Source organism: Rattus norvegicus, chromosome 1, assembly GCF_036323735.1.
Source record: "Rattus norvegicus strain BN/NHsdMcwi chromosome 1, GRCr8, whole genome shotgun sequence".
Taxonomy (NCBI): domain Eukaryota; kingdom Metazoa; phylum Chordata; class Mammalia; order Rodentia; family Muridae; genus Rattus; species Rattus norvegicus.
The window spans coordinates 228,475,396-228,753,914 of NC_086019.1; the positions used below are offsets into that span (position 1 = coordinate 228,475,396).

General features: G+C 41.5%; 4 protein-coding genes, 1 non-coding gene and 1 pseudogene across 17 annotated transcripts; 3 read left to right on the forward strand and 3 right to left on the reverse strand.

The window, feature by feature from the left end:
- The first annotated feature begins 30,822 nt into the window (after window positions 1-30,822).
- Window positions 30,823-35,948, forward strand: C1h9orf57 (similar to human chromosome 9 open reading frame 57). Of its 4 annotated transcripts, none has more exons than XM_017590323.2 (4): window positions 30,823-30,960; window positions 31,419-31,530; window positions 34,021-34,143; window positions 35,627-35,948. In XM_017590323.2, exons 2-4 carry the CDS (start codon window positions 31,425-31,427, stop codon window positions 35,749-35,751), a joined length of 354 nt encoding a protein of 117 aa, XP_017445812.1. In that variant the 5' UTR covers window positions 30,823-30,960; window positions 31,419-31,424; the 3' UTR covers window positions 35,752-35,948. The 4 variants fall into 4 exon arrangements, with proteins under 4 accessions (XP_017445812.1, XP_017445813.1, XP_038957315.1 ...); XM_017590324.3 differs by lacking the exon at window positions 30,823-30,960 and adding an exon at window positions 30,996-31,109; XM_039101387.1 differs by lacking the exon at window positions 30,823-30,960 and adding an exon at window positions 31,028-31,075.
- A 29,768-nt stretch (window positions 35,949-65,716) lies between these two features.
- LOC120100414 (small nucleolar RNA SNORA17) lies at window positions 65,717-65,846 on the reverse strand. Its single transcript, XR_005500173.1, has one exon. It is a non-coding gene; the product is annotated as a small nucleolar RNA SNORA17 (small nucleolar RNA).
- A 21,379-nt stretch (window positions 65,847-87,225) lies between these two features.
- Window positions 87,226-149,077, reverse strand: C1h9orf85 (similar to human chromosome 9 open reading frame 85). 8 transcript variants are annotated; one of them, XR_005488977.2, is made up of 5 exons: window positions 148,583-148,845; window positions 104,355-104,461; window positions 90,754-90,867; window positions 90,110-90,321; window positions 87,470-87,607 (listed from the first exon to the last, which is right to left on the reverse strand). XR_005488977.2 is itself a non-coding variant. In XM_039084317.2 (5 exons), exons 1-4 carry the CDS (start codon window positions 148,682-148,684, stop codon window positions 90,177-90,179), a joined length of 468 nt encoding a protein of 155 aa, XP_038940245.1. In that variant the 5' UTR covers window positions 148,685-148,847; the 3' UTR covers window positions 87,486-87,607; window positions 90,166-90,176. The 8 variants fall into 7 exon arrangements, 7 of the variants coding, with proteins under 7 accessions (XP_038940247.1, XP_038940245.1, XP_038940249.1 ...); XM_039084317.2 differs by having other exon boundaries at window positions 87,486-87,607; window positions 90,166-90,321; window positions 148,583-148,847; NM_001007737.1 differs by lacking the exon at window positions 87,470-87,607 and having other exon boundaries at window positions 89,336-90,321; window positions 148,583-148,723.
- A 348-nt stretch (window positions 149,078-149,425) lies between these two features.
- Abhd17b (abhydrolase domain containing 17B, depalmitoylase) lies at window positions 149,426-183,859 on the forward strand. 2 transcript variants are annotated; one of them, XM_006231162.5, is made up of 4 exons: window positions 149,426-149,564; window positions 175,890-176,359; window positions 180,548-180,727; window positions 182,314-183,859. In XM_006231162.5, the coding sequence occupies exons 2-4, from the start codon at window positions 175,893-175,895 to the stop codon at window positions 182,531-182,533; spliced, it is 867 nt and encodes a 288-aa protein (XP_006231224.1). In that variant the 5' UTR covers window positions 149,426-149,564; window positions 175,890-175,892; the 3' UTR covers window positions 182,534-183,859. The 2 variants fall into 2 exon arrangements, with proteins under 2 accessions (XP_006231224.1, NP_001014050.1); NM_001014028.1 differs by lacking the exon at window positions 149,426-149,564 and adding an exon at window positions 149,600-149,880 and having other exon boundaries at window positions 182,314-182,982.
- Window positions 183,860-185,886: 2,027 nt separating this feature from the next.
- LOC108348948 (uncharacterized) lies at window positions 185,887-203,601 on the reverse strand. Of its 2 annotated transcripts, none has more exons than XR_010061215.1 (2): window positions 201,333-201,767; window positions 185,887-195,893 (listed from the first exon to the last, which is right to left on the reverse strand). XR_010061215.1 is itself a non-coding variant. In XM_063280165.1 (2 exons), the coding sequence occupies exon 1, from the start codon at window positions 202,242-202,244 to the stop codon at window positions 201,786-201,788; it is 459 nt and encodes a 152-aa protein (XP_063136235.1). In that variant the 5' UTR covers window positions 202,245-203,601; the 3' UTR covers window positions 200,191-200,427; window positions 201,333-201,785. The 2 variants fall into 2 exon arrangements, 1 of the variants encoding a protein (XP_063136235.1); XM_063280165.1 differs by lacking the exon at window positions 185,887-195,893 and adding an exon at window positions 200,191-200,427 and having other exon boundaries at window positions 201,333-203,601.
- A 9,910-nt stretch (window positions 203,602-213,511) lies between these two features.
- On the forward strand, window positions 213,512-216,533 carry LOC134483974 (small ribosomal subunit protein uS17-like; annotated as a pseudogene).
- The last annotated feature ends 61,986 nt before the right edge of the window (window positions 216,534-278,519 follow it).

Here is a 278,519-nt window from a genome sequence, read left to right on the forward strand (position 1 = left end):
AACTTCACACTCTCTCGTTTTTTGTGAAGCATCAGTTCATGACCAGAAAGTGCTTCCCAGAAATTCCTGGCGTCATGAGATTCACACCTGTAATCCCAGCGTTTAGGAAGCTGGAGCAGGAGAACTGGTGGAGTTTAAAGCCATACTGGGCTACATAATGAACCTCTTGTCTCAAGTGGAAAGACAGCACCACAGTCATGAAACAGACTAATGGCTGGGAATTGTGGTGCATGCCTTTAATCCCAGCACTCATAAGGCAGAGGCAGGCAGATCTCTGAGGTTGAGGCCAGACTGGTCCACAAATTGAGTTCCATGACAGCCAGGGCTGCTACAAAGAAACCCTGTCTCAGAGAAACAAAATAAAACAAAAAACAAAAACCCACTAGTGGATCATGCAGAGGACCCAGATTCATTCCCAGCACCCACATGCTGGCTCACAACCATCTATATGCACTTTTGGGTCTCTGTGGGGACCAGGCCCTCTGTAGGGAACCTTGAAAGTCTGTTCAAGACACCCCAAGACCATGTTCTCAACACAAAAGAGATTTATTTTCCCCAGAAGGGCAGAGTACAGGATAAGGGACAAAGACAGGAAATAGAGGAAGAGAGAGAAGGGGAAGGGAGAGGGCAGAAAAGAGGCAGGGGGAAAGGGATGAGGGGTATTTGTTTCAGAGGAAAAGGATTGTTTCTGGATAGAGAGGAAACCGATGTGGCCTATAAACAAATGATAATTTATAGAGTAAGGTAAAATGAGAAAACCTGTATTAGGATGAGGGGCTTAATTTTAGTTGGTTATGTTAATTAGGTGAGTCGAAGGGAGCTTTTGAATTGCTGGACTTCAGTACTTGACTACTTGGACCTTGGTGGTCAGCCTCAGGAGGAAGACGTGGCCAAATAAGGGAGTAGACAGTGGGGGCCAGCTTTAGGAATTCAATCTAATGGTTTTTAGCAAGGCCAAGGGAGTCCAGAAGAAGGGCAAGGCCTGCCAGTGCTGTGTGCCATGCTTGAGCTGGCCCAAATCCCTTCAGCTTTCAAGTGGTACACAAACCAATGTGCAAGCAAAACACTCATGTACATAAAAAAAATTAAAAGAAGGAATTGAAGAAGGAGGAAAAAGGAACAGAGAACAGGCAGGAAAGAGGAAAGGCGGGAGGGAAGCAGGGAGGGAGGGGAAAACACCTGCTAGTTAATGCTGCTGTGTTCTTATGTTCTGCTTGGCCTCTCAAGAATTAATTCCTAAGAATCAATTACTAAATAATTATGTTATTATTATTAGATATTAAAATTATTAAATAATGTTCTTACACAACAATTAAATAGTTAATTAGTAATTAAAGCATCTCTCCTATACAGCAAAGAAGATATTGATGATCATCATCACGTCTAAACCAATCTTAAATCCTGTTAGGAATAACAAATATGACACAGGCAACCTGAAGGTTCCTATTTTGTTTTTGTTTTGTTTTGTTTCGTCTGGGGTGATTGGAATATGCAAAAAAGAAAAGTGTGGACAGATGTTACTTCAAGAGTTCACTGCAAGAATTGTCTGTATAAGAGCCATAATCAGGGCTGGAGAGATGGCTCAGCGGTTAAGAGCACTGACTGCTCTTCCTGAGGTCCTGAGATCAATTCCCAGCAGCCACATGGTGGCTCACAACCATCTGTAATGGAATCTGATGCCCTCTTCTGGTGTGTCTGAAGACAGCAACAGTGTACTCATATACATGAAATAAATCTTTTTAAAAAAGAATCATAATCATATGGATCAGAGACATGTAGAAGGAACTTGTTGCCTATTACCCCAGTAGCTCCATAACCACATATGTTGTTGGTTGTCAGACAAGGCTGAAAGGGCAAGCAAGCCCAACGACCTGAGTTCAGATCCCCAGAACCCACGTCAAAGACCAATGCACAATATGCATTTGGAATCCCAGCACTCCTGTGGAGAGGTGGGAGGCAAAGACAAGAGAATTTCTGGAGGCTAATAGGTGAGTTAGTCTGATGTATGCAATAGTAAGCCATAAGAGAGACCGTCTCAAACAAGGTGGAAAGCAAGAACTGATACCACAGGAGTCTGACCTCCATACATGTGCCATAGCATGCATGCCCCTGAGCATGTGAACACATATACACACACATACACATGCACACACATATGCACACTCGCACACAGACATACACATATGCATACACTCACACACAGATACACATGCATGTATACAAACATGCACACACACAGACATACAGACATACACATGCACACACATGCACACTCACATGCACATTCACATATACATTCACACATATACACACAGACATACATGTATGCACTAATACATACACATGCAAACACATCCATACACACAGACATACTCACATGCACATTCATATATGTACACAGAGACACATGCATGCACAAAGGCATACCCATGCATACGTATACATATGCACTTGTACACACACTCATGGACACACATGAACACATGCAAACACACACACACACACACACACACACACACACACAGAAGGAATATGCTGGTCAGCAATGGCAGGTAGTCTCTAAGTGGTCTCACCCATAGCTTAATAAGCTATGTTGACAACTCCAAGTGCAAAAAGCAAAATCCGAAGCCTTGATAGCTCAAAAACATAGCTTTTCATAATTTTACCTTGTGATTTATGTTCCATGCACATGAATGCACAACGTGTTTTCTTCTTACAGCTGAGCTATTCTTAGGCAAGATTGCTGAAGGCAGGGTCTAGGTGATTGAAAAGGGGCAGGCTTAACAAGGAAGTTTAGCTAATTTTAACAGGAGCTGCCTTGACCCAATAGACTTGCAAACATCACCCTTGGAGAAGTGCCCTCCCTTAGCTGGCCCCTCCTCCTCACTCTTCTTTGTCAGCTACGCCTCCTCTCCCACATGAAGCCCTCTTTTTCTCCTTTATGTTTCATTTTTTATTCAGTTTTGAGCCTTCATTAAAAATATATGTATATAAGACTCTTGCAAGTTATGAAGCCTAAGAATGCCCAAGCAAGGCCCATAATCAAGACACCCCATTCTTTCATGCTTATTTTAAAATTCAAAGCTAAATATGACAAGCAAAATATGAAACTCTTCAATAAAAACAGGATTTGGCCTTGCCTGCGCTTTTACATCACAGATGCATTTGCCTCAGTCTAGCCCCAAGCCCTAGTGTATATACGATTACAGGAAGTGACTCGAGGGCTATCTTCTGCCCATTTCATATTTTTAAGTACAACAACAAAGGACAGTTTATCTTGACAACTGTTGGCACCCCCTTGAATTGCAAGTAAGGCGAAGGCTTTGCTCACCTTACCCAAACCAACCCTGCGAGCTGTCCAGTTTATGATGTAAAAAAAAAGCATAAATAAATTATAAATTTTTAAAACTTGAGTATCTTATGCTATGACATGTTATTTTTCTTTGACTTGATATTTGGCTCAAAGGCTCCCCTGTGACTATGTGAGCAGCTGCAGTCGATCCATCTCTATGGTCCATGTTGTCCCTTCATAAGGCTATATCATTTGTTCATATTTTTACCCCCAAGACATAGGTTGCCAGCACTTATTTGCGTGTTTGAACCTTGCTTCTGTGAACATTCTTGAACGCATCGTCTGTCTACAAGCTTCTGTAAGCTCCTGGGCAAAAGAGATTGCTGGCTCCCCAGGAGTGTACTACTTGATACTTGATACTTATGGACTAACACTGTCTTCTAATCCCAAATGCTTGGACAATTTGCACTACATAATCTACCCCAACCAAGACTTTCTGTTGCTTCTCAAACCCAAGGAAACTTAGTTGCAGGTTTGGCTAGCTCAGATGTCTCATTTGTGTCTTCTAAATTCATTTGTTTCCATGATTAAAACGTGAATACTTTTCACACTTTCTCTTCCACATTAAAGACAAAATTCAGAAGCTCTGCAAACTTGTGTAAAGGCTGAACTGTTGAAGTTAAGTCCAGGTTCTGCCTCCCAGCCCCATGCTCCCAGAAAGAGACTGGGACTCAGACTCAAATTAAATTTACAGACACCAGGCCCATATAGCTAGCTCTACTCTGACTAGATCATAACTAAAGATACCCATTTATTTTAACCTACATTTTGTCACATGGCTGGTTCCCTGTGCTCAGGTATACCACACATCCATCTCCTTACCCCTTTTGGGCTCTTCTCCCCACCTCCTTCTCTCCCAGAATTCTTTCTCCTCCTGAGGACCCACATCTATTTCCTGACTAAGCTATAGGCCTTGGACTTTTTAACTGACAGGTGAAGCACCCATACTTTGCACAAAATGATCTCTCTACTCTGAATTGACATGGTCTGAGGGACAAGAGTCATGATCTCACACATTCCTAAGTCTCATATAATTTCAACCTTCAACCATTTCAGCTTAGCTTCTTGGGTTGGAGAAGTGCTCAGTGGTTAAGAATGGTGACTTCTCTTCCAGAGGACGGGGTTTCAATTCCCAGCAACCACATGGCAGCTCAGCTTAGCCTCTTGGAGGTGGTATGATGGATCTACAGCAATAACTTTGAGCATTGCCTTGTTACTGCTTACCATGGCATCCTTCCTGGAGTGTGTGACACAAGCTACCAGCAGCCAATCAGTCAGTACATGTGTGATGCCTTGGTAACAACCAGTGTGCTGTAACCACAGAGTCTCTTGCACCATTTTCGAGTAATTAGTCTGCAAAATTTGTGCATGTGTTTTCTTTATGGCCACGTAACTCTTGCCTTAAATAAACTCTTTCCTAATTGCTTGTTTCCAACTTCATATTTTAGGTTAATGATGCTTATCTGTTTTGTCCAATTTTATATTAGAATATACCTCAGTGTGTGTGTGTGTGTGTGTGTGTGTGTGTGTGTGCAGAGAGAGAGAGGGGAGAGATTGATAGGTGATAGATAGATGATAGATAGATGATAGACATAGATATAGATATATAATAATGCTTAGAAACAAATATATTTGGCTAGCATTTTCTTTTTTTTCTCCATCTTTATTAACTTGGGTATTTCTTATTTACATTTCAATTGTTATTCCCTTTCCCGGTTTCCAAGCCAACATCCCCCAACCCCTCCCCCTTCCCTTCTATATGGGGGTTCCCCTCCCCATCCTCCCCCCATTTTTGCCCTCCCCCCAACAATCATGTTCACTAAGGGGTTCAGACTTGGCAGGACCAAGGGTTTCCCCTTCCACTGGTGCTCTTACTAGGCTATTCATTGCTACCTATGCAGTTGGAGCCCAGGGTCAGTCCATTGGCTAGCATTTTCTTTAATTTTTCAGAAATTATTTACATATTCTGATATCCATCCTTTGTTGTTTAAATTCTAAATATTTCCATCAAATTTATAGCTCATCTTTTCACTGTATTTTTGACATCTTTCTACTTGTAAATGTCCTAAGTTTAATGTAGTCAAGTGTGCTATGCTTAGCTTTTACGATTAGTACTATCTTTCTTGCTTATGAAACTATTATCTCTTTGCTTATCATGTAAAATTTATTTTATATTTCTTCAAATAGTATTGAAATTTGGCTTGCATGCATCTAAGTATCTTTGCACAGTATCTGTGATACTATGTATCAATAGTATTGATATTTGGACATTCTATAGGGCAAAAATTGAATTTCAGTTTCTAAATGGGGATAACCTATTGCTGTGGAATGCTTACTAGAAAGTCATCCACAGAGACCCTGTAACATCACATCTCATACTTACAAAGAGTCCACATAAATATCTGTTTAACTTTACACTGCTGATACATGATCTTCCTCAGAATAATTACCAAATACCTTGGTAAGTCTCATTGGTCAATCCTTTCCTGCAGTTATTTGAGGGTTGTTGTTAGTTCATATAAATACTCTGAAATTTTAAATGCTAATGACAAGTAAAAGTCATTTCTATATCTATCATCACAATTAATAAAACTTCTGTTATTGAATTTTGTTGTTTTATTGAAAATTTATGATTGTTTCTCATTTATTATTATTATGGTTTCCCCTCCTTCTACTCCTCTGAGTTCCTACCATCTCCCCCTCTCCCATCCAGACCCATTCCCTTTCTGTCTCTCATTACAAAACAAAGGGCTTCTAAGGAATTATGATATGATATGATATGATATGATATTGTATGACAAAAACTAACACATCATAATAGGACAAAACAAACAAACAAAAGAAAAAGAGCCCACCCTCCTTCTTCCCTTGTGGTTGCTTTCTTCTCCCTCCCAAGTGGGACTGAGGTTTCCTCACTTGGGCCCTTTAGCTTGTTGACCTTTGAGTTCTGTGGACTGTATCTTGGGCATCCAGTACTTGCTTTTCGTTTTGGTTTGGTTTGGTTTTTTTGGCTAATATACACTTATTAGTGAGTACATACCATGCGTGTCCTTTTGGATCTGAGTTACCTCATTCAAGATGATATTTTCTAGTTCCATCCATTTGCCTGCAAAACTCAGGATGTCCTCAATCTTAATAGCTGAGTAGTATTCCATTGTGTAAATGAACCATATTTTCTGTATCCATTCTTCTATCGTGGGACATCTGGGTTGTTTCCAGCTTCTGGTTATCACAAATAAGGCCACTATGAACATAGTGGAATACACGCATGCCCCTGTGGCATGGTGAGGCATCTTTTGGGTATATTCCCAAGAGTGGTATTGCTGGGTCTTCAGGTAGATCTATTTCCAATTTTCAGAAGAACCTTCAAATAGATTTCCAGAGTGGTTGTACCAGTTTGTAATCTAGGGACATGGGAGGGAAAGAGGATGTGGGAGAGGGGAACATGATGAAAAGAACTGAAGCCCTGAGGGCCAGCAAAAAGAATGGAAACAGCTGACCTCAGGAGGAAGGAGGATCGAAGGACCCTCTAGAATGTACCAGAGACTTGGGAGGTTAGACTCAGGACTGAAAGGGGGAACCCTAGATGAAATGCCCTACAGTGAGGAGAGGGAACTTGTTGAGCCCACCTCCAGCAAAAGACAGGGCATCAAGTGAAGGATGAGGTTGCTATCCCACAGTCAAAACTCTGGCCCATTATTGTTCCAGTCTAAAAGAACTGCAGGGACAGAAATGGAGAAGAGCCTGAGGAAAAGAATGTCCAGTGACAGCCCCAAAGTGGGATCCAACTCAAGGGGAGGTCCCAAGACCTGACACCACTACTGAAGCTATGGAGCACTCACAAAAAGGGACCTATCATGTCTGTCCTCCAAAAGACTCAACAAGCTGCTGAAAGAGTCAGATATTTGCACCCAACCAATGAACAGAAGCTGCTGATCCCTGTGGTTGAATTAGGGGAAAGCTGGAGGAAGCTAAGGAGGAGGGTGACCCTGTAGGACCAGCAGTCTCAATTAACCTGGACCCCTTAGATCACTCAGACACTGGATCACCAGGCAGCATACACCAGCTGAGATGAGGCCCCCAACACATATACAGCAGAGGACTCCAGGTCTGGGTTCAGTCAGAGAAGATGCACCTAACCCTCAAGGGACAGGAGGTCCCAGGGAGTTTAGAGAACTGGTGGGGTGTGGTGGAGACATCCTCGTGGAGATGGGAGGGTATGGGATGAGGAACACTCGGCTGGGGTGTAAAAAGAAAGAGAGAGAGAGAGAGAGAGAGAGAGAGAGAGAGCGAGCCCAAGAAACATATAAAGTCACAGAGACCACACATTCACACATTCAGAAGCCATAATTTATTCATTTATTTTTACTTGTAGTAAAAAGATAATATATATTACATATTATATATTCTCTCTTTATATAATATATATACTCTATGTATGCATGCTTTGGGGAGGGCGGTTGATTTAATAAAAATGAGCCCTGAGTTGACATTATGAGACAAAGAATCACCAGGCAAAGATACCACAGAGTTTGCTTTCTGTCTACTCCTAGACTCGTAGCCTACCCTTAAAAGTCATTTGTTTCTGGGGTTGGAAAGATGGCTCAGCAGGTAAGAGCACTGGATGCTCTTCCGGAGGATTTGGATTCAATTCTCAGCACCCACACGGCAGCTCGCAACTTTCTGTAACTCCAGTTCCAAGGATATGACATCCTCACACAGACATTCATGCAGGTCAAACACCAATGCATATAAAAATAAATAAATCTGTTTTTTTAAAAAAAATACAGAGTTTGTTTTCCCAGTGAAACTTACTAGGAGAAAACTAAATTTTCATTTGCAAGTGTTGATTCTCAATTCATGATTGCCTCTGTGTTAGGGATGGAGGAAGGTGTCCACTTTACCTTTCAGCTCTAGGACTATGGTGGTGCAGCCCAGTGCAGGCCCTGTGTGCTGTCTCAGTCTCTGTGAGTTCACATCTCCTGCAGTTGGTTTTTAAGGAACATTTTGTTGTTCCTTTTTGAATTAAGCTAATAGATAAAATCAGCTTGGCAAAGATTAATGTCTGTATAGCCATGAACATGTTGTGTTGCTCCATTTATGACATTAGTATATATGGTAAACTGAACAGTGGTTCTGGAAGATGTGTCTGTGTTGTTATCCCCAGAACTTATGAACGTAACTTTGAAGAAGTTCTTTCCAAATTAATGAGTGATCTTGAGATTAAAAATATCTTTAAAGATTCAGGTGGCCTTAAATCTAATACAAATGTCACAGAGATAGAAGAGAATAAAGGTGCAAGAAAAAGAAGCTGCTCAGTGGTTAAGAGCACTGACTGCCCTTCCGGAGGTCCTGAGTTCAAATCCCAGCAAAACCACATGGTGACTCACAATCATCTGTAATGGGATCCGATGCCTCTTCTGGTGTGTCTGAAGACAGCGATAGTGTACTCACATACATAAATAAATAAATCTTTTTTTATAAAAAAGAAAAAGAAAAAAGAAAAAGAAGCTGTGAAAAGAAGAAGAAACACTGACATTCTGTGATCACAAGCCACAGCAGAGATTCACCAGAGGCTGTCACAGACAGGGAAAGAATCTCTAGATTCACAACAGTTGTCAGTGTGAGGGTCACCACCCCTTTAGGGGCCGAACAATTCTTTCACAGGGGTCACCTAAGACCATCTGCATGTCAGATATTCATGTGATGGTTCATAACAGTAGCAAAATTGCAGTTATAAAGTAGCACCAAAAAGAATTTGTTTGAGGGTCAGCACAACCCAAGGAGTTATTTTAAAGGGTTACAGCATGATGTGGCCTAACAGTGTTATGGTTTTGCACTTGTGACATGCAGAACTGTAAGAGAATAATTTCGGTCTATTTGAGCCACCAACTCTTTGATAACTCATCATGATAAGTGAATTGAGTCTTTGAGTTGCTATGACCATGATACTTAACAGAAGCAACGTAAGGTTCCTGGTTTCAGAGGCTATCAGTCCATTGTATCCAAGAAAGCATGGAAGAGAAGTTCACTCACATCACCAGAAGCACAATGGTAATCTTCAGAGGCCCACCCCTACCACACTTCTTCCAGGAGCTAGGCCCTACTCCTGGAAGGCTCCATAGCCTCTCAAAGAACACACTCAAAATATGAAATGGAAGCCATTTCAGGTTCGAACTATAGCAGTTGCCATAAAGAACTAATATAGCTTCAACAAGCATTTACAAATCTTCATAATGGTCATGTTTATATATTGTATTTATTCTAAAGTTCTTTGTTTTTAATTTCTATTGTAAATGGCATGTATTAACTTTTCCTTTTAGTAGCATGTTAATTATATCTATATAGACCATTAGTGTTTAGACATAGATCTAGAAACTTTATTAAAGTTTATATATTAGCAAAATTATATCAATATTATAGTGAAATATTAATACAAACAGGAAAACTTTCTTTGTAGATAAAAAATGTCATGCATTCTTAACACTTTGTTTATGAGTTACAGCATTAACAGTCACTATAATTTTAGTAAAAAAAAGAATAGGATTATTTCTTTCAAGCCTGAAAGCTGTACAGGTCTACGGATATAAACATGAATATTTAGAATGTACTTCGTCTACATGACACTTAGAAAAACAACAGTAGGAAACTCCCCATTCAGAACCTGTGATTTCCCCATAGGTAGACTTCTGATCAGGATTACAATACCAAGCATATGCTCACTCCCATTAATTAGGTCTGAAATCCAATTAAACAAACAAACAAATATGAAACGCAGTTGGTTACACCCCAAACAGTCATGCCACAGTTGCACCAGTAGGCATGTTTTGCTCTTGAGGTCAGTGTTATAACATACAAGATTCACACATGGGTGAAACCATCGACTATGTTTGCCCACCAGCCTGCATAGCACCTTCTGGGAATCTGAATGGAGATGAAATTCTTTTCTTTTCGAGGTTGGCTGAGTTCACAGATATGTAACTCAGTGATACAAAAGAATGGCCATTCTTCAATCTAAAACTTCTCCCCACAGCTCTCTAAATCCCTTTTTTCATAGCTCAACTTAAGGACACTTCTTCAATCTTCCCTGACTCTTCAGTACGTTAGGGCCCCTCTTGTAGCTTCTTTTAATTCCCAATGTGTCTCCCTAACAACACTCATGGCATTTCCCTATAATTTTCAGTGAGATTCACTGAAATGCACACCTTTGGTGTATAGCTCTATGAGTTTTGACAAATGTGTAACCCGTTAATAACTATTACAAACAGAAGGCAAAATAGCTTGATCAGCCCTCATCACTAGCTCTCATCACTAGTTTTGCCTTTTCCAGAATGGCAACAAAAAATAGGCAGCATTTGTAGCATAGGTTTCTGTCATGCATTGTATTGACACTGGCATTCATTATTCTGCACTTTACGTTTTATTGTTGAATAGTACTCTACCATGTGGCTAGACCCATGGCTTGCTAATTCACTGCTCTGCTGCTATAAATATTCAGGTACAAATTTTTATTTCTCTTTACTAAACACCTAAGAATTAGATAAATACATGCTTTTGTTTATTGAGCAATTCCTGAAAATATTTTCCAAAGAGGACGCATGACCCTACCTTCTCAGCAGCAATGACTGAGACTCTTAGGAGCATTGGTTTTTCGGCTGTTGGTTTCTGTCAGGTTTCCATTACATCCTTGTCTCAGCATTCTGATGGGTATACTGGTGTGTGACTCTGACTTCGGGTAACATTTCCCTCACAACTTCCCGTGTGCATTTTCTTTTCATATATTGATTTGCCATGTATATTTCTTCATTTTTTAATTTAATTTTATTTTTTAGGAATTTTATGTATGAATATTGTATTTACATCATTCTTCTCCCCTTTTCTCCTCCCTCTAATTCTTCCCATGACTACTCTGCCCTCTCAAATTCATATCATGTTCTTCCTTAATTACTATTACTGCATGCACACACATGCATACATGTATACAATATACATTTGCATGTGTAAATACAATCTGCTGAGTTCACTTAGTGTTGCTAACATTTCTATGTGTTTAGGGCTGACTACTTGGTGTTGGACAACCAGCCAGGGGCCTCAGATGCTCCCTCTTTCAGCAGTCATTAATTGCCTTTAATTCTTCAGTTAGGGGTGGGGCCTTTTGAGATGTCTCCCATCCTCATTGGATATGATATTCAACTGGTGTTGTCATTGTGCAGGTCTTGCTTTGGTGACCATACTGTTGAAATTTCATGGGTACAATTTCTCTGTCATCTATAGAAGACACTCTCTCACAAAAGACATGCTGGTCGTCTGACTCTTGCAGTCTTTCTGCCTTCTCTGGGCCTTGGGCATAGGGGTTGTGTTGGAGAAGTATCAACTGAGGGGAGGGGAGGTGATCACCCCGTGCGCAGTTGTTCTTTGTATATTCACCAGGTGTAGATTTCTGCAATAGTCTCGAGACACTTCTGCTCTGCTTCCCTGACTGATCATCCCACAGGGTTTGTGATCCAGGCTTGGCCTAGAGGTTGGGTATAGCTTCTGTATCTCCTTTAAGAGAATGTCTGGGACTAGGGCTTGATAGTAGATGCCTTTAATCCCAGCGATTGAGAGGAAGAGACAGGCAGATGTCTCTTGAGTCTGAGACCAGTCTGATCTGCACAGTGAGATCAAGGCCAGCTGGGGCTACATAGTGAGACCCTGTCTCTACCATCACTACCACCCCTCAAAAAAGGAAAAGAAAGGAAAATGTCTGTCCCAGGTTTTTGCTCATTTTATTAAAAATTAATAATAGCTGAACTATTTAATTCCATATCACTGTTTTAAAAGTTGTTGTTTTGGGGTTGGGGATTTAGCTCAGTGGTAGAGCGCTTGCCTAGCTATCGCAAGGCCCTGGGTTCGGTCCCCAGCTCCGAAAAAAAAGAAAGGAAAAAAAAAAGTTGTTGTTTTAACATAAACTTTTCATCAAACCTGACTTGACAGATATTTTCTCCTAGTTTGTAGCTTCCATCTTGTAAACTATCTTTTGTAGAAAAAGGGGATTTTTTTTAAAGCGTTAATGAGATACAATTTATCAGGGTTTTCTTTTAATATTTCTTGTCTGTATCCTGATTTTTCTTTGTTTTCTTTGAAAGATAGAGTTCTATATTTTGCATGTGTTTCTAATTAATTAAAAATTAAATATTTTTAATTTTTGTAAGGTGTGGTATATAGACTCAGATGTTTTGTGCTGGAATTTTTTGTTTTACTTTCATATAGCTCAGGAATTGTTTTGTCCCTATTCATTGTACAAAATATCTTTTCTTGACCTTTGATACACAAAATAGGTTTTTGTTTCTGTTTTTGTTTTTTCTAGGCAGAGTCTCCTTATGGTGCCCCCGTTAGCCTGGAACTCCCTATGTAGACCAGACTAGCCTCAAATTCACAAAATATTTACCTGCATCTGCTTCCCAAGTACTAAGATTAGAGTCATGTGCTATATGCGTGGCTATAAAAGACACAAATGCAAAGCATTATATGATCTGTCACTGTGAACATTCAGCATACACTCTGAAAGAATCATAGAGCTTCCATCATTGCTGATACTGCTGCTATTGTCAAGATGCTGCATCTTCTGCTGTTATTGTTAATGTAGTTGCTATAGCAACTGCAGCACAAATACCTTCCTTGATCTACTTGGAACTAATATTTTGCCCCTAAAAATAAAAGGCAGACGCCTTTCAGATTTGTGCTGTGGACACGCCCTCCAGACAGTGTTACATATTTTGCTTCAGCTATCATATGAACTTCAAAGAGCTTCTGGAACAAAAGAAACCTATCGTGCTCACTCAAATATTTATCGTTTTTTAATTGCTTCTTTATCTTAGAATTTAGAGACTCTCCCAAATGTTGACTGGCATGTCTTTCAGAACAGATCAGCTAACTGTCCTTCACTGGAGAATTCCTGCCTCTAGCCACATTCGGCAAGAATATTTCTTGTCTCTGGATATAGAAAATAATTGTTTTTCTTGACTTTATTTTGTTCCACTGTGTATTTCATACCCTTGGTAGTTTGTTGTTATTTGAGTAATTGTTTTGAGGCTGTTGATCTTTTTTAAATTTTAATCTGACTTTGTTTTATCAGGGACCTTTCGATCTTGTTTGCATTTACAATAAGATGTATTTCTATTTCTGTGCACATGTGTGTCTGCATGTTTTGTGTGCATCACGTATGTGTCATACTTGTGGGAGCGAGAAGATGGCATCAGAGCAGGATTCTTTTCTTAATCTCTCCATCCTTCCACCCCTTTTATGAGAATTTAAGATGCTCCTCATCGCCCTTTCAATTACATTTTTTTTATTTTGATATGCAGCTAGCATACATTCTCCCCTCCAACATTCCTGCATCAATCTGCTAAATCAACATTTCACCTCTGCTACCCAGACCCAATCAGGGAAGCTGTCCCTTGGGCCACTTTCCCAGATCCTTATGTGCCTTTATGTTTCATCTTTCTGCTTCCCTGTCATGCTGCTTCTTCTCTTTCAGTCTCTTGCCCACAAAAATCTAAAAGTTCTGCCCCATCTCCATGTCTAGCAATGGCTGTATAGCAATTTTTTATTATCAATTAAAGCCAGCTGGGGGCAGGGGCCCTCAGGTCTGGAAGCGTGGCTTTTGGGAGCTGAAATAAGACAAAGCATTAGAACCAGTTCCCAACATTTCACCTTTTCTGTGCATTTTTCAAGGCCTTTCTCTCATATACAAATTAGGCACAACCATAACAATTATGTAAATTACAAAGTATGATATATAATAACATTCAGTCCATCATATTTGTCAATTAGATAAAGTACTCTACTGTTTGTCCCAACTTAAAGAATTTATAATTCTATACCTGAATTATGATCTGACTTTAACTTGTATTGCCATCTCAAAATCATCCTTTCTATATCATCTTCCTCAATGCTAAAGAAGTTTGATTAAGTTTGATTATGAGGCTATAATTAGTCTTCAACCCCATCAGAAATCCAAAAATGAATTAAATATTTCCTGAATATATAGGAAACACAAACATAGCTTCCAAAACTTAACCAAATGTGCAGAGACAGTTGATCACCTGGACCCATTCCTCAAAATGTCAGAGCACCTGTCTTCAGCCTTTTGGCCCAGAACCATCTGACAGACATTAAATTGAATTATGAAGGACTTGTTTAGTCTGTCTTGGCAGAGCTAAACTGTTGAGTATCCTGCATTGTGTGCCTTTCACAGACAATAATTTTTGTCTATAGGGCAATTTTTGTCCAATGGCTTTCTGACCATAACTGGAGCAACTTCATATGGAGGTTTTGATGCTCAGTTTCTTCTTTGAACAAAATGGGGTTATTGTTAGGAGCAGACATACCTCTATTCAAATGATCTTTAATAATGAATGAATATTGACTGTCATATTCTATGGATTTCTGGTGTACTTTTTTCTTTTTTAATTGAATATTTTATGTATTTGCATTTCAAATGTTTTCCCTTTTCCAGGGTCCCCCTCTCCCATTCCCCCTCCCTCTGCTTATAGGAGGATTCTTCCCCACTCACCCACCCACTCCCACCTCAACACCCTGCCATTCCCCTACACTGGGGAAACTAGCCTTCACAAGACCAAGGGCTTCTCCTCCTATTGGTGTCAGACAATGCCATCCTCTGCTATTTATGCAGCTGAAGCAAGGGTCCCTGCATTTGTACTCTTTGTATGGTGGTTTAGTCCCTGAGGCGTCTGGTGGGGTCTGGTTAGTTGATATTGTGGTTCTTCATTAGGGTTGCAGACTCCTTCAGCTCCTTCAGTCCTTTCAGTCCATTGGGGTCCCCATGCTCAGTCCTATGATTAGCTGCAAGCATGCTCATCTCTATCAGTAAGGTTCTGGCAGAGCCTCTCAGGAGACATCCACATCATGGTGCTGTCAGCAAGCATTTCTTAGCATCAGTAATAGTGACTGGGTTTGGTAACTACATATGAGATGGATCGGGGCGGGGGGGTTTAGTGTGTCTCTGGATGGCCTTTTCCTCAGTCTCTGCCCCACTCTTTGTCCCAGTATCTTCACCCATGAGTATTCAGTTCTAAGAAGAACTGAAGCATTCACATTTTGGTCTTCCTTCCTCTTGAACTTCATATGGTCTGTGATTTGTATATTGGGTATTTCAAGCTTTTGGACTAATACTCACTTATCAGTGAGTGAATACCATGTTTGTTCTTATATGACTGGGTTACCTCACTCAGGATGTTCCATCCATTTGCCTAAGAATTTCATGTAGTCATTGCCTCTAATAGCTGAGTCGTACACCATTGTGTAAATGTACCACATTTTCTGTATCCATTACTTTGTTGAAGGACATCTAGGTTCTTTCAAGTGTCTGGCTATTATAAATAAGGCTGCTATGAACATAGTGGAGCATGTGCCCTTATTATATGTTGGGGCATCTTTTGGGTATATGCCCAGGAGTGGTATAGCTGGGTCCTCAGGTAGTACTATGTCCACTTGTCTGAGGAAGCACAAGACTGATTTCCAGAGTGGTTGTACCAGTTTGCAATCCCATCAACAATGGAGGGGTGTTACTCTTTCTCCACATCCTTGCCACCATCTGCTGTCACCTGAGATTATTTTTATCTTAGCCATTCTGACAGGTGTGAGGTAGAATCTCAGGGTTGTTTTGATTTGCATTTCCCTGATGACTAAGGATGTTGAACATTTCTTTGGGTGTTTCTCGACCATTCAATATTCCTCAGTTGAGAATTCTTTGTTTAGCCCTGTAGTCCACTTCTAAGAAGATTATATCATTCTCTGAGTCTAACGTCTTGGGTTCTTTGTATATATTAGATATTAGCCCTCTATCAGATATAGGATTGTTAAAGATCTTTTCCCAATCTGCTGGTTGCCCTTTTGTCCTATTGACAGTAATCCTTTTCCTTACAAAAGCTTTGCAATTTTATGAGGTCCCATTTGTTGATTCTGGATGATACAGCATAAGTCATTAGCACTATGTTCAGGAAATTTTCCCCTGAGGCCATGTGTTCAAGGCTATTCCCCATTTTCTCTTCTATTAGTTTCAGTGTATCTGGTTTTGTGTGAAGGTCCTTGGTCCACTTGGACTTGAGCTTTGTACCAGGGCGATAAGAATGGATTGATTTCCATTCTTCTACATGATTACCTCCAGATGAACTAGCATCATTTGTTGAAAATGCTTTTTTTCCACTGGATGGTTTTAGCTCCTTTGTCAAAGATCAAATGACCATAGGTGTGTGGATTCATTTCTGGGTCATCAATTCTATTCCATTGATCTACCTGCCTGTCTTTGTACCAATACCAGGTGGCTTTTGTCATGATTGCTCTGTAAAACAGCTCGAGGTCAGGGATGGTGATTTCCCTAGAAGTTCTTTTATTGTTGAGAATAGTTTTTGCTATCCTGGGTTTTTTGTTATTCCAAATGAATTTGCAAATTGCTTTTTCTAACTCTATGAAGAATTGATTTGGAATTTTGATGGGGATTGCATTGAATCTTTAAATTGCTTTTGGAAAGACGGCCATTTTTACAGTATTAATCTTGTCAATTCTTGAGCATGGGAGATCTTTCCATCTTCTGAGATCTTCCTCAATTTTTCTTCAGAGACTTGAAGTTCTTCTCATATAGATCTTTTACTTGCTTAGTTAGAGTCACACTGAGGTATTTTATATTATTTGGGTCTATTGTGAAGGGTGTCATTTCCCTAATTTCTTTCACAGTCTATCTTTTGAGCAAGGGAAGGTTACTGATTTGTTTGAGTTAATTTTATATCCAGCCACTTTGCTGAAGTTGTTTATCAGGTTAAGTAGTTCTCTGGTGGAATTTTTGTGGTCACTTAGTTATACTATCATATCATCTGCAAAGAGTGATCTTTTTTTACTTCTTCCTTTCCAATTTGAATCCCTATGACCTCTTTTTGTTGTCTAATTGCTCTGACTAGAATTTCAAATACTATATTGAATAGGTAGGGAAAGAATAGGCAACCTTTTCTAGTCTCTGATTTTAGTGGGATTGCTTCAAGTTTCCCTCCATTTAGTTTGATGTTGGCTACTGGTTTGCCAAATATTGCTTTTACTATGTTTTGGTATGGGCCTTGAATTCCTGATCTTTCCAAGAGCTTTATCATGAAGGGGTGTTGAATTTTGTCAAATGCTTTCTCAACATCTAATGAGATGATCATGTGTTTTTTTTTCTTTGATTTTGTTTATACAGTAGATTACATTTATGAATTTACATATATTGTATCAAACTCTTTCATCCCTGGGATGAAGCCTACTTGATCATAGTGAATGATCATTTTGATGTTTTCTTGGATTCGGTTTGTGAGAATTTTATTGTGTATTTTTGTATAAATACTCATGAGGGAAATTGGTCTAAAGTTCTCTTTCTTTGTTGGGTCTTTGTGTGGTTTAGGTTTAAGTTTAATTGTAGCTTCAAAGAACAAATTGAGTAGTGTTCCTTCTGCTTCTATTTTGTATAATAGTTTGTACAGTATTTGGTATGAGGTCTTCTTTGAAGGTCTGATAGAATTCTGCTTTAGACACATATGGTCCTGAGCTTTTTTGGGTTTGGAGACTTTTAATGACTGCTTCTATATGTTTAGGGTTTATGGGACTGATTAGATGGTTTATCTGATCCTCATTTAAAATTGGTGCCTGGTATCCATCTAGAAAATTCTCCATTTCCTCCAGATTTTCCAGTTTTGTTGAATATAGGCATTTGTAGCAGTATCTGATAATTTTTTAAATTTCCTAATTTTCTGTTGTTATGTCTCCCTCTTCATTTCTGATTTTGTTAATTTGGATACTGTCTCTGTACCTTCTGGTTAGTTCGGCTAAAGGTTTGTGTACCTTGTTGATTTTCTCAAAGAACCTGTTCCTTGTTTTGTTGATTTTTTTTTGTATAGCTCTTTTTTGTTTCTACTTGATTGATTTCAGCCCTGAGTTGATAATATTCTGTCATCTATTCCTCTTGGGTATATTTGTTTCTTTTTGTTTTAGAGCTTTCAGGTGTGCTGTCAAGCTTTAGTATATACTCTCTCCAGTTTCTTTTTTGAGGCACTCAGAGCTATAAGTTTTTCTCTTAGTACTGCTTTCATTGTATCCCATGAGTTTAGATATGTTGTGCCTTCATTTTCATTGATTTCTAAAAAGTTTTTCATTTTTTTCTTTATTTCTTCCTTGTCCAAACTATCATTGAGTAGGGCATTATTCAGCTTCCATGTGTATGTGGGCTTTCTGTCATTTTTGTTGTTATTGAAGACCAGCCTTAGTCCATGGTGATCAGATAGGATGCATGACATTATTTCATTCTTCTTGTATCTGTTGAGGCCTGTTTTATGACCAATATATGGTCAATTTTTGAGAAGATACCATGAGGTGCTGAGTGTTCTATAAATATCTGTTAAATCAATTTGGTTCATAACTTCTGTTAGTTTCAATATGTCTCTGTTTAGTTTCTGTTTCCATGATCTGTCCATTGATGAGAAAGGGGTGTTGACATCTCCCACTATTACTGTTTGTGGTGCAATGTATGTCTTGAGTTTTAGTGAATTTTTTTTATGAATGTGGGTGCCCTTGCATTTGAAGCATGGATGTTCAGAATTGATAGTTCATCCTAGTAGACTTTTTCTTTGAGTGTAAAGTGTACTTCCATACTTTGATAACTTTTGGTTGAAAGTCAATTTTATTCAATATTAGAATAGCTAGTCCAGCTTGTTTCTTGGGACCATTTGCTTGGAAAATTTTTTCCAGACTTTTACTCTTAGGTAGTGTCTGTCTTTGTCACTGAAGCATGTTTCCTGTATGCAGCAAAATGATGGATCCTGTTTACCTATCTAGTCTGTTAGTCTATGTCTTTTTATTGGGGACTTGAGTCCATTGATGTTAAGAGATATTAAGGACTAGTGTTTGATGTTTCCTGTTATTTTTATTGTTGGAGGTGGAATTATGTTTGTGTGGCATCTTCTTTTGGGTTTATTGAAAGAAGATACTTTTTTCCTTTTCTAGGTTGTAGTTTCTCTCCTTGGTATTGGTACAGAGACAGACAGATAGACCAATGGAATAGAATTGAAGACCCAGATATGAACCCACACACCTATGGTCACTTGATTTTTGACAAAGGAGCCAAAACCATCAAATGGAAAAAAGATAGCATTTTCAGCAAATGGTGCTGGTTCAACTGGAGGTCAACATGTAGAAGAATGCAGATCGATCCATGCTTATCACCCTGTACAAAGCTTAAGTCCAAGTGGATCAAGGACCTCCACATCAAACCAGACACACTCAAACTAATAGAAGAAAAACTAGGGAAGCATCTGGAACACATGGGCACTGGAAAAAATTTCCTAAACAAAACACCAATGGCTTACGCTCTAAGATCAAGAATCGACAAATGGGATCTCATAAAACTACAAAGCTTCTGTAAGGCAAAGGACACTGTGGTTAGGACAAAACGGCAACCAACAGATTGGGAAAAGATCTTTACCAATACTACAACAGATAGAGGCCTTATATCCAAAATATACAAAGAACTCAAGAAGTTAGACCGCAGGGAAACAAATAACCCTATTAAAAAATGGGGTTCAGAGCTAAACAAAGAATTCACAGCTGAGGAATGCCGAATGGCTGAGAAACACCTAAAGAAATGTTCAACATCTTTAGTCATAAGGGAAATGCAAATCAAAACAACCCTGAGATTTCACCTCACACCAGTGAGAATGGCTAAGATCAAAAACTCAGGGGACAACAGATGCTGGCGAGGATGTGGAGGAAGAGGAACACTCCTCCATTGTTGGTGGGATTGCAAACTGGTACAACCATTCTGGAAATCAGTCTGGAGAATCCTCAGAAAATTGGACATTGAACTGCCTGAGGATCCAGCTATACCTCTCTTGGGCATATACCCAAAAGATGCCCCAACATATAAAAAAGACACGTGCTCCACTATGTTCATTGCAGCCTTATTTATAATAGCCAGAAGCTGGAAAGAACCCAGATGCCCTTCAACAGAGGAATGGATACAGAAAATGTGGTACATCTACACAATGGAATATTACTCAGCTATCAAAAACAACGACTTTGTGAAATTCGTAGGCAAATGGTTGGAACTGGAAAACATCATCCTGAGTGAGCTAACCCAATCACAGAAAGACATACATGGTATGCACTCATTGATAAGTGGCTATTAGCCCAAATGCTTGAATTACCCTAGATGCCTAGAGCAAATGAAACTCAAGACGGATGATCAAAATGTGAATGCTTCACTCCTTCTTTAAAAGGGGAACAAGAATACCCTTGGCAGGGAAGAGAGAGGCAAAGATTAAAACAGAGACTGAAGGAACACCCATTCAGAGTCTGCCCCACATGTGGCCTATACATATATAGCCACCCAATTAGACAAGATGGATGAAGCAAAGAAGTGCAGACCGACAGGAGCCGGATGTAGATCTCTCCTAAGAGACACAGCCAGAATACAGCAAATACAGAGGCGAATGCCAGCAGCAAACCACTGAACTGAGAATAGGACCCCCATTGAAGGAATCAGAGAAAGAACTGGAAGAGCTTGAAGGGGCTCGAGACCCCATATGTACAACAATGCCAAGCAACCAGAGCTTCCAGGGACTAAGCCCCTACCGAAAGACTATACATGGACTGACCCTGGACTCTGACCTCATAGGTAGCAATGCATATCCTAGTAAGAGCACCAGTGGAAGGGGAAGCCCTGGGTCCTGCTAAGACTGAACCCCCAGTGAACTAGACTGGTGGGGGGAGGGCGGCAATGGGGGGAGGGTTGGGAGGGGAACACCCATAAGGAAGGGGAGGGGGGAGGGGGATGTTTGCCCGGATACCGGGAAAGGGAATAACACTCGAAATGTATATAAGAAATACTCAAGTTAATAAAAAAAATTAAAAAAAAGAAACTTATATGAATGAAACCCTTAAATCTGCATCAATCCATAAATTCTGGAGCAATATAAAATTATAATTTCAATTTGTATCAATTATAAAGCTTTCTACCAATATAAGATTGTGGTTATAGTGAGAAGAGTGCAGACCACCCAAGAGTGCAGATATCCTGAGGCTGCAGAACAGACTGCCACCTCTGCACACCTCTGCCCATATCCCTGGTACAAGAGGAAACTGCACAGTGCCTCTGGACAGAGGGCTATAGGAACAGACAGCTGCTGGTACACACTGTTCTGGTCCACGCCCAGGACCAAACTGAACCACCTAAACGGCTCCCTGCACCCAAATCCCGTGGGGGAGAGAGCTGGACCCACAGAAGTGTGGATAATCCTGAGAAGTCAGAGGAGAATACCCTCTGCCAACATTCCAGACACAAGAGAGAATCGCATAGTGCCAACTGTGCCCACGGTGTCCAAGGACCTACACGAGTAATCAGGGGCAGGACGCTTTGATTCCTGCTTGTGCCTAGAGCTGGAAGACGGTCTCCAGGAATGCCAACACACCTGGAATCAGAGCACATGTTCTCAGAAGAGACTGAAAAAAAACAAGAAAACAGTTGTAGAGGAGTGCTGACCCAGAGGCCTACAGCAGGGTCAAGTCACTCTCAGAAACAGCAAGACAAGCAAACACCAGAGACAACCCAATGGCTAGAGACAAGTGCAGGAACATAAGCAACAGAAACCAAGACTACGTGGCATCATCAGAGCCCATTTCTCCCACCAAAGAAAATACTGGATATCCAAACACACCAGAAAAGCAAGATTTTTATTTAAAATCACATTTTTTGATAATGATAGAGGACTTTAAGAAAGACATAAAGAACTCCCTTAGAGAAATGCAGGAAAACACAAGAAAACAAGTAGAAATCCTTAGAGAGGAAACACAGAAATCTCTGAAAGAATTACAGGAAAACATAACCAAACAAGTGAAGGAATTGAAAATGGAAATAGAAGCAATAAAGAAAGCACAAAGGGAGACAACCTGGATATAGAAAACCAAAGGAAGAGACAAGGAGCCATAGGTACAAGCATCACCAACAGAATACAAGAGATAGAAGAAAGAATCTCAGGAGCAGAAGATTCCATAGAAAACAATGACACAACTGTCAAAGATAATGTAAAATGCAAAAAGCTCCTAGCCCAAAACATACAAAAAATCCAGGACACAATGAGAAGGTCAAACCTAAAGATAATAAGTATAGAAAATAGTGAAGACTCCCAACTTAAAGGGCCAGTAAATATATTCAACAAAATTATAGAAGAAAACTTTCCTAACCTAAAGAAAGAAATGGCCATAGACATACAAGAAGCCTCTAGAACTCCAAATAGATTGAACCAGAAGAGAAATTCCTCCCATCACATAATAGCTAAAACACCAAATGCACAAAACAAAGAAAGAATATTAAAAGCAGTAAGGGAAAAAGGTCAAGTGACATATAAAGGCAGATCTATAAGAATTAGACCAGACTTCTCACCAGAGACTATGAAAGCCAGAAGATCCTGGACAGATGTCATGTAGACCCTAAGAGAACACAAATGCCAGCCCAAGTTACTGTATTCAGTACAACTTTCAATTAACATAGATGGAGAAACCAAGATATTCCATGACAAAACCAAATTTATGTAATATCTTTCTATAAATCCATCCCTACAAAGGGTAATAGATGGAAAGCCCCAATACAAGGAGGGAAACTACACTGTACAGAAAGCAAGAATATAATTTCCTTGCAATGAAAGCAAAAGAGAGACACACAAACATAATTCTACCTCTAACAATGAAAATAACAGGAAGTGACAATCACTATTCCTTATTATCTCTCAATATCAACGGATTCAATTCCCCAATAAAAAGACATAGACTAGCAGAATGGATACGTAAAGAGGACCCAGCATTTTGCTGCAGGCAGGAAACACACCTCAAAGGCAAAGACAGAGACTACCTCAGAATAAATGGCTGGAAAACAACTTTCCAAGAAAATGGCCTGAAGAAACAAGCTGGAGTTGCCATTCTAATATCAAATAAAATTGACTTTCAACCAAAAGTCATTAAAAAAGATAAGGAAGGACACTTTATATTCATCAAAGGAAAAATCCACCAAGATAAACTCTCAATCCTAAATATCTCTGTTCCAAATGCAAAGGTACCTACATTCATAAAAGAAACCTTACTAAAGCTCAAAGCACACATTGCACCCCATATGATAATAGTAGGAGATTTCAACGCCCACTCTCATCACTGAACAGATCATGGAAACAGAAATTAAACAGAGACGTAGACAGACTAACAGAAGTTATGAACCAAATGGATTTAACAGATATTTATAGAACATACCATCCTAAAACAAAAGGATATATCTTCTTCTGAGCACCTCATGGAACCTTCTCCAAAACTGACCATATAATCAGTCACAAAACAGGCCTCAACAGATACAGAAAGATAGAAATAATCCCATCCATCCTATGAGATCACCACGCACTAAGACTGATCTTCAATAACAACAATAATGACAGAAAGCCCACATATACATGAAAGTTGAACAATGCTCTACTCAATGACACCTTGGTCAAGGAAGAAATAAAAAAAAGAAATTAAAGACTTCTTAGAATTTAATGAAAATGAAGATGCAACATTCCCAAACTTATGGGACACAATGAAAGTGGTACTACAAGGAAAACTCATAACTCTGAGTGCCTGCAAAAAGAAACAGGAGAGAGCATATATCAGCAGCTTGACAGCACACGTAAAAGCTCTAGAACAAAAAGAAATAAATAAACCCAAGAGGAGGCAAGAAATGATCAAACTCAGAGCTGAAATCAACCAAGTAGAAACGAAAAGGACTATACAAAGAATCAACAAAACCAGGAGCTGGTTCTTTGAGAAAATCAACAAGATAGATAAACCCTTAGCCAGACTAACCAGAGGACACAGAGAGTGTATCCAAATTAACAAAATCAGAAATGAAAAAGGAGACATAACAACAGAATCTGAAAAATTAAAAAAAAATCATCCGATCCTACTATAAAAACCTATATTCAACAAAACTGGAAAATCTGGAGGAAATGGACAATTTTCTAGACAGATACCAGGTACCAAAGTTAAATCATGAACAAATAAACCATCTAAACAACCCCATAACTACTAAAGAAATAGAAGCAGTTATTAAAAGTCTCCCAATCAAAAAGAACCCAAATCCAGACGGGTTTAGTGCAGAATTCTAACAGACCCTCGTAGACGACCTCATACCAATACTATCCAAACTATTCCACAAAACAGAAACAGACGGAGCACTGCCAAATTCACTCTATGAAGCCACAATTACTCTTATACTAAAAACACAGAAAGACCCAACAAAGGAAGAGAACTTCAGAACAATTTCCTTTATGAATATTGACGCAAAAATAATCAATAAAATTCTTGCAAACCGAATCCAAGAACACATCAAAACAATCATTCATCATGATCAAGTAGGCTTCATCCCAAGGATGCAGGGATGGTTTAATATATGAAAATCCATCTATGTGATCCACTATATAAGCAAACTGAAAGAACCATATGGTCATTTCATTAGATGCTGAGAAAGCATTTAACGAAATTCAACACCCCTTCATGATGAAAGTCCTGGAAAGTTCAGGAATTCAAGGCCCATACCTAAACATAGAAACAGCTTCAGGAGGCAGGGGACTGAAACAGCAAGTCATCTCAGTGTCCTGAAGATGAATCTTGCCCAAACTGCACATTCTGTAACCTATGAATCTCACAAGCAAAATTTTAGTACTATTAAAATATTTGTATGGATTATACAAGGTAAACAGATCAGTTAAGGATGAATTTTGCTCCTTGTTTGAACAGGTGAAAGAGAGCTGTCTTTTTATGATTTAATTTGATCAACAACCAATTGTAATAAATCTTCATCCATGCCGTATGAAAGATGGCATGATGAATCTTAAGGATTCCATAGACAACAAGATTTATTGTCTAAATTTAGCTGAAGTTCAATTACACTTAAACTGACTGTATTTCTTCTCATTCCATTTTCTCTCTGCTGGTTGAAAGATAGCACCTTGTTTCCACTCTCGTAGTCATTAAAATATAAAAGACACTTACCTTGAAGGACTGTAGTGTTGCCCTACTTCAAACACAAATACAACGATTTGGGAATGATTTAACAGTGTTACTTTATTGCCTTTTGTTATGCCTTGTAACTATAGTTTTGCACTAAATTTTAACTGTATAACAAAGGTATTACTAGTATTTTCTGTCATCAATATTGTCCTTCATTTTTATATGCTTAGCATAGTTTTCCCTCATGACTTTGCATTATAATTCAAATTATCACTGGGTAGCTTTTCTGTTTGGAGGGGTTTGTCTGTCTGTCTACCTGTCTGGTTTTGGGGACAGAGTATCCATAGATAGCATGACTGACCTGATACTACATAGCTCAAGCTGTCTTGAACCCACAGCAATCCCCCAGCCTTAGCTTCCCAGTTGCTAGAATTAGAACCATGAGCCACTATACCGAACACTATTTCCTTTCTTCTCAGAGTACTACTTTCAGGTATTATTGGAACGACTCCTATTTTGGAGCGATGGTTAATTTTTATTGAAATATTTTTTATAAATGATCTTTATTTTAAAAGACAAACTTTCTGTGGGTCTGCTCTAGACAGTTCATTGTTTCATCTCAGCACCTTGAAGATAATTGCCTCACACCTGCGCCCATCCTTGAATTCAGTTGTCAGTGTTTTTTCTCAGTCCTATGCTTTCATCTCCATCCACTTTAGACACCTCAGTGCTGTAAGATGGGTCTGAATAATTATCCTTCGATGAAAGTATCAGCCAGAAAGTCTTTGAAATTGTTTCCCACGTTCTGCCAGGTCCCTTTTGCAACTGCATCGTCTTATTCTGCCTTCTCATCTGTCCTACATTTTCAAATTGTTCTATTACTTTTTTGTTGTTTGTTTGTTTGTTTGTTTTGCATTTTATTTTATTTTTTGAGACAAAGGATCATTGGTTAGCCTGGAATTTGCCATGAAAGCCAAGTTGTCCTCAAACTTGCCAGGATCCTGGGTCTTACTGCCTCTGCTTCTCTCTCTGCCTCCTCAGGGCTGGGATTGGATGTGTGTGCCACGGTGCCCAGGATGTTATATTTGTGTGAACGCTCTTATGTCACTAGATTTATTTTCCACTTCACTAATTCTTACTTCAGCTTGCATGACTTACTTTTCAGTCCTTCTCCCATCTGAAAGTGCATTTGCTTCTCTCTCTAGAAAGTAAGCTGCATGAAATAAATCCTCCCATTTCTTTTGTTCCTGTGGTGAACCCAGTTACTAGGAGGACGCCTGTCACACAGCAGATGCTCAGGAAGCATTTGTTGGCCAACAAATGTGTGCTTTATTCTTGGAAATCCTATTTGCCTTTTTGCAGTCTGTGTGCTCAGTGTGGTGGTCTCTTTTTGCCTGTTTCAGAGTTTAGTTCCCCCATCTAACTTAAGCTCTGATGTCTCAGCTTGGATTCTGTACCCAGAAACTCTAAATCTAAATAGATGCTTTCTTCCCCCCTGTGATCCGATCCCTTCTTCCTCAAACCAGTGTTTGCTTCCTGGTGATTTTCAAGTTTGCATTGGTTTTATAATCAGAGATTCACTAAGGTTGAAATAAATCACTGTATTCCTAGGAAGACTTTTACAGATGTTGCTGTTCCTGGGGATCCTACAGTCCTCTTCACCTTCTTCCTCTTTGGCTTTGTTTGTTTGTTTGTTTGTTTGTTTGTTTGTTTGTTTTTAGACAGACTCTTATATGGCCCATATGGCCCAGGCTGGACTTGAACTTGAGAATCTCCTGCACCTGCCTGACAAATGCTAGGATTGCAAGACTTTGTTGGCTCTTGCAGTTGATTTTAAACTTCAAAATTTTTTTGTCTATTTTTCTATAGATTATGCCAAATCCATTGGGGGACATTTTTAGGGGAAACACGTGGGATTTTGTTGGTGTCGTTGCTGTCTGTCTTGTGGAAGGTAATCATTTGCTTTATTTTTATTTATTTATTTTATGTGAGTCAGGTTCACTCTTTGTAGCCCTGGCTGTCCTAAAGTTCACTATGTAGACCAGGCTGGACTAGAACTCCCAGAGATCTCTGCCTCCCGAGTGCTAGGATTAAACACATTCAACACCACATCCAGATTTGTTTTTATTAGTATTAAAAGCTTATTGTAAAGAACTTGCAAATTTAAAAAATACCACACAGATTAACCAGATAAGTGAAAAATGATATTGAAAGTATAAAATTTGACATGAAGCTCTCCAACTTCAGAATGACTAATCTAACTGTGTAGAAGTTCACTGGGATGTATAGACTTTGGGTCTAGATAATTTGCATGGCTAATTTGTGTGTGTGGTCATCTGCTTTTTAACAGTCTGTGCAGCCCCATGAACTATGCTCTCTTCTAAGGATAGCTTGTCTTTTTCTAGCTCGTTCTATAGCCAGGGACACAGCCCTTCCTGTGTCTCGATCTGAGTGAGATGGTCTTTAGTACATTCATGTCTTACACAGTCCTAACACTTTGTGTCTAATGCGCACGGTACCTCCAAAATCAAAGCTACTCCAGCCTCGTAACTTTAACATTTGAGAGTACTTAGGGCTGTCTACTTCATCGCCTGCTCAGGCTGTCTGACAGATATCACAGGCTAGGGTGGGCTGACATCACAGCTGCTTCCTCCTGCATATAAGTCTCAGACAAAGGTTTCTGCAAACTGCATGTCTGGGGAGGACTCTCATATCTGGGGAGAACTCTCGTGTCTAGGGAGGACTCTCGTGTCTGGGAAAGATTCTCTACCTGCTTCTCCTTATGTCCTTGTGTGATCTTTCCCTTCACTGTGACTGGAAAGTAACCACGGGACAAGCTTTTTTTCTTATAAGGAAATGAATTGTGTAGGACCAGGGTCTCATACCTGCAACTTTGTTTGTAGATGTCCCTATAAAGACCTATCCCACAGTGGGGGCTTAGGGATTCAAATGTGAATTTGGGGAAGACATGTATATTCAGTCCATAATAATCACTGCAAGATTTGTGGCCATCCGGAGAGAGCTCTGACATCCTCTGTATTCCTCACGTCACAATGTTTCTGTTGGTTTCATAGAAACTTCATTTGATCATAGCCAAGGGTTTTTCCCCAGTGATGACATTTAATAATCAAAAAGCAAATAAGAGTTTCTGAATTTCTGGCTTTCTATTCAATGAGAAAAATCCATTTCTCCTTCTGTTATAAGCTTCCAGCAGGCAGTTTCAGTTTCAGTGAGTCTCATATACATGCTTCAAGTAACACATCAGATTTGTATTCTAGCACTGATGTTTCTCTTCAAAGAAAGGATCACAGCCACCTGCTACTTGACGTCTTCACTTGAAATCATCTCAATCAGAACTCGTGATTGTCCTATTGAATATTTCACTTGATTTCACTGTTTCAGCAAATATCAGGGCAAACCACTCAACTGCCCAAGTCAAAACCTCTACACTTCAGCTTTCATTCCTGCCTTTGTCCTTCTCACACAGGAGACCTAAAACAAGCCCTGCCTTCCTTTCTTCCACAGCAATGTTTCTCTACCTCTTTCCTATACCTTTGGCCAAGCCAAGGTCATCTGGGATTCATTTCCCTAACTCCTCACGTCAGAGACAGCCCTGCTCACTAGAGAGCATCTACGGTGTGCTAGGCTTTTGCAGGAAGCAAGAGATGGCAGGACATTTCTTTGCTGAGTTTCTCACTAAAGAGAGAAGTCTTATAAAGTGTTATGTAGCAAGCATAGGCGGAGATTAGTCATCTGATACACAAACCTTCTGGGTTAAGATAGGGAGCCCTAGGTCCTGGGGGGTATTTGGTCCCTGTACGGTGCTTCTCTCATCTGTTGGTTCTTTGCCAACCTTTCTGCTTCAGCCTTCTAAGCCTGTAGTGTGTCTCATGACACAGCAGACACTGAGGGAGAGACCTCAGGTCATTTTCTTATGATGTTCACAAAAGAATTAGGTGATCCCAAATTCTGATTCCAGACCCTTATTGATATATATTTTACACACACGATTTTTTTTTTAGTGAAAGCAAGAAAAACAATATAGAGGATTAGGCTTTTGAAATCGAGCACTGGGTGTCTTGGAATTTAAGGATGAAGATTGCTATCAGATGGATTAGGAATGGTGGCTAGATACAAAATTATGATGCACAAGTCAATAGTAGTATATTGCGACCCTATGAATCTCAAATCAGGTACCACTAATCAATAGTAGTCAGAAATCAATAGTGATTATTCCTGGGGAGGGAGAGACAACTACAGAAGGAGTTTGAGCTGACCTCTGAGGCAGATAGAAATGTTGCATGTGTTTGAGGTGACTGGTGACTGCCCACCTGCGCCCACCCATGTAAAGGTGATATTCAGCCATACTCCCAATATTTGTATGTTTAATGAACTCCTCAGTGGCATTTTTTTTTCATTTTCTCGCTTCTGAGATTCAAATCAGTGGATTAAAGAAGATTGTCATATTGCCAGATGAAATACAAAGGGAAGGTGAGCAGAACATATCATTTTTACAAAGATGATACTAGCAGCAATATGGCCCATTTTCAATGCTAGAAGTAAGTGATATGGATGCACAGAAATGAAGTCTCATGGGTCAACCATGAGAGATGATGTGTTGATAAACATCCAGCATCCTAACAATGGGGTTCCTTACACATGGGGATGCCATGGACTTTGGTGACAATCTTTCCAGAGAGATGCTAATGATTTTAATATTTCCACTTGTTTCAAGAAGAATCTACTGACTTTGACCCATGCATTAGTTAGAAATGAACGTACTCTTTAAACTTAAAATGCTTCTGTAATTTGATCAAGCTTTGAACTAAGGATTCCCTGGTATTTTTTAGACATCAAAATCAGAATTCCCAGTATAGCTGAGTGGGTGGGTACATGGTAACTGTGTGTGTGTGTGTGTGTGTGTGTGTGTGTGTGTGTGTGTGCGTGTGTGTGTGTGTGTTTGTGTGTGTGTGTGTGTGTCTCCCTGGTTCTAAACGCCAGAGTGTACACACACACATACACACAGACACACACACAGGAAAATTGAGTACATTATAAACTAAGAAGTGGGGCTGGAGAGATGGCTCAGTGGTTAAAAGCACTGACTGCTCTTCCAGAGGTCCTGAGTTCAATTCCCAGCAACCACATGGTGGCTCACAACCATCTGTAGTGAGATCAGATGACCTCTTCTGGTGTGTCTGAAGATGGCAACAGTGTACTCACACACATAACATAAATAAATCTTTAAAAAAAATAAAATAAAAACTAAGAAGTGTGTCCATGTAGCTCAGAAAATGTCACCTTGCTTTACAGTGGGTCAGCTTTACTTGGCTTTAAAATGTTCATTTCCTGAGTACGGAGAATGCACTCTGTACAGGTGAGGGAGTTCAAGTGGCGATTCCTCTGTATTCTTACTTGGGCATCTTTTCCTGTCTCAACTGTTTAGAGTCTAGAGGATCAGGCCGTTGGTTTCAGTTACAGCAAACCACATTCCACTAGAGACTTTAACTTGTGATCAGGCTTTGTAGGAAGTTCAGACAAGAAAAATTGCCACCAGAGAAGTAGGTGTGGGTGACTGGTGACATTTTAGTACCTCAGATGATTTAATGAGCACGGCCGTTAAGGATCCCGTGACACTCCCTCATGCTTATGACTGTTTGCCCTGAACTTCAGGCTGTGAGCTGAACATTTCCCTTTGAACAACAGAAGGGTTATTGAAGACACTTTCATATTTCACATTTCAGCTACACAGCTATAATTAAGGGGGAGTGAAGAGAGACTGTGGCGTTGCTGTAAAAGGAGAGAGAGAGAGAGAGAGAGAGAGAGAGAGAGAGAGAGAGAGAGAGAGAGATTCCAGAACCAGAAATGACTTTATGGCAATTTTTATAAAGAAGGATGCCTTAAACTTTTCCTTCTTTACAAAATAAATGTGTGTATGTTTTCTTAATGAAAAAAGAAAAGAGCAGCTTACCCAGTATCTCTTTTTTAAGAGCTAACAATGCTTGTCTGTGTTCTTCAGGAAGACATGTTGGCTGGACCTGTCCTGTCTTCTACCGTCCTGTGGCCTGCAGATCTAAGAATGAGAAAGACTGCCATCGCTGCCATTTTTATCCTGTCCTGCCTTGTAAGTGGTAAGTTCTGAGAAAGAAAAACTTAAATGGAGGAACAGCTGGTTCAGAATGAGGAATTACAATAAGTTTGAGCAGAGGGTGGATGCGGAAGTGCCATTGTAGCAGCCACCTTCTCTTGCTTCTTCTGAGTCTACTCCTAGGTTAATCATCATCTCACTTATGAGACACCATGAACCTCTGGATGCTGAGGACAAGACCCAACCCCTGAGCAAACACCTAGTGAGCAGATCCCATCCTAAAGCTTCACTTGTGTTCATGATTCCCTCCTTGCTACAGCCATGCATGTTAGATGGTGTTTTTCTCATTTTATAGAGGGAGAAACTGTATTAGTAATCAGTGTATAAGACATCATCATCATTGCTAAACTAGAACATGCATATCAAAATATGCCAGAAACCTTTGCAAATAAGGCAAAATGAGTAAGTTACTTGGGGGTTGGGGGGAAAGCACATTAGCATTTTCTTAGCATTTTTCTTCTTGTCCATTGTGTGTTACTAACTCCAACATTCCTTCACTTAAAAAAGACCCATGCAAGATAACAGTGAAATGTCTATTCCTTTAACCAAACTCTTAAGCAATGCCAAGTAGGTAAGTGGCCATAAAGGCAATGTCTCCAAACAACTGTGGTCACGTTCCGACTGGTAGGATGGTACTATGTGTAACAGACTTGAGTAATGAGGCAGGCGTCAAAGAGCTGGCTGTAAGACTGAGTTATGATAAAGCCAAGGAGAAAACATCCTCCGGGATTCTCTGAAAAGCAGTTGGCCCAGTAATCCAGCCAGCAGCTGACTCTGAGCCAGGAGAGGTGAGGGAAGGCCTGGGGCACAGGAGGTAGCTCTGGGACCTCAGACTTCCTGCAGAAAGCAAGGGCTTAAGCTTCAGAGAAGCTTTTTGCCTCCACCTCTTCTACTTATTAAGACTTGTTTTTTGCAAGACAATGGCAAATATAATCTCTGGCTGAAACATATATTTTTGGAGAATCATCGGGCTAATGCATATAGATTGCTTAGTAAACTCCTGGACATAAACTCCACTCATTTGTTGTGGCTTATTTTTTGAGACTGTTTTTAAAATTATGACTTTTTTTCCTTCCCTTTCCTCCCTCCAAACCCTCCCATATACCTATCCCACTTTCCTTCAAATTCATGGCCAGTTATGATATGCATATTCACACTTAAATATAAATATTTGTTGATTGAGCTGATGAATGGGTCTCCTTACCCAGGTTGTCTTCTATTGAAAGTCACTTCAGTTCTAACAAAGGACTGTTTTAAACAATGAAGCATACAATATGTCCAGTAAGTTCTAACTAAGAGTAACATGGTAGAGGTGATTATATATTGGGGAAAACTCATGTGGTCGAGCATGCCTTTAATCTCAGCACTTAGGAAGAAGAGGCAGATGGACCTCAGTGAGTTCAAGGCCATCTTGGTCTAAATACTGAATTCCAGTTCAGTCAGGGATATGCAGAAGAGACCCTTTCTCAATTAAAAAAAAGAGAGAGAAAGAGAAAGAAAGAAGAGAAGAGGAAAGAGAAGAGAGAAGAGGAGGGGAGGGGAGAGGAGAGGAGAGGAGAGGAGAGGAGAGGAGAGGAGAGAAGAGAAGAGAAGAGAAGAGAAGAGAAGAGAAGAGAAGAGAAGAGAAGAGAAGAGAAGAGAAGAGAAGAGGGAAAGTATAAACACCAGGTCAATTTTTGGTCCAGTTAATCAAAGAGTCTTTGAGCTATCAGGCCTATTTTTCACAGTAAGAAGCTTTCTGTTATGGGCCAAGACTTATGAAGAAGTCATCTCAGATTCCTGAAATGATAGACCTTACTCTCCAGCATGAATCAGACATCTGTGTCCCATTCCAGTGCCATCACTGCACATCTGAACTGCAGATTCACGGACTCAGCTTCCTATGGAGTCAAATTCAAGTCTTCCGGGCACATGGGAATCTATTTTAGCCACTCTCCTAAATCTGGTGCACTTGGCAACTGGGAACTAATATTCTAGATGCTGCCCAATTCCAAAAATCTTAGGGCTAGTTGGACATGACCAAATGAGCAACACTATTGAACAACTGAATTTGAGTACTAAAGATAATATGTAAGCATTAATCGAGTAATGAATATTTACACGTATAACATACTAACCTAGACTTGGAAATAAAGTCCCTAGCTGTGAGTATGTGGCTGGTGAAATTGCTGTTTTAATTAGGTACTGAGAAAGCGTCCTCGTTTCTGATTCCTGTCAGTTCAGGGTGCTTCTGACTCATTAACATAGCACATGCTTTGAAATTCCTCTCATTAAATTCTCAAAATGAAATAATCGTAATTTATGTGGGTTTTTTTATAATAAATTTTTAAAGCATTGCTTATTCTTGAAAGTTGAAAATCAGTGGTTTATTTTTGGATTCCTCCCTCTTCCTCTCCCGCTCCCTCACTCCCTCTGCTCTTGTTCATTCCCTCTGATCCCCGTCACTAATTCCCCTTCTTCACTGTGCTTGGAGATGTTGGCGGTGTGATTTGCAAGTTCTGCAATCTCTCCATCCCCTTTCATGGATGTTTGCTGGACTTTGGAACCTGTAGAACAAAGCCTGGTCAGTATTGCATAAAAGAGATCCTCACTAAAGGTAAGTCTGAATGCTTAGAAGTGTAGAGATGATCCAATCCATACAGCATTTGCTAACACTGTCCCTGTGCCTGGTGTTATAATGAAGCTCCCATTATAGCCAGGACTGCATTACTCCAACCAGGCAATGATGTAACCTGGATGGACCCCATTACTAACCCCCCTCACTCATTTCCCTTCTTATTTTTTGAGTGCTAGAGATTGAAACTAAGGCTCTACACATGATAAGTGCCCAACCACTGGGCTATAGTCATACCATATTATCCCCATTCTAACGATTTATTATAATTCATATATGTCATATGTGCAGGTATGTGCATGTATGAGTCTAGACACACTGTGTGCTTTCAGGAGCTTCTGAGGGCCAGAAGAAGTAACTGGATCCTTTGGAGCCAGAGGTACAAGTTGTAGGCCATCACATGAATGCTGGAGACCCAATCTAGGTCTTCTACTAAACCTCTGAGTCATCTCTCTAGCACCTCTTTTTTAAATGGAAAATTGGAGGCACAAACAAATTAAATAATTAATAAATGAGTATGGTCACCACTATTCAAATACAAATACTTTCACCCATAAATTTACAGCATTCACACCTCAGAAAACATTAATGAATCATATAAAGAGTTTTCTAAATGCAGGTTCCAGTGCAACTGCCGAGATTCCATGTTAAACACACACACACACACACACACACACACACAATTGGAAGAACATGCTAGAGGACATGTTTCACATTCGAGAGAATCCCCCTTTAACATCCAAAACCCAAAAGTCATAAAAAAATTCGTTTGTGTATGTTTTAAAATTTATAAAATAAATAGTATTAAATAATAAGTAAATGTAAAAGACAAAAGAATGCATTAGCTGGAAATAATTTAAAATCATAGACTACAGGAAAACATTAATACCTATCCAGAAAAATAAGGAATTTCCAAACTGGGGTCTGGGTAGATGACTCAGTCAGTTAATTGCATGGAGAAATGAAATTGGATACCAAGAGTCCAAGTAAAGAAGACAGACCTGGCAATGTGTGCCTGTTTCAAAACAAAACAAAGCCAGAAAAATAAGGGAGTTACAACCAAGATTTTGTCTCTAGGAAGCACTTACATGTATAGGACACCCTCGTGTAGATTCAGCCTTTTGATTGTGACAAAGTTGAGTGATGGTTATGGGCAAGCTCCCCCCACAGCTAACACAGCTGAAATTTCTAGGCAATAGCAGTTGCAAGCAGAGAGCTGTGATTGGTTTATGGTTCGAAAGCAGGTGCATGACTAAGTGCCCCACGCAGGCAGTACACCCGCGAGTTCTTAAAGGCAAGATGATGAAGCTGCTGTTCAGGGTAGAAGTCTAGAGTTGTGTCCTGGTAAGGCTGGAGGTTTCACTCCAGCTTTTATTCTTACCTGGTTACTGGGTGAAGCACCTAAGGCCAGGCGGGCAGCACCTTCCCAAACCACCCCCTGCCTCAGCTCCTTTTCTTTTTTCAGGGGGAATCCAGTGGTATTCAGTTAAAGGCTGCACTGAGGACAAATCGGAGTGCTTTAAGAGGATTATAAGGAACTATGAGATCCGCTCTTCTCATTGCTGCCACCGTCCCCTGTGCAACTTCTGAGGAAGTGGCTATATCCGTGTTATTGACTAGTCAGTCATTTCTGAAGCCTGGCCTAGTGTGATGGCAGCTTCTGTCTCGGAGCCATGGCCAGAAGTTGAGTTTAGCTTCTCTGTGTCCGTATCCCGCCCCAGCATCTCACAAGAACTCTGTATTAGCTTCATTTCTGTTGCCATAATAAAGTGTTCTGATGAAGAGAATTTGGGGGAAGGAAAGAGTTATTTGGTTTCTACTTCCACAGTCCATAGTCTATCACTGAGAGAAGTCAGAGCAGGGACTCAAGGCCAGAAGCTGGAGGCAGGAATTGAAGCAGAGGCCACGGTGGAACAGTGCATAATGTCTTATTCCTCATGGCTGGATCAGTTTGTTTTCTTACATATCCCAGATGCCCCAGGGATGGTACCACACAATGTGAGCTGGGCCCTCCCACATTAATCTTCAAGCAAGAAAATGCCCCATAGACCTGCTCTCAGGCCAATCTGATGGAGACATTTCCCTAACTGAGGCTCCCTCTTCCCTTTTCCCAGCTTGTGTCAAGTTGCCTCCCCCCATACCACAGGGGTAAAAAAATCCTTTTATTTGTTATAGTGACTGCAAAGCTACGGAGAATCGAAAGGTCCGTGATTCTTTTTTTTTTTTTTTTTTTTTTTGGTTCTTTTTTTCGGAGCTGGAGACCGAACCCAGGGCCTTGCGCTTCCTAGGCAAGCGCTCTACCACTGAGCTAAATCCCCAACCCCCCGTGATTCTTTAAGTCAAACCAGAAACATAATCTCTAATCAGTTTCTCTCCCTAAACACTTCCACACTAAAAAGCACGCAGACAAGTGAATCACACCACAAGACCCAGAGTGGTGGACTCCCTGATGCGGCTTATAGGAGAAACTAGCCAATCCCTAGGAACGATAAGTCACCAATCAGCAAACTGGGCCTGTGGGAACAGGGAACACCAACAGCAAAGGCCTGAGGCAGGCAGGGAGACCACTGCTCAGCTCTTCATTCTGCATCAGGATTTGCTCACATTCTGGGTTTGCATGGATAAACGGTGCCCTTAACGCTGTGTGCATCGACCAAGCAGTCCTAGATGGGCGGGAACCCAGCGGCCACCCTCAGGGAAACCAAGGGTCTTGTTTGGCAAGCAGGCGTCTGTTGTGCCCCTTCAACTCTCTCCTTCTGCAGCCTGAGCCCTCTTCTGCTCTACAACTAGACTTGGATTTCTCTGCAATTTAGGGGTTTGAAAAAAATATATATATATATGTAAAATCTTCTTGCTCTTTACTTGGGACCAAAGACATCTAGTGTCCTGAAAGCTATACCTTTCTGTAAACTTTGAAGAAAAAAAAATGTTTTTCAAAAATGCAGCGGTAGCCAGGCATAATGGTGGATACATGTTATTCCACCGACTAGGAGGTGAAGGAGGAGAATCAGAAACCAGGCCGTATAGCAAGGCCTCATCTCAAAACAAAACAAGCAAGCTAAAGCCTAGGACAGCCTTCCCCCACCACACTTCAGCCGTATTCTTTAGATCATATTCCTTAAACTAAGAAAGCAATGTCTTCACCCTTATTTTTAAACCCAATCACCCCTATTCTGTCATTTAACAAAGAAAATCATCAGTAAACAGCTGGTGATTCAGATCAGCAAACTCCAGAGACCTAACTCTTCTTCTTGTGCTTTTTAAAAATGTCCCATCATCAACTCATTGTCGTCATCAGGGCAAATGACAAGCCTACGTAGCCAGCGGCTCCTCCCGTTTCCCCAGCACAGTCTCGATCAGTCGGATGTCACAAGAACTAGGAAGTCAGTGCTCATATGCTTATCCCTACCTAGTGGGTGACCACGGCCAGCCCTGTGAGCTTCTCCTCCACATAGAACCCCACCACCACCATGCTGGCCTTTCCTCCCAAAGGCCTCTCTCTCTTCTCTAATGAGATGAAGCCTCTGGACCTCATTCTCTTCACACAGAAGAGAATTGACTCACACAATCTCTTAGATAGCCTCATGTTCTAACCTTTACGTCCCAAGTAAATGAACATAGAGTTGTGACATTGACCGCATCTCTTTGTTTTCGTAGATACAAACGAGGCACTGTGCTGACCACAATCCCCAAGGTAGGCCCAGATCTGACAGTTGATATTCACCCAGTTCTGCACAATCCAGGATCCTGGGCAGAGAGATACAAGCTGTGAGAGAAGCGAATGTCATTGATGTAGTTGATTGGTGCAGCAATACCACCCCCAGAGTTACCATGGCAACACAAGTAACCCTTACGACACTGGTACGGTAGGAAGGATGCAACCCCCTAGAGATGCCCATGTTCGACTCCCAGTAACTTGAAAATGTGTTCCGTTGACCAAATGGATTTGCGCAGATGTGCTTACACTAAGGACTGAAAGGTCAGATTACTCGATGGAATCACACTAGTATAAGAGGGAGGCAGGCGGGTCAGAGTGGGGGGAGATGTGAGGAAAGATGTCACAGGCTGGTGGAAGCTTCCTTGCTGGTTTGCAGTGTGCAGGAAGGAGGTCTCCAGCCAAGGAAGTTCGGCAGCCTGTACAAGCTAGAGACGAACACATCCTCATCTCTACAATTCCAGCAAAATGCAGCCTGAAGAACATGCTCTAAATTGCCTCCCTCTGGATCTGTAAGATAATACGTTTGCCTGTCTTATTAATGTGTGCGCAAGCCTCAGCTGGCATCCACAGGTCAGAGGACAACTCTGGTGCCGTGGGTTCTCGGCAGCTTATTGTTTTGGCCACACTGCCTACTGTGGCTGAGAGTTAGGCTGCAAGCTTTCAACTTATTCTCCTCTCTTTGCCCTCTCTCAGTCAGGGCTTCTGTTGCTGTGAAGAGACATCATGGCTGTGGAAAGTCTTATAAAGGAAAACATTTAATTAGGGCTGGCTTATAATTCTGAAGGTTTAGTCTGTCACCATCATGGCGGGAAGCGTGGTGGCACATGGGCAGGTATGGTGCTGAGAGCTCTAGATCCAGATCCTCAGACAGCAGGAAGAGAGAATTGGCTCTGGCTTGAGCATTTTAAACCTCAAGACCCACCCTCATTGACACCCTGTAAACTAATGAGTCTAAACTATGATTTATGTATCAGGCTCTGCACAATTACTGGGATATTACCCCTATTCTAACTCTCTAATGCTAGACTACCTACTTCCCCAGCTGTGCTCCCTAAATATTTGCTGTCTGAATATTCCTGGGTTATTTCTGCTCCAGCAGTCTGGTATCCTGGGAAGGCATTCCACTCAGGCACGTGTATCATGGCACAGTGTATCATGGTTGATGAAGACCTCCTGTTCTCTCTGTCTTTCTTCTCTTCCACATTTCTTTATCTATCTATTCATCTACCCACCTATCCATCCATCTATCCATCTTCTTTCTTCCTTCCCTTCTCTCTTTCTTTCTTTCTTTCTTTCTTTCTTTCCTTCTTCCTTCCTTTCTTTCTTTCTCCTCCCTTGTAGTCCCTGCCTGCAAAACTCAAACTTCACCTCTCTCTATTTCCTCCCCAGTAATTGGTTGTTGCTAGTTTTATTTAACCAATAGTTTTACACTGAGGATTCAGGTTCTCACAACAAAGGCTACTTACTACAGGAAGGAATTTGCTAGACTTGGGGCAGCCAGATCTTGGGGTACAGAATCTAACATATAAAAACAAGCAGCCCCAAAACAAACCCCAAAAACACACTTCCTCCAAACAAGGCCACACCTACTTTAACAAGGTCACACCTTAGTCTATGGGGACCATTTTCATTCAAACCACCACACTTCCCATATCAATACAGGGGCCCTGAGGTTAAAGCTGACTACAGTAGCTTTTTACTTGAGTTATGAGAATTGGACTCAGATTATCAGGCTGGTGTGGCAAGTGCTTCTCTCTCTAAGCCATCTTCCCAGCCATGATTTTTGAGTATGGTCATTCATTACAGCCATTGGAAATAAGTACAACTGTACGTTTGGGGAATGATATAACCTTTCCCTCCCCCGGGGTAGACAGATCTGATGCTTAGGTGACACGGGATCATAGCGTAGCAGCTCAGGGCCGTACCTTCTCGGTCACAGTGTCCCTCCAACACACAGACGACACGCGGACACGCAGGTTCATCTTTTCAGCTGACACCGCCCACGTAAGTCTTCATCCATTCAGTCAAGAAGCTGATGTTTTCTTCACACTTAAAGGCAAAGCGAATCTCAGTGGCTAAGGCTTTCTGTTAGTTTAAAAGGAAAGTCTTGGGGCTGGGGCTTAGACCCAGGAAGCTGCTGTGTGAGGAGTTCATATGCCCGGCATCCGCATGAACAACTGTTATCAGCGGTAAATGCCCGTGGCCCTAGAACTGGGGAATTAGAGATGGGGGATTCCTGGGGCATGATGTCGAGTGAGACTGACTGAATCTGTAAGTTCCTTGTTCAGTAAGAGACCTTCCCTCAAGAAAAGGAAGAGAATTATTAAGAAAGATCCAATATTCACCCCTGGCCTCCACATTCACCTGCACAGGCAATCGTTTTTAAGGTGGGTCTCAATGGTTGATCAATTAGGTGCCTGACAGGCCTGTACCTAAGATAGTTTTTTCAGCAAACAAGAGATAAACATTTTACCTCCCAGACTTTGGCTGTAGGTTTCTAACATTCCAGAGAGCACCAGGGCTGAGCTCTCCAATGGTTACTCGTGAGCGTAAACCTCTCTGGGGACCACTGATGAGGTGGGAATGTCTGGCAGCAGGCCTCACCAAGGCCAGTCCCAGACAGGTCCTGAGGGTAGGAGAAGCTGAATCTCTAGGGTGCAGTGTGATCACTCCTTGGTCTGCGCCGGAAGTCTCATGGAAAGGAGGAAAGGCTTGAGACAAGATACAAAAGAAAACGGAAGGTTGACAACGAGAGGCAAAGCCATAAAAAGGAACAGGATGCTGGTTGGCCCTTCTCGTGATTGCAGATCAGGTCTGCCTGCTACTCACGGCTTCTACGTGAGCATCAATCGTCGTCTTCGCATCCCCACACCTAGAGCTAACCGCTCTGCCACTGAAGAGTTGCATACTGGGATTGGAAAGCTGGCTCAGCAGATCCTGCATTTCCTCAAGACATGAGTTCAATTCCCAGCACCCATACATCAAGACTCACCATCATCTCTAAGTCCAGCTCCAGAGACCATATGTCCTCTTCTGGACTCTAGAGACCTGAACACTCTCTCTCTCTCTCTCTCTCTCTCTCTCTCTCTCTCTCTCTCTCTCTCTCACACACACACACACACACACACACACACACACACACACACACACACACACACCAGAGAGAAAAAGAGACAGAGACAGAGACAGACAGACAGACACAAAGAGAGACAGAGACAGAGAGACAAAGACACTACACATATAATTAAAATAAACTTTAAAAAAGGAAAGGAAAAAGCTGTTGCCAAAATTCCTTCCCTGAGAGAGATGTGAAAGATCTCTACCCCTTTCTAAAGGCCCAAGGGCAAACTGGGGTGCAACTGCACCTGTTTACCAAGGATAACCATATTATTAGGCATCCTTACTTAGCAAAGGGTGAGGGCTTCTGGGCCACACATAAATGACCTTAAAGCAGCCACACTGGACGGTCGGCACCCAGTAGGCATGATGGCTCCCCCATAGCTAGGTAGGCAGAATCTCATCACCTCGTCATTCCCAACCTACATCCTCAAGGCCCTCTGCCAAGACCATGAGGGCCGTTAGGGAAGAACTGCACAGGACTTGTTGAGAGGAGTGGCTGGATTCAGGTGAGGGATCCGTGAACTCATCCTCCTCCTCCTCCTGTGAAGGAAGGTCAACAGTTAAGGGACCCAGACGAACTCCCGAGGATGGTGGGAATTTGGCTCAGAGGATCAGATGTACTAAAAAAAAGGGTATAATAGAATGCTCAGGCTGAGCTGGAACTAGCAACTTTGGTACCATTTTCTAGTCGTGCATCTGCTCGAGGAATTGGCCCTCCCTGTTGAGAACAACGGTCAGCAAACCTTGTGCCTTGGTTCTCATGCTTGTGATTTCAAACCTCATCTGTAACCGGGCATTGTGCGCATGCTTTGCCTCCTTGCTTCCTGAGCTGGCTGGCTCTGCCACCTGGTGGTCAATCGTGGTAACTGCAGTTTATTAAAGTGTATGCCTCTCTGTCTTTGTAACAAATACATGAGTCAGAGCCTATAATAGCGCCTGTGGAAAATTTTTGTCTCTGTGGGAAATTCTGACGAAATAGACAAAATGTAAATTTAACGAGGGTGGGGTGCTTTGGGGAGCCAGAGTGAATTCACTTGGCATAGTAAGCTGGGTAACTCTGAAGGTCATAAGGCAACTTGGAGTTCTGCATTCAGTGTTATAGTTCACAGCTGCAATCTGTCCTAAACACACAACCTGCCAGCTGGGTGAAGGGACCTAATGGCTCTTCTTGACATCAGTATAGCAAGCAGTCTGTATTGTTATTCGGAAAAATATTTTATGAAATGCATCCATCCATCCATCCATCCTAACTTGGGAATGGTAATGTATGCGAGTAGCCCCAGCACAGGGAAGGCTGAGGCAAAAAGGTTGTGAATTCAGAAAGGACAGCCTGAGTTTGAAAAGATCCTGGGCTTCATATCTCAAAAACAACAACAAACAAACAAACAGAAAGAAAACACCCATTCTAGTGTCTCATAGGCCACAAGTACTGAGATGTTAGCAGCTTCATCTGACCGTATAGAATAAGTGACTGAAAATCACACCATGCATCTGTGGTGAGAGAAACTGTAACAATGTAGTAGGCTTAAAGATACATAAGGATCTGAGTGGACAGTTGGGTTCTGTGACTTCCTATTTATGGAGAAGACATTTAAATGTTTGTAAGCTGCTGATAGATTGTATCACAGAGAGGTCACTGTCATGTCTGCCTTGGAGTTTCTATTGCTAGGATAAAGCACCATAAGCAAGGGCTGGAGAGATGGCTCAGCGGTTAAGAGCACTGACTGCTCTTCCAGAGGTCCTGAGTTCAAATCCCAGCAACCACATGTTGGCTCACAACCATCTGTAATGGGATCAGATGCCCTCTTCTGGGGTGTCTGGAGACAGTGACAGTGTACTCATATACATAAAATAAATAAATAAATCTAAAACAAAACAAAAACAAACCTACAAACAACAAAACAACAAAATCACAGTCACAATTTTAAAAAAATAAACAAAAAATTCCACTATAATCAAAAAGCAACTTGAGGAGAAAATGGTTCATTTTAGCTTATAGTTCCTCATCACAGTCCATCACTAAGGGGAACCAGGGCAAGAACTCAAAGCAGGGCAGGAACCTGGTATCAGGAGCCATGCGAAGGCCATGGAGGGATGCTAATTACTGGCTTGTTCCTCATGACTTGCCCAGTTTTATTCTTGCACACTAAGTGATACTGGGCAAAGTATACATTTTCAGCTACCATATAAGAAAGCTAATAATGTATTCCAGGACTGTACTGAAAACACTCTGCACAGATCACCTGTGCATGTTGTCTGCACAAAATATTATGCAGTTGGAACTATAGATGTCAGTGTTCTTAATGCTTGATGATTTTGTGGTCTTTGTGGAAGTTTTGAACCTCTAAACGCGTCCATTTTCTTGTCTGTAAACCTACCTGGCTGTGGGCTTAGATATCTTAGAACCTCCTTTTAATAAGGGTTTTCAAATCCTCCAACTCCCACTTCTAGCCCACCATACAAAGGAAGGGGAGAAAAAATGATAAATAGGACAAGAGAATGTAGACCTGATTAGAAGTAGTTCTCTGGGGCAATTCCAGTCTCTGTTTGTTAGCAGTTCGTTTCAGTAGTGTCAGGATACCAAACATGAATCAGCGGCACAATCCAGCAGTGTAGGATGATGTCACTATGCAGCAAGGCAGGTCCAGAATAAGGTGAAACCTACCATTAGATGAGAAGGAAGGGTAAGCAGGAAAAAGTCTAGGAAGGAGAGGGGAGGAGGAAAAGCACAAGAAATCAAGGTGGAGACAATGGAGCAGGATGATCCAGATCCAGGTGGACTTGATCAATTTTATCTTGTCTAGGTGGGTGGTTAATATCTTTATTAATTGGCAGTGAATTTATTGTGTGGATGTATTGTGGACTGAGAATTTAACATATAAATCTAATAGTTAAATTACAAGTTTCTGGAGCTTTGATGTTTCCCTGGCTACAGGGGATGTGAGCAAAGTTCCCGCCGGGCAGAGAGACAACCTGTCTCAGTTCTGGAAGCCGAGCCAGGCTATAGAACGCCTGGGGCTAGCATGGCATGTTGCCACGGTAGAACGACCCTCAGAACTCGATGAGTGTGACAAGTGTGGTAACAACCAGCCAAGCGGACAGTGTGTGAAAGCGGTTGACAGAGAAACAGACAGAGCACGAGTCTCCCAGGGATTCACACAGAATGAGAAGATTCAGGAACTGGTTTGCCACATTTTTATTTTTACTGAAAAACAGAAGAAACAGCCAGGCCTCCAAATCACACAAATCGGTGGGGGTGACCAGAACCAGACAGAATGCCAGGCCTCTGCTGTGCCTCTCTCAATGAAGTGAAAACCAGTGAAGACAAGAGACCAATGACGTGTTACAAGGCCAGCTATGCAAGCATGATGTCACTGTCCATTGAGTCCTATACTCTCTACAAACATCATGTGTTGCATATAGCTTTTGCTACCCCACCTAGGCTCTGGGAATGGACTTCACTACCAGCCCCTGGCCAGGAGAATATTGGATCTGCAGATAAAAACACACACACAGTCATTCTATTTCAATTGGCAGAATTGCTAGGTGCTACTTATCTCCCACCTGGAGAAGTGTGCCCTTATCAACACTCTTAGCTCTGCACCTCTCCACCTGCCCCCACCTTTAATTGCTCAGCTATATTTAGTCTCAACCACCCACCTGTAGAAGTAGCCTGTGGCCACTCTGCCCCATATCTCATCTGCTTGGCTTTTCTCTCTCAGAAGCATGAGGTGAACTCTCTCCTCCTCCCTCTCCTGTTTCTGTCTCTTGCCTCCGGAACTCCCACCAATTCCTTTGCCTAGTAATTGGCCCATGGCTTCTTTTCTGAGAGATCAAGAACCAATTGGGGAATGGGACCTTGTTTGTTTAAATTATGTTTTAAATATGACTCCCCTCAGGAAACCAGTAACCAATGGAGCCAGGTAGAGCCCTTAAGAGGTGGTTAGAGTTCTGCCCTCATGAGCAATCTACTCACACAATTACTAAAATGTGGGTCGGTGAGTTGTGCTATGTTGAGGGGCGGCTACAAAGCCAGTTACGGTGAGTTTCTCACACACTTCCTGCCTCTCTCCATGTGATGGGCTATGCCATTTTGGGATTCTACTAGCAAGAAGCCTGACACTACACGTGACCTTCAGCCTTGGGCCAAGAATATGGGTCAAATAAATGCCTTCTCTTCCTACCTTACCCAACCTTGGACATCATGTCATAGCAACACAGAACAGACTCAGACGATGCTTATGGCTAACTGAAGTGCTGAGGCATATGCTGGCCCACCAAAAGCCCTTTCTTTGAACAACACAAACACATGGAGGGTGTTTATTGTGTTCTTTCATACTTTAAATACTCACAAATTAAAATTAAACTCATCTCTCCCCCCTTTCCATTAATCACACTTTACTAATGTTGGTTATTTGAAAACTCAAGCTTATGACTCTGCTCAGAACCTTTTTTGGGGAAACTTTGGATCCATTAAGTCACTTCTCAGTATCTTTTTTTTTTCTTTTTTTCTTTTTTTCGGAGCTGGGGACAGAACCCAGGGCCTTGCACTTGCTAGGCAAGCGCTCTACCACTAAGCTAAATCCCCAACCCCTCAGTATCTTTTTAAAACATTAATTACCTCATTATTTGTCAAAGAATTAAGCAAGTAATATAATCTGTATTCTTGCAAGTCATTTTGAGTCACTGACTTGTTCAATGGCTTCCCCTTGATCACAAAATAAAATGAAACTCCTTGTTGTGGACTTTTCTAGAAGATGGCACCCAACTACTGCCATGTCCTACTTGGCTTCATCATGGAACCATGACTACACAGTGACAGACAGGGAGTAAAAAAGGATAGACACACAGACATATACAGGACAGACACTGAGAAACTACAGACACATATACATGTGTACCCAGAAAGGTGAGCTATTCGAACTCTGCTGGAGCTGCAGCAATGATGGCAACAACCTGGGACCTCAGAATGTCAATCACGTACAGCACAGAAAGAGGGTGTGGCTTGTCTCAGAAGGTCTCTAGACACAGCCAACTGGGGTTGTAAACACTTGGGAGGAGAAAGGCGCAGTTGCTAGTTTTTGTCCACACTGGTCAATTGTTTGCACTGGGGTCTTTTCTATTTATCAAGCACACCAAGTCAGCTCAGGACCTGTGTGCCCTTGTGGTCCCACGCATGTAATGCTCAGGCTCCAATGGGACACTTCCAAGCTGGGCTGGGCTGGCTGCTTAGCTAGGTGGTTGGTTGGTGGCTATTTGGCTATTTGGTTGGCTGAAGGTGATCAAATGGTTAGCTGTTGTTGGTAGTTCATTTGTCTTGCACACCCAGGTCTCTGGTTAATCATCCATCCTTAAAGAAGCTTCTGTTAACATATTTTTTTAAGCGCAGTCACCCCCATTGCTCTCTGTCACATCATCCTATCTTATTTCCCCCATTACATTTATCACTATCCAAAATTATTCTCTTAAAAATGTCTTCTGGGTTTAGAGACCTTGTCTACCCAGTTCATGCCTCTCCTACGCAAATGTGCTGATGGTGCTGGACTATGGGAGGTAGTCACTAAATATCTATATTAATGTGCATTTTCTCTTTTGTTTTGTTTCTTTTGTTTTGGTTTGTTATGGTTTGTAATAAATATACTTAAATAAGAAGGCAGACTGGGTGACACACTCCTTTCATCTCAGAACTTGGGAGGCAAGGGCAGGAGAATCTCTGAGTTCAAGGCCAGCCTGGTGTACAGAACAAGTTCCAGGGCAGAAGGAGGAGGAGGGGGAGGAAGAAGAAGAAGGAAGAGGAGGAGGAAGAGGAGGAGGAGGAGGAGGAGGAGGAGGAGGAGGAGGAGGCGGCAGGACCTTGGAGGACAGAAAGAAGTGACTTGATGTGTAGGTCAAAGAAAGTGGAGAGCATGGGGAAGTCTACCTGTAAGTCTACCAATAAGGAAAATGGCTCCTCATAGCATGTGTTAGAAGCAGCAGCCTCTGGAGAGGGACGTCAGACCTAGGTAGGCCACGTGGAATGTCAAGTTTTTGAGCAAAGAAAAAGCAAAAAGGTGGCACTGTGTAAACCCAAGACTACAGCAGTAATACAGCAGTCCTGGAGACCGTTGTGGAAATGGTCTCCCCCCAGCCCCCAATCCCCGGTCATTTTGTCACTGACCTGGTTTCGAGCTGTGAGTACACTGTGATAACAAAAAGTAGGTTGATTATTTTTAATTGGCCTTGCTATTGTTGCTTGGTTTCTACAGACAAGATAGCACCTTCCTGTCTCCATCTAGGCAAGGGTATATAATTTCACGGACCACTAGAAAGGAAACAAAATGCTCTCTGTGTGTTGTTACCAACAGACTCAGTCCCACCTTCTGATGCCGCTGATGCTTAGCACATCCATAAAGACCTAGGAACTGGTCCTGCCTCTGTGAGTGGAACGGCCTGGTCTATAGAGTAGGTTCCAGGACAGCCAGAGCTACACAGAGAAACACTGTCAAATAAAGAAACAAACAAAGGGACCAGTTTACACATAGTTTATTGACTCTCTCTCTCTCTCTCTCTCTCTCTCTCTCGTGTGTGTGTGTGTGTGTGTGTGTGTGTGTATGTGACACTACTTGAGTTTTTCGTAAGTCTCACTCATTTTCCGGCACTGGAGACAGTGTTGGTGGCACAAACTAAAAGGATTGACTTTCAACTAAGGTCTGCCTCCTAGATATGGTCGTGGACTTACTATCTAGGACAGCCTAGGCTGGCTTCCTTCTTTTGCAGAACCTATGCCAGGACAGCTTGAGCAGAGTCAGTCCTCCCTTCCCTCAGGGGGAAGTGTTGGGGTCTGGTGGATGTGGCTTCTGCCCATTGGTTCCCTCCAGTCTCCTCAGCTTCCGGGTCTGCACTTCCTTCATTATGTCCAGAACAGATAATTCCATCAAATCTCCCCAATGCAAAGTAATTCTTTTGGGGTTTATTTGGTTTTTGGATTTTGGTTTTTCAAGACAGGGTTTCTCTGTGTAGCCCTGGCTGTCCTGGAACTTGCGCTGTAGAACAGGCTAGCCTCAAACTCACAGAAATCCTCCTGTCTCTGCCTCCTGAGTAGCGGGATTAAAGAAAATAATTTTTAAAGATCAAGGACCTGTCAATCTTATTCACACCGTATATTTTCCTGCTCCTAGAGAAATGAATGATTAGCTGACTGGATATCAATGTATTTATATTCACTGGCTAGCATATCAATTCCAATTTCCAATACATGGCAGAGCATGTATGCAATCCCAGGAGAACTAAGATATAGGCTAACTTGAACTGTTTTGTTTTGTTTTGTGGTTAAAAAAAAGCGTAACAAAACGTCAGGCCAGATTTCTAGTGGTCTATTTATATTCATAATTTTTTAGTTTGAACATCTTGAATATCTGTATTTCGTCTATTGCCTACATAGACTTAAATTAAGACCATTGACCTTAAGAATAGACGAAACCTGGGTTTTAGTACTGACTTTGAATATATATCTCACATTGTGTCACTGATATCTTTTTTCCTTGTACTTGTCCCCAAAACAGTGGGACTCAGTGGACTCACCAGATGGTGACTACAAGATCAAGGTCATGCTTCATAGTCTGCAGTTCACTCTAAATGAGCCTTAAAGGACAGCTGGGGTTTAGACAGCCTAGAGATAGACACGAGGCATCTCCTATCGGCCTCGGACATAAGGCATTTCACATTGAGAGGAACTGCATGAAGGAAGACGGTCAGGTCGTTTCTGAAATGCCTAATGCATGCAGTCTCCGGGCTGAATTAATCCATGTATTCGTTTGAAAGTATTTTCACAACACCTCTCACCAAGACCTCTGTGCTAAGGCAGGATCAAAGGGAATCAGCTGTGGCTCCTGCCCTCCAGGAGCTGCTCCTAGCAAAGGGCACAGTTGTAGGAGGCATGTACTGGCTCCTGCCATTGCCCGAGCAGCATAAACACAGAAGAAAGCAGGCCGCAATTCTCCACGTGGGAGGCAAGCAAGGGCTGAATGTGAGAACAGGATCCTGTTGCAGAGTTTGAGACAAGGCCAAAGGACCACTCAACGGAGATCCTTTGCAAGATTTTGAATATGGAAGTGAACCAAGTACCAGAAACGAAAGGGATACACAGATCAGCAAATACTCTTTTTTTTTTTTAAATACACCATACTCACCCATCTTCAAACCGGCATCATGCTTTATAGTTGAATTATTCCGGAGTCTCTAAAGTTGCCTACAATAGTTTCTTTGCATGGAGATAGACAGTAGGACTCGCAAACCCTGCTTCTCTGTCTGCCTCTGGACTGCTTGGGCAGATGCAACTACTTTTGGTGGCTGTGTTTATGTAGCCTCCAGAGGGCGCGATTTCATGCACTTCTAGTGGAGCTGTGGTTCTCTAGCCAACATGAGAATTTCCCAGAGGGCTTGTTAACTCAGCATCTCTGGATCCTATTCCCACAGGGCCTGGTCCAGTGGAGCGTTAGGGTGGACCAAGGAATGTGCAATATAATGTGTCCCCACGGTATGCTGTCTCTGCTGACCCACAAGGACCTAAGACCTTTCTTAAAAACAGGTTAAAATGTCTAGAATTTTTTTTTTTTTTTGGTTCTTTTTTTGGAGCTGGGGACCGAACCCAGGGCCTTGCGCTTCCTAAGCAAGCGCTCTACCACTGAGCTAAATCCCCAACCCCCAATTTTGAAAGGGGGCCTTTCTATAAACCCCACAAAAGAAAGAAAAAAAATAGTGAAATTTAAAAGTGAGGTTGGGGAATGAAGGTGCAGTCCCCTGGAAGAGAGGCAGTTCTCTGGGAACGTGCATGATTGGCACTGGAGAGGTCCTAGGCTCAATTCTTACACCAAAGCCCAAAGCAAGCCAAGCAGCAGTGCAACTTATATGCTGTGGCAGTGAGCACTGGATGCTAATTGGTCTTTTCCCAGCTCCCTTCGGGGCAGCTTTCTCAATATTTTGATTACAGGAAGAGGTTTTAGCATGGCTGCACCAGGAAAGAGCCGATGGAAACACAGCATTGAATACAAGACCCACATGATACAAACAAGCGTCGTAGTCGTAAAATTGGACACTTTTATTTCCTTTTTTTTCTTTATTATATGTAAACTTTTATTTTCAGACAGTTTTATAATATATGTGATATATATATATATACATATATATATGAATCATATCTATCTATTTTATACTTTTACTTTCAAAGCTGGTCATAATGTTATTGTGACCAAGAGCATGATCTCCATTTTTTTTCTTTATTAACTTGAGTATTTCTTATATACATTTCGAGTGTTAGTCCCTTTCCCGGTTTCCGGGCAAACATCCCTCTTCCCCCTCCCCTTTTTTATGGGGGTTCCCCTCCCCATCCTCCCACCCTTGTTGCCCTCCCCCCAACAATCTAGTTCACTGGGGGTTCAGTCTTAGCAGGATCCAGGGCTTCCCCTTCCACTGGTGCTCTTACTAGGATATTCATTGCTACCTATGAGGTCAGAGTCCAGGGTCAGTCCATGTATAGTCTTTAGGTAGTGGCTTAGTCCCTGGAAGCTCTGGTGGCTTGGCATTGTTGTACATATGGGGTCTCGAGCCCCTTCAAGCTCTTCCAGTTCTTTCTCTGATTCCTTCAACGGGGGTCCTATTCTCAATTCAGTGGTTTGCTGCTGGCATATGCCTCTGTGTTTGCTGTATTCTGGCTGTGTCTCTCGGGAGAGATCTACATCCAGCTCCTGTCCGCCTGCACTCCTTTGCTTCATCCATCTTGTCTAATTGGATGGCTGTATATGCATGGGCCACATGTGGGGCAGGCTCTGAATGGGTGTTCCTTCTGTGTCTGTTTTAATCTTTGCCTCTCTATTCCCTGCCAAGGGTATTCTTGTTCCCCTTTTAAAGAAGGAGTGAAACATTCACATTTTGATCATCCATCTTGAGTTTCATTTGTTCTAGGCATCTAGGGTAATTCAAGCATTTGGGCTAATAGCCACTTATCAATGAGTGCATACCATGTGTGTTTTTCTGTGATTGGGTTACCTCACTCAGGATGATATTTTCCAGTTCCAACCATTTGCCTACGAATTTCATAAAGTCATTGTTTTTGATAGCTGAGTAATATTCCATTGTGTAGATGTACCACATTTTCTGTATCCATTCCTCTGTTGAAGGGCATCTGGGTTCTTTCCAGCTTCTGGCTATTATAAATAAGGCTGCGATGAACATAGTGGAGCACGTGTCTTTTTTATATGTTGGGGCATCTTTTGGGTATATGCCCAAGAGAGGTATAGCTGGATCCTCAGGCAGTTCAATGTCCAATTTTCTGAGGAACTTCCAGACTGATTTCCAGAATGGTTGTACCAGTCTGCAATCCCACCAACAATGGAGGAGTGTTCCTCTTTCTCCACATACTCACCAGCATTTGCTGTCACCTGAGTTTTTGATCTTAGCCATTCTCAATGGTGTGAGGTGAAATCTCAGGGTTGTTTTGATTTGCATTTCCCTTATGACTAAAGATGTTGAACATTTCTTTAGGTGTTTCTCAGCCATTCAGCATTCCTCAGCTGTGAATTCTTTGTTTAGCTCTGAACCCCATTTTTAATAGGGTTATTTGTCTCCCTGCGGTCTAACTTCTTGAGTTCTTTGTATATTTTGGATATAAGGCCTCTATCTGTTGTAGGATTGGTAAAGATCTTTCCCAATCTGTTGGTTGCCGTTTTGTCCTAACCACAGTGTTTTTGCATAACAGAAGCTTTGCAGTTTTATGAGATCCCATTTGTCGATTCTTGATCTTAGAGCATAAGCCATTGGTGTTTTGTTTAGGAAATTTTTTCCAGTGCCCATGTGTTCCAGATGCTTCCCTAGTTTTTCTTCTATTAGTTTGAGTGTATCTGGTTTGATGTGGAGGTCCTTGATCCACTTGGACTTAAGCTTTGTACAGGGTGATAAGCATGGATCGATCTGCATTCTTCTACATGTTGACCTCCAGTTGAACCAGCACCATTTGCTGAAAATGCTGTCTTTTTTCCATTTGATGGTTTTGGCTCCTTTGTCAAAAATCATGTGCCCATAGGTGTGTGGGTTCATTTTTGGGTCTTCAATTCTGTTCCATTGGTCTATCTGTCTGTCTCTGTACCAATACCATGCAGTTTTTATCACTATTGCTCTGTAATACTGCTTGAGTTCAGGGATAGTGATTCCCCCTGACGTCCTTTTATTGTTGAGGATAGTTTTAGCTATCCGGGGTTTTTTGTTATTCCAGATGAATTTTCAAATTGTTCTGTCTAACTCTTTGAAGAATTGGATTGGTATTTTGATGGGGATTGCATTGAATCTGTAGATCGCTTTTGGTAAAATGGCCATTTTTACTATATTAATCCTGCCAATCCATGAGCATGGGAGATCTTTCCATCTTCTGAGGACTTCTTCAATTTCTTTCTTCAGAGTCTTGAAGTTCTTATTGTACAAATCTTTTACTTGCTTGGTTAAAGTCACACCGAGGTACTTTATATTATTTGGGTCTATTATGAAGGGTGTCATTTCCCTAATTTCTTTCTCGGCTTGTTTCTCTTTTGTGTAGAGGAAGGCTACTCATTTATTTGAGTTAATTTTATACCCAGCCACTTTGCTGAAGTTGTTTATCAGCTTTAGTAGTTCTCTGGTGGAACTTTTGGGATCACTTAAATATACTATCATGTCATCTGCAAATAGTGATATTTTGACTTCTTCTTTTCTGATCTGTTTCCCCTTGACCTCCTTTTGCTGTCTGATTGCTCTGGCTAGAACTTCAAGAACTATATTGAATAAGTAGGGAGAGAGTGGGCAGCCTTGTCTAGTCCCTGATTTTAGTGGGATTGCTTCAAGTTTCTCTCCATTTAGTTTAATGTTAGCAACTGGTTTGCTGTATATGGCTTTTACTATGTTTAGGTATGGGCCTTGAATTCCTATTCTTTCAAGGACTTTTATCATGAAGGGGTGTTGAATTTTGTCAAATGCTTTCTCAGCATCTAATGAAATGATCATGTGGTTTTGTTCTTTCAGTTTGTTTATATAATGGATCACATTGATGGTTTTCCATATATTAAACCATCCCTGCATGCCTGGGATGAAGCCTACTTGATCATGGTGGATGATTGTTTTGATGTGCTCTTGGATTCGGTTTGCCAGAATTTTATTGAGTATTTTTGCGTCGATATTCATAAGGGAAGTTGGTCTGAAGTTCTCTTTCTTCGTTGGGTCTTTGTGTGGTTTAGGTATAAGAGTAATTGTGGCTTCATAGAAGGAATTCGGTAGTGATCCATCTGTTTCAATTTTGTGAAATAGTTTGGATAATATTGGTATGAGGTCTTCTATGAAGGTCTGATAGAATTCTGCACTAAACCCGTCTGGACCTGGGCTCTTTTTGGATGGGAGACCTTTAATGACTGCTTCTATTTCCTTAGGAGTTATGGGGTTGTTTAACTGGTTTATCTGTTCCTGATTTAACTTCAGTACCTGGTATCTGTCTAGGAAATTGTCCATTTCCTGCAGATTTTCAAGTTTTGTTGAATATAGCCTTTTATAGTAAGATCTGATGATTTTTTGAATTTCCTCTGAATCTGTAGTTATGTCTCCCTTTTCATTTCTGATTTTGTTAATTTGGATACACTCTCTGTGTCCTCTTGTTAGTCTGGCTAAGGGTTTATCTATCTTGTTGATTTTCTCCAAGAACCAACTTTTGGTTCTGTTGATTCTTTCTATGGTCCTTTTTGTTTCTACTTGGTTGATTTCAGCTCTGAGTTTGATTATTTCCTGCCTTCTACTCCTCCTGGGTGTATTTGCTTCTTTTTGTTCTAGAGCTTTTAGGTGTGCTGACATTTGCTCTTTCCTGTTTCTTTCTGCAGGCACTCAGCGCTATGAGTTTTCCTCTTAGCACAGCTTTCATTGTGTCCCATAAGTTTGGGTATGTTGTACCTTCATTTTCATTAAATTCTAAAAAGTCTTTAATTTCTTTCTTTATTTCTTCCTTGACCAGGTTATCATTGAGTAGAGCATTGTTCAATTTCCACATGTATGTGGGCATTCTTCCCTTATTGTTATTGAAGACCAGTTTTAGGCCGTGGTGGTCTGATAGCACGCATGGGATTATTTCTATCTTTCTGTACCTGTTGAGGCCCGTTTTTTGACCAATTATATGGTCAATTTTGGAGAAAGTACCATGAGGAGCTGAGAAGAAGGTATATCCTTTTGCTTTAGGATAGAATGTTCTATAAATATCCGTTAAGTCCATTTGGCTCATGACTTCTCTTAGTCTGTCTACGTCTCTGTTTAATTTCTGTTTCCATGATCTGTCCATTGATGAGAGTGGGGTGTTGAAGTCTCCTACTATTATTGTGTGAGGTGCAATGTGTGTTTTGAGCTTTAGTAAGGTTTCTTTTCGTACGTAGGTGCCATTGTATTTGGGGCATAGATATTTAGGATTGAGAGTTCATCTTGGTGGATTTTTCCTTTGATGAATATGAAGTGTCCTTCCTTATCTTTTTTGATGAATTTTAGTTGAAAATTGATTTCATTTGATATTAGAATGGCTACTCCAGCTTGCTTCTTCTGACCATTTGCTTGGAAAGTTGTTTTCCAGCCTTTCACTCTGAGGTAGTGTCTGTCTTTGTCTCTGAGGTGTGTTTCCTGTAGGCAGCAGAATGCAGGGTCCTCGTTGCGTATCCAGTTTGTTAATCTATGTCTTTTTATTGGGGAGTTGAGGCCATTGATGTTGAGAGATATTAAGGAATAGTGATTATTGCTTCCTGTTATCTTCATATGTGGATGTGAGGTTATGTTTGTGTGCTTTTTTTCTCTTTGTTTTGTTGCCAAGACAATTAGTTTCTTGCTTCTTCTAGGGTATAGCTTGCCTCCTTATGTTGGGTTTTACCATTTATTATCCTTTGTAGTGCTGGATTTGTAGAAAGATATTGTGTAAGTTTGGTTTTGTCATGGAATATCTTGGTTTCTCCATCTATGTTAATTGAGAGCTTTGCAGGATACAGTAACCTGGGCTGGCATTTGTGTTCTCTTAGGGTCTGTATGACATCTGTCCAGGAACTTCTGGCCTTCATAGTTTCTGGCGAAAAGTCTGGTGTGATTCTGATAGGTCTGCCTTTATATGTTACTTGACCTTTTCCCTTACTGCTTTTAATATTCTTTCTTTATTTTGTGTGTTTGGTGTTTTGACTATTATTTGACAGGAGGTGTTTCTTTTCTGGTCCAATCCATTTGGAGTTCTGTAGGCTTCTTGTATGCCTGTGGGTATCTCTTTTTTTAGGTTAGGGAAGTTTTCTTCTATGATTTTGTTGAAGATATTTACTGGTCCTTTGAGCTGGGAGTCTTCACTCTCTTCTATACCTATTATCCTTAGGTTTGATCTTCTCATTGAGTCCTGGATTTGCTGTATGTTTTGGACCAGTAGCTTTTTCCGCTTTACATTATCTTTGACAGTTGAGTCAATGATTTCTATGGAATCTTCTGCTCCTGAGATTCTCTCTTCCATCTCTTGTATTCTGTTGGTGAAGCTTGTGTCTACAGCTCCTTGTTTCTTCTTTTGGTTTTCTATATCCAGGGTTGTTTCCATGTGTTCTTTCTTGATTGCTTCTATTTCCATTTTTAATTCCTTCAACTGTTTGATTGTGTTTTCCTGGAATTCTTTCAGGGATTTTTGTGTCTCCTCTCTATGGGCTTCTACTTGTTTATTTATGATTTCCTGGAATTCTTTCAGGGATTTTTGTGACTCCTCTCTATGGGCTTCTACTTGTTTATTTATGATTTCCTGGAATTCTCTCAGGGATTTTTGCGATTCCTCTCTGTAGGCTTCTACTTGTTCTGTAAGGGAGTTCTTCACGTCTTTCTTGAAGTCCTCCACCATCATGATCAAATATGATTTTGAATACTAGATCTTGCTTTTCTGGTTTGTTTGGATATTCCGTGTTTGCTTTGGTGGGAGAATTGGGCTCCGATGATGCCATGTACTCTTGGTTTCTGTTACTTGGGTTCCTGCACTTGCCTCTCGCCATCAGATTATCTCTAGTGTTCCTTTGTTCTGCTATTTCTGACAGTGGCTAGACTGTCCTATAAGCCTGTGTGTGTCAGGAGTGCTGTAGACCTGTTTTCCTGTTTTCTTTCAGCCAGTTATGGGGACAGAGTGTTCTGCTTTCGGGCATGTAGTTTTTCCTATCTACAGGCCTTCAGCTGTTCCTGTGGGCCTGTGTCTGGTGTTCACCAGGCAGGTCACTTGCAGCAGAAAAGTTGGTCTTACCTGTGGTCCCGAGACTCAAGTTTGCTCGTGGGGTGCTGCCTACGAGCTCTCCGTGGCGGCAGCAACCAGGAAGATCTGCACCACCCTTTCTGGGAGCTTCCGTGCACCAGGGTTCCAGATGGCGTTTGGTGTTTTCCTCTGGCGTCAGAGGTGTGTGCAGAGTGCAGTCTCTTCTGGTTTCCCAGGTGTGTCTGCCTCTCTGTAGGTTTAGCTCTCCCTCCCACGGGATTTGGGTGCAGAGAACTGTTTATCCAGTCTGTCCTTTCAGGTTCCGGCGGTGTCTCAGGCACAGGGGTCCTGCCGCTCCTGGGCCCTCCCCCACAGGAACCCAGAGGCCGTATACAGTTTCCTCTTGGGCCAGGGATGTGGGCAGGGGTGGGCAGTGTTGGTGGTCTCTTCCGCTCTGCAGCCTCAGGAGTGCCCACCTGATCAGGCGGTGAGGTCTCTCTCCCACGGGGTCTGGGAGCAGAGAGCTGCTGCGGGCCGGGATCCTCAGGTTTGGGACTCCTGGTAAACACAGGAAGTGCCCAGTCCTAGAGGAATTTTGCCTCTGTGTGTCCTGAGTTCACCAGGCAGGTCTCTTGCAGCAGAAAAGTTGGTCTTACCTGTGGTCCCGAGGCTCAAGTTTGCTCGTGGGGTGCTGCCTATGATCTCTCTGCGGCGGCAGCCGACATTTTTATTTCCTTAACGGACTCTATTTTATGTCATGGCTGCCTCCAATCTCAAGGGCTTTGCTTTGTGCCTTGTGAATGCCTAAGGAATATCAAAAGTAAAACTGAATATCAGCACTCAGCACCCTCTGGTTGGGAGCGGTGGTACTGACATTACTCATCTGTTCCCGGCTAGCTATATTTATCCTGTGAACTTTGAAGCGCATGTTATTTTTAACATAGCTACAGCTTCCCCAATAGCACCCAGTCTAATAAATACAGATGTCTTCTGTATTTATCTCTGAGCCGTGTCTTCCTTGGACGCAGCGTCTCTTGTCAACGAGGATGAAACAGCTCTTAGAAATTAGTGTTTAATGGCCAGACTGGTATTTATATTTATATCCATGCCAGGGCTTGGCATGACTGGTGGTCATTCTTTTTTTTTTTTTTTTTGGTTCATTTTTTCGGAGCTCTACCACTGAGCTAAATCCCCAACCCCTGGTGGTCATTCTTGAAAGAAAAAATCTGCACGAAATGCCTCCCGTAAAGAAAGTTAATCTCTAGTTACCGTCTGCATCATCTCTTGGCCACTTAAGAGCTATTAAATGCCCACGCTTAGCTCTGCTTCCTATTACATTACTGTTGTTCTTTTCCCTCAAGGAGAGAGGACCAGAAAAAGCTCCTTTGTATCCCAAATACCCAAGGGCCCTAGACTGCTGCAAGAACAGTAGGAAGTGAGAATGATGGGGAGAAGATGGCTGTGCCCAGACCCACTTGATGCTCCTGTGTGTACATCAGTCTAGATTCCAATACACAGAAGATGGAGAAGAGACAGATACCAATAGAGCAAGAGGCAAGTTCCAGGGACAGCTGTCAATCCACATCCCACTCTCTCCGCTGCCTGATACACCTCAGACAACAGCAGCGTTTCACCTGTCACTCAACCTAAGAGGACTAAAGAAGCGGGAGCTGAAACAGTCTTGAAAGGAAGCGATACTGTTCTATGGAGTGTGAGAACAGAAGCAAATGGGGTAGCTGGGGAGGGGGAGGAGTGGAAAGGGGAGAAAGAGAAACTCTTTCAGGATAAACTGTTCTCATCACCTGTCTACACACATGCATGCATGAGTGCAAGCCTGTACACACACACACACACACACACACACACACACACACACACATTCACCCCCACAAACACCCCACAAGTTCCTCATGCTGGAAGTCCAAACCTCTTTGGACTGACTCACCACCTGAATCCCAAATAAACTGATTGACTTAGGTATGAAGTGGACTTATTACTATTACCTCAGCCCCTCCAGAATAATTTCTTCATAGGTGCAGGGCCATAGATTTTGTTCTCCCCCGGTGACTAGTGAACTAAAATAATTGTTTTCCTTCTTAAAATTTTGTTTTCATTTTTTGAGAGTAGAATATAGTTATATCATTTCCTCTTCCCTTTTCTTTTAAGTCTAGATACCGCTCCCTTCCCTTTTTCAAATCTGTGGGCTATTTTCTCACTAAATTTTGTTGCACACACATATGCAGATATATACACATATATATTCTTTTTGTTTGTTTGCTTGCTTGCTCTTTTGAGACAGGACTTCTCTGTGTAGCCCTGGCTGTCCTGGAACTCATTCTGTAGACCAGGTTGGCCTCCAACTCACTGATTTGCCCACCTCTGCCTCTCCACTTCGTGGATTAGAGGTGTGTACCCCATCCCTCCCCCCACCAAGCTACACATATATATCTTAAATACATAAACACACCTTGCTCAGTATGCACCAGGCACGAGAGTGGTGCATAGACATACATGTGGGCAAAATACCCATACACTTAAAATTAATGCTAAATATATGGTAAGGAGCTAGTATCTTGCTTGGCAGATGTGAAATGAAGGGACTTAAGAATTTCAATGGTTAAGAGCACTGACTGCTCTTCTGGAGGTCCTGAGTTCAAATCCTAGCTACCATATGGTGGCTCGCAACCATCTGTAATGAGATCTGATGCCTTCTTCTGGTGTGTCTGAAGACAGCTACAGTGTACTTATATATAATAAATAAATAAATGTTAAAAAAAAAGAATTTCAAACTAACAGTTTATGGGTGGGGGGGAAGGCATGCATCACTGCTGCCCAGCTCAGACTTCTTTGGAAAGTTAGTTACGTCAAATAATATTTTGCTGGGGCACACAGGAGAAAGGATGATTTGCTGGTCCAGACACAAGTGAAAGGATGTTTTGATATAGCAAGCAGGTGAAAGGACCTGTGGTGAAGGAGTATAAATATAACCCCACAGACAGTGGGAGAGGAGTACTGAGCTTTGGTTTGGTTTGCTCCGCCTTCCTATTCTTCATGAATGACATGCGTGTATTGAACATTGTTGAGCTCAATTTGTGGCACTGCTCATGAGGTTCCTGTAGCAGCTTGTCTCAGACTGGTTGACAAGCCTGGTGGTTTCTTCAGAATTGAACTATAGCTGCTGGTTCTCGCCTGGTGTCTGCCTGCCTAGAAGACTGATCAGCAGCTGTTGGGTCGTGTTTGGTGTTTGCTACGGGACTAAACTGCTGAGAAAGAAGATCGAGCTCGCCCCTAAAGAACTATTGCTGAACAGGTCCACTTCCCCCATATCCTAATAACTTTTCTCTTCCGCTGCCTCTGCTGGGTGGTGGGCTAGAGGAGAGCTTGAAGCCTTATTAGGGTTCAAAAGTAGGCTGCTAAAGAATTATGCAAACACTCTCCCTTCCCAGGAGGTTGTGTTTGTGAAAATTCAGTGACAGCCAGACACTGCGAAAATGGTCGAGTAGTGTGTGTGTGTGTGTGTGTGTGTGTGTGTGTGTGTGTGTGTATGCATGCACACATGAACATAGGAACACTCAGGAACATAGAGAAAGCAGCTATAATGCACACATGAACATAGGAACACTCAGGAACATAGAGAAAGCAGCTATAATGGAGGAAGCAGTAAACTGTCCTTTTTATCTTTATGTGTGTGGTGTGCTTGCTAATGTGTACAGGCATTCATGTGCATGTGTGTACATGTATATGTGTGTACCCAAGGTTGATGTAGGGTGTGTCCCTCCATTGCTGTCCATCTTACAGATTGGGGCAGGGTTTTTACTTGATTTTCAAGCTCACTGATCTGGCTTGTCTAGCTATCCGACTTGCTCTGAGGACCCCTGTGTCAGCCTCTCCCAGTGGATTACAGGCAGACCACTCTTGCCAAGATGTCATTTACATGAGTGTTGGGATTTGAGCTCTGGTCCCCATGCTTGCACAACTAGAGCATCACCCACCGAGCCATCTCTTTAGATACATGTGCAAGCTTATACCCACACACATCTTTAATTAAAAAATCTAAAGCCTGATCACGTCTCTCCAAGCTCCCATCACTGAGTTTCCTATAGGATCAGTGGGCTCTGGTGGGTCTTTTCAACAATAATTTCATTGTGTGTATCCATTGCACACAGTTCTGTGTTCCATAAGGACAGTTCCACACAAGTGTACATGTCACACACACTCCTCCTTGTGTCCCTACCCTTCCTTTTCTTTTTTTGAAACCATTTGTTTATTTTATGTATGTGAGCACACTGTCGCTCTCTTCAGACACACCAGAAGAGGGCATTGGATCCCATTACAGATGGTTGTGAGCCACCATGTGGTTGCTGGGATTTGAACTCAGGACCTCTGGAAGAGCAGTCAGTGCTCTTAACCACTGAGCCATCTCTCCAGCCTTATCCTTCCTTTTTCAATCCCCTCCCAAAATCTTTTTGTTCCCTTCAACAGTTTCGCTTCTACTTCTCTGTCATGTATACATGTCTGGTTTCATGTACCTAAATAAATTCTAGGAACTACAGTTGAGAGATAGTACATCGTATTTGTCTAACTCTGAGTTAGACTAGAATTGTCGTCTATTACATAAGTGTGATACTCTGCAGGCCTCAGCAGAGCATCTCATAAATATTAATATTCAGGTAGCAGTGAGCTGAAGCCATCTCAATCAGTGGTGGGGAAATGATCTTAAGTGTTGTTTATTCAACAGCTTTCCTGTGCTCGTTCATTTTTGCTAGGTTTACTTGTGTTGGTGAAACAAGCTTCAAAATTCAGTTACCAGTTTGTTTAGAAAATGTAGATATTCCCTAGGGGGAGGGGGATGTGCCCATGATACTTGTTTCGCTAGTCCTGACCATCATCTCTCTCTATAGTAAGGACTCCAGGAAAAGTCTATCTGCAAACAGTAAGTCAGTAGGACCTATTTGTTGTGCAATGATGGGGGAAGTGTGTGTGTGTGTGTGTGTGTGTGTGTGTGTGTGTGTGTGTCCCTCAGAGTTTTCATAGCTGTAGCATTACCCAATAATCGATATTCCTAATTTTTCATATTTTTATTTATTCTTCACAAGTAACTAGGTTTGTCATACAATTCTTACTTCCCAGCCTCTTCATGCATCCTCACAATTAATAAACACATTTTCATTTTTCTCCTATTACAACAGTGAGCTTGATGTATAACTGCATTTGTTTTGTTACACAAACAAGAGTGTGCACATTCTCTCTGCTCAGTAGATGTAACATCGGCACTGGTAAATGGAGCATTTTCTTCAGCAACGAAGGAAGAGAAGGAAAAGCAGCAGCTGCTGCTGGGTAAGCAATGATCTGGGGACCAGCATTGCTGCGAACATCCTAAAGCTGGAGTGAGGTTGGTGTTCGAGTGGAGGGCTGTTTGTGTCCATGACTGCAAGTCCCAGAAAGGGCTCTTCAGGCAAATTGGGAAGGCAGGGCACAGATCACATGGTCGAGAGTGTATTGCTGAAGAGTCTTCATTCTGTTTTAAACACAATAAAAATTCAAAGAAGCAGGATAAGCAGGTGAGTCTTCCTTACAGTCCCTGTCAACCACCCACCTGTTAGACTGGCCAGGCTAGGGGTGTTGAGAATAAGATTCTGGGATCCTTTAACAAGCTTCATAGCTTACCACATCTTGGCTACAGGCTCTCCAGGGAGACCTAGTAAGATGGCAAATTCCAGAATTTGTCTCTTCTCTTGCTATGCTTTGCTTTGTTTACTCAAAAATACATAGCCATCTACTAAATAAATCATGATGCTGTTTGAAGCATAGAGCAGCGCGAGCTATTAGCGCTCAAGCTTTAAGAAACGCTGAACAACAAAGCATGCAAGGAGGGCTTGAAGATAACATCCTAGAGAATGTGGGGATAGAGAGAGGGCTCTGTGGTCACGAGTGCTTCCTGCTCCTCTTAAAGGACCCCGCTTCCATTCCCAGCACCCACGTGAGTGTGAGACTTCTTCCCAGCACTCACTGCCATTCCTAACTCCAGTCCCAGGGGAGCTGATGCTCTCTTCTAATTCACCAGAGCACTGGGTGCACACCTGGCAGATTTACATTCCTGCAAGCAAAACCCTCCCTCACAGAAAACAAAACAAATCCTGTCGCTGGAGTCATCAGGAGCAGGGGATGTGAGAAGCCAGTTTGAAGCCCGTGCTGAATTAAGCAGGGAAACCCTACAGAGAGAAGCAAACAAAAGACAGAGAATTGTGCTCCCTTGTTAGAAGGAGAGCCCGTGGTTGGGAGAACACAGTTGGAAGGTCATGGTATGGAGATGTCTTATGTTTCTCCGGTTGTTGACAACTGGGGGAGGGAAGGGAAGGGGAAGATGAAGTATTTATTTCCCAGCCCTTCTCCTCTCTCAGTAGGTTGGCAGTAGCCATGTTTCTTCTTACCGCCTAAGGCTCCTAAAACATTTCTGCTTCCACAGCTGCTGCCTCCTTTTGGACCTCCCTAGGAACTGTCCGTTTCCCATGGCCTTGATTTTGCTGGCTCTGGCAGGCTCACCTGTCCTTTGTTGAGTTTTTCCCAGCCATTCACAAACCAATAGTTCCCCAGAGCCAACCCCCGCCCCCAACACACACACTAGAGCTTACCATTTATTTTCTGCAACAGGGCCCCGACTATGCACACTGCTTTGCATATTTTGGCTTTTAAATCATGTGAGTCTATTGTATAGCCAAAAATTTTAACACATACATTTTAAAACGCTATAATTAAAAAATGATCAGAGTCACAGGACGTTGGAAAACAAATTTTAAAACATACAAACTGGGACCCTGCAGCCACCACCATCCCCTGTGCGTGCGTGCGTGCGTGCGTGCGTGCGTGCGTAGTCCTGTGGCCATTCTACAATAGTTCCAAATCACAATACAATCAGGATTAGAAAGAAAGAAAGAAAGAAAGAAAGAAAGAAAGAAAGAAAGAAAGAAAGAAAGAAAGAAAGAAAGAAAGAAAGAAAGAAAGAAAGAAAGAGAAAGAAAGAGAAAGAAAGAGAAAGAAAGAGAAAGAAAGAGAGAAAGGAAGGAAGGAAGGAAGGAAGGAAGGAAGGAAGGAAGGAAGAAAGCAAGCAAGCAAGCAAGCAAGCCACTCCTCACCACAAAGACCTCCTTTGTGCTCCCGCCTATCCTCTCTTTCACCATATAACCCTTGGCTAGTACCTTTATTTCCTACCTCTCTGGTTTTGTTACTTTGAGAACGCTAAATCAATGGACTCACACAATGGGTAGCCCTCTGTGACTGCCTCCCCTCCCCTTCTCTCAATCACATGCTCTGATACTAAGTTGGTAAATGTATCAACCATCTGCATTTGACCCTTTTGATCAGTGAGTGCTATTTCATGTGTCCGCATACCCTCACGTAGGTGTATGTGCCTTGCTTGTAGTTTGAGGCCACTATAAACAAAGTTTCTAGTCCATGTGTATACACAGCTTTTTAGGTTGACATGAATTTTCATTCTCTGGGAGAAGAGCCTACCAATAAACAAGGTGTTTGTTTCTTGGAACCACTGTGCCAATATTCTCTCAGTGTGGCTGCTTCACTTGCAGCCCCATGAGCAGTGGTATACCAGAGATCCAGTGGCCCCTCATACTTTTCATCCACCTATGACTGTAGGAAAAGCCCTCACCCTTCCAGTCAGGATTTCTGATTATCCACCTGCAATTCCAACGGGAAGCCAAGAGCTCACTCTTCTTCTTTCCTCCATTACCTAAGACTGAGTAACCAGGTAGTATCATGGGCCATACAGCAATGCTACAGCTTTGTCCTTGGATGCCATGCTGGCTTCTGTCCTCTGTATCGTGCACACAGAATTTTTTCACTTTTTATTGGTTCTTTGTGAGTTTCACATCATGCACCTCAATCCGACTCATACCTACCCTTCCCTTGTAACCACCCTCCACCCTTGCAACTCCCCCACCCACAATAGAGGAAAAGAAAATCCCATTGAGGAAGCTGTAGTGTGTCACAATGTGTCCCACAGTCTACCCTTTTGTCCATACCTCTTTGCTTGCAAATGTCCATCGCCATGAGTCTGGTATGAGGCCTCTGGTTGCTACAGCATCAATACAGAATCACCTCTTAGATAGCTTGTTGTTGCCCTGTGTCATGGAGACCCTGTAGTTTTGGATCTATAAGACCAGACCCTTCGTGCATTCCAGCAGTTCATTGATGGGGGAGATGTTGGGGTAGGCCGATTCAAATCCCTGGATCAGGACCTGATCTGAGCTGGTCATCCCATAATGATCTACTTTCCAGATCTCTTGCCCTTAGGTCCAGATTACCAGTAACCCCCGCTACCAAGGCCAGCCCTACCCTGCTGCCCAGGTGAGGTGTACAGCCTCCTCTCCTGAGTGCTGCAGCTGGTGAGAGACATGGCCGGGTCTCCCATCTCATGATCCCAGATCCAGCTCTCCCACCTGCTATAGATGGTGAGGAATGAGGGAGGGGAGGAGGATTTCTCCTCTTGGTTCACACCAGCATCCAGCAGACAAGAGACAGTTCTGGCTTTCCCACACTCGTACCCTCGGAACCAGCTCACCCACAACCTCCACATCCAGACCCAGCTCAACTGTGCTGCCCAGGCAAGGTACAGGGGCCACTCTCCTAAGAGCTGCAGTTGGTGAGGGGCAAGACCATCTCTTCTGCTCTTATGACCCCAAAGTCAGGTCTCCTGCCTGCTGCAGGTGGGGAGAAGTGAGGGGGGGAGGGTATCTCTCCACCATCCATGACACTACACAGGAGGTGAGTAGTAGGACCAGCTTTCCCACACTAATATCCTTGGGGAGCTGGCTCTCCTGCAACACCCACAATGTGCTGAGCCCATCTCCTGGGTACTGCAGCTGAGTCAGCTCCCCTGCTCTCCTGTTCTCATGCACCCAGGGCCAGCTCTCCCATGAGGCCCAGATGAGGGGTCGGGACAGTTCTACACAGCAACCAGACATCAACGTGTCCCAGGTCTGGCCTTTGATGATAACAAATCCCTGCTGCTTCAAGGCCATGTGCCTAGTCATGGCTCCTGGTGACAGCACAGGCCTGAACCCCACCATGGTCCCAGGTAGCATCACTGGCTACCCACATTAGTTCTCTCAGGACTGCTAAGCCCTGCTCACGCATCATGGTGCTGGACTGGTGTCATCTCAGACATGGCCTGCCCCGCCTCCCAGATTTCTTGGTACCCAACTGGTGGTTATCTCAGGCTAGCTCCCTGTCCAAACCCCAAGATGCCAATCTGGTGGTCATCTCAGGCTCACTTCTCACCAGGCCCACCTGAGCCGCCCTATGCAAGGGTTGACTGTCTCAGGCTCACTCCCACCGATGATCCTCAGTCCCATGTGGGGGATTCTTCTAATCTATGGCTTGCTCCCAGTCCTGGGAGCCATTGGGGGTTGGACTGGTGGTAGTCTCATGTTACCTGAGCCCCTGGCACAGGACTGGTGGTCATCTCAGGCTCACTTTGTGCAGGGAATGTTAAGCTACTAACATTCAGATATTCATAGGTCAGAACATTGAGCGTAGACATAGCCTCTCTCCTCTCTGCCACCTACTGCCTCACAGCTGACACAGCAGCCACATCTGCAATGCTCTAGGGGCAGAACACACAGGATTTTTAAGCCATGATGGTCCCAAACGTCAGGCATTACATGTGCCCAAATAACTTACCTCTATGTTCTATATTCTTCAAATCCATGGCTGTCCAAACCCAGCGTCCAATGCTGATTATCCTCCTCCTAAAGTCATTTATAGAAGTGGTTTCTGTGTCAGTGAAGACCCAGAAAGAAACAGTTGGCATGTTCAATTGAACCATGTAAAGAGAGTAAAGACACTATTTAGAAGATCTGAGCAGAGTCCAGGCTCTCCACACAGCATGGCTCATTAGAGCAGTGAGCAGTAACAACGTGATGCCATGCCTACCAAGCAAGAGATGGCGATGCTTTCCCAGAGCTAGAAGACAGAAAGGTTCAGAGGTTAAACTCACCAAGAGCTTAGGGAGGGGATTCTGCTCTCAGGAACACCATTGACTACATCCAAAGCAAAGCAAAGAAGACACTAACATCCATTGGTATAACCATTTAGGAGAGCCTCCTGCATGGATGGCAGTTAGTGCTAGGGATTTAGCTTTTAAACCTAAGACTTGGCACATGATTCGTGGGCATGTGATCTGTAACCACTTTACTAAGCTACACCCCCAACTCTTGGCTTGCTTCTTGCAGTGTATTATGCCTTTATTTAAATTCTCTTATTTAATGCCATTCCCTCTTATTGGAAAGAAAGTGCTTCCCAGTGTGTGGCTATTACAAGCATTGAGAATTATTGTCCACACTTTTGATGCTCCTGCAGCAATCAAGCCAGAAGCAGGAAGAACCAAGGCATCAGTGGCCCCTGAAGCAGTGACGATGTGGACCTCAGTGGAAGCCACTCAGGCTACAAAAGCAGGCATTTCCCAGGTACCCAGTAACTGTACGCCAACTCGCTCTTCCTAGCCCACTATAAACTCTGAGAGAGGAGAGATTGTTATAGTCTGTGGATCCTCCTAGAGCATCAGAGAGTTTGCTGTGAGTGAGGGGATGAGGTTACTTCTATGGTCAGCGTTACACCATAACATGTCCCAAGGGACAGCTACAAGTCATAACTAAAAGGTATCTGAGGAAAGCCACCACTGCCCTACATGTTCTATTCAGTTCCTCCACAAGGACAACAAAGTGACTGGGACACAATGGTACAAAGGGACTGGAAAGGGTGAAACTCTGACAGTATTTAATATACGTGCAGCTGATCAAAGATTTTGGCTGTCCTCAAATGCTTTTCTGAGTCTGCCTCAGACATTGAGCCCCTGTTTTTGATGTTCTTAATATCCATCCCCTAATACCAACCCCCCTCCCCCAGCCCGTGGCTTGGAAGTGATAGCTGAGCCACTATCTTTTATAACCAGGCTTCTTTCCAACAGATTTTTCTGCATTCTGCTACATGATTCTGATTTTCCTTTCCCGAACACATTTTCTTCTTCCCAACTGCCCTTCAAATATGCCTTATTTTGATAACGAACAGCTTGGTACAATTTTCTGGGTTTCTCTGCCATACACAGATCCCTCTTATCTCACTCGATGTGCTGGGATGCGTTTGACCTTCTGTCACTGACAGCAGAGGGGAGAGGTCTTTTTACTGCAGATAATATATGGCAGGCAATCTCCTCTCAGATTTATTACGAGATCTGAGGAGTGAGGAAGAGATAGCAGAGGGCGGCTATAATTATTCCGTCTCTTGAATGTATTGCTGCGGAAACCTGGACTCATGCACAAGTAAATATTCAAAACAAACTAAAGCTTTAATAGCGACCACAGTGCAAAGAATGTACGTAGGTCAGTGATGGGTATTTCCCGTGTGTGCAGAAGGACCCTGGATTGCTCCTCCATAGTACAGTAACAACAAGAACAACAAGAACAACAACAACATCTCATTCCTCTCTCTTTGCAACCAAGGGCATTCTCACATACGCTTTAACTTAATATAAAATCAAAGCGTTGTGTTCATTTCCTAGTGACCGTAGATGTCAACATAAGATAATTGCCTACCGAGTGTGAGAGGGCTGCTGTGAGGTGTTCCTCAGGAGGACTGCATTTCAACTTCTGTAGCTATTAATGAAGAGGAGCGTGAATACAGTAAGCTATTCAAAAAATTTTAGTCATTTGTTAAAAGGTTTTTTTTTCCATGTGTATGAGTGTTTGCCTGCCTGCACGCCTGTGTATCACGGGTTTGTGGTGCCCTCAGAGGCCAGAAGAGGATATCAGATCCCTCAGAACTGGAGTTACAGAAGCTTATGAGCCACCATGTGGGTGCTGGGACTCAACCTGAGTCCTCCAAAAGAGTAGCACATGCTCTTGGGTGCTGAGCCATCTCTCCAGCCCCAAGGTATTCAAATGTAAAAATGAATGAGTGCCTTGTATATATTCACACATGCATTTGTACGTAAGTATCTCTAGGTGAAGAAATGGAACACTTGCTGTATTCTAATCGGAAGCTCTCTAGAGCCTCCATTACTACGGATCAGTTTTATCTGGTTTTGATTTTCATTTGATAGTAACTATATCATATATGTTTACTTTTTTTCTTTTCGTTCTTTCTTTTCCTCCTTCAGGGCTAGGCAACAAACTATACTAGGCAAATACCCTACCACAGACACCAACGGCCTATGTTCAGATTTGAAGTTAGTCAGTATATCGTGAGACTCAGCCATATCATTGTGTGCCAAGGTAGTCTATTTCTCCTTATGATAGGGTAGCTCGCTGTCTTTGTATGTCCATGCTTATTCCTTTTGTCATTTCAATTTCTTTGAACAAAGTGAAGGTGAACATTTATCAAATTGCACTCAGATATAAATCACAGGATATCTTCCTCTTATCAAAAACATATGACCTCCTCTGTGCATCTCGAGTCTTGAATGCCCCTTCAGGTCTACTACAGCATCAGCAGTGGCTTCTGCAGGACCCAGGTTTAGAAGCGTGCTGCCACAAATCCCAACGCTGACTTCAAGCTTTGGAAGCATTCAGCTATAACAATGTCTATACTCATTTCAATCATAGTCTTTGCAGGGACGTTCAAGATTGGTAGTTAGAAAAGAAGTCCAGATGATGTTTAATGTCCAGCCAAAACTAAGAACTACTAAGCCAGGCTAGTATTCTTAACCCTTAGCCCCAACAGCAGGGTTGCCTACATGGCTCCTTTGACTGAAGATTGCTGGTCCCCACCACTGGAGCATGCTTCAGTAGGCTGGAAGTAGAAACCAAGAATCTGCATATTTAACAAATTTCCAGTCAGGCTGACAACGTTATGGTTATGGGAGCTACAACATTAGAGGCACACAGGAGACCATCCCTAGGAACTTTATACAGGAAAGAACTTCAACTCAGACAGCTTAAGGTGTATACTGTAGTCACAGAGGAGTTTATTTAGAAAACAATGCCTACAACAGAGGCCTCACAATTCCTCTTCTCCCACCTGATGGCAGGTGATAGATATTGATGAAAGTTAGGCCAATGGGAACTATGATTAAAAACTACTTTTCCTAAACAAAATCGAAAGATTTGAAAGGTGGGTGAAATAATTCTTCTTCATAAACCTACTTGCAAATATATGCATCCAGAGGATAGAAGCCGTTACCACAGGACAATTTGTCTTATCTAGGTGGGCAGTTTATATCAATGTCAAATGGCTCTGAGTTTATTGTGTAGACATTTTGTGGAGTGAGAATTTACTGATATAAATCTGATTGATAAATTACAAGCCTCAAGAGTTTTGATTTTACCAGGTTGCTGGGATTGTGAGCAGAGTTCGCAACAAGAGAGCCGTGAGATAGGTGATCTCTGTATGGGGCTGGCATGGCAGTGACCCCACCAAGGGAACTTAGCAAGTCGGGTGGAGACATTCCAAGAGATCTGGGCCAGAAAGTCTGTTGAGTCTGGCTGACCAAGATGAAAACACCCGACTAATGCCATGTGGTCCGACGGTGCCAGCGCTAATGTAAGACGCTGTTCCTTTTCTATGATTTACCGATACAGGCGGCGAACCAACGTGTTAGGCAAAAATCCACTAGAAATTTAAGATTATCAGCCTGAGAGTTAGAGTTTTATCTTTTAAGTGAGGGAGGGGTGGCACCAAGACCAGTCACGTAGACTCAAGCACAGGAATCTTGAAACAAAGAAACACAGAGGGCTCTGAAGTTCCCTGTTGTGTTGAGTACCAGCTGTCAGAGAGCCAAGAGTGTGGTTTGGTTCCGGGACGGGTTTGTTTGCTTTTAGGATAGATTTATATATTTTAGTTTACTTCATTGGTTTTACATTGTTTTAATTTTCAAAAATGGGTGTGATTTTGAGTTTTGTGATTATATTATTTCTCTGAGAAAGAATGCAAGACACAAGCTTTTTTGGTTGCCGACTGAAGGATGTTGTTGGTTTGGGGAAAAGGTGTTTTCTTTGCGCTTTCAGAAGGGGCGACTAGACTCTGGACACCTGCCAGAGTGATATGGATCAGATTTGATAGAGGGAGACCTCCTGAAGAACTAGATTCAAGAGAATAAAACAAACAAAACTAATTCATCCTAACCAGTCTGTAACCCTACAGAGACTGATACAATCCATAGAAATATCTTGATGATACTAAAATTTCGTATTGAGATTTATAGATTACAGCTTTGGTGAGTCTCATTGTCACACATGCTGGACTGGGCTGCTTGAACTCCTGATCTCAGGGACTTTCAGCCAGATCCTGTCAAGACAGACATCAGAGACTACAACAATCATTGGTGTGGCTTTCTTAAGGCCAAATAACTCTCTTATTTTCCCTACTCTCCCACATCAAGATATCTTAACACCCATATTCAGCCTGAAGAAGTTATAAAGAGTCATTGATTCAATGTCCTGGACTTGGGAGGCTGAAGGTGGTTATTCTAAGGTTGTCTTTCCGGGGAATTTAGAAATAGTCATAATTTAATAAGGAGGATTAGCTAAAATTGTACAGCCATAATCTCATTTGGTAGAAATCCTTATATTTGTTACTAAGTTGAATATCATATAATTGCTTACATTGGTACAGAATTTATTGATACAAATTTAAGGTTTTCATTGGTAGGAATTTCTCATTGATATAAAATTGGGATTGATATTGTTACTGTCATATAGGCATTGTGCCTATACAGCACATTTAAGAATACAACGCTTAGACATGGTTCTATAACTGCTGTTACAAACTGATCTGAGATGATTAAGCATATGAGTTAAGAGCCAGATAGAAAATTCAGGGCTCTGAGTTTACTGTTATGTGTTTCCGAGATAATTTATTAGAAATAGCTAAGAGTAGTTAACAAACAAGAGTCCAGATTACTGTAAAGATGGTGTCATAGATGGTTTTCAAAAAACATGAGAAATCCACAAAATGTGACATTCAATGTTATTTATTCTTTTGTTGTTGAAATGTATATGCTCCTAGTAGCTCCCTTTTTGTGGATTCAAAGACAAAATTGAGCATCTCTACCTGCAGGTGAGGTAATACATTGTGACTGGGTAGCCACTGGGCAGAAATTGTCTATTTTATCTACAGACAAAACACTGTCCAGAAAAGGACACACTATACAGAATAGTTGACTGATAATCTCTGCCAAATCAGAATAATCAGTCCCTCAAAATTCTGTGTTACAAAGGTCTGTCAGATGATCCTGGGCCAGAAGCTGAAGACGGGTGCTTTTATGTGTTGCTAACAGGGAACTGTATAGGTAGGCAGTTGTCTCTACGACTTGTCTCAGTTCTGGAAGCTGTGTTGGCTTCCTGAATTTGCAGATAGTATTGGTTGTTCTTAGATTTCTGACGGGGTTGAAGACCAATTATAGTCTCATAGCTTACCCAGGCTATTTAACATTGAGAAAATATACTTAATTAGATAGTTTTCAGATAGTATACAAGCTAGCCAAGACATAACACATAGATTTTAACCTTTCTTAAGTTAGAATATATAACAGACTGCTCTATTTAATTGACAAAAATGGACTGGGTGTGATTAGGTGTATTTTGTACTTTGTAAATTACAGAATGTAATCATTGTGCTCAGCTTACATCTAAGAGAAAAGTTCTTTTTTCAACTACACAGAAAGGGTGAAATGTGGATTGATGTCTATATGCAGGTGAGGGCAGGCACAAGATAAGGCAAGGCCTGTTATTAGGCAGTGAAATAGAAAGGTGGGGGTAGAATTTTTGAAAGGCGGGAGAGAGAGAAAAAGGAGGAAGGGAAGATGGAGGAGGAGAAGGATGACCCACCCCTAGGTGGCGTTAATTAGATACTAATAGCTATGAATATCTTATAAGGGATGGATAATTACAGGACAATTTGTCTTAGCTAGGTGAGCAGTTTATATCAATGTCAATTGACTCTGAGTTTATTGTGTGGCCGTTTTGTAGAGTGAGAATTTACTGATATAAAGCTGATTGATAAATTACAAGCTTCTAGAGTTTTGATTTTGTCAGGTTACTGGGAATTGTGACTATAACCACAGTTGTGTGGTTGCAAGGAGTATGAGCAGAGAACCTTGAGAGAGGCGGCTACTACACAGGGCTAACCATGGAGGCAGAGAGACTGCCAGGAACAGAGAGTAACAGGCAGTAGCATGGCATGGCGCTTGGTGCCCTGCATCATATTTTTATTATTTACTGCAACAAGAACCAAGATCTGGGGAGGACTGGAAGAATGGAAATGGAGTCTGTGATGTTCCATTGGCAGCCTGAATTCTAATGTGTGCTCAGGAAGGGACACATCTGCCTTCTTGGACCTTTTTATCTCAATTAACCACCTCTTGAGGACTGAGCATCTTTGACCTCCCTAAATCACATAGACACAAATCACCAGGTCAGGAAATATGTTGGTTAATGGTTATGTTTCTTCCAAGCTCTCTTCGTTTGTTTATTTATTTATTAAAAGCATGCATGCCTGCACACCAGAAGGTGGTGCCAGGTCTCATTATATATGGTTGTGAGCCACCATGTGGTTGCTGGGAATTGAACTCAGGACCTCTGAAAGAGCAGCCAGTGCTCTTAACCACTGAGCCATCTCTCCAGCTCCCTCTTCCAATCTCTCTTATAACATACGATTTGCTCCATTGTTTCCCTTGGCCTCCCAATCATGCTCACATTCCCTATAAGGGAAGATTTCCCCAAATACAGATGACCTATGGCCACACAGACATTGACTTTAGACAGCATTGTGCCTAAGGGTGTAGGGCACAGCACTTTTGGGTTAGGTGTAAGGCTTTGGGTGTCACAGGACATAGTGTACTGACCACAGAGATTTTGCCTTTCAGAGCCACGAAAGTGTGCCTTTGTGACTCCGGGAATGCATTGTTGTGCCCTTCACAGTGGTGTAGTTTTTGCCTAAGGGACCAGGAATGCCAGAAGTTTATATTCCCACCACAGATGACTCTAATGCAGACCCAGCCGGGAGGTCCTCTGCCCTTCTTGGGCACTAAATGAGTAATCTTTATCTCAGTAAGTTGTTGGGTGCTCTGATTTGTTTGGTTCTTGGGGGAAAAGGGTGGCTTAACTTTCACAATGTCTATATTTTTGGGTTAGTGTGGAAAATCTCTTCAGATTGAGATCAAAGCAGGAACTGATTCTATCACATGAAAATAGAGAAGAGAAATGAAACTGCGCATGCAGAGCAGGTGTGGGCACTCACTTTTATCTTAGAATGTATTTTTAAAAAAACACAATAGAAACCCTTCAGTTTTGACTGACACAAGCAAAGCCTTAAGCACAGTTGACTGTGGAACACAATAAAATCAGGTCCAGTGATGACAGCAGCAATGTAAGGGAGCAAGTCCAAACCAGGGTCTAAAGTGAACCCATACAGGCCTTGCAACCACACTGCTCTGACAGCCATTATCTTAAGCTACTGTCAGAATTCAAATTCTGTCTTGTTTGTTGCCTATAGCTTCCATTTTTAGAAGTAGGTGTAGGGCATTGGTCTGGTGCTGCTATGTATTCAAATGGTAAATACTCTCCCCCAAGATCTGGCTGCCCCACAATGAGGAAATTCTCACACATATGTTGTGCTAACCTTGCTCCCCAAGTTAATTGGTCAATAAAAGGCTATGCCTATGATTGGCCAATAGAAAATGGTAGGCGGGTTTTTATTTACCTGCCTGTCTTTTCTACGGGCTAGCTAGAATTTGTGTGTTATTGTACAAGTGGGCCTATCTGCTGCTTTGTCTCATAGCCTCTAGCTGACTCACTCCTTCCAAGCATTTTCAATTCCACAGACGTGTGTCCATACCTCCAACTACTGGCAGCCCACCTTAACTACCCCAGGGAGCCATCCCCTTCCTTCACCAGTAATGATGGACATACCCAAAATGTGTTCACAGGAGAAGAAAACAAAAACATCCCTAGCACTTCACACAAACACACTTTTGACATAATGTACACAGTCACATGTCCTTTCTGCCTCCCAATTCTAAACACTTTCAACAAGACTGTACATGCAATGGTTGCTCTAACGTTTTCACAGGCCATAAGGACAAGGATGTGCAGTGGGTAGTCTGCCAGGTTTCAGGACTCAAACTCTATCATTGACCACATGATTATCTCCATGCAAAGGATTTCTTAGCTGTTATATAACAAGTCACTGACTAGCTGAAACCACTTGCAAGTCACATCTGACAAGGACCTATAGGTATGTAGGATATACGTAAATAATCCCTATAACATAATGATGTAGATGACGAGGACAACGATGACAATAAGTCAAATCTTATAATCAGATGACAAGTCTGAATACATCTACCAAAAACACTGGATTGACTTTTAATCACATGTAAATATACTGAGTCAACAATGAGTCATTACAACTACACAAACTAAAACGACAGTGATAATTCACAAACCTACAAGAACGGAAATAATAAAAAAAATGCATTGGTAACTGGTAAGAATGTGAAACCACTTCGTGATGGACCTTACTGAACTTTTCCTGAGGAGATGTAAACAAACCCATCCACACCAGATAAGACATGGATTCCACCCAACTCTAGCTTGGTGAATCAGTGAATTTGTTGGGCTTGCTTCCAGGACTGCATATGATTGGTTATACACAGGGACATGGATGACCCCTAAATAGTCGTATCACCGAAAGGTCTCATTTCAGTGGGTAAGTACAGCCTCGTGGCTTCACACCTGGAGTCTCTCCATCCTCCCACCCTGTCCTCCCAATTAAGCTTCTACCCTCTCTATACCCTAGCACGGCAGTTCTCCACCTGTGGGTCTAGGCTCCTTTTGGGGTACAATGATCCTTTCACAGAGGAGGAGGTCTGTTTTCTAACCATTAGAAAACATGGATTTTCTAATATAATTTCTAATAGTATAATTCACAATAGCAGCAAGATTACAGTTATGAAGTAGCGAGGAAAATAATTTTGTGATTTGGGGACACTAGAGCACGAGGAACTGAGTTAAAGGGTCACAGCACTAGGAAGGGTGAGGACCACTGGTCTAACACTTCCTCCCTCCCAACCCCTCCTTATGAGGAATGTCAATAGGCCCAAGGGTCACTTAAAGGTAACCACTGCTGCCCTGATTAAGATGGTGATGGCTTTTATGCTTGGAGGTCAAGATTCCAGAATTATTTTCTGCTGCTCTTACCACGGAAGAGTGGGTGCCACAGATATGGATGTTCCTCCGTTTGTGGTTGAGCACTGGACTAGTCACTGGTTGTCACTATAGCAGCGACTATCGTTTCTCCGGCAGTTTCACTAAAGATGTCTGTACAGTAACCACCACTCACTGAAATCAGAAACCTCCCTCCGACAAAGGCTGGCAGAAGCAGTAACAGTAACGGTTGGGTATAAACATAAATTCTTCGAAGGCAATTTAATGGGCGCATCACATCCGTTTAGCGGAACAGCAGCCGCCGCTTTCCCACTAGGGCCTATGGCCTAAGGCTTTCAACCGGAGTTAAAGTGGCAAATGTGAGTTCCCTTTTGCAGAGTGCCTCAGATGCAGCTGGAAAGTAGTTGTCGCATTTGTAGCATCCATGCACTGTTGCATCAATGGGCACACCTTGCCTGGCCGGATAGAGAAAGCACCACCACCGCCACCCTCGACCCCCCCAAGCCAAGTAGAAATGTTGATGGTGTTTGCCTCCAGCCGTTTGTACAGTGTCTTCTGCCGCCATGAAAGCTCGCCAGAAAGGAGTTGCTTATAGCTTTATTTCTCTGTGTCCTACAATAGAGCATGAGCTACTTTCAGCCATAGGGACTTACCTGTTGGGAATTGGTTCTAATGCTTTGTCTTAATTTGGCTCCCAAATGGTCCCTGCTTCGAGCTGGCTTTGATTGATAATAAAGAATTGCCACACAGCCAATGGCTGGGCAGAAAGATAGAGGCAGGACTTTTAGATGGCACGGACGAGGGCCAGGAGAGAGGGGAGGGGAGAATCACCATGACAGGGAAGGAGAAAGATAACACTTAAAGGCCACCCACCCATCTCTAAGTTTGTAATCCAGAAATGTTCCTGTCCAAAGGAAAGACAGAGACAAAAAAAAAAAAAAAAAAAATGGAGCAGACACTGAAGGATGGGCAATCCGAGGACTGTCCCCCCTGGGGATCCATCCTGTCTGCAGACACCAAACCCCGACACTGTTGCTGGTATGGATGCTCCTTGGGAAGTTCAGCCAGCAGCTGACCAATACAGATGTGGGTGCTTGGAGACAACCATCAAACTGAGCTCGGGGATTCCAGTGGGGGAGCTGGTGGAAGAACTGGAGGAAGGGAGGGGCTTACGACCCCATAGGAAGAACATCATTGGCTGGCCAGACCACCCAGTGCTCCCAGGGACTAGACCACCAACCAAAGAATACACATGGAGGGACCCATGGCTCCAGATACATATGTAGCAGAGGATAGCCTTGTCTGACATCAGTGAGTGGGGAGGCCCTTGGTCCTGTGGATGTTTGATGTCCCAGCATAGGGGTTGCTAGAGCAGTAGGGCAGGAGAGGGTGGGTGGATAGGGAAGCACCATCATAGAGGCAAAGGGAAGAGGGAGAGGGCGAATGTGGGATGGGGGGGGGGGGGTTTGTGGAGGGGTACCTAGGAAGTGGAATATCATTTGAGATATTATATGAATGGAATGATTAATAAAAAGTAAAAATAAGGGGCTGGGGATTTAGCTCAGTGGTAGAGTGATTGCCTAGGAAGCACAAGGCCCTGGGTTCGGTCCCCAGCTCTGAAAAAAAAGAACCAAAAAAAAAAAAAAAAGTAAAAATAATTAAAAAAATAAAATAAAAAACAGAACAAACAAAAAACCCTTAAAGGCCCACAAGCATGTTAGAATCCAGGAAAATGGCCCTAAAGGCCACTTCCCCAGTTGGGTCTGGGGTAGTAGAGATGAATATAAAATTTAAAAGATATTAACTCAAGAATACCAGAGGGGGGTGTTTGTTAGCTGTGGGGAAGTTTAGAAATGTCCAACCATTGAGCTAGCTAAGGTATATCAAAATTAGCTAGTGTGTGTGTGTGTGTGTGTGTGTGTGCGCGCGCGCGCGCGCGCGCGCGTATCTTTCATTCATTCATTCATGAATCCAGAGAACTCTTCTGCATGTGACCAGCAAGCAGGGAGCCAAAAACCGTTTAACTAATTTACCTCTACACTTAGCGTCTAGTTCTGGCGGACAGTAAACAACAGCATCAATACCCTATATTGTTCGGAGGACTTCAAGGACCTTCCTAGTTCTCACAGGGAGAGCCCCACCCCTGGCACTGGAATGTTCCGGCATCTGGGAATGTCTTTTTCCACTCACAGGGGGTACCTTCATCAAACTCCTCCAATCTTTGTTCACAGAACAGGCTGTTGGCGGATTTTCTCTTTCGCCCTGTTGCGTGTCACCTGTTACTTATCCAACCATAAGCTATCAGGAATTTGACAGCTGTGCCGGGTCCTTGCATCCTGCGTGCTCTGATTTCCCATCCTAACTCCTCTGGGTGTGCTTGCGTGACTTTTCAGTGCATTTGTACAACTGTAAAACACTTAGTGATTAGCATTGTATAATGAACACTTTCTACAGAGCTGGAGCGGGGTCTCTGGATCCCACCCCCTCCCAGTCTGAGTGGCAGTTGTTTCAGGAAGTGAGCTGCCAAAGGGGAACTAAAGAAAGCTGTTAACAGACCCAACATGGCATATTCCAATCACGTGTATCAGCCGTTTCCTCCTCAGAGCAATGCCCAGGTGGAAGGCACTACGCTGTTTCACCTTCTGTAAGACACATTTATAGGAAAGAATTTATAGACTCAGATTAGTTCCTTGGGGCTTTCATTAGGAAATGGGAATATAAGTAGACATAAAGTACCTGATGGGGTGATTTTCTAAAGCTAGATTGTGGTGATTATTATGCAACATTACGAATTTGCCAAATCACTAAATTATATACTTTCCAAAAGTAGATGTTTACATTGTATAAATTGTACTTCAAGATATTTAAAATATAGATAGAATTATCACCCCCATTATGGAAAAGGTTTTTACAGAAGTTTACAGAATTTATAAAATAATGAAGAATTATATTTTTTATAAAATGTTTTATTTATTTTATTATGTATATAAGTACACTGTAGCTGTCTTCAGACACACCAGAAAAGGGCATCGGATCCCATTACAGATGGTTGTGAGCCACCATGTGGTTGCTGGGAATTGAACTCAGGACCTCTGGAAGAGCAGTCAGTGCTCTTAACCCCTGAGCCACCTCTCCAGCCCAAGAATGATATTTTTATCTGTGATTTCTTATTTCCAGGCTCCCAAATCTCTTTTGAAAAGGAAAACAGTTATAGCTTTTAATAGCCGAGTTGGACCTTAGGTATAAATCAAGAAAAATATATAGCCTTAAGGGATATTGTAAAATCAGTAAAATAATGTTAATTGGACTTGCATTTAATTAATTACTATCACATATACACACACTAGATATCTAAGACGAATTTGGTCAGACTACTGACTCTGTGAGTTGCATGCATGGTTCATCAGCTCTGTGCTATCAGTGGAGATGCTGACCGGTCAGTGCCCCTAAGTTTATACTCTCCCAAGACTGTTTGCCTCCTTGATACAACATTGACTGAAGGAGCACAAAGCAACCCAGTTCGATTCCATGTGCTCAGTCCTCTGCAGCTTAGAGAGAGAAACATAGTTGACTTGGTGGGCTGTAGGGTGTCCAGTGAATGGGCAAACTATACTTGAGAAGATCACAGAACAAGAGGAGACTTCCTAACTGGATAAATACAGAAAGATTGATTGGTCCAATGCCTGTCCAAACATGTTAGAGACCATTTTATGGATTTGTTTTTTATTTTTAAATCTCCACCTCATCCCCAGGGGTCGCTGTAGTAGTACCCAGTTATATCACTATAGGCTGTAAAGCAGACCTTTCACGATAGGCTACCTCAAGCAAAGGCTTCCTTGCTATAAGAATGTTCTTTTTGTGTAGGGTTTCTTCACAGATGTGTGAGGCCTTCACAGAAATGTGGCATCAAGTATGCCCAGCACTCCTAACTGAGGCCTTCCCACAGATAAATCAGTTATGTGACAGGACCTCGAATGTCCTTGTTCATGGCCAAGAAATGAATTCCAAACCCTTCCCCAAATCATTTACAAGAAACACTTGCCAGTTCCAGTAAGTTGTCGTCTCTGTCCACTGGCAGCTGCTTGCACTGCACCTGTCTCGTGGCAGCTGGCAGCCCCAGCACTGGAAGATGAGAAGCGGGCGAATCTTATTTTTAACTGTGGAACCACTCTTACATTTTCATACAATGTGACCAATATGCTCTTGGGTAAAATAAAATGAATTCACCATTCTCACTGTTTTCAGACTTTCTGAGCATGGCATAGAACACTAACTTTTTCCCTCCGTAGGGACAATTAGACCTATTGGTTCAGAGTACATGACCAGAAAACTTATTAAATGTAAATTACAGTTTAAAAATCATTTCATGAGAGCTGGAGAGATGGCTCATCAGTTAAGAGCACTAGCTGCTCCTCCAGGGGACTGGGTTCAATTCCTAGCACCCACATAGTGGTTCACAACTGTCTGTGACTCTAGTCCTAGGGGATTCAATGCTCTCTTCTAGCCTCTTGGTTACCCGGCCCGCATGTGATACTGACATACATGCAAGAACACTTGTATACATATGAAAAAATAAAATTAAAATAACCATTCTAGTTTATATTTCCTGACTTTGCAAAACACAAACAAACAAACAAACAAAAAACCAGTGTAACATCCTGGTCTGAGGGACATCAGGGCTGTCCTTCAGAGTGTCTAACCTCAAGTGGCCCTGGCAGTTTCCACAGGGACGATTCATTTCCTATGCCATTGAAATCATTGTGCCCAGGTCACTATGATTTTTTTTGATAGTTGTAGAATAAATTAAAAAGCAACAGATGAACAAAAACATACTCTACAAATAGACTTAGGATTAACTAAGTAAAAGTCAAATGTGGATTGGATGAGATCCTGCTCAACTGTGTAACAGGCGAGCGTGCATCTTAAATAAGAGTTCATTGTAGAGGGCAGCACTTTTAAAATTCACTTTCCATTCTTAGTTAACTCTTACTTTAAAAATAAACCCCTCCATCAATTGATCTACTCAGCTCTTTCTGTGGACATGCATGTGATAACAATTAGTGTTAGAAACAGGTCCCAGCTTGTCAAAGAAACCAAAACAAATCGTAACGTTATTACTGCCAGAAATATATTTTCTAAAGCTTGCTGCTGCACACAATTTGCAAATGGTATTATTGCAGGGTCTATATCTCACAAGTATTAAAATCAGCCCAAAGCAAGCCTGACTCTTCTGGTTTAAGCAATTTCATCGGTGGTATCTGCTTCTTCCTTTAGTGAAAAGGGATTTTTGAATTGAACTTTTTTCGTTCTTTGCTTTCATCCAAGAATTTTGGTTGACCTGCTTTGCAAGCTCACAAACCTCTTAAGATTAATTGGAATACAATGTTTAAGCCAAAAAATGACTAGAGAACATTTCGTTTGTGGAAATAAAAAGGGTTTCTTGGCTCGGTGGGTAAAAGCACTTGTCACCAAGCCTGAAGAACTGAGTTTGGTTTCTCGAGCCCATAGAAGGGAAAGAACTGACTTCTGTGGATTGTGCTCTGACCTGCATTTGTGCTCTGTGGCATTCACGGAGACGTGTGTTGTGCTGGATAGTTTTATGTCAAGTTGACACAATCTAGAGCCATCTGAGAGGATGGAACAGTTTCTCAATTGAGAAAATGTCAACCCATAAGATTGGGCTGTAGGCAAGCCGGAAGGACATTTTCTTAATTAGTGCTTGACGGGGCAGGCCCCAAGTCATGGTGGGTGAAGCCACTCCTGGACTGGTGGTCCTGGGTTTGTTAAGAAAGCAAGCTGAGCAAGCCATAGGAAGCAAGCCAACAATCAGCACCCTCCATGGCTTCTTCATCAGCCCCTCCTCCAGGATCCTGCCCTGCTTGAGTTCCTGCCTTGATAAACAGTGCTATAGAAGTGTAAGCCAAAAATCCCCCAAGTTGTTCTGGTCATAGGGCTTTACCACAGCAATAGAAATATTACCTAAGACATGCACATACCAAAAATAAATAGATATTTTTAAAATTGACCTTATAGAAGCCAGGGTCTCCGGATGCTGGGAAGAACAGAAGTAAGGGGCATGAGAAAAGGTGGCCCAGTGGGTGCTAAGCCTCAGCTGCACAGGAGGGATTCAAGGGGGTACCTCTGGGAAATGGTAAGTACTGGATTGCAAAAAGCTAGAACGGATGCTGAATGTTTTCCTCATAAAGAAATAGTAAATCTTTGAGATGTTGAACTTGAGCCACACATTATACAACACATCCCATATTTACGTTTTTGTTTTTATTAGTGAATTTAAAAGCAAATTTCAAGTAAACATAAAGGACTGAAAACAGGTACAAAAATAATACTTAGAAACCTCTTGACTAGAGCAGCTGTTCTGTGTCAGGGGTTTTCATACTTATATTCACTGCAGGTGTTCAGTGGTGATCATATTCTGGTTAGACAAAGGCATGGAAAGGAATTCTCACAGAGGAGACTGGCCTGGGGCCACGATGGCCAAGGCCAGGGTAGGACTCAAACAATTCTTTCTCCCTTACTTTACGGCTTGTTCTTCCTTAAATCAGGGGTTGTGTCATCTGATCAAGGCCTGGATTTGACAGAAATGTACTATTATTTTGTAAGTCTTACTTTCACTGAAGTAATGTTTACATAGAGTAAAGTCGAATTCCAGGAGCCGAGCACCGCCCTTCTGTACCTATGGAAATACCTGGATCAAAAGGCAGCTTGTGTCTGGCTTCTTTCACCCATTGTGCCTGTGAAAAGACCGATGAGCAAGATGTACTTTTTAAAATGCTCATTTTAGCCCATTGTTACTTTCAAGAATATTTAAGGATTTTAAATGAAAAAAATATTGATTTCAAAATAGCGCTTAAATTATTTAATGCATGCATTTAATATGAAAACTTCAATTTATATACTTAAAATTGATCCTGGGTATTGTAACTAGGATTTGATGAAATCCCCACGTCAGCTGGTTGGCTTCTGTAAAATTAAGTACTCCTCCCCCTCCCCCACCCTTCGAGACAGCATGTTCTGTGTTGTTCAGGCTGTGCTGTGTTCCGTGCTTACTCTTCCACTGTGGCGATTGTAGTTTATGGGCAGAAGCCATCTGTCTTTTTTTTTTTTCCTTGTTGTGATAAAATACAAAAGCAACTCAAGGGAGAAAGCTCATAGTTCCAGGATACCATGGCAGCGAATTCATATTGAGGGGTTTGAAGTAGTTGGGCACAATCAGAAGAGGGTGGTGAATCCTTTGTGCTGTTTCGTTTCTGACCAGGGCCTCATGGCAAATATGGTGCTGCCAGTCATGTGGCTATGAGCAGACAGATACATGATGGAAAGACAGGACAAGGGAGGCCCAGACACATTACAAAACACTCCCCTTAGAACTAGTGTGTCCTCCAAAGAAGTAATCCAACATTGCTGGTCATTAGCATCCCTCTTAAAGACCCTACATCCCAACACCACTAGATCACCAGCCACATTTCAACATGAGCATTCTCGGGAGCAGATTACACCCAAACTGTAGTGCACAGAGATAAAACATGCAGGTTCCTGTGTGTCTGTGGTCCTCTGATTCTTTAAAAGTTGTATGTGTGAGATTTGGGGAGGTGAACATTTTCCTGTGATGGTTGAGAGAATTGTGGGACTTAGTAGTATGAGGCTGGCTAATAAAAAAAAAATCTGTGGAAAATGGTCTTGTAGTTTTCAATAATTCTGACAACTGCTAACAAAATGAGAGGTAGAAATTCTAAGGTAAGACAAGAGGAAGGAGTCTATGCTCTATGTAAACTGCTTTGGAATAGGACAGCCATCCAGGCCAAAAAGGATATGATGGAGAAAGGCAGAGGAGAGCCACAGAGAAGGACAAAAAAAATAGAGCTGTGCTAATGTCATAGACGCATTGAGTTAAGACAGCACGCTTAGGAGACCATGATAATTACAACTTTCCATAAGCGTGACTGAAATAATTAATACAGGCTTTAGAGATATGCGGACCTCATTTGTATCTCCCCCAAAGTGCCATTTATTGATATTATTTTAGATGGTAATAAAGAAAACAACTACACACACACACACACACACACACACACACACACACACACACACACACTCCTGTGCTCACGCTCATGCCTGTAATAACTCCTTTCCCGTTGTTAATCATTACAGGCTGAGTGTCACTGTGAGGAACTTCCCAGTCTGTATCCCGGAGATCTGCACCACAGGTCCAGACTTGATGCAAAAACCTATATTTTTTTATTACGCCAATAGATCTCACAATAAAGTGGTGCCACCTAGTAGAATGATTTTGGGTATTTTTATTTTATGCATATGTATTGACATTCATAGGCAGAAATTAAGAGGCGATTTGAATTTAGATGCATCAGTTACAGCTAAGTACTTTCCAGTAGTGCATGAGATTCAAGGGGAATCTTCAGATAAATGTTACAATTGTCCAAAGTGAGGGAAGAGCTGTGGGGTGCTAGTGAGAGAAAGAATAGACTGGTCTAATCAGTGATGCCTGTTCTCACATACTCTAACTCTAGTAATGTACAGGCAAGCTTCTGCAGTCAGATGACTATGCAGGCTCAAACTCTGAGCCTAAAGGTAATTGCTTGTATGCGAAATCATACTCACCTTTTCAACTAGATGTTGTTTTTCTTGTCATGACAAAATACCTCGGGGAAAAAAAAAGGAACCTTAAAAAAGGGTTTGTTTTGGCTTTCAAGGGATATAGTCCATCCCTTGAGAAGGGCTGGCAGAGAAGGCATGTGTCTGGAGCAGGAGGAGGCAGCTCACTGTCTGCAGTGAGGAAGTAGGGTGATGAATGAACGCTGCAGCTTGGCGGCCTTTCTCTATTTTATTCAGTGTAAGACATCAACCCACCGAATGGTACTACCCACATTTAGGGTGGGTCTTCCCATCTCAGTTAATCTTTTGGAGATAATCCTTAGAGCCACATTCAGAGATTTGTTTCCATGGCCATTCTAAACCCCATCGAGTTGACCTTTAGAGTTAACCATCTGTACGGATGAAGAGTTACAGGACAGCAGTGCTGGGTCAGTGAACGCTCCACGTACAGTCCTCTTTGGAGCAGCACCAGGTCACACCGAGTACTGTGTTGTTGGGCCACTTGGCCTTCAGGACATTCTCAGGGACCTCTCTGATTTCCCCCCCACTGGTTTCCTCTCTTCTCACACTGATCCCTAACGAGCAATCTCAACTGGTCTCAGGTTATCTGCTCCATAGGTAACCATCTTTCCTATCCAGGCCAATGGGCTCTAAGCAGCATCCAGGGGAAAACTGGTATTGGATTTACTTTTCTTTCAACTGTAAACATGTTTTGTTTGCATGGCACACTTTGAGCGGGCCCTGGCTCACACACGATGTAGGCTGTAAGCTTTGAGAGGACTTACCTGCACGCAGCACTCTGTCTCACGACACTTTCTGAAGCCACCTTAGGAGAAAACTAAAGCACAAGTTGCTCATTGTACAGACTGGAGAAACCACGACAGAAGCCGGCGCAAGGGCCATGCCAGAGGGTCAGACGCTCTTAAAATTTTTGACTGAATAGCTGAACATATGTAGGGCAAAACTCTCAGATTCCTAGCAGGAAAGACCCGTGGTAGAAAAGGTTGGCAGAACCTTTGAGGGCCATGCAATACAAAGGAGCTGTTGAAATCGAGACTCACATGGGAGTGGAGCTAACCTAGCAATAAGGGCCCAGACAAGCCGAACAAAACAAAAAAGCCTAAGAATAAAGCCAAGATCCTAGACATAAGAGTTAGGAACGGGGGGCCTTAGGAACAGAAGGCAGACCAAAATGGAGCACCTCTATCAAAGCCTCATGCTTAGTTTTGACATCCAAGATGATGTATATTCTTGATTTTTAGAAAGTCTCAATAATGTGTCACACTTATGACTTCTAAGATAATATTAAAATACTTCAGTATGCGGAATTTAAAAAGTGACTGACAATCAAAGCATGTAGCCAGTGGTAAATAAATGAAAGTCGTTGGCTCTGTTGACGTATTTTGTGTTGCTTTAACAAAGCACTAAAGGCTGAGTACTTTATAAACAACATCACAGCACTTATCTGACTCACAATTCTGGTAGCGAATGGGTCAAAGAACATGGCAAAGACTTTTTAGCTTCTTGGTTTTTGTTTTGTTTTGTTTTGTTTTGTTTGTTTGTTTGTTTTTAAGTCAGGGTTTCCTGTGTAGCCCTGGCTGTTCTGGAACTCACTCTGTAGACCAGGGTAGCTTTGAACTCGCAGAGATCCACTTGCCTCTGCGTCTTGAGTGCTGCGATTAAAGGTGTGAGTCAGCACCACCAGACTGCTTTTTGGCTTCTTAAGAGTCCATTCTGGTAAGAACTCAATTCCTCGCAAGGTGGTTCCTTCATGACCTAATTAACTTATACTAAGCCCTCTTCTTAGAGGGTCTGCCACCTCAAACCCACAAAACCAGAGCCAATGCTCTCAGCATATAAACCACGCTATCCATGCCATCCCTTAACTACCTCAGACAGCAATCAACTAGGAATATTATATGAGGGAACACAGAAAAGCCTGCACAGAATAGGCACGATGGAAATGTCAATAGTTATAATCAATGACCAAGTTGACATTTTTAGAATTATAAATTCACTGTCAGAGATTAACGACTTGTGAAAGGTTTAAAAGTACACTGAAGACATTAATCTACAACTCTCTAGAGGACTCACGGATGCAAAGAAAGGCAAACAGGAAACTTGCTGAAGTACAGAGGATACAGCTCACAGTGGATCTCCCAGGATCAGCACTGGAGTGAGTCCCCCAAAAAGGAATAGAAACACTATCAGCAGAAATAACAGGTGGCAGTTTTCTGAGTCTGATATTAATGGTGCCAACAGATCTCAGGAGCTCAGAAAACGCCGCATAGAATAAACATTCACATTGGTGAAATAGTCAAAAGTCTGAAACAAAATCGTAAAAGATAAAAATATTTTTCTCTCATGAGACAGGGTCTTAGGTAGCCCAGACTGGCCTCAAACTCAGCATACAGCAGAGGCTGACTCCAAGCCTTCCTGCCTCCACTTCTTCAGCGCTGGTCCTACAGGAGTCCACTCTGCTCGGCATGTGCTGGCCTGAGGTCACACACTGGTCTCATCTCTTAAGGGCTCTGAAGTAACCAGATTCCTCCTTGCAGCTCCTTGAACACACCAACCCGCCTTCCTTTTGAGGCTTCCCTGCCTGGGTTATCTCTGCCTAGAACATTCTCCTCATGTCTCTTACCCCTCTTTGCACAAATGAGTCTTTCTCTCTTTCCTTTCTTAAATAATAGATTTTTATTTCATGTACATTCATGTTTTACCTGCATGTAATAGGTATGAAGTTGTTGGAGTGTCTGAAACTTGAGTTACAGGCAGTTATGAGCTGCCATGTGGGTGCTAGAAATTGAACCTGGGTCCTCTAGAAGAGCAGCCGTAGATGAGATGGGTCTTAACCCTGAGCAACCTCTCCAGCCCACAAATAGGCTTTCCAAGGGGACGCTTTAAAAATCACTTCTCACTCCTCATCCACTTGAGCCGTACCTCTAGCCCACTGGGCTGACTCCTGATCCTGATTCCCTCACACCTTGACTCATGGAGTGGGGCATACTGCTTACTGTCTGTCTCTATTCAATAACAGATCATCACTACAAGGGCAATTCTAGTTAGATGTGTCAATGTGTGCAAACGCCTAGACTCTACGAGTACAACTGCTACCATGTGATTCCCAGCAATGTAATGTGAAAGTTCTGTTGTAGAATGAAGACGGGCACTCAAATTGACAAAGCTTCCTTGCCAATTAATTGTATTTAATGTAGGAATTTATTTCTTGCTGCCACAGCTTTAAGTGCAATAGATTAGGTGTCACAAAATTGTTTTGGTGTCAGCTGGAATGCTGGCTGCAAATAGCTGGATTTCTGGCGGGCAGTAGCTTGCGGAGACATTTATTTCCCTCACAAGCACTGGGAGGTTGGGGTGGGCCCAGGATTCCCGAGGTCAGCAGCTTCTGACTAGCATCATAGAACTGGGCCGCTGTCTCTGCAGCTCAATGCATTTCCTCACAGTGGCTACAGGTTCTAGTCATGTCTTCTCACAGCACACTGAGGCAGGAAGAGCCGAACTGTTTCTTTTTCTTGGTAATTCTTTCCTAGAATCCCCTCACATGTTACCTCTAGTTGCAAAAGCCTGTGAAGAAGGAAATTCAACAATCAGGTCTGTATCTGGTAAGCATGAAAGAAATTGCTTTTTACTAAATGCAACTATCTTCCGTACCCAACAAACAGAATCAGCTAAGAACTGAGGAAGAAACAAAACAAAACAAAACAAAAATCAAACAAAAAAAGAAGTCTATAAGCCAGGGGAAGGAAGCATCACAATGTTCTAGGAACTGGGATTTCTAAAAAGGGTCTGTGAAGTGCATGACTATAGTTAGGGCTTCTGTTATAACCCTGATATATTCAGATGCAATGGTTCTGATTATCTGGTGATTATCAAGGCAGGGCAACTTTCACTATATACCGAATCACTACAATATAATAAAACACATTTCATTTCCATATACTGAACTCCAGGAAAAGAGTGTGTAGGCTAGAAAGGATAAACCTATGATTTTCCAGTGTAGTGTGCCAATCCTGGAACTCTCTATGCAGAGCAGGCTGGCCTCCAACCTGAGACCTGCCTGCCTCTGCCTCCCAAGAGCAACTATTACAGCACATGTCACCACGCCTGCCATTAGAAAGAATAATTCTTAAAGAAACATAAAGAACTAAATATAATAAGGCCCACTTCCCAAAGCAAAACAAAGTAACTACTCTAGGAACTGAAGAGTTAAAGTGTAGGTGTGGTGTGGGCCTCTAGGTGAAGCTCTTCCTTACGCATTTCTCCCAGGGTAAAGAACCAGTAACAGTGAAGCCACCAGCAGCCTGAGTCCCAGGCAGCCAGTGTACGCTGGTTAACTAACACTTAGGGAAATATAAATAGTAACCAAGGGACACTGCTGCACACATTCAAATTGGCTATTAAGGCTGGATACAGGGAGAATTTGGAGACCTAGACAGAAAAACAAAACATAACAACAACAACAAAAAAGTCCCCCAAAGTTTGCTCTGGAATCTAGTTGAAGCCTTTGCTGGCAGCAGAGCAAGGACTTCTGCACGACCAACTGTTGGGAGGCCTCTCTCCTTCCCGGCCACAAAGCTGTCATTTTCAGGAGTTTCATCAGAACCCCCTTATGTAGCAAGGGCCTGCACTAAACACTTACGCAGTGGTTTCTACTCTACACGACCAGATCATACCGTTCAGGGCAGGGCCACCGCACGGAGAAAGAGAAGAAAAACAGCTGTCTTACTGTAGTGTTTGATTGAGAATACAGACATCGAACAGACATTTGAACCCCTGATCCCTGGTTGGTGGCCATGGTTGGGGAAGTCTGGAAGGTGCACCTTTGTTGGAGGAAGTGTGTCGCTGGAGGTCGGCTATGAGAGTTTAAAGGACAGCTCCCCTTCCAGGTCACTTCCAGCTGCTGTGGCTGCAGGCTGCCATGCTTCACCACCAGGATGGACTTTTACTCCCAGAGCGATAAACCCAAATACTAAGTGCTGTGACCAGGGGATTACACACTTAGGAAACTTGAGATGCAACCATGAGTACGTTTGTATGGCTAATGCCAAGACAGTTACCTGCTTGCTCTCCCGTGTGGGGCTCATGGTATACCCTACTGTCTGTGACTCAAAGCCCACACTCACACTCTTGAGTATGCCTTCTTTTCCTCTGAGCCCCTCTCTTAAGCCTTGAGCTTAAGCCTAAAGTAAAATATCTTAAATAAAATTTCCACTTCTGCTTCACTTTAGATGGGTATTGTGTATATCGGGAAAATCAGTCTCTAAGCTTTTATAACAACAAGACACAGAAAACCATGGCTTCTCATTTATTGCAATGGCTCAGCAAATATATACACCCACATACATGTACATATGAATCATACATACATTAGTAGAACTTAAGGCACAAAGAAAACAGTAAAACATTAAAATTCAGAATCTAGTTAAAGAGAGCCACTTCCTGTAGCTTTGGGGTTTTACACACAGGGGCACAGACTTCAACAATCACATGAAGCTAACTGACACTGATTACAGTGAAAGCCTGACAGTAAAGTGACAACTCAGGATGATGGAATCTGGGAAGGATAAGCGGATGGGGAAGAACTTCACAGGGGCTTCTGAGACTGCGAGTGTCTCCACTCCAGTATGAATGCTGGATGTTCCTTTCTAGATAGTAACTATACAGTCTATGCATTTTTCTAAAAATATATTTCCAAACCTGGAAAAGGTTAAAAAAAATGGGATGAAGTATATAAAAACATTTTTGAAGGAAAATCATTACATAAGATTGTGTGTGTGTGTGTGTGTGTGTGTGTGTAACGGTTTGCTTGGTAAGATTTAAGGGGACTTTTGCTAAAGAAGTCATACACCGAGGTCAGGCTCCAGAAGTGTCCTCTGAGCTAGTCATCTTAGTTTTCCATGAGAGAGTTCTGATACAACCACCAATTCTTAACACATTAGGTAATATGTTTTTCTAAACAATTTCTATAGGTTTTATACGACATGCCATGGTGTGCCCACACATATTCTGCATATGCAGCTTGTGTTACTGTGAAAACCTGATACTCAAATGTTGTAAGTGACTGACGTTGCTCCTGAGCCAGTTCTGCCTACTGGAACAGCCTTTGCCGACGCCCTCTGCACGTGAGGTGCAGTCAGGCCTGAGTGTCCTCATCCTCGCCCTCTGAGTCAGACTCAGCATCTAAGTCCTCATCACTGTCTTCCTTCCGTTTGCAGCTTCTTCTATGGTTGGAACCTTCACTTTCAGTATTTTCTGAAGGTTCTGGTTCTTTATTAAACCTAAAAGAAAGAAAAAGAAGGAAAGTCGATCATTATTATCTAGGCTTCACTATCTAATAGAGGTGGTTAACATAGCCTTTAGTAGTCTGCTTCCTATCAGGAGCCTCCAGAAAGAAGAGAGAAAAACTCTAAGGGCTAGCTTAAAACTCAAGTCAGCAGATTCTAGCTGCTGTCAGGAGAGTGGACCCCGAGGAGTTAGTAAAGGAAGCCCATTAGGGAGGGTTGCTATGAAGTGAGTGACGAAGATGACTCAAGACCAGAGCTAATGTTCTTAAATCCATGTCATTTTATACTATAATAGAAAATTTAATAAAACCGTGACCCTTCTCCTGTTCTGTACAAAAGTGCTTGTATTAAACTGTTAGTGCTATGTAAGAGAAAGCCTGTGTATTAATTATAGACACAAATTCCAGTGTGAAAGGCAGTACTCACGGAATAACAATTTCTTCTTCCTTTCCACATTTTGCACAAACTTCAAGTTTGCAGGCACATGGTCTACACATTATGTGGTAAGAGTCCTTTACTGTCTTCTGTAAACATTTAACACTGAAAGAAGAAGGGAGAATTAGATTCTTATATTTTTGGTTGTGAGCCTAGCTTTTAACGGCTGAGCCATCTCTCCAGCCCGGGAGAATTAGATTCTTGATGTAAAGCACTTCTCTTGTTTCTTAGAAGCCTTTTAAGCAATGCCATTCCGAAGTGCTGTACACACAGTACTGCACACACAGTACTGTTCAAGGCGGCACTCTTCAAACTCACTGTTTCCTGGCACCTCTCTTTCTAACAGTTACGTTTACAGACTCGCTTCCTGATTCAGCTTTGCTTCTTTTTTCCCCCTGTAAAGAGTCCAAGCTTCACCTCAAAGTAAATCTTGGAAAAGAACTTCTTAGTCTGCATAGGTGGCAGTGTGGGCCTGTGACTTGGACTTTTCTCCAGTGCAGCTGATACATGTAAAGCTTAGCAAACACAGGGAAAGCACAGTGACGTGTACCTTTAACCCAGCACATGCATGCCCTGCTTATCACTCCCTTCCTCCCCGTTTCTCACAGGGTCTCTCTGAACCTGGAGCTAGGCTGCAGCCAGCAACCCTCAATGACCCTCCTGTCTCTACTCTCATAGAACTGGAGTCAACGGGATCTGTAGGAAAAACAACCATCTTCTCTAATGCGAATGCTAGGATCAGAGCTTGATAGGCTATTTCCCCGATGGTGAAATGAGCCAAGAGATTATATTAATGCCAGGTTTAGCATAGCCCCAAAGATTGAGACCAGGGGAGACACTGCGGGGAGAAGGCAGGGAGAAAAACAGAATGGACAAGGGCAGAGAGAAGAGAGAGAAGAGAAGAGAAGAGAAGAGAAGAGGAGAGAAGAGAAGAGGCGAGAGAGAGAGAGAGAGAGAGAGAGAGAGAGAGAGAGACAGAGAGACAGAGAGACAGAGAGACAGAGAGAGAGAGAACACTCAAAATGTCTAGAATATATAATATAGGAAGGAGTTTCTCGGGGAAGGGCCCAGCCCCTGGGCTGGCAAATTCAACTGGGGGCAGGGCAGGGCATACCAGGTAGGAATTGAGGGATGCTGGGAGAACCTGGAGGGCAGGTCTGTTTTGATATATAAAACATATACCTCAGTCCCTCGTCCAGGGTCAGAAAGCAAAGAGTGTTCACGCTTGCACATCAAGTGCTCTTGGCTACTAAGTCATCTGTCCAGCCCCCAAAGCCCACATATTTACTACACACATGTCCTAAACTTACATACAACCCAATACTCTTACCATGACATCTTTAGTCAAGAAAAATGAAAACTACACTCATATAAAACCCTGTCTAAATATTAACGATGGTTTAGCTAACTTTAAAGAGGTAAAATGAAGCATACCCTAAATGTTTTCAGCTGGTCAGTGCATAAAACTCCGCTGTATCCCTTTTGGTGGACGCCCCCTCAGCAGGAGACCCTGGATCCCACAATGTGGAGTCCCTATGTCTGGCATTCAGGAATGCAGTGCACAGGGAAGGAACACATCAGTGTTTGCCAGCCATTAGCAAGGGTAAGACTGACTCTAAGTTGACAAGAAATTCTTGGGTAATTGCAATTTCTTTATCTTCCTCCCAATGCTGACCTAACAACTTTGTAAGCTAAAACTTCAGCTGTACACTGCAAATTATACAAAGGGCCTCAACTGTGGGACATTAGATTGAAGCAAAACTTAAGATAATAAAAACCTTCAACAGGAGGTAAAAGAAGTTACTAAAACTTTTGTGGTAAACTGTTTGGATATATTTGGATTATATTACGCTAAAAGGCTTTACTAAATTATTCTGTATTTAAAGATCACATCATCAGGACCATAAGGAAAAAGTCCCAATCACTCCAATGGACTATAACATTTTCAGCTTTAATTTCTTAACGTCCTAAAATAATGCTAATCTCTCTTGCTTTAGGTCTCCTGAGAATTCAAGAGAATGAAAGCATTTTCTGTCTCATGCTAAAGGTTCTGGAATCAAGAGATCTTTAAGTGTTTTCTAAGTTGCTAGTGCAGGGTTAAAACTGTATTCACGGGAGCTATCAGTGTTAAGATTCACATGGAAATCTTTAAAATGGCTCCATTATTTTCCGGCCAGGAGCCATCTGCTCCAGCAAAGGTGACTCTAAGAATCACACATCAGCAGAGCGTGTTAAATGCAGATCCCTAGGCTCCATCCATTTTACATAACCAGAATCTTGGGAATGACCCCATGAGTCTGCTAAATTCTTCAATGAATTCTTATGCCCACAAACATTTGAGAACTCTTGATATCCATCATAAAAAAGATCTCCATTCCTAAGTGGGGGTTTCCCTGGCCCTGGTGGAGGTTACAATGACCAATTCTGAGAACAGAATGAAATCTGAACGCTGCTGAAAGCAAGCACCATCTTCCAAAGTGAAGTTCCTTCCCTCAGAACACCAAGTTCTGTCAGGTAATATTCCTGAGTGGACAGGAAAGGGACTCAGTTCTCATGGGTCAGCTACGTCAGTGGCAGACAACGTTCTTCAGTCTTCATTTTGTGTCTCCCAAGGGGGTGTGAGTGTGCCTTTTCTTTCAAAATACGTAAGATAGGCTTTACACACGTCTGAATAAAGGAGAGGAGGTGACCCAAGCTACCAGAGGTCTGCTTTTTTAACAAAAACCCAAACCACTCAGTACAACACTTAGTTTTCAACCTAAACAGGGGAACAGTTGATGTAGCACTTTAATGGGGCAGCCATTTCAATTGCATAAAACCCATAAAGTGATTTTAAATCTTTAAAACTAGCTATGAACCGCTAAGCACTCCAGAGTCCTTTTCCTTATACCTCACATCACTTTGTGGTAAGAAATAACTTGAAATTCATCTAAATATTTCCTTTTTTTCCTTGAAAAAATTTGCTAAATTTATAGTATGTGTGTCAATCCTGTTTCCCTCCTTTTCATATTCTCTCCCTCCTTTACTCCCAACGTGTGTGTGTGTGTGTGTGTGTGTGTGTGTGTGTGTGTGTGTGTGTGTGTGTGAGAGAGAGAGAGAGAGAGAGAGAGAGAGAGAACTGCCAGAAAACAAGCACTTAAGCTATTTTGGCTATGTATATATTACAACTAATCGGTTGAATAGGAAAAGTGGTAAATTAAACACAAATTGTTCTTATAAACCCTATTTACTGACAAAGGAATCAGTAACACACATCTTTAAAAATAGAATAGTTTATTTACAATGTGAAACAGAAAAGGAAAAGTAAGTGCTGACTATTTAGGAGCTGAACCAGGAGACTGGGGAGTTTTCAGTCTACCACAGTAAACTCTAGAAAACAGTTTGAAAATGAAGCTGCAGAAAGATGACCAGGAGAAGTAGGACTGGAATGGGAGACTAGCTCAGCTCTGACATCTTCATTACATCATCTTTAAAAGTCTGCAAAAGTCTTTTGAGTTGCACTCTTCTGAATGGGTCCCAAGTTGCTTATTTCCCTGAGCATGAAAAGCCAGTGGCACTGGGACCGAGGACATCTGAATTACACTGTGTTCATGGCTACAAATTCAGTTAAAAATCTCAGGCCTTTTCCTTATCATTCTTTAATAGTTACAGGAACAAACTTCCCTCTGCTGCTTTTGTAGTTCTGCCTCGATTTCCTGGCTATTTTAGTCTAACATGGCCATAATTAGCCCATGCGGTATTAGCACACAGGATGACTGGGCACCTCGGTAAACAGTGACTGTCAGGGCCTCAGCCTTTGGTATGCAAATGAGGGAAACTTAATACTGGCAGATCTTCACAGTACTTCCTGCAGAGGCAATAGGCAAGCTATGCTGTTTACAATAAGGAGAGTCTAAAGCTGAACTACGGGGTCAGCACCTACTAGATTTTAAAATGCTTTTAAAGGAAACTCTTACACCCTGCTTCCATTCCAAATACCTCATATAGTGGTTACAATTAACTTCCTGGTGTTTCCACTTTACATACCCTAAACCTAACAGACAGGTAAAATACTACCTCCCTTTATTGCAGTAGTAGCCTGGCCTGGAATAATTATTTATTATTGTCATTATTACTACCAGTATTATTTTGAGCTGGGACTCTATACAGCCCTGGCTGTTCAGGAACTTACTCTGTAGACCAGGCTAGCCTCCGTCAGAGCACCTCACTGGTGAGATGCTGGAAATGAGAGGCACAGGCAGAGGCCGAGGAGACAGTCTCACATGCTTTACGGCAAGGGACTCGAGGGGCTCGGCCTTGTAATACTTATATAGTGGTAATGGATGTTTATTTTGATGAAAGAATAAAAATTTAAAAAGTTGATCCAGTACTCAAATCAGAAATGAGTCCATTTTCTGTTCATTATGTATATATCTGAGGTCAACCAAGTCCCCTCCCACTCCCCCCCCCCCCCCCCCGAGACAAAAATTTCCCTGTGTAGCCTTTGCTGTCTGGGGACTTGATCTGTAGACAAGGCTGGACTCAATCTTGGAGATCTACCTGCCTCTGCCTCTGCCTCCTGGGCGCCAGGATTAAAGGTGTGCACCGCCACCACCTTACCGTACACGCCTACAGTGGTGGTTGCTGCTGCTTTTTCCTCCTATTTTTCTTCTTCTACTCAGCTGATTAGTGATCCTTTTAAAATTTTTTCTTTATTCATTTTTATTGTATGAATGTTTTGCCTGGATGCATGTCTGTTCGACATGTGTAAGCCTGGTTCCTGTGGAAGTCAGAAGAGGGTACCAGAGCCCTGGAACAGGAGTTACAGGTGGCAACCAAGGTCCTCTGTAAAAGCAGCCAGTGCTCTTAACCTCTGAGCCATCTTTCCAACTGCCCAAATATTATTCATTTCCATGGCTCCCCAAAGTTATGGAATGGCAGGAATAGAAACATGGTGCCTCAGTCATTCCTGCACTGGGAAGCCGAGGCGGCAGAAATGAGGCCGAGGTGTCTAAAGAGCACCATGTCTTCTCAAACAGCAAAACAGAACAAATTAATTTGGAGAAGCTGTAAGACCTGCCCTGTCTGTAAGGGTGGGATGTAGGAAGGTAGGTGGGTGCGCTCCCCTCACCTTCCCTTCTTTCCCAGGTCACTCTTCACAAGGTTTTCTGCAAACATCACACATGTCACTGCCCAGTCATGACTCAGAACCTCTTTTCTTGATTTTCTTGTTTTATTCTACTGCAGTTTTGTCCTATATGCCCAGGTCTCCCCCTTTACTAATAACTACCACTTATGTTTGGGAAAAGCCCGTACACCCATATATCCAGAGAGTAAATTCTGTAGGTTTTCTGCACCAGATAAATAAGCCAATTCAAGTTGAATTCAAAGTAAAAAAGGCAGGTTTATTTGAGACTGGGCCACCAGGCAAGTTCACCAGCTTCAGGGGACACGAAAGGAAGAAGTTGAGAGTAGACTATGCCAGGGGAGTTCTTTATAAATTGTGGGCAAAGGGAAACGATGTGTGTGTGTGTGTGTGTGTGTGTGTGTGTGTGTGTGTGTGTGTGTGTGTGTGTGTGTCGGGGTGGTTGATGACTTTGGATGACGGGGAATGGGACAGCTGTTAGGAATGCAGGACTGGGCTTTTTGGCAACTTTTCTGTTGGTGGTGGGGCGTTCTGAGTGAGTGGGGTTGAAGAGGGAGGAGGAATGGAATTTGCTGTGGGGTAGGAGGACAAGCCTGGGACTCCAACCGAACAAGTTCCTTGCTAGCAAATACTCTTCCTATCTTTTTTTTTTTTTATCATAGTGACTTGTATATTAAAGGTGCTATCTAAAATAATTGAGCCACAATTCTTGTCCAGCAATGGCCAAATGAGCCTCATTTCCACGGTCGAAAGTCTCTTATTCTCCCATTGCGCATGTGCTATACCCCACTATAAAAGTGCCTCCTCTTTGCTCCCTCTCTCCCTTCCCACCCTCTCCCTCAGAGCCAGCCTTGGCATATGCCCCTCTCCCGATAGACCCCTTGAGTGATATCTGTTGCATGGTGTGACTTCATGGTGTCTACTGCTTAATTAAGAACAATATTCAGTGTTCCTAATAAAACAATTATAGTAAATTGTCTTTTAAATCTAGTTCAGTCTCTTGGTTCTTATAGTTTAAAAAAATGTTCACAAAGACATGGTTTTTTAGTAGGTGTATTTTCATCCTATAACATGTTTATTTTAGTTTATTTAAGATATAGGAATTGTTCAAGATATGATAAATAGTCATGTTAAAGCTTAACAGTCTGACAGTAAAATAGAGCCAGGAATGAGTGACTACGAGAAAAAGCCTGGAACCTAATTCTGAGTGTGTTCTTTGCTTGCCATAGGGTCAGATGCCCAGATGTTTTTACTGCCACCTCTTCAGGTTCACCCTTTAAGGGGTGGTATAGGTAATTATGTAATAGAGGCTTTCTTCCTTTAAGACAGGGACTCTCATAGCCCAAGCTGGCCTCAAACTCACAGTATAGCCAAGAACAACAACATTTAACTCCTGATTTACAACAACCTTTAATTCTTGATTCTCCTGTCTTTACTTCCCAAGTACCTCGGTTTTAAGTGTCACCAACACCCACTGCTATGACAGCTTTGAAAGGATATTAAGTTTAATGTAAGGATCTTAATTATCTACTTGCTGAAAAAAATAGGCAGATTCATCTAGATGTTAGCTCCATGATCTATGTACTGGAAAGTTTCTGAGAGGAGGGAAACGCAATTAAGAAAATGCCTCTATAGAATCAGGCTGTAGGCAAACCTGGAGCACATTTTTAAAATTAATGAATAATGGGGGAGGACATTGTGGTTGGTACCATCCCTGAGCTGGTGGTTCTGAGTTCTATAAGTAAGCAGGCTGGACAAGCCATGAGGAGCAAGCCAGTAAGCAGCATCCTGCATGGCTTTTGCACTGGCTCCTGCCTAAACTGACTCCCTCCAGTGATGGGCTGTGATGAGGAAGCTTAAGCTGACTAAACCCTTTCCTCTTGGGTTTCAGAGCGTGGTGTTTCATCACAGCAACAGCCAACTGATTAAGACAACCTCTCTAGGCAAGCCTGCTCTAAATAGTTAAGATCTTTTCATTTATCTTTTTCCGGTTTCTCCAAACTGTCAGCTTCCTGACAAGTCTCTATAAAGAATGCTTGAAATAATTCTTATGAATTATACCACAACAGAAAATAATTTCTCATCTTAGAAGAGACATCATTCTCCAAGCCTAAATAGTAAACACATTTTGAAAATATGAGAAATGGGAAGTGTTCTATAATAACAAAGCAGTTTCTAATCCCAAAAGATGATGGACAGAGTCATCCTCAGTCTCCTTAAGTCCTATTGTACTGGGGGTGTGGTGGTGAAGGAAGCACCCAGTTGCAGGGTGAACTCACCGGTTTACAGTACATCACTACCATGCGTATGAGGGATGGAGGAACAAGAAGGAGATGGAAAAGCCTACAGTTCAGGCTTTACTAACTTTAGACTCTAGATTCTTAGCTCCCTGCTTCAGAGTATTAGCTTCTGTTCCAGAGGACTTGAGCTTGGTTCCCAGCATACTCATGAAGTGGCTTACAACCGCTTGTAACTCTAGTTACCACCTCTGGCTTCTGTGGAGACATGCTGATGCACACGCCTAAAGATAATTAAAAACCCCTTCAATGAAAGCGCAATTATTAAACACTTCTCATGCTGCATTTCAGAATGATTCTTCACCCTAAGTATGTGTGTGGTAGGTAACCAAAATTTCACTGGACTAGCAGGGATGTGCTTAAAAACGGGTTTACTTTTTGTTAATGCATTTGTTTTGGTAACATTCAGGAACATCACTTAAGGTTTACACTGGAAAATTTAGTTAAACTATAATTTATACATAAACATGCCAATCTTTCTCTGAGTCAATACATTTTGTGATATGTAGTGAATATATATTGTCTTCTCACTTTAGTCTAAGGCCCTAATGTAAAAATTGAAAATTACAGTTGAAGCATGCTGAGACAGGAAGGGGTTTGACAATTATAAACCAGACAAACAACCCAAGTGCTATATTTAATTAGCAAAAATAAAAACAATCTATAGGAAGACAGCTATTAGGCCACAAGCATATACAGATCCAGTTTTTACCACTTGAATTCTGGACTTTGGAGTTATATGGAGAACAAGGGGTAGTCTGTACTCATCAGGGGTACACATCAGTCATCCAGCTCTAAGACTGGAAGGGAAGCTGGGTGGTAGTGGTGTGCCTTTAAGGGACAAAGGCAGGCAGATCTCTGAGTTTGAGGCCAGTCTGGTGTTCAGGGTGAGTTCCAGGACAGCCAGGGCCGCATAGAGAAACCCTGATTTGAAAAAAACAAAACAAAAAAGGGGAAAATATGGGGTCTATCATGAAACTTACCTATCTGCATTGTAGTTACAATGTCAGAAAGTCTGGTATTGTAATAGTGTCTGTTCAGCCAACACATATAATTAGTGAATGCCAGGCTGGTGCTGAGTGTAGTCTCGGAGCCCGACTAGCATGGCACCGGCACTAATTTCCGTGTTCTATGGAAACCAATGACTTGTTAACTCTGAAAAATGTGGGCAGTGGTACTCCTTCCTGTTTGTCTTCTTTTGTGGTTTTGGATCAGGCTGTTCCTGAACTCCTGGCCTCAAGCTATCCTCTTTCCCAATTAACTGGGAAGACAGGCTCACACTACCACATTCAGAACCAGGGTATTATTAAGAAATTCAGAATTACAGAACTCGTGTGTGAACTCAATTTCCCTGAAAAAGCCACCTACACTGAAGATTCTATAGACCAGACTGGTGACTCATTAGAACTTCTAGGGTTGTGGAGAGTTTGAGGTTTAACAGCCAGCCAAAGTTACCTGAAGATACCTATCAACAGCCACTGCTACCCACGTGTGTCTGACAGTCCTTCGACTTTTAGGTAAAACCTTTGGGATGTATTAACTTGCTTGACCCCAGCTAGCAGGAGACCTTCAGAAGGTACCTCTGCCCATTTAAGGCAGCTGCCTACCCTCAGTCCTCACCAGTGTATTCCCAAGTATCTTGGTTCTTTCTTTTGTTCTGTAACCATAAAGTTATTGTAAATACTTCCATGAGGGAGAACATGTCATTCAGGGAAATCTGAGTCTGTATCCCACGGTCACAGTCACTCACATTTAGCTGAAAAGAAAACAGCCCCCCCCCCCCAAAACCAAAACTATCTCTTATTCCTGTTGGAGTAAGAGCTACGTTCTGCAACAATATCCTTTTCAAAACCAGATGGATGACTGAGGCTGTGGGAGAAGGATCATGTATTTAAGGGCAGTCTCAGGATATCAGGAATTCCAAGCTAGCTTGGGCTATACAGCAAGATCCTATTTCAGGAAAACAAAAACTAATTCACAATTCAGAAGAAACAAAGGGATTATTACAGTTTTTAAAGATTACAGTTAAGCTTCTGCCTACCAGGTCACAAAGGAAGAGCCCCTAGAGTGTTACCTACTTCTGTGATCCTAAAACCTGGGATGGGGATTGGGAGGATATGAGGGGCTCACAGCAAGCCTGTCTCAAAAACACAAAAGAAAAAGGGATGATGCAGGCCCCATGAATGGGGACACAGCACATGGTGGCATGAGGTTCTTCTTAGCAGCCACTCATACCCTCTCTCAGTGTCTTCCAAACATGACCTGCTTTGGTTTCTCCTGACTTCGATCCCCCACCACCCCCTACTCCACACTGTAGTAAACAGACCAAACAAGCCAACCTTCCTTACTGGACCCCCTGAAACATTTAAGAGAGCTAACCTTATTCTTTTCCCTTTTCATGTAGTGTGGGCCGGATGATAAGTTGTGAGCACCGTGTGGATGCAGGAGCCCAAGAGCCACAGAAGTTCTCAGATCCCAAGGCATCCAGGATCACAGGCAGAATAAGCCATCCTATGAATGCTGGGAATGGAACCAGGCCCTTTGCAAGAGCAGTGAGGACTCTTAACCACAGGGCAGCTTCTCCAGCTCCTTTTAATTTGTTAAATCACAGGTTTATTTATCTCTGGGCCAATGGAGATGTCTGAGAACAGGTGAGACAAGGAGCAACGATAACTTTAAAAGGAATAGTAAAGTTTATTTAATGGAATTAAAGTGAAGTGTAAGGGAAAGATCTTATAAAATAATTGGTCTAAAGGGTGTCAAGTAATTTTGACACCTTTTAAACGTCCATTAATGGTTAAAAGATTTTTGTCCCTTTCTCAAGCAGGGCAAGAAGGCCAGAAATGAAATGAATTCACTCTCTATTTTTTTAAATGCTTTAGGTCAGAGAGATTATGTTTAACTAAAGACAAAGTAAAGCACAGGGAGTTTAGATTCAAATGCAAATTCAACTAATCCCAGGGCTCTGTTTTCCTGTTCACTCACAGTACAGTATTAATCATCCCACAATCTTGTTTACTGAAAAGGTTTATCTGAAACTGTGAACCACATGCCACTGGTTTAACATATTCTGCTTAGAATCACCCTGTGTGTTTCTTTTTAAGGATATACATTTAAAGAAAGACAAGTAACTTTTATTTTTAGGTTCTTGAATGCCTTTGTTTCAGGTAACCAAGCAACGTTCTTTAAAAATCAAAAAAGTTTAAAATTACTTAATTATAGAACACCTGTGTACATGCTCATGGGACGTCACAGAACCCATGTGGAGGCCTGAGCTGTCTTACCACCCACCAAGCAATCTTTCTCTGCCATCAGGTTACACATGTAGTAAAGCAAATACCCACGGTTATATTAGAATCCCTGAGCTACTCTCTTTCTCTTTCCATCCATTAAAAAGATCATCAGTAATAATGAATTAGCCCATGCTTAACTTTACCCTAGCGCTAGAGAAGAAGCTGGTACAGAATGGCATCCAGCCACAGAAGTACACATAATGATAGCTCTTAACTTTCTTTCTTTCTTTCTTTTTAATTTAATTTATTTTATTTTATGAGTACAGACTGTCGCTGTCTTCAGACACACCAGAAGAGGGCATCAGATCTCATTACAGATGGATGTGAATTACCATGTGATGCTGGGATTTGAACTCAGGATCTCTGGAAGAGCAGTCAGTGCCCTTAATCGCTGAGCCATCTCTCTAGCCCGGCTCTTAACTTTCTAAGGAGTGTCCATGGTGGCTCTTTGTCTCCCAAGGGGCATAAGGGAATGGCTGGGAACTGCTGACATTGCTATGACTTGGGAGAGAAGGGAGATTACTGACAAATAATAAGTAGGAAGAGGCCAGGAATATTGTGACACATCTTACAGTACATGGGACAGGCTAGTACAGAGGGAAACACTTGCCTAATATGTCCACTGTCTGGGTCAGGAAATACTATTCTATTCATTTATTTATAGAAGTATTTTGTTTTCCCTTTCAGTGCAGTATTCAGGGAATTAAGATACATCCTTTACTGAGATCTAGTTTGTGTTAGATGATTCTGTCCTACTTTGGCTAGAGTGCCAACCATTTTAAGGTCCATAAAGCTAAGATAGGACATGAGGATATACTCAGCATGTTTTCAAACTTATTTATGATGGGTCAATTAGGTGTAACCTGTGTTGAGGTTTATCTGTATAATTGAACAAAGGATAATTTTTTAGCTGATTAGCTTCAATGAAGTGTTTAATGCTTTACCATCAGCATCAACAGATTAAAATTCCTTACAATGTATTTTAATACACAGTATCAATACACAGTAAAACAAAGCAAATACAGGTGAAGTATAGAAAGATATTGTGTAAATTTGGTTTTGTCATGGAATATCTTGGTTTCTCCATCTATGTTAATTGAGAGTTTTGCAGGATACAGTAACCTGGGCTGGCAATTGTGTTCTCTTAGGGTCTGTATGACATCAGTCCAGGATCTTCTGGCCTTCATAGTTTCTGGCGAAAAGTCTGGTGTGATTCTGATAGGTCTCCCTTTATATGTTACTTGACCTTTTTCCCTTACTGCTTTTAATATTCTTTCTTTATGTTTGTGCGTTTGGTGTTTTGACTATTATGTGACGGGAGGTGTTTCTTTTCTGTTCCAATCTATTTGGAGTTCTGTAGGCTTCTTATATGTCTATGGGTATCTCTTTTTTTTTTAGGTTAGGGAAGTTTTCTTCTATGATTTTGTTGAAGATATTTACTGGTCCTTTGAGCTGGGAGTCTTCACTCTCTTCTATACCTATTATCCTTAGGTTTGATCTTCTCATTGAGTCCTGGATTTCCTGTATGTTTTGGACCAGTAGCTTTTTCCGCTTTACATTATCTGTGACAGTTGAGTCAATGATTTCTATGTAATCTTCTGCTCCCGAGATTCTCTTCCATCTCTTGTATTCTGTTGGTGAAGCTTGTATCTACAGCTCCTTGTCTCTTCTTTTGGTTTTCTATATCCAGGGTTGTTTCCATGTGTTCTTTCTTGATTGCTTCTATTTCCATTTTTAATTCCTTCAACGGTTTGATTGTGTTTTCCTGGAATTCTTTCAGGGATTTTTGTGTCTCCTCTCTATGGGCTTCTACTTGTTTATTTATGTTTTCCTGGAATTCTTTCAGGCATTTTTGCGATTCCTTTCTGTAGGCTTCTACTTGTTTATTAATGTTTTCCTGTGTTTCTCTAAGGGAGTTCTTCACGTCTTTCTTGAAGTCCTCCAGCATCATGATCAAATATGATTTTGAAACTAGATCTTGCTTTTCTGGTGTGTTTGGATATTCCATGTTTGTTTTGGTGGGAGAATTGGGGTCCGATGATGCCATGTAGTCTTGGTTTCTGTTGCTTGGGTTCCTGCGCTTGCCTCTCGCCATCAGATTATCTCTAGTGTTACTTTGTTCTGCTATTTCTGACAGTGGCTAGACTGTCCTATAAGCCTGTGTGTCAGGAGTGCTGTAGACCTGTTTTCCTCTCTTTCAGTCAGTTATGGGGACAGAGTGTTCTGCTTTCGGGCGTGTAGTTTTTCCTCTCTACAGGTCTTCAGCTGTTCCTGTGGGCCTGTGTCTTGAGTTCACCAGGCAGGCCACTTGCAGCAGAAAAGTTGGTCTTACCTGCGGTCCCGAGGCTCAAGTTCACTCGTGGGGTGCTGCCCACGGGCTCTCTGCAGCGGCAGCAACCAGGAAGATCTGCGCCACCCCTTCTCAAGAATTGGTATAATTCTTAAATCTGTGTATAGTGTATAGTGTACATGGTAACAATCCCAGCATTTTGGAGTTTGAAGTGGGATAGTCATTACTTGGAGGATGATCTAGGTCACGCCAGCTCAAAAAAATTTTTTTCATAAACACAAGCTACAGTAAATACTGCTACCTATTCAGTGGAAAATAGGACTTTACAATAACTAGGTTTTTTCCAATCTTCCTCAACTTACCTATTGCTATACAAATGGTAGAAAATCATGGGACAAAGAATGATAAATCTACTTTTTCATCTGCCTGCTTTGATAAACTAAGACTCAGCATACAAAATGGGATTCTACACTAGAGAAAGGGGCTTCTGATTTTTCTTTCATGCTTATCTGAACACAGCTTTGAGAGTCAGACAATGGGCACTATAATGTTTATATCACTGAAGGAACTTAAGAAACTTAACTCACCATTTCTTAGGCTTTGACAGTGGTTTGTATTTGCTGTATTTTACACGCCATTCAAGAACTTCTTTGCAACGCTGACATACTCCATCATGAAGTTTTGCATTAATTTTCTAAAAGCAAATATAAATAAATTAACAATCTCACCCATAAGTCAATATGGCAAACCGATAAAAAGGTTCATGGGAATATCATAAAAATATCCTTGGATGAGCAAGGTGACTCAGCAGTACAGGTGCTTGCCACTAGGCCTGAGGCCCTGAGTCTAATTCCCTGGACCTACGTGGTAGAAGGAAAGAACAAACGCATAAAGGTTGTCTTCTGATCTCCAAATCCACGCTGTGCAACACACACCCACACAGGCATACAAAATAAATAAAAACAATTCACATGTTAAATGCAATGACTTAACGTTTTTCTATCTAAGATTCCACGATACAGTATTTATGACTCTTTTTTTTTTTTTTTTTTTTCGGAGCTGGGGACCGAACCCAGGGCCTTGTGCTTGCTAGGCAAGCGCTCTACCACTGAGCTAAATCTCCAACCCAATACAGTATTTATTTTATGACACTACTCAATTTGGTTCTTTACAAAGGCAATAGTTTCTAGCCTGCCAACAGGTTAAAGAGTTTCCAAGACGACTCTGAGAAAGCCTTCTTCACTGGCCCTGATGTACTGATCAAGACTAATACTAGATAATTAAGACACATGAATTTTAATGTTTGTAAACCAGACCTAAATAAAAATGTAATAATAGAAAAGAAACACACTATTCAACAATTCAAATTCTACCAATGCCTCTGAATTAAAGTGGAAATTTGTAATTATCAGTTATTTGGGATAGCAGTAACTGAAAGTTAAGATGTGCTAGCAAGAAGCAAGCAGGGAACTAAGGGCATTTCCTTTCTGTGTTTCTATGAAAGCAAAATGTTGCACAATGGTTCCATGGAAGCCTAGTCTCAACCTAACAAAGCCCCCCAGTTCACTTGCCTCATGAAAATATAGCAGGAACGCAAACACAGACAGCCAGTGAACAAGGGACTTCACTAGCTGTCCCACAGGAAGAAAACATTTACATGTTATTCTCAAAACACATTTGTATAAACAGGCAAGAGTTTAAATGGATCCTAGGTCCCCTGTAATGTGTCATATGACAAGCTCACATGTTATAGGAGTAAGGTTTTGAGAATCCTATCATTTCTTTTGATAAAAGAGGAAGGCTGGCATTTGCCTACTGTTAGAAAGTATATTTGCCACTGTAAAGGACATTTATCACATTTATTATGGTCTTTGGATGGCCATTTGATAATGAGTTACAAACATAGTATGTAGACTAGGTGATCTGAAGCAAACAACTGAAAAGACCCCTGCTAGCCATAAAAGCTGACAAACATGTATTCTAAGAATATATTTCAAGGCCCACAAAATATGTTTCAGCTGAACTCCAGTATAGGGTATATTCTGACATTTATGAATTATATATGGGTTTACTGTTGTCTTTCTGACGTGGTGATGGCCAGTCTTAGCATGCCTCTGTGTTCATTGTCACTATGCTATACTATAGAGAAAGGAGCTCCAATCCCACACCAAACTTCTCTTCCTCTGCACCTCGGCACTTAGATGCCATGTACTAAGGGATCACAGGGACTGCTAAGAAACACAGGCTTCAAATTCATAATTCATCAACTGTCTTCTATCATCTGTTCATCAACTTGTACTTGCCACTTAAAAATTATAAGAATAAGTCAATGGCTTTGAACCAAAGTTACAAAGTAAAACAAACTTTCTAACTAGTAAAAATTCTTACAATGCAGGGAATTCCATTACCTGCAATTGTAGTACACTAACATGCATTGTTTGCCAACCAGGAAGTATTAGTTGGTTTCTTGTTTGTTTCTCTATACAATTTCTGACCAGGTCATCTTGATTTATAAGCTTGCATAGTTCAGAAACTAGTTTCCTTAGGGAGGACCAACTGTAGAACAAAGCAGGTCTTTGTGGTAACTTGTTCTGTAAGTGATCAGTGAAGCACTATAAATGGTAATCTTGTACAGGGCTCATACAAACAAATGGAACTCCTACAAAACTAACTTGATTTTTATGTACTAAGAAATGAATGAGGATGACAACAAAGAGTATGTTCACTTAAAAATACATACATACGGAAAGGGGCAATTCCAGAGAGGTGAGCCCAGACAGCCAGATCCTACTTCGAGGAATTCTTCCAGGTTGGCAAAGGAGCTGGTGATCTTGCCTTATATACTCCTATTTACATCAAATCCTCCTTCCCCAAATCATTTTAGAACACCCCTCAAGGTAGGAAATCACAGATTACTGTGAAGATACAAATGAAAACTTGGTTTGTAAAAAAGATCCATCAGTTCAACAGGTTCCTTTCCTGATCTCCTGTTTACTTGGTTTTTTGTTTTGTTTTGTTTTTTTGAGACACAAGTGGTTTTGGCTGGTTTGGAACTTAAGTGTGTAGCCCAGGTTAACCTAAAACTAGCAATCCCGCCCGATTGCAACGTCTAAGTGTTGTGTTTTATGAGACGCAGTATAATGTGGTGGGAGGGAGCACCTTAGCAGGCTGGTCAAGTAGTATACAGACGGACAGTTTTATTGGCAGAAAGTAAAGGGGACCTAGAAAAGGGGTACAGGCAGAAAAATGGGACAGAGAAGGATGGAAAGAGACAGAAGAGAAGTAGAGAGGAAGAGGCAGGCCTGGAACTAGGGGTGGGGGTGGGGAGAGAAGCAAAGCAGTCCTTACCGCCAAGTTGGCTAGCAGCTGCGGGTGGCCATGCGGTTGCTAGGTAGCTGTTGGGTGGAGCCTAGAAGAACTGCCAACACAGGGCTTGCATAGGGATCACAGGATACCCCAGCACATACAACTTTCAGACTGCTAAAAGACAAAAACTCTACCTAACTTAGGAATGACCTGGTGAACCAGATACAGACAAACAAAATGAATACTTCTTAAAGAACAGAATAAATTTAACACATCAACAAATATTCCTAATAGAATATAGAGAATGGTTTAATGCCTTTGCTTATCAATCCATACCAGCATAAATTAGTGTTATTATTCCAGCTATGAAGATTCTATTGCTATACAGCAAATATTCCAAAATGGAATACCACAATCACAAATAGGAAGTGGGTGAGAGTTCAGAGTCTCTGGAAGGTAGCAAGAGCAAACTGACTTTAACTGGGTCAACTTCATAGAAGCATTTAATGAGCTACAAAGTGTCACTTAGCAAGAAAGAAGGCACAAGTCAGGAGAGTAAAGGAATCTAAAATAACTCTCATTTTTCCAAAGGAATTTCGGTATGAGGCAATTCTTTCAGCAACGCTGAATCCAAAACAACTGTACATGTTATATTTCATTTCTCTCAAATAGAAAAAAACTTAAAAGAAAAATGTCTAATCCAACTGCTGCCAACAGGGACCACCAGATCAGCCTGGCTCTTTACCCTGCAATCTCGCTACATAAGGAATTTTACTGTGAGATAGCTGTATTACTGCTATTCTGAAAACAGGAACTTTTTACGTTAATTATAGTTCATGTGCTCTCTCTCTCTCCTCATATACACACAAAGAGAGAGGGGAGAGAGGCAGAGAAAGAGAAAAAGAGAGGACAGAGAGAGAGAGAGAGAGAGAGAGAGAGAGAGAGAGAGAGAGGGTTTGAATACGTATGGCCCATGTACACTCATGTGTGGGAATGCTTGGCTAGTAGGGAGTGGCACTATTAGGAGGTGTGACCTTGTTGGAGTAGGTATGACCTTGTTAGAGGAAGTGTGTCACTGTGGTGGTAGGCTTTGAGATCTCAAATGCTCCAGCTATATCCAGTGTGGACCACAGTTTTCTGCCTATGGCTCAAGATGCAGACCTCTCAGCTCTTTCTCCAGCACCATGACTATCTACATGCTGCCACGCTTCTCCCCATGGTAATGATAATGAACTAAAAGCCTCTGAAATGGCAAGCCAGCCCCAATCAAATGTTTTCCTTTATAAGAGTTGCTGTGGTCATGGTGTGTCTTCACACCAGTAAAACCCTAAAACAAAGAGGGAAAGAAATGTTCTTGCTCTAGTATATAGGGAGCAAAATCCCAAGTAAATGTGTGATATTCACAGAGGCATGGCCTCAGGCCCATTTGGCAGGGCCTTCTCCCTGGGCTGAGGGTGAAGCATGAAAAAGCCTTCCTCTGGTACAAGTGTGGATGCTGACACTTTGGAGAGAATGTCAGCCTCCCTTCCAAACCCTGCATGCTTATGCCCCCAAGATGGCTCCCACTGCAGAAACTGCTCCTACAGAGTTAATATCTAAGTCTTGTCTCCTTAATCCCTGACTCCTTGTTCAACAATATATACTAAACACACTGAGCTCCCAGGGCACTATGGCTTCTTCAGCAGAGAGCCTCGACCACCCAATCCCAGCTTTCTTTCTCTTTGTCCATTTCTGTCTTTTCTTTACTCCCTTGCTATTCTAGTCAGGCCCAAGTCCCTGGAGGCCATGCAGACTCAGCCCTGGTAGCTCAGTCCTAGTCTTCAATTCCCAATCCTCTTGTCTCAGCCTTAAGTTTTAGAAAGTTACTCAAAACTCGACTAGAGGACAAATACCTCACAAGGACTTACATAACAATTATAATGTGGAACTATGTCACTAGGCTTAAAATGTGCATGTGAAGCCAGTGAACTTTACCCCCAGCACTGTAATATTTTACATTTCTTTCCGATTACCATAGAACATGAAGTCTCTCACAAAATAAATACAGCCAAACAAACGAACAAACAAAGAAAAAAACCCAACAACAACCAGTGGGAGAAGCAGGATGCCACGGTATCTCCATGTTGGTTAGCAATGGGTGAGCAGGGAGAAGCCCAGTACCAGGAGCACAGCTGGAGTAGACCTGCTGGAGATGGGCCACAGGCGAGAGCTGAGCGTTCCCACAGTTAGTGAACTGGAACTCCTTGTAATAAGCGAAGTCCAGTTTCTCAGAAGCAGTATGCCTATTCTTGTTGCTAAAACCTAGTCATCTTTCCCCAAAAGCTTATAGAGTGATTCAGTAAGCAAAACTTCGAAGAATCCTACCATACAAAGTGTTTCAGAGAAATGTGTTCTCTCCCAGTGTTGAATGGAAACCCAAGTTATTCTGCTCAAACAGACTCTAATACAACAGGCTCTACAAAGGTATTCTTTACATGCAGACCCCTGAGGATAATAGGTCTGTCAGAAAGCCCTGCACATCACGAGATGTACATCTTCAAGGTCATGTTGAACAAATATGATTATCATCAACTGGGCCCATCTATCATGAAAAACGTCAAATCTGCACAAAAGTTAAAACAATACTATTTGGTGTGGTGGTTCATGCCAGTGATCTGACATCTGAGACATGGAGGCACAAAAATGGCCACGAGTACAAGGACGGTTAGACTACAATTTGAGATGGTCTAAAAAATAAATGTGCATACATGTATGCAGATTCATATGCACAACGGCTAAAGACAACCACAGAGTTTGCCCTTTCTCTTTTCATGTGTGTATACACTTAAAGTAAGCTCCCGGCATGAACGCATTTCCTCTCTTGCTGCTCATCCTAAGAAACAAGGCTGCACTTCCAGGTGCTGTTACCGTACTAATAATCAGGAAAACCAGCTTCCTAACACTGTGAATATGGACAACCTATATGCCATTCCCTCCACTGCTCCCAGCCTTTGAGGGTTTGTCTGACACCTTCCTCCCATGGCAGTTTACATCCCGCCCTCCCAGGAACACTAACATTAACGCTAACCTGTGTGTTTTCCAGGGTAGAGCACAATGGAATGATGCAGCCACCTGAGGGGCTTCCTTGCCTTTCCTGCTGGACCGTAGCTTCCTCATCACTGAAGGACACCTGAAGCTTTGTGCCATTTGGGTGTTAACAGACACCTTCCTGTAAGGTTTTATTCTGACACCGTTTAATTTGGTTGGCCTTGGACCTCCAGGTTTTCCCAGGTTTTCCAAGTGCCTTTCAGAACTTAAAACTGTAAAATCTGCTTCATCTGAAAGAGTGCAGAGCTCTCACTGTGGCTTGAAATTGCATTTCTCTAACACCACAGCCCAAGCATCATCTTTTCTGCAATGCATCCTTTTGTAGAAGCAACTGTCTAAAGTCCGTTGCCCATTTTTCTTATTAGACTGTCCATTTTCTGTACTTCTTGATATCAGCCTTTGTCAGATAGATATTTGACCACATTTTCCACAGCCTGTGCTTTTATCTTTACGACTCCCATTTCTTAAAAGCAGACCTTTTAACAATTTCAATAAGAACAAGCCATCGAGTCTGTGTCTTATGAACTATACTTTCTGTCTAAAATCTAAGGAATTTTTGTTGGAGAATGACAAAAGCTTCCACTGTTCTCTACCAGAAGCTCAGGGACTTAACGTTAAGTCTATGACTCCCTGTGAGTTAACTCTGTACACAGCACAGGATGTCCGATGCTCCAGCCCCACTGAACTGCCTCTGTATTTGCATTTCAAAATTAAGTACACGTTGGCCTGTCTCTATACCCAACCCACACTGTCAACATATATGTGACCATTCTTTCTCCAGTACCTCGTCATGATTATGGCAGCTTGACAGCAAGTGGTAAACTCAGTACTCTGGGCTCTCCGATTTTGTTCTTTGTCAAAATAATTGGACTATTACAATTTCTTTTACATTTTTATTTACATTTGTCAATCTATTCATTATTATTTGAGTAACACAAAAAGTCTACTGTGCTTTCGATTAGGTTCACACTGAAAATATAAGTCGATTTGGGAAAAAATTGGCATCTTAATAATATTCAATTCTTCTAAAACATTTTCTTCTCTTACATTCATTTATTTATTTTGTGTGAGGAGTAAGGGCAGGACGGGTACACACCATGGCACACATGTGGAGACGAGAGGACAAGTTTTAGGATTCATTTTCTTTTCAGTCACCACGTGAGTCCCAGGGACTCAGGGTACTCTACCTGCTGAGCCATTTCAGCAGCCCAGTACTGGATTTTGTAATCACAAATGCTGTGTACCCAGAATAAACCGCAGTTCATTATAATTCATTGGCTTCACCACGGGAGATTTTTGTTATGTTGTAGGGATTATCCAAAGTTAAATAAGTTTTCATTTAATAGTAGTCTTGCCTGGTTTTGATATTTAGCTTAAGCTACTAGGGAATTCATATATAATTGTAAATGGTGTTTAATAAACTTTATTAATTATTAATATGACCCAGTCAGCCCCCCACTAACCAAGGCAGAATTCTGAGAATTATTTGATCAGTTCTTGTATAATTATAGGGAGGTTATCTTAATCCATATTCTGTTTGCTAGACTGTTAACTCCCACCTCCGCACCCTAAATACTTGCTGCTTGAATTTTACCCAGGTTATTTCTACTCCAGCCCTGGTGATGGGGGGCATTTCACTTGGGCATGTGTCCATCATGTCTAATGGAGACCTCCTTTTTCTCTGTCCTCTCCTCCACTATCTTCCCTTGCCTGATTCCTCTGGTTCCCCACCTGCAGCCCCAGCCTGGTAACTGGACCTCCACCTCTTCTACTCCCCCCAGTAATTGATTGTAACCATTTCATTTAATCAATAGTTTTAAATTGGGGAGCAAAGTTTATAGGACATCATTTGGTGTGGTGAGGATCTGCTCTTGGGGGCAACCAGATCTCAGGGGCTGGTATTTAGCATTTGAATACATAGCAGCACCAGACCGAACCTCCAACAGTACAGCTAAGAGGCCTCAAAATAAATTTATACTCCTTAAAATACTACATTAAAATCTTACAAAGAATATGTTCAAATCCATAATTTTAAATGTTTATAAATACAAAATGGTTAAGTCATACTTCCACCATGCTCATTAATTTTTATTAACTAAAGAAATTTCTCACACACTCAACTTTTTATAAGATAAAAAGAATGGGGCAAGGAGAAAAGTACTAAATGTCACAAAGAAGTACTCCACACACCTTAAATATAAATGCTTCTCTCTACTGCTGCTGATTTTCTCCTTCAATATTTTTGTTATATATTAATAATAGTATACAAAGGTATTTGACTTTCTTAACGCTAGAGCTTATATTACTTTATAGATAAATATAATTTTATTGATCAGATTTTTTTTTTTTGTACAAACCAATCAATTCCAGGATACCCAGACTTAGTTTTACTTACTTAAACATCAGAAAAAGTGCTTGCCTCACCAGAGGGATCCCTAGCACCATGGAAAAATGTGGGCATGTCCGTGTACACCTGTAGCCCATAACTGGAAGCAGACAGATGGATCTTAGGGTCCTGCTGGCTAGACAGTCTAGACCAGTGGTTCTCAATCTTCCAAATGCTGTGACCCTTAATATAGTCCTCATGTTATGACTCCTAACCATAAAATTGTTTTATTGCTACTTCATAGCCGTAATTTTGTTACCATTATACTAATATAGGTATCTGATATGTAACCCCCAAAGGGGTCAATGCAACGGTTGAGAACCACTAGTCTGGACAATCTATCTCCAAGTTCAGTAAGAAACACTGTCTCAATAATATAATAATAATGTGAAGAATGACAGAGGAAGTCACATGGTTTTGACCTCTAATCTCCATGTGTGCACACCCATGAGTACAAAAATCCTTTATAGGTACATGCACACATCCACACCTATGTAACATTCAAACAAGTACATCTTTTCTTTGCTTAAGGCAGGGTTCTGGTGTGAATATGCAGCCCAGGAGAACTTGGATTTGATATGGAGCCTTGTGCTCTTGTGATTCTCCTGCCTTGTTCTCCCAGAGACGAGAACTGCAGGAAGTGTGACCACATCACAGTTTAATGTGATAAGAAGAAACACGACTATCTACCTCTCTTAGGATTGTCTGGGTCAGTTACTGAGTCTTAGTAAGTTTATATTTTACTATTCCAGAAAATGATTAGTAATATAATTAACCCAGAAATATTTCTCACGTTGACTTCTACTAAAGAAATATCTACAGAGAAATGTAAAATCAAGGCACTACCATTTATATTTTCAAGGCAATATTATTTTGCAACATTAGTAAATAGAGATTAGCTATAAACATTTTGAAACTCTTACTTCTACAGCACTGCTAATTAAAGATTGGCTATAAACATTTTAAGTATTTAAAAAAAAAGCCTAGTCTCCAATGAGCAAAATACACTCTATTATTCTAAAATATCTAACTTGCATGTATGTACCAAATTTGTAAATGTTTTATTTTAATATGTATCATTTTAGTTAAAGATATTCAATGTATAAAGTGAGTCACATTGTGAGATAGAATAACATTTTCCCCAACGCCCATCTTTCTTTCATTCTCTCTAAACTTATCACAAGTCTAAAACACAAATCAGAGAGAAGCAAAATGCACGCTGCTCCTCAGAACGCTCCTCTTGCTCAGGAACCTGAAACCAAGTCCTCCCTGGAAACCAGGAAAGGATGCTGAGCTCCCGAGCCCCACCTTCCTTGTTTACTCAACATCATCTGCAAAAATAAACAATCACATTTTCACCAGGACTGAACAGAAAATGAGTTTGGGTCACTCCAAACAATGGACCATTCTCTCCCTAAGCTGGCAGATCTGTTCCCAGGGGCAGTTAAACAGAGAGGGCCTATGCACTCAGTGGCTGACTTTAGCAGGCAAGCACACTACTGGGATTTTCACTGAGGAACTTCATGTAGACATTCAAATGGTTCCACACTGGCGCAGGTGGGGAAATGTGCTGGTACGTCAGAGGAAACCCACAGCTACTTTACGTAGCTTGCCTTTTCTTCCTCTGGTGCTGGGGATCTAAGACAGGGCCTTGCATTCTCAGCAACCCAGCTCTCCTTATTCACTGGTAAGGAAAAAAAAGTAAGATAGGATGCACAATGCAAGAAGTAAGTATTGCCAAAGCATTCTGACAACTAATTAGTTCACTTTTTTCCAAATTATTTCCTCTTATTTATTGGTGTGTGTGTGTGTGTACAAGAGAGAGGGGAAGACAGACAGACAGACAGACAGACAGACTGACTGACTGACTGACTATGCCACATGTATGTGGGTGGTCTGGGAGATCACCTAGAAATGGAGTTACAGGCAGTTGTGAGTCACATAATATGAATGTTTAAAACCAGTCCCGGGTCCTGGGAAGAGCAGCAAGAACTCTTAAACACAGCCACCTCTCCAGTCCCAAGCATTGTACTCTTAAAATACTGGAACTTTAAAAGGACCAGTAAGTGCTTGAATAAGGACCTCCAGAAAAAAGATTTTGATTCTTCCCATTTAGATCCCACTTAGGAGAGCATGTAACAAGCAGTATAAAACACTGGCCTCCTTCTGTGGCAGGGATCCAACCTAGGGCTGTGAGACAGTTAGGTAAGCACCCTACCACCAAGCTCCATCCCTAGCCAGAGAATACTTCTTAATAAAGAATATACAATGTGACTCTAATGAAACTCCAAGAGCACATGTTACCTCATAAAATAGGAAAATCTGCCTTCAAATGGTTAGAGCAGGGTCACTAACTGTTTTACGAGAATGGACTTTCACTTGTTTAAGCTGCCATCCTACTTACAGGCACCAGGGCATGTTCAGTGAGAAAAGGTTCTGGCTTCACAGAGCACAAGCCTCTTCTCCATCAGATTTCCCTGTAAATGTTGACAGTGTCACAGTTCCACCAGGGACTGTTTGTCTGTCTTGAAAGAAAGGTTCATTTTAGAGGTAAGGGAGCATCTTCAACTCATCTGTTCCTTTCAGGTTTGCCAGCTGAGACTTCCTGGGTTAGTCATCGACTTCTCAGGGCAGGTGCCAGCACTGTCATCCTTGTTCTTAAACAATGTACTCAAGTAGTGAATAACTTCAGCATTAGGAAGGAGACTCCTGCTCTATCTAACTACTGTGAAAATCTGACGTGGCCAACAGCACAGGCGACAGAGGTTCTCCTGCAGAAACCCTCGATGCTCCCAATTCAGATTCAAAGGCACTACCTTAGCAATCACCACCTTAGCCATCAAATCTGTTCTTTCTTTTTTCCAAATGTCATCTTTAAAAAAGGTTCCTGTTGGTTTCAGTAAACAAATTCCAGGTCACTTTTTACTCCTTCAAGACCTGGGCTAGGGATACTAAAAGAAGCAAAAATAGCTGCCGAAATTGCTGCCATATCCTGTGACCTTATTGCTATTCAATAAACTGACATCACAGAAACACAAAACATGTTCACCAATGTTTCTGACATGGCATGGCCTAGTCTCTAAATTTGATTCTCATCACGTTAAAGCAAAACAAAGGAATGCAAAGAAACAAACAAACACAGGAGGGGAAGAACCTGGAGAAAGGAAAAACCTAATTACCAAGAGTTGTCTGTTTTTCATTGTAAAATACCTATCCTATACATTGTGTTAATTCCTCTTTTGATAATGCCACGCATCTCCAGAAGTCTTTACATCCCCAAACTGTTTTAAAACAGTGACTCAATCTCTCTTCCCCTCAAATCCATCAGCTAAAAGTCTGTTTAATTTTTATTACTTTAAGTGCCTCATATAAATGGAGATATACAGCTTTGGTCATTTTGTAAGTAGCTTATTTCACTTAGCAGTATCATCAAGGGTCACAGATGCAGAATACCTCAGAATTTCCATCCTTAAAAATGCTAATAATGGGGCTGGAGACTGCTCTTCCAGAGGTCCTGAGTTCAATTCCCAGAAACCACATGGTGGTTCACAACCATCTGTAATGGGATCCTGTGCCCTCTTCTGGTGTGTCTGAAGAGAGCAACAATGTGTGTGTGTGTGTCTGTCTGTCTGTCTGTCTGTCTGTCTTTTAAAATGCTAATAATTTGGGGGGGAGAGGGAGAAGAAACTTCAGTTGACATATAATATATGAGAATAATCTTTTTTAATTGAGGAAAAATGCTAATATTGTTCCAGTATGTATATGTAACATATTTTGCTTATCCTGCCATACCTTTGTAGGCTTTTCTGACGGCTTCTGATTTTAGCTGTCCTAAGACATACTGCTATTACCAGACCCAGCTTTTAATTTTTTGGATATGTAATCAGAAATATAGTTTTAGGATAATTTGATAATTCTGTTGTAGACTTTTTAGAGGCCATTTTATAGCTCTGGCCCATACACTCAACTTCATGCTAATGTCACACTAATTATTAGCTTTGGCATAATTCTGAAATTAAGAAATGTCAGGTCTCCCTCTTACTTCTTTTTCAAGACTCCTTTGGTTATTTGGAATCCCTGGAGATTTTGTGTCAGTTTTAGAGTTTTTCCAGGTCTGTACAGAAGTCCCTGGAACTCCAAATTGGACTGAACTGAATTTGTAGCTAACTATAGTAGTACAGATACCTTAATATTAAATCTTTCAATCCATGAACATAAAATATCTTTCATTTATCTAATGCCATCTATAGCTTTAAAGCCAGCAATGGCTTACAGTTTCATTCTTCACCAACTATTATAAACTAATAACTGAATTCCCTTTTCAGAGCACTCCCTTCTAGTGGACAGACATGTAATTCACTTTTGTGTATAGACTTGTTTCCTGCTACTGTGCTCAATGTGTTTCCTCCTTTAACTGATGGAGTCCTGGGAATTTTTGACATAAGGTCATCATAGCTATTAATAGCCTTAACTTTACCTCTTTTTAATTTGTGTGTATTTTGTGTCCCTTTTCTTATATAACTGTCCTGACTCCAACTTCCAGCACTAATTGACAAAAGTAGAGAAGCAGAAACACTTTCAAGAGCCAGGTTTAGGCTGGGTGTGCTGGTACACATCTGTAATGCCCCACTTGGAAGGCTAGGACAGGAAGAGTTCAAGGCCACCTCAGTCACATAGTCAGACCTTGTCTCAACAACTCAGAGCGAACAATTCTCAGAGCAAGAAAGAAAAGAGAACACAAACAAACAAACAAACAACAAAACCTTTTTAAGTATGATGCTTACTATGGCATTTTACAAGTGGCTTCTTTTAAAATTTTGAGATAGCCTTTCTAAATTCAGGTGAGTGCTTTTATTATGAGTATTGAATTTTACCAACTGTTTTTACAACTTCAGTTCCAATGATACATTTTTCTTTTGTTCACTCTTGTTTGTATAGTATCTTTGTACTGTGCTGAATTATTCTCATATTCTAGGAATGAATCTCACTGGACTTTGATGCTTAATCATTTCTGGTTTATTTTTATTTATATGTGTCTGTGTGAATGTATGCTGTGGGGATGGGGATTATCTACAAAGGCCAGGAAAGGGTGTCAGCTAGAGCTGCAATTGAACTGAATTTGGGTCGTCTACAACAGCAGCTCTTAACCACTCACTCTGGCCCTTGTCTAACCCCTTTTGTATCTGCTAAATTAAATTTGCTATAACTTTTCTTTTGCCTAGGAATTTTTGCATTGGTACTTAAAATATCTATCATATTACTAAGTGTTGGTAATAACAACTGAATACGGGAAGGACTCAGCTTAGTCCACAGTCCTTAGCTAAGTGGTTCTGTTTCCATGGTGAGGCGGTATCATATGGTAGAGGATATTTACTTTATGGAGAACAGGAAGCAGAAAGTAAAGACACGGTATAAGTTTCAAAGACATACCTCCTAGTGACCTATTTCTTTCATCTATAATGCCACCTCCCAAAATTATAGACCTTGTTAAAAAACAGCAACTGTTATAGGCCTACATTTTAACACTGCCTGGAGCAGGATACTTCAGACTCCGGCAGGATCTTAGTTACTGTTCTATTGCTGTAATGAAATACTATGACCAGACAACTTACAAAAGGAAGCATTTAAATGGAAGTTTGCTTACAATTTCAGAACGTTAGTTCATAACCATCATGACAGGGATTGTAGCAGCAAGCAGACAGGTATGGTGCTGAAGAACTGAGAACTCACGTTTGTTCTAAGTTGCAGTAGAGACTGAGACTGGGCCTAGCATGGTCCACTCCCAGTGACAGGCTTCTTTCAACAAGGCCACCTCTTAATCCTTCCTAAACAGTTCCACCAACCAGGGAGCCAACAATGAAGCATGTGAGCCTCTGAGGGCCACTCTCAGCCAAACCACATGGGCAGTAACAGACCTCAAAAATGAGACTGATCTGTGGTTTTCTTGTAGAGTCTTCATTGCAGTTGGGGTAAAGCCATCATTAGAACAAGTTAGGATGTATCTCTTGTAGACTTGAGGAGATGTGTCAGTTTTCCTTTAATGCCTGATAGACCGCCCCAGTGAGAGGGAGCATAAAGAGTGTTTCTTCATTGGGGATTTTTCTTTTTTCTAACTCAATCTTACAATTTCTTCATGATTCAGTCTAGGTTTTATACTTTTAGTATCCTGCACATTTCAAGTTGGTTATTCAATTTGTTGGCAATAAATTGTTGAAAGCATCATTTCATAATCCTTTTTAATTGAGTACAATTGTCATTAATTAGTCAATTTTCATTTTTGGTTATCGTCATTTAAATCTTCTTTGCTGTTGTTAGTTCACTGAGGTAAAAGTTTGTCAGTTTTTGTTTACCTATGTTTTAATAATTTCTTTTATTTCTGGAGATTATTATAATTTACAACACAATGCGATATTTTCCCCTCTCCAAACCCTCTCATATACCATCCTTGTTCTTTTTCAAATTCATAGCCTTTTTTATTGTGCTCACATACATGTGTGCATACATGTGTGCATGTGTTGCTAAAAAAATCTTTCGGTTTCACTGGCTTTTCTGTTTTTTGGGTTTTTTTTATTTTCATTTTATTTATCGCTGCACAAATCTATTTCCTTTCCTTCCTTTTGGTGACCTTTGGTGTGGTTTCTGTTTTTCTAGTTCCTTGCCAGTTACACTGCTGACACAGGATGCTTCTGATTTTTAACATTTGTTTCCCACAGACCACAGCTTCAGTACATCTATGTTGTGTTATACTGCTTTCATTTTCATCTAAATATTTTCTCATTTTCTTGTGATTTTATTAATATATTTCATAAGAATATGTTTAAGTTCTATAAATTTGTGATTTTTTAAAAAGCTTTCTTCTATTACTAACTTCTGACTCCACGCAATTCCTATAGTTGAAAATCCACTGTGGTAAGAAGACTCAGTGGTTGCTGCCGTGTGCAGTGCTCCTTTCAGGCTCACAGGCTGACTGCTTCCCATGCTCTGGTCCTGCTCATGTTCTCAAGTTGGATGCACCATTCCAGGTCTTCAACAATGACTGACTCATCTTTCAGCTACTTCTCCTGTCTAGTCTCTGAACGTTTGTTTCATGCAGTTTTGGTGTTTTAGGTACATGAACATTTTTAATTATGTCTTCTTTGTCTCTTGTAATATTTTTTAAATTTAAAGTTTATCTTGTCTGACATTTGGAAAACCATTCCTGCTCTCTTTTGCATTTGCATATTTGTTAATATTTGTTGAAATTTGCATGGCCTATTATTTCTATCTTTAATTTGATCTCAAGTTAGTCTCTTGTAGCCACTGTACAGCTGCATATTTTAAAATCCATTTCAGTCTCTGCCATTTGATTGGAGAATTAAACTCTACAATTTTTCACAACTGAAAGTTGAACTGAGAAGAGCCTGCTAAGTGGTGCTCCAATACTGACATCATCGATCAGCTCGTTTGCCTTTTATTTTCCAGCGGGACTCACTAAGTAGAGCTGGATTCACTCTGTATACCTAGGCTGGCCATGAATTTTGCAGTCTTCCTCAGTCAGCCTATCATGATTCTTTGCCTTACACTAGACACTGCTGCCACCACTCAAGTATCTCAATGTTAGTTATCTACATGGGTAATTACTGCATCGGATACTTTACTTGTGACCTGGGGAGAAGCAATTTAAGTGAGAAAGGTTTTATTTTGGCTTGTGGTTTTAGGGGCCACAAACCATCATGGAGGGGAAAGCAGAGAGACAGGCAGCTCCATAGTTGCAGGAATGTGCAGTTAGGTCTGCTGAACTAATGTCTTGGCAGACAAGAAGCAGAGAGTGGACAAATTAGTAGAGTCAGGCTAGAAATCCTCAAGGTAATCCCTGGTAATCTACTTCCTCCAATGAGGCTTTATTTCTTACACATTCCACAAGGTTCCAACATAGCACCACCTGGGGTTGGGTGTTCAAACACAAACGCCTATGACAGACACTTTACATTCAAACCACAGAAACTATAAAACCAGCATTCTAATTCTTCTCAAAAGAATATCAGCAAACTAAATAAACTGAATACAAAAGACTGCTACCATGAATTCATAAACCATATGCCTAATCCTTTATAAAAATTCTCCTAGCTATTTTTACAACATCTCTGTGGTTAGGAGTAGGTATTAATTATCGTCATTTTGCAGATGAGAAACCTGAAGCTCAGAATTAAAGAGATTTACTTGAGGTCACAAAATTAATCAGGAACATCAAAGACCAAACTCATAAAAAGATGACTATTAGCTTAAGGTGTGGAGTGTGGAGATAAGTTAAAAGTTGAAAAGTGCCCCCCTATAGTTTTCAAGGTCTTCTATAAGAGCAAAAAAACAAAAACAAAAAACAAAAAAACAAGGAACCCAGCAGCCAACTTGGCAGAGCATACACATTTCCACTTGTAAGATATAACTTGATTATAAACTTGTATACTGGTAGGCTAATTGCTTTGCAAATAGGGCTAAACCTAGGGTTACCTTTGCAGTGTACAATAAATAATTTGTTTAAAGAACATACATATAAAATTCTAAAGTTAGAAAAGCTAATTCAGAGAAGAGAATATCTTCATTAAGCATGTTCTAAAAGAGGATTTTTACAACTCTTTATCATGCTATTATTCACAGAGAGACAATTCCCTGTGACATCTAAACAAAGGGTCAGTAATAGTGAGCAGCCAGAACTAGCCCGAGTACAGTCAGCTGGAATGCAAAGAGCCCAAGTCAAACAGTAACGTGTGTCACAAGGCAACACACATGCTTTTATAATCACTCACTACAACTCAGTCAGCTGAGACCTTGTCCAACCAGTAAGGTATGCCCCAAGTTAGTGATCCTTAAAGAGACAAACTAGTAACAGTTGTTAGACAGGTTTTTAAAATGACACAAATGCCCCTTCCTTCCTAATGGCATACATTAAGAAGTGTATGAATTTAACTAACAGACAAGCAATCTATAAAGCAAATGACTATCTTTAAAAATAAATCTTAAGCATGCAAGTCATACACTTGGGGTAATAATAAATGAGCAATTACCACCTGGAAGCTGGCAGCATCTTCAAAGATAATTGCCTTGTCCTGATCACATTTATGTCACAAAAACAATCTATTGGCACCGACAATGTCACCTGAGTGGGGAAAACCAGGTTTATTCTGTGACTCATCTGGTATAAAGTTCAGATTTCACATAGGACTTCCCTAATGTTCAGTTAAGAACATTTTCTTATTGTTAAAAGAAAAATAGCACAAAGATATTTTTGAAGAAATGAGTATGTAAAGCCAAGAAATAAAAGTAGATTTTAATGAGCAATACAGATCGTCTATAGTAACTACAGTACTACAATGTTTTATTTCTGGAGTTTTTCTATATCTTTTCATTGTCTTCTCAAATCATCCTTGCACGGAGGGAAGAAAGTGGTGTTGTTATTTAATGCTATTCTGACTTGCAGAGTTAATGTTAACTCATCCAGGGCTGTATAAAGAGTGACTCACAGCCCCAGTAGCAAACTGTTGGTCTTTCTGGGACTCTAAATATAGGACTCTTTCCAACCTATCAGCCTATAATTGAGTCACAGATTGGAATTCTTCAATTCTAAAGTATGTACTATGACCATCTCTGTTGTTCATGGGAACAGCTCAAAAAAGTAAAAACTAATATCCACACGACACCTCCAAGATTCCAAAGATTTAGCATGTCTAATACTGGTGATGCTTAAAATCCCACTAAAGTAGGATTACTAAAGTAATGCATATAAAAATCAATCTGAAGTGCAAGCAGTGTCTAGAGTTAATAAGGTGTTTAAAATAAGCTAACTGACGAGTTTCTGCAAACTGGGTTTTAGGAGGATTTAGACCCAGGCTAATTCACATGCATCAAGACTCAAAAGCTCCCATCTCATTGGCACTCAATTGTACTGTTCAGCTGAAGTCTTCAAAGATTTCAGATGGAACTCTACAGAGATGCAGATTTTACTTACAATCCCAGCTCCTTTCTAGTTTTCCTTGTACTGCTACAGTCAGAGAGTAAAACTAGAAATAAGGCTCAAGCACAAACAGGACAAGGAAAGATAACATGGATGGGAAGCCATGATGTTTCTTTCAGTCTTTCCTGACAGGCATGTGACTTGATAAAGATATATGAGGTGATTCAAATAGTTACTTGTATAAGAGAAAGGGACAATTCCTGATTTAAATGCTAAAACTGGGGCTGGAGAAGTGGATCAATGATTAGAAGCACATACTGTTGTTGCATAGAACCCAAGTTCAGTCCCAGCACTCTCAATGGATTGCTCACAAGCACCTATAACTCCAGTCCCAAGGGATCTGACTCCTCTGACCCCACCATACATGTGCACGTACTCACAGAGAGAAACATGCACACGCATGTAAACTAAAAGATTAAAATAAATGCTAGGATATTGGAACAATACTGCATTTCAGTTTTATTTGTAGTACTAGAGTTCATACCTAGAACCTCAAGCATACCAGGCAAGCACTCTATTACTGAGATAAAGCCCCAGCCCAACACATCAACTCTGTACTAACTCAACTGAAATTTCACTTCAAATCCCCATTCTCAACTCAGTTATTTAATTAAAAAACAAAAACCAAAAACCAAAAAACTACTATGAGAAGTCTTCAGGGAGCTGGAGAAGTGGCTCAAAGGTTAAAAGTTCACACTGCTCTTGTAGAGGACCCATGTGGTTACCAGCACTCATGTCGGATAGCTCACAACTGTTGAGGAAACCCAAAACCCTCTTTTGGCCTCCATAGACACCTGCATTCAAATGCACACATACAAATACACAATTAAGAACCAAAATAAATCTTAGAAAAGAAGAATCTGCTACTCTTAGGCCAACGAGAAGGCTCAGTTCATAAAGCCTGCTACCATGCCTGACAACTCCAGTATGGTGGACTCCATGACACATATGGTGGAAAGAGATAACTGACTCCCAGGTATTGTCCTCTGACATCTACATTCATGCTCTGGCACACATGTGCCCAAACACAAAACATGTACACACAGAGAAATAATAAATGAATAATGTGAAAAACCCTCTGAGTGGAATTGCTTAGTCCTGCTTCTTACACAGTGGCCTTCTCACCTAGCCTACCATAATCAATGAGCACAGTGAATCTAAAATGTGTTATCTTTCTCTCCACTTTGCCGAGCACAGACACAAAGCTACAGCTGATGGATGGTACAAGCCAAAAAGTGCCTTGGCAACACTGACGCCACTTCTTTATGGCATCTCTACTCCCCTAAAACAGACCCTGTCTTCAGTTGGTATAAACATAGTAAGAGAACCTAACTCACTCCATTTTAGAACAGGTAGCCATATTAGTATTAGGCCTTAAGCTTCAATTTCCCAAAAAGACAGTCAAGGGTCCTTAGGAAAATTCCAGAATAAGGGCAGCCAATCAGTAACTGCCTTGACATCTGGCCAGGCGTAACCCTCTCTCCCTCAAGGTACACACCAATCAAAAGTGTATAAATAGCCCATACCATAAGCTTAATCAATCCTGATGAAGGTGATCGAACCACAACTAGAAAACCCCTAACTGGCTTTAAAGGGGGCCTGGAGAGATTCCCTCATGGACACCATTTTGTTGGATGGTTGACCCCCCGCATGCTGGCTATTTGTCTTTGTATACTATTGAGTCTGGGTCTTCTTTCAGCAATTCTCCGATCCTTACATTAATTTTTACAGTGAGCTGGAATCTCGAATTACATATTTTACTTCCAATTCTGCCTCCCTTGTATGATTCAATATAACACCAATATTATATTTCATGTTTTGATACAAGATCTTGTATATTTCCACCAAATGGTCCTTTAATTCACAGTCCCCTTGCCTCAGCCCTGGCATTACAGGCATGTACCACTATGCTTTGCTTCTCGGTGATTCTTTAACTGTGACATCTAAGTCACAGAACTCAGCACTATAATTAATTTAAAATCCAAGGCTCCCTTTATAATGTTTTGGCCCATTGGCCATGTTGAAAAATCTGAAACTTTGAAGCATAGCTTGGAGCTGGTGGGAACTTTCATCAAGAGCTCAAAACCTTATTCACGAAGGCATATCTCTTTCACTACAATATTCTTGTAAAGTACCAGATGGATCCCTTCTATCTGAAGTCTAGGGCTTTACCAACGTTTGTGGAAACTTCCTTCTCACCTTCCTTGACCTCTGGAGTTAGTTCCTTCACACAAACTGTAGCTTAGCTGGGTCCTTCACATCTTAAGTTCTATCTCACTTTTCATTACTTTGGATTTCTGACTATGTTTTGACAATCTATTAATTGGATCTTCCAAATTACAAATGCGGTCATTTTTTTACTCTTGTCCATGACTGTCATACAACTATGGTACTAGGGTGTTTAAACTTTTACAACCAGTATGTAGGTGTTTGTTTTACTGAACTCTCATGTTAAGGATTTTAATTAGTTTTTAATCATTAATAATATCAAGCATATCTTTTTTTTTATTAACTTGAGTATTTCTTATATACATTTCAAGTGTTATTCCCTTTCCCGGTTTCCGGGCAAACATCCCCCTCCCCCCTCCCCTTCCTTATGGGTGTTCCCCTCCCAATCCTCCCCCCATTGCCGCCCTCCCCCCATAGACTAGTTCACTGGGGGTTCAGTCTTAGCAGGACCCAGGGCTTCCCCTTCCACTGGTGCTCTTACTAGGATATTCATTGCTACCTATGGGGTCAGAGTCCAGGGTCAGTCCATGTATAGTCTTTAGGTAGTGGCTTAGTCCCTGGAAGCTCTGGTTGCTTGGCATTGTTGTACTTTTGGGGTCTCGAGCCCCTTCAAGCTCTTCCAGTTCTTTCTCTGATTCCTTCAATAGGGGACCTATTCTCAGTTCAGTGGTTTGCTGCTGGCATTCGCCTCTATATTTGCTGTATTCTGGCTGTGTCTCTCAGGAGCGATCTACATCCGGCTCCTGTCGGTCTGCACTTCTTTGCTTCATCCATCTTGTCTAATTGGGTGGCTGTATATGTATGGGCCACATGTGGGGCAGGCTCTGAATGGGTGTTCCTTCAGTCTCTGTTTTAATCTTTGCCTCTCCCTTCCCTGCCAAGGGTATTCTTTTTCCTCATTTAAAGAAGGAGTGAAGCATTCACATTTTGATCATCCGTCTTGAGTTTCCTTTGTTCTAGGCATCTAGGGTAATTCAAGCATTTGGGCTAATAGCCACTTATCAATGAGTGCATACCATGTATGTCTTTCTGTGATTGGGTTAGCTCACTCAGGATGATATTTTCCAGTTCCAACCATTTGCCTACGAATTTCATAAACTCGTTGTTTTTGATAGCTGAGTAATATTCCATTGTGTAGATATACCACATTTTCTGTATCCATTCCTCTGTTGAAGGGCATCTGGGTTCTTTCCATTTTCTGGCTATTATAAATAAGGCTGCGATGAACATAGTGGAGCACATGCCTTTTTTATATGTTGGGGCATCTTTGGGTATATGCCCAAGAGAGGTATAGCTGGATCCTCAGGCAGTTCAATGTCCAATTTTCTGAGGAACCTCCAGACTGATTTCCAGAATGGTTTTACCACTCTGCAATCCCACCAACAATGGAGGAGTGTTCCTCTTTCTCCACATCCTCGCTAGCATCTGCTGTCACCTGAGTTTTTGATCTTAGCCATTCTCACTGGTGTGAGGTGAAATCTCAGGGTTGTTTTGATTTGCATTTCCCTTATGACTAAAGATGTTGAACATTTCTTTAGGTGCTTCTCAGCCATTCGGCATTCCTCAGCTGTGAATTCTTTGTTTAGCTCTGAACCCCATTTTTTAATAGGGTTATTTGTGTCCCTGCGGTCTAACTTCTTGAGTTCTTTGTATATTTTGGATAAAAGGCCTCTATCTGTTGTAGGATTGGTAAAGATCTTTTCCCAATCTGTTGGTTGCCATTTTGTCCTAACCACAGTGTCCTTTGCCTTACAGAAGCTTTGCAGTTTTATGAGATCCCATTTGTCGATTCTTGATCTTAGAGCATAAGCCATTGGTGTTTTGTTCAGGAAATTTTTTCCAGTGCCCATGTGTTCCAGATGCTTCCCTAGTTTTTCTTCTATTAGTTTGAGTGTGTCTGGTTTGATGTGGAGGTCCTTGATCCACTTGGACTTAAGCTTTGTACAGGGTGATAAGCATGGATCGATCTGCATTCTTCTACATGTTGCCCTCCAGTTGAACCAGCACCATTTGCTGAAAATGCTATCTTTTTTCCATTTGATGGTTTTGGCTCCTTTGTCAAAAATCAAGTGACCATAGGTGTGTGGGTTCATTTCTGGGTCTTCAATTCTATTCCATTGGTCTATCTCTCTGTCTCTGTACCAATACCATGCAGTTTTTATCACTATTGCTCTCTAATACTGCTTGAGTTCAGGGATAGTGATTCCCCCTGAAGTCCTTTTATTGTTGAGGATAGCTTTAGCTATCCTGGGTTTTTTGTTATTCCAGATGAATTTGCAAATTGTTCTGTCTAACTCTTTGAAGAATTGGATTGGTATTTTGATGGGGATTGCATTGAATCTGTAGATTGCTTTTGGTAAAATGGCCATTTTTACTATATTAATCCTGCCAATCCATGAGCATGGGAGATCTTTCCATCTTCTGAGGTCTTCTTCAATTTCTTTCCTCAGTGTCTTGAAGTTCTTATTGTACAGATCTTTTACTTGCTTGGTTAAAGTCACACCGAGGTACTTTATATTATTTGGGTCTACTATGAAGGGTGTCGTTTCCCTAATTTCTTTCTCGGCTTGTTTCTCTTTTGTATAGAGGAAGGCAACTGATTTATTTGAGTTAATTTTATACCCAGCCACTTTGCTGAAGTTGTTTATCAGCTTTAGTAGTTCTCTGGTGGAACTTTTGGGATCACTTAAATATACTATCATGTCATCTGCAAATAGTGATATTTTGACCTCTTCTTTTCCGATCTGTATCCCCTTGATCTCCTTTTGTTGTCTGATTGCTCTGGCTAGAACTTCAAGAACTATATTGAATAAGTAGGGAGAGAGTGGGCAGCCTTGTCTAGTCCCTGATTTTAGTGGGATTGCTTCAAGTTTCTCTCCATTTAGTTTAATGTTAGCAACTGGTTTGCTGTATATGGCTTTTACTATGTTTAGGTATGGGCCTTGAATTCCTATTCTTTCCAGGACTTTTATCATGAAGGGGTGTTGAATTTTGTCAAATGCTTTCTCAGCATCTAATGAAATGATCATGTGGTTTTGTTCTTTCAGTTTGTTTATATAATGGATCACGTTGATGGTTTTCCGTATATTAAATCATCCCTGCATGCCTGGGATGAATCCTACTTGATCATGGTGGATGATTGTTTTGATGTGCTCTTGAATTCGGTTTGCCAGAATTTTATTGAGTATTTTTGCGTCGATATTCATAAGGGAAATTGGTCTGAAGTTCTCTTTCTTTGTTGTGTCTTTGTGTGGTTTAGGTATAAGAGTAATTGTGGCTTCGTAGAAGGAATTCGGTAGTGCTCCATCTGTTTCAATTTTGTGGAATAGTTTGGATAATATTGGTATGAGGTCTTCTATGAAGGTTTGAGAGAATTCTGCACTAAACCCGTCTGGACCTGGGCTCTTTTTGGTTGGGAGACCTTTAATGACTGCTTCTATTTCCTTAGGAGTTATGGGGTTGTTTAACTGGTTTATCTGTTCCTGATTTAACTTCGATACCTGGTATCTGTGTAGGAAATTGTCCATTTCCTGAAGATTTTCAAGTTTTCTTGAATATAGGTTTTTATAGTAAGATCTGATGATTTTTTGAATTTCCTCTGAATCTGTAGTTATGTCTCCCTTTTCATTTCTGATTTTGTTAATTTGGACGCACTCTCTGTGTCCTCTCGTTAGTCTGGCTAAGGGTTTATCTATCTTGTTGATTTTCTCAATGAACCAACTTTTGGTTCTGTTGATTCTTTCTATGGTCCTTTTTGTTTCTACTTGGTTGATTTCAGCTCTGAGTTTGATTATTTCCTGCCTTCTACTCCTCCTGGGTGTATTTGCTTCTTTTTGTTCTAGAGCTTTTAGGTGTGCTGTCAAGCTGCTGACATATGCTCTTTCCTGTTTCTTTCTGCAGGCACTCAGCGCTATGAGTTTTCCTCTTAGCACAGCTTTCATTGTGTCCCATAAGTTTGGGTATGTTGTATCTTCATTTTCATTAAATTCTAAAAAGTTTTTAATTTCTTTCTTTATTTCTTCCTTGACCAGGTTATCATTGAGTAGAGCATTGTTCAATTTCCACGTATATGTGGGCATTCTTCCCTTATTGTTATTGAAGACCAGTTTTAGGCCGTGGTGGTCCGATAGCACGCATGGGATTATTTCTATCTTTCTGTTCCTGTTGAGGCCCGTTTTTTGACCAATTATATGGTCAATTTTGGAGAAAGTACCATGAGGAGCTGAGAAGAAGGTATATCCTTTTGCTTTAGGATAGAATGTTCTATAAATATCCGTTAAGTCCATTTGGCTCATGACTTCTCTTAGTCTGTCGACATCACTGTTTAATTTCTGTTTCCATGATCTGTCCATTGATGAGAGTGGTGTGTTGAAATCTCCCACTATTATTGTGTGAGGTGCAATGTGTGTTTTGAGCTTTAGTAAGGTTTCTTTTACATATGTAGGTGCCCTTGTATGTGGGGCATAGATATTTAGGATTGAGAGTTCATCTTGGTGGATTTTTCCTTTGATGAATATGAAGTGTCCTTCCTTATCTTTTTTGATGACTTTTAGTTGGAAATTGATTTTATTTGATATTAGAATGGCTACTCCAGCTTGCTTTTTCTGACCATTTGCTTGGAAAGTTGTTTTCCAGCCTTTCACTCTGAGGTAGTGTCTGTCTTTGTCTCTGAGGTGTGTTTCCTGTAGGCAGCAGAATGCAGGGTCCTCGTTGCGTATCCAGTTTGTTAATCTATGTCTTTTTATCGGGGAGTTGAGGCCATTGATATTGAGAGATATTAAGGAATAGTGATTATTGCTTCCCTTTATATTCATATTTGGATGTGAGGTTATGTTTGTGTGCTTTCATTCTCTTTGTTTTGTTGCCAAGACGATTAGTTTCTTGCTTCTTCTAGGGTATAGCTTGCCTCCTTATGTTGGGCTTTACCATTTATTATCCTTTGTAGTGCTGGATTTGTAGAAAGATATTGTGTAAATTTGGTTTTGTCATGGAATATCTTGGTTTCTCCATCAATGTTAATTGAGAGTTTTGCTGGATACAGTAACCTGGGCTGGCATTTGTGTTCTCTTAGGGTCCGTATGACATCAGTCCAGGATCTTCTGGCCTTCATAGTTTCTGGCGAGAAGTCTGGTGTGATTCTGATAGGTCTCCCTTTATATGTTACTTGACCTTTTTCCCTTACCGCTTTTAATATTCTTTCTTTATTTTGTGCGTTTGGTGTTTTGACAATTATGTGACGGGAGGTGTTTCTTTTCTGGTCCAATCTATTTGGAGTTCTGTAGGCTTCTTGTATGTCTATGGGTATCTCTTTTTTTAGGTTAGGGAAGTTTTCTTCTATGATTTTGTTGAAGATATTTACTGGTCCTTTGAGCTGGGAGTCTTCACTCTCTTCTATACCTATTATCCTTAGCTTTGATCTTCTCATTGAGTCCTGGATTTGCTGTATGTTTTGGACCAGTAGCTTTTTCCGCTTTACATTATCTTTGACAGTTGAGTCAATGATTTCTATGGAATCTTCTGCTCCTGAGATTCTCTCTTCCATCTCTTGTATTCTGTTGGTGAAGCTTGTATCTACAGCTCCTTGTCTCTTCTTTTGGTTTTCTATATCCAGGGTTGTTTCCATGTGTTCTTTCTTGATTGCTTCTATTTCCATTTTTAATTCCTTCAACTGTTTGATTGTGTTTTCCTGGAATTCTTTCAGGGATTTTTGCGATTCCTCTCTGTAGGCTTTTACTTGTTTATTAATGTTTTCCTGTGCTTCCCTAAGTGTGTTCATGTCTTTCTTGAAGTCTTTTTTTGTGTCTCCTCTCTATGGGCTTCTACTTGCTTATTTATGTTTTCCTGGAATTCTTTCAGGGATTTTTGTGTCTCCTCTCTATGGGCTTCTACTTGTTTATTTATGTTTTCCTGGAATTCTTTCAGGGATTTTTGCGATTCTTTCAGGCATTTTTGCGATTCCTCTCTGTAGGCTTCTACTTGTTCTCTAAGGGAGTTCTTCATGTCTTTCTTGAAGTCCTCCAGCATCATGATCAAATATGATTTTGAAAATAGATCTTGCTTTTCTGGTGTGTTTGGATATTCCATGTTTGTTTTGATGGGAGAATTGGGCTCCGATGGTGCCATGTAGTCTTGGTTTCTGTTGCTTGGGTTCCTGCGCTTGCCTCTCGCCATCAGATTATCTCTAGTGTTACTTTGTTCTGCTATTTCTGACAGTGGCTAGACTTTCCTATAAGCCTGTGTGTCAGGAGTGCTGTAGACCTGTTTTCCTCTCTTTCAGTCAGTTATGGGGACAGAGTGTTCTGCTTTCGGGCGTGTAGTTTTTCCTCTCTACAGGTCTTCAGCTGTTCCTGTGGGCCTGTGTCTTGAGTTCACCAGGCAGCTTTCTTGCAGCAGAAAATTTGGTCTTACCTGTGGTCCTGAGGCTCAAGTTCGCTCGTGGGGTGCTGCCCACGGGCTCTCTGCAGCGGCAGCAACCAGGAAGACCTGTGCCGCCCCTTCCGGGAGCTTCAGTGCACCAGGGTTCCAGATGGTCTTTGGCTTTTTCCTCTGGTGTCCGAGATGTGTGTGCAGGGAGCAGTCTCTTCTGGTTTCCCAGGCTTGTCTGCCTCTCTGAAGGTTTAGCTCTCCCTCCCACGGGATTTGGGTGCAGAGAACTGTTTATCCAGTCTGTTTCCTTCAGGTTTTGGCGGTGTCTCAGGCAGGGGTCCTGCCGCTCCTGGGCCCTCCCCCACGGGAGCCCAGAGGCCTTATACAGTTTCCTCTTGGGCCAGGGATGTGGGCAGGGGTGAGCAGAGTTGGTGGTCTCTTCCGCTCTGCAGCCTCAGGAGTGCCCACCTGACCAGGCGGTTGGGTCTCTCTCTCACTGGGTCTGGGAGCAGAGAGCTGCTGCGGGCCGGGATCCGTGGGTGTGGGACTTCCGGTAAACACAGAACGTGCCAGGTACTAGAGAAATTCTGCTTCCGTGTGTCCCAAGCTCACCAGGCAGCTTTCTTGCAGCAGAAAATTTGGTCTTACCTGTGGTCCCGAGGCTCAGGTTCGCTCGTGGGGTGCTGCCCACGGGCTCTCTGCAGGGGCAGCAACCAGGAAGACCTGTGCCGCCCCTTCCGGGAGCTTCAGTGCACCAGGGTTCCAGATGGTCTTTGGCTTTTTCCTCTGGCGTCCGAGATGTGTGTGCAGGGAGCAGTCTCTTCTGGTTTCCCAGGCTTGTCTGCCTCTCTGAAGGTTTAGCTCTCCCTCCCACGGGATTTGGGTGCAGAGAACTGTTTATCCGGTCTGTTTCTTTCAGGTTCCGGTGGTGTCTCAGGCAGGGGTCCTGCCGCTCCTGGGCCCTCCCCCACGGGAGCCCAGAGGCCTTATACAGTTTCCTCTTGGGCCAGGGATGTGGGCAGGGGTGAGCAGAGTTGGTGGTCTCTTCCGCTCTGCAGCCTCAGGAGTGCCCACCTGACCAGGCGGTTGGGTCTCTCTCTCACCGGGTCTGGGAGCAGAGAGCTGCTCATATCAAGCATATCTTAACTTGCTTTTGTAGAGTTCCTTTACCTGGGCACAAGAGGTAAAGTCCTCAGTCATGCAACTCATGGTTGGAGTTTTCCTAAAATGTGTAGTACTGATGAGTAATCTGCTCGACCTCTGTGTGCAAGTCTAGATCTGCTCTGTGTAATGCAGTAGCCACCAGCTACTTTAAATAAACAGAAATTAATGTTCAAGTCCTCAGAGAACAGTTCAGGTTCTTGGAAGGTACATGGTGACCGTGCTGGCTGGAAGTGGAAAGGCTGACCTGTGGCACTACAGACAGGTGTACTGGGTAGTACTGCACGCACGACTCAGATCTGAGAACCACTACTGCCCTGGAAGCGATTCCCATTTTATAATGCCTGCCTTTGATCAAGTCGGTAAAAACAGCTTAGAGATCACTGTGTACAGGACTCATGCTGCTTCACGGTACAGGCACCATCAGGACCTGCTCTGTCTTCCTCTTTCATGACATTCTCCCACACCAGACAGCTGTTCTGACTTGGTTTTTGCATTATTTAAAAATTGACTAGAAAAACCTTGACTTCTAACCATATTATATTACAAAGTTGTAAATTTAGGAGTTGACTCTCTACTTTAGGCCTTATAAATTTCTTAATTTTTTTATTATAAAGCAGGACTTTGTTTTTGTTTTTCTGCTTAGTCTATGTATTATAAAGAAAGGTCTCTACATTTAAACTATATAAAAGCAACTTGAATGATGTAGCCCTTGGCAAAAAACACTACCTCTGCTAAAGCAGTCTCAATCAAGTATACATTTGGTTTTCCAGTATTCAGTCTGTTTGGTTCTTGCCAATCACAGCGCACACTGTCTCTAGCTTCATGCCGGTGCCTATCCTTGTGGTGCTCTCCATAGTGTTCTTTGCTAGAAGATTTTCTTCAATTGTCTAAGGTTTCAACTTTCTTTTGTCACTTCACTGAAATTTTGGGAGTGGAAGTATTTTTAGTCAGCCATTTTGAATTAGAAACATCAATTAAAAACTGTTTCTGGATAGCAAAAAGCAAGCCTTTCTAAACATATCTTGAAGGAAACCTTAAACTAAGAGTTAGAAATCACAATAAGCTAGGATTTTGTTTACATGTCCCAGGAACAGCTGATTATACGAGGATCAAATATCTGTCCATATATAAAAATAATTGCAATATTCCCTTTTATAAGAGAAGGTAACTTACCCCATATGATGTAACAGTATGATCATGTCATTCAGTTTATAAAAACTTTAGATCATACTACTACAGAATCTTGTGATAAAAGCTCATGACGGTATACTAAACATTCACCACACAAGTATATACCATGATGTCAGCTATATTACTCAGATTGATGACTTCAGTGATATGAGTAACTTCAAGACAAACAAGTCAGCCACCTGGTAGAAAAGGGCTAAGCATTTAATGATATAAATATCTTCATAGAACAACAAAACATTTAAATTAATCCCTAGCTTAGCTTGGAATTTCAAACCCATGATGTTGTAAATGACCTACAATATCAAATGACCTTCAAAGTGGGGTTTGAGTAATATAAATATATAATAGAATTCTGCTGATTCTGCATAATTTAAAATACACAAACAGCTCTATCATCTACAAGAGTTCTTCCTATTAATAAAACGACTCCATCCAAACAAAAAATATACAACTTTGTTCCAAAATGACAATTGAATACTTATAGTAAATATTCAATGCAAGCCTAATTGTTCCAACTAGAATAAACAAGAAATATGTACCATAAGTTTTTGAATTGTCATTTTACATCCTAAAGATGTAGATAAATTAATTACAAGAGAGTTAGGACTGCAATTATGTGTCTACCTCCAAAGCTGTAGGGAAGACCAGGTTTAAAAAGGAACAAATTGGTCACTGTTGGAAAATCAAGTCACACTCATTCCTTTTGGCCAAAGGAGGATCATTTGAAGCTACAATGTACACATGACCAGTGCAGATCCATCAGGATGCTACTCCACATCCACTAACACTATTTCTGGATGTTTCCCAAGTTATGATTCAAAGTTTACTTCATACTTCCTTAATGGATACATTTAAGAAAAGGGGCTGATGCTAAATAGGAGAGTTGGGTTCTAGGAAGTTACATGACCTTACTTATAAAAACACACTACACTGCATCATGCTCTACATACTTTTATATATGTAAGTTATACTTCCAATAGATGTTTACTAAATAAAAACATTGTACACATAATTTTTCTACTTTTAATTTTAGTTACTAGACTGATAGTAGAAAGGAGGATACAAACCCTGTTCATTATTGTCAATATGTGGCACATAATAGTGGCTCAACATACAAACAGATTCACATAGAACATAATCGGTGAAAATAAGTCCATGTTTCCATTCTTTGATGCCACCTCATAGGGCTACTCCTTTAGTACATATTATTTACAATGAGCTCTTTTTCTTAATGCTTGACTCCCTGTCAGAAGAGCAATAGACAGCATTTGTGTATATGTGTGAGGAAAAGAAAGATGCCAAGATATGTGCCCTAATAACTAACAAGACATGCATCACAGGCATGGTGAGGGCAGCACATGTGACAGGGAAGGAGAGCTATTCCATGCAGGATGAACCAGGAAAAGCATAACTGAGTGAGTAGCAAATGGACACAGTGAACATCTTAGTAAGATGAAGGCGTAGAATACATCTATGAAGGCTTAGCACTAGGTCAGGTTTGAGATGGACATTTTCACAAACTTACCAAGCACATACAGAACAGATGAGCCCACAAAGACGACCATGGGCGTTCAAGCACTTTTCTCATGATCATCACTCAGCCAGTAAATATACCCAAATACACCCCGGAGGGCCACGTAAGCAACAGAGGCCTTCATCCCTGTGCTTTGTTTTCAGACAATGTATTGTCTCCACTTTGGCAATAAACATAAATATCTGCCTGTATTCTTGTTCTGGAATGATTACCAGGGGGAAAAACCTTTCACATACTCCAGACCTTTAGTCATTTAGTTAATTACTTCTGAGTCAGGAACTCATCCTCAAAGACAATAAGGGAGTCCTGTTTTCAAAAGACTTCATGGAGTAATATTCTTAGCTGATCCTTTTCATTTGGTTTCATTTTCAGATTAAACTATCAGAAATGCCCAATCCTTTGACATTAAGACATGATGCCACCTACAAACTCCATGCTCTGGAATCATACTTGAGTCACACACAAAATCAAGGGGAGAGAGTCAGATTTTAAGTAAGTTTGCATTTTTGTGTTGGGCCACATGTGACTCCATGGTCTGGACACACCTGAAATGCAATCAACTCCTTGACCTAGAACTCATACTCACCAATTACAGCTTGAATCTGAAATGTTCTCACAGGATAATGTTTTGTAGTTTGGCCTCTAGCTTGTCTTTTGAAGGCTGTGGGGATATGAGGTTGGGTCTGACTATGAAGCAGTCACTAGAAGTGAGATTGTCAAGTTAAAATTCTCCCTCTGCTCCTGGCTCTATCCTTATTGAAGATCGTCCACCACACACTCCAGCTGTCGGGGCCAATGTGCTTTCGTCATTACTTTCCTCCATAATGCAGTGAAATTGCTATGAAACTGAGTCAAAGTGAATCCTTCCTCCCTTCAATGTTTCTGCCAGATAATTTTGTCAAAACGATGTAAAGTAACTGATACAGCACACACTCTTCCACCTGGTTCTACTCCATTTCCTAACTCTCTAATGCCCAAGACCTACTTTCTCTCTGAGGATAATACTGTATCGGTTATTCCTTTTTCCTTCTTTTTTTTTAACCATGAGTTAGTATCTGTGGGAAAGGTTTCTTTAAGAAAATCTCTGGCACTGAATAGTAGTATCTGCATTAAGTTTTTCTTCCTTTTTCTCTGTGCTTAGTCTTCCCGTGAGTTGAGGGCTGAAAAATGTTGAAGATTGAACTTAGCTACTCTAGATGTACAAACAATTTTAGTGGTTCTCTGACTTAGTAGGTGTAATGACTTAAGCTTGGAAGTCAGTGCCCTTCTGAAGCCATGTGTCCCAATGCTCTTCCATCAGCTACATACTCTAACTCTTGCCCCAGTTATCTCTATATTGTTGTTGCTCCAAAAGACTTCCCCATTGCTTATTTTCATATCACTACACTATTAGCCTTATTTTTTGTTGTGATTTGAATTCTCTTGAATTTTACGTGAACCATGAACTATAAATGGAAATAACAGGTTTATAACTTGAGAGGATTGTTATCACTTGGTTGAACTGCTTCAAGGGTTCAAAACCTTGCTTCTGTGTGAATGTGTTAGTGATTGGTATCTTACCCTGGCTCACTTGTGCAAGTAACTTTTCTCAAACTGATGTGTAAGGTTGTATCAAGAGGTAAATATGAATACACACACACACACACACACACACACACACACACACACACACACCCCTCTTATTACTGTGTCTATTATATCCTACAATAGGCTATAAACAAAGCAAATACTAAGTCAATAATTAAAGTAAGAGTTTAGTTTTGTTGTCAACTGAAACACAGGACATTAGAATGACTGACTGAAAGATGGTTCTAACAGTTTTAGTTTTAATAACTGTACAATGGCGGAGCCATTAATGAAACTAGAGAACACTGTCCAGTAAAAACACTAGACAGGGCTAAAGCAGGGGTTTTATCTTTGCTACCTTATGTTTCACTCAAGAACAGAGGTCAAGTAAGATGTCAGACACTTAATCCTGCAGCTCAGCAGAAAGGCTGGGCTGGAGACTGAGTTACAAGTACACAGATGGACTTTAAGCCATGGACGGAAGGGAGTGAAGAACTGTTTTGAGACTATTTAAGAGGCAGTTACTGCTGGGTGATGAACATGAGGACTGGAATCTGTTACTCTTTGCAAATTGGCTTTATATGTTAGGATAGTCTTGGGTTCACAGCAAAAGAGAGGTTGTGGGGTTCCATCATTTACCTTCTCCCCCACAATGACTGCCCACTCCATCACCAACATTCTCATGGTGGGACATTTCCTTACTACTGATAAGCCTATACTGACTTAGGTGGAGCACTCAGACTTGTATTATATTATTATTGTGCACACGATAATGTGTGTCAGTATGGGTACACTCAATCCAAGGTATGCATGAGGAGGTCAGAGAACAACTCTAGAGAATGGATTCTTTCCTTCCACCATGGTTTCCCAGAACTGAACTCGGGTCGTCGGATTTGTGCAGCAAACACCCATTGAGACATCTCAGTGCCCCCCCCCCCTCCAAAGACCATTTATAATCAACAATTTCACAAAGAGCAATGACCTAGTCAAGCGTAGTTTTAGCCAGCTAGCCTATACAGGCAAAGATGTCCCCAACCTTCAGTTCCTCCTGCACCTCTCAAGTGCTGGAATTACAGGTAGATGCCACATAATACTGTTTTTGGGGTTCTAGAGGATACTGTTCATGGGGTGCTAGAAGATACTGTTCATGGGGTGTTAGAGATCAAACTTAGAGGACTTTGTGCTAGGCAAGCACCCTACAAACTGTGCTACATCCCCAGCTCCTCTCAGGGAGGTCTTTAAAGGATCTATAATAACTCATCAATAATAGAGAAACTATTACTGGGAGAAACATTAAGGGTGAATGGGTAATTAAGGAGTCTTGTGCCTTCAGATCATTAGATAGGCAAGAAAGGGTGAACTTAAGGTATAAAACAAGGGGACAGCCTTAAGGAATGCCCTACTTAACTTTAACTGTTAGCTTGGCATTAAGTGACTTGAGGAGAATGTCTCAATTGAAGAACTATTACCCAGATCAGCCCGGCCTATGAGCATGTCTTTTGAGGGCTAACCAGATTGTTAATAGATCTAGGAGAGCCCAAGCCTCTGTGAGTAGCACTAGTGCCTGGGCAAGTAGTCCCATGTCATAGAAGAAAGCTAGCAAAGTATGGCATCAGTGTATGAGCCAGCCAACAAGCAGCATTCCTCTGTGGTTTCTGCTTCAAGTTCCTGCTTACATACACGCCCTGACTTCTCTCTGTGATGAACTCTGACCTAGAAGCCAAATAAGTCCTTTCCTCCTTATATTGCTTTTGGTCAGAGCACTTTATCACAGCAAGAAAAATCAAACTAGAATAGGGAGAGACAAGCATTTTATCTTTGCAATAAGAAAGTATAATAAATAGGGATGGGTACAGGTAGTTTGTTAGACATGCTGGTAGAAAAATAGGTAGCTAGACCTGAGCAGGGTTAGACATATGGCAAGAAAGTGACACAAGGAGAAAGGACAAAGGAGCAGAATATGTCCTGACTGAGAAAACTCAGGTAAGGAGGGACATGGGGATACAAAGTACACTGACAAGTGAAGGATTAGCAGACAGGAATAGCCAGTGAGGCCAACAACAACAAAGAAGTGTATTTGAGGAAACAGGAAGGCATGTAAATAAATGGTAGTCATTTTTTTTTTTTAAGTTTCTGAGTAATCTGGGTGTGGTAGTATGATGGTTTGTATATGCTTGGCCCAGGGAGTAGCACTATTAGGAGGTGTGTCCTAGTTGGAGTAGGTGTGTCACTGTGGGCATGGGCTTAAGACACTCATCCTTGCTGCCTAGAAGTGAGTCCTCCACCAGCAGCCTTCACATGAAGATGTAGAACTCTCAGCTCCTCCTGCACCATGCCTGCCTGGATGCTGCCATGTTCCTGCCTTGATGATGATGTACTGAACCTCTGAACCTGTAAGCCAGCCCCAATTAAATGTTGTCCTTATAAGACTTGCCTTGGTCATGATGTCTGTCCATAGCAGTAAAACCCTAACCAAGACAGGTAGCACAGGCCTTTAATCCTAGCACTTGGGATACAGAGGCAGACATTATCTCTCTGAGTTCATGGCTAGCCTGGTTGGTCTACACAGTTTCAGGTCATAAAGAGGCACTGTCTATAGTAGAACAGTTTCCAGCATGGTAAAGGTTAGAGTCTGACCCTGAGAGTAGACTTCTGAGGGGTGGAGGTCTGAAGGCTGAGAAGTCAGATGCTGGAAGGATACCTATGCAATGATTACTAAGTATGATGAGAGGAACTGTGATGTGGAGTAAACCAGGCACTGGTGCAGAGATGTGTAGGTGGTGAGCCCAGACCTGGAGGGGCGCTAGTCTGACAGCACGTATTTTCCACTGCTACAGTTTTGATTGAGGAGGAAGTGACTAAAGCCGCAAATAGGAAAAAGGTGAAGAAGCTATGGGCCAAGAAATACATCTTCACTTGTGAGGTCCCTGGGTGGACAGTGTTCCCTGAAAGCACAAGGCAAGGAACGTAAAAGTTTATTTCAGCAATGTCTCTATTGAATGATGACAACTACACGTTCCTGAAGGCAGAGGAAGAACTATGGCGGGGTGCTGTAGGGTTGGAAGACCACACATGATTAGGATATGCATCAAATCAAGTGAAATTTGATCCCAGTGATTATAATGGAGCCAGCAACAGCAAATCACACACAAACTTCCTGATGGCTTAGCACCTTCTGAATACAGCAGAGCTCACAGGTAGGAAGCACACACAGAGAACTCACTAGTACAGCACCTGCCCGCCATCCAGTTCCACTAGGCCCCATCTTTTAAAATCCCCAGTCTCACTCTTACACTGATGGATTAGGGTTCCTGTATGCGACTCTCTGAGGAACAGCACCTTCGCTGTAATGAGCTTTGACGATGGGGCTCATACATCTCTGCTCTGACCACAATCTCAGGGTCATGTTACAAACAAAAACACCAAGAAAAGAAAAACTGGTTTTGGTGGCTGAGGCTTGTAATCCAAGTTATTTAGCAGACTGAGGCAGAAGGAGCTGAAGTTCATGGCCTTGCTGGCTATATCTGTGAGACTGTCTCAAAATTTAATGGACAGAGTTGAGCAGATAAAAATCCCCAGTACAGAAGCAGAAACTCCGCACACAATCAAGGGCTTTGAAATGACTTGCCCTCTGAGTCTCATCTTACCTAATTAATGCACAGCCACATGCTAATTATGTAACTTTGGGGACACCATTCATTCCCCTAAGCCCTAATTTCCCAGTATGTAAAATGGAGTAATTATAGCATTTATCCCAAGGTCATTTTGAAGATTAGATAATGTGTAACAAGATGGTGTAACATAACACATTGAAGTATATAACTACCAGCCATTATTACTCTAAGTATATTTCCAATATTATCCCGATAGTAGGGCCTCAGACTTCCAATTTTCCTCTCCACATCATGATGACAATCAATTTCCAAAAGTGAGTTTGTTTCATAATTAGTCAATTCATTAGACATTTTATAAACCAAACTGTTCCATAGCCAAGGAATTTTTGGTCAATTATCTTTTCAAGTTCAAAGTTCAGTGCTTTTTGGGTTTTGCCCGTTTGTTGATAGCACATTGTAAGTGCACCTCTGGGTGGCTCAGTAACCGCTACACAGCCCTGCCTAGCCTAGAATTCATGGCACCCCTCTTGCTTCAGAAACTCCAAAAAATGCTCATCTCAGTGCTCGGCATGGAAGCAACTTACACTTTGCCCCCAACACAATGTCAGATTCAGTGCACAGTATTTCTAAAGCAACTTGATCATAAAATGATGCTGGAGGCCTAAAAATATACATGTTAAGAAAAGCTAAAACAATAATACTAATCATATATATAAAACAAACAGCAGTGTCTAGAGAACAGCATACGCTCTTCCTATTTCACTTATTACACCTTTCCACCCTTCAGATCTTTTTTTAAAAAAAGAAAATTTATATATATAATATATAATCATTTATATGTATAATATAATATAATATAATATAATATATATACTAATTTATATACATATAATATCTTCAGACACACCAGAAGAGGGCATCAGAACCCATTACAGATGGTTGTGAGCCATCATGTACTGCCTGGGAATTGAACTCAGGACTTCTGGAAAAGCAGTCAGTGCTCTTAACCATTGAGTCATCTTTCCAACCCCCCACCCATTAGATCTTTTTTTTTCTTCCATTTTTTCTTTATTAACTTCAGTATTTATTTACATTTCCAATGTTATTCCCTTTCCCGATTTCCAGGCCAACATCCCCCTCCCCCTCCACCTCCCCCCTCCCCTTTTTTATGGGTGTTCCCCTCCCCATCCTCCCCGCATTGCCGCCCTCCCCCAACAATCACGTTCACTGGGGGTTCAGTCTTAGCAGGACCCAGGGCTTCCCCTTCCACTGGTGCTCTTACTAGGATATTCATTGCTACCTATGAGGTTGGAGCCCAGGGTCACTCCATGTATAGCCTTTGGGTAGTGGCTTAGTCCCTGGAAGCTCTGGTTGGTTGGCATTGCTGTTCATATGGGGTCTCAAATCCCTTCAAGCTCTTCCAGTCCTTTCTCTGATTCCTTCAACAGGGGTCCTATTCTCAGTTCAGTGGTTTGCTGCTGGCATTCGCCTATGTATTTGCTGTATTCTGGCTGTGTCTCTCAGAAGAGATCTACATCCTTCCTGTCGGTCTGCATTTCTTTGCTTCATCCATCTTGTCTAATTGGGTGGCTGTATATGTATGGGCCACATGTGGGGCAGGCTCTGAATGGGTGTTCCTTCTGTGTCTGTTTTAATCTTTGCCTCCCTATTCCCTGCCAAGGGTATTTATATTCCCCTTTTAAAGAAGGAGTGAAGCATTCACATTTTGATCATCCGTCTTGAGTTTCATGTGTTCTGTGCATCTAGGTAATTCAAGCATTTGGGCTAATAGCCATTTATCAATGAGTGCATACCATGTGTGTTTTTATGTGATTGGGTTACCTCACTCAGGATGATATTTTCCAGTTCCATTCATTTGCCTATGAATTTCATAAAGTCATTGTTTTTGATAGCTGAGTAATATTCCATTGTGTAGATGTACCACATTTTCTGTATCCACTCCTCTGTTGAAGGGCTTCTGGGTTCTTTCCAGCTTCTGGCTATAATAAATAAGGCTGCTATGAACATAGTGGAGCACGTGTCTTTGTTATATGTTGGGGCATCCTTTGGGTATATACCCAAGAGAGGTATAGCTGGGTCCTCAGGTAGTGCAATGTCCAATTTTCTGAGGAACCTCCAGACTGATTTCCAGAATGGTTGTACCAGTCTGCAATCCCACCAACAATGGGGGAGTGTTCCTCTTTCTCCACATTCTCACCAGCATTTGCTGTCACCTAAGTTTTTGATCTTAGCCATTCTCACTGGTGTGAGGTGAAATCTCAGGGTTGTTTTGATTTGCATTTCCCTTATGACTAAAGATGTTGAACATTTCTTTAGGTGTTTCTCAGCCATTCGGCATTCCTCAGCTGTGAATTCTTTGTTTAGCTCTGAACCCCATTTTTTAATAGGGTTATTTGTCTCCCTGCAGTCTAACTTCTTGAGTTCTTTGTATATTTTGGATATAAGCTCTCTATCTGTTATAGGGTTGGTAAAGATCTTTTCCCAATCTGTTGGTTGCCGTTTTGTCCTAACCACAGTGTCCTTTGCCTTACAGAAGCTTTGCAGTTTTATGAGATCCCACTTGTCGATTCTTTTTTTTTTTTTTTCCGGAGCTGGGGACCGAACCCAGGGCCTTGCGTTTGCTAGGCAAGCACTCTACCGCTGAGCTAAATCCCCAACCCCTCCATTTGTCCATTCTTGATCCTAGAGCATAAGCCATTGGTGCTTTGTTCAAGAAATTTTCTCCAGTGCCCATGTGTTCAAGATGCTTCCCTAGTTTTTCTTCTATTAGTTTGAGTGTATCTGGTTTGATGTGGAGGTCCTTGATCCACTTGGACTTAAGCTTTGTACAGGGTGATAAGCATGGATCGATCTGCATTCTTCTACATGTTGACCTCCAGTTGAACCAGCACCATTTGCTGAAAATGCTGTCTTTTTTCCATTGGATGGTTTTGGCTCCTTTGTCAAAAATCAAGTGACCATAGGTGTGTGGGTTCATTTCTGGGTCTTCAATTCTATTCCATTGGTCTATCTCTCTGTCTCTGTACCAATACCATGCAGTTTTTATCACTATTGCTCTCTAATACTGCTTGAGTTCAGGGATAGTGATTCCCCCTGAAGTCCTTTTATTGTTGAGGATAGCTTTAGCTATCCTGGGTTTTTTGTTATTCCAGATGAATTTACAAATTGTTCTGTCTAACTCTTTGAAGAATTGGATTGGTATTTTGATGGGGATTGCATTGAATCTGTAGATTGCTTTTGGTAAAATGGCCATTTTTACTATATTAATCCTGCCAATCCATGAGCATGGGAAATCTTTCCATCTTCTGAGGTCTTCTTCAATTTCTTTCTTCAGAGGCTTGAAGTTCTTATTGTACAGATCTTTTACTTGCTTGGTTAAAGTCACACCAAGGTACTTTATAGTATTTGGGACTATTATGAAGGGTGTCGTTTCCCTAATTTCTTTCTTGGCTTGTTTCTCTTTTGTGTAGAGGAAGGCTACTGATTTATTTGAGTTAATTTTATACCCAGCCACTTTGCTGAAGGTGTTTATCAGGTTTAGTGTTTCTCTGGTGGAACTTTTGGGATCACTTAAATATACTATCATATCGTCTGCAAATAGTGATATTTTGACTTCTTCTTTTCCGATCTGTATCCCCTTGACCTCCTTTTGTTGTCTGATTGCTCTGGCTAGAACTTCAAGAACTATATTGAATAAGTAGGGAGAGAGTGGGCAGCCTTGTCTAGTCCCTGATTTTAGTGGGATTGCTTCAAGTTTCTCTCCATTTAGTTGAATGTTAGCAACTGGTTTGCTGTATATGGCTTTTACTATGTTTAGGTATGGGCCTTGAATTCCTATTCTTTCCAGGACTTTTACCATAAAGGGGTGTTGAATTTTGTCAAATGCTTTCTCACCATCTAATGAAATGATCATGTGGTTTTGTTCTTTCAGTTTGTTTATATAATGGATCACGTTGATGGTTTTCTGTATATTAAACCATCCCTGCATGCCTGGGATGAAGCCTACTTGATCATGGTGGATGATTGTTTTGATGTGCTCTTGAATTCGGTTTGCCAGAATTTTATTGAGTATTTTTGTGTCGATATTCATAAGGGAAATTGGTCTGAAGTTCTCTTTCTTTGTTGGGTCTTTGTGTGGTTTAGGTATAAGAGTAATTGTGGCTTCATAGAAGGAATTTGGTAGTGCTCTGTTTCAATTTTGTGGAATAGTTTGGATAGTATTGGTATGAGGTCTTCTATGAAGGTCTGATAGAATTCTGCACTAAACCTGTCTGGACCTGGGCTCTTTTTGGTTGGGAGACCTTTAATGACTGCTTCTATTTCGTTAGGAGTTACACCCATTAGATCTTAATGGAACCTTACTTAACCTCTAAACTCATGACTTTCTTTCATAGCTCTTAGAGGCACAGGTACTGACACACTTGAAAGACTATTTGATTAATTTCTGTCACTTCTCCCTGTAAATGGTAAGCTTCAGTTAAAGTAGTGTATATACTGATATATATATATATATGTATATAGATATATATTTGTTAAAGTAGTGTGTGTGTATATATATACACATATACATAAGTATGTACACATACTATTTTAACTGAAGCTTATAATTTGCAGGGAGAAGTGACAGAAATATATATATATCCATACATACACATTTATGTATGTATGTATATATAATGCCCTTATCCCTAATCCCTCACCTCTAGCACAATATTTGATACAATACACAAAGTGACGTCTCAATATCTACCTCAAGCTAGCCTTAACCTCCGTCCTCTTGCCTAGCCACCAGCATGCTGGGGTAAGACGCATGTACCACCACTTCAAGCTTCAGCTCCTTTTATACACAGGGACTGCTGTGAAGAACTCAATTGTTTATTAAGTGAAAAGTGGTTAAATAAGTTACTCTACATTCGTATCATACAATGTTTTTTAAAGATTTATTTATTTATTGTATATGAGTATACTGTAGCTGTCTTCAGACACACCAGAAGAGGGCATCAGATCCCATTATAGATGGTTGGTAGCCACCATGTGGTTGCTGGGAATTGAACTCAGGACCTCTAGAAAGAACAGTCAGTGCTCTTAACCACTGAGCCATCTCACCAATGTTTTATAATGATTAAAAATCTTGAAATTAGCTGAGTGTGGGGGTCCAGGTTTGTTGATTCCAGCTATTGGGAGGCTGAGGCAAATCTGCCTAGATAACACAATGGGTTCTAGGCCAGGCTAGTAAACAGACTATCCTGATAACAATAAAAAAAAATTGTAGTTTATTACATGCATGCTATATCATACTTAGATATCTACAAACATATATAAAACTGTTAATAGTAACTACACCTGAACTGTAGGCCTGAGAAAAGTAATCTTTATGTTCTATTAACTTGGTACAGTGCTTTCAAAAACTATGCATTTCTTTTAATTAGTTAATCTAATTAATTTTCTTAGGCTCTGAGCAACTTTGAATACATATAGATTATCATATAATTACGCTTGTCTCATACTCGTATCTCTCTGTACTTTTATGCTTATTTAGTTTTTGAGATAGGGTCACTCTACATATCCCTGGCTGTTCTGGAACTCAGTATGTAGACCACATACTGATCCACATTCATTCCATTCTCTTAATTATGGGAAAAAAATCTACTCAGCCCTTTGTGGCGGGTAATGGTCTGAAACTCTCCACTCCATTCATACAACACAGTGCCCTCTAGAAAGGCCATATGTCTAGACAAGCCACTTGTATTTTGTTTTATTTTGGTTTTCAAGACAGGGTTTCTCTGTGTAGCCCTGGCTGTCATGGAACTCACTCTGTAGACCAGGGTGGCCTTGAACCTAGAGATCTGTCTGCCAGTGCTTCCTGAGTGCTGGGATTAAAGGCATGTGCACTACCTCCTGGCATGTCTTTATTTCTCAAGAATTTTTTAATGAACCATACAACCATCTTGACAGGATAAGAGCAGAGATAGTACTAACCCAGTATTATAGAGTAAAAACAACAGAACTAGTCTGAGGTCTCTCTTTTGCTAAAGCAGTCACATGAACTTCTGGGGAGATGAAGAAATAGGGCACCAACAACAGGACAAAGACACAATTCTCCCTGGGTCCAGTTCAGTGAACCAATGAGTGTAACTTTAATTACAACCTCTTACCATAAAATGGGCTTAACAAGGACAAATGCTGTGTGGCTATCCCACTGAAGAAAATGACTATGTCAGCATCCATCAATCAACCGTAGATAGCTTACACATACACTTGAGGGAAGATGATGCCTCTTAAGTCCCTCCCAACTCTGTGGCAGATTATTAATAGACCCAATCCTGTGCCTCACAGGTAATCACAGGTGCCAAGGGTTCAACAGGTCACTAACCATGTCATGCCCAGACGACAATGTTCCACATCATCATTACACACCATCTCCTCTCCAGAAAAGGAAGCAAACTCATCAAGACAGAATCAACAGTGCAGTCAGCTTAATGAGAAGAGATTTAAATCTATTTTGATCTCTTCCCCTTCTAAACCTGTAAACCAGTGACCATAAAGACAGGCCTCTTTTCAATAAGGTCAGAAAGTGGGAGGTTACAGAGTTTGGTATGAATACTTTACTGTTAGGTAATCCTCCTATCAAGCGAAAGCTCCTTCTGACTCTGTTGGCCATTTGGAAGACTAGAGCAAGCTTTTTATCTCTTAAAAAGTATATTCAAATATGAAAAAAGAAACACTTTATTTGCAAAAGCATCTATCGTAGCCAGGCATGGTGAGAAGACTGAGGCAGGAGAATCACTGCAAAGTGAATGTCGAGCCTAGTCTACATAATAAGAACCATTCTCAAAAGATTAAAAACAGGTAGAGGTGGAGTGGGAATAGGGGAAGGTTCCCTAACACTCCTTTATCTGTCCAGTCTTGAATTTAAAAACTGCCTTTAGACTAGAGAGCTGAGACAACCTGGGGCCCCAGTTTCCTTGCTCCTGGGAAAGGTCTCATTAGTGTATCTCACAATTAGATTTAAGTATGGTCTAGTCTTACTTCCAAGGCTCTCCACAGATTTTAAGATGGCTACAGGGGCAGTGAAAGGAAATTATACTTTACACTGCTGTTCGGGTCAAACTGTGGATTAATCCATTTTTCTTTACCAACTTTGATTCCATAATGTTTTCTAAAATACAGGAAAAGAAGGTGTATGGACCCAGTGTCTGCTAACTCCATGCTCTGAGGGCCTAACTTAAAACATCTTTCTTTACTCTTCTTTACTGAACTGCCTTTCCTTTTAGCAACTGCTATTGAAATCTGTAATTACAGATCGATTTGTTTAATTACTGCCCACATTACTCAGAGAACTACAAGCTCCATAAAGGTAGAATCCATATTTTTTAACACTGTCTACCCAGGGTATAGAACCCTGCACATGAAAGGTAGTTATTAAACATCTGAGAAACAAAGAAAGAAAAATCGAGTACAAGTTACTATAAATAGATAGCATTTTAATGTTCTAATCAGCTGCTGACCACCTGTTATGTCTGTCCCAGAGTACTTACTCTTTTGTTAGCTTCAGAATAATCCTATCAGATTTCTCATTTGAAGCTAAAGTTCACAGAAATTACTAAATTACTTCAAGAAACAAACAGGAAATTTGAGCTCCTGTTTATGTAAATATTAACTTTATCTGATGTAAAGCTGGCCTCCATGATAACTAAAGCGGTTTATCTGTTCCCCACTCAGTTATGGGGAAGGAGATAGCTATCCACAGAAAATCACTAGTCATACATTATCTCATGTGACCTAAACAATCTGAGTTTTCTTCCAGTTTACACAAGTCCCGCGAAATTTAATAACTGTATAAACAGCAAGCAACTATTTTTACTCAAGTCAAACAGTTTGCTCTTACAATCTCAACACCAAAGTGAAATAACATTTTGTTGATGAGGGCAGTGACGATAAGATCGTACCATCTACAAACTTATGGGCTTGGGAGTTTTCGAAAAACAGTAGCTGCACAAACTTTGAGAAAAATTGCAAGAGACACTGGGGCGAGAGCTTTCATGTTCTTGTTGCATGGACGTGATCTAGATGGGGGCATCCAAGGGCTCAATCGCACCATCGGTACCTTAGGTTGGATGAATTCAGGCTGCCCTGTCCAGTCTTGGCACCACTAGTGAGATGTACTGACCATGAGATGTATTCACGGAATGGAGCCAAGCCAAAGAAAGGGCGTGGGAAGAATATTTTAGGCACGATTGCACTGCAGCCAAGACTAACTGGGCTGCAGTCCACGCTCGCCAACTCTTCTCCGTTTCTCTCTCTCTCCCCCTTCCAACCACTTTTTCCTGGGATGGTAGTCAGTACAACAGGCAGGGGCCTACCTTGGTCTGAACACTCTTATCAAACTTGTCATTTTTGAAGGTGAACGTATTCTGGTGCTTCTGAGGCCGGGACCGAGTCACGTTGCCTTTCTGGGAACTCATCACCAAAACACAAGCACCATAAGTTGGTGCAGCCCTTAAGTTACAGGAAAGGGAAAAGAAGTTCCCGCCCCAGGTTGAGACTATCGCCAGTGACCCGGAAGAAGTTCTTCTACTCCTTCCGTCCCAGCCCCAGGTTGGCCCACGTGACTCATTAGAGAGGTCACGCTCCGCTCTTCCCTACCGCGCATCCTCGACAGTCCCCTTCGCGGAAAACCTTCCTCAGACCCAAGGTGCAGGTCCAGCTTTCTTCGAATCTAGAACTCCCCCATTGGCTCGAACGCGGCTGTCTATCGCGGCGGAGGGGCGGAGATCCGTCGTTTCGATTGGCTCTTCTTTTCCGCAATCCCCGCCTCCTGCCGAACGCTCCCAACCTGTCTCCGGCTCCGTAGCGTAGCGACTCCGCTGCGCAGTTTGTGATTGGTGGAAGGTGGGCGAGGCCGGTGCACTGCCCGCCTGCAGTCCGGAGCCCGGGTCAGCTTCGGCGCCCTCCTCCAGTCAGTGACCAGCTCGAGCCGCGCTGTGCGCCGCTCGCCCCCCGCGGCCCTCCCAGCTCTCGCCTGCCGCGGCCGCGCGCTCCGCCGCCTGGCGGGCTTAGGAGGTGCCAAGGAAGGCGGGCTGCGGAGAAGGCAGCGCCGGCCCAGCGGTGCGGACGGCAACCACGGCCGCACGGGACCTCGGGCCGGAGAGCCCCGGCGGCGGCCGCCCCTCGCGCCGGGGCCGTTAGTCAGCAGAACGCGAACGCGCGTGAAGGGGCCACACGAAGCGCGCCCGGGCACCGCAGCTCTCATTCGCGTTCTCGCCTGGCCGGGCCGCGCGCGGAGTCGGCGGGCGGCGCCCCGCGGAGGACAGCGCGTTGGCGGCCGCGGCCGCCCAGCTGCAGGTGCGTGTGGCCCGGCTGCTGGGCCGTCGGGGGGTCGCCGCTCTGCGCTCGGGACCAGGCCCAGTGGCTCCGGAGCGGAGCAACCGAACAGAGACCCGCGCGTCCGGGAGGGAGGACCGCAAGATGGGGTCGGGCGCCGCTCCCCTCCCTGGACCTGGGCCACTTCGGGCCCTCGCTCTCGGCTCGGTGTCCTGGTCCCGGCAGCCTCGATTTTAGATGGAGTCCGCTCGGAGCTTGAGCAGGGTATCCCGCTCCGCCTGTCGCGGGAGCTGCTTTCGATGGCTTGAACTTAGATCATCTCTGAGAACTCAAGGAGGTTGGATTTGAATTGAAAGTTGGGGAGTTCTGTTTGAAATTGTATTTAATACTAAACCAGGAAAGTTGTGTCAAATTAGATTATAGTGTGTGGAGGACGCTGGGAGAGTAACCTCTCCCCGCTTCTTGGTTTTTTTTTGTTTTGTTTTTTTTTTTTTTTTAAAGGAAAGAAAACGTTCAGAGCCTCAATCTTGGTGAGATTTTCTGTCGAAAGCAGAATATTTAGTTCCTTCAGTGGTGCTCTGATTTAAGGCAATATGAAGCAGATTTGGTAAGAAAGGATTAGAATAACGGGGCTCCGCGGAAAGGGTGACCTTTAAATTTTTTCTGAGTTTATGAACGATATTCCTTGTGCGGTCTGTAGTGCTTGATACCGAAGATAATTCATTTACATTTTTCAAGCCTTCAGTGTATAAAGACAATTTTGGACATCTTGGGCCAGTATTTGAAACCAGTAAGTCTTGAGTAGAACATCAGGTGCGGTTTGTGATTGACATTCATTTGTTTACATTAACAGGGATTTTCAACACTTAGAGAATTTGTGTGCATATGCTTGGCGCATGGATTCATTTGGGTAATATATCTACTGGTAGCCAATGCGGTATTTTGAATATCACCATTATTATCGGTGCCCATGCTTGTTACTAAATTTCATTTTGGGAGAAGTGGTAGTAGCATGAAAGGTGACGGTGTTGGAAGTTGAAAATGGATACAGTATCTGCTGTGCCTTCCTTACTGTTTCTGATCTAGGAGGAACTTAAGTAGCACCTTCGCCCGCCCGTATTTTGACCTCTCTTTTCTCCTACTCTAGTATTAATAAGGTTAATTGGCAAAGATGGGATTAGATTTTCAGCAGGCTAGGAAGCTTTAAATTTGTCCCTTGGTGTACAATACTCCGTTTGATTCGTGGCTTGTTTACTTGAGTACCATCGCTCGTTTTGCCTTGTGAATGAAACAACTGAAAAAGCAGGGTCCCCTCCCCCGACAGATGGACTTATTGAAAAGTACTAGAACAAGATAATGTTTTAGTAGCTTAAACTCCGTAGAATGAGGCAGTTGGTGCCTGGTACACATTCTATCACTGAATTGAACTACAACTCCAAGCATGAAGTTCTAGGCTTAATCAGTGTCCACATTAGTAATATAAAAATGTGCCACCTGCTTAGCACACACTGCTCTTTAGAGACCTCTGTTCCCTTCCTAGGATCCACACGGTGGCTTATAACCATTGCTAACTCTGTTCCAGGGGATCTGTCACCCTCATCTGATCTCCATGGACACCAGGCCTGGTACATATAACATGCAGGCAGACAAAACATTCATACACATAAAAAGAAATCTAAATCTCTTTCATTTAAAATTGTACCACCTGCTCAGTGTTTAGAGGTATTAATTGATAAGCTTGTGTGTGTGTGTGTTAAGATTGGTATTATAGCAGTGTTAACAAGGAAATTTAGGGTTTATTGACTTTGTTGGTTTATGTCACTAACACTCTTAAAAGTGGTTTTTCTTGTAATTCTCAAAATGATGTCTCCCTTTCCTTCCCCGTTAGGAATCTCTCTCTACTTTGCCTTGTCTACCCCAGCCTTGTGAGTGGGAAAAAATGACTTTCTGGCTTTTACATATTAAGTAAATAAAAAAGAGAAAGGAATTACTTAAATAACCTAAAGTTAGTAAGAACTGAGACTTGAGCCCACATCTTTTGACTTGTCTTCAGTTCTTGGTGTTGAAGCAGACTTTGGTGCCATGTCTCTACTCAGTCTTCTTTAGTCTCTGTAAAATTGCAGTGTAGCAGTTTCAATTTGGTGCCAAAATTTAATGAGGATTCGTGTACCTTTCACCTAATGGAAGAAATACAACTGCAAATCAAAAGGATACTTTCCTTATGTCTTGGTCAATTCTCCCAAATGCTACTCTTTTCTCCCACACCAACTGTTAACCTTAAATTGTCATGGCTCCTTCTGTCATGGTTCATATAAACAGCATCTAGGTCCCTGAACACTGTGTGTGTGTGTGGGGGGGGGGGGGTGATGGTCTTAAATTTATTTGAGCGTGATGTTTAAGTCTTTCTGTAGCTTGTATTCTCAATCTGGCCAAGATTCATCCTATTTTTCCTGTATTTTTGTTTTCACTGCCCTGTGGCTACATACAAATATTCTATGACCAAACTCTGTGCAGTCTCAAAATTATATTGCTTAGTGGTGACCTTGGAATCTTTCTGTAAGTATATTCTTGGATTTGCATAAGAAAATTGTCTGACAATAGGGTTCTGAAAATGTCTTGCTGTCTTGTCTTTTTAAGACAGAGAGAGATTCTCAGTAGCCCAAGCTGACCTTAAACTTGAGATTCTCAACTTCAGCCTCCCCATTGCTGGGATCAGAGGTGAGCACCACCGATACCAGCTTGTCTTCTCATATGTGTATTTAAACGTGTATGCAAGATATCACTAGCTGTTGATTCTTAACTCTATATCCTCTTTTTATAAAAAAAAAAACTTGAACAGATTTTTTAGTGCTTTTAGTTAAAAACCAAAATAATTTGTGTTTCATAGGTCAGTACTGGAGCTGCTACACTCAGACCTTGCTCCTGTGCAGTGCTCTATCAGCAGCATCAGAAGCACCTGGGAGTTAGGGTCGCAGTGCCTCAGGTCCTAGCCCACTGGCTCAGATGTACAAGGTTAATGTGATTGCAGGGTTTGCATCCACACTAAACTCAGGATTACGAGAGTGAGGAGCTCTCGTAACATCACTGTCAGCACAGTTGCTGCCACTGTCCATTCTGATTGTTCTACTGAATTGCTTTCAGACACCAAAAGCAGCACTGTGGCAGACAAATGATCTTCTAAACTCTCAAACTTAACTCCTTGAAGTTTGAGCAAAGCAGCATACCCTCTTCCTTTTCCACAATAGAAAAATTATTTAATGTCATCATCTGTGCTAAAACAATATAACTAGACAATGAGTACATTTTTAGAAATATCTGACCTTGGAGTTAGTTTTGTTTTTCCTCTGGTTTCCCAGTGACTGTCCAGTGGAGAAGTTAAAACTCAGCAGCATTATCTTTTTCTAGTTTGTTTTGATCTTTTTTCCATTGGAGGGGTGTAGGGCTAGGGACTCACTGTGTATCCTAGGCTGGCCTTGAACTACTGATCTTCCACAGCCAAGTAAAAATCTAGTAACATTATTTTCATACAGGGAAAGTACTTGCCTCCCCTGGTTTTTAGGTTAGTGGTGCTTCATTCCAGATACCTGTAGGCCTACATTAAGAAAGATTACCCTAGTCCATAAATCTATGTTAGATCACAGGATAGGAGCTTCTCTTTATGAGATAACTGCCAATTTTCTGTTCAGATTGGTTGCACCAATAATGGATGAAATCAAGTTTTCCATTTTATTGATCCTTTAGACTTTAGTTTTTGCCTTTCCAAAAACAGATGGTACTTGATTCTAGTTTCACTCATATCTCCCAATTATTTGTATTGTTGGTAATGGTTTGATTTATTTTTCTTTGTTAGCCATATATTATTTTTCTGTTTTTTTTTTTCTTTCAATTTTACCCTGTTGATTTTCTGTGTAACAGATTGGGATCTTAAAGATACCTTCTTCCCCTCTTTAGCATGGCTTTCACTTTGAATACCATTTTACTAAGACTTTTTACAGTCCAGTGGTTTCCTTTATTTAATGTTTTAAAATGCAGTCTTACTCTGAAGCCTAGACTGGCCTCAGATTAATAACAGTCTTTGATTTAGCCTATCAAGTGCTGGAATTATCAGCACAGTGGTTCCAAATTTTTTATTTTAATATTAGATTTAATTATACTTTAATGTTTTCATTCTTAGTTGCTGTAAACAGTGCTGTCAGCTTTACAGAATCTAGAATCATTTGGGAGATGGACCTATGGGCATGCCTTAGGCGGGGGTCTCCTTGTTTGTGTTAATTGATACTGGAGGACTCATCCTACTTGGAAGTGACATCATTTCCAATACAGGGCTTTTGGACAGCTAAAATGGATACAGTGAATGAACTAAGCACCAGTGTACATTTCAACTCTGCTGTCAGACTGAATGAATGACAGTAGTTATCAAATTTTATTATTCTTCAAAGTTTTATTATTAATTTGTGTATGTATGTGTGTGCACGCTCCTGTCCATATGTATGCATATGGCTGTGGAGCAGTGTAACCAGCTGATTCACGCTCCCGACCCCTTGGCTTCCTACCCCAATGGGCTGCAATTAACTTTCTCACTTTAGCTGCTTTGTCAAGAATATTTATTACAGAAGAGTATCTAAGATCTGAAATTCTGCATTTTTATCCATAATAAGGGGATTGTAAATTTGTATTCATTGAAAGAAACTATCTTTTTATTGAAATTGACTTTTTAAAATATTAATATTCTTTTTTGACAAAGTGGTGATGGTCATTGGATTTAGTTAGTATCCCTCCCTCTATGGAAAATTAAAATTTGGCAACTCTCCTCCTGAAGATACCATTCAGTGGTAAAGAACACTTGCTGTTCTTCCAAAGGACCTGAGTGTGGGTTCAAGCACCCACATTGTGTGGCTTACAACTGCCTGTAGCTCACACACATACATACACAGATTAATAATAAAACTTTGAAGAATAATAAAATTTGATAACTATTGTCATTGCAATTGCATTTTTTTTTAAAGAAATTCTTGGAATTTACAATCATTGTGTTAGAGTACAGATTGAACATTCCTAATGGGAAATTTCAACTCCAAAGTGCACAACTTTTTGAGTACTGGCATAATGGTCAAAGGTTTTCAGATTTTTGAGTATTTTAGGATTTCTGACTTTGGGGTTAAGAATGCGTGGCTAGTAAAAAGTCTAAGAAAAATAATGTCAGAATAGATTTCTGGTCCTACTCACCTCTCAGGGAGTGCTCAAGCCATACGTGGGACGTGCGCTCCATCTGAGGCCCACATTCAGCTTCTAGATGTGTGACCATGGCAGGCACTCTGCCACTGATCATTACTTGAAGCCTCATTTCACAGTATGCTTTATAGGTTTTTTCATATTTTTTTCTTATTTTGGTTAGGGTTTTTCAAATGATACTCATAATTCCAGTCTTCTTTAGTAGAGTAAAATGTCAGAATAAATTAAAATATTTAAATGTAAGTTGGCTCAGATATGGGCCCTGTTTTGTTTCCTTGGGAACTATACATTTAAAAAAAAAAGCTTAAGTAAGTTCTTATGTGCAGATAAATAGGAAAGTGGGAGTGTGTCTACTGCATAGGCACTGCTCACTTTATAGGGTTGATTGTGGTGCTGAAGGGAGGCTTATGAACAAAATAGATGAAGATGCCTAACTTACTCCTAGAACTCAGCATCTAATTCAGTCTCAGCAAATAAAATGTCTAATAATATTAGAAAGTGATAGATATTTCAGAATAAGTAACACAGGGTCCAGGAGAACAAAGGAAGCTGTTCGATGCTCTAAATAGGATGGTCATATTAGGTTTCATTGAACAGGGGAGAATGAGCAATGCATGCAGTCACTGATGGCATTAACTATGCAGATCTTAGCAGAATCTAGTAAGAGTAGACAGAATAGTCTTTGCATTAGGCCTGTGTGCCTGGCTTTGAAGTTGTATAGCTTAGAAAAGTTAATTAACTTAAAAACTTACAGTATGGTTTTCTCATGTATAAAAGTATAACAATGTAAGAAAAGTATTATTAAGATCAAGAGATAAGTAAAATAACCCCACTTTATTCTCACATGGAACTCTGTACTTTGTTTTCACAGTATATGTCACAGCTTGTAATTATCTGCCTCACGGTTTGATAAAGCTTATCTCACCCCTTCTGAAATATTGATGGGAAGAACCAGTTAGTACAGTACTGTTTCATTAACAGACACTCAGAGACAACCTTTAAACCTTTTTCCATTTAGAAGTTGTCTGTTGAAGGTTTGTGGAGAGTGTTTTGTTTATACAGTCTCTTTGAATTAGAGCTTTAGACTGTGTACAGGCGTTAGCTCATTAATCACCACACATCTCTGTGATGAAAGTGGTAGGTATGTCTCATCCCGCACTTTAAAGGCACCGAGCCTGCTGAATCACAGTGACACAGAATCAAAGCCAATCTGGATCACAGATGACACTTGGTTCATTCTTCTGTCCACACCCCTACACACATACAATATTGCTAAAATTCATTTAAAAGCAAAAGTACACGAACCATAAATCATTAGATTTAGCCTTTGGAAATTTATGAGGAAGCATGGAATTAATATTCTAGTTATGACTTTGTTTTCACATTTTTCTCTTAGAGCTCCTCAAAATATCTGAAGTGGTGTCAAAAATAATCATAAGAGTTGCAAGCCTTTGTTCTTAAAAACAATTATCTCTGGACCTCAAGGAATTCTTTTTTGTATGGCTTTATGGATTTCAGATTTATTGAGGATATATAGTCACATGGAATGATAGGAGTTAGGCAATACATAATGGGGTTGGGGATATAGCTCAGGATAGATGGAGGGTCTTACTGGCCATGGCAAGGTCCTAGGTACAATCCCCAGCATTAGGGGGAAATGAATGTGGCATGTAGTTACTGTAGGTCAGGATGAAGAATTAAAGATAGAAACAACCTTCCCCCTATGACAAAACAAAAGCATATGCCTCCAGGAACAAAAATGGAATGCTGTTTATCAGTTGCAATAAAGTTGCTTGGCTTCTGAGTTTAGGGTGTCCTTAAGTATGCTTTGAAAACTGAGATAATGTGACATAGTTTGTGTAATAACCTCCAAAAAATTCTATCCCCAGATTGTGACCTAGATTTTGATTCTGATATTTTACACAGTGTACAGGTCGCTCTCTCTCCACTAGCCCCTGCCAAAAAATGGTAGGTTGTATCTAAAATAGTGTACTTTAAAAAAAAAAAAAAAAAGGAAGGGAGTAGATTTTGGGCTGTTTAGTTCAGACTTGCCTTGAGTCTTTCTGTCTCAGATGCCCTAATAGCCAGTTACATTTCGTTCACCTAGTTTGCAGGTTACATTTTATTTACAGACTTCAGTGTAATTTTTATTAATTAAATGTTTAGAACAAGAAGTTAATATTAATAACACTTCTTGTTTTTAAAGGGCATTCCAATATAACCCCCTAGGGTACTAGGATACTAGCTTTATAATTTTATCAGTTAGGATCCATAATACATTTTGTTTCATAATATGGAAATACAAAAATCAAAATGAAACTTTGGCTAAAGAGAGTATATAAACCAGACAGCATGGGCATATTATAGTTCAGGGCAGATTTTTATTTTTCCTTGAGAAATAAACTTTACATAAGTCTTGATATGGGAGAGGGGGAGTTCTTACTTGGAGGTGAATAATAGGAACAATTTTTTTCAATATATACAATGTACATGTACATAGAAGGAAAAAAAGTGTGTGTATCTAGGATCAACATGTGCAGTAGAATAAATGAGTAGAGGCCATGATGCAGTATGACATGCTAAAGAGTTGAGGCTTGTTCAAGAGGGCCCACATGACTATTGAAATATGTAATCAGGAAAGCAGCATCACCTGGCAGGAATACAGAGTATTGATTTGATAGATATGGGGTATTACAACGTGATTGCACAGTGATTTTATAATATCTGGTGGAAAGTAGTTAAGAAATGGCTGAAGAAGATTGGTGGAAGATACAAGGAAAAAGGGGCATTGGTTTAATGAGTCACGAAGTACAAAAAAATACAGACTGAAATATTTAGGGTATAGAGTTTAATGAAGGGATTAAGAAAATCTTAAGATTTAGATAGGCTTTGGTGTCCTTAGTGTGTAAGTGGCAGTTAGAGTCTTGTGTTTCGCCAAACATGGTGACTCATTTCTGTAACCCTAGCAAACTTGCTTGAGATGAGCTTGGTTTGGTTCGTAGCAGGATGAGGGTCTACTTTTTAGGGGGGAGGAGAATCGAGAGTTTCTGTGAAATAAAGATAAAAAACAAAAAACCAATCTGTCAGAAAAAAAAAAAAACTTATAGACTGTAGAAATTGAGGTTGAAAATTAGCTTTAAGAAGGAACGAAAGGACAATATTGTTACATGATATATTGTTGTGCTTTAGTATTATAAGAGGTTGAAAGAAGAAGTTCATTGTAAGCCTGAAAAGTAGAGATTTGATTCTGAAGAAATCACGTACAGGAGTGTCTCTCTCTCTCTCTCTCTCTCTCTCTCTCTCTCTCTCTCTCTCTCTCTCTCTCTGTGTGTGTGTGTGTGTGTGTGTGTGTGTGTGTGTGTTTAAAAGGTCTTTGTTTACCAATAGAAGAAACACGACCACCAGAAGATGGTGCAAACTACAGATGAATGGGGTCTTTTGAGAGATTGATCATTATGGGTACAACTTTCTCAAGAAAAAAAAAACCAGTCATGGTTTGATTAATTTCTGTTTAGAAGAGTGGCCAAACACATGACTACCAACTAAAGTAGTTTGTCTGGATCTAGTTAGTGTGTACAGGTTTTAAGACTACTTAACCTTCTCAGCAGAGCTGCAGCTCACAGTTGAGAAAACTGAGACGCTAAGACGCCTACGGTCACATACAGGGTCACTAAGGTCTGATGTGAATGCTTATGTGTCTAGTTCCAAAGGCCAGGCCCCAGGTTAAAACCTGATGTATTAGGACCAGTTAGTTTCTTTGCAAAAAGTCTGTCAGTCATTATCACTGGAATTGCATTCTGGGAACTCACATGGTCTTAACTTCTGCATGGATACTGAAGCACATGCATGTTCACATAAATACACAGATATGCTCATAAATGAGTCTAATTTAAAATAATTTTAATTAAAAAAAAGATGAGAATGCTATTTAGGTTTAGCCTAGTAAATCACTTCAAAAAGCCTACATTGTTTATTCTTTTTAATGAAATGTTTTGTTTTTCAAAAAGATAACATTTTACATTATAAAAGTAGGAGAAACAACCTCAGAATAGAAGGTATTAATAAAAGTGTATTAGCTTACAACTGATACACAGCTCCGAATACTAAACTTGACTGGCTTAGAAAGATAAAGAAGTATGACTGGTGACCATGCCCATAATCCCAATACTGAAGCCTTCCATGGAAGGTCCTGAGCTTGAGGACAGCTTAGACAACATTAGAAAACTGACTCAGATCAAGTAAGTAAATAAATTATTAAATATTAAGTATTAAATTTGTTTGGCATATCTAACTTATCCATAACTATTTCTGTTTTGCTAAAGAATAGTGAAAACTTTTATCACAAACTAGCATGGTCCTCAAACTTCCACTGCCTAGAAATAACTATGAAATAGCAACTCTGTGCAAAAGCATGGTACATTACTGTTTCAGAACAAAACCCATCATGGCTGAAGATGTGATGGTGTTCATAAAAACAGTTGAGTTTATTTGTTTGCATGTTTGTTTATTGGGGGTGACCATGGAACTCATTTTGCAGACCAGGCTGGCCTGAACTCAGAGATCTGCCTACCTCTGCCATCTTTGGTATTAAAGGGGTGCACCACCACACCTGACTCTTGTTAAATTTTTAATGATTCTGCTCGTTGTTGAGCTGCTAAAAAGGAAAAAAAAAGTGACAAACTAAAAAATATAACTCTGAACATTCCATCTATTCTTGTAATTTGTGTTTTCAGGTGTCCTGTTAGTAAAGGATTGGGTATGTGTCTGATGTTTGCATCTGCCGGTTACAGCTTTGAAAAGTAATGAAAGTCAATGTGTAGTAGCTTAACACATACCATTAATACCAGTTTCGAGATCTCCAGTAGTTACAGCTGACCACCTTTAATAAATGACCGGAAGACATTTGTCAATTTTACAGCTGTTGTGAAGTTTAGACATCAGTTAAGACTGAATCAACTGGGGTTGGGGATTTAGCTCAGTGGTAGAGCGCTTGCCTAGGAAGCGCAAGGCCCTGGGTTCGGTCCCCAGCTCCAAAAAAAAAAAAAAAAAAAGACTGAATCAACTAAGGGACAGGTGCTAACCCAAGGGCTGCAGGAACAGATTACTCAGTTTTTTCAAGTGCCCCCAGCCATTTAAAAATGAATACTTGAGGAAGGTCAATCCTGCCTCTTAGCACACATTTCAGAATTGTTGCATCATCTAAAAGAACTCCTAAACATGCAGGAATGTGTAATTTTCAACAACTCCAAACTTCATTTCTTCAGAGAGCAAGCCGACCAAAATGGCATCCACCACCACCACCACATCCTAGCTGGAAGCATGTCCTCTCGGAAGGAAGAGGACTAGTTGGCTTTTTCTTTTTTTTTTAAAATGTGGCCCAAGATGACCTAAAACAGAATTACATCTAGAACGCTCTTCTTTTCCCCATCATGCAAGTGACAATTTTTTATTATTATTATCTGTGTGTGTGTGCGTGTGTGCGCGTGCACACATGCACGCGCCTGTCTGTCTGTTGGGGAGAAGGTACCATGGCATGCTTCTTGAGATCAGATGTGAAGTTGATTCTCTCCTTCCACCTTTTCTAGGCATTGAACTCTGGTCATCAAGCTTGAACAGGAAAACCTTTACCCACTGAGCCAGCTTGTTGCTTTCTTCCTTTCTTCTTTTTTTTATTTTTTTTGGGGGGGGGGGGGGGGCTGGGGACCGAACCCAGGGCCTTACGCTTGCTAGGCAAGCGCTCTACCACTGAGCTAAATCCCCAACCCCCAGCTTGTTGCTTTCTTAGATAGCATGTTGTTTGTTTAAAGATGTATTTTATAAGTTCTGTGTAAGTGTGGAGGGGGGGGTCATAAGCATGTGAGTGTCAGGAGCCCATCAAGGTCAGACATGTCAAATATCCCTGGAGCTGAAGTGCCAGGCAGTTGTGAACACCCACTGTGGATGCTGGGAATAGAACTCGGGTCGTCTTGTAAGCATATTATGTGCTCTTGAACTATTGAGACACCTCTCTAGGCCGTCACCCCATGACACATTCTTGTTATGTTTTATTGTATTTTAAATTGTGTGTTTATGTGCTGGTATGTGAGTGAGTACATGTGTGTGGATGCAGGTGCCCATTGAATCCCCTGAAACTAGAGTAAAAGCAGTTGGGAGCCACCTGACCTGAGTGCCGGGAACTGAACTCAGGTCTTTTGCAAGAGCAGTACAAGCTGTTAACTATTGAGCCATCTCTCTAGCTCCTCAGTTGAAACTCTTAAGGAACTTTGCAACCTTATGAAGGAAGAAATAATAAAGCTTGATGGATAAATTATACAGAATTGTTAATGACTATAACTGATGGATTGGTATGGAATTGATATTTATGCTGTATTGGACTTGGTGGACTTTTATCCAGGTAATACATGTCTTTGTTTATCAGTTTAATAAGTTATCCTAAACGTAATTCTTACCTCTGTGGTTTGTTTACTTGGTTGCCTTTCAGATTTTAAGCATTCAAAATGTAGGTTTCTGTAATACACAGGCTACAGTGTAGATAAGAGAAAGCACAATGGTACTAGTTTCCAGAGAATGTATACGTGTAAGTGCTTAGAACCCTGATTGGAACAGCAAAAGAACCTCCTTCCCACAAAACTACTTAGCATTATCTCAACTGACACGCGGTGTGTTCTTTGTAGTAACTGGTTTTGTGGAGTAAACAGAAGCTAGTGAAGATAACAGGCACCGGGCTGGAGAGGTGGACGAGCATATAATGTCTTGCCAGAGGGCCAGAGTTTAGGTCTGAACAGCAATGTCAGGTGGCTCACATCTGCCAATAGCTCCAGGTCCAGGGTTTTGGATGCCTCTGGCCTCTTTGAGCACCTGTACTCACTCACATACGCCCATACACAAACACATAATGAAAATAACAAATTGTAAATATAGCAGACATTAGTGAAGCCCACAGGTAAATGTGTGACAGGCATCACAATGTTCAGCTATAAATGTATGTGTGAACCCTGTAAACTACAGTAGTGCATTGAAAGTGTCAAGATAGGTAGAGAGGTGAGCTAAGCCTAATCCATCCAAGACCTTTGAGAAACTGTATAGAAGTTCAGTTTTATTACAAGTAGAAAGCTCTCAAGGTGTTTTGTTGTTATTTTTGGTTTTGTTTCGTTCACTAAATGGGAACATTTTATTCACATAATTAAAAGTTCAGAATTCTTTTATCTCTCTTGATCATCCTTACTGTATTTCTTCTTAGTGGTCACAAGATGATCATTCCACAAGAAAGTGATAACCAGTTTGACTTTCTTTGTCTTTTTTAAAATATATTTTTATTACTTCTTTGAGAATTTGCATTGTATTTTAATCATGTCTACCCCGACTCTTTTCTCCAACTCCCCCAGGTCCACCTTCTTCCTCAGCTTTATGTCCTCATTTTCTTTAAACTTTATATTGTTTGTGAATTTCACATCATGCACCCAGTTCCACTCATCTCCCAGTCCCTTCCTATCTGCCCTCTGCCTTTGCAGCCTCCCCCAAAACAAATAAATTTTAAAAAGAAAAGAAAAGAGAAGAAAAATCTCGCCATGGAAGCAGCAGTGTACCATGTTGGGTCACACATTATATACCCTTTTGTCCAAACTACTTGCAAAAATGTTCATTGGTCTGGTTTGAGGCCTCTGGCTTCTGCTACTCTGTCAATATTGGATCTTTATCATGACTCCTCTCACATATTCTGTTGTTGCCCAGTGTCATGGAGATTCTGCAGCTTTGGTTCTGCAGGATCAGCTCCTTCATGTGCTCCAGCTGTTCATAGATTGGTAGATGTTGGGTGGGCCAACTCAAAGCCCTGGATCTGGGCCTGTGTGGTAACTGAGTTGGTCAGCCCTCCAGCACTGCCGGGACTTGCTTACCCAAGTGCAGCAGCCAGCAAGGGGTGGAGCCAGGTCTCCCACCTCTGCAGGTGATGAAGGGCAAGGAGTATCAAGGTGTTTTTAAAGCAGGGAGTTGATCATCTTTAAAGGATCTTGGACTCGTAAATAGGAAAAAATTCACTTTTCTTTTCTAAAAGGTTTTCATTTGTTATGCCCATTTTTAATTATTCCTCCTTTTATCAGGCTTTTTTTTTTTATCAAAACCAGGAACTTACAGAAGAATAGAAAAGAAAATACCAATAAATACATTCCCATTTAAGAATGGTAGAAATTGGGCTAGAGAGATAGCTCAGTGGTTAAGAGCACTGACTGCTCTTCCAGAGGTCTTGAGTTCAATTCCCAGCAACCACTTGGTGGCTCACAACCATCTGTAATGGGATCTGATGCCCTCTTCTGGTGTGTCTGAAGACAGCTGCAGTGTACTTATATAAATAAAATAAAATAAATCTTAAAAAAACAACAAAGAATGGTAGAAATTGTTTTCACTTTTAGAATTTCAAGATGTTTAGGTCAATAAAAATGTCTTTGCTCTGTGATACTATTTTGGCCTTTATTCTGTATTGTTCCAGAAAGAGTGTTGTTTTCCTGTCTAGAGATATCATAGTTAATAAGCTTTTTAATATATACTTAGTATTTTAATGGAATATGAAATCAGATTCTTTTTCTGTTGAAGCAAGGTAGGGAAGAGACTCAATCTAGTAAAGAAATTAGCATGAAATGTGTCTCTCAAAGTCTGTGTAATGGTCTAGAGATAGAACTCAGCAAATGATACAGCTTTGAAAAGATGAACAGACACCATGACCAACACAACTCTTATAAGGACAACATTTAATTGGGGCTGATTTACAGGTTCAGAGGTTTAGCCCATTATCATCAACATGGGAAGCATGGCAGTGTCCAGGTAGGCATGGGACAGGAGAAGCAGCTGAGAGCTAGGGGGAGGATCTCAAAGCCGACCCCCATAGTGACACACTTCCTCCAACAAGATCACACCTCCTAATAGTGCCACTCCCCAAGCCAAACATATTCAAACCACCACAGCCACCCATTATAAATGCTTGTTTTGTTTTTCTGTTTCTGAGATAATACAGTGGTGACTATCCACACTAAAGATTCACAATACATCAGGTTCATCTTAAATAAATTAATTGTTTTAATTAATTTTATAAATTCCCATTCCCTCTGTGTTCGTTACCTTTCTGTTTATGTAGTGCTAAAACACCACAATCAAGGCAATTTATAAACGTTTATTTATTAGGCTTCTGGTTCCAGGGGTCCTTGACAGTAGAGCAAAGGCATGGCAGCAGGAGGAGGAAGCTAGAGGCTTATTTCTTGAACTGCAAGTACAAAGCAAAGAGAACAAACTTGAACTGATGTGTCCTTTATGCTTCCAATGTCCACCTACATTAACATACTTCTTCCAACATGACCATACCTCCTAATCCTCCTTAGAAAGTGCCACCAGCCCAAGTCTATAAGGGACATTTAACAGGCTGTTCTCCACACTCTTTTTCACAGTCTTACCACTGAATTCAGACTTTTCTGAGACTCAAGGTAAGCACTTAATTGTAAGCCCTATAAGATAAAAAAGCAAATTACATAGTCCAACGTACGGTGACATAAAACAAGCATTGCCATACTGAAAGGAAAGGATAGGGAAATAGTGAAGAAATAGCTGACCAAAATCAAGATGGAAACTCAGCAAGTCAAATATCAAATCCAGCCTATCCACAGTGTCTGAGATTTTAATTTAAAGGGCTCACATGGCTCTATTCCTCCCTCTTTGCTCCTGCAACACACATTTCTCTCTTTGGTTACATTTCCTATATGCAACTCTCCTTGGCAGAAACCCCATAGCTCTGGCATCCCCAACATTCTGGGGTATCCAGTGCAACCCACGCGTTACTTCCACAGCTTCATGCAGTGCTGAACGTTGCCTGGCCTCAGTAGAAGAAGCATCCCCTCTGCTCTTGACATTCTTCATGACACTAAAGCCACTATCACCTGGATCACACTGCCAAGTTCACCTGCCAGATTTGAAAGATGTTTCTCCACCCTCAATTGTTTTCCAGGGCCAGAAAATCTCCTGGACTTTTTTCTTTTGAAAGTTCAGGCTTAACTAGGTGGGGCCTTAACCCAAGGGCACCTAAACCTTTATTCCAGTGCAAATCAGATCTTTTCTTAATTGCTGTACTCTCCTTAACAATTATAGCTTCTTTCCTGCACCGGCCTTAGCTATAAACATTAAAGTTGCTAGTCTTTGTTTCCCCTTCAAATTGTAGTTTCTTTTGTCCCATTTGTTCAACTAGTCAATATTATGCTATCGAGCAATCCCCCTGAGATACTAGTCTGTTGCTCTAGGCAAGTTCTTAGGACATGGACAGAGAACAATCTCGTATTTGCCAAAATATCACAGAATGTCCCTAGCCCAGTTGTCAGTGTTGTTGCCTTCAAACTGGGCCACCACATTGTGCGTAGTTTTTACACCACTGTCTTTTGAGCTCCTGCTAAGGTGATACGCTAGGCTCATTTTACAACGTTTAACCACTTTTCTAGTCCAAAGTTCCAAAGTCTGTCACAGTGGGGTGACTCAGTCCCTGGTACCAGCTTCTGTGTTGGTTACTTTTTTATTGCTGTGATGAAGCTCATGACTGGTACAGCTTAACAGGTTTTATTTGAGATGACAAGTTCCAGTGGGTTAGAGCCTGTGATGGTGGAATGAAGGCATAGCAACAGGAAGCTGAGGGCTCACATCATAAGCATAAACTAGAGCAAACTCAAAGTGGTTCAAGTCTTTAAGCTCTCGAAACCTATCCACAGTGGCACACTTCTGGCAAGGCCACACCTAACTCTCCCCAAAGATTGCCATTAACTCAGACCCAAGCATTTAAATCCCTAAGTCTAAGAGGGAAATCTTGTTAAAATCACCCCACCTTTCTCATGTTGCCATATTTGGCCAACAGAGCATTTTGTTGGTTTGTTGGCTCTGGCTAAAATATATTTCACAACTTCCCTGATAGTCATTTCTAAAAGAAAAATGAATATATTTGCTGTGTTCTCACTGTTTGCCCCAATTTCATAATTTAGAGGAAGAATTAAGATAATTACCTGAAGAGTATCACGGGCACATTTTATCAGTGACCTGACAGGCATTTACTTTTAATACTCTACTTTCTTACTAACATATGTTGGGCATAACTTCATGCTATGGGTTGGTATCTGCCCTAGGTTTTATTTTTACAGTCTTACATTTAAGTCTTAAAATTTTGGTGTATGAAGTTACTACATTTACCATTACATGAGTCTACATGTTATTGTTCCACTTAAATCTTGGAGTAATAACATATTTAGATGTAGAGCCAATTCTGGCTAGGTAAAATGTGCCCACGAATGCAATAGAGACAAGCGAGTGGTGGGGCAACCGATCACTTTCTAATTTTACTTGAGGTCTGTTCCACAAGAAGGAATTTATATATGGTACTGTAAAGCCATGGTTAGGGAGATCATAGCTATCTCTAGGGGGCAAGCTACTGCTGTTTTTCTAATTGAACATGTTGTGCCTATCTAAATGTGTTTTAATATTTATATCTGTAGATTAGTTATTGGAGCTGCCAGCTTTTGTCAGAGATGCTTCATTGTTTGTTTGAAGACAGGGTCTCACTATGTAACCTTCCTAAACAGAAATCAGTAGGTGTTCTTTTTTGGGCTACTTTATTGGGTTCTTATACCTAACATCTTTCATCCCAATCCCACCCACTCCCCTCCCTCCCCCACACCCCTGACAGTTGACACTAGGTAGGAAAGAAAGAAAGTTAGAGGTGGCAAGGGACATAGACCTACCTCTTCAGACTACTACTTGCTGATTACTACGGGAAGTGAGTTTCTTGGGTTAAGTCCAGTCTTTGTTGTCAGAATATTTCCACCCAGCAATAGCTACAGCAGGAGGAGCAGCAGCCACCATATGCCCTCCCAGAGCGCTCACATTTATACCCTCTCAAGAGCCCCCAGAGTTCCAAACATAAGCTATCTACAGCTGACAAAAATCATGATCCTACTAGAGCACAAGACAAATCACAGTTAGCAGCTATGGACAATCTGAAGCAGCCCCATATCCCACAGATTAAAATAAAAACATACTCACATAACATATATAGCTGGTTTTGTTTTGTTTACTTATTCACTTTATATCCCACTCACTGCTTCGTCCCACTCACCCCCTCCCATAACTCTTCCCCCTATCCCACATAAATGGGTGTTTAAAAACCGAAATTCTTATTACAGAGATCCATGTCCTTCTGCCTCCAAAATGCTGGGATTAAAGGAGAGCATCACTAGGTCCAGAATGAGATGTTTCTTTTTGCAAGGAGCAGCAGTAACTCTACAGACTCATACTGGTTGAAGTGATGAAAATAAGTGACTGTTGAATGCTCAGCCTTAAGTAGAATATCTATGTAACTTCTTCCAGGTCTAGGAAACATTAAACAAAGAGTTCAGAAAAAATGTAAAAGCTGGATTAGAAATGGTAGAGCATTATAAAAGGGGGAAAAAAAGAATCAGAAAACAAAGGTCAGTGGAGTAGAGCTTCTTCACAACAGATAACTCAGGTCCTGAGAGATGTACAATATATTTACTCATTTAGATAGGAAGTAAATCTTGGATGTGTGAGTACTAATCTAGTCAGTCTTTAAGGAGTTACAACTTCTTAGAGTCTAGATCTAAGAATACCTCCCTGATGGCAGCCTGTGAAACCCGTAAGTATACTGTCGAAGCTGTGGGAGATAAAGGCTAAAACTTGCGAACAGTAGTATGTAATCATGGAACTGATGTCTGCTCAGAGAGTCCTGCATTCACCAAAAGATAGTAAAAGGAGGAACATAAATACATGCTGCTCCTCCAGCCTCTCCCACACCTCCAGGCTAGACTTCCTGTGTAACACGTAAGTGGTTATCTACTTAATCTTGCTAATAGCAGTTTTTGAACAGTGGTGTTTCACTCTCACTCTTGAGTGTACCTCCTGTATCAGCACTAGTTCTGTAACTTCCAGGGCTCAGGAATCTACCCTGCCCATAGCTTGTAACATTGTAAAATAAGTTAAGTTTATAATATAAAGTGTTAAAAAAAAGAAAGAGAGAGAGAGAGAGGGTGAGAGGTACCATTTTCAGTTAGAAAGCACATAAGTGGATCCGGAGATTTTTTTTTCTTTTAGCCTGCTGACTAATCTCCCATGTAACAAGTGTACACTATAGATAGCCAGTTTATCTGGGTCTAGGTACTTCTGTTAACTTCTTCTCTTATGTAGGTGTAAAGTCAAGGCAGGGTAGATAGATGGCTTATGTGCTTTGAGCATGGATTTAAGGTTGATTTAAAATTTTCAGTCCCCCAAACTGAAGGTAGTATTGTGAGGTACAAGGTGGAAAGTAGCAGAACAGAAAGAAAGCAGTTGAGCAAGAGAATTCAAAAATAAAAGTGAAGAGTCCTGAGATAAATCCCAAGGGCTGGAAGCTTCCAAGTTGGTTTATGTGACACCATTACTCGCTGGCTGGCTTGCCATATTTTCCTAAACATATACAGTCTTCCAAGCTTTCAGAGAACCAAATCATTTGGCTGATAGGACCCTATACTGTAACAATTTACCTTGAAGTTCAGATTTGTGTTAAACATTGCTTCTTAGTTCTCATACCAACTTTGCAAGATCAGTACATTTCTATTATATACATTATCCAAGGCTCTGGTAGCTGAAAATGAATGTAAAATGTCAGAAATTCACTACATATCAAACATTGTGCAATTAATAATCAATGCTTTCTGTCTCTTAAGCAGCTTTTTTGTGAGATAGCCATTTCTGACTTCATTCACTGACGTCACAATGTCATGACGGATTTGTTATTGTTGTTGTTATTGTTGTTGTTTTTAAGACAGGGCATATGTATCAACTTATACAGTTCAACCTAGTCTTAAGCTTGAAATCCTCTTGCCTCAGCCTCCCTACAGCTGGAATTATAGGTCTACTTCACTACATGTCTACTACAATAGTTAAAAGAGGGGAAAACAGCAAGACAAAGGGGAGTCTGAAAATAATCTGTTATTTTATATTTTATATATATTTATATATATGTATATGAAACTGATTTTTCTTTAATATAGGAAGAATACTCCCCAACTAAGTTGTAGTAATTTAATATAATCTTAATACAAAAATGTAATGAAGTATAATGTAATGAGATAAGGATACTTCAAATCCATTCTCAACCATGTATATAAGTACAATTTTTTGTTTTGTTTTTGTTTTTTAAGGCAGGATTTCTCTTTGTTGCCTTGACTCTGTACAGAACTAGCTCTGTAGACCAGACTGGCCTCAAACTCCTAGTGAGTTTGGCTTGCCTCTGCCTCCCCAGTGTTGGGATTAAAAGTGTGCCACCATCTAACTCTAGCAATGTATAAATATTTTACACATTACCTAACAACCATTTCATGAATAGAAAATTAGTTTTCTGGCATTTACTCTATTAAAACTCTTTGGAAACAAGGAAAGAAAAGAAACTTTCTTAATTTTTTAAAAGATTTATCTCATGTGCATGGGTGTTTTGTCTGCATGTATATCGGTGCACCACATATGTGCTTGGTTTCAGAGCCACTGAAACTGATATAGCAGGTGGTTGTGAGTTGTTGTGGATACTAGGAACCGAACCCAGCTCCCCTGGAAGGACATTTTGTGCTCTCAACCTCTGAGCCATCTCTCCAACACCCAAACTTTCTTAATTCATAAAGAATACATTTTAAAATTTTTATGAAAAAAAAGTTATCCTTGAAAAGATTACTATCCATTAGATATTATAGTGTATGCTTGTAATCCTCATATTTGCCGAATGGCAACCAGCCTAGACTACCAAGCAGCACTGTACCTGAAAGGGAAAGAAAAGCTGTGTCACTGTTTCACTCTTAAAACCAAGAGTTTGTTTGGCAGTAATATACATCAGAGCCTTGGTAAATGAAGAAAATGTAATGAGCTCCTCAGCTAATAGAGATCGAAGGACGTTAGTAGAGTTGCTATATACAGAGTCAGTTTTCAGAAGGGAAAGAACTTAGTCTGGAATACGTAGACTTCAAGATTTTAGTTGCTCACATTTGGTTTCTAGGGTCACTGCCATTCATTAGCATTCTAAAGTCTCACTTGTTTTCATTAAACCATCAATTAATCTAAATAATATGTATCCCTGGGGTGCTCATTCATGCACCTCCACAAATTGATGTTATTTTTTTCTTCCTGGTCCTTGGGGTGCATTCAGGACCTCACACATGCTAAACAAATGCTCTGCCACTGAGCTACAACTTTAGTCCCTGCTCTACTTCAGGTACATTTTAGGAAACAAATTTCACAGTATTGAATCATGAGTCCAAAGACTTCTTTAGATATATATACACATTTGAAGACCACCTTTCTTTTAAAAAAGTCATAGCTCAGAAACCCCAGGAAAAGAAGTAAAAGAACTGTGAAATGTAAACACAGTTTGCTTGTTTTGCCATAATGGGTGTGTGTGTGTGTGTGTGTGTGTGTGTGTGTGTGTGTGTGTGTGTGTGTGTGTGTTGTAAGTTCCAGGATATAAGTACATTCATTTGGAAAGCAACTGGGAAATGAAAAACTCTGTTCCCTCCCTACCTGTGGTACCTCTGTGTTCTCGGCACCTCATTACCTACTTCATCCTCACTACCTAACCTAATGTTATAACTCACTGATTGTTAAATGTAAATTGTAGACTGGAGAAATAATGAGTAAAGTACTTGTTCTACAAGCATGAAAACCTGATTTCGATTGCTAGTGTCTTTATAAACCCAAGGCTTGATGTCCAGCCAAGTTTGTGAAAAGTGGAGATAGATCCCTGGACCTCGCTGGCCGACATGGGGTACTGTAAGAAACTCTGGCTCAAAAAATATGGTGGAGGGAAGAAAAATGTCTCAGCAGTAGAGTGTATATTCTGTTAAGAGGACTCAGCCTTGGTTTCCAGCACTACGTGATACATTGCTGTCACTTGGTCTACTCTAGTGTTTCCTCTTGTTAACAGCATCATTCTGTTTGTCCAGTACTGGGTTGAAATCATTTTTTTTCTGGTTTCTTTACCTGTCTGTTGATAGCATAAAGCTGTGGTATGTCTGTGGGTGATGATAGAAGGGGCTTTGCACATGTGGGGTGGGTACATGCCATCTGGATGCCAGGGGGTTGACAGGTCAGTGACTGTAGCTGGCCAGCAAACCCCAGGGATCCTCTGTCTTCTTTTCCCCAGCACTGAGATTACAAAGTCATGTTGTTGTTGTAAAAATATAAAAAATATAAAAACGCTGTCTTTTATCCCCCACTAGGTCTACACTGCAGTGCCCCAAGATATCTGATGAATATCTTAATTCTCAGTCAGCAAAGCGTCTCACCTTTTGCTCCATCCCATATCACACTGCCGAAGGCCTCTCTCTGAGCCGTGAACAATCTCTTTATCTATCTAGTTCCCAAGGCAGGTTTCCATGCCAGAAACACACATCCCAACTCAGTGGTGGCCCAGACCAGCCGCCCCACATTCCATTACACTTAAATCTACACATGAAAGAACACACAACACAATAACCTTTGACCCAACTGATAAGATATAATTGTCCACCTAAAGATATAAAGCCCAATACACATCCATCCCTTAAAAACATAACAACCTGTAAAGGTACAGTGTGGAATCTTAACGTCACCTGCCTTATTATCCTGCCACTGCTTCTCTCCCTGTCCCTCCTGTCTCTTCCTCCTTTCTGTTCCAGTCTCCTCCTCCTCCTCCTTCAAACTTTTCTCCCGCCCATCCTTCCTTCTTATCCAATGATAGGCCTCCTTCTATCTTGTCCCTGCCTCACCTGTGACATCATCCCACATCATGTCACACTATCACACCCACATTTTTACATGAGTTCTGACTCGAGGAATTAAGGCCATGGCAAGTAGTTTACTGACTGAGCCAGCTCCCCAGCCAGAGGCATTAATTTTTGTAACTAAAGTGACCACATACTCTGAATTTAACTTGGTGGTAGAAACATATTCTCCACATGTACCTGAGTAGAGCGTAGTAAGCATCAAAAGTGATAGCAGGCAGGTGTGGCATGGCTTATAAGGCAGGCTGGCCTGGGTTGCATTATTAGACTCTGTATTATATTTTATTTGACATAAGGTCTCAATATGTAGCTCTGGCTATTCTGTAACTCATTACATAGACCAGGCTGGCTTGAGCTCACAGATACGCCTTAAGCTATCTAAGGGTGTCTATATCATGTTCTGTGCCTATAGAAAGGGAAGTAAGAATGGAGGCTGAAGTGCATTATAAAAACAGGACAGAACACCAGGGAGGAGGAAATTGTATACCTTGAAAAGAAAGGTCACCTCATGATAAAAAGATGATTGTCTTAAAGTTTATTTTGCTGTATAAAAACTCCATGAACATAAGCAACTTAGGGAGGACAAGGTTTATTTCATCTTACCACTTGTAGTCCATCATTCCTGGAGGCAGGAACCGGTGGAGGACAGCTCCCAGCTGGCTTGCTCAACCTAATTTCTTTTTTAATTGTATCTTAAGGACAGACAGTATATATGTCTAAGTTTATGTTAATGGCATTAATAGTTCTTTTCACCTAGTACTTAACCATTGCCTATCCTTAGCACTGTAATATGTACATTAGCTCTGCCCACTGTAGAAAGTAAATTGTGGCCAAGGTCAAGAGCGGCACTGATTGATGAGTAGGCAGCAGGATGTCTTCAGGGCAGTGTAGCTTCACTTCTTTATGTCCTACCACAAACGTGTATTGTGTCTTCAGCAGTTGGATATTACAACTTAGTTATGCTGGGCAACGAAGAGTGGTGTTACTTTGGAGTCGGCTGGGACCTCAGTAACCAATAACTCATGAAATTAACCCATGCCTACCACTGAAACTTTCATTTAATAATCATGTCTTCTCAGGGGAGCATTCTCCAGGTATGCAAGGTTCCTGTGGTCAAACTCAGTTGAAGTGTTTTTTCACTTAGCTTACAGGGTAGTGGGTTTCTAAGACAGATATTTATACATCCTTAGTTTTGATTAACTTTTTCTCCACTTTGCCCTTTGCCCTGTCCCTCCACCACCATCCCCCTTAAACTTAAACTCCTAGTACCAGCCCTCTGTCCTTTCACCCCTTAAGGCTTCATCCTTTCCACAATAGGCCCTTTTTAGTTTCTTGACCTGTGCAGGCACTCCAAATTAAACACACAAATATAAACATCAAAGCTAGGCTCCACATGGCAGAAAATATATGACATTTGTCTTGTTAGGCCTAGGTTGCTTTGCTATGATGTCCACTAGTTGCATCCCAGGGCCTTGTGCTCACTAGGCAAGCGCTCTACCACTGAGCTAAATCCCCAACCCCAGTTCCTGAGATTTTTATACGTTTATTTTTCTTTAGAGGTGATTAGAATTCCATTGTGTTTATGTACCACATTTTCATTACCCGTTCATTAGCTGATAGGCATCTAGGCTAGTTCCGTTTCCTAGTTACTATAAATAGAGTACTAGTGAACATGGATGTGCAAAGATGATTTGAAGTCCTTTGAATAGATGCCCAGGAGAGATATAAATTAATTATGGTAGTTGTATATAACCTCCACAAAGATTTCTGTAGGGGGTGGAACAATTTACATTTCTACCATCAGCACACATCCTCACAAGTATCTGTTGTCATTTGCTTTCTTGATGATAGCCATTCTGATTAGGTGAGATGTAATCTCAAAGTAATTTTTCCAATTTAGTGGAATATATGTTTTCAAGATACAATCTAATGCTTTTCTGAATTTCTTTGGTCCCTGTTGTAATGGCTCCCTCTTTCATCTCTACTTTTATTAATCTGGGTTCTCAGTCCTTTGGCTAAAACTTAGTCTTATTTATTAATCTTTTGAAGGAACCAATTTTTTGTTATGGATTCCTTGTTCTTGAGAATTTCATGATCGATCTATCCCATTTTCCTCCTCCAACATGCCCTCTCTGAACTTCATGTACATCCATTCTTCCTCTCTTTTTTTCTTTCCTGATAACACACTAAGTGCTGTTCTGTGCATAGGTTCACCTAAGCACATTCACTGGCAAATCCACTGGGTCATGGGAAACTGTCAATGACCATGTCCTGAGTAAAGATTAAATTCTCCTCCCTTCAGCAACTATGCACAGCTGATAGCTTGTCACTATGGGCAGAGTTTGGAGCTGGAGATCTTGTATAGGCCTTGTACAAGTCATCACATTTGCTGTGAGTTCATGATTGTTCTAGCCACATCTTTTTCAGAAGACCACATTTCCCAGGATTCATCTCAATCATCTATCTCTTAACTTTTTTCTGCTTCTGAGTTCCCAGTTTCCTTGACCTTCTTAACTCAGTCTGGGATCCCAGCCCATAAATGGTGCTGTTCACATTTAGGGCAGGTTTTTCTGTCTCCAGGTAACCTAGCCTCACCTGGGAAACCCTCACTGATAAACCTGTAGTTTCATTTCAGTAGTAATTCTAAATCCTGTCAAGTTGACAGCCAATATTCATCATCACATTACCCAAAAAAACTGATGTATTTCTCAAGGTTATTCAACTTATTCTCTTTTTAAAAACTAACCTATTTTACATACTGGTCTCTTGTTTTAGTCTACCTTTTAACCACTATTAAAAATATCTGAAATAATGAATTTTAAACATGTTTTTATTTTGGCTCTCAGTTTTGAAGGATCAGTTTGGCCCTATTTCTGTAAACGTGTAGCATGTAGTATATCATGTTAGGAGCATGTGACAGCAGCAACCTTGCTTACCTCATTGCTACAGCAAAAGAGAAAGAAGAGATCCTATAGTCCCCTTTGAGATTATATCACTAAAGACTTTATCACTTTGGGCAACCAGTCTTTAACACATGGACCCCAAATGATAATATTTATGTTTTTGTTTATGTCCTCCTGATCAGTGTTGGTTATAACAAAGACTTCAAAATCATTCTCACTTCCAGCATTTATCGTGTGTAACCATAGGCAGGTTGGATAACTGTTTTGTGCCTCAATTGTAAGTTGTCTTGGATCACAGTCTCTATGTTAAAGGGTTTCTGAAAATGCTTAAATGAGTTACTATCTGTGGGAAAGGTTTCTATAAGAAAATCTCTGGCACTGAATAGTAGTATCTGCATTAAGTTTTTCTTCCTTTTTCTCTGTGCTTAGTCTTCCCGTGAGTTGAGGGCTGAAAAACGTCGAAGATTGAACTTAGCTGCTTTAGATGTACAAACAATTTTAGTGGCTCTCTGACTTAGTAGGTGTAATGACTTAAGCTTGGAAGTCAGTGCCCTTCTGAAGCCATGTGTCCCAATGCTCTTCCATCAGCTACATACTCTAACTCTTGCCCCAGTTATCTCTATATTGTTGTTGCTCCAAAAGACTTCCCCATTGCTTATTTTCGTATCACTACACTATTAGCCTTATTTGTCGTTGTGATTTGAATTCTCTTGAATTTTATGTGAACCATGAACTATAAATGGAAATAACAGGTTTATAACTTGAGAGGATTGTTATCACTTGGTTGAACTGCTTCAAGGGTTCAAAACCTTGTTTCTGTGTGAATGTGGTAGTGATTGGTATCTTACCCTGGCTCACTTGTGCAAGTAACTTCTCAAACTGACATGTAAGGTTGTATCAAGAGGTAAATATGAATACACACACACACGCACACACACACACACACACACACACACACACACACACACACACAGACGCACAACATAAACATTGCTAACCAATAGTGTCTCCAAATGCTTTTCTTTATTTACCTTCCCTCAGGAGTCTAAGTTTTCATCAAGTTACACAAAAACTACTAATTAACCTAAAAACACCTTCTATTTTGATTGTGGATAACCTTAAATACTTTTATTAAGTAGGATAATCACTGCTTTTGTGAATGTACAGTATTTGAGTTTATTTCCAGAAATGCTTGCCTCACTCCAGGATTTAAAGTGTTTCCAGAGCAAAGTCATTAAACCTATTTGGGGAGGGGGGTTCTTGAAATTAGGGGGTTCTTGAAATTATAGTTAATAGACATTGGTTACCAATAATATTTGCATGTTTTTGTTATTGTATAAGAGTGCAAAGTCCACATTAAGTTATTAAAATATTTGATGTCTCTCTTTCTTTTTCAGAAGATGAATAATCTTTCATTTAGTGAGCTATGTTGCCTCTTCTGCTGTCCACCTTGCCCAGGGAAAATCGCTTCAAAACTAGCATTCTTGCCACCTGATCCAACTTACACACTGATGTGTGATGAGAGTGGAAGCCGCTGGACCTTACACCTGTCAGAACGAGCGGACTGGCAGTACTCGTCCAGAGAGAAAGATGCTATTGAGTGTTTCATGACAAGAACCAGTAAAGGCAACAGAATTGCTTGTATGTTTGTGCGGTGTTCACCAAATGCTAAATATACCTTACTGTTCTCACATGGGAATGCTGTTGATCTTGGTCAGATGAGCAGTTTTTACATAGGTCTGGGGTCCCGGATTAATTGTAATATATTCTCATATGATTACTCTGGATATGGTGCTAGTTCTGGAAAGCCAACAGAGAAGAACCTGTATGCAGACGTGGAAGCTGCCTGGCTGGCTCTTCGGACAAGGTAATCATTTTTACACTTACAGTGCTTAAGCTATACTGTGGATCAGCAAAACAGAAAGCATTTTTAACACAGATGCTTTGAAATACAATATGAAGATATTTGCATATATATTATATGTATATGAAGTATTAAAATAACAGATTGAGGTTTTGTATAATAGCCAAAGCAGTCTTTAAAAACAGCTCACATTTTATGTGTATGTAAATACCTATGTGAATCTTTTTTATTTAAATCTAGTAACATTTAAATATTTCATCTCAAACTTTGTTACCGAGATGCAGTCATAGATTCTTCTTCTGATTTCACTATATGTTTGCTCTGTCATTAATAAGCCTTTCATTTGACTATTAAGCAAGATATGTTGGCATTTTACTTTACATTTTAGTATACTAAAACTTGGAAAGATCATCTCAATTTTCTTGGAAGTAACATAAATTAATCAAGATGTAGCTGACTTATGTCATTCTTTAACTAGAACAGATTGTATTTGGGAACTAGACATCTATTAACTTTTCTGGGTACAAGTTTTATAGATCCAGAGTGTTCTTCATAATTCGGATTAGTATAAAATAAATAGATAGCTTATATAAATGGTTTCTTATTACATATTGATAACCTGCCTTTTCCACAGTATTTAAGCTGAAGCTACAGGCTATAAAAAGGGCCTACCTTTCCTAATTCAGTGTTAATGCTGATCATGTCAGCGAGAACCTCAATATTATGAATTGTTGTAACTACCTTGGGGGATGAGTGCTGGAATTAAAGGCGTGTGCTACCACAGCCCAGCAGTATAACCACTTCTATAAACTGTCTTTTAAAATATTTCCTTTCTAATAAAGTTATGTCCTCATAGCAAAATTCTGTGTAGAGAAAATTCTGAAATCAGTTGCAGTAATATGAAAGCATTAATTTGAAAAATAAGAAAAGGTAAATGGTAAATGGTAAATTGTTAACAGAGTGATAAAATTACTTTTTAGGCTGGGCATGGTGGCGCATGCCTTTGGGAGGCAGAAGCAGATGGATCTCTATGAGTTCAAGGCCAGCCTAATGTATAGAGTGAGTTCCAGGACAGCCAGGGCTGTTACACAAAGAAATCTGTCTTCAAAAAAAATAAACTACTGTATAGGGGAGGACATGGAATTATATTTAGTTCCCAATTTTTATATAAAAATTTATATCTGGGCAAGTAACAGAATAATCACTTATTAGAATCTACTATTTGGATGTAATACAACTAACTGTCGGATATTTAATATTTTAAAATAGAGCAGCTGAGTGGTCCAGGCATTTAAGGCCAGCCTGGGCTACATAGTGAATTGAAGCTGAAGCTAGCATGTACGACATAACAAGACAGTCTCAAAAAGAGAGGGACAGGGAATAAGCCTGGCATGGTGGGACACACCTTTGATCCTAGCACTTTGGAGGTAAATGCAGGCAAATCTCCCAGTTCGAAACTGCCTTAGTCTAAAGAGCAAGTTCCAGTACAGTCAGGGCTACACAGAGAAACCTGGTCTCAAATAAAATGAAATAAAATAAAAAGAAGGTAAATGTTAATGATAGTACAATAATTTAGTTATTAAGGTACAGGTTGGGTGTTGTTAGTCACACCTGCTGTACCCATACAGTAGGCTGTGTGGTAATATTGGAAAGTCAAGACCAGGCTGGGCTATATAATTGCAACCTGCCTACAAACATCACGCACAAACATACACAGACACATAATGATAAAATTCATATGGCCATATTTGTAGTACAAATTCAGCGAAAAGAAGTGGCTTTTAAGATACTGAAGTAGACCTTCTAAATAGCATCAGAAGTATTTATTGAAATAAAACATGAATTTGCAATATTCTCTTTCTACAGGAGGACAAAAAACATTGTCATTTCCTCCTTTAAAATCTTACTAGTTATCAACTTTACAAAAAAACTTCCCTAGATGATTTCTAGTCATTATTAAACTTTAGTTTTCTTGACAAGAAATACTCCTTGGCTATCTATCCAGTTCACAACAAAAGCCAATCTGGTTTTGAACCCATAGAGCTCCTCCTGCCTCTTCCTCCCCAGTGCAGGGATTAAAAGCATGCATTACTATGTCTGGCTGGATCTTTTAATATATACAGTGGCCAATAAATGAAGAACAGGAGCTAAGTAAACTCTCTAAAAATCCCACAGACTTAATGCATTAAATGAGGTTTTATGTTTTCTGTAATGTTGAACTGTAAATACAGTAGAATAGCTGGTAACGTAAGCAGTCATGGAAAACTAACTTCTGAGCCTGTTTCCTCATCTATTTAATGACAAGGTTGTGGTAAGTGGCATCCAAGATCCTGTCCAGTTCTAGAAATTAATCCTCAAATTGGAATATGCATTCCTTGGATTTCCTTTGTCATTCTCAGGTTTAACATACTTTTAGCATATCCCTTAATAGAAGTTCAGTGGATGTGCTAAAATGCTTTGTATTCTGTTCTTATACAATTTAAGTAACCAGGAGAAAGGAAATACAAAATAAACTTGTTATTTAAATGATCTTTGAGTATTCTAATAAAATAGTCCTTTCTGATCTTTCAGTGGATCGACAGGGACAGAAATGGGTCTGGTCTATGCAGTCCTCTCCCATAATCCTCAGTCTCTCTCTGTGTGCTTTCATGGAGAGACTACTAGATTGGAAACCAGTTCTAAATATAGGTTTACTATCAACTTACTGTGATTTTTTTTTTTTTTTAAATTCTAGGCATTAAGCAGCTTAACTAGAGTGGATGTTCTCTATAGTTCTTTTAAACTCATTATTCTCAAACTGCTATTGCTTAATTAGAACCTCTTGATTCTTACTACTCTTGAGTGTTGAGTTTTAGCCCCAGACCTTCAATTGCTACAATGCAGTGCTCGTAGGCAGCTGACAGCAGCAGTGGTCTTATGAGATGTGCTGATATGCAGATGCTCATCAACCCAGCCTCTTGATTCCCAGGAGCTTTTCTGAGTTAAGTCGCATAGGAACAGGCGGATGCCATCATGTATGTTTATGGAGAACATACTGAAGAAGCTATGGGAAGTATGTCATTGCCTGCATACTAAAAATGGTCTTGAGTACCTAAAAGAGGGCACAGGAAGTTTGCCTTGCTCCTCTGGTGAATGGTCAAATTTTCAACATCATCCCCCTTCCAACCACCCCAAAAGATTAAACACCACTGTCCAAATCACTGTTAGCTGCCAGAAACAACCACCCTGCCTTCTAAATGGAAAGGCACACTGAAGGTACCTGTAATCTTAGCCCCCCTACATTTATTAGTTCCTATGGTACCTCACTATATCTGAAGTAGTTTGCAGTTGGAACAATTACACTGTAAACAAGTTAACACTTCCTGGAACGTCTTATCTTAGGTATCCAGTAAATTTTTATGGAGCCAGTGGATTCACATACTTAATTCTGTAGTGGTATAAGTTTAAAGGTTTTTAGTTTGAATTCTATTCCTAATTAACTAAACAGTGCTATTTGTAGCGCTAGGTCATCTAATTGTTTTTAATATAGGGAAATTACAATATTTTAATTTGATCTTGACTAAAAGTATAGGCTCCTATATTCTTCCCATACCATAACTTTATGCAGCATCTCATTGGTGTGGCCAATTTAGAAAATCACACAGCCTACTCTCTGTATAGAGAAATCAAGAACATCTGCTCTATTGAATACAAAATAATATCTCACCATAAATAGCACCAAATATTAACCATTTGTTCATTGAAATGTAAGTGGTACAGTGTATTTCAAACTTAAAATTACTAAAACATGATGAATGACTTAAATTTTTTAATAAAACTGAAGGTTGTTGTGGTTATTGATGTTTCAAGACAGTTTCTCTGTGTATCCCTGGCTGTCCTAGAACTTACTCTGTAGACCAGGACAACTCAGAGATCTGCCTGCCTCTGCCTCCCAAGTGCTGGGATCAAAGGCATGTGCCACTTCTGCCTAGTTCCATAAAATTTAAGACTTTAGCAATTAATTTTCTAAAAGATTAGAATTGAGCATGAAATACTTGAGTATAAAGCTAGCTTATTGTAACAGAAAAGATGATGGCTAAGAAATTTTAATTATTAAATATAAATTGATATCTTGTGAGATATTTTATAGCAAATTTTTAGAGCAATGGACTATTTCCTTCCAACTATTTTTTGAACTTTTGTATTTCTTAGATACGGCATTCGTCCTGAAAATGTGATTATATATGGCCAGAGCATAGGGACCGTACCGTCTGTGGACCTCGCTGCTCGGTATGAGAGTGCTGCCGTTATTCTTCATTCTCCTTTGACCTCAGGAATGCGGGTTGCTTTCCCTGATACCAAGAAGACCTACTGTTTTGATGCATTCCCAAAGTAAGTTCAATACTCACAGTCATTCAGCTCCAAGAACCTTACAGAGACATTGTCACTGAGCTGCTACCTCGTGTAATTGATGGCATTGGGGTTGTGGAGGAGCCTGTGAGCACACGACTGATAGAAAGGAAGGCTGAAGTGTCTGAGCATGGAATGAAGGCTTGTGTCCTCAGCAGTGCACTAGTCCATAGACGAAAGGACAGATTTGTGACTGTATGTTAACAGGTCACAGCTGCAGGTTGGATGTGGAGTTCTACAAAGAACAACTGGAGGAAGGCCCCAGCCTTGCTGTAGGTGATAAAACAACGTGAAGTTTAGTGAGAGGCGCGGGATGTGGGGAAGGTGAGTGATGGCAGCTGCCATACACAGTACTGGATGGATTTGCAAGAAAGCTGCTTCTCGCTTTCCATGGTGAAGAGTGCTTCCACCTGCCTTCTTCCTAGTTGGAAAAAAGATCATGGCCTATTTTTGTCAAGGACAAAGAGAAGGCAAGAAGGGAAATGCTGGCAGTTTCGTTCTTTCCTCTGTTGGCAGAAATACAAAGGATATTTTTGTGAATGGCAGGCCAGAAGCCAAGTTATCACTTGGTTCTTTAGGAGAAAAGCAAAAGTTATTTCAAAAACAATATTTATTCTGTATTAGGGTAGAGAGGTGACTTAGCTGTGAACATGAAGACCTGAGTTCAATCCCTAGAATTTTTTTTTTATTAAAGTTAGGCATAATGGTGCTCACTTGTAAACACTTGGTTGGTAAGGTAGTTCTCTGGAGCTCCCTGGCTCTGAACCTAGTCTGTGAATTACAGAGAGTTGGTGAGGTGATGTTTCACCGACTTACTCTCTGGACTGTTTCATGTTTGACATACTTAGATATTTCTCGGGAATAAGCTAGTTGAAAAAGAAAATGCCGTGCTGTGTGACTCTAGTACCTTTCTCTTAAACTAGAGTCCCAGATCTACAGACCTTCCAGAGTTGAAGAAAGTGACTAAGCTTTTCCAAGAAATCTGGGGAAGAGGGACCTTACTGTGTTTTAGACAGACTTTGAATGATTCCATCCTGTCTCAATCCCCCACCTTCATCTCAATATTGGCAATGTCTTGGCCTTTGGAGAGTTCCATTGTAGCTTGGATGCTTCTTCAGTTGTCTTCTATTTGATTTACATTGTGTTTTTACTTATCTTATTTCATATGCTCATCTGATTTATAGCTTCAAACTTTTTTTTATGTTTTCTCTGTTTTTATTTTATGACCTTAAACCAGAACAAAACCCAAGGGTTTGCTTGAGTTTATCAACTGACAGAGTGAAATACGTGCAGCAGGGAATGAAGTTAGCCCAGTCAGGAATGGCCCTGGGGTAATAATGGTTTTTGAAACCTAGGGGAAACTCAGCATCGAGGAACGGTGCTTCGGTCCTACGGTACCACAGAGATCATGGGAAGGATGGGTGGCTTTTGGATCGTACTGAAACTTAAGTGGCTTCCACCCTAAAGCTAATTTGTACAGTTCTAATGTTTGAATTTCCTCTTCTAACACAGGGAACTTCCTTTTTACATGGTTCATTGACCTTTTTTCTTTTTCTTATTCTCTCTAGTATTGACAAAATCTCTAAGATAACCTCTCCAGTATTAATAATTCATGGGACTGAAGATGAAGTCATTGACTTTTCCCATGGCCTCGCATTGTTTGAGCGTTGCCAAAGACCTGTGGAGCCTCTGTGGGTTGAAGGGGCAGGACACAATGATGTGGAGCTGTATGGACAATACCTTGAGAGGTTAAAACAGTTTGTGTCACAGGAACTGGTAAATTTGTAAACTACTCTGTAAATTTGCATACTGGGTTTTCTTTTCTTGCTGAACTGCACTCCTTGGTAAATAACATAAAACCTGAAGGTTTTGTTTACAAATCATGTAAGTTGCCTTCATAACTGTACAGGTAATGATTTGTTAACAGACTTAATGAAGGTTTTAATTACCATAACTTGAAACTGGAAATAGCAGTATCATGCAGTCAGGCTGTGTAATTTATATTTTTTCTGTGAATTTTTTTTAAACATCAAGATGAGTACTGTATGAAATTTTAATTCTATAAAATCAAATGCTGTAAAAGTATTGTCAAATGCTTTTGCAAATCAAAAGCAAATTTATAAATATTTTTAAACATCTCAATGTACTAAATATCCTGATATAAATGTAATATTCTTTCAAAAAGCTGTATATCTAAAGCAATTCAAGTACTCTGAATAAACTGTAAAAAAACAAAACTGTATGGAAACACCCATGTTGAGTTGATGTATACTCTGTTGTACAGGGATAGAGGCTTAAATGGTTATTTTATTGTAAAAAAAAAAAAAAAAGATACATTGACTTTTCTGTATTCTCTGATTATAGTACATTTATCCTTAAAAAAAAAATGAAGTCTTAATTTCTATGCCATCTGTTAACTTAGCAGCTATTCATCGTGTAAATGAGAAGTCCTGATGGCGCTGGATTTTACTAGTTCTGATTTATGTTTGGTACTGTGAGACAACTACTTAACATTTTCATTCAGTTATTTAAAGGACATTTAGGGCTTCAAGAATGATTTTATATGCAATGTCGTTTTAAATTTGACTAATTATTAGAATTGTAGTAGTCTTCCTTTTATGAATACTTGAAACTCCATTAGTTGATCTTCAAGACCACAGACACACTGGCTGTTTGGTCCATTTCCATCTTGGCTGTTTGTGAGAGTAGGGCCTGTTCTTTTGGATTACTATCAGATTACGTCATGGTTCCCTCCTGAATGCAGGGGATATGAAAACATGCCATACATTTTATATTAACCAGTAGAGTAAAAAGAAAAAAATAAAGCTCACACACAAAAACTAAGTTGCCTTTCCTTGAATGAATCCTGCCTGAATAAATGAAAGAAAAATAAAAATTAAACTAATGGTATATAGTCTAATTTGTAATGAATGAGAATTGAAATAATACACACTGTGGATATGTTTTTAAGGCCTTATGTAGTTTTAACTGTTCTGCTTGTCCTGTGGTTATGTCTAAGATTATAGTATATGATCCTTCAAAGTATATCAAGTATTGTGAATGCTTTGGTTCAGACATGTCAAATTAACAGTAAAACAGCAAATGTATCACTCAGCTGTGCTTGTCTGCCTTCTTCTGAACCCCTCACCCCACACTGAAAGAGTACAAGTCAGACATCGTTCTGAAGTCAGACATAGTTCTGAAGTTTTCTATATTTTTTAAAAAAATTTTTTTTACATTCTAATTACACATTAGAAAGTTACGTTGCTATTTCCACATATGTGAATGGCTGTAGCTTTCTATTTTCTACCTCCTTCTCAGTCTCTAACAATAAGAATCCTACATTTGTTTTGGTTGGTTTGCTGATTGGTTGGCTGGTTTGATTTTTTTTTTAAGACAGGGTCTCATTATGTAGCCCTGGCTATCCTGGAATTTGCTGTGTAGACCAGGCTGACCTTGATTTCACAGACATGCACCTGCCTCCTACCTCCCAAGAGCTGGGATCAAAGATGTGCACCACCATGACCGTCTTCAGTGTTCTACTTTTAGGTCAACTGTTTTAGTTTTTATATCGAAAAGAAAATGTTATGTTTATCATTCTGTATCTGGTTTATTTACTTAACATAATGTCCTTTAATTTCATTCATCTTATTGCTTATGGTAGGATTTCATTCCTTATAGTTAAAAGTTAATGCTCTGCTGTGGGAGTGTGACACATTTTACTTGTTCACTAATCTGCTTGTTACTATACTAATTATTTCATTGGTCAGTGCCTGGGCCCAGACAGTTTCAAGAAGCCAATTAAGCAGTAGTAAAAAGTAAGTCAAAAACGGAGGGCCACGCTGAGGAGAAAGGCAGAGATCCAGTGAGCCCTCTTTTCAGATCCATATTTGGAGTCCTGACATTAGCTTTAAGTTTAAGTAGAGCAAGCAGTAGACAGAGCTAAGCAGTGCCTGTTACAGCACAGTAGCCCATCACTGTCTCAGCTCCCGTCTCTCTAACTGTGGCCAGAGTTAAGGTCAGCACTTGTTCCTCGGCAGCCCTAACAAGCCAGGTTTGGCGTACATCTTTAAGAAACCCATTAAAAGATCCAGATTAACGATGAAAAGCAAGAGTCGGGGTGGGGGTACACACCTTTAATCCTGACACTTGGAAGGCAAAGGCAGGTGGATCTCGGAGTTTGAGGCTAGTCTGATCTAAAAACCAAGTTTCAGAACAGCCAGGCTACACAGAAACCCTGTCTTGAGAAACAGAAACAGACAAAACAAACAGTATAAAGCAAACTTAGTGAGTTTGATTCTTAGAATTGTTTCCTGTGTTTAGGGTCCTATCCAACTAGCCATCGCTCTTACCAGTTTCTCAAGTATTTCATTTCTATTTTCCCTAGAAGTTTGAGGGTGTCAGCTCTTTCCTTTAGGCCCTGGGTCCACTTGGAGTTGTTTTTTTTGCATAGAATAGAAGTAGCAGCTACCTTCCTGGTACTGTTTATTGAAGAGGCTACCCATTCTCCTGGGCATGTTTATGGTGCTTTTGGTAAGAATGAGCTGGCTGCAGGTGTGTCTGTTTATTTCTGTCTCCAGTGATAGCACGTCAGGTTCCTCTGTTATGACCCTGTAGTCTGACTTACCAGTACTGTGACGCACCTTGCTTTGCTCATGTTGCCCAAGATTGCTATTTGGAGGCTTTTGTGCTTCCACATGAACTTCAGCATTGTTATTTCTACTTCTTATTTCTGTGAAGAATAATGATACTGGCCTTTTGATGGGGGTTGCATCCAAATAGAGATCACTTTAAGAAATATGAACTTCTAAAAAAAATTGATTTTTCTGTCAGTAAAAATAGAAATATTTGCATTTTACTTTTTGTGTCTCATATTTCTCATTAGTGTTTTGTAATTATCATTACAGACAGCTTCTTTGGTTAAGTTTTACACCATTTTATTGTAGTTGTTTTAAGATTGCTTTCATTATTTTAGCAACTTTCTTTTTGTTATTTTTCTTTTCTCGCTTTTTTTATTGGATTTTTTATTTACATTTCAAATGTCATCCCCTTTCCCAGTTTCCCGTCATAAGCCCCCTATAGCATCCCCCTCCCCTTTCTTCTATGAGGGTGTTCCCCTACCCAACCACCCACCCCTTCCACCTTCCCACCCTGACATTCCCCTACACTTGGGGTCCAGCCTTGGCAGGACCAAGGGCTTTTCCTCCCATTGGTGCCCAACAAGGCTATCCTCTGCTACATATGCAGCTGGAGCCCTGGGTCTGTCCATGTGTAGTCTTTGGATGGTTGTTTAGTCCCTGGGAGCTCTGGTTGGTTGATATTGTGCTTATGGGGTTGTAAACTCCTTCAGCTCCTTCAATCCTTTCTCTAATTCCTCGAATAGGGACCCCGTTCTCAGTTCAATGGTTGGCTGCAAGCATTTGCCTCTGTATTCGTCATGCTCTGCCAGAGCCTCTCAGGAGACAGCTATATCAGGCTCCTGTCAGCATGCACTTCTTGGCATCAGCAATATTGTCTGGGTTTGGTGGCTGTATGTATATGGGCTGGTTGCCCTTCTTTTTTTTTTTTTTTTTTTTGTTCTTTTTTTCGGAGCTGGGGACCGAACCCAGGGCCTTGCGCTCTGGTTGCCCTTCTTGACCTTCATGTGGTCTGTGGATTGTATCTTGGGTAATCTGAGCTTTTGGGCTAATATCCACTTATCAATGAGTGCATACCATGTATGCTTTTCTATGATTGGGTTGTACCATGTAAGATGATATTTTCTAGTTCCATCCATTTGCCTATGAATTTCATGAAGTCATTGTTTTTTATAGCTGAATAGCACTCCATTGTGTAGATGTACCACATTTTCTGTAGCCATTCCTCTGTTGAAGGGCATCTGGGATCTTTCCAGCTCCTGGCTATTATGAATAAGGCTGCTATGAACATAGTGGAGCATGTGTCCTTGTTATATGCATCTTTTGGGTATATGCCCAGGAGTGATATAACTGGGTCCTCAGGTAGCACTATGTCCAATTTTCTGAGGAACCTCCAGGCTGATTTTCAGAATGGTTGTACCAGCTTGCAATCCCACCAACAATGGAGGAGTGTTCCTCTTTCTCCCCACATCCTCGGCAGCATCAGCTGTCACATTGTGACTGGTGTGAGGTAGAATCTTAGGCTTGTTTTGATTTTCATTTCCCTGACAACAAAAGATGTTGAACATTTCTTTAGGTGCTTCTCAGCCATTCGGTATTCCTCATTGAAAATTCTTTGTTTAGCTCTGTACCCCATTTTTAATAGGATTATTTGATTCTCTGGAGTCTAACTTCTTGAGTTCTTTGTATATATTAAATATTAGCCCTCTATAGGATGTACGATTGGTAAAGATATTTTCCCAATTTGTTGGTTGCCATTTTGTCCTAATGACAGTGTCCTTTACCTTACAGAAGCTTTGAGCATAAGCCACTGGTGTTCTGTTCAGGAAATTTTTCTCTGTGCCCATGTGTTTGAGACTCCTCCCCACTTTCTCTTCTATTAGTTTGCATGTATCTGGTTTGATGTGGAGGTCCTTGATCCATTTGGACTTGAGCTTTGTACAAAGAGATAAGAATGGATCGATCTGCATTCTTCTACAGGCAGACCTCCAGTTGAACCAGCACCATTTGTTGAAAATGCGGTGTTTTGTCCACCGAATGGTTTTAGTTCCATTGTCAAAGATTAACTGACCATAATAGGTGTGTGGGTTCATTTCTGGGTCTTCAATTCTATTCCATTGATCTACCCACCTGTCTCTGTACCAATATCATACAGTTTTTATCACTATTGCTCTGTAATACTGCTTGAGGTTAGATTTCCCCAGTTCTTTTATTGTTGAGGATAGTTTTTGCTATCCTGGGTTTTGTTATTCCAAATGAATTTGCAAATTGCTCTTTCTAACTCTATGAAGAACTGACTTGGAATTTTGATGGGGACTGCAGTGAATCTGTAGATTGCTTTTGGCAAGATGACTAGTTTTACTGTATTAATCCTGCCAATCCATGAGCATGGGCGGTCTTTCCATCTTCTGAGATCATCTTCAATTTCTTTCTTCAGAGACTTGAAGTTCTTGTCATACAGATCTTTCCTTGCTTGGTTAGAGTCACACTGAGGTATTTTATGTTATTTGTGACTATTGTAAAGGGTGTCGTTTCTCTAATTTCTTTCTGAGCCTGTTTATCCTTTGAGTAGAAGAAGGCTACTGTTTTTCTTTTCTTGTTTTTCAAGACAGGGTTTCTCTGTATAGTCCTGGCTGTTCTGGAACTCACTCTGTAGATCGGACTAGCAGCGAACTTGGGGATCCATTTGACTCTGCCTCGATAGTGTGGGACTAAAGGCGTGGGCCACCTCCCCCCAGCTGGTTTTTAGCCCGTTTTGTACTAATGTGTAGAAAAGCTATTAATTTTGAATCTACATTATTGAATTTGCTTATTCTTTCTGATCTTTTTATAGAACCTTGAGCTTTTCTAAATGTAGTATCACCTGCACACAGGAATAATTTGATTTCCTTCCTATTCATATGCTTTTTGTGTTGTTCTTGTGTGGTTTTTTCTAACCAAATCTCTTTGTGTTGTGCTGAATAGGACCAGTGTCCATGAAAGCCGCTTACTGCTGTTGGTACTGCTCTCAGCTTTTCCTCACTCACTGCAACACTGACTGGGTTCGTCTATGTACTTGTTCGGTTAAGGTGGTTTTTCTGAATCTTTCATGTTTTTATCGCAATGCATCATTGAACTTAATGAAAAAAATTTTTTGCACATTTGAGATGATCATGTGTTCTTTAATCCTTCATCCTGTTGGTGATTGGCATGCTATCATCTCTAGACTTAAACCAGCTCAACCATTTTGGGGTTTGACAGCAAAATTTAAATTCTCTTAGTTTAAGAAGCCAGATGTCCAAAGGCAAGGGTCTTAATCAATGTTTCTTTCCTAGCCCCTCACCATTTCACTTCTGTGTGTACTTCACTGATGGTCTTACTGGTTCTTTTGCAAGATTTTTGCATCTCTGTTCATGAGGAATATTGTTTTCTTTTTGTGGTGTGTCCTTGTGTGGTACCAGCTGCTAAGAATGGGTTTGGAAAGTGTGCCACTGTGATCAAAATACCTGATAAGAGACAATTTAAAGATCTCTTTAAAGGAGGGAGATTTATCTTAGCTTGCCATTTGAGGGTATATTCTATTCTAGCCAGGATGATACAGTTCATGGCAGCAGGAGACTGCCTGCCTGTTCACATCACTGAAGTGCAGTCTGTTCTGAGCCCAGACCTGGGTAGCAACCCAGACAGCTCATTCCTTAGGACCCACTTCCTCCTGTCCGGCCCTACGCCATACATCGGGTAAAGATCCCACAACCTCCCAAAACAGCACTTTAGCCAGATACCAAGTGGGTCCCATTGAAACTTTTAACAGATATATTCCCTCCCATTTATGCCTTTTGAATGGGTTGAAAGTAAGTAATTAATTCTCTTAGTTTTGACAGAATCCATCCATGAAGCCATCTGACAAAGCTTTGGTTGAGAGATTTAACAACAGATTCAATCTTCTGTTAACTGGTCTGTTTAAGGTCTCATGGATCTATTTCTGTACGACGTAGGTATTAAGAATTCTGTTCTAGGGGCTGGGGATTTAGCTCAGTGGTAGAGCGCTTACCTAGGAAGCGCAAGGCCCTGGGTTCGGTCCCCAGCTCCGAAAAAAAGAACCAAAAAAAAAAAAAAAAAAAAAAAGAATTCTGTTCTAGAGGACTTTTCAGTTAGCATGTAATTCTCCACTATAGTCCCTACTGAGCCCTTGAATGATGTTGGTTATTATGTTCTCGCCTCTTTGTGTGTGGCACCTACACCTCTTCTTGGTTAATCCAAGTAAAGGTTTGTCAGTCTTTTCAGAAAGCCAGCTCTTTGGCCTGCTGTGGAAACCCATGCGTCTCTCAGACCAGTCTAATATGTTTCATTGATCATTTCTGTTGTTTTCTTTAGTCTCTTTATCTCAATCATTATTTGTTTCCTTCTGCTAATTTTTCTTTGGTTTGTGGTTTAAGAGACAATGTTTGTTTAACCCAAAGTTGTGGGGTTTTTAATGTAGGCTTATTTACTACATACTTGCCTTTTGGTAGATCAGAAAATTGTAACAATATTTTATCAGTGTCATACTTTTCTGAACATGAACCTTGGCAAATTTACCAGTTCTTTGTCCTATGTAAGGGGGATGGATGGATAGATAGAGATATATATCTATAAATCTCTATCTCTATCTATCTATCTATCTATCTATCTATCTATCTCTATCTATTATATGTATAGATATATCGCAATCTGTTTTTAAGACAGGGTTTTGAACTCAGAACTGCCAGCCTCCGCCTCCCAAGTGTGGTAATGTGCCTGCTACTTGGCAGTTCTTTTTCTTAATACGTATAGGCATTCTGTTTAAGAGCTTAATAAATAAAATGAGCTTTGAAATTGTAGCTGGAAGCAATTGTCATATTCTTGGTACATTTATGAATTCTACATAACCAACACTTGGCTTAAGACAGCTTTCCCTAGACAGGAATTACATTACAGAAAGCAAAGTAAACCTGGAAATCTTACGCTTGGTGACTGTATAGCCTGACCCTGCATTTTAGAAATGCACAAAGAAACCAGGCGAGGAGCTGCTTGCTCCAAGTTGATTGATTAGCAATACTGTGGTGAGGCTCCTAGATGCTATTATCTTCCTTTAAGTAATATGACTAATTCTTTTGTATTCTAGCTACAGAGGCCAGGCTTCCTTGACCATGCTACCCTCCTGCCTCAGACTGCCATGTGCTGGAGTTGCTTCAATGACCCCTTTGAACTTTGCAGCACAAATCGATTTGCTCTCCAATGCTAAATTCTGAATTTTAATGACTAAATTTTCATCATAATGTTCCTTTCCTATTTCTTAATGATTTAATCAATGCTTACTTATTTTGCTTACAGGGTGAAATAACTTTTTAATATGTCAGTTCCTAACCAGTATGGCTACATGGATAAGAGTTTATTTATAGTGCCCATTTACTAGAGATTATAACACTGAGCGCAGTGTATACTAGAGATTAGATTGAGGTACAGTTCTCAGAAATGAGAGAGACAGTGTTTTTCCTATTTCCAAATAAACGATGCCTCTGACTGAATAGGGATGACTAATGCTGAGGAAGGAAACAAACACCACTAGCCTGGAAGTGACCTACTTGACATTTGAGCTTTAAAAACAGCTATAGAAAGAGCAGGAAGAATAGAGTCTACAAATGGTGTTCAGCTGAAAGCTGTTAAGTTGGCTTGTGTGAATCCAGATGGACTCGGACTTCGTATTTCCTCTTGGCAGCCATGACTAAACATGATGCATAATACAATCAGAACACTCAGGAAAAGGAGTTAGGAGTATGGTTTAAGAATAAAATTAAGGGGCTGGGGATTTAGCTCAGTGGTAAAGCACTTACCTAGGAAGCGCAAGGCCCTGGGTTCGGTCCCCAGCTCCTAAAAAAAGAACCAAAAAAAAAAAAAAAAAAAAAAGAATAAAATTAAGGCCCACACCTGTAATCTGAGCACACAGGAACAGAAGTTCAAGGCCAGCTGGAGCTGAGTACACCCTATCACAGAAAACAAACTCCTATATTGGAAAAAAGGGGGAGTGCTGTTTTGTAGTGTTATTCCTTTAGTAACTCAGATTCACCACCACCCCCAAATAACTGGTACGTGGTTGAGGTGAAATGTCCAGGGTAGAGTGCTTGCCACACATGTACAGTGCATTTTGATCCCTGGCATCGCAGGAATAAAAATGTAATATATTCCAAAGTGACTGCTTAAGGCAGTTTCAGATTGACCTGGGGGAGGCAGATTTGTGGACATAGGGCAGTCTGAATCAGAATGTTAAAACAAGAACTTGGCCTGGTAGGTAGCTCACGATTGCCATGAATTTCAAGCCACACTGGGCTGCTGAGCGACCCTTTGAAAAAAAGTACTGTTCCTTTCAAACTCAGTGAATAAAATATAAATCAAAGCTTCTAAATAGAATTCTATATTACAAGATTTAGTCCAGTGAAACATTTGCATTTAAGTCCATTGTTTCTTTTGCAAAGTCAGAAGGCATCTATACTGCCATCGAAGACTTTGTAGTATTTGGAGCTCTTCTGACTGTCACAGCCAGGTTTCTAAGCCTTCCAGGTCTACCATGAGAAAATAAAAACAGAATAGCTGAGTCTGTATGACACTTGGAAGAGTCATCACTACGACTGCATGGGCAAGATGCTCTGCAGTACAGCATACATGGTGTGCCCTAAACAACCCGACCAGAAACCTGAGCAACGGAGTGGTCATATGAAGTGGGTAAGTGTGTGTTGCTCAAAGTGGTCCCGGGATACCTCTCCAACACCACTAGAAACATGATAGTTAGAATTCCTGAATTGCCAGCAAGGAAGAGAAATGAATATGTTCACATGTGCTAGTGTTCATGGAGACCAGAGAGGGCATTGTGTCCCCTGGGGCTGGAGTTACAGGCTGTTGTGATCTGCCCAACCTCAGTGTTGAGACCTGAGTCCTGGAAGGGCAGCAAGAGCTCTTAAATAGTAACTTATCCCAAGCTCCACCCCTCCCCACCCCCATCCCCATGCCCCACATAAATAAAGTCTTGTGTTATTGCAAGTGGTTTCTCAGGCTCTTCTGTTTGCATTCAGGTTTGTTTTACAGCCCTCTCACAGTTAGCTGTTGCTTCAGAGTCCAATACATTCATTGGCTTTAATAGTTTAGAAAACTACAGTCATCAAATTATGTCTAAGGCTGGCAGTGTGCCCAGTCATAGGATATGTGCTTAGCATGTCCAAGGCCCTAAACCCCCACTCTTAAGTGTGAGACAAAGCTAGCAAGACCTAGTCTCGGAAAACAAAAACTTCATGATTTTTTTAGAAACAGAACAATGTGCTTTGTCCAAGTTTTCCAGCAGCATCCAAATGACTAATCACACTAATTTGAGAAGGTGCACTGGTACCATGTCTGCATTCAGCTTGGCACAGTTTAAAGCCATCCCTGACAGGTTGAAACATGCTGTTCAGAAAGTTGAGCAGTTACAAAAAAAAAAAAAAAAAAAAACATGAATATGAAAGAATGATACACCTTAAGTCTAATAAATAATCAGAAAATATACAGAATCCAGAGAAAGCATGTGAAGACACAGTTAAGAAACATTTTGCTACTAAATAGGAAACCCTGAGTACAGCATTGACAGACAAGGAAGCTGGGCATGGTGGCTCATGCCATGGATTGCCACGGTTGCTGTCTATGTGGGCTATACAGTTAGATCATGTGTGATAGCTGATCTTGGTATCACCTTGGCTATATCTGCAGTCAACTAAAAGGGAAGCATCTAGGCAAACTTGTAATGATAGGATCATTTGAAGTCAGAACACCTACCCCACTCCTGGTACCACCGTCTGAATTCGTTCTGTAGAACACTACTGATAGAGAGTGGATTTATTAGAGTGGCTTCCTGGCTGTGGGTCTATTCCAACAATGGCTGTCTTCTAACAAAGTCAAGAATCCAATAATTGTTCAGACCATAAGAATGGACGACTCGGCTGGTCTTCAAAATCCATTGGAATCTTGAAGAAGTAAGTACATTTGAATATCAGCAAAGGAATCACCCAGCAGCAGGATAGATGAGCTTGCCAGCAAGCATAATGGCAAACAGGCAAAAAGCAAAAGCTTCCTCCCTTGTCCTTCATGTAGGCTACTAGAAGAAGGTGTGGCCCAGATTTAGGGTGGGTATTCCTACCTCAAAGAATTCAAGAAAAGTCTCACAGGGGTGCCCAGCTCTGGGTTTTAGTTGATTCCAGATGCAGTTAACCTGAAAAATAGGTGGAGAGGTGCATTTCTGTAATCCTAGTTTTAGGGTATTATGGTAGCAAGATTCTGAATCCAACAACAGTCTGGGCCAGATAGAATCTACTTCATAAACAAAAGAACAATCATTTAAATATGAATAAATACACTGGTGTAGTGTATTTGATTCTGTCGTCCTAGAAAGGAGACAGGCAGGTCTCTGAGGCCAGCCTGGGGCTACACAGATTTCTAGGCTACCCAGGGTTGCATAGTAGGACCTATTTCAGAAAAAGAAAAAGAGATAAAATTGAAACTTGTCTTACTTTGGCATTCCTATGGCAAAATTTGTGACAAACAAGGGAGTTTCACCTTATACTTTCAGAGGGTCTCAGTCCATCCTGGGTGGGGAAGCGTGGAGAGAGGTTAAGGTAGCAACTGTGTACACATTAGCAAAGCAGAGAGCAGTTCTGGAACTGAGGATCTGGCCAGACTTTCAGAGACTCACCCATAGTGACCATTCTCTGCTAGCCAGACCTTCCTCTAAAGGCTCCAACCCCAGACAGCAGCATCAGATGGGGAGCTGTAATGGAACTTTTTAAAAGTAGTTAGCATGCTGCGTTGATGGGGGCTGAACAGGAATCAGCCGCTGGAACAGTTTGAGTCCATATGGTAGCCACATCAGGACTGCTGCTGGACTCTGGAGAAACCCACGTGCCAAAGACAAGAAGCAGAGCATAATTGCAGCATGAATCTAAACGGGCTTGAGAGCAAGGTTCCAGTGTGGCCATGAGTAGGGCTTGAGATGTTTCTTCAGATGTTTCTGGGTCCTTGGTCTCTTATCCGAAAAGACAAATTACACAAGTCACAAACTCTTCAAAGGAAATCTCTAGGACAGTTCAGAAAACACATCACAAGATAGCAGCAGGCCACATGAGGGAGTATAGGATGGGTCCAAATATGGCTCTCTCATTGGGGATTTAAGAGAAAATTTGGTTGTTTACCAGGGAGATAGTTTGGGTGGTTTTCTATTTTGGTACATCAGGTCACATTTATAGTGCATGTCCCTCCCCCATAATATGTATACAATTATGCAAAGGCATAAGTTGGGATATTGTTCCTAAAAGGCCACAATTTTGCCTTATTGCACATTCGTCTCAACCAGAGCTGTCAGCCTTTCCATTCTGTCCAGACATAGGGATCATGGAACTGAATACAATCTAAGTTTGACGGTTTTCAAGGTAAAAGAAACCCATCACATTGTTCAGAGAGGGGTGCGTGTGCATTTATGTTGAGTGGAAATCCAAAGTCACTGGGTGCATCTTTCAGAGAGGCGTGTGCATGGTACATGCAGGTAAAGGGATTAGGCTGCCCAGTGTGAAGGTGGACGGAATGATATATTTTAGGTAAAATATAAATAAATAACTTTTCAGACAATTAGGACAGGTGGATGTGGGTAGCCAACGAGAGCCCCAAATTGCTAAGATGTCCGCAATGCATGCCTGCCTTACCAGTCAGGGTCTCCTAGAAATAATTTGCTCAAATCCTCATTCTCAGATGTGAGAGAGAGTCAGAGGCATCTCTCTTAAAACCACTCACTCTAGGACATTCTCTGCACAGTGCTCCATAACGTGAATTACATATAGAGATGTTATATGTGTGTGTATATATACACAGCAAACACATAAATATGTGGAGTAAAGAATGTGACGCCACAGATAATTTTTAGTGTTTAGCTAGATATTCTTCAAAATGTGTGGGTTTATACTTGTATAGAAAAGGCACTGAGTTCATGAAACTCCATGATTAAAGCTCACCTTACTTTCTTTTCTTGTTGCTGTAATAAACTACCCTGACAACAGCAACTGAGGGGAGAAAGGGTTTGTTTCGATTTATACTTCAAAGGACAGTCCGTGATGGTAGGCAAGTTAGAGCAGCAGAATAGAGCAGCTGGAATAGAGATGAGGGAATGCACAGGTGCTCACTAGTACCGCCAACTCTCTTCTACGTAAAACGTTCCATTTTCGCCTCCATGAATGTCATCAAGAAAATCATGCAGAGGCCCCCTTCCAGGTTCTCTCAAGTTGACGACCAATACTAACCATCACAAAGCTGTCCTGGTGATACATACATAGAGATATTAGCATTGTGTGCCTGATACTGTACCATCTAATCATCAAATGAGAGCAACTGTACCTTTTGTCACGTCCAATCCTGCCCTGCTCTGATGACTCTTTGTCCCCGAACATGCTTCTTTTGTCTTTCCTAGCTTTGCTGGTTAAACTAAAGAGGCCAGAGGCAAGACAGCCCTGAAACATGAAAAGAAAATGTCTTAGTTTCAGGAAAGGTTCCTCTGAAGTGGTAAACCTTCGATGGTGCTCACTTTCCCTTAAGAAAACTTGGGGGCGGGGGGCAGGCTGAAGAGATAACTCATGAGTTAGAAACTGTTCTTCCAGAGGACCTGGCTCCAGTTCCCAGTACCTACATGGCAGCTCACAACTGCCTGTTACTCCAGGCCCAGGGATCTGAAACCTTCACATAGACAGACATGCAAACCAAACTCCAATGCACAAGAAATGAAAATCAATTGTTAAAAGAGCGAAAAGCAAATGAACAGATGTTACTGAGGACTACCCTGTCTATGCCACCTCAGTGCTTCCCTGCTGACATAAGATTATTGGGCTTAATTATTAGCTTGCAAGTAAAGATTTAATATGACTATACAAAGACCCTACAAAGAAAAAGAACTTCAGACCAATTTTCCTCAGGACATCATGAACATCGATGCAAAAATACTCAATAAAATTCTCGTAAACTGATTCCAAGAACACATTAAAACAATCATTCACCATGATCAAGTAGACTTCATCCCAGGGATGCAGGGATGGTTCAGTATACAGAAATCCATCAACATAATCCAGTATACAAACAAACTCAAAGGGGGAAAAAAACCACATGATCATCTCATTAGATGCTGAGAAAGCATTTGATAAAATTCAACACCATTTCATGTTAAAAGTCTTGGAAAAATCAGGAATTCAAGGCCCATACCTAAACATAGTAAAAGCAATAAACAGCAAACCAGTAGCCAACATCAAACTAAATGGGGAGAAACTTGAAGCAATCTCATTAAAATCAGGGACTAGACATGGGTGCCCACTCTCTCCCTACTTATTCAATATAGTACTTGAAGTTTTAGCCAGAGCAATTAGACAAGAAAAAGAGGTCAACAGGATCACTATTTGCAGATGATATGATAGTATACTTAAGTGAACCCAAAAATTTCACCAGAGAACACCTACAGCTGATAAACAACTTCAGCAAAGTGGCTGGGTATAAAATTAACTCAAAGAAATCAGTAGCCTTCCTCTACTCAAGGATAAATAGGTTGAGAAAGAAATTAGGGAAGCAACACCCTTCACAACAGTCACAAATGATACAAAATACCTCAGTGTGACTCTAACCAAGCAAGGAAAGATCTGTATGACAAGAACTTCAAGTCTCTGAAGAAAGAAATTGAAGATGATCTCAGAAGATGGAAAGACCGCCCATGCTCATGGATTGGCAGGATTAATACAGTAAAAATAGTCATCTTGCCAAAAGCAATCTACAGATTCACTGCAGTCCCCATCAAAATTCCAAGTCAGTTCTTCATAGAGTTAGAAAGAGCAATTTGCAAATTCATTTGGAATAACAAAACCCAGGATAGCAAAAGCTATCCTCAACGATAAAAGAACTTCTGGGGAAATCACCATCCCTAACCTCAAGCAGTATTACAGAGCAATAGTGATAAAAACTGCATGGTGTTGGTACAGAGACAGGCAGGTAAATCAATGGAATACAATTAAAGAGCCAGAAATGAACCCACACACCTATGGTCACTTGATCTTTGACAAAGGATCTAAAACCATCCAGTGGAAAAAGTAGTGCCTGTACACACACACACACACACACACACACACACACACACACACACACCCCTCTTCTCCAGCTCTTCCCGTGTGCTCCTTCCCCCCATGGCTTCTACCAGTCCAAGTTTCTCTGCTGTGATGGCTGACAGCAAGGTCACTGCTTTGCATTAACCCAGAATAAAGGACTGCTGTGTAGTTTTTACAATGAGAAGCTGTGCTTCTGAGGGAGACGTTCTGGACATTGTTCTCAGACACTGTCCCCTCAGCTGTCCTGAAATCCAGGCTGAGGAGTGCAACATTCTCTACTTCACATTCCAGGATCTCCCTCAGGACTTTTACAGGAAGGAACACACTTCACCTGTCCTCGGAGGAGGAGGAAACACTGATTTAAACCAAGTCACCAAGAAAACACACACACACACACACACACACACACACACACACACACGCACGAACGTACACACACTAACACACTCACACACACACACTCACACACACTAACACACTCACACACACACGCGCACACACACACTAACACACTCACACACACACGCACACACACTAACACACTCACACACACACGCACACACACACACACACACACACACACACACACACACACACTCTCACACACACATCTCTACCTCAAGAGAATTTGATGTAAAAATGTATGCGGGCTGGTTAGGAACACTTACTGGCCTCAGCACCTTCATCGGATGGCTCATGACTGCCTGTAACTCCAGCTTCAGGGGTCTGATACTCCCTCCTAGATAACTCACGAACCTGCATTCACAGGCACATATAAAATGCCCCCAAATACATGTGTGTGCATGACTAACAATAAAATTTTTAATGCATGTCAATAGTTGCATTCAACTGTTTGACTTAAACCACCCATATTATTCTGTGTTTGTATTGTTTGGTGAGGTTCTTAAGATGCTCTGCTAGCTTGGGTGTTTCCAAAAGAGGTTTTTAGACTGAGATCCCAAAATACTTTATAATTCACTTCTAAATTTTCCCACTCCGGTGTCTTGAGTTTCCAAAATAAGGATGACTGCGACTCTAAATTAACAAAGAAAAACTTTGAAATTCACAAGTGCTCATGGAAAAGGCCAGACTCAGATGTCCTAAAAGGTGTTCAGCACCAATGACCAAGTTATTTTTCTGTCTGACTTTTCTACTTGTACAACACAGCTCTTATAAGTGGTCTTACAAGATGATACATATGAACAACTCTTTAGGATTTAAAGCTGTCTCCAATTCTAATGATCTCCAGTTCTAATGATGAAAAGTGTGCATGAGAACTGCACAAGCACCACTCATTGGGCACTCCTGTACAGTGCCTTCTTGCTGGAGCCGACTACCCCTTCCCGGCCCAGTCAAGCCCACCTGCCAACTGCCAGCATTTAGTATTGCTTTCTGTGATGATTTCCCTTCGTGCTCTAGACCCAGGCCAGACTCTGATCACACTCCCTGGGCTGGGCCAGGAAGGATATTTATTACTCATGCTTCCTGCACAGGTGCACCGAATCTGCCTCCAGGGCGCATGTGTCCGCCCTTGCTGTTCTGCTGGTTTGATTTTGTAAACTTGACTGGCTGCTCCTCCCATCTTGTCTAGGTTCTCTAGCTTTTTCTTCACCTCCTCAACAAAGCTGTTTGCTCCCAATCTTTGTCTCATGTTGTGTCCGTTGGACATCTTGAAAGGAATTGCATTAGGGGAAGTATCATGTCAGAACACTGAATCCCAAATTACTCTGATCTGTGTGGAGGACCTGAGAAAGCCCTAAAATGGAAAGAGAGAGGCTTCCTACAAGAAATGACCCGGTTTTGATTCTGGTTGTGATGGTTTGTATGTGCTTGGCCCAGGGAGTGGCACTATTTGGAGTTTTGGCCTTGTTGGAGTAGATGGGGCCTTGTTGGAGTAGGTGTGTCACTGTGGGACTGGGCATTAATACCCTCACCCTAGCTACCTGGAAGTCAGTCATAGCTTCCAGATGAAGATGTAGATGCTCTGCCTGCACCATGGCTGCCTTAGATGCTACCATGTTCCCACCTCGATGACCTCTGAACCTGTAAGCCAGCCCCAATTAAATATTGCCCTTTATAAGACTTGACTTGGTTGTGGTGTCTGTTCACAACAGTAAAACCCTAACTAAGATACTGGTCTTGGAGACTGTGGACTTTATACAATTGTTCTTAACCTCCTGGTCTCTTCTTTTGTGTTTACAGTATTGTATCTGCCCTGATGACTTTACTCTCTGTCTTTCCCACCATCGTCACACCCACTGCCCACCATTCACCTCCCACCATTTAAGAGGCTTTTCTCAAATTCACTAGCTAATATTTGGCCAAGAAACTCAAGATCCCTCTACTTCAGCCTCCTGAATGCCAAGGTTACAGGACCCACTATGCCTGTTCCTCCTCCTTCCTTCCCTGCTTCCTTCTCACTCTCTCTCCTTTTAAATTAGTATACAAAATTAGTTATGTATCCTAGTGACATTTTCAAACAAAACGTGTTATAGTTGCTTCTCCCCTCTCACCATTCTCGTCTCTGCTACCTGCAGCCCCCTTTAGGCTTTCAAGTCATATGTGACCGTTTGCCTCCCCCACTTCCTTGACACCTCCTTTTTACTCTTTCTTGACCTCCATTCTACTTTCTGATCCATGTTTATACATATTTACTTACACGTATATACATGTTACAATCAAGAACAGTCTCTTTGTTTGGGTCACTTGACTCAGTGTGAGACTTTCAAGCTACATTTTTTTTCCTGCAGATTTTGCAATTTTGTTTTTCTTTACCACTGAGAAAGATCCCATGTGAATGTGAACCACACTTCATCCATCCATCCGGTCCATCCATCTGTTGATGAGCATCTATGCTGGCTCCATTTCCTCTCCATCATGAACAGAGCCTGGCCTTTTACTGGGTCTTCCCAAAGAATAAAAAACAGGAAAAGAGAGATAATGAAGGAGAGAAGAGGATGGGGTGGGGGTGGGAGTGGGGGTGGGGGAGAAAACAGGACAAAAGCAGTGATAAGAAAACCCCACAGGCTTATAATTCTCCAGAACACCTGACATTGAAGCAGATAAAAGCTTATGATCACCACTAATCATGGGGGAACTTATTATTTTAAAGGTGAACACAGAGACAGAGATAAAAGGATAGCCTGGGCTACATATGGAAGCTGTTATTTAATTATATTAACACCAAATGGCAGAGCCTCTGAATAATGGGTTAGCTCATTCTCACACAGACACATGAAAAGCCTGGCATAAGGAGCAGTCACACACTAATTTACTCCTTGGGAGGGACAGTGAGATAGAATCTGGATAGGTAGACCAAGCTGGCCCCTTAAACTTGCAGTGATCTTCCTGCCTCTGCCCGTAAGGTGCTGGAATTAAAGTAACCACACTCAGCTTTGGGTACTTGTTTTAAGTGATCTCTGTAGAGGACTTCTAGAAGGGTCAGTATTGTTTGGTTTGATTTTGAGAAGGGGTCTCACTATGCAGCCAAAGCCATCCAGGAACTGCCAATCCTGCTTCTACCTCCTGAATGCTAAGATTGCAGATATGCGCCACCGGCCCAGCTGCATTGAGGATGCATCACAGGCCTCTATTTCTAACAAAGGAGCAACTAGGACAGCATTACCCTCCTGTTGTAAATGGCTAAAAAGCTGTGCAGCATACAAGAAACAGCTCTGTGGTGGTAGTGAGGCTACAGCATGGTCAAGATTTTTATTCTGTACAGAAAACTGCAATCAACCCCACAAACGATCCCAGAGCTCTGTCTACAAGTAGGGTTGCTAGAGAAGTCTTGTTATATCTCATACGCACCTCACATTTCAGCTTGTCAGCGAAAGCATGGAGGAGCCAGCCGGCCCAGAATTGCTGCCCAGTCTCAGGAACCCTTATCCTCTAGGGACTTCCACTCAGGAGGAGCTGGATCCTTCATATCTTCTGGGAAAAGGAGTCAGGATGAGCTGGTTTGAAGCACAGTTAGAATTGTTTTTGAAAGTAAGTTCAACAGATTTAATTAAACATGAAAGTTAGAAAGAAAGGTGCTCGGGCCAAGATCAAGACACTCCTGAGATTGGGGTTGTGAGCCTCGAAAAGGAAAGTCACATTTTCTTTTATCTTCTTTCTTTTTTTGCACAAACATGTTTATTTACTAACCAAAGGAATGATTGATCCTGGATAAACCAACAGTTTGACATGTGCAGTGTTTGCGATAAGGAGAATTGAACAATCATGGAAAATAAAACTGAAGAAGTGAAGCAGTGTGGTTGTTTATGACCTGCTCGTTGAATTGAGCCTATTCACTCTGACAGCTGACTCCTGCCCCGGATGAGGATGAAGCCCGCATTCCACCTTCTCATAGACCCGAGTACAGATAGCATTATTCATGACACGTTCCACCACCATCTTCCCATCCTTCAGCTTTCTTGCTATTGTGCTTTCCTCCCCTTTCCACCAGGGCACCATCTGGGAAGGGGCAGTCCGTCTCAGTTTCCTGCAATCAGCTTGATGAGACTTCCCTCCCAGAGTACAAGAAAACCCCGTCGTCTTCACCCTGCTCTCGGTTTTGATGGTGATGTTATTGCCGTCAAAATTAATGGCACAGTCTGGTTTGGCCATGGCACCCATCTTCCTAAGAGTCAGTCCTACTACTAGCTCCTTTGTGCAGTCCTCAGAGCTGTGGCTTTCCAACAGGTGCCACCTCGCTTCGAGGTCCTTAAGGCTGGCCATGACGGGTGGGAGAGCACAAAAGCAGCAAGGAGACGTGGTGGCAGGGATGCTAGAAAGTCACATTTTCAACCAGCAGCAGTAGCTGTGGATACCACTTTCATGGCTCTTAAGTTACATCTCAAATTCCTGTTAGGAAACACGTTCCCCTCTCTTTCAATAAATGAGATCATAGAGTGGCACCAGGATGCTTAGGATGGGATTACAATCTGATAGCATAAAATTAGGAGCCACAAGGGTTACACAAGGAAGTGATCAAGACATACTTTATACAGTAAGTAGGGTTTCTCTTCATGGGAGTCCCAGAAAACTGCTGGCCACATCTGCTCAGGACTCAAGCATGGATCACTGCTATGTCAACATCCTTGTTTAATCCGACCATATATAAAAGTAAGATTTTGTCTGTGAATAAAATGTTCACAGCAAGCATTGTTGACTGTGTTGGAATCTTAGCAACCAGACTCTAGAGTCAGGAGCCCCTTTTTTTCCTGTGTCCCCATAATTGTCCCTCTCTCTCTATTCTGCCTCAAATTACAACCAAAAGGCATTTTTTGTAGAAGTATTTGTAAAAGTACAAGCTTGTATTTGGCAACACTTCTAAGGGGAAATTTTTAGATACTGACATAGGGAGAGAAAATCCAAATGGGATATGTTAATTTCACTAATTTAGGAAGACCTAAATACTAGTTTCATGAAGCTGAAGTGGCTAAAATTTTCAGGACAGAATAATGGAAGGGAGAAAGCTGCCTATGAAAGAGCCCTAGAAATTTTCTCAAGGACCTCCTTGGTGTCTTGGCTGAGTACTACTCTATATGTATAGCCTGAAATCCCCCAGGAGAAGGAATAAAGATTGCCAGGTTCACACATGGCTTGAGGGCACTTGGATCCCATGCGTCCGGATCTCGGGGACATGTCTGGACATGTGGGGGCTATTAGAGATCGTTGATAAGGCTCGTATCTTAGTAATAGGTACTATAAAAGAAACACTAGTTTTAATATTTAAAAATATAAACTGATCCACAGGATTGGCAATTTGGATCAGTGACTAAGCTCTTGCTGACCCTGTGCAAGTCCCTGGGCTCAGTCCCCAGCAAAACAAAACAAAACAATTTTAACAATGTTTTTAAAACCATAAAAAATTTTTAAGGAAATCTTTGCAAATAACTGCCTGCAGGTGTTCCGTGCTTGTTACTCACAAACACCAAGATACTGAGGAAGGATGGATTATGTGAGGCCAGCCTGGCTACATAGAGAGACCCTGCTGAATGGCAGGAAGGAAGGAATTTTTAAGGAGAAAAACAAAATGTCAACCCTTGACATACAGTATAGCATCCAGTAAAACTCAGCTCGTAAAACAGGAATGACTTCTGGCCCACACCTTGCAGAAAAGATGGTAGAAGGCCAAAAGCGACAGGTATTATGACATCACTAACCTGAGGGGGTGTCATGGCTAGTTTTTTTTTAAGTCAACTTGACACAAATTAATGTCATCTGAGAAGAGGGAACCTCAAATGAGAAAAGTGCCTCTATAAGGCTGGGCTGTAGACCAGACTGTATAGGGCAGTGGTTTCTCAACCTGTGGGTTGAGATCCCTTCGGAGGATCGAGCAAGACTTTCACAGGGGTCACCTAAGACCGTAGGAAAGCAAAGGTTGGCGACTGGTGATGATGCAGCTTAGCCGCTGGCATTGAGTGGCTGAGAGATCTACAAACAAGTTCCTGGGCAGCCAGGGCTACTTGGAGAATCTCTGTCTCAAACAAACAAACAAACAAACAAACAAACAAACAAACAAAGGAGGGGTAGCATTACATATTTTTGCTACTTAAAGTAATTTGTATCTCTGCCAACGAAATGAACCCATTAAAGCTAAATTAAAGTATAAAGGTAGGTTTGGAGGGGGGGGCGGCTATCAGTCTAATTCACTGATCACACGGGAGGGGGTTAGTGAACTTGCCTCGGAAAGGGAGACAGGAGAGGAGGGGGAGAAAGAGAGAAAGCAGCTCGCAGAGGGAGAAGAGAGAGAGAGAGAGAGTACCAAAATGTCTAGATTATACAGTGAAGAACCATTGGGTGAGAGGAAGTCTTGCCCCTGGGTTGGAAACTTCAGCATCGACAGCGGGGTATGCCAGCCAAGCCCTGTAACAGGTAAGAACTGAGGGATCCAAGAACCTAGAGGCCAGGCCTGCTTGATATGTTAAATATGCGCTTCTTGTCCTGGATTTGAAACCCAGCAGTAACCCTCTCAGACTGGGACTTGGTTCTGTGTGATTCTTTATATCTGCGTGTTCCTCCTACGTTTGAGAAAGCACGTCTTTTATCTTTGGTCTCTTGTTTCTCTCGTCATGTCTCCCTTTCCTCCATCTCCCTCTCGTTTCCATTCAGAATTTCCCATGCTCTGTCAAGGATGGATACTTTATAAAGCTGTTATATCATCCTAACCTGGGAAAACAAAGCAAGCAGTAACCACTGTTCCAGTTTTCCTTCTGTTACTGCAATAAATCCTGTGGCCACAAACAACTTTGAGAGGGTTTGTTCTGCTTACAATTAACAGTCCAGAGTGTGGGGTGATTCTGATTGGGAATTTGTGTGCGAAAGCTGAAGGTCTTGTTCTCCAATTGGTTTTTGATTGATCAATAAAGACACTAGTAACCAATGGCTGGGAAGAAGAGGCGGGACTTCCTGGTTTTTGCAGGTTGGCCAAGAGAGTCAGAAGGGGAAAGGTTTCGCCATGCTGCGGAGAGGGAGCCACCAGCCATGTGAGATCTCGGGTGAAGTAGCCGATGGCCGCTTTCCCAACTGGGCCTGGGACAGCAGGAGAGAGGCTCGAGACACAACTAAGCCGGGGGCAGCAGATTTAGGGTACTGAGCAAGGAGAAGGTAACCAGGCAACTAAATTGAGGGCAGACTTAGAGTGTTGAGCCAGGAGTGAAGGTAAGGACACATTAGCGGCAGGAGACTTAGAAGTGCTTGACCATTGAGCTAAAAAGCTTATTAAAAATAAGCTGAAGTGTGTGTGCCTTTTATCCACAGAGCCGAGGGAACCTGAACGGGGGCTGGTAGCGTGGGGTTACACGCTGCATTCCAGTCCAACTTTGAGTAGTCCCAGGGTGGAAATGTGGAGGCAGGAACTTAAACAAAAACCTGATTTGCTTTGCCCTCTGTCCTCAGCTTCTTTTCTTATACAGTGCAAAACCACTTGCCCAGGGATGCCACTGCTCTCCCATATCAAGCAGCAATCAAGGAAATGCCCCAGACTTGCCTACAGGGTAGTCTGTTGGAGATGATTTGTGTCAAGCAGACAAAAACAACGGAAACAGAAAACCTACCAGCACACCAGGAAACCACGAATGCTTACTATTATGAGAGCCAATGTTTTGTTTTAATTACTGTGCCTAAGAGATCCACGGAACAAAAATGCTTCTAACCTGTAAGTCCCTTGCCCTAATGACAAGGGACTGAAATGCTGGAGGCTATTGTTTATGGGAGATTACAAGCCTCCTGCTTTCACTCCCCTAAACACGCTTCTTTGACCCAACTGCACTGGATGTATTTGATCACATGAGGGCGGGAGGTAGGTGGGCAGGAAATACAACAGAATGTAGGTTTGCCCTTGATTGGACCTGGTAGGAAATACTCTGGCCTTCGGGATTGCCTTTTTAAAGCTTCTCCGAGGCATGACTCAGAGCCATTTTCTGGGAAGCAGAGGTGGACCTGGCCAGAGAGTCCATCAACCTGACTAGTATTTACTTGGCTTAAAACTGTGGTAGTGGTCATTTTATCGACTGGGGGGATTAACGCTATTTTATGCTGAAATGTAAAATCTCTGGTGTCAGGAAATAAATGATTTGTTGATGCATTGTGAAAATAAACAGAATCTGACCTTCTTGGCTGCCGTTGGGGGAGGTGGGCTAATCGGGTTTTGTTGATTTAGATTAACTGACTGTATTTGTTCCCCACCCTAGAAGCATGTACTAGGCATGGTCCCAAGAGAATAAATTTTCCTCTAGTACCAAGCTTCAACTCTGTCTGCAAGTAAACTAAGAGGGCATGCAAGGACAGTCTCTTTCCGCTACCATAGCCATTACTCATGACGTCATTTTTCTCATTCAAACACAATTAGCCATGCACAAGCCTCTGCATTTTAAAACACCCCTTCAGAAAACCAATAGCTTCTACAGAAGGTGCCAGAACAACTATTGAAATTCCAGTCAAACTCTTTGCTGTGGTCTTATCAGGTTCAGGCTAAAGCGTGTCAGAAGGGACTGAAGGCTGTCCTAGATTCTAGGCTTTTGTGAACAAAACAGAAAACAACTGAACCTACCCATGGGACACAGCAGAGTCTTAAAATTCCAGTTGTTAAATGGAGTGTGGCAGCAGGAAGACGATAAAAGCAAAACATGTTCAGGCAGAGAAAAATGTAAAGAAAAAAAGATGGAGAAAGCTCATTACAGAAGGGGTTGCTTTGACTTTTATCACTTCTGGGGAGGGGAAAGGGAGTGGAAATTGATTGATTGATTGATATATTCTTTTTTAAAAAGACAAATATTATTTGTATGTGTATGAGTATTTTGTCCATATGTATGTATGTGTATTTTTTGTGAACTGCCAGGTGAGTTCTGGGAACTGGACTGGGTCCTCTGAAAGGGCAGCCAGTACTCTTAATTGCCGAGCTATCTCTCCACTCTACTCCCCCTTACTGATATATCCATGCTCAGTTTCCAGCTCTAGCCCTGTATGTGACTGGAATAGAAGGGCAAGGAATATAGATGATGATGCAACATGGGAACAAAGGGTACTTGGAGTTTTTAACTTCACATTCAGAGTTCCTGAGATGAGAGCCGACTAATGAATAATTGATTTCTGTTGCTTAAAAGGGAAAACAAAGAACATTATCCAAACGTTTAGAAACAAGGCTCTGATAATAGACCCATGTATGAGAATACACCAAATGGTGTTCCACAGCCTTCCCGTTCCCCTCACAGGTAGGAACCATGTGTGCTTGGCACATATAGGCACAAGTGTTTGTTAAAATGAGGGAAAATAACCAAGAAGTGATAAGCGTATAACCATTTAGCTTTGTCAAAGACATAGATCTGCCACTGAGCAAAAATATTTTATTTTGGCTCAAATAAATGAAATGACATTCTCCATCATAAATCCGTAGTTATGACCAGAATAAAAGGGAGTTTCTATATCCTTTGAAATGCTGGGAGATAAATGTAATCAGATCTGTGTTAGCCTTTGCCCCTGGTTGGGGAACTCGAGCATAAACCTCCTTCCTTGTATCTCTTTCATTCTCTGGAAAGAAGTTCATGTCTTCCCAGTTGCTCTGAGGACTACAGAGAACGACTGAATACACACATCAAGAAACCAAGCACTTTTCAAGTGTCCTTCGTATGAGAAAGCTAGCTACATTCCTTGATAAACTAAAATATATGCAAAAAATGTGTCCAAGGAATCTCATCCATTTGGATTATTTAGTTCCGGCAGCTGACCAAGGAGCTGGCCCACTTCCAGCTGGAGATCGTGATTCCTGCGGTTATTGTATTTCTGTTGAAAATACTTCTGGGTGTTACTCTCCCTAGAATGTTAACTTGAATAACTTTAAATACTACATACATTAAAACAATGAACTTATTTTTAAATGCCCGGATCCTCACGCCTACAACCTTAATTTTGCTGCCAGAGGAACACGAGTGCATGCATGTGAGAATTGTGAATAGTCACAATTGTTAAGATTATGAAAGGAAAAAGATTCTTAACAGGCATCTCCTGGGCTAGAGGGATGTTGCAGAAGTTAAGAGCACTCACTGGCTGCTCTTGCAGAGAACAGTTTCAGGTTCCAGAACCCACCTGGCAGCTAACAAGGGTCTACAAGCCAACTGCTGGGGATCTGATGCCCTCCTCTGGCCTCTGCAAGGCAACAGGCACATGTGTGGCACATAAACATGCATGCAGACAAAATGGCCATACAAAACTCATCTCTTCAAGCAACTTCCGAGTTCGCCAGTTGAATGAATTATGTCACCATTTATTGGGTTGGCACGTGTGTGTTACTTTTCCATACCCCGTGACAAAGGGACCTGAGACAGTCACCTTTTAAGGAGGAAGGGTTTTAGTTCACAGTCTCAGAAGATTCAACCTTGGTTTCTTGGCCCTGTTGCTTTGAGTCCAGATGAAGACACAATGTCATGGTGGTATCTGGTGGTAGAGAAACCCTGTATATCTTCTAATGGCCAGGAAGTAGAAAGGACAGGTAGGGACAGGGGCCCAAATAGCCCCTTAAAGGACATACTTCCAATTGTATCATTTTCTTCTTCCACTAGGCTTCACTTCATCTTTTTTTTTTTTTTTATAAATTTCTCTTTCATTTTATTTTACTTCATGTGTTAGGTCTCAGACCCTCTGTGTGTCTAGAAATGAGCTCAAGCTGGACTATTAGATTTCTGATAGGTAAAAGCCAGCTCCTTCAGCATCTTGTGAAACCATTCCCCAATGCAGCCCCTCCCCTGGCCTCTCGTCTTCCTTATGATTGGGGTGATTCCTCTCGCTCTCAGACTCTCTAGGTACTCTCAGCACGTTCTAGCCTTTGTGCTTTCCAGGGCAATCTCTTACTGTCTCTGATAAACTCTCCGTCTTCCCTAGTCCTAGCCATGCCCAGTGTACTTTTCTCTCTGCTCTGGACTCCTCCAGACTCCTCTGGATCTTTCCTCTCTCTTGCCCACAATAAAAACCTTCCCCCTCACCTGGTGCCAGGCAGCGGTGGTGCACACCATAAGCCCAGCACTCAGGCAGTCTGATCTCTGTGAGTTCAAGGCCATCGTGGTCTGCAAAGAGTTCCAGGACAGTCAGGGCTACACAGAGAAATCCTGTGTCAAGGAAACAAACTCCCCGCTCAGGGAGCGGTTATGTCAGCAGCTTCTTCACTGCACCTCCCTGAATGCTGCATGTAGGTGTGTTTTGCTTGTATGTCTATGTACCTCTTGCATACCTGGTACCTGTGGAGGCCAGAAGCTGAAGCTTCGGGTGGTTGTGAGCTGTCGTGTGGGTGCTGAGAATGGAACCCACGTCTTCTGGAAGAGCGGCCAGTACTGAACCATCTCTCTAGCCTCTAGGCACCACTATTTTTTTCTTTTTTCTTTTCTTTTTGAGACATGGTTTCTCTGCGTAGCCCTGGCTATCCTGGAAATTGCTCTGTAGATGAGGCTGGCCTCTAACTCACAGATGAACCTCCCTCTGCCTCCTGAATGCTGGCATGCACCCCCCATCACCCAGCTTTAGGTCCCATTTCTTAAAGGTCCTACCACCTCCCAAAAGTGACGCTGGGTGGAGACCAAGCCTCTGGGGGACATCCAAGCTAAGTAAACTTTCCTAAAATGATACTGAATGCTCAAGTGGGGTGTGAGTGTGACCTAGCACCCTGTGACACTGACCTGTAAGGCAGTGTTCACACACATTTTGTTTGTTTTTAAAATGACTCACCTGACTTTGAGGCTGACCTTGGCATTTGGTTCCTTCTAAAGAGAAAGAAGGGTTCTTTCTTCTCTTTAGGGGTTTGCCCTCTGTTTCTTAAATATTTGTATATTTTGGAAAATTCAGGAAATGTTTCCATTTTTATTTTTTATTTTTCACACCAGATTTTGCTATGTAGGCTGGACTGTCCTGAAACTCACAATCCTGTTGTTTCTACCCCACCCCCAAGAGTTCCGATGGCACCACCATGCCCGACTGACAATTTCCTTAAACACCTTTTAATTTAAGTCCTACCCTCATGAATATTGTACCTGTTTTAGTGTCTCACACATCCTAAGGTTCTGTCCATTATTTTTTTCCCCTATTTCTATTGTTCAGATTGGGTAATTTAATCTATAACGTTCTAGCTTTGGCTTCATTGGTTTTATTTTCTATGAGCCCTACATTATGCTCAGGATCTCATTGATGGAAGAGCTTTGTTTTGCTTTGTTGTTGTTGTTGTTGTTGTTATTTTTGGTGTTTTGCTCATTTGATTTTGGTTGTTGAAACAGAGCTTCTCTGAGTTTGAAACTCAGGCTGGCCCTGACTGGCCTGGAACTCACTATGTAGACCACCAGGCTGGTCTTGAGCTCACAGAGATCCACCTGCCTCTGCCTCCAGGCAGGAGCCACCATGAGCCCAGTAGTTGATGGAAGTTTTATTCTGATTGCTTTATTCTCAATTTGCAAAATTTCTAGTTGGTTTCTTTTTACATTTTTACATTCTTATTTAATTTATGTGTCTGAGTATGTTGCCTGCATGTATGTATGTGTGCCATGTGCATACCTGGTGCCCTTTAAAGATAGAGGGGGATGGGACTGCTGTTACAAGTGGGCGTGGCCACCATGTATGCGCTGGCAATCCAAGCTGGGCCCTTTGCGAGAGCAGTAAAGCTCTAACTGCAGACCCATCTTTCTAGTCCCTATATGGCTTCTTTTTCTGTCAACTGCCTTTTGCTTAAGATTGTCATTTGCTTAAAACAAATTTTCATTTGTTTTAAGTGTGTTTTGGTTACTTGTGAAAAGTATTTTTATGATGGTGGTTCCTAAATTCTTTTTTAAATGTAATTAATTAATTTACTTAATGTCTGAGTGCTCTGTTGCTCCTACACCTGTATGCCAGATTTCTTTACAGATGGTTGTGAGCCACCATGTGGGTCCTGGGGATTGAACTCAGGACCTCTGGAAGAGGAGCCAGTGCTCTTAACCACTAAGCCGTCTCTCCAGCCAACAGCGCTTAAATTCTCGTCAGATAATTCTAGCATTTGTTTAAGCCTAGACTTCTCTCCGTTAGTAGTCTCTTCTAGTTTTTCTGGTTCTTTGTTTTATTGTTGTTATTGTTTGGTTTGGTTTGGTCTTTTGGGGTTTTTTTGGGGGGGTGTTTTGTTTTATTCTTGAGACAGTATTTTGTCTTGCTTTGTTGCTCAGATTGGCCTGAAACTCGTAGCCATTCTTCCTCAGCCTTGCAAGTAAGTGCCACCGTGTCTGGCTGTTCCTGACTCATGCTATTACTGATTTTCAGCTGCCGTGCTGAAGCTCTGGGTCGGACTGACCACTTTAGCAGCTATGCTAGCACCAATGGAGGAGGGTGGTGACACTTTATTATTGTGGGTGGTGACACTTTATTACTGTCAGGTGATGTGGAAATATGGCTTACTTGTTTGGCTTCTACTGAAGCACAAAACCAGAAGAATATCACCTTACTGCTGGGTGGAGTAAGTCCAAGCCTTCATCCCCAGACTCCTGCCAAATGGCGACTGGGGAACCTAGTTACTACTAGACTACAGTATAGTATAGTGTAGTGTAGTGTAGTGTAGTGTAGTACAGAACAGTATATTGTCTTAGGGTTTCTATTGCTGTGACAAAACACCATGACCAAAAGCAGCTTGGAGAGGAAAGATTTTATTTCATCCTACAAGTTTTAGATATAGTCCATCATTGAGAAAAGTCAGAGCAGAATCTTAAGGCAGGAGCTGAGGCAGGGCCCATGAAAGAATGTTGCTTGCTGGCCTGCTCACCACAGTTTGCTTAGCCTGCTTTCTTTCTTTCTTTTTTTTTTTTTTTTTTTTTTGGTTCTTTTTTTCAGAGCTGGGGACTGAACCCTGGGCCTTGCGCTTCCTAGGTAAGCGCTCTACCACTGAGCTAAATCCCCAGCCCCTAGCCTGCTTTCTTGAACAACCAAGCATTGGCTATCTGCCCAGAAGTAGAACCACCCACAATGGGCTGGGCCGGTCCCCACCAACCATTAATCAAGAAAACACCTGACAGACGCACTCACAGACAATACGGGTGGAGGCCTTTTCTCAAATTGAGGTTCTTCTTTCCACGTACCTCTGGCTGGTGTCAAGTTGGCCAAAAGTCAGCAACAGGCAGGACATTTCTATAGTTAGGATTTACCAGCTTCCCACCCTGTTCCCTCTGGTACCACCTGCATCGGGAACAGCACCCAGTCAATGCTGAGGGAATGCAGAGGCCCCGGCTCCTGCCACATGAGCATCTGGTGGAGAAGTTGCAGGAGGCCCATTTCTGCCAAGAACCTGTAAAATTCCTGCCTCCCCACCGGGTCTTCCTTAGTCCCATGGGTTGACTCGAGGCAGCTGGATAAGAACATAAGCACAGGCTCTTCACGCAGTTCTACTGTTGTGAGTGGTGCTAGGGCATAGCTCATGCCCCGATACTTGGCTCTCGTAGAGCAATTCCAACTGAGCCGTTCTGCAAGGCGCTCTTTTCCCTTGTCCTGCAGCTAGCAAGAACTGGCTTTCCTTAGGGCTGTTTGGCTGCCCGTGTTAGCGTTCTCGCACCGCCTGCCTCCTCGCACCTGGTGAAATTTTATGAAGCAAAAGAGGTGCAGAGGTGGGGACTGCCACGTTCCTTCCGTCAAACTCATCTTTTCTCTGGCACCGTTTTACGCGAAATGACCAGGAGATGTGGGAAGATGTATATCTATGCCCTTGTGTCTTGGAGCCAGAAGTATGTACGGTCTGATTCCTATGCTTTAGCCATCACTTTTCTCTGCCTCCCCGCCCCCAACCCCATGCAACTATTTTGTCCTCTCTGCTGTGGCACCACAAAGTGGCAAATCCTGGAGCACGACCCTCAGGTTCTGCCCATCAAGATTGGGTAAAAGATTCTAACCATCGCGAAGCCTTCATCAGCTTCCAGGGGACGTTTGAACCTGACGCTTTACCCCTTGCGAATGAATTCAGGGTGAGGGTAATGGAAAAGCGCCCGTCACTTCTGCATCTTTCAAATGTACTCTGTGACAAGCAACACAGGCACTTCTAAGCCTGTAAATCTCTTCTGCTGGCACAGGGTTCCAGCGGGCAATCGGGACTGCCACTTAAAGGGGAGCAGTTTGTGCACTGCACAAAGGCATCCAGCCAATGGGACAAAAGGGGCCTAAGATTCAGCTCGTCCTCTGCCTGCCAAGTCATGTACCCTCAGGACTGCATCACCCAGAGGGGGTGCCTCTTTCAAATGTGCACAAAGCCTCCCTATAAGGGATCAGCTGGGTCCTGATCCCAACAATAGCAGTATTGCAGTGTCTCAATGGAAACATTCTCTTGGATTCCATAAACTCATTATGCTTGAATATTCAATTGATACTCATACATAATTTATGTCATCATGTCAAAATCATTTGTTTTTGGAGCCTTCAAGCCTTCTAAAGTGGGGCTCAAAGCATCAGAGGAAGAGGACATTGCACCCCAGAGCCACAATCAAAATGGCTTTTTAAAGGGATTTCCCAGTCTCCTCCTGGGATGACACCTTCCCATCTATGAAGCCTGTGGATTGCCAGCAACTGGGAAGATAGCAAGGGCTTTCTGTTTCATCCAGCTTTCTCCCCAGGGGCATCGTCTTTACAGACACGTGCCTTTTCAGTCAGTCCTTACAAGGCGAGTGAAAAATCTCTGTCATGTGGGGATGTCTGTCAGCATCCCTGAGGAAGTATGGGTACTCGGCTTCAAACAGTAGTTAAATGAAGACATCACACTCAGCCCATAATCGATTGCCGTTCAATCGTCAAAAAAGTGGGGGCTAAGATGTCACCTATCGGCAGAGTGTATGTTTAGCGTTGGCAAAATGTAATAGCCAGCACCCAGATAAGAGGGCCAACTGGTTCACACTTTGCTGTTTGCCACAAGACCTTGGCTATGAGAGATACTTTCCTTGGGCCTTTGTTTCCATGTCTGAAAACGAAAGAGTGAATGGGGTGTAGCATTAATTAAGTGCTTAGAATCTTGAGTCTGGATGTCAAATAGTTTTTGGATTATAGGTCACCCGCTTCAAATCTTCAGACCCAGCACTTTCTAATTTGTCGATGAAGAAAGCAGTACTCAAGTTAAGTCACTTATCTACAATCCCAAGGCCAACCTATGCGTTACATCATCCTTTTCCCAGATCTATTTGACAGGAAAGCCCAAGGTTCTCCACTGAAACCCCTCTCCCTTCTCAGAAAGCCTAGGGATCGAAAGCTTCCCTTATTGCAAAGATGAACACGTGGCCACCTCAGCTGGAACATAAAATGCAGGTACCAGAACTGAGGTTTGGCTCAGCGGCGGCGAGTGTCGCTGAGACTCCAGGTTCCATCCGGAGAACTGGAAAAGAGAACAGAGGGAAGCCATCTATTCCTTAGAGCCCAGCGCATTCAGCTGTGAGCCATGACCCCACACGGGGTTGCGTAACTGAATGCAGAGCTTACAAAAACTTGGGCAATGGTGAAAGAGTTTGCATTGTGCAATTAAAACTGAATCCAGAACCAAATATGTAATGAATTTGGGGGGGGGTATTTCTGGCAATGCTTGTCCGGGTTATGTCACATGACCTCACTGGAGTCTTTATCTGAGCATACATGTGCCTTTTGCATTGTACATGCTGGATTTGAGATGATTATATGTTAGGAATAGCAGCAACTGCACTTACAGTTCCTCACTCTTATAGAGACATATGGTTTAATTACACAAAATAAAATTATTTAATCCTTTCCCATGTCTGGCGCTCAGCATGCATAGGGTTAGTTTGACTTTGGGCCATCTTCTGTTGGAATATTTGATTTTTAAAGTTAAGACTGGAGTTTCATAAGAAGACATCAAATAAATTTTGGACTGGGTTGGGGACAAAATGTTCAGCAGTTCTGAAATGTCACCAAGCACACTTCTGCCATTTTTTATCTTGTCCACATGAAGTGTGGTTTTTTCTTTAAGCATTGACAGTTATAAAATAAAAATATAAATCAACTCAGAAAAACACCAACATTCCTCTACATCCTGCATTTAAGCCATGATTTAATCTTTTATATAGAAATAACCAAGCACATCCATCTCATTAGCATACAAATTTGATTACATTTTAAATAAGTGGTAAAATTATATGTGTAATGAAGAAGTGCGGTAAAATAAATTTCTCACTGCCCCACATCAATATGCACATGGGAAACACTAGTGGGCTTAGTGAATTATCAAGATAAATAAATGAAATTTAAATAAATAAACAAATGGAAAAAATATGACAAGAAGCTGAAAGGGGCTGTGTTGTAAGGACTTGGGATGAAGATGACCATGTTTCCCTGTATGAAATTGTTAAGAATAGTCCTTTTCTCAGGCTGCCGGGAAGATGGCGGACATTCAGACGGAGCTTGCTTACCAAAAGCAGCCTACAATCTTTCAAAAAAAGAAGCGTGTTTTGCTGGGAGAAACCGGCAAGGAAAAACTCCCTCGGTACTACAAAAACATCTATCGGTCTAGGCTTCAATACGCCCAAGGAGGCCATGGAGGGCACCTACATAGACAAGAAATGAGCCATTCACTGGTAATGTTTCCATCCCAGGTTGGATCCTGCCTGGTGTCGTGACGAAGATGCAGAAGACCATTGTCATCTGCCGGGACTATCTCCATTACAACCAAAAGTACAATCGCTTTGAGAAGCGTCACAAGAACATGTCTGTGCACCTGTCCTCCTGTTTCAGGGATGTCCAGATGGGTGACATTGTCACTGTTGGGGAGTGCAGGCCCCTGAGCAAGACTGTTGGATTCAATGTGCTCAAGGTCACCAAGGCTGCTGGCACCAAGAAGCAGTTTCAGGAGTTCTGAGGGAACTCCAGCCAATGCCCTAGAACAAGTAAAGTTATTTTCCAACCTACAAAAAAAAATTGTTAAGAAAAAGGAAAATTAATGTAAAACATAACTAACGTTATAACTTGTTATCAGTAAAGCCTTGCTTCGCACACATATTTCCATGTTCTGCATATTAAGAATTATGGAGAAATTTCAGACTAAAAGAAAAGGGGGATTGTAGGACTGGAGAGATGGCTTAATGGTTAAGAGCACTGACTGCACTTCCAGAGGACCTGAGTTCAGTTCCCAGCAACTACGTGGTGACTCACAACCATCCGTGATGGAATCTAAAGCCCTCTCCTGGTGTGTCTGTAGAGAGCGCCAGTGTGCTCACATACATACAGTAAATAAATAAATCTTTAACAACAACAACAACAAAAAATGTATTGCCACACTGAATGAAAAAAAAAAGTCACCAAAAACAGGACCAGCACTGGCAACCAGCGATCTGAAAGATACCTTAGATTCATGTCCAGCTCCCGAGAAACCATCTGGGAAGCCTGGTCACCTACTGACCAGGCCAACTGTAAACAGGTCCCCCAAAGGGAGGGCTGGAGATAGAGCAGGAACGCTTGCCCAGCAGACTTCCGGGAGCCAGGGAAGGAATACCCAGAGACTCAGATTTGAATTGGAATCCAGCAAAGCAACAGTCAGGCTGTAAATAAGAATCCCTGGAAAGAAACCGTATCTACAAATGCAATTGTCTGATTAAAGCTTTAATGAAAGAGTTGGAATGCTGTGGGTCTAGGGGCTAATTACAGTTTTTCTTGGTCTAAGAGCCATTCCTTGCCTACCTCTGTATTGAACCGAAAACTCCGATAAGCGGATAAAATCCTTTGGAATGTATTAACAAAACTCTATTCTCTACAAATCAAAGGGCTCAGATAACATCTGAGGCCTGTAGCCGAGATTTCTCCTCCGGGCTGTAACTACCTACCTGATTTTTCCACTCATGTATTTGAAAACTTCCTTAATAACTTTTCTTTCTTTTGTGACTATAAAAACTTCATGAAACTGCTCCTACACTGGAACATGGTATTTGGGAGAGACCTAAATCTATGTTCCTGGTGTATGGTCACAAAAATTTGGCTCCAGAGTAAACTAGTTCTTACTCCTTTTGAGATGAGAGCTGTGTTTTTGTGTTGACAAGGCCAAAGCTTTGGGATCCTTTACCCCATCCAGCTCTGCCTCCCTCGAATTGATTCAATATTCCCGTGCCTGTTTGTCAGGCCTCTGGGCCCCACCCACACCCACCCAGGTTCCTCCCAACTCTTTCCCTTTCCCCTTTCCTTTCCCCCACATCTCCAGGCTAACCAGGTGTGAGTTCCAAGTCTCAGCCTCCTGAGGAGAGCTGGGAATGACTTTTGTAACATGATAGTGTTTTTATGATACTCTCCGTTTTCAGCCCATCTTCTTCTACCCAATCAGCCGTACCACACTTTCCGCTGCCACTGCTGCTCCTGCTTCTAAATGCGTGTCCCCCTCCCATGCTTTCCCTATCAATTCAACACTATCCACTAGTCTCACTCCGAGGCCCTGAGGGTTTTTCTCTTTCTCTCTTTTCCTTTCTACTCATACACACAGTAACTAATATATTAAAGTGCACCCCACTGCCATCACCCCTTTATTTCCTAAAATAATTAATGTTTTGAGATGAGTAGTTTTTGTTTGACTATCCTTGCACTTTCCTTGTGGGGCTACCCTGTGATTGTTATGTTTGCAGATAGTGTGCTAATTTCAAGAGGGTACAGGGGATTGAACCTGGTTCCCAACTACCATGGTAACAGGGACAAAGAGCATCTCAACGCTACACTAGCCCAGTTCCTCTTCAACTTTGAAAATATTACCTCCGAAAGACTAAGGCCGACTTAAATAAATTAAAATTTTAAAAAATAATCCAGGGGCTGAGGAGACGGCTCAGTCTGTGGAGTGCTTGCTGTCAGTCATGAGGACTTCAGCACTGACCCACCAAATCCTGGCTAAAGATCCAGGCTTGGCAGCACCATATATACCCAGACTGACTGGTGTGTGAGTGTGTGTGTGTGTGTGTGTGTGTGTGTGTGTGTGTGTGTGTGTGTGTGTACAAGAGGATTCCTAGAGCTTGGTTCAATGAGATACTATGTCGCAGAGGTTCTCTCCCTTAGTCCTCCCAAGGCAGTCCTCCAAGAACAGCTCCATCTTCTCATGCAGTGCCAGTCCGTCCCTGAGACATGATGGCGACAGTTGAAGTGGGTAGATCAGTCTAGCAAAGTAGATATTATTGACACTAACGACCCCTTCGTTGACCCTAATCACACAGTCTACACAGTCTTGTATGATGCCACCCACAGCGAGTTGCATAGTACAGTAAAGAGGAATAAGAAGAAGGTGTCAATGCAAAGACCCTCTCCATCCTCCAGGAGAGAGACCCTCTTGCAATCAAATGGGGTGAGGCCAATGCCAAATATGTTGTGGAATCTACTAATCTTTTAACACCCATAAGCTGAAAGAGTCACTGTCTCTTCCCTTCTCCTAATGGCCCCGTGTTTGTGATGGGCATATACCAGGAATAGTACAGTAACTCACTTAAGATCTTCAACAACACCTCTGGCACCAATAACTACTTAATCTCCTCTGACCAAGGTCGTCCACGGCCACTTTGGCATCCTCATGGGACTCATGGCCATAATTCGTGCCATTATCAACACCCCTTGGGATTGTGGTTCAGAGAAATAATCAATCAAAACTATGCATTCTGCTTCTTTAGCTCTGCTTTGAGTCATCCAGGGCAGTTTCTGGGAATGGAATCTAATGATATTTTTTGTAATCTAGAACAAAACACCATCTCTTTCCAGGAGTTCAGACCTCTCCCTCCTGGCTTCTGGGAGGGTATGCATTTGGAATCCATTTCACAGAGGTGACATAGCCAGCCTTCCAGGTAGCTTTAGGAAATCATACTCTCCAGCTTACTGATGACTCATTGGAAGCATAGAGTATGAATGGCCTTAAGTAGCAAGCTGGCAGAAAGGGTCTCGTCATTATTTATTAAACATTTTACCAGCTCAGAGGGACATATCTGTAACTCCATTTTCCTTTCTCATTTTGGTGTATGTGTGGTGCATGTGTGTATGTCTGGAGCATGTGCACATGTGTGCATGTGTATGTAAGTGCACTTGCCCATGCATGTGCCTGCAGAGACTAGAAGGGGACATGAGGTTCCAGTTCTCTTATTTTCCACCTTATTCCTTCAAGACCTGTCTCTCAGTGAACCTAGAGCGTATGTATTTCAGCTACGTTGGCTGGCCAGCCAAGCTCAGCATCTCTTAGTCTCCACCCCTCCAAGAACCCAGCTTTGGGATCATAAGCACAAACGGCCACGTTTGCTCACCTTATATGGATGCTAAAGATGCAAACCCTGGTCTTCACGCCTGTGCAGCAAGCACTCTTTTCCACTGAGTCATCTTCCTAGCTTCTGTAGTTTCATTCTTGTGTGGTACATGGTTGGTGAGGACCAGAAATCTCTCCAGGGGCTTGGCTTTGAGGTGTCATCTATGAGGGTGAAGCTACTCACCTATTATCAAATTACTTGACAGAGTAGCCACTCGGTAAGCATCTGGATAGTAGTTAACTGAGATAATGCACTGGTTACATTTCTTGTTATTGATAGCCATAGTTGCATACTAACTTGTATTTCATTGTGGGGAAGGAAGCTAACACATTGGTAACTTGGTAACGTGTCCCAAGCACTTGGTGTAAATGTATCTCATTTAGTAATTACAGCAACCCTGTAAAGTTAGAGTTGTTAGTTCCATTTTGTGGATAAGAAAAATGAGGCCAACACTCTAAAGACATTGGTATAGATGGTAAGTATCAAAGCCAGGATGTTTGTTTCTTTCCATTTTAACCGAATGGGTAATACTAGATTTGGAGTAGTAGTAGAATAAGTCCTTAGAATTGAGGCTTAGGTGGTGGCTTGAAACCACCATAGGCCCGCTGGCACCTTGAACCCACAAACAGAAATGTTGACTTATGGCCAATTTATAATAAATAGAAAATAAGCTCTTAATATTTTAATGAATGTTTTATAGATGAAAAGTTATTTGTTAATTTTATTTATAAATATAAAATGTGTGTAAAATGCAAGTGAGTTGTACAAAATATAACATAATGAACACTCAGGTGTACATCACCCAGTTCTGTCTCTATTATTTCGTCACTGAATCTTTTCTCTCATTCTTGTTTTCTTATAGTTATATAAATGCTTATTAGAAAATAAGAAATATGTCCAGAATATAGGTTAGAAGAATTGTTATTTTATAATGTTCATAGAATAACGTTATTTGTTAGTAATAGGTTTCAAATATATTCCCAAATTATATTTTTAATATATACTTAAATTTTTAATAATTTTTTAAAAATTCATTTATTTTTATTGGATATTTTATGTATTTACATTTTAATGTTATCCCCTTTCCTCCATCTCATATCCCCTCTCCCTACTGCTATGAAGATGTTTCCATTCCCACCCACCTACTCCCACCTAAACACCCTGGCATTTCTCTACTCTGAGAAACCAGCCTTAACAGGACCAAGAACTTCTCCCATTGATGCCAGACAATGGTATCCTCTACTACATATGCGGCTGGAGCCATGGGTCCCTCTATGTGTGCTCTTTGGTTGCTGGTTTAGTACTTGGGACCTCAGGGGAGTCTGGTTGGTTGATATTATTGTTCTCCCTATGGGGTTGCAAACCCCTTCAGCTGTCTCAGTCCTTTCTCTAGCCACTTCATTGGGGTCCCCTTGACAAGCCTGATGGTTAGCTGTAAGCATCCTCATCTGTATCAGTAGGCTCTGGCTCCTGTCAGCAAGGACTTCTTGGTATCAGCAATAGTGACTGGGTTTGGTGGTTGCATATGGAATGGATCCCCCAGTGGGGCAGTCTTTGGATGACCTTTCCTTCAGTCTTTGCTCCACACTTTGTCTCCATATTTCCTTCTGTGAGTATTTTGTTCTCCCTTCTAAGAAGGACTGAAACATCCACATTTTGGTTTCCTTCTTGAGCTTCATATGATCTGTGAATTATTTCTTGGATATTCCGAGCTTTTGGGCTAATATCCACTTGCCAGTGAGTGCATACCATGTATGTTCTTTTGTGATTGGATTACCGTACTCAGGATGATATTTTCTAGTTCTATCCATTTGCCTAAGAATTTCTTGTAGTCATTGTTTTTAATAGCTGAGTAGTACTCCATTGTGTAGATGTACCACATTTCCTGTAGCCATTCCTCTTTTGAAGGACATCTGGGTTCTTTCCAGTTTCTGGCTATTATAAATAAGGCTGCTATGAACATAGTGGGGCTTGTGTCCTTGCTATACGTTGGAGCATCATTTGGGTGTATGCCCAGGAGTGGTATAGCTGGGCTCTCAGTTAGTACTATGTCAAACTTTCTGAGGAACTGCCAGACTGCATTTCAGAGGGTCTACCAGCTTGCAATGCCACCAACAATGGAGGAGTGCTCCTCTTTCTCCACATCCTCGCCAGCATCTCCTGTCACCTGAGCTTTTGATCTTAGCCATTTTGACTGCTGTGAGGTGGAATCTCAAGGTTGTTTTGATTTGCATTTCCCTGATGACTAAGGATGTTTCTTTAAGTGCTTCTTGGCCAATCAATATCCTCAGTTGAGAATTCTTTGTTTAACTCTATACCCCATTTTTAATAGAGTTATTTGGCTCTCTGGAGTCTAACTTCTTGAGTTTTTTTGTATATATTTTTGTATTAATATTCATGTGGGAAATTGGTCTAAAGTTCTCTTTTTTGTAGGGTCTTTGTGTAGTTTAGGTATAAGCATACTTGCAGCTTCAAAGAATGAATTGGGCAGTACTCCTTCTGTTTCTATTTTGTGGAATAGTTTGAAGAGTATTGGTATTAGGTCTTCTTCGAAGGTCTGATAGAATTCTGTACTAAGACCAAATGGTCTTGGACTTTTTTGGTTGGGAGACTTTTAAGGACTATTTCCATTTCTTTAGGGGTTTTAGGACTGTTTAGATGTTTTATCTGGTCCTGATTTAACTTTGTTAGCTGGTATCTGTCTAGAAAATTGTCCATTTCATCCCAATTTTCCATTTTTGTTGAGTATAGGCTTTTGTAGTTGGATCTGATGAGTTTTTGAATCCTCAGATTCTGTTATTATGTCTCCCTTTTCATTTCTGATTTTGTTAATTTGGATACTGTCTCTGTGCCCCCTGGTTATTCTAGCTAAGGGTTTATCCATCTTGTTGATTTTCTCAAAGAACCAGCTCCTGGTTTTGTTGATTCTTTGTATAGTTAGTTTTGTTTCTACTTGGTTGATTTCCACTCTGAGTTTGATTATTTCTTGCTGTCTACTCCTCTTGGGTGTTCTAGAGCTTTAAGATGTACTGTTAGTATTTGCTCTCTCCAATTTCTTTTTGGAGACACTTAGAGCGATGTGTTTTCATCTTAGCACTGCTTTCATTGTATCCCATAACTTTGGGTATGTTGTGCCTTCATTTTTATTGAATTCTAAATTTTTTTCCATTTCTTTCTTTATTTCTTCCTTGCCCAAGTTATCATTGAGTAGAGCAGTGTTCGGCTTCCATGTGTAGGTGGGCTTTCTGTTGGTTTTGTTGTTATTGAAGACAAGCCTTAGTTCATGGTGACCTGATAAGATGCATAGGATTATTTCAATCTTCTTGTATCTGTTGAAGCCTGTTTTTTGACCAATTATATGGTCAATTTTGGAGAAGGTACCATGGGGTGCTGAAAAGTAGGCATATTTTGTTTTAGGATGAAATGTTCTATAGATATCTGTTAAATCCGCTTGGTTTGTTGTTGCTGTAAAATTATAAAAATGGTGTCTTTTACCCTACACTAGGTCCAGCACCACAGTGCCCCAAGATATCTGCTCCATCCCATAGCACACTGTTAATGGCTTATCTCTGAACTTGTCAGCAATCTCCCTACCTGCCTAGTTCCCAGAGCAGGTTGCCACCATGCCAGAAATATACATCCCAATTCCGTAGTGGCTCTGTAGTGTTTCCAGCCGCCACATACTCTCTTAAACTTAAATTGCAACAGGAAAGAACACGCAACACAATAACCTCTGATCTAACTGATAAGATATAATTGCCCACCTAAACATACAAAGCCCTGTACACATCCATCCCTTAAGAATATTTATAACAACCTGTAAATGTGCAGAGATGAATCTTAACAGTTCATAACTTCTGTTAGTTTCTCTGTGTCTCTGTTTAGTTTCAGTTTCCATGATCTGTCCATTGAAGAGACTGGGGTGTTGATGTTTCCCATTATTATTGTGTGAGGTGCAATGTGTTCCTTGAGTTTCTTTTATGAATGTGGGTGCCCTTGCATTTGGGGCATAGATGTTCAGAATTGAGAGTTCATCTTGGTAGATTTTTTTTTCCTTTGATGAGTGTGAAGTGTCCTTCTTTATCTTTTTTGATAACTTTTGGTTGAAAGTCTATTTTATTTGATATTAGAATGGCTATTCCAGCTTGTTTCTTGGGAACATTTGCTTGGGAACATTTCCAACCTTTTTCTCTGAAATAGTGTCTGTCTTTGTCATTGAGGTGCATTTCCTGTATGCAGCAAAATGCTAAGTCCTCTTTATGTATCCAGTCTGTCAGTCTATGTCTTTTTATTGGGGAATTGAGTCCATTTATGTAAAGAGTATTAAGGAATAGAGATTCTTGTTTCCTACTATTTTTGTTGTTAGAGGTGGAATTATGTTTGTGTGGCTATCTTTTTTTGGGTTTGTTGAAAGAAGATTAATTTCTTGCTTTTTCTAGGGCATAATTTCCCTCCTTGTATTGGAGTTTTCCATCTATTATCCTTTGTAGGGCTTGACTTGTTGAAAGATATTGTGTAAATTTGTTTTTGTCATGGAATATCTTGGTTTCTCCATCTATGTTACTTGAGAATTTTGCTGGATAAAGTAGTCTGGACTGGCATTTGTGTTCTCTTTGGGTCTGTTTGACATCTGCCCACAATCTTCTAGCTTTTGTAGTCTCTGTTGAGAAGTCTGGTGTATTTGTGATAGGTCTGTTTTTATATGTTACTTGCCCTTTTTTTTGCATTTTGCATTTTCTTTGACATTGTGTCAATGTTTTCTATGGTATTTTCTGCCCCTGAGATTCTCTCTTCAATCTCTTGTATTCTGTTGGTGATGCTTGCATCTATGACTCCTGATCTCTTCCTTAGGTTTTCTATCTCCAGAGTTGTCTCCCTTTGTGCTTTTCTTCTTTTTATTTCCATTTTTAAATCCTGGATGGTTTTGTTCACAACGTGTTTGGTTGTGTTTTTCTGTAACTGTTTAAGGAACTTTTTTTGCATTTCCTCTTTAAGGGCTTCTACCTGTTTACCTGTGTTCTCCTGTATTCCTTTAAGGGATTATTTATGTCCTCCTTAAAGTCCTCTATCATCATCATGAGATGTGATTTTAAAACCAAATCTTGCCTTTCCGATGTATTGAGATGTATAGTACTTGCTGTGGTGGGAGAACTGGGTTCTCATGATGCCAAGTATTCTTGGTTTCTGTTGCTTAAGTTCTTGTACTTGCCTCTTGCCATCTGGTTATCTCTGATGTTAGTTGGTCTTGCTGCCTCTAACTGGAGGGTGTCCTTCCTGTGTGCCCATGAACCTGTGATCTCAGGAGTGAGAGCAGTCCTGGGAGACCAGCTCTCTCTGGGCAGGTTTTGGGTCAAGAGGACTGTAGGACAGCCTTAGCTCTGGGAGCAGATGGAGACTGGAAGGTTCTTTCCTTTTTTAAATTTTTGTATGATATTCTAAATAAGGTCTTACTTTGTAGTCCAAGAATTCAGTGTGTTGACCAAACTGACCTTGTAGCAAAGTCTCCACAAGTTGTCCTCTGACTACATGTATGCTGCAGCATGTACACACACACACACACACACACACACACACACACACACACACACACACACAGATATACATATGCAAGCTAAAAAGAGAATTCATCTATTTCTAGACTAAAAGATAAATTGAAGAGCATCAAAAAAGGGTTAGGACTCGGCAGCATTTAGAACCAGAGTAGGGGCAGTGAGGATGAATAGAAAACCTTGGGGGATGTGACAAACCCCTTACTAACTACAGTGGGTTTGGTGTGGAGGCCATGGATGAATCCTAACTCTGGTCCTCACCTGTACACAGTGAGCACTCTACCCACTGAGCCATCACCTCCCCAGCCTGGGAAATTTTGGATTTTTTAACTTTCTTGGGAAATATATAAGACCGACAGCACTCTCTCCATACTATTGATTAGTGACTAATCAAGAAAACTCCAGTAATTTGCTGAGGTCCCGTATCTCGTTACAGGCCGAGAGTTGCCGGCTGCTTACATAATCTATTTCAGACTGTGATGCTCGAATTCTGCTGGGAAGTACCCTCTGAATTTGGAAACCAATGCACCACCGTGGGTGGAAGGACAGGTATGATGGGATGAAATGCAGATGAATCTGACCTCTTGTGTCATCTCAGGATATTTATATATTCTGCAAGCTTGTGAGGGAACATAGGAATGCTCCCTAGGTTTCTGAACTGACCTAGGCAAACTTTTGTTGTTTACCTAGCATTCAGCACCAGCCATAGCATTCAGAAGTTGTCTTTTAGGACAGTGTCTGTCAAACACTAAAGTGCATATGAACCCCTCTGGGGTCTCGATAAGGTGTCAGATCTGCCTCTGAAGGGTCAGAGTGGGGCACTAAGTTTTTGCATTTTAATAAACCCTCAGGGAATGCCCATTCTGCTGGTTTGACCGTAAGAATATGACTTCTGCCTCCCAAAACTCCAAAGCTCTGAATGCCAGAGCATATCAGAACTTCACAAAGTAGATTTGGGCAAAGGCCCCAAAACCTATCTGAGAGAAATTTAATTATGGGTGTAACAGGGGTTACTCTCCTTGGAATTAAGGGCATGGCCCTTGGAGGATCACAAGATATTCACATAGCACATGCAACCACTTCTCTGATTGGACCTTTGCACATGATTACCTCTCTGGCTGGGCCTTGGGCTGAGAGAGCATGCACAGTGTGTGACCTCCTTATTGATTCAGCCCAGGAAGCACAAAGAAAATGACCAATCCTGGTAGAGATTACTCCAATCTTCATTTATTTCTTGCTGTGAGATTCATTAAATGTCAGTTAATGGGCAGGGCAGCACATGGTCCTCACTTGAAGCATGTCATAGATACTGTCTTGTCTCTGTGATAAAATTCCCTAGCAAAAGAAACTTAAATATAAAGACTTGACTTTTGGCTCACAGTCCCAAAGGAATGCAGTCCATCATGGGGAATACATAGTAGGAGGTTGGGAAGGCATGGTGCTACGAATAGGGCCTGGATACTCACATTGCATCCACACTTGGGAAGCAGAGCAGAGGCGTGAAGATGGGTCCGTCTATAAAGTCTAGCACCTGTGTTCCACTTCCTGCAGCAAGGATCCACCTCCTAAACACTCCCCAATCTTCCCAAACAGCAGCACAAGTTGGGCACCAAGTTTCCAAACATGTGGGCCTAAGGAGGACATGGCATGCCCAAGTCATATCCTTCCTCCCCTTGGCTCCTATAGGCCTATGAGCCTCTATTCAGACATGTTAAATCCAACTTCAAAAAGTCCTCAGCCTGTAACAGTTTCAACTTTGCTCAGGAGTTCCAAGTTTCCTGATCTGATACTCATGGCAATCTCCCATTGCTTTGTTTGTGTGTATCTCACTGAACCTGTACTCACTGATTCATCTAAACTAGCTGGCCATTGAGTCTTTGGGATCCTCCTATCTCTGCCTTCCCCATGCTAAGGTGCAGATGAATGCCACCATGGCCATATCTTTACATGGATGCAGGGAATCCCAACTCAGGTCCCTATGATGCAGATCAATCAATCACCTTAGCAGCTGAGCATCTCTTTGGCCCCTTCCCTGCATTTTCTCTTTCTTTTCTTATTGCTGTTTCTGTTGCTATTTTTTTTTTCTTTGCTCAATTTTACTTTTAAGAGTAGTGTAGCTCTGTTGCCCAGTCTGACTCAGAACTAAAATCAAGTAATTCTTCTCAACTCCCTGGTAACTGTAACCCCACAGCCTTAGACTCTGTCTGGCTTCAGCTTCACCTTCGAGTAACAAAGCCCACAGAATAAAACATGGATTGACAGGCAGTGCCGTGGTGTTTGAGAGATGGGGCTCGTGCCCAGCATCGCCCCGTGTCAGTTACAGGTTAGTTCTTGGGAAGAAACTGAACATCCTGTGAGGACTGCTTTCTCCTGCTTTCTTCTCTTCACCTATTTAAAGGCAATCTTTGTGGGTATGCTTAGTCCTGCAAAGGAGACCGTGTATCTTCAAAGACTATCTCTTGTCAGCATTGCGTCTGTCAGAAGCAATGGCAGTGCAGGGAGCTTTGCAGAACTCAGATCAGACAGTGTGACAGTGTTCTTCTAGTTCATCGTGCTGCAGTTAAGGCCACAGAGGCACTGGGCTCTGCTCCTTATTTTGACATTTATACTTTTGGTGACCTTGAGAGAGCTATTTCCTATCTTTTGCATAGAATATGAGAAATTATCTCTGTTTTCTTATGCCTTTGAGAGATTTGTTTCTAATGTTTCCAGGACAGTGAAAAAGATTTTAAGCTGTAGACTTCCACAGCAGCCACAGTGGAAATCATCGTGGATGGCCTTCGGGATTACACATCCGCAGAGGTGCACTGTGGTGCACAGGCGTTTACCTAGGAAGGGCAAGACCTGGGTTCAATGCCAAGCATAGGAAAGGGGAATCTGCATCCCTGCTCTCTGCTTAACCATCTATCAGGAATTTGGGAATCATTAATCCGTGCCACAAGGGGGCGCTTGGGAAAATACTGGTTTTCATGCCAGTGATAGTTGAGCCATTTTAAATATTTAAATAGAAATTAAAATGATTTGCCATTTCTGAACCTAACCGTGCTTCATCTAATTCAAAAGCAATTTGTAATCAAAACTATCTCCTACTCTTCACATTTTAGATTAGTTCTTCAATGTGGATGACACTAATATAATATGCAATCAAAAGCTTTTGCAGACACGAATTTACATAAGAGATGAGTACAGGCTTCTGCCAAGGTCGGAGGTCCGGAGAGTAGCAAGCTACCTCATGGTGTAAATGGAGGTGAAATATTACAAATTTCCTTTTATAGGGTTTTATATTTGTTCATTGTGTATATGAGTTTTGCTTGCATGCATGAATATGTGTACGTATGCATGCCTGTGTGAGTCTGGTGCCGAGAGAAATCAGAAGAGGGTGTTGATCTCCCAGAACTGGAGTCACAGATAGTTATGGGCCATCACGTAGATGCTGGGAACCAAAATCAGGTCCTCTGCAAGAGCAACCAGTGCTCATAACCTGTAAGATTTCTTTCCTGACCAAACAAGGCAACTTTTTAAAGATAATCTGTGGTCCTACATTTCTCCTGCCCTTTCCCTAGTTGAGCTTCCAGACACAGTAGAAATACTTATTTAGCTTTGAAGGATCGTTACAAGAATTAAATGAATTAATTTATCTAAAGGATTTGAAATCATGCTTCTCATATAAACAGAAATATATATATGCATGCAATATTTGTATATCTATATACTCAGGTTCTATTGTTTTTATCACTAATTTTTGCTTTATCACAGCCTCTACCACTAAGATACCAAGTTCCCCTGAGACACACCAAACTGGAAAAAGTTTTTCTCCTAATATTTCTGTCTTCCACACACCAGGGAAGACTGCCTTCATCGGATGGCCTGTTTTTGCAGTTGTAGACACCTACTATACTCCTAAGGTTTTCCTGTCTTCATGAGCATCTTATCTTTGTCTTCTTTGCTTTTCGTAAGCCTGTGGATTGACCTCAGACGTGGACAATAGACCTATGGACACGGGCTCAATGATCTAGCATTGAGCTACGCCGCAGGCCTGATTGTTCTTACACTACTGAAGTCACCCCAGTGACTGTGTGTGGTTTATTGCATGTTAAAACATCCCGTGTACAGGGTGTGGAGACAAAGAGTGATAATGGAAAGTGTTAGCAATTGGAATGGTTCTCTATGAAATCTGTTTCTATTTACTTTGCTTTGGCACTTGAGACAGGATCTTCCTTTGTAGCCCAAAGTAACTTTGAATTTGTAATCCTCCTGCCTCAGCCCCCCAAATTCACTACCATTAAATTTCTTTCATTGTTGCAAATTTTCTGGAAGTTTAAAAATGATATTCAAGGTGAAGTTGAGCCAACCAATCTGGTCATAGTGAATTCCAAGTCGTTCTGAGTATATATAAGATACAGACAGACAGACAGAGACAGACGCAGAGAGAGACAGAGATGGAGATAGAGGTGGAGACACAGAGAGAAGTAGAGGGAGAGAGAAATAGAAACAGAGACAGGGAAAGAGAGGGAGACAGAGACAGAGACATACAGAGACAGACAGACACAGAGAGAGAGAGACAGAGACAGAGACAGAGACACAGAGGGAGGCAGAGAGAGACAGAGAGAGAGACAGAGACAGAGACAGAGAGAGACACAGAGAGAGGAAGAGAGAGACAGAGACAGACGGAGACAGAGAGAGACACAGAGGGAGACAGAGACAGAAAGATACATACACATGGGCACACACACACAGGGGGAGAGAGACAGAGACAGAGACACAGAGGGAGGCAGAGAGAGACAGAGACAGACAGAGACAGAGAAAGACACAGAGAGAGACAGAGAGAGGAAGAGAGAGACAGAGACAGACAGACAGACACACACACAGAGGGAGAGAGACAGAGACAGAGACAGAGACACAGAGGGAGGCAGAGAGAGACAGAGACAGACAGAGACAGAGAGAGACACAGAGAGGAAGAGAGAGACAGAAACAGAGACAGAGACAGACAGACAGACACACACAGAGAGACATACAGACACAGACAGACAGACAGACACACAGAGACATACAGACACAGACAGACAGACAGACAGACACACACACACAGAGAGAGAGAGAGAGAGAGAGAGAGAGAGAGAGAGAGAGAGAGAGAGAGAACAAAGTGCTTTGCTGGCTGGCTTTGCCTTGGGCATGTCTAAAGTCCTTACTTTTCAGACACACAGTTTACCAGCTCCCACCTCTATGTTTTCTCTCCAGCCACAGCACTTGATTCAATTTATTACCTCTGCACATGCTGTTCTTGAAGTTGAAAATCGGTCTTCTTTGTACTTCAGAAAACTCCTTCCTGTTTTTGGTTTTGAGACGTGGTCTCACTATGTAGTACAGGCTAGCCTCAAACTCCTGTTTTTCCTGCCTCAGTCTCCTGGTTGCTGGGATTATAGGAATACACCATCACACCAAGATGAAAATCTTATAGTTCAGTGCCCAGAACGTAACCTCTCTGCTAAATTGTCTGCTTCAGTCAATCCATTGCTTCCCCGAAGGCTCACAGGGTTCCTTCTGGTTCCTCCCCTTTTCTCATATTGTGTAATTATTCTCCCATCTTGTCCTAAACCCCCAACTTCTGCAGAGCAGGGAAACTCTGGCCACCTTCATGATTAATCTCCACTTAACCTTAATTTGTTAACCCCTTATATTCAAGTTTCCATTTGCTGACTCTGGGTCCCTCAGGTCTGTGGTAGGAGGCTGACACTTAATAACTTTTTCCTAACTTTTCCTCCTTTATGATGAGATTCTGACATCCAGGCACCATCTTTGTTATGGTTCCTTATCCTACCAGGTCTTTCTCTTGACCAGAGTCCACCTTTAATGTTGTTTACTCTGCTTCCTGCAAGACTGTCTCCTCTATAAAAATAGCATGTCACCCTAATGACCCCTCTAAGAAAACAATTATTTATTTTGTATATATCTCCTGCTCAGTGAATTTACGTGGTCTAATCCTTTGTGCTAACAAGTAAAAGTTCTTCAAATATTAATAACAAAAACTAATACGGTACATCTAAAATTTACATGTCTGAGAGATTAGCGTTCTGAGCTCCTTGGAGAGAATGCCCTATTGGAGTCTTAAAGCCAGTCTGCCCACACTTTAGGGGAACAGTAAATGACTCTTTTCAACTCTCCAGGTTTCTATTGCTTTCCTATCATTCTGGACTGTAAATTTTGTAACTTAAAAAAAAAATCCTTGGAGAGGAAAAAGCAATTTTATCAGCAGAAAGGCATAGTCACTTTGAAATATCACTGGCAAGCTCCAAATGATGCCTAGGCTGATGAAGGTGTTTAAAACCTGTCCACAGAGAGTGAAAATTGGCTGGTCCCATGCTTCTTGGTCTTTCTAGTTCAGCGTTGTTCCCCATGCCTCATACCGTGCTTGATTCATGACTGGAGATCAAACATTTAGTGAGGTAAGTAAGAGAATGAGATCAGTATGGTTGTTTGAGGGAATGCCATTGCCTCAGTTTACTGGAACAAGTAGAAAAGACTATGGGTAGTTTCCTGAGCCCTCAGATTTGCCCAAAGCACCAGATGTATCCATTTAATAGGCAGGCAAGATGTTCGGCTCTACCGGCTAGAGGACTGTGAGCGTCAGAAGCTGTTCCTAGAACTCTGGGCTATGAAAATGCTATCTGGTCTCTCCATGTCTCTACTGCAGCTGCAGTTTTCTGTTGTGGCTTTACTGGAATAAAGGACTGTGTTAGCCATGGCTGTCCTCTCATCTGCTTTTTATCAACACAGGACAAGTTTCCTGTATTTGTTGGTGATGCGGAAATGACACAGCTGACATTAGCACAGAAGAGTGACTCAAAGTTACACTGTATCCCTCCTCTGCCCACCAACTCTTCCCGGTGTTATAACTTTGTGCTTTAAATGACACTGGGTTACTTTCTTTCCTTTCTTTTTCTTCTTTAGGATTTATTTTTTAATTTTAAGTTCCCATATGCATGTGCCCATGAGTGGAAGTGTCTGAGGAGGTCAGCAGGGGTGTAGGATCCTCTGGAATTGGAGTCACAGGCAGCTATGGGCTGCCTGACATGGGTACGGGGAGCTGAACTTGGGTGCTCTGCAAGAGGATGCAATCTTAATGGCCAAGCCATTTCTCCGGCCGGAAGCACTGACTTTTAAAAAGACCCACTTTATTTTCTGTCTGAGCTCATGGTCATTTGCATGGTAGCCAAGGCCAGATAATCTTGATCTATTGTGTGTCTTCGGTTTTCCAAAAACTTTGTTCCTTCTGCCGTTAGAGTCTGGAGAACTGACAAATGATGGTGTTGGGCCAGAGAAGGGAGAAAAGAGCCTTAAATCACCGAAATGTGGTGCGCTCTGTACAAGCTCAGCACGAACTGAAGGGGGGGAAGACTGAGAATAAGATTGGCTTCTTCAGGCTGGAACTGGATTGGCAGTGAGCGATACAGATGGATTCACGGGTTGAAGTCATTTTCTACTTCGGCCCCTGCTCAGTCTGTGGGGAACGGTGGAATCAGGAGTTAGCTGCAGGGTTTTGGGAGCAGGCCAGCATCTACATCTGTTCTCAACTGTAAGTGAACTGGAAAAACACTTTGAGGAAAAGCCAGTGAAGAGAGCACAGAATCTCTACTCCCGGAAAGGCCAGGGAAGAGGGGCTGATCCACCGTAAAGAGCTGAATTTAGAGGCCAACCTTTATGCAAATAAAACGTGGACGATTCTTCTGTCTGTGAAGAGTCAGTCTCGTTTCTGACAATATATGGGTCAGAATTGACAGTACACCACAGCCATGTTAACAGCAGGGGTCCTTGCTCCTAAGAATAAGCCCTGACCTTGGAGGAGGAGGTTGGAGGAAGGAAAGCTGAAGGCCAGCCTGACAGAGGTTGTGAGAGCTTGTCTAAAACACAGAAGATAAGGTAGCCAGGTAGGATTAAAGCCTTATACCTCCCACTATTTCTGGGTAGTCTGGGGCTCAACTTGAGTACTTTGATAACTCTAGATGCCCGACGCATTTTAGTGAATTTCATACAGGATTTTTTTGTCTCCCAACACATGGCTATTGTTGTAGGAACACTAGTAGTAATGGTTTGTCTTTTTTGCTTTTGATATGAAGAGGTTCTCTATCAGAGAAATGTCATGGCTAGCATGAGTTGGAGCAAGCTTTATTTATAGGAAGTAGTTTGGCAACACACGGGCCTGGGTTCAAATTCCAACTCTGTCATTTCCTGGCAGGCAAGCTGCTGTCTGACCTGCAGTGGCTTCACCTGAGATGGGGATCATAATATATGACTAACCAGGCTATTGGGAGGACTGCATGGATCCCTAGGCACCTAAATCAACCAGAAAAACATCAGCTCCCTCGCTCTCTCCTTAGTTCCATTTCTCCTTATCATCGTTATTATTTTTACTTAATTTTTTTTTTAGTTTTACTTATTATTTTTTTGTGGAAATGGGAATTTGACTCAGGACTTTGTGCAAGCACTCTGCCTCTGTGGATTTGGCCCTCTTTTTACTTTTATTTTGCAACAGCATTTCCTTGTATTATCCACTGCCTCTTGAACTTAGTCTGTAGCTCCTACTCTCATAAACCTACACTACCAAGTCCTATTTTTTTATTGATACAAATAATGATACTTATTAATGCATTTTAACTTGATACATACATTCATATAGAAATGATACAATCAGGGTAATTAGCATATATGTTGCTGTAAATAGGTTTACTTTCTTTCTTCTAAAGAATTATTTATTTATTTTATGTATGTGAGTACCCTGTATCTTTCTTCAGACACACCAGAAGAGGGGGCATCAGACCCCATTACAGATGGTGGTGAGCCAACATGTGGTTACTGGGAATTGAACTCAGGACCTTGGGAAAAGCAGTCAGTGTTCGTAACTGCTGGCCCCTATTTTTCATTTCTTCATGCCAATGACTGTCAAAATCTTTGTAATTAGGTTTTCTTATTCTTTTACACGGGGTTTTTTGTTTGTTTTTGTTTTCTTGGTTTGTTTTTGTTTTTGTTTTGATAAGGTTTGTCTGTGTATCCCTGACAGTCCTGGGACTCAAACCATAGACCAGGCTGGCCTCAAAATCAAAGATCTATCTGCCTCTGCCTCCTAAATGCTGGGATTAAAGGCATGGGCCACAACCACCCAGTAAAACAGGGTCCTTCTAAGTAGCTCTGACTAGCCTGGACCTCACTGTATAAATCAGGCTAGCCTCAAACTCATGGTGCTCTACCTGACTCTGCTTCTGGAGTTTAGGATTAAACACATGCACCACCACCCATGGATCTTGTTACTTTGAAATATATGTATATATGTCAACCATAGTCATCCCACTACAAGTACACACCAAACCTTTTTTCTACACTGCGCATGATGACGCATATCTAGATCCCTTATCCTTCCCTGCTTCATCTTTGGTACCCACTATTTACTCCACTGGCAGCCTCCATGAGCTCAACTGCCTTAGATTCCTCATGTGTGAGACCACACAGTACCTGTCTTTTTGTGTTCCCTCTGCTTTCTTGACCTGCCAGACACTGGTGCACATCCAGTTTTAATTTCTAAAAAAGATGTTTTGTGTCATTGGAATGAATGAAACACATATGGCTTGTCTAAACTTATGATTGTTTTCTTCAGACTAGCTAAAAGTGACAAGAGACGCTAAGGGTAAGGAAACAGGCTGGGCCGCCTCTCTTCGAAGGAGCGAAGATTGAGTTTCCTGACTTAGTCTTGGGTTGGGGGAGCTGTGGCAAGGGTCAGCAAATGCCAAGTTCATATTGGAAAGACTGTCTGAAATGGTGGTTAGATGTTCATAAGCAGCAACTAAAGTATTTGGGGTAATATAAATGGCAGAAATAATTTTCAAATCACTTGCAAAATATTTGTATTTTGGTTTTCAGGAACGTATGTTTTCTATTAATCAATAGTACACCTACAAAGAGGATTGATATAAGTAACAAGGAGAGGGCTGGCGAGGGAGAGGAATGGAGGCTCGGGGGGTGGTTATGGGTCCTTGCGCACTATTCAACCTCTGTGAGTTATGATATTTTATGAAAATAAGATGATTTAAATCAAGATTATGTCTAAGGTGCCTTTCAAATCTAACATGTTAGCATCCTGTGGTTTGTCTAGGATGGCATTTTAATATGTCCTTTATTAAAATAAATACTAATGGCATCTGAGGGGGGACCTGAAGTACGTCAGGTATTTTCTCTCTACAGTAGCACCAGAGAAGCGGGGGCTCTTATTATTATTACTTTTTTTTTCCGGAGCTGAGGACTGAAACCAGGGCCTTGTGCCACTGAGCTAAATCTCCAACCCCTTATTCCTACTTTAAATACAAAAAATTTTATATAAGGTGACTTAAGTTCTCTTTAAAGATCAACCTCTCAGGAAAACACTATTTTTTCATACTCCCTGGAATAATGCTTTTAAACAGAAATATATGTCTTCCAGAGGCAACCATTGCTGCCCACTGACAGTGAGATGGGAAGCGTCTCCAGAAACAGAGAAAAACCAAACCTGGGTGGCAGGCATCCTCTTGAATAAGTGGTATAGAGGATCACTGTGCCTATTAGAGCAGTGGATTTCAACCCTCCAAGTGCCGCCATCCTTTAATACAACATCACAGGCTGCGGCGAGCTCAAACCACAAAGTTATTTTTGTTGCTACTTCACAACCTGTCCTAATATTGTGACCTGTAATCCAAGTATGTGTGTTTGCTGACGGTCTTAGGCAACTCCTGTGAAAGGGTTATTCAACCCTCAAAGGTCTCCTGGTAGATAGATTGAGAGCCACTGGATTAGAAACTCCGCAGTACTGTGAAGAGACACAGTGGTTTACTTAACTGGCTCCTCTGCCGAGTGTAATGAGTATTGAGTGCATTTTTATTGCCTGAGCTGTTTATTGTGTATCTTCATTATAAATTTCTGTCCACATTGTGAAGGCTAGAAGCAACTCCACAGATCACTTATGTGTTCCCTACCCTACTCTCAGTTCCATGAGAGCAGTAACTAAGATTAGGAGGGCCCGGGCTCCTCGCTCTCAGCACAGAGCGTCCTTTGGTTCTTGAACAACGGCCATTTCCCGACAGCGTCTTCCCAGTGCTCACAGCCCAGCTTGTACCCTCACCAACACCCAGCCCTTTAATTTCAGCTCTTTCCATTTTTTTGTCCATTATCTTCCTTGAAACAGGCTGGGACTTTGCCGGCAATGCCAGCTGGCCTGGGTCAGTAGCCCCAAGAGGAAACTCATGTCACTTGGCCCTGGGGAACCTGCTTGCCTTTTTCAGCTATGTCTGCACCAATATGGCTGGATGTACAGGAGCCAAGAGGAAGTTCCGCCATCTGCCTATCCTGTGAGGAGTTGGCCTTTCTGTGGCTCTCACAGAGTGTTGGAGGACATAGCGTGGCTCTGGGCCAGTCCTCCCAGGTGCTTCTGCTGGGATTGCAGTGGGCTAGGACAAGGAAGCCTGTGTGAAGGATGCCTGTGCCTGAGGCTGGCAAAGGTTTCATGTACAATGGCAGCAGTAAGTGTCAGTCAGGACTTCGCACTGTTGTACACGTTCTCTGAAACATGTCCTCATCACATTTGGAGAGTCACTTAAAAATCCACATATTTCACTTATTGGCCCTTTGTCTAAGACTAAGTGTAAAAACCACACACACACACACACACACACACACACACACACACACACACACACGAAATAAGTACCATCTCATCCTGCTACCAGGGAGAGTTACTGTGAAGCCTTCTTAATGTATTATTTGTATTTTTTAAGTGTATACACACACACACACGCATGCGCACATGCACACACACGCACACACAAAGGGGGAGGGGCTAGGTTGTACCTCAGTGGTAGACTACACCCTCCTCATCCCACAAATGATAGATAATTCCATGGATTTTCTATGTGTGCAGTCTTTCTCTATGGAATGCATTGTGCACATATCCATGTGCCACTAAGTCTCAGTAATAATGCATTCAGCAGCTGTGGTTATTTCTGTTTGTGCTCATATTATAATTTTACTCGCTTGCTAATCATCTGTTGTTGTTTTGTTGTTGTTGTTGTGGTTGTTGTTGTTTCGGAGACTGTTTCTTAAGTAGCCAAGGCCAGCCTTGAATTGACTATGTAGCTAAGGCTTCTGATCCTCCTACCTTCATCTTCTGAATGCTGATGCTTCAGGCCTGTGCCCCCATGTATAATTTTATGTGGTGCTGGGGATTGGGCCCAGGGGATTCATTTATGCTGGGTGAGCACACTACCAAGTGAGGTACATACCAGACATTGGGGTTTCTTTTGTTGTTGTTGCTTTGGAAATAGAATCTGGAGTAGCCTAGACTGATTACAAGCTCATGAAGTAGCCAAAGTTGACCTTGAACTTTCAGTGCTCCTGCTTCCACATCCCAAGTGTCGGCATTATAGACCTGCACCAGTACGCCATGTTTGCTTTGGAAGACTGGAGTCAATATGCAAATTGAGATAACCTCGAACTCCTAATCCCGTTGCCTTTCATTCTAAGTGGTAGACTTACAGGCAAGCTTTACCATGCCTGACAAATGCCATTTCCTTGTTGTTGAGTACTTATGTATTAGATTATTTTTATTTATTTGGTGTGCATGTGTGTGTGGTTGTTATTATAAATAAATAGCGGTGAACTTCCCTTTTCTTTAATTCTGCTTGCTTTCATAGTTGAAACCCCCCCCCTCTTTCTGTCTCTCTCTCTCTCTTTCTCTCTCTCTCTCTCTGGTGTAGATGCACCAGCACATGCAGGCTCACATGAGGCCAGATCTTTCTGATGTCTAGATGTCTTCCTCAACTGCTTCTCTACCTCATTTTTTGAAACTTGATCTCACACTGAACCAGGATCTTGTTGTCTCTGCTAGACTATAAGTCTCCACCTGTCTCTGTCCCAAAGCACTGATGCATACTGTGACAGTGTGTATATGCTCGGCCCAGGGAGTGGTACTATTAGAAGGTGTGGCTCTGTTTGAATAGGTGTGGCCTTTTGGAGTAGGCGTGGTGCTGTGGGTGTGGGCTTTTAGACCCTCATCCTAGCTGCTTAGAAGCCAGTCTTCCACTAGCAGCCTTCAGATGAAGATGTAGAACTCTCAGCTCCTCCTGCACCAGGCCTGCCTGGATGCTGCCATGCTCCCACCTTGATGATAATGGACTGAACCTCTGAACCTGTAAGTCAGCCCCAATGAAATGTTGTCCTTATAAGAGTCACCTTGGTCACGGTGTCTGTTCACAACAGTAACACCCTAAGACACGTACCCTCACCGCTGGCTCCCTCTATGAGTGCCGGGAATCCAGGCTTGGCTCCTCGTGTTTTGTGCAGCAAGTATTCCACTACCGAGCCATCCCCCCACCCTGTCACAGGCAAATTCTTAGAAGCAACATTGTCAAATCAGAGGTCACAATGACTGGCTTCTAGCTTTAAGCTTGTGGTTCGCTGCCAACTAATTTTCCAGAAAGCGAATGCTGATTTATACCCTTGCCAATAGCGTAACATGGAACAAATGTTTCAAAATTCTTGCCAGTATGGGAAATTCTCTTTTAAAATCCCTGCCAGTGTGAAAGGTGAAGGCTGAGGGCATCTGATCACTTACTGTCCATTACTCACAACCACCACCCCTTAGTTCCAAAGGTCCGTGAACATGAAGTCATGTTTGTATCTGTATAAAGGCAACTCGAGTCCCTTTGCTGTGCCACATACTAAGATGTGGGTAAGTTCTCTCAAACTCTTGCTATCACAGCTGTGAGCCATTCCCAATGAGGTGCCTTCCCCAGGAGCAACTGTACCCTGTGAGCCAACGAGAAGTCCTGTCTCCTTAAAAGAAAGAGAGAGATTGAGTTCCTTTAAAACTGTAATCTTAAAAACAAAACAACCCCCCCCAAAAAAACCATACAAACAACAACAGACTGGCATGGTGGGGTGTAGGCCTTTCATCCCAGCACTCAGGAGGCAGAGTCACGCAGATCTCAGAGGCCAGTCTGACTAGTGAAGCAAGTTCCAGGACAGCCAAGGCTACACGGAGAAATCCTGTCTCAACAAAACAAACAAAACAACAAAAAATTTGCAACCTTCTTTTCTTGTTAATCATACTGAAAACTGATGATACCGTTCTGGACCCAGCTGGTATTGTTCTGTCCTGGAACAATCTCAGTCTCTCTCTCTCTCTCTCTCTCTCTCTCTCTCTCTCTCTCTCTCTCTCTCTCTCTCCTCCTTCCCACACACAAAATAATAGGTACAAAATAATGGGCTTCATTAAACATATTCCTGAATATATACAACATTCTTTAATATTCATCTCCCTTATTACCCATAAAAATAACTTTTACAGAAACACATGAGCCATATTTCTGAATTTTTAAGTGTATCTGTTAGCTTATAGGTGATCCTGCTAGGCTCCTCCCAGGGACCTTGCAACATCTTATGTGATCATCTGCTGACATTACCCACTGTTGCCAGATATGGGAAGCATACAAAAGGACTGCTTGCCACTCCAGTTCCCTCTCTTTATTCCTATGTATCCGCCCTGCCCCCTTCTGTCCTTCTCCGTTCCCCCTTCTCTGTCCCCACGACCCTGTTCCTGTCTGTCTACCTCTACTTCTTCTCCAGGCCCTCACTCCCCTCCCTGTCCCCAATAACCCCCGTTATACCAGGTCAATTGCATGGTATGATTTCTCAGGGGCCACCTTGCCATGGGACTTCCAGGTACCCCCTACTGCTGTCCTCCAATACCATCATATTTCACAATGATATTTAGAGGAAAAGTATTTGCAACTAAAATGCATCATTTGATATGATATTATCTACGTTGAAATTTTCTATTTATGAATAGAATGAGAAAAGCAAAGTATCGACATGTTAAAATTTAGTCTCAAACTGTGATTGCCCAGGTTGGCCTCAAATCTAGGACCCTCCTGCCTTTGCCTCTTCAGGCTCCTCTGGGGTCATAATGTTGGGTTCTGTGCCTAGTGCTTCCCACAGGTTCAGCATTTGCTCTGTCATTGGCCTTAGATCATTTTATTTTTGTTTTGATATTGTGGCTGTTCTTGAGTTAAGAAAGACTTCGTTCTGAGGTCAGTGTAATAGCCAAAGGTTCAGCTCTAGGCTACGTGTTGTGACAGACAAGGTGGGCTGGGTTAATGGATCTGAATTCTGATGCCAGCTTAGCAATCAATCAGGCCATCCGAACACTGCACCCTCACAGGGTCGTGGTCCTCTGGGGAAAAATGAAGCAGTTGTTGACACCTTCCAAGTCAAAGGGTGCGTGATCCTGTTTCTGGTTTTTGATAATGTAGTCAAGGCAGAGAATGTCAAATCTGGCTAATAATTCGTTGTTGGCAGGGCTAACAGAAAGGCAAACATCATTTTGAAGAACATCTTTTCACAGCCGTAGTTCCCTTCCTTCTTCTTTTTGACAGTGGGAGATGCTCACATCATTTCTTTATTTTTCTTTTTAAAAAGTTTTTTTTATACTTTTGATTACACAATATGTGTGTATATGGGCTGCGTGTGCTTGCGTGTGCTTGCGTGTGCTTGCGTGTGCTTGCGTGTGCTTGTGTGTACTTGTTCCACCAGAGGACACTAGATGCCTTGGAGTTGCAGTAGATTGTAAGCGTTTTCGGGTATGCGGGAACCCCAACATGAGTCCTCTGCAAGAACAGCCGATGTCCTTAACCACTGAGCGCTCTATCCAGTCCATCATTATTTATCCTATAAGTACCTAGACTATTCTTTCTCTATCTCCCCGTTCCAAGGCCCACCTTTTGTGGAGAGAGAAAATGGAAAATATATATGAATAACTTTTATATTGAACATGTGTAACAAATGCCACGGCTGAATGAGATTCCTCCTCAGGAGAAGGAAGAAGAGTTCTGTGAAACCAGCCTGGGATACATGGAGAGGCTCTGCTCCAAAAAGAACCAAGACCCACAGCTAACATTCCAAATCGGACTTGGTTCTGTTCATACAAAGTGATAGAAGAGTAGGTCTAGTGAAGTAGAAACAGAACGGTCTCATTTCTGCTAACGTGTCTCCCACTCATCCGTGGACATTGATAGGAATGTCTCCAAACAGTCATTAATTATAATTACAGTCTGGGCTTTCATTTGGACCAAAGCTGTACTCAGGCCTTCTTAGATGTTCATGCTGAGAGGAGTCTTGAGGCTCCACAGAATTGTAGCTAAGAAGCTTTGATCTCCACACACTGTCTGCATTCATTATTGTTCAGAGGCGGAAGCCAAGTGGTAAGATGCTAATGAACTTAAGCTGTTGGCCCTGTATGCACAGGGTGCCCTCTGCTGGTTGAGTGGAGCCATTCCTGGGGGGGAGGGAGTAGCTGAGCGTTCACTAAATCACATCCTGATAACAAGTGTTTTCCTTATTACAGCTTTTATTTGTTTCTTATAATATTTATTGAATTATAGGTAGAAAATAGGATACTTTTACCTGCAGTTTAATGATGCAAATTTTCATGGCAGTGGGAAATACAGTAATTCCCTTTAGAGAATTTTAATATGTGATGGATAAAGTTAATCACTTAGGAAGTTTAACAATAATTATAAGATATTTTTCAAAAGAATTTTCCCTGTGTGTTGATGATGCAAAGTCCATGGCATCCAAGATATTTTATTGGGAACGAACCCAAGTCATTAAAGACACCTACTACTCTGTCTTTAGCTAAATCGTATTAAATCAACTCTCAAATGCTTACCAGATAGCACATCTCTTAACCCTCATCCAAGAAACTTATTTTTGTGATAGAGGACGATTAATACAGAGACCCACAACTGGTCAGTGTGCAGACAGTAAAAGACTTCACAGTACTCGGCCTCAAGGAGGCAGCTGTAACACATGTCCTACTTCTAACGATAAGATAAGGGATCACTGGGGAAGAGGGGATAAAAGATTGCAAGAGGCAGAGGATGCCTCAGCCAATCAGTGATTTCTGGACATGGGGCAGTCTGGCTGTAATTACACTGGGTGTAAGTCACACTGGCTGTAATAGCAAACGCAAGGTCCAGCTAGACAAAGTCTCTACATGGACGAGGTGGTGGTTAGGAAGTCCCACGTCTGGCCAAGGAGCTGTTGGCTCCTGATAGATGCTGTGAGAGGAGGAGATGGTCAGTTATCTGCTGAGAAATGGCCCCTGAGAGGCTATCCACGCTCCAGCAGATGGCCCTGCATCCAAGGCACACACAGGCAAGACTAAATGGATTTAGTGGGAAAAACCAAACTAAGAAACTGTGAGGGAATGGTAGGGGGAGGAAGGGATAGGAGAGATATTGAAGGGGAGTGCATGAGGGGAAAGGAGGGATTCGATCGAAATGCTGTATGCACATGACATTCTTAATGGAAAAAGCATATTTGGAAAAGAAGAGAAAAGTGTCGAAGAATTGTAGATAACCGTGTTCTTATGTGCACAGAACCCTCAGTCTTGAAATATACAAGATAATTGAGGAAATAAAATTAGTTTTTAGTCGAGACATTGAACATTTCTGTTTGAAGCTTTTTGTTTGAAGAGAGGGAAGGCCTCATTTAGTTCAGGCTGTCCTCTTACTCGTGTAGTTAAGGATGGCCTTGACCTCCTAATTCTCCTGCCTTTACCTCCTCAATCCTGGGATCACAGATGTGCAGCACAACGCCCTGTTTTATGGACTGCTGGGGATTTAAAGAGGCCTTCCTGTACACTAGGCGAGGAGTCTATCAACTGAGTTCTCCACCCTCCAAAACAGGTTTTAATTAATGACAAAAGTAATTATAGCCTTTGAAAACCTTTATGATTTTTTTCCCTCTGTCTTATTGTATCAGTAAAACATTTGAATTTAGCCAATTAATTTTACTCAGTTGTGATAAAACTTAAAAGGCCAATTAACCAACAGTTATTTATTCGAGACAGGATACCTACTTCAAAAACAAAGCAAAACAAAACAGCAGAACACAACGGTACGTCCTGTGAGGAACACAGGAATTCGAGAACATGAGGAATGCTGGCACACTCTGGGACATACAGTGAAAGGCAGGTGTCAATCAATAGACAGTCTAATTTGCATAATTGACTCCATCCCTCAACTTACCTGGCCCACCAATTCTTCATAACTTTGGAATTAAACAAAGCATAAATTGTTATAATAAAATAAAGAATCTCTGCACTACATAATTAAATCACTTTAATGTTCACATCAAGAAATAGGTATACATTTATATTAAATGTTTCCTCTTCTCTTTTGTTTTTCCCCCTTTCTTTTGCTGAGCCAAAACCTTTTAAAGCCTAGGTTATACTCACAATCATTGTGTAACTGAGGATGACTTTAAACTCCTGATCGCTCCTCTGACCTCTACCTCCAAGTTATTGACATTATGGACATGCCCCACCACACCTGGCTTCCTTCTTAAAATGACTTAATGCATACAACTTCTTACTTCCAACTGAGTAACTTTAGTAAGTTATGTCTGCATGATGTTTTTACACTTCTACTGATGACTGTATGATACTGATTGCTATTTAAAATCAGCCAATTTAAAAATGGCCTTTGACACTGAACCAAGACAATTCCTAATTGATATCACTCTAATTGAAGTGTCACCAGAGCTTAGAGAAGGCCGTCATCTAATGACCCAGACAAGATTTCCTTTTCTCATCTTTCAGACACCTCACTTAAAGGCAGATGTCCAAGGTTTCTAACATGAGGCAAAGTGGTCATGTTCTTATTTGTGTCCCTTCCACAGGCTACTATCTGTTTTCAATAGACACCTTTGTAACTGTTCAAGTGGACTAAGACTCTGCTAACAGTTGTCCTCATTAAAGCAACATTGTACAGCCTTCGTTTCCTAGCATGCTCTAGGCTCTCCATGTAATTCAGCCCAAAGTTATGGTACAATCAGTGGTATCAGTTGCTTGAATGTGCTTGTCCCGACATTCCATTGAACTGTTCTTGTAGTCCTTCTGCCACCTGTCCTAGCCATGATAGTGCGCTGTGGCCCCACAGTCCCAGCCACTTGGCTCCTACTATCAGGTTCAACCTGCTTTATGCATTCATAATCCATCTTATTAAACTCTGGATTCAGCTGTGTCCAGAAATAAATATTCCAAGTCACATAACAATAGGGTGTGTGTGTGTGTGTGTGTGTGTGTGTGTGTGTGTGTGTGTGTGTGTGTGTAGGCAGGGTGTTGAGCTTACACATATGTATGGAGACCAGAGGACAACCTCGAATGTTGTTTCTCAGTAGCAGGTCTACCTTGTTATTGAGACAAAGTCTCTCACGGGCCTGGAGCTCATCAATTAGGCTAGACTGACTAGCCAGCAAGCCACAACATTCCTCTGGTCTTTAGTATCCTATCTCTGATGTTACCAGGCCATGCTGGTCCTGAGGATCAAATCAGGTCTTCATGCATGCATGACAAGTACTTGACTGATCGAGCTATCTTCCGAGCCTCCATGGAGCTTTCTAAACCACACAACTGCCAAATTATTTTTCTGAATAGGGTCACAGGGAAAGGGGGTGGTGCTTGCAATTTTTAAGCAGCCAGATTATTTCCCTTTTTATGTTGTTTTTGATTACTTATGCACAGTAAAGTTTATTTGTAAATAAGTTACTTACAATTACCTGCATTCTCTGGCTGTGCTCTTAACTGATCGGTGTAAGAGACAACTACTTGTCTGAAGCCTTGGTGTTAAATAGACACATTCTAAATACTTACTGCCTAGCAGAGAGTCATTGAATTAACAAAAGACCGTGTCTGAAATTACTCATTGATTTTCTAATTTAAAAAACATTATATTCAACCTGTTTCATGTATTCAGAATCCATTTTATTAAACTCTGTATTCAGCTGTAAACTCTGATACCCAGAAAGTATTCAGCTGTGTCCAGCAATAACTTGAGTCACATGACAGTAGGGGGTCTATTTGTGTGTGTGTGTGTGTGTGTGTGTGTGTGTGTGTGTGTGTGTGTAGGCAGGATGGTGAGTATTTTGCCAGCACTTATGTCTATGCACTATTTGCATGTCTAGTGCTGGGGAGGCCAGAAGAATGCATCCTATCCTCTGGAGCTAGAGTTAGAGACAGTCATTAGCCACCACTTGGGTGCTGGGAATTGAACCTGCATCCTCTAGAGGAGCAGACTGTGCTCTTAACTGATCAGTGGTCTTCAGAAATCCCCATGTTTTAAACACCATGTATCTGATTTCATCTACTACATATAAAATGTAGCCTGTTCCTTCGAGGATTTTTACATCAATCTTCTTCGATATCTTCCTATCACACGTTAGACTGGACCCGTGTGAGTTCCTTTTGCACTTTAACCGTGTAAGGCACCTCACAATTGTAAGCTCATTTCTAAAGTATCTTCACACCTTCAAAAACAGTTCATGGGAGCTGCTGGGAAACAGAAATGGCCCATGTCATGGGCCCTGTCTTTGCTACTCTGTGCAGGGTGAAGCCTTGGGTGAGTCTGTTACGAGGATCAGAATGTACAACAGAAGGGAATCTTTTCCTGTTTTCTAACTTTTCTTTGAATTGATTATTTTCTAAAACTTACAGCACTCTCATGGATATAAGCATGATTAGGATTCAGCTCAATATAGTTAAAATATGTTTTATAGGGGCATGAGACAGGGTTCAATTGGTAGAAGGCTCACAAAACCCTGAAGTTCATCTCAAGCACCTCATAAAACTGATGATGGTAGCACATGCCCAGAGGCAGGAGGATCAGGAATTTATGGTACCAAAAAAAAAAGTTATTTCCTATTGAAGTACAGTAGCTCTAGGGATGATTTCTCTGGAGCCACATTGTTAGTTCATGTCAAATGTCTTCACGTATTTAAAAGCTGAGCCTTATAGTGGTCTTTTATATGTAACAATAGGATGGCTAGTGCTAATTGGTAACTTGAAAGAATTTGCAATCACCTGATCGATGGCCTCTTGGTATGCCTTTGGGGGATTATCTAGAGAGCATTAGTTGAGATGGGAAGATGCATCCACTGAGGACAACAACATCCCCTGGCTAGGATCCTTGACTATGTGGTTGAGCAACCACACTCATCCACAGTTCTGTTTTGATTGTGGATGTGATGTGATGGCTGCTTCAAGCTCGACCACTGTGACTCCACCATGGTAGACAGACTGTACCTTAGAACTCTGAGCCATGTGAGTCAGAATAAGCCCTTTCTCCCTTAAGTTGCTTCTGTCAAGAGTATTTCATCATAGCCACAGAAAAGAAGCTAAGCATAGAGCTGCCCACAGGTGGAATCGTGATGCTAGAACTACGCAATCCCCACTCCTTTTCAGAAAGAAGCCACCGGTATGTGCCGGGGTTGGAATATTTAAACTTGCCATTTTTGCCTTTTGGAAATGCAGCCTGGAACAGCCATCTCTGTGGCACTAGTTTTTGAACTTGCAGTTGCTTACAGAGTAATTTGGGGGATACCATGAGCTGGGTTTTCATGTAAGGCTTTGTGGTTGGTCCTGTATAAAGAGACAGATTCTACTTTCTGTTTAAACATCAAACTCTCTGTTCTTTTCCACTACTATGTCCTCCTGGATTTTTTTTTCGTTTTGTTTTTAAAACTGGTGTAACCATATTGGCACAAATGCCAAAGCTGACATTTAACAGCCATTTATTTGACAATTAACTGGTTTCGTAGAGGTGGCCTATGGTTAGTTAAGAATAAAGGATATAATAAAAAATATGGGGCCTCCACCTTATATTTTTCTTTCATAGTGTCATTGTCAATAAAGGCCTGAAATAATACTGTCGGCAGTGGCTGGCAACCACAGTATTTGGGGACATGAAAACGTGGGTCCATGCTTTAAACAGAGTCACAGCACACTATGAATTGTCTATTTATTTTGGGGCATCTTATGTTACTTTCGTTTCTACAACATTTTATGACACATTTTAAAATGCTCTTTGTATGGTGTTAAATATTCTGGACCAAAGGCCTAAACCTCACACACAGTGAAAGGCCTAGAACTTGCACTTGAAACTGGGGCACAGGTCCCTTCTTACCCCTCTTTGTACCCCTGCCAGCTTCTTTAAAACATCATATTGAATTTCCTCAGAGCAAGGGAGAACAAGAGCCTCTTACAGTGCCCTGCATTTGTAAACCAATAGCTTCTTTTGCACAGTTCTATTTATTGCATAATTAAGAAGAAAGACTATTCATGTTGAGGGGAATTTTTTTTTTTTATTAACTTGAGTATTTCTTATATACATTTCGAGTGTTATTCCCTTTCCCGGTTTCCGGGCAAACATCCCCCTCCCCCCTCCCCTTCCTTATGGGTGTTCCCCTCCCAACCCTCCCCCCATTGCCGCCCTCCCCCCATAGACTAGTTCACTGGGGGTTCAGTCTTAGCAGGACCCAGGGCTTCCCCTTCCACTGGTGCTCTTACTAGGATATTCATTGCTACCTATGGGGTCAGAGTCCAGGGTCAGTCCATGTATAGTCTTTAGGTAGTGGCTTAGTCCCTGGAAGCTCTGGTTGCTTGGCATTGTTGTACTTTTGGGGTCTCGAGCCCCTTCAAGCTCTTCCAGTTCTTTCTCTGATTCCTTCAATAGGGGACCTATTCTCAGTTCAGTGGTTTGCTGCTGGCATTCGCCTCTATATTTGCTGTATTCTGGCTGTGTCTCTCAGGAGCGATCTACATCCGGCTCCTGTCGGTCTGCACTTCTTTGCTTCAACCATCTTGTCTAATTGGGTGGCTGTATATGTATGGGCCACATGTGGGGCAGGCTCTGAATGGGTGTTCCTTCAGTCTCTGTTTTAATCTTTGCCTCTCCCTTCCCTGCCAAGGGTATTCTTTTTCCTCATTTAAAGAAGGAGTGAAGCATTCACATTTTGATCATCCGTCTTGAGTTTCGTTTGTTCTAGGGATCTAGGGTAATTCAAGCATTTGGGCTAATAGCCACTTATCAATGAGTGCATACCATGTATGTCTTTCTGTGATTGGGTTAGCTCACTCAGGATGATATTTTCCAGTTCCAACCATTTGCCTACGAATTTCATAAACTCGTTGTTTTTGATAGCTGAGTAATATTCCATTGTGTAGATGTACCACATTTTCTGTATCCATTCCTCTGTTGAAGGGCATCTGGGTTCTTTCCATTTTCTGGCTATTATAAATAAGGCTGCGATGAACATAGTGGAGCACGTGTCTCTTTTATATGTTGAGGCATCTTTTGGGTATATGCCCAAGAGAGGTATAGCTGGATCCTCAGGCAGTTCAATGTCCAATTTTCTGAGGAACCTCCAGACTGATTTCCAGAATGGTTTTACCAGTCTGCAATCCCACCAACAATGGGGGAGTGTTCCTCTTTCTCCACATCCTCGCCAGCATCTGCTGTCACCTGAGTTTTTGATCTTAGCCAATCGCACTGGTGTGAGGTGAAATGTCAGGGTTGTTTTGATTTGCATTTCCCTTATGACTAAAGATGTTGAACATTTCTTTAGGTGTTTCTCAGCCATTCGGCATTCCTCAGCTGTGAATTCTTTGTTTAGCTCTGAACCCCATTTTTTAATAGGGTTATTTGTTTCCCTGCGGTCTAACTTCTTGAGTTCTTTGTATATTTTGGATATAAGGCCTCTATCTGTTGTAGGATTGGTAAAGATCTTTTCCCAATCTGTTGGTTGCCGTTTTGTCCTAACCACAGTGTCCTTTGCCTTACAGAAGCTTTGCAGTTTTATGAGATCCCATTTGTCGATTCTTGATCTTAGAGCATGAGCCATTGGTGTTTTGTTCAGGAAATTATTTCCAGTGCCCATGTGTTCCAGATGCTTCCCTAGTTTTTCTTCTATTAGTTTGAGTGTGTCTGGTTTGATGTGGAGGTCCTTGATCCACTTGGACTTAAGCTTTGTACAGGGTGATAAGCATGGATCGATCTGCATTCTTCTACATGTTGCCCTCCAGTTGAACCAGCACCATTTGCTGAAAATGCTATCTTTTTTCCATTGGATGGTTTTGGCTCCTTTGTCAAAAATCAAGTGACCATAGGTGTGTGGGTTCATTTCTGGGTCTTCAATTCTATTCCATTGGTCTATCTGTCTGTCTCTGTACCAATACCATGCAGTTTTTATCACTATTGCTCTGTAATACTGCTTGAGTTCAGGGATAGTGATTCCCCCTGAAGTTCTTTTATTGTTGAGGATAGCTTTAGCTATCCTGGATTTTTGTTATTCCAGATGAATTTGCAAATTGTTCTGTCTAACTCTTTGAAGAATTGGATTGGTATTTTGATGGGGATTGCATTGAATCTGTAGATTGCTTTTGGTAAAATGGCCATTTTTACTATATTAATCCTGCCAATCCATGAGCATGGGAGATCTTTCCATCTTCTGAGGTCTTCTTCAATTTCTTTCCTCAGTGTCTTGAAGTTCTTATTGTACAGATCTTTTACTTGCTTGGTTAAAGTCACACCGAGGTACTTTATATTATTTGGGTCTATTATGAAGGGTGTCGTTTCCCTAATTTCTTTCTCGGCTTGTTTCTCTTTTGTATAGAGGAAGGCAACTGATTTATTTGAGTTAATTTTATACCCAGCCACTTTGCTGAAGTTGTTTATCAGCTTTAGTAGTTCTCTGGTGGAACTTTTGGGATCACTTAAATATACTATCATGTCATCTGCAAATAGTGATATTTTGACCTCTTCTTTTCCGATCTGTATCCCTTTGATCTCCTTTTGTTGTCTGATTGCTCTGGCTAGAACTTCAAGAACTATATTGAATAAGTAGGGAGAGAGTGGGCAGCCTTGTCTAGTCCCTGATTTTAGTGGGATTGCTTCAAGTTTCTCTCCATTTAGTTTAATGTTAGCAACTGGTTTGCTGTATATGGCTTTTACTATGTTTAGGTATGGGCCTTGAATTCCTATTCTTTCCAGGACTTTTATCATGAAGGGGTGTTGAATTTTGTCAAATGCTTTCTCAGCATCTAATGAAATGGTCATGTGGTTCTGTTCTTTCAGTTTGTTTATATGATGGATCACGTTGATGGTTTTCCGTATATTAAACCATCCCTGCATGCCTGGGATGAAGCCTACTTGATCATGGTGGATGATTGTTTTGATGTGCTCTTGAATTCGGTTTGCCAGAATTTTATTGAGTATTTTTGCGTCGATATTCATAAGGGAAATTGGTCTGAAGTTCTCTTTCTTTGTTGTGTCTTTGTGTGGTTTAGGTATAAGAGTAATTGTGGCTTCGTAGAAGGAATTCGGTAGGGCTCCATCTGTTTCAATTTTGTGGAATAGTTTGGATAATATTGGTATGAGGTCTTCAATGAAGGTTTGATAGAATTCTGCACTAAACCCGTCTGGACCTGGGCTCTTTTTGGTTGGGAGACCTTTAATGACTGCTTCTATTTCCTTAGGAGTTATGGGGTTGTTTAACTAGTTTATCTGTTCCTGATTTAACCTCGATACCTGGTATCTGTCTAGGAAATTGTCCATTTCCTGAAGATTTTCAAATTTTGTTGAATATAGGTTTTTATAGTAAGATCTGATGATTTTTTGAATTTCCTCCGAATCTGTAGTTATGTCTCCCTTTTCATTTCTGATTTTGTTAATTTGGACACACTCTCTGTGTCCTCTCGTTAGTCTGGCTAAGGGTTTATCTATCTTGTTGATTTTCTCAAAGAACCAACTTTTGGTTCTGTTGATTCTTTCTATGGTCCTTTTTGTTCCTACTTGGTTGATTTCAGCTCTGAGTTTGATTATTTCCTGCCTTCTACTCCTCCTTGGTGTATTTGCTTCTTTTTGTTCTAGAGCTTTTAGGTGTGCTGTCAAGCTGCTGACATATGCTCTTTCCTGTTTCTTTCTGCAGGCACTCAGCGCTATGAGTTTTCCTCTTAGCACAGCTTTCATTGTGTCCCATAAGTTTGAGTATGTTGTATCTTCATTTTCATTAAATTCTAAAAAGTTTTTAATTTCTTTCTTTATTTCTTCCTTGACCAGGTTATCATTGAGTAGAGCATTGTTCAATTTCCACGTATATGTGGGCATTCTTCCCTTATTGTTATTGAAGACCAGTTTTAGGCCGTGGTGGTCCGATAGCACGCATGGGATTATTTCTATCTTTCTGTACCTGTTGAGGCCTGTTTTTTGACCAATTATATGGTCAATTTTGGAGAAAGTACCATGAGGAGCTGAGAAGAAGGTATATCCTTTTGCTTTAGGATAGAATGTTCTATAAATATCCGTTAAGTCCATTTGGCTCATGACTTCTCTTAGTCTGTCTACATCACTGTTTAATTTCTGTTTCCATGATCTGTCCATTGATGAGAGTGGGGTGTTGAAATCTCCCACTATTATTGTGTGAGGTGCAATGTGTGTTTTGAGCTTTAGTAAGGTTTCTTTTACGTATGTAGGTGCCCTTGTATTTGGGGCATAGATATTTAGGATTGAGAGTTCATCTTGGTTGATTTTTCCTTTGATGAATATGAAGTGTCCTTCCTTATCTTTTTTGATGACTTTTAGTTGGAAATTGATTTTATTTGATATTAGAATGGCTACTCCAGCTTGCTTCTTCTGACCATTTGCTTGGAAAGTTGTTTTCCAGCCTTTCACTCTGAGGTAGTGTCTGTCTTTGTCTCTGAGGTGTGTTTCCTGTAGGCAGCAGAATGCAGGGTCCTCGTTGCGTATCCAGTTTGTTAATCTATGTCTTTTTATTGGGGAGTTGAGGCCATTGATATTGAGAGATATTAAGGAATAGTGATTATTGCTTCCCGTTATATTCATATTTGGATGTGAGGTTATGTTTGTGTGCTTTCATTCTCTTTGTTTTGTTGCCAAGATGATTAGTTTCTTGCTTCTTCTAGGGTATAGCTTGCCTCCTTATGTTGGGCTTTACCATTTATTATCCTTTGTAGTGCTGGATTTGTAGAAAGATATTGTGTAAATTTGGTTTTGTCATGGAATATCTTGGTTTCTCCATCAATGTTAATTGAGAGTTTTGCTGGATACAGTAACCTGGGCTGGCATTTGTGTTCTCTTAGGGTCTGTATAACATCAGTCCAGGATCTTCTGGCCTTCATAGTTTCTGGCGAGAAGTCTGGTGTGATTCTGATAGGTCTCCCTTTATATGTTACTTGACCTTTTTCCCTTACTGCTTTTAATATTCTTTCTTTATTTTGTGCGTTTGGTGTTTTGACAATTATGTGACGGTAGGTGTTTCTTTTCTGGTCCAATCTGTTTGGAGTTCTGTAGGCTTCTTGTATGCCTGTGGGTATCTCTTTTTTTAGGTTAGGGAAGTTTTCTTCTATGATTTTGTTGAAGATATTTACTGGTCATTTGAGCTGGGAGTCTTCACTCTCTTCTATACCTATTATCCTTAGGTTTGATCTTCTCATTGAGTCCTGGATTTCCCGTATGTTTTGGACCATTAGCTTTTTCCACTTTACAATATCTTTGACAGTTGAGTCAATGATTTCTATGGAATCTTCTGCTCCTGAGATTCTCTCTTCCATCTCTTGTATTCTGTTGGTGAAGCTTGTATCTACAGCTCCTTGTCTCTTCTTTTGGTTTTCTATATCCAGGGTTGTTTCCATGTGTTCTTTCTTGATTGCTTCTATTTCCATTTTTAATTCCTTCAACTGTTTGATTGTGTTTTCCTGGAATTCTTTCAGGGATTTTTGCGATTCCTCTCCGTAGGCTTTTACTTGTTTATTAATGTTTTCCTGTTCTTCCCTAAGTGTGTTCATGTCTTTCTTGAAGTCCTCCAGCATCATGATCAAATATGATTTTGAAACTAGATCTTGCTTTTCTGGTGTGTTTGGATATTCCATGTTTGTTTTGGTGGGAGAATTGGGCTCCGATGATGGCATGTAGTCTTGGTTTCTGTTGCTTGGGTTCCTGCGCTTGCCTCTCGCCATCAGATTATCTCTAGTGTTACTTTGTTCTGCTATTTCTGACAGTGGCTAGACTGTCCTATAAGCCTGTGTGTCAGGAGTGCTGTAGACCTGTTTTCCTCTTTTTCAGTCAGTTATGGGGACAGAGTGTTCTGCTTTCGGGCGTGTAGTTTTTCCTCTCTACAGGTCTTCAGCTGTTCCTGTGGGCCTGTGTCTTGAGTTCACCAGGCAGCTTTCTTGCAGCAGAAAATTTGGTCTTACCTGTGGTCCCGAGGCTCAGGTTCGCTCGTGGGGTGCTGCCCAAGGGCTCTCTGCAGCGGCAGCAACCAGGAAGACCTGTGCCGCCCCTTCCGGGAGCTTCAGTGCACCAGGGTTCCAGATGGTCTTTGGCTTTTTCCTCTGGCGTCCGAGATGTGTGTGCAGGGAGCAGTCTCTTCTGGTTTCCCAGGCTTGTCTGCCTCTCTGAAGGTTTAGCTCTCCCTCCCACGGGATTTGGGTGCAGAGAACTGTTTATCCGGTCTGTTTCCTTCAGGGTCCGGCGGTGTCTCATAGAGCTTTACAGACGTCCAAGCGCTTCCTTTGTTCCTCCAGTCAGTCTGTGCCCAGAAGCATGCTCCTGTCTCCAGAAAGCACTAGCCTTCCCCCTTCCTTTTAGATCTTATGTATATGCTTTTTGCTGGCAGACTGATGGAAACTCAGAAGAAAATGGATTCCAGATCTGTGGCCCCTGGTTTCTCTTGTGTGAGGCCAGCAATGGTCAGCAGCAGCTGTGACTGGAAGTCCAAGGATCCAGCAGTGGCTCAGTCCCACAAGGCAAGCAAGTGAAGAAGAGTGAGGGGAATTTTTTTAAATGCCAAAAACCTTGTAAAGTGCAAAAATTATAACTTTTTAATTTTTCCACAAAGAAGAATAACTGTCAAATGAGTAAGGCTCGGTATAGGCAATGATAATTTTAGAACAAATGCTCTATGCAGAAATCTATGTTTTAGGTTTCCATGGAATGAAAAATATTCTGTAGAGATGGAAATATATCATCATACTTGAAAATGTATTTATGCACTCTTTACAAAAGAATATGACATTGTTGATCATGGATAAGATAGAAAACAGGAACATATGTTCAAAAAGAGATCTTCCATGTAATTATGATGATCTGATATACTGATAGCCTGCTCTGCTGTTACCAAGGGATTCAAGCCAATTATGTACCATGTGTCTCAAGATAAATATCCCAAGACAAGAAAAGCTAAAAGTATTAACTAGACCTGCTATGTACTGGTTCAAGGTTCAATTGAGAGAACCTGCCTCAATGAGTTAGATAGAGAGAAATCAAAGAAAACTCTTGATATCTACTTCAGGTCTCTAAATGCACAGACATATACATGCGTCTGTGCCCACATACATGTGAACATGCATACAAACACATGCACACTGCACTCACATACATATACAGCACAAAGACAGAACATGAAGAAGGAATTCATTTAAGAAACTGACAATTGCACCTGTAATTACCTATATTACTTGTAATTAAACACATGTAATTAACCATATATATGAAAAATGAATAAAAATTAAAATCAAGGGGCTGGAAGATGACACAGTGGTTAAGAGCTTCCTGCTCTTGCAGAAAGCCTGGGTTCAATTCTAAGCACCCACTTTGTAGCTCACAACTATTTGTAACTCTAGTGCCGGGATATTGGTTCCAGTCATGCATACACTGTGCCATATATGCAGACAAGACACTCAGACACATGAAATAAAAATAAACAAATATTTACGTAAGAAGTAAATAAAAACATTCAACTACTAAAAATACACTGAGGCCTATCTGGCTATAACTTTAATAGTTTATAACACTGGAAAATACTTGTTCATTTCCCACCCCACCCCCATACTTCCTGGCAATAGCTTACATGTTTATTCCTGTGAATCATTTTATTGAACGGTTGCCAGGTAGTTATTAAAGCTTGGTCTAGAAGATCTGAGGGGACCTGTACTTGTAACAGTCCAAGGTCTCTTAACTGTGTCAATTAAATTAAAGAAAATTAATTCCAAAGTACAATGGCACAGAGTAAACAATCCCATTTCAAATGGAAGGATTTTTGCATAGTGAGAAATAATCAAAGCAAGACAAAGCCAAAATTCATCAGGCCAAACAATATATCCTGCAGCTCCATGTCTAACATCTGGGGCTCACAACGTAATCAGGCAGGGCTCAAAAGGCTTGGGCAGTCCTTTCTATTCTACCCCCCTCAGCACACATAAACTGTCTCTAGATCACTAGCGCATGCCTGCAGTTCCCCTTGGGGTATGACCCATGGCCTGGGCATCTACAGTATCCTCCGGTCTCCATAGCAACCTGAGCTTCCCTCTCACAGCTCCACACTTCTCAGGATCTCTTTACAGGGTTTTCTACCTTGTCACCTGACCTCGGTGGATCTTCATGATCCCCTATAGGGCTTTAGTCTTGTCACATCTAGTATGTCCTTCATGTTTTCAGTACTACACAAGTTCTGTTGCTAGATGGATTTATAATCTGCCTGCCCCTTTGGACCACAGGTAGATCAGCTTCACGAAGCTACGGTTAAAAGAAATGATGTTGTATCTAGTAATCTTCCAGAATTCTTACTCAAAGTGCTCGTTACATTGGAGGATTGTTGATGAGTATTAGGGTGCCTTCTAATTTAATTCTTAAAACCATTTCTCTTTGTTTTTAAGAATTTCTTACATATGTACGATGAAATATGACCATGTTTAGCCTCCATTTCTCATCCCCAACTTCTCCTATGTGCTCTCTAACGTGTCCCTCCTAATTTCATGTCTTTAAAAAGATCCAATAAGCGCAGGTGGTGCATGGGTATGGAAGCATGCACTACATCATGAGAAACCTACCAGTGGTGCCGTCCTCAAGAAGAATGAGACTTCTTTCCCCTAGCAAGTATCCACTGTTAACAGTACCTTAGTACAGGGTGGGGACTGGGTGTATCTATGCCATCTATGATGTCATTTTGACTGGCTTGATCTTGTATAGGTCTTGAGCAGGTCACCACAGCTGCTATGAATTCATGATAGCTTTAGTCATCTTCCATCCAGAAGACAGCAGTTCCCAACACTCCTCCCTACCCTCTGGCTTTTACATTCTGTCTCTAATCCAGTTCTTAATGAATTCATTCTTAGACAGAGAAAGCAATACTCCCCTAAGGGTTGCGTGTCACTTCAATCCAATGCCTTCACTTAGTATGACATATCATTACCATGTATGAAATGTTCATGTACCATACATAAGATGTTTCCATATATTTAAACCATTACATGTTTGAAACATTCATATACCATGTATGAAACGTTAGCATACATTGAAATATTCATGAAATGTTGTTGTTTCTCAGTGTTTTAGAGAGAACTTGACATACCCCAGAACACAGAGCTCATTGGTGGTGGAGCAAGCTTTGAACTCCAAATTTTTGAAACTCTCAATTTCAAGTGCCTTTTCCAACTTGCAGTAAAATATTCTAAATCCTTCAAGTAAACTCTTACTGTTATCATAAGTCTTTAACTCTTATCAAACATGTTTTTTTATGTTTGTTTGTTTATTTTGTTTTTTTTTTTTTTGCGGGGGCAGGGTTTCTCTGTGTAGTGCTGGCTGTCCTGGGCCTTGCTCTGTAGTCCAGGCTGGCCTTGAACTCACAGAGATCCACTTGCCTCTGCCTCCTGAGTGTTGGGATTAAAGGCCACCAGTGCCTGGCTTCATCAAACATCGTTACTTGGTCTACATAGTGACCTTCTTCAGTCATTAGGAAATATTGGGAAGACAGAGACCTATATCTAAATTCCTTATATCAAGATATACAGTATAAACTTCTTCCTAGATTAGTGGTTCTCAGCCTTCCTAATGCTGTGACCCTTTAATACAGTTCCTCATGCTGTGGTGACCCTCCCCCATCATAAAATTACCTTTGATGGCTACTTCATAGCTGTAACTTTGCTACTGTTAGGGGTCATAATGTAAATACCTGATATGCAGGATATCTGATATGCAACTCCTGTAAAAGGGGTCTCTACCCACAGGTTGAGAACCAATGTCCTAGATACATAGTAAATTCCTTCCTGGGTCTTAAGGAGAGTAAAGACACAGGATGGTTCAAACTCTTGATACTCACCAGTTTCTTCAGAGATCGACATATACCATTCCCGTTTTGCCTGACAGAAATAAACTCTGGCAAAATGAAAATGCTTCAGAGCCATCTGTTACCGGATTCCTTCCCATCTTCTTATCACGACAGCAACCCGTGTGCCGACTAGGCAAACTTTTATCAGGAAACTTCCTAAGAAAGTACCAGTAAATTACAGCCTCCATTCCTAGCTCCGTAGTTCTCAGCTGATATCCATCTTTCCTGTTTCCTGGCATCTTGTTCCATTCCAAGAGACCCTGGTGCTCTCAACATTAATCAGCTGGGTTTTCCATGACTTCCCCATTACCCAGTTCTCACAGATAAGAACAACGTCAACAGTAAATGAATACTTTTTCTCATTTTTTTTTCAGAAAGGAAGGAAAGGATTTCTGTTTTGTTTTATTTTATTTTATTTTATGTGTTTGTATGGTTTATTTTTTATTTTATTTTTATTTTTGCATACAGGTATGTGCATACCATGAATGCCTGGTACTATAGAGGTCAGAAGAGGTTGCGGTTGGATCTCCTGGAACTGGAGTTAAGGATGGTTATAAACTGTATGGTAGGGTTTGGGAACCAACTTCAGATGCTCTGCAGGAGCAGCAAATGCTCTTGTCCTCTGAGCTCTGGAATTCTATCTTTTAAAATATAGCAACACGTTTTCAAAATTAAATTGTTCACTACCACGGAATGGCATTTTTGATAGTCGTAATGGAAACGCTGATTAGGCATTTATCCTATACCTGTGTATGGAGTGACTCAATCAGTGTATCATTTAAACTTCCAAGAAAGAAATCTTAAGTCTTGATGGGCTACACCACTATTTTTGTCACAGTACTGGTGAAAGTGGAAACGGACTATCACACAAAGGAACTAACAAAAGTACTGTGGTGGTTTAAATAGGTTTGTCCCCCAGAGACTAATATATTTGAATTCTTGGCCCACAGGGAGCGGCACTGTGAGGAGGTGTGGACTTGTTGGAGGATGCGTGTCACTGTGCAGGCAGGCTTTGAGGTCTCCTATGCTTAAACTCTGCCCAGTGTGAATCAAGATGTAGAACTCTCAGCTCCTTCTCCAGCACCTGTCTCTGGATGCTGCCATGCTTCCTGCCATGATGATAATAGACTGAACCTCTGAAACTGTAAGCCAGTCCCAATTAAATGTTTTCCTTTATAAGAATTGCCTTGGTCATAGCGTCTTTTCACAGCAATGAAACCTTTACTGTAACAAGTACAGAATCCCAGTGTCTTTCTCTTTTTTCTTTATCTTAAGTGTTTTAAAAATGAGCAGTACTGAGATCCTTGGGACTGGGGTGCAGTTTAGAAGTATAGTTCTTGACCCAAGTGTCTTAAGTAAAACCAATGGCCATCCCACCAACAAAGCCCGATTCCTTTTCTTTTCTCTACTCACAGATTTCTATGGATAAAAGTAACTATGGACAGACATAGCTATCAGTGAAAGAATTCATTCATATAAATATCTGAAAGTGAGCTACACATCTGTAGTTCTAGTACTTGGGAGGGCAAGCAGAAGGACTGCTCTGAAGTCAAGGCTAGGCAGAGATATACACCAAGACCCTATGCTAAACAAAGAAACAAAACAAATGAACAAAGGACTGTAGCTTAGTTGGTAGAATGCTTGCTTACTGTCTTAGCTATTTTTTCATGGCCACAACACCAAAACCAAGGCAACTTATAGAAGAGTTTATTGGGACTTACAGTTCAAACAGAGAGTCTATAACCACTAGAGATGTGTTGGGGACCATGGCAGCAGGCAGGCAGGTATGGTGCTGAGGCAGTAGCTTACATACTCAGAGCTTACATACTCAGCCTCAAGTGTGAGACAGAGAAAGAACTAACTGGTAATATCATGGGCTTTTGAAATTTCAACCTCCATTCCCTCAGTAACACACCTCTTCCAACAAGGCCACACCTCCTAGTCCTTCCCTAAAAGTTCCACCAACTAGTGACCAAGAATCTATGGGGGCAGTCCCATTAAAACCACACACCTACTATGCACAAAAACATAGGTTGACCTTCAACATTACGTAAATTTATACCTGTAATCCTAGCACTTGGAACAAGGAGGCAGTTGGGTCAGGAATTTGAGACCCTGTTCAAAGTATCTGAATTAATATTGATTTTAAAATATTTGGACTTGGAGAAGGTTTCTACCATTCTATGATAAGGATGCTATAGAGCACCTTAAAAGTTTATGTAAAAAACATGGCTTAAATTGAACATCTGATTTTCTCCTGAGAATCTGCACTTTGGTATTTGTGTGGCCAGTTCCCCAATGAAAATGCTAGGCACTAAGATTTTAGTGAGCTTATGTGACAGAAGACATCTCAAATATGCTTGTTACCACTCATTGCATGTACTATCTTGTGGAAGAGAAGCCTGCCCTGATTACCTCTGGATTCAGCCACAGAACTTTTTTCTTTTTTTGCAAATTTTACTTCATATCTTTTCCCTGTAATAAATCATAATTATGATCATGTTAAGAGCTCTCTTAGCAAATCATCACACCTGGGAATAGTCTTGTGGGCTTCTCACACAGTCTCCTTTATCGGGCTTTTCTAAGTATTAAATGTGATTATATTCAGAATTATGTTATATTAATAAATAACAATAAAAATGCAGCAATCCCATTTATGTTGTAATGACACAATAAGTTGGAGTTACTTTCTATAAGACTGAACAGAAAAATAGCATTATGTGGATGCTGCAGTGGTGCTAATGAGGCTGATGCTGGTGCTGATGCTGGTGCTGATGGTGTGGTCAGTTTAGGGTGGATGCTAAGACACAGGAGGCAGAAAAACAGTATTATTCAACCCTGTACTTTTCCTGAACAGATTTCAAAAAGAATGCCCTTAAAATAAGCATGAGTAAGTATGAGGTTTTATTTACGTTAGAACAGTTGGGAAGGTATATGCTTGGACCCTTCTGCTGGTTTTACATGAATGAAGACTATGCAACTGGACAGTCATCTTCGATGGTTTCTGAGCCTGGTGAGAGGAGACACACTGTGCTGTTCTTACACTTTGGGAAAACAGACTTCAACGACTTCCTGTGTTTCAGGTTATGCAATGTACTAATATCTGCAAGAGCTTATTTGAGATCAAGGCGGGAGGACAACAGAATGTATTTCCTTCTTGTCAAGGTTAAGTTCTCACGCCCGACTGATCAACAAGAAAGTTCGGTTTTTGCTTATCTCAGTAAAAAGTGATCCAAACTGGTTCTGAGGGAGTTATTGGTTATCTAGACTGAAGCCCTATATATAAAACAGGTCCTTCCAGTTTCCAGTCACCTTCACTACTACGTTTATATAAAATAGATGACCACTTAAAGCTATGTGAATATTTTGGTGATGTGAAAGGCTCAGATGTGTAGGGGGTTAAGGGCAGAGAAAGCATCTGGAGTATGTCCAGGTCTTTCACTTGAGTCATGTGATCCTGCAGATGTTACTGTTGGCATCGGTGGTGAGATGTCCTATATATTTTGTGGGAAGGAAACCGTGCTTCAGAACCCTGGGAGTTGGCAGGAAGGGCACTTTATCTATGGTGGAGAATCACAACTTGAAAACTGACCTCTTCCACGAAACAAAGTGTTGACAGAGACGGAACCCCATCACTCTTTTCTACACTGTGAAACTTTTTGTTGTGAGTTAATGCATATAAACAAAAATAAGGGCAACATGGCAGTAGTTTGCAAAGAATAGAGGTGTGACATCTGGGCTTGAGCAATAGGAGGGCCAGAGGGGACAGGTAAGCTATATGAGGTGTAGCTCAGCCATTCAAGAGGACACTGTTTCGGTAATCTAACCAGTGAACTCTCTTGACTGGCAAGGGATCCTGTGTGACCAATTGGAACAGAGCATTGGCTCTGTAAGTGAGGGCGAGCTGGAAACTAATGGTAGTTTATCTGTGGAGCCTTCAGAGCGGTGAGGGAGGCTGGCCAAGGAAAAGTCTCACAGGCAGTAGGATTTTTAGTTATGCACCTGGGCATCCATTTTGTGTGGAAACACAAGTAATTTGGGGTTAAAATATATATAAACCCATGGGCGAATGGGTTGATGAGTTAGCCAGGAGCCTGGAAAGAAAAATGATTTGTGGCTTAAGGTGGAGTCAAGTGGATAGATTTGAAGAAATGTTAAGCTACCCAGAACACATGAGAAAGGCATAGAAATCCCACAAGGCAAATTACCTGGGTAATTGGCTGGCCGCTAACCCATGCCATTCCACTGCTGGCACGATGAATGTGTGAATCAAGTAGCCGGGATAGCAGAAATGAAGGCCAGGTGGGGGACAAGCTTTGTGAGTTTGAACTTACTGTGAGTGTCTATCTGCCAGCAACAGAAAGTAGGGAAGAGGGGACCACACTGGATTCCGTTTGTCTTTAAGATGACTTGTTTTGTCAACAATAGACAGATATTCTGAGTATGGGTTTTCCTTTCCTGAATTCTGAACCTTTGGAAAGACTCCTTTCTGAGGACTTGGGAAGGGCTCGAATCACTAGCGTGGAACCCATTTGTATCTTTGTACTAGAAAAGGGACTTGGTTGCTGCAAAAGAGATGTAAGAGTGATGCTATCACATGCCAGGCTTGCTAGCGTCCACGACATCCAAGTGTTGGGACAGCCTATTGAAGTCTCAGCTCAAGGACCAGCTCACAGCAATACTTGGAAGGGGTAGGACCGCACAGGGCTTGGGGCTAACTGCACACGAGCCTTCTGCACCACGGAGTTGAGAAACTACATGGTGGCCAGGCTGCTCCTGTTACAGATCAGACTTGGTCTGCAGCTTTTTTTCCTGCTGTGAGCCCCATTCAAAGCTGGCAGCCTTTGGTGACACTAAATATATGGACCACAGCCATGCTTGTAGATATGGAGTGTGAAACCTTTGGGACCCAAAGAGGCCCAAGAGGCATTGTGCTTCCTTTTACATGGAGAGATGCAAGACACAATACTCAACCCTAATTTTGGAACCTTATTCTGGCATACACCTTATCCTCGGGATTCTTGAAATTTTATGGATATAGAAGTCCTGAGTTTAAAGGGTTTCTTCCCCACTCTGTGGAATATACACTTCTTCTTCTCCTTCTCCTTCTCCTTCTCCTTCTCCTTCTCCTTCTCCTTCTCCTTCTCCTTCTCCTTCTCCTTCTCCTTCTCCTTCTCCTTCTCCTTCTCCTTCTCCTTCTCCTTCTCCTTCTCCTTCTCCTTCTCCTTCTCCTTCTCCTTCTCCTTCTCCTTCTCCTTCTTCTTCTTCTTCTTCTTCTTCTTCTTCTTCTTCTTCTTCTTCTTCTTCTTCTTCTTCTTCTTCTTCTTCTTCTTCCTCCTCCTCCTTCTCCTCCTCCTCCTCCCCCCTACTCCTCTTCCTCCTCCTCCTTCTTCTTCCCTTTTTCCTCCTCCTTAAGATTTCAACTATTTATTTTATATATATATATGAGTACACTGTAGCTGTCTTCAGACACACCAGAAGAGGGCACACAGATCCCATTACAGATGGTTGTGAGTCACCATGTGGTTGCTGGGAATCAAACTCAGGACCTCTGGAAGAGCAGCCAGTGCTTTTAACTGCTGAGCCATCTCTCCAGCTCTTACTATATGCTTCTTACCATAGCCTTCAGCATGCCAGTCACTTCACATTCACATAATGTCACCAGTACGATGCTTTGTGAGATATTTAGATGGTCTGGACCTCACTGGACTATGTTAGGGCAGAGGGCTACAAGTCCATATAACCCTGAGGTAAAATTACAATGGTATATCATTATCTATGACATATATACATTTCAACAAAGTTTTGGCCCCTGTTTTCTAACTGGGATAGAAAAGAACACCTTTACAAAATCAGTGTTTGCCTAGCACGTGCCCAAAACCACATTACTATTGTCTGTCAGAGATACCCGATTCAGCATAGCCGTGATTCGCCTCCTGAACGGTTAGGTTCTCTGCCTGCTTCCAGGCACATGACCACTCCATTGTTCTCTTTTCTTTATTGGGCTTTTCTTTGGGACACATATTACAATATGACATTATGTCACACTCCATTGGTTTATTGTTCCATTCCTTCCATTTAGTGAGAAAGTGGGTTCCACAGGGCAGGCGCTTTCTCAGTGTTGTCCTCTGTCAATGTCTTCAGCTCCTGGAACAAGGCTTGGTACACACCGGGAGCTCAATATAGACTTGTTAATAGATGAATGGAGTTTTCTCTGTGAGGAATCATGAACTCTTGTCTTTAATTCATCACTTGGAACTATGGTGATTTATTCACTCCTGAATGGCTTTGTTGTAACTCAAAATACCAATCAAAAAATACTTCACTTCTAACTTCTTTCTTCTAATTTTTTGTTTTGCTTTCTGAGGTAGGGTCTCAGTATGTAGTTAAAGCTGGCCTAGCACTTAAAATCCTCACGTCTTAGCCTCCCAGTCGCTCTGATTACAGGCAGTCACCAAACTACTTTGGATTCCTAGTTACTTTAGCTAATTTTAATTTGCCAGAACCCTTTTCTGCCAGTAGAATACAAAGATATGATTTCCAAAATTCCTCTGGTCACTTTTGTCTCTCAGTACCAGCACCAGTCATTCCTTGCTACAGTTTAATCCAGATATTTTATTAATCATTTTATTCATTTACATTTCAAATTATATCCCCCTTCCTGGTTACCCCTCCACGACCTCACCTCCCTGTTCAAACCCCCTTTGCTCCCTCCCCTTTGACTCTATGAGGGAGCTCCTCCACTCATTCACCCACTCCTGCCTTACCCCTCTGGCATCCCCCTATGCTGGAGCATCAAGTCTTCTTCCCCTCCCGTTGATATCAGATAAGGCCATCCTCTGCTACATATGTATCTGGAGTCCTGGCTCCCTCCATGTGTACTCTTTGGTTGGTGGTTTAGTCCCTGGCAGCTCTGGGTGGTCCATTAGTTGATGATGTTCTTCCTATGGAGTTGCCATCCCCTTCAGCTCCTTCAGTCCTCCCCCTAGCTCTTCCTTTAGGGTGCTCAGTCCGATGGTTGGCTGTGAGTATCTGCATCTGTATTGGTCAGGTGCAGGTAGAATCTCTCAGGGAACAGCCATACCAGGGCTAGATTATAGATTTCTGTAGATTTTTAAAAGAGACCTTCTAAAGATACACAGATTCCTTAAATGGCCAGGCATGGTGGCACAAGCCTTTAATCCTAGCATGTGGGAGGGAGAAGGAGGTGGAAAACTGAGTTTGAGGTCGGCCTAGTCTAATAATATAGGGTTCGAAACTAGCTAGAGCTAAGTAATCAGACTGTCTCAAAAACTTTCTTCACAGGATGGTGGTGGTGAACACCTTTAATTCCAGCACTCAGGAGGAAAAAAGAAGCGGATTTCTGAGTTTGAGGTCAGACTGAGTTTGAGTTCTACAGAGCAAATTTCAGGGCAGCCAGGTCCACGCAGAGATACCCTGTCTTGAAAAAGAAAATCAGTTCCTTAAGTGGTTGACTGCCACCAACTTCTAGCTTTCTACCCACTCTTTCAAGCCCCAAAGGCGATTGGATACTTTTTACCACACAGGGCAACTGATTGGACAAAGGTTTGGGACTGGTAGAGGTGTGGGGTCTCCTGGTTCTTCCCTCAATGGTGTTAACGACATTAAGAAATGTGGTCACTATCAATGTTGCCTTGAATATTAAAACATAAAACCCTCAGCCTTCTGGCCATCTATAGTGTGCCTGGCATCCACTCCAGTCCTTTGGACTGTGGTCCACCACACATCTATGCTGATATTTATTTATCTACATCCATCTTTTTTTCTGTTCATGTGCCCACCAGCTCTCCTCTGTACAAACCACAACCCACACAAAGGGAAATTTCTCAAATGATGGCCATCCATTCTGCTTCCCTTCAGAACTTAATCCTTCCTATGTAACACCATTTTTGGTCTGTTTTGTTTTCATTTTTTATTATTTAAAACAAATTTTAACTTTAAGTATATTTTGGTCATATTCTTCCTCCAAGTTCTTCTAGATCCTCTCCCACTCCCTATACACCCAACTTGAAGTTCTTTGTAAACAAACAAACAAACAAAATATGGCAACAAACCATTCAAAAACAAGAAAACAAAATAAAATACCACCCAAAATAGAAAACAACAGTAATAGAACAAACAAGCAAACACCCAAAACAACAAAACCCCTAACTAACTGTAACCAAATAAAAACACACACACACACAAAACTGCGGAGTTTATTACACATGGTTGGTTAACTACTCCTGATCATGAGGACTGCCCCAGAGTGGTTGATACAGCTGGTGTCGTTCTTTTGGGTAAAACTGACTTTCTATCACCAAGCAGTTATCAATGACAATTTAGTTGTTCATCTTTACCCTAGTGGATAGGTTTTCATTCATTCATCTATTTTTGAAATAAAACAAAAACAGGATAAGATAAAACTAAAATTATCACATTGACAAGACAAACCAAAGGAAGGAAAAAGAGTCCAAGACAAGGCACTTGAGTTAGAGAGCCACCTGTTCATACACTCAGAAATCTCTAAAAACACTCACTGTGGAGCCATAATGCATACACAGAAGACCATTGCAGACCTGTGCAGGCCCGAGTCATGCTAACTCAGTCTCTGTGAGTTCATTGGAGCTTTGCTCAGTTAATTTAGAGGACCTTATTTTCTTGGCGTCCTCCATGCCCTCTGGTTCTTACATTCTCTTTTTCTCCTTTTTCATGGGTGTTCCTTGAGTTCTAACAGGAGGAATTTGATAGAGACATCCTGTTTAGGGATGAATGTTCCACGGACTCTGATTTTATCCCCATACACTGCAGGAAGAAACTTCTCTGAGGATGACTGAACCACTGTTAAATTCTCTGTTGAGCTCACCGTCTTCTGTTGTTTCTTCAGTGCCCTGGGTGTTAAGAACAGTGCTCCCAGCAACAGTTTCAGAAGTTGTCCCACATACTTTTGATGGTGATTAATATTCACCGGGAAAGGTGACAAGGAAATGGTTTCTGCTTCTTGAAATTTCCCTTTTAGTGAAATCATATAGATGTAAAAACCCTGAGTCTGCGCATGGTGGCTCACACCTCTGATGCAGGCGCTTGAAGAATGCAGGAGACTCGAGAGACAGCCTGGGCCACATAGGAAGTTCCATGCCAGCCCAAGCTACACATTGTCTCAAAACAAACCAAACTGTAAAACAAACAAACAATCAAACAGACACAACCACAACAACATCTCCAAACCAACAGGACAAACCCTTCCAAGTTCCTCATTTTCCTCGCACTAAGATTAAACATGCAGTCAGTGCTTGGATGAGTGGTTCAGTGCGAAGTGCTTGTCTGGCATTTCAGAAGCTCTAGTTTTAATCCTAGTACGAACACACACACACACACACACACACACACACACACACACACACACACACACCAATGTAAATCAATTCTAGTCTTGCCTAGAGGTAATTACTAGTGACATTTGGTGGATTTATTTCTTGACTCTACTCCACACCCCACACACCCATCTGCACTTGCTTTTCTGAAAATGAGATTCTATTGTGCCTGGTATTTTAGAAACTGGCTTCCCACTTTACATCTCTTGAGTGTCTCACTAAATATGCATTTACGCCTTGTGTTAATGATGACAGAGAGCCTGTATGGAGGTTGGGAGGTCGTCCTAACTCTTACAGATAGTGCTGATTGAGCTGTCTTGTGTGCCAGTTCATGAGGACTGATATTGTCTAGATATGAGTCTTGTTTTCTGAAATAAATGAAACAATCAACAAACAAGCAAAAAACCCACAAACAGTTGAATGGGATAATCCCTAAGTTTCTCTCTCTCTAAGAATCTAATTATGGCAGATATCCCTAAGTTAGAACACGGCTTTCTTGCTTCTGCATAAACTTATCTTGCATAGATTACATGAGATACTCATGTTTTCAAGGTTCAAAAATAACTGAAATGAACAGATGTAAGCCTCAAACCTTTAGAAATCCCTAAAGATTCACTTGATAGCATGTATTAAAACTAAGTCATTTCATCTAGATTCAAGCTAATTCTGTTAGGAAATTTTATTCAATTAATTTTTTCTCATTAGCAAAGCTCATCTGAACCCTCTAGAGAATGATACTTCTCATAGATACTTCGCAGGTTTAACAGTTCATTTTATCTTTTTTTTAAAAAAAAATAAAACAATTAGAGCTGTTCATACAAAAGAGAAAGGTTGAATTGACAGCAATCTTGATAATAAACAGTCACTCGCTTTTCTGCCTACACTAAGGGACATTATTCAATACCATGCCCGAGCTCTACGCCATTCATGCCAGAGAAGACAAAGAAGTTCTGACATGTTGGTCTAGACTAAAGGGAATCAAGAGGCATGACAAAGGTGACACCCAACCCTTGGCTGGATCCTGAGTTCTGGACTGGGGACATTGCTGAGGCCATGGATGTAGTCTGAATGTGGATATTATGCAGAATTTGATACTATGCTACATTGTGTCATAATGTCCCCTTTCCCAGGAGATGCAGACTGAAGTATTTAAATACTAAAGGGAATGGCATCTGCCATTTATTTTCCAGTGATCCAGACAAAACATATCGAAATGTGCAGAGAAAAGAAAGAGGGAAACGTACAAAGATATGGCAAAGGGTTGACAACTGACGCATCTGGGTGAGGGATCTCACTCCATCCTTAGAAATCCTGTAGCCTTGAAATGATGCCAAGTGAAAAAGAAAACCTGTGCCCAGTGGCACAGGACTATAATGCCCGATGCTCTCAGGAAACTGAGGCAGAAGCTACACAGTCAAGACCTTCCCGGGCAACTTAGTGAGGCTGCCTCACAATTAAAATGACAATGACTGAATAAAAAGGGCTCGGGGCATAGCTCACCCATGTCTCTGTGATCTCAATCAGAGAGTGCTTGACTCGTGTGCACTCCAATAGTGCAAAAATGAGAGAGAGAGAGAGAGAGAGAGAGAGAGAGAGAGAGAGAGAGGAAAAGGGCCTTAATATTTTTCCTAGTGTTTCGTGATGGAATTGTATAAAAGATACACCTTTAAAATGTAATCCAAATACGAGATCAGGCTTAGTCTTCAAGCTATGTCTCTTGTACACCAAACTTTTTATAAAAGAGAGCAAAGCAAGAGATAAAAATGCAAAATGAAACAGACAAGGGCATTCAAGGAAAAAAAAAGAAGAATCTTTTAATAGTGTTAAACATGGAGAATTTAACATGTAGGAAAATACATGTAGAGAACAGTAATATCAACACGCATTTATTCACAATCTGGAGTTAGCAATTGTCAGCAAATTGCTACAGATGTTTCATTTACTGTTTTGTGCTAATGTTTTAAAAATAAGGCCATCAGGACAATTGTAACTATGCACCATCGTCAAGACTGGCTGGATTAACAGTGACCCCTCAATGGTGCCTAATTCTTGGTCCATGTTCAAATATTCTCACTCTACCCCAAATGTGCCATTCACTGACCAGTTGGAATCAGGAGGCAAAGTGCACATTGTTTCTTTCCAGTATTCCTGCAGCCCCTCCCGCTCTTCTTCCCTCCTTCCTGCCCTAGACTGAGGATAACCTGGAGTGGGTTGAGACAGTTAACAAGGATTAAGTCTTTGCCAGATAGGCTAATTATACCAAAATGCAAGGGTGTTTTTCTCCTTAGGAACAAGGTAAGTGGAGTTTTGAATAGTGTTCGCTCTCCTCCAGGTCTTCACTGATCTCGTTATGAGGTGATATTGACAACAGTCCTTTCATGTAGTCCAGAAATTATACATGTGTGGACATTCTTTTTACCTACCTACACACACACACACACACACACACACACACACGCAAATTGGCACTATTATTTTTTTTCCTTTGGCAGAACAACTTAACAAGAAAACTTGAGTGTTAGCACAAGGTATTACACCTAAATAATTTTAAAAGTAGAGATGGAGGGTCCTGTTGAGAATACTTTACCATTTTCTTCCTGTTCTCCCCTTAATATCCAAATACTGAATTGAAGCTGGTGCTAAACTTTAAAAAACCTGAATTATAGCTAGGTAATGGGGGACGCAAGGTGTGTGTGTGTGTGTGTGTGTGTGTGTGTGTGTGTGTGTGTGTGGAGATGGTTCAGCCATTAAAGGCTAGGCTCACAACAAGATGCCAAGATGTGCAGTGGGAGCCCATTCTCCTCGTCTGTAGCACACAATCAGAGCTGTGTATGCAGCTGTCCAACACGGCTTGGCTCCGGCACGAAACTGGCCCTAAGTAGGCAACCTGCTGGTGCAAAGAACCAACTTTCCCACCTCTGCTTGCCCCTGGCTGTGCGTCAGCGTCCCTGTTGTGCTCACAATGTGTAACTCTGTCGATGACAGTGTTATTTCCTGTGTCAATGAAAGTGCGTCAGGGTCTCATGTCACATGGTCACCCCAAGGGTCCTAGTTCATGGCTCTGTCTGAGCAGCACGGTCTAGTAGCAATGTCCACTCCATCCGGCAGGATTCCCCTCCTTGGCGTGAAGCCAAGTCCAGCTTACTGTTTTGCTCTGTCTGTCAAGCTTGAATCCCTCAGCTGTCCACACCTTACTTTGACCTCTATGCTTCCTGGAAGGGAGATAGAAGTCAAGGACAGCAACATCTGCCTCACTACAGTCAAATGTGATTCACACTGGAGCTCGTGTACAGTTTTTAGGGTTTTGTTTTGTTTTCCTCTTGTGGTGAAGGAAGTGGAGCAGGCCAGACTCCTTGGGTTCACGTTCCTGGTGCTTATTAACTGCACACTATGCCAGAGGTAAACCAGATGTCCTGTCAGTAGTTTTTTCAATGGTGTCTACTTCCTCAGGATGATGTGTGAACCAACGGAATCAATATCTACTTCTACTGTGACACATACACACACACACACACACACACACACACACACACACACAGAGAGAGAGAGAGAGAGAGAGAGAGAGAGAGAGAGAGAGAGAGAGAGAGAGAGAGAGGGAACAGGAGGACAGCTTGGCTCATATTGACAGTATATGTGCCACTATTTATTTGCTGGTTTTGCTCTTTGTGCTTAGTGAGAGCATTAGGCTGCAATGAAACAAAGGCAAGCAATTGGTACTGTTTGATTTGGGGGAAGGAGAAGAGTGTAGAAGAGACTATGCTGGGTCCCTTAGTAGATTCATTTACTTACGTATGTATGTATGTATGTATGTATGTATGTATGTATGTAATAGTATGTTTAGCCTCAGGGAACGATTTGCTTTCATTTTATTGATTTACACATGGCAACGCCGAAGCATGAAGGGCTTGATAACTGAAAGAATGAGTTAATGGGTGAGTTGGGATTGAACTTGAACATCTTAGCCCTTCTTTATTTGCTCAACAATCAGAGATGGGACAGTGCTTCGGGAGGGATTCATAGAAAGCATAGCAAATGAAATGACCTGGAACCAAGTTTTGCATCCTTTGATCTCCTTGTTGGTGTCACTTCTGTGATCAGCCACAGAGATCAAGGTTATTTCTGGTCCTCACAATGACTCTTCATAGAGTTGAAGATCCTTTTCCAACTGCCTGTGTGATGGAGACTTCTCGTTCTCCTGGGTTTCCTCACCAAGATAGCTGTCTCTCTAATATTGCAGACAACCTAAAGTTGATGAGGAAAATAAGCCTTATTCTCCGAGTTTCAATCTAATCTGTGAAATGAGGACAGGTACCCTCAATGTATGATTAAAAATCTAGATATTATGCTATTCGTTAGAGACAGAGTAATCACGTACATTTACTAGTGTGAATAAGGATATTAGCTAGCTTTAACTGGTCACTCCTCTTTGTCGTGCCGATTACCCCTTTACTGCTCTGTGAGCTGAGAATCAGTATTCTCATTTTCCAGATAATTAAGTGGAGACGTGGGGAGGCTAAGCTCCTACAGAGTCACACAGCTAGTCCTCAGTAGAGCCAAGACTGGATCTGAGCCATGGGATGGTGGGCATTTTTATATTAAGCAGGGCTGAAGAAAAGAGAAGATCCCCATACATCAGAAAGGAAAAGGTAAGCAGGAGACTAAACTTGAGTATGACTTTTGCCAAGCCTCACTACTCTTTTAAGTACTTACTTGCATTTTGAAATCCAGTTTCTCAGCTCCTCAGCTGTCTGACCTCAGAAGGGGCTTCCTTACGGCCTCTTTGTGGTATGCAGTCTATCAGCGCCTACTCACACGATCTGGCTCTTTGTACCTCACTGAATGGTTTTGGCAGCAAATATTAGCATTTTTTCCTCTAACACATCCATTTGTTGGTTTTCACTGGTTCAAGTTACAGCATGCAAACATATTTTTTCACTTATGTGTACTTCTCTTGGTATGGTTTAGTTTCTAGCTATTTACTGCTTTCAGTCAGTTTGCTAAACAGGCAGAGCATAGTTTCAACTAACGTCATAAACAAAGGGACACATCTAAGGCGTTAGCGAACCAACAGGAAGGGTCTGCGGTATAACCGAGAGACCATTTTTGCCTGCGTTTACTCCTCAGCACTGCATAGAGAAGAAGAAGCCCACGGAGAAAGAGAGCAATGGGCAGACAGTAAGCATGAGGTCATGAGAGAACTACAACTGACTCACACTACAACTCAACCACACTCAACCATACTCCTAAGAGTTGTGTTGTGGGTTGGGGATTTAGCTCAGTGGTAGAGCACTTGCCTAGCAAGCGTAAGGCCCTGGGTTCGGTCCTCAGCTCCGGGGGGGGGGGGGGAAAGCTGTGTCTTGAGTTCATAGGGTTTGTTGTTTCTATTGAAATACAATGATATGCTATATAATTACTCGTATATTTCTGTTGTGTCCAATGAAGGAATAGAACATAGGATTTTTATCTAATGCCCTTGGTAAAATATATTGGTATGACCTCTGTGAAGGACTGTGTGTCAACGACCTTTTCAAAAATTATAAGAAATTGCTTTGTTTAGGCCAGAGTTTCTTAATAGGTATCCTTGAGAGTTTGGGCCAGTTGTTGCCTCATTCTATGGGTTGGGGGATGTTTGGACCTCGCCTGGACTATATTCACTAAATGCTAGTAGCAGTTTACCCTCAAACTGTTTGAGTGAAAAAAAGTCAAAAATGCCTCCACATGTTGCCAAATACCTTCTGGGAGACAAGATCATCTCTATTTAAGATGTACTGATCAGTTTGAGACTGGAGCCTCGAGCTGGAGATTACAGATCTCAGCACATGGGAAGCTGAGGCAGGGGGATGGAGAGTTTGAGATCAGCCTAGGCTAAAGAGAGAGGAAAAGAAAACTGTGAGTTCAGTTTGATGCTTGTATTCTTGGATTTAGCAGCAATGTTCCTGGGTGAATTTGTACATAGGGCAGAAGGACCAGTCTCAGGTGAATATTGAGATGGCTGGGTCTTCTCTTTCTCATGTCTGTAGTCCTCTTTCCTCACACATGGCCTCTCAGTCCAGTGTCAGAGTGAAGATGCAATGGTGTATGCCCTGCTCTCCCTAGCAGAACGTGTCCTGGGCTGCCAGTGCCATAGACTCCAGCCTGGCATTCCTGCAGCTATTGCTAAATTTCAACTAAGTAGTATTTTCACTTTTCTTGACACAGAGTGAAACACTATCCAAGAAATACTTCAAGACTTCCTTTGGTGTACTGTGGATTCTGGGTAGAGGGCAGCTCAAACAGAAGTTAGGCCAAAGAGTTTGTAGTTGACCTTTCCCAGGGGCACAGTGATTTGAGCCTGGCTCCCCAGACTCCCAGGTTCTTTCAGTAGCACAGCTTATCTTCCTTGTGAAACCTCCTTTAGAGCTCAGCTTAACTATCACGGTTTGGGAGAAGTATTCCCTGTCCATGTTATTACAAATTCCCCTTTCCCCACCAAACCTTGTCCCCCTGTGCAAATGCTCTCCTCATGGAATGCATCACACACACACACACACACACACACACACACACACACACACCCCTCATTTTCATGTCTGTCTGTCTGTCTGTCTGTCTGTCTGTCTGTCTGTCTGGGAAAAGGAGCTTACCAAAAATGTGAATGCCAGAGAGATGCCATCAATATCTGGGGAAATGTAAATCAAACGCATTGCTTTTCTTATCAGAGGGTTAAAGAAGACAAAATTCCACTAAAGAAAAATAAAGCAAAAATCCCTAAACCGTGAAGAAGTTACTTGGCAAAGATTCAAATTCTTCCAAGGTCTGCATTTCTTGAAATCAAAATACACTCTCGAGTTTCATTTCTCCCTAGAAACTGTGCTTCTCTGTGTTAGCCAATAGTGTAAGAGGGTGAGGCCGAGCTCCGACCACTCAGAGTGAAGCACAGCTACCTTTTGGTTTAGGAATAAAAAGCATGCACGGTGGGCGTGATTGCTTGCGTGCTCAACTTAGCACAGCTCTGTGCCCTTCTGTAGAAGCAAAACTTTGCTTTGCTGAGAAACTTTGGTTCCCTTGGTCATTTCCTGGAGGCCCCAGATCATTTCTTACAAATATAGCTTCCATTTTACTCAATATGCATGATTTTTATTTGCTCCAGGGAGTTTTTCACATTCTGCGCCATTGTCTTTATTTGAAGAAATATCCCCCAGTCTTAGATACGCGAACACTTGGTCTCGAGTTGGTAGCAGCGTTTGCGGATGTTTAGGTGGCCCAGTCTTGCTGGAGGAGGCGTGACACTGGGTGGAATTTGAGATTAAAAGCTTCGTGGGCTTACAGTTTGCTCTCTGACTCACGATTGCGATAAAGAATGATGGCCTTCGGGGTTGGGGATTTAGCTCAGTGGTAGAGCCCTTGCCTAGCAAGCGCAAGGCCCTGGATTCGGTCCCCAGCTCCGGAAAAAAAAAAAAGAGAATGCTGGCCTTCAACTTCCGACTCAGGCTGACAGACTTACCACCTGCCTGCTGACAGGGTTCGCTGCCATCACGGACTCTAACCATCTGAAACAGTGAGCCAAAATAAACTGGTCTTTCTATACATTTCCTTTGTTACAGAGTTTGGAGTTTAATCCCAGCAACAGACAAATTGCTAATAACAGCCCTCTTCCCTCACTAAGTATTGAGGCCAGGTCTTGTGCACACTCAGGAAGTGCTCTCCCATTGAGCTATGGTCTCGACCCAATTTGCTTTTATCAGGAGGAGGGATCCTGCCCTACTTTACTTCTCTGGTGCTGTGGTAAAACACTGACCAGAAGCAACTGTGGAGAAAAAAAAGGTTTTTACTACATCTTAGAGGTTACAGAAAAGTTAGGGCAGTAGCTCAAGGCAGAGACCTGGAGGCAGGAATTGAAGCAGAGACCATGGAGGAACCCTGCTTACTGGCTTGCTCAGCTTGATCTCTTGTATATCTCCTGACCACCTGGCCTGGACAGGCTTGGCACTGCCTAGAGTTGGCTGGGCCCTCCCCCATCCTTGAATAATTAATTAAGAAAATGCCCTATAGGCAAGTCAATAGACCAAGAATGGAGGCAAGGTTTCGTCTTCCTGATAACTTTAGTTTGTGTAAAGTAGACAAAAACTAACTAGCAAATCCCTTTAAAAATGCAGGGGCGGGGCTGGGGATTTAGCTCAGTGGTAGAGCGCTTACCTAGGAAGTGCAAGGCCCTGGGTTGGGTCCCCAGCTCTGGGGAAAAAAAAAAAAGAACCAAAAAAAAAAAAAAAATGCAGGGGCTTCGTGATTCCATTTACCTTCTTGGGGGAAACAGTGAATGATTGTTGAATGACTAAGTGAGCTTTCTCTAAGTGCTCTGAGCAGTATTTAGCTCATCTAGAAAAGATTTGATAACAATGCGACAATACAAAGGTTTAGAAATTCTTCCTCAAAGTAAAGCAACTTATACATTTTAACAGTGCTTTTCTGACAGCACCTCAGCACCTTAGATTAATTATGTAGCCCCCACTCCCAGGTTTTCTCTCTAGCCCTAGCTGTCCTGTAACTTGCTCTGTAGACCAGGCTGGCTTCAAACTCAAGAGATCTATTCTGAGTAGATCTACATACAGGTCTCTGATCCCGAATCTAAATGCTAGAATTAAAGGCGTGTGCTACCTCACCTGGCTGCATGCAGCAAATCCTTATGTCCAAAGGGAATATAAAAATCATGTTTTCCACTTTTGTTCTAAATGATGTGTGTGTATATATGAAATATATTTATGAAATATGAAATATGGAATATTTGACAGTTTTGTTAGTTTGTTAATATTATTTAAGTAATTTTGGCTAGATTTATTGAGGCACAATTGATAAATAAAAATAGTGTAGATTGAAAGCATACATGTGATGGTTTGATACACATGGACCTTGGGCAAGAGCAGCCACCATCAAATTCATCAACACATCCTTCTTCACACATAGCAGGCTAGTAATCTTGACTGTCTTTCAAAAGTCTCATTTTTATTTTTTTCCAGAGAGAAATATAGAAAAGTAATTTAAAAATTATGGAATTTAATTGGAATGGTAACTTTAAAATTTGTTAAGTATGATTTTTCAACTCAAGGTGAGCTTCCAATTCCTAGAGAATTCTTTTTCCAGCCGAAGGGCCTAGTGATGTTGAGGGAATCTATTACAACTTTTGCATTTAAATTGGTTTTTAGTAATAACCTTGGGAAACACGGAGAGCTTTTGTATAATATATTTTGAGGTAATTTCAATAGAGACACATTACTGGAAATTGCACTTTTCCCTTCTGATTCTCCTGCTTGAAGAGAACACAGGATCTTAACTTTTCTGGGCAGGGTGGGTTTGTACTTCCTTTTTCTGGGTGCCTGGAAAGCAGGAAGGAAGAAATAAAATCCAGGCAGTAATATGTGATTTAGGATATTGGTTTTATTCCAGGTTGAAGTTTATGTGCTGGTCCACTCCATTTTTGTTTGCTGTGACAAAGCACCTGAGCAGCTTCTAAAGAAAGAGGCCACAGTTTTGGAAGCCGATGAAGGACTTGGTGGAGGAGGCACTGTAATGCAGGAACTCTTGCTGGAGACTGCATGGCAAGACAGGAAACCCCAGATTTGGAGGCACTGGGCCTACTTTCTAAAATGTATAATAACCCACTCCCTTTAGGAGCTAATCTCAGAGTCCTGATAGGAGAGAACTACATTAATCCCCCAACTTAATCTAATCCTCCCCTTGGCCTCACCTCTTATAGGTTCCTTCAACTCTCCCACTACCACCTTGAACAAGCTTTGCACACATGAGCAGTGTATGTGTGTGTGTGTGTGTGTGTGTGTGAATGTGTGCATATATGTGTGTACATATGTACATATATATGTATATATAACTCTCTTATATCTGTTCTTATATAAATTCATTATTTTATTAGAAATCTCCTAATACTGCATATATATGAGCATGCTGAAGAGATGCCATTGTTCTTATGTCTTTTTTTCTCTTTACAGAAATGCAAAGCAATGAGGAAGAATGAAACTATATGTATCTTAGGCACATACGATAGAAAAATCTTAACCCAAATTAAGCTACAGAAGCAACTTCATTCAGGTCAAATGATCTGAAACAACCATTCTCAAGGTCGGCCCCCAACTGCAGAATGAGAATCAGTGAGAGCGACCCTTTTCAAATTCACAGGTCTGGGTGCCAACTGCAAAGACTACCGCATAGAAAAGAAAAAAAAACTAGAAAAAAGAAAAGAAAATTAGGAAGTTATATCCTTTGAAAAGGTTTGATTAGGGTTGGAGGGATGATTCGTCACATGGTGACATGCTTGGTGCACAGCAGGAGGACCTGACTTTAGGTCCTCAGCATTGTGTAAGGAGGCAGATGTAGCTATGTGGCTGTAATATCCTGCGGGGAGGCAGAGCCATGAGGAATCTAGGGGCTGGCTGGCCAGCTAGGCTAGCCAACCAGTGGGCTTCAGGTTCAGTAAAGATGCTGTGTTGTAGTCGGTATTCATCTCAGTTGTGAGTTTCTACCCCACTTTTGACCATTCAGTTTCCAGATAAACGACTCACAGCTTTTATATTTATAACAAGCCTTTAATGCACTAGAGCTGGGCAGATATCTCCCCTCTAATCTATTAGTATCTACTCCCCTATCAATAATCCCGAGTTATAACTTGCCATATTCCAACTGGGTTGCTTTTAGTACCAATTGGCCAGCTGTCATGGCCATGGTTTTATGATTCATCTACCCCAGAGCATCTTCTCCTCTTTCCACCTTCTTCTCTCTTTCTCTCCTCAGACCCCAAGCCCTGGAACTGAAACCCCACCTACCTCTCTTCCACCTAGCTATAGGCCGTTGCATCTTTATTCAGTCAATGGTTTAAAATTAAGAAGCAAGGTTACATAGCATTGAGAAGATTTCCTCCTTCCTGGGGGCAACCAATATTTAGCATTACAGCACATGGCAACAGATCAAACCTCAACAATCCTATTTTAAAGATTAAAATGAAGAGTGTCAGAGGACAGCCACCAATATCCACTTCCAGACTCCAAGTGTGCACATGTGTATATCCCCAGATTCGTTCCACTTAGTATGCAGTGCATACACACACTACCATTACCCTAACAAAACATTTTGTGTGATTTTTTTTTAGATGTTGCATGAGGTTACCATTTGTTTGTTTCTTTTTAATGATGAAAGAGATTTAATTCCTGTCAATCAAATGGAATTTAAGAGTTTGAAATAGAATACACGGAATTTAAGAGTTTGGAATAGAAAACATACACACACACACATGTTTTTTCTTTTTGTAAAAAGATTGTGTCAGAGGTTTTAATTACACTAGGAATTGCTTACATCATAAGTTAAGGCTAATGGCCAGCAAGTTCAACAGGAAGCAAGCCGCCTCCATTAGGAACCAATAAAGTATGAGAATGTAGTTGGCTGGACACAGGGAAATAAATAAAGAAAAGATGGCCTGTAGACATGCAGTTACGCCATGGTGGCGAAAGGTTACAGTAACATTCCGTAATGTTATTGCACAGAGTGGATGGCAGAGAGAAGGTGCCTCTAAAACTCTTAATTAAGGTGTGGATGGGAAACGGCCTCTCAACACCTTTCTCATGAGTCATTACCACACCCATGCGCGGGTGCTAGCAAGAACGAGTATGACCAGGATGACACAACTCGAAAACGACCATTCTGACCCTCATAGGATGGACATTGTGTTCCAAGGACCAACGTTCTAGCAGGCTGGAGGAAAGGGGCAAGAGGAAGAGCACACGTAAGTCAAGTGATGGTCGTTTTTAAAGAGTTTAAAAGCTGAATGCTGCAAAAGGGAAGGTGCCCAAATGTGCGCCCCATCTCAGCATGAGTTCCTCTCCCTTCTCCCCGAGGGCAACTCCATTTTCTTCTACCTGGCAGGCAGTGTCAGTCATCAAGCCCTGTAATCTGAGGTTGTGGAAATGAATAAAGGCTAATCATGACTCTTAGAGTCTTTAGGTGTTTAGTTCACCAACTCTGAGCAGTGGGCAGGATGGGACCAGCTGGGTTGAGACTTGTGGGACATCAGAGCCTTTAGATAAGATGTATAGCAAACATGTGGATGGGTCCATTGCACTGAGGGGAAACCATAGCTGTCCCTGGGATGGCTCACCAAGGTGACATTTGCTAGTCATCAAGAGAAGAAATGGCAACTGTGGTAATAGTCAGGGCTGCTAAGTTATGGGAGGTATTTCAGAGAGACCAGGGAGGAACCCCCCCACTCCCCCCCCCCACACACAGATGCTAGAAACTTGAAAAAATAAAGCATGTTTAGAGGGTAAGTACCACTTTTTAACATAAGAATGC

Excerpts from the sequence above, each read along its gene's own strand:
- Abhd17b (XM_006231162.5), top strand. The coding sequence starts at position 175,893 with ATGAATAATCTTTCATTTAGTGAGCTATGTTGCCTCTTCTGCTGTCCA. Across the intron at positions 176,360-180,547 it reads TGGCTGGCTCTTCGGACAAG|ATACGGCATTCGTCCTGAAA; the intron begins GTAATCATTTTT and ends TGTATTTCTTAG. Across the intron at positions 180,728-182,313 it reads TGTTTTGATGCATTCCCAAA|TATTGACAAAATCTCTAAGA; the intron begins GTAAGTTCAATA and ends TATTCTCTCTAG.
- C1h9orf57 (XM_039101387.1), top strand. The coding sequence starts at position 31,043 with ATGCTTATGACTGTTTGCCCTGAACTTCAGGCT. Across the intron at positions 31,076-31,418 it reads TTTGCCCTGAACTTCAGGCT|GAAGACATGTTGGCTGGACC; the intron begins GTGAGCTGAACA and ends TGTGTTCTTCAG. Across the intron at positions 31,531-34,020 it reads CCTGTCCTGCCTTGTAAGTG|ATGTTGGCGGTGTGATTTGC; the intron begins GTAAGTTCTGAG and ends CTGTGCTTGGAG.
- LOC108348948 (XM_063280165.1), bottom strand. The coding sequence starts at position 202,244 with ATGGCCAGCCTTAAGGACCTCGAAGCGAGGTGGCACCTGTTGGAAAGC.
- C1h9orf85 (XM_063268484.1), bottom strand. The coding sequence starts at position 129,577 with ATGAATATAAAGGGAAGCAATAATCACTATTCCTTAATATCTCTCAAT.